Consider the following 288358-nt stretch of genomic DNA (forward strand, 5'->3'; position numbering starts at 1 on the left):
TTAAAAGCACACCCAGTAATGGATTTGTGCTGCAGTGAATAGAATTAGGTGGACTGCACATTTTGAATGCTGCCTGCTTTGTATCGCTTAAACCACAGGAAGTTTGGCATTCTTGCTCATCTCCACTGTGGAATAACAAATCCATTGGCAGGCCTGCGCTGCAAAGTTGACACAACATCTGTTGTCGGTGCTGTGCTTGTCTATAGAGCTAGTCAACCGTCGGTCCCTAGTGCCTTTGTGCATTTCTGTTCAACAAATTCAGCCTGACTCTCTTTCCAAAAAAGGAAAAAAAAAAGAACCCAACCAAACAAAAAGTAATGAACCACTTAGAAGCAGATTGCACCTGTGCCCAAGGCTGAACCAAACTTTCAGGAATTCCAGAGATGAGCTGAGTTCTCATCATTGGGGAAGAGGCCATAGTTCAGTGGCTGGGCACTTACTTTGCAAATGGAAGGTTTTTAAACCCTATCCAGATAGTGTTAGAAATAGTGGTGTCGCTAGGGTGCTGTGGGCCGCACCAGTTGACGCACCCCTGGGGGAGGGGGGGCGACACCACTACTGGCCAAAATTTTTTTAATTCTGGTATTTTTGAATAATACCATCATATTATATACCATTCGATCTGTAATTTCATGAAGAATGCAGTGAAACAAACCACACTGAAATATCTCTATTCTTTCAAAAGTGATAGCCAAAAATCCAAAGCAGGTGGGGCAATGGTGTATCATCATGCCCACTGCCCAGGAGGAGGAGGTTCATCATGGGGGTGCTGACCTCCTGTACTGGATGATGCAAACCCTAGTGATGTCACTGGTTAGAAACGCCGGAGAGCCGGCACAGACAGTACTGCTATGTGGACCAGTGGTTCAGCTCAGTACACTCTTCCCCTGTTATCTGCTGTACGGATTTTCACTTATGCAACTTATTTTCACTTATACATGTTTTTTCTCCATACTAAAATTTTCTGTTATGTGGTCCAGGAAGCGGCTTTGTGCAATGTGTTGCTTGGTGGGTAGTGCATCCCCCTGCTCATGTTTTGTACTGACTTACAAGGCACATGCATACACATTTCCATCTAGCTGTTTCTGTGCTGTATTTGTGCAATTTATTGTGAATATGGGTCCTAGAGAACAGAAGAAGATGAAAAATAATTCATAGGAAAAGTGGAAAAAACAGGTGAAACGTAAGAGAGTTGCTCAAAGTTTGGAACTAAAGCTTGAGATTCAAAAGCGCATTGAACATGCTGGAAGACGTATCACTTGCTTTAGTTCTGTCACTCTTCAGTGAATGTGATCTGTGCATCAAGAGAAGAAATTAAGGCAAGAGCTCAAAATGTGGTTGGTCATGATAAGCTGAAAAAAGTTATGCAGGGGAGACATTAAATTTATGAAAAGCTTCTTTCCAGCTAACACCATTGCTTTATTGATACAATTGTTGCTAATTGCTGTTAATTGTATTTCATCTTGCCACCTGACTTTTTCCTTAGGGTATTAGGCATCTGGGGTGATTTGGGGTTGAATGTGGGGTGACTTTGGAACAAGTTAGATCAGCGGTTCTCACACATTTAGCACCGGGACCCACTTTTTAGAATGAGAATCTGTCAGGACACACTGGAAGTGATGTCATGACCAGAAGTGAAATCATCAAGCAGGAACATTTTAACAATCCTAGGCTGCAATCCTGCCCACACTTACCAAGGAGTAAGTCCCATTTACTATCATTGTTAAAAGAATATACATAGTAGCTTTAAAAGTACAGGTCTGTAACATTTCCCCAAATGCAGCCACATACCATGGGAGCATCAAGTCTAATATATTAAAAATAAAATATTGAAATGAATGGGGACCCTCCTGAAATGGACTTGCGACCCTCCTATTGGGTCCTGACCCACAGTTTGAGAAACACTGAGTTAGATTGTTTCCATTTAAATGAATGTAATAATTGTACTCATCTGGATTTTCACTATATTTCAAATATATTATAAGGTATAGGGAAAAAAAAGTATAGATCAGCAATTTTCAACCTTTTTCATCTCATGGAACACTGACAAGGCACTGAAATTGTCAAGACGCACCATCAGTTTTTTGACAATTGACAAGACACACCACACAGACAGCAGGGGCTTGCATCTCCCAGTGGCCCTACTAACAAATGATCCTCCCCCAAAATCCCATGGTACACCTGCAGACCATCCATGGCACTCCAGTGTGCCATGGCACCATGGTTGAAAATGGCTGGTACAGATAATAAGGGAAGCATATAGAAGAGAACTTCATATGTTTGTTTTTAGCTGCCTAGTCAGGGAGATGGATCCTGCATTCAAGTCCAGCACACGCCTGTCTAGGAGCAGCATTTTTCAAACTGATAAAGGCTGCTTGCAGAGGGACCTCCCAGCAGCTTTTAGTGGTTGAACTTGTACAAGAACTCCAGGAGATTAGGAGTGTCCATAAATACAGAAAAATTGGCAAAAAAGAAAAGAAAAAGGAAGAACCAGGACATACATCATCATGTCCATATACACCCCCTACTTTGATTTTTTTGTTTCTACTGTAATGTTTTATATCTTGCCTTTGCATATCCTTCACGGTTAACGGTTAACCAAGATGGTTTCAGTGAGCAATAAATCAAATCAATTAAAAGGAAGAAAGGTAGCAGGTAAACTCTAGTGCAAATACCTAATAAACGTATATAACTTTGAGTTTGCAAAGTGCTTCACCTGAACTGTCTTGATGTTGTCTTTACAACAATAGCATGAGATAAGAACATAAGAACAGCCCCACTGGATCAGGCCATAGGCCCATCTAGTCCAGCTTCCTGTATCTCACAGCGGCCCACCAAATGCCCCAGGGAGCACACCAGATAACAAGAGACCTCATCCAGGTGCCCTCCCCTGCATCTGGCATTCTGACTTAACCCATTTCTAAAATCAGGAGGTTGCGCATACACATCATGGCTTGTACCCCATAATGGATTTTTCCTCCAGAAACTTGTCCAATCCCCTTTTAAAGGCGTCTAGGCTAGACGCCAGCACCACATCCTGTGGCAAGGAGTTCCACAGACCGACCACACGCTGAGTAAAGAAATATTTTCTTTTGTCTGTCCTAACCTGCCCAACACTCAATTTTAGTGGATGTCCCCTGGTTCTGGTATTATGTGAGAGTGTAAAGAGCATCTCCCTATCCACTCTGTCCATTCCCTGCATAATTTTGTATGTCTCAAATAAGAGATAAGCATGTGTGCCTATCCCCAGATTGCAGGTGCGGCTAAGAGGGAATGATTTGCCAATATTATATCTCAGCATGATTCAAGGTGTGGGTTATTACCTTTAAAAACTTTCCATGCAAGGATCGCAAGGACCACCTCCTCCTTTGTGGGTCTGCCCATTCTGTGGGGTCCTTCAGAGAGGCCCACTTGCAGGTACCTCATCCTCTTCCTGAGGTGCTGTGGAGGGCCTCCTTGCTGATTGCCCCATCCCGATTGCCCCAAACATAACTCCTTGCCCTGTGAGGTTTGGCAGTTTTCTTCACTGTCATGTTTTTGGTCGCAGGCTGAAGCCCTGCCTTTTTCAGCAGGTCTTTGTATCATATTATAATATTGGTTGGCTCTGGCTCTTTGCTCCTTCCGTTCTGATATCTGCTTTGATGTTGGTTTTACTGCTGGTATAATTTTTTATTTTTGTTTGAATTGAGAGTTGCCTTCAATCTGTGGAAAAGGTGTAGGATAATATTCTTTAAAAATAAACAAGGTTCCTCATGAGTTCATGGCATATGCCAGATTCAGATTAGAAAAGACTACCAGGTGTTGATGTCCTTCTGGAGTACTGGCCTCCAAAACGCAAGTGTGTTGTGTGTCTTCTTCCTGGGATTCTGTGTTCATTATACGCACCTCTGTTCCCACTGCCATTCTGTCACATAACTATACATCAGTGTCTTGTTTTTCTGCCTCAGTCATCTCTGGAAGGATTTTGAAAATATATGTCATGGAAATACATGAAAATACTGTTTTTTTGGATGTATTTATGGACAGACTCATTGATCCCAACTTTTTTTTTTTTGCTATGCTTTTCTTGCTGTTTTTTTTATCTCCAGCAACTCTTTTTTTGTCAAATAAGGGTGCGTTTTTAGTAAGCATACTTTTGTGCAAAAAGGTGTTCTAAGTTTTAACTTCCACTAGAGGGCAGGACAAGATACAAGAAAAAATAAAAGCCACAGGATGTTTTTTTATTATTGTATTTAATCGTGAGAGTTACTTATTAAGATTATTAGATTAGTGGGCTAAAATATGTAGGGTTATGATTTATGTACTTTTTAAAAAGGCATTGTAAAGAAATACACTTGCTGTGTTAGGGCAGATGCTTTGCATGAAACATAAGCTCTCCTCAAAGGTTATCTTGCAACTATTAGAAACGTAGCATAATTCCCAATTAATTAATTAAATTACCAAGAAAAAAAAAATCAACAGACTCTTTCCTAAAACGCAGGTCAGTTTACTAAAACTGTTAATGTGGTACAACATCATTAAACATACAAATATAAGGCTATAATAAAAGAATCATAGTGTTGGATGGGACCTACAAGGTCATCTAGTCCAACTGCCTGTCTGTGGCAGGAAATCCACTTGGAGCATCTCCAGTAGGTACCTAATTAGGGGAGAGAACCCTGACAACAGGGAAACCTCCTGAGTTCTCAAATATAAGTTTCATGTCTGTCTTAAAATAATAAAGAAGAATGTGTGTTTTTTAAGGGATAGTCAGTGCAGTTGGTCTTGTGTTCATTTCCCACTAGTCGTACATTGTTGGCTAGGGCAGTGGTACTCAAACTTTTCTGGCCAGTGGCTCCCTTGACCCCTGTGGCTGTTGGCCATGACTCCCCATCATGTTCCTGAGGGCTGGAAGTGACATCATTAAAAAGGAAGTGGCCAGAAATATTAACTATATTAAATATATTAAATATAATATTATATTTATTATAATATAATATTAAATATATATTAACTATACTAATATTAATTATATTAATCATATCATTAATTAAATGCAGATCTTAAAAATATATTATTAATACACAGCAATATACATGCTTTATAAATGATCAGCTGCTGATCACTGTTGGAGACAGGATGCTGGAGTAGGTAGATTTTGTCTGGTCCAGGAGGACTCATTTTTTAAAACTTTGTAAGCATACAATAGAATTATTTTATCAAATGAACTTTGTGAACCACCAGTCTGACCAACATTACACACACACACACTCCTGTGGACCCCAATCCAATTAGTCATTTCTCCCATTCTCCTTGGATAGGATTGAACCCTTCATTAATTTAATGAAATTAAATTTTTCCAGCAGTTGGTGGGGAAAACAAAAATAGACCATGAAAATAATATCAGTGCTGATAAGGGTTTGGTTAGGAAGCTGATTTGTCTCCTATACTAGGAGATGCAGAGCTCAAGCCTATGCATGTCTACTCAGAAGTAAGTCCCATTAGAGTCAATGGGGCTTACTCCCAGGAAAGTGTGGATAGGACTGGGCTGGCAATCACTTCATCAATGGCTGATAAGTATTCCCTTCAAATAGCAAGAGTCATCACTTTAAAAGTACAGTCTTTCCTCTTCAGTCCAACAACAAGATTAATAAATCACTTTAAAAACAGTACCCTTTTTCTGCTCCTGGCCAAGTAAAGTGTGTGCTTGTCTCTCCCCTCCCCCCTTGCCAACTGCATGGAAGCAACTTTAAGGGGAGAGGGAAGAAAGTGGGAAGGTTTGGAGATCGAAAGGGGGGAGCGGAAGAGGGAAGGGGTTGAAAAGAGAGATTTCACTTGGATGAGAAGCGATCCCAGGCTGGGAACTAGGAACCAACCAGACAAGGATCAGCAAGGGTTAAGGACTGCAAGCTGAGCATGGTCAGTACTTGCCAGATGGGGGTTGGAGTCGAAGAGCGAACACAGAAGGCGGCAGTGTAGGAGTGGAGGGAGAAGAGGGCGGGGTGGCAGCAGCCACTCTCCAGCTGAGCAACTCCTGTTTCTTCTGCTTTAAAAAAAGCGCAGACAACGGGCAGAAGACGGGCTCGTATTCTACCCAGGGGTGTGACTGTATCACTGCGAGAGGACATCCCACGCCACCCCTTTGAGTCCTGGTGCCCCCCTAAAGAGCCGCGCCTCACAGTTTGAATAACACTGGGCTGGGGCAATGCGCACCAGCTGAAAGCTCTGTGGCTCCCTTCCTTGCTGTTTGAATGGTGCAGTTGGCTATGAGCTGTGCCGTGTGTCTCCGCTCCCTGTATCAATTGCCTAAGTGGCTGCTACTATGGAACCAAAGAAGATGGAGGTGCTTTGGGATGAACTCACATGAAATGTGAGGGGGATGGATTGCTTGGATGTGTTGCAGCCTGGAGTCTGAGCAGGGTGAACTAGACTGCGGTGATGACTTCTGGGCATTTTGAAGGGCTGCCCTTGGTCTGTGTCTCACGGTCCTCCCGTGTTTGTTTTCTCAAGCTCAGGGTCCTGCCCCCCCACAGCAACCCACTCTCCCCCAATATAACTGGCAATGTCCTCAAGTCATGTCTTCAGTAAATGGGTAGAATAAAGCCCATTTATGCTCCAGTGTGGAATGAGAATGGAAGTAACAGAAGTGACGTGCAATGCTTTGTTCAGTCTTGCTAAAAAGAAGCTAGAGGGAAAATATGGTATTAGACAAAGTGTGTTGGTGCATTTTTTTTAAGTTCATATATTAGATCTCAGGCCCTGAATCCTTGACTCCCAGAGTTCATTAAACCTTGCCCTATAAACCTATGGCCCAATGTTGTCTCCGGCTCTTCTCGCTGCCAGGTTGTTGCTCTGTGATTCCCTTACCAAAGCAAGTTCTGGAAAGATTCTGTCAGCCGCTATCACAGAAGCAACAGCTGTGTCAAACCAGTCAGGACAGGTCTGTAGAAGGGAATGGCTGACATACACAAGCATAGGCCAGGTGAGGAGGGGGAATCTGGAACATGTGGGAGCCTTTGGGTCCCTCCAGGACCTAAGCACTGGTGTGCCCTCAGGTTCAGGGCTCTGCTGAGTGCAGTTCATCGGGGAAACCATGACCGTTCCCTTGAGTTTGTTGGAAGAAGGGTAGGGTAAAAATATAACAAAACAGAGAATGAAAGTGTGGCACAAACTGGTGATGTCATCAGCCCAATTGTGCTTAGATGACATGGATTAGGCCAGTGTTTCCCACTTGTGACACCCTTTGTGCTTGCTCAACCTGGCTCGTGACACCCTTTGTGCTGCTGACACAGAGCTCCGAACCCAAAAGTGAGTGGTGATGACACAAGACATGTCGTGCAATGACACTGCCACTCACTTCTGGGTTTGGTGACCAGAAGGGAGCCTGCAAACAGCAATACGAGGGTCGGGGCTGGAGGGAGAGCTTTTCCAAGTGTGCAAAAACCATGCGCAGCTGCTCTGCCCTTTGCGCTGAGCCTCCTACCCCTGTTTGCAGGCTTGCATCGTGGTCTTGCTGCCAAGCAGCAGGTGCTCTGTGACACCCCCATGAGTGCAACCCCAGGTCAATGTGATACACACTTTGGGAACCTCTGGATGAGACTCTTGCTATATTCTCAACCCCCCGGCCAAAGTTTCATAACTGATGTTCTCAGCGCTGAGCTGACCATTTGGGAAGGGATCAGGGAGCGAAGGAAATACACTTCCAGCTCCCAGGAATAAAGCACCATCTAAGAACACAGACACGACAAACAAATATTGGTATGTTTTGCCCCACTGGACACCAGTGGCCAACCCCTCCCAAGCAGTGTGTTCCATTCACTGGATCTGACGCTACCCATCTGTCCAGGAGTTTGGAGAGGGCTTTGTAGAAATTGGTTCCTGCCAGTGCGCAGTTCCATTCCCCTCCAGTGATGCTCTATAATGGGAAATTGTACCCAGTAACTGGCCCACAGATATCCCTTCTCAGGTTGTGACCACAGACACACACCCCTTCTCATTGTTTCTCTAGGGAATGAGTCAGGTACAGATAATTTCCCCCCAGTGTGCCATGACTTTGGTATCTGCCAGTTAAAGCCAATGATGTAGCAGCAGGAGGTCTAAAAAGAAACAATGCGTTAAATGTGTGTTTGATGTTCATAAAGGTACATAAAGGAGCCTGAGAGGGACATTGAGATTGAATTGCACCAAATTTTACAGGGGATGGCGAGAGCGGAGAGAAGGATGTTCTCTTCCCTTCATGAACACCAGAACCGGGGACATCCACGAAAATTGAGTGATGGGAGAGTTAGAACAGACAAAAGAAACTATCTCTTTACCCAGTGTGTAATTAGCCTGTGGAACTCCTTGCCACAGGATGTGGTGATGACTCAGTAGGCAGATACATGGGAGTTGCACCAGGATGCGGGTCTCTTGTTATCCTGTGTGCTCCCTGAGGCATCTGGTGGGTCACTGTGAGATACAGGAAACCAGACTAGATGGGCCTTTGGCCTGTTCCAGTAAGGCTCTTCTTATGTACTACTGCAAGTTCCCACTTGGCAAACAGCACATGTGTACTGCCTATGGCCTGATCCAGTGGGGCTGTTCTTATGTTCTTATGATTGGGATTGGAGCCATGGGGTGGTAGGGCTGTGGGGCTTCCTGATCCAGCTACTGGCACTCAGTCAGTGAAACACTTAATGCCATGTGTAGTTTGACCCAAAGTGTCCCTGCTTGACAGATGTGGCCCAGAGAACAAGTTAAAACTGCAAGGAGGTCATCGTTTTCTTTCAACCCCCCTATTTTATTGACAGTTTGGTTTTTGCAAATTGGGGTAATGACATCTCGACAAGCAGTTTGGACAAACGCAACCATGCAGGCCACAAAGGCAGCTTTAATATGGTTTATAATGGTTTATACGGGTGTTCTATCTATTTATTTTACCCTCGCACCCACCAATAAAGACACCAGATTGCAGCTATGGAGTTAGAGTAGGCCACTTTGTTCTTATGTTTAATAAAAATGAAGGCATTTCCAGGGAATACTTTTATCTTCCCTCCTCTGCCACTTCCAGTTTAATTCTTTCAGAGAATAATCAGACCATGACACAAGGCCAAGTCTCAGAACACCAGGCTCCAAGGAAGGGGGAAATGCATGGGAAAAACTGAGGAGCTGACCACAGTTTGTGGTTGCCATGCCTCTGGCACAGCGATGGTGCACCGCTTCAAATGTTTTCAAAGATTACACAAGCTAAAAAAGAAAAAGTCTTTTTGTTGTTGTTGTCAAGGATGTTTGAACAAACTTAGGATATTTTTGGGGTGCTTTATATGCTGAGAGGAAGAGGAAACAGGAGAGGAAACTGAACGCTTTCCACATGCGCTGCCTCCGACGCATTCTCGGCATCACCTGGCAGGACAAAGTTCCAGACAACACAGTCCTGGAACGTGCTGGAATCCCTAGCATGTATGCACTGCTGAAACAGAGACGCCTGCGTTGGCTCGGTCATGTCGTGAGAATGGATGATGGCCGGATCCCAAAGGATCTCCTCTATGGGGAACTTGTGCTAGGAAAGTGCCCTACAGGTAGACCACAGCTGCGATACAAGGACATCTGCAAGAGGGATCTGAAGGCCTTAGGAGTGGACTTCAACAAGTGGGAAACCCTGGCCTCTGAGCGGCCCGCTTGGAGGCAGGCTGTGCAGCATGGCCTTTCCCAGTTTGAAGAGACACTCTGCCAACAGTCTGAGGCAAAGAGGCAAAGAAGGAAGGCCCATAGCCAGGGAGACAGACCAGGGACAGACTGCACTTGCTCCCGGTGTGGAAGGGATTGTCACTCCCGAATTGGCCTTTTCAGTCACACTAGACGCTGTTCCAGAACCACCTTTCAGAGCGCGATACCATAGTCCTTCGAGACTGAAGGTTGCCAACAACAATTTATATGCTGATTCAAGTAGCTTCCTTGTGAGGAAGTTGACGCCATGGCTTCCTCATGAGGAAGCTGCTTGAACCAGCATATAAGGTGGCTAAGCCGTACCTCCCAAACTAGAACCAATTGGGCAAAACCAATGCCATTTTTGCTTTCAGCAACCCAAAAATAATGAAGAATAGGTCTAACTCTTAAGATAGCAGAACGCATGTAGGCCTGTGTTATATTTTTCATCTAGTAGTTTAATCTAGTTATATCAGATACAAAAAAACCCTTTTAAAATCAGCCTAAATCTATCATTTAGGTATATGTTTGAAATGTCTAGTCTTGAATTAAATGTTTGCTGGTTCCTAGGGGCAGTGTGGTTGCTAGGCAGGTGCGGACTATACCGGTGACACCTCCAAAGGGGGTGACATTGGAAGCACCAGGGAGGTGGCTGCCCCAGGGTCGCCATGTTGAGTGACTGATATGGAAAGCCAGCCCCTTTCTCACAAGAAGATGGGACTAGAGTGAGGCCAGAAGGGGCGGGGACATGGAGGGACACCATTGGCACACTGGGTGACACCAACCCAGTGACATCACTGACCAGGGTCCTCAAACCAGAAACTCAGCTGTTTTAATGAGGAGAGGAATGAAGACTCCTTAGTGGGGCAGCCCAACCATGAGGTCACCAGAAATGTTCACGTGAAGCAGCACCCTTAACGGGCCAGTGAATGGATGAGCCCTTAGCTCATCTGTCTGCTGCCCTCTCTGGCCCACCACTCCACCAGACACTCTGATCCTCTTCTGCTTTGCTGGGAGCAAGTTGGAAGAGGATCGCAGCAGTGGCAGCCTCCTTCTCCTTCCAGTGCTATAGAAGGAAGAAAAAAAAGTTGCTGCGGCTCCATATCATGGCTCCTGAGCTAGTTGGTGCTTATGAACCACCGAGTAGGCAGGGAAGGGTGATTTGGAGTCACTCACCCTTTCTTGGCATTTACGAAGATTGCTGCATGCAGCTTCCCTGCTACCCTGTCTTCTGTTAACAATGTTCACAAGCTGGGGATGCTGGGTTCCCATCATTCCCTGTGCCTGTTCATTTCAAACCGAAGAAGCATGTGCCAAGGAGGCTGTATGCAGCGATCCCCATAAGTAAAGACATGTGGGGTTAGAAGTACACCTACTCATTTGCAGATAGGAGGGGAGTGCACCTGCAGATTTGAGCAGAGATAGCAGTAGGTGGTAGATTCAGATGGTTCAGAGCCTTGCGCTGCCCCTACTTCTTAGCAAGGCCAGGAGAGTGGGGAACATTGGAGACAGAGTACATGGTTGGTTACAGATTCCATCCATGGAACTCTGGAGAACTCCTGCCAGTTGATGGATGCAATACAGGGCCAAGTGAACCAAGGCTTGAAGTCAGCAGAAAACAGTGAAAATTTCTGAGTATGCCTGAGAGATGCCAAATCTCTCCTTAGACTTTGTGTGCCAGGCCAGCCATACCCAAGCATGTGTGCTCCATAACTGTGAGCCCCCTGTAGAAGGCAGCTGTAGCAACAACCGTTTTATTGAGTGTGATCACTTGAGAAAGGGTCAGGTGGTGAGGCAAACTACATGCTTGCCGTCCAGCTCACTGTCCAGACTCAGAGCAGTAATTTTCAGTCGTTTTCTTCTCATGGCACACTGACCTGTATGGCCTGCTCTATGGTCTTCACCTCTTACGTTGTCACTTTCAGTCCTGGGAGACCCTTCCTGGCTCCTAGGGCAACTGTCTGTAGTAAGAAATTGTCTGTCCCTCTTCTTCTACCAGCTTTGCCGGCGGAGGAAGTGGGTCAGGCAATTGGTTACTACAGACAGTTGCCCTAGGAATAGAGCCACAGAACCCAGAAAAGTTTGTCAGTGAATTTCAGTACTGTGCTCCAAACCCCCACAGCACAGCTGCAGACCTTTTGCGGCACACCAGTGTGCCACATCACACCAGTTCAAAATTGCTGGTCTGGAGGGTCCCCATGAATCCATGTTGGCTAATGTTCATGTTGGCTAATGTTGGCTTATGTTCATTATGGGTTACAAGTCATGGTAGGTAAGTGCAAGCTCTTGGTTTTAGAGACAGGCTGCCTCTGATTGCCAGATGCAGGGGAGGCCACTGGGACACAGGTTGTGTCTGTTGTCTTGTGTGCTCCCTGGGCATTTGGTGGGCCACTGTGAGATACAGGAAGCAGGACTAGATGGGCCTTTGGCCTGATCCAGCAGGGCTCTTAGGTTCTTAATACCACATTAACTAAAAAGTGGCACTTGCTGGAAATATCTGATCCCTCACCATGGAAAAATCTGAATCAGGTGAAGACCTGACACTTTCTTGCTGTGCTGTAGAATAGCTGCTTGCTTAGAGGGCTGCTTGTCGATGAAGTCCAAGAAAATGTCTAGAGAGCGCAAAGAACAGCACTGGAGAAAATAGGAGGTGAGGACCGTGAAGGTGAAAGAGGTGAGGATGAGCTTCTAGCAACAGCTGGCAATTAATTTTCCCTATCAAGACTCTCACAATGTTGGCAGCTACACACAGCTCACTTCACCCTCAAAGTCTTGCTGTAGCACTCTATATTAACTCAACTTCTGTGTGAGATTCCCCTCCCCTCTAGCTCCAAGCAGTGTTTTTCCACATTCTGAAATAGATCAAAATAATTCATATTGTTCATATTGGTTCATATTTATTAACCTCCCCCCCCCCCCCAAAAAAAAAAAAAAAAAAGATAGGCTTTATGCTAAGATGTATGTGTATTGACTTCTTGGAAACAATTTGGATGTGACTCCCCATCTGGATGGACTGGGGGCTGTTCACACCCTCCGAAGAGTGTAGCTACTCACAACTGTTTCAGTTTCCTTCATGACAAGCCTTGATCTGCCCCATATGGAAGAGACCTGGGGCAGCAGTTCCAGGAGGGGTTGTGCACAGAGCTCCAGTAAGGAAGGGGAAGGGGTGGGGGCTTTTCTCCTCCTCCTCCATAGCCACAAGAATGAATGCTTGCCCAACTCAATGGTGTAGCTAGAGGGGGTGCAGAGCACTAGGGAGCCTCACCGTGGCATGCAAGTGGCCCCTCTTCTTCTGAGCCATTCCGGGCAAAACAGAGAGGTAATGCCTCCGAAAGGGGGGGACGGGGACTGGTTGCATACTGCAGTGAGGCTCCCTGCAAACCTAGTGCTTTGTACTCTCTGTAGCTTTGCCACTGACTCCCTTGATGCTTGGAAGTTCGTCCTCCCTTGATCCACACAAGCATAACCGATCAAAAAAATTTGAAAGCTAAAGAAGGCTGTGGTTTGACATTCATTCCTTTTAACCTTTCATCCATGTTGTGGCCCCCAACTGCATGGTGTTGTTGTGTTTTGGTATGTTGCTTTAACACTGACTCGCAGAGGCCCTTTAGGAAAACAGCGAGTTAAGTCCCATAACTAGCAATCTTGAGGAAGCTGGGCTCAGACTGAGCCTCATGTTATATCCAACATAGTGTGTTGGCAACCTTCAGTCTCGAAAGACTCTGGTATCGCGCTCTGAATGGTGGTTCTGGAACAGCGTCTAGTGTGGCTGAAAAGGCCGATTCGGGAGTGACAATCCCTTCCACACCGGGAGCAAGTGCAGTCTGTCCCTGGTCTGTCTCCCTGGCTATGGGCCTTCCTTCTTTGCCTCTTTGCCTCAGACTATTGGCCAAGTGTCTCTTCAAACTGGGAAAGGCCATGCTGCACAGCTTGTCTCCAAGCGGGCCGCTCAGAGGCCAGGGTTTCCCACCTGCTGAGGTCCACTCCTAAGGCCTTCAGATCCCTCTTGCAGATGTCCTTGTATCGCAGCTGTGGTCTACCTGTAGGGCGCTTTCCTAGCACGAGTTCTCCATAGAGGAGATCCTTTGGGATCCAGCCATCATCCATTCTCACAACATGACCGAGCCAACGCAGGCGTCTCTGTTTCAGCAGTGCATACATGCTAGGGATTCCAGCACGTTCCAGGACTGTGTTGTTTGGAACTTTGTTCTGCCAGGTGATGCCGAGGATGCATCGGAGGCAGCGCATGTGGAAAGCGTTCAGTTTCCTCTCCTGTTGTGAGCGAAGAGTCCATGACTCGCTGCAGTACAGAAGTGTACTCAGGACGCAAGCTCTGTAGACCTGGATCTTGGTATGTTCTGTCAGCTTCTTGTTGGACCAGACTCTCTAAAGTAGTTTAACATTCAGCTTGTCTCTGCTATTACAGGACTCATTTTTAAACTTAAAATTATTTAAAAGATATCTCAATGGTTGTATCATCTTAAAAGATTCAAGGCACCTTACAAACAGAATTTAAAACAACAGTATATGAACAACCTTAAAACATGGCTGGGGGGGTACCCTGCCAAGTGCTTTTGCTGCTGGTAGTCCCCACCAAAAACAGGCATGCCCTTCAGGGAGTGAGATGCTCCTTCTGTTCCTGAAGGAAGTTTCCATTCCTAGAAGGAGTTTAATTCCTGGAGGGAACTCTCAATGGCAGAAGCGCTAGTCGGAATGCTATCCATAATAGAAAATTCAAACCCATAAAACATCAAAAGAATGCATTAAACAATGATAAATGTAATAGTGGGCATTAATAGCCTGGGCTAATAAGAAGTTCCTGGCCTGGTGCTTAAAACCCATTAAATTATTAGATATAAAGAGTGTAGCCTTGATGGCAGCCCCTTCGAAAGCTGGAACACTAGCATCATGAAGGTTCTCCTCCTGATCACCTCTTTCTCCAGCTTGGATGGCAGAAAGCCTGGGGAAGGAACCCAGAAGACGATCTTAACAAACAAGCAGTTTCCCTTTGCAGCAGCCACCTGATCCTTTCAAGACCTGGCCCCTTAGCAGAGTTGGTTGTATGTTGCCGTCGCTACCCTGAATGACTCCGACAGTGAGTGCAAGGGACCACCTGCACTGCATGTTGCGGTGCCTGCTGTACTTATTGCACCCCCCTCTGGCTATGCTACTGCTGAGTGGAGATTTAAATCAGTAGCTGCCTGGACCCTGGCTCTGGTTCTTCACCATGGCGCTGCACGCCATGATCTGTGTGCTTTAGATCTGTGTGCTTTAAGGCAATGTTCCCGAAACTGTGGGTTGGGACCCACCAGTGGACAGCAAGCTTATTTTTGGTGGGTCATGCATAAAAAACTACACTTTGCAAGCACCCCTGCCCAGTTTGCAAAAGAAAATGGCAGTGGCGGGCAATCAGGGTGGAGAGACTGCTCTCATGGCTGGAATGCTAACCAGCATGAGGTTATGAGGTCATCTTTACACCCCCAAATTACAATATCACATTATCTGATTTTCTCTAGTAATTGGCAAGGTGCAGATCACATGTGAACCCCCTTTCAGCCTTTTGTCTGACCTGGAATTTCCTCACTGTGTATCTTGCTCTCCTGCCTTCTCGACACCCTGGAATAACTAAAGGTTTGCGGGAACAGTCCTTGAATGCCGTTTCTAGGAAGAGTCTAGAGAACATCTACACACATCTGCTATACGTACAGCCTCGGGGGCCAGAGAGCCCTGGTTATTATTAATTAATAATGCATTAATTATTATTAATAAATAAAATATTTCTTTGTAGATCTCTTTTTCTGTCTAGTGGGCTGCGATAGGTTGTTGTTTTTAAAAGTGGGCCCCAATGCTAATAAGTTGGGAAGCGCTGTGTGAAGGCATGGCTGAGTTAAGAAAGCTTGCAACTGTATTCTTGGATTTGAGTCTCCTCATCAGGGTTCATTTGAAGACTGCCTTCTGTCTCCTCGGTGCTGTCTCCTCCTAGCGCTGCCTGGATATGCTCCAAACTTGAAATTTTCTCTGGAGCGATGGCGTTCTTAATGGGTAAGTTACCTGTCAAAATGATGACTGTTCTCCAAAGCTAGTCATACATTTTCATATTCCAATGGCCACGGCTTCAAGCTTGGAACCTTATATCTTTATACAGCATTGGCAAAGGAATCACATGCCTTTGCTTCATTTCAGCCCGTTGAAACGAGCGACGGGAAGCCGGAATTCCTCTGGCTCCAGGGCCTTTCATTGCTCATGCTGCTGCAAGGTAAAATTCTGTTCAGGGCACAACATGCTGAGCTTGACAGCGTGGTCTCACTTCCTCCTGCAGGCACGAGGAGCCCAGCAAGCGTGTAAGAACACAGGAAAGCTGAGTTGGGAATCTGCCCTGAAGGGCGCTGAACAGCATTTTGCCCTGAAATACACAATTGCATCTGGACCCCAAACCATTCCCAGACCCTTTGAAGCTGCCACAACTCTGAAAGAAGCTGGACTGGAAAGCAATCTACAGTATTTATATTCTGTGCACTTGTGGTAAGTCTGACTTTCGGGCAGGTGAAGTGAGTATGTGTAATTATACCATATATACACTCTAAAATCTAAAAGGGTTGATTCACTATTGGGACCATTCTGGTGGCCTTGCATTCCCCCTCTCCTGGCCTTTGATAAGAACTGAGGCACATTCACCTACTCATGAGAAGCCCTAAAGGGGTGGCCTAAGGGGTGCCCAATTTATGAATGCCAAGGGGTAGCTATAATGATGATTGGGCAGCTGTGCTCCTCACCCTAAGTAGCAGCTTGTTTAACTCTTGATGCACATAACCTAATCTGGCCTGTGTGTTTCATGACCCACCAAAAATTGGACTGTGACCCGCTGGTGGGTTCTGGACTCGCAGTTTGCAAAACGCCGTAGTAGAGGCTTTGCTACAAATCAGGAGCTCTGATTTGAATCTCTCCTCTGCCCTGAACTTACCAGAAGGTTGTAGGCAAACCACTTCCTCTCAGTCACAGCACCCCAGTGTAATGTGTGTGTGTGTGTGGGGGGGGGGGTAATAATTTATCCTGCAGGGTTGTTGTAACGATAACATCCAGATGGTGCATGTGAAATGCTGTGCACATACAGAAGCATTATTTAATTCTAAGTGTTACTTAAAAGTTCTCCCATATAGAAAACAAACTATCAAGGAGAAGATTAGGATAGTAGCTACTAGCTTTCTCTCGACATATAGCTATTTGGAGGGATTTCCCCCCACAGAGGAGCATTCTATCATGTGCACTGCCACTTGGAGTCTCAAGTGGTACAGCCCAGACACAGGTTGACTACCTCAGTGAAGACTTGGCCCTAATTAGTTAACATAGTATGCCATAAGAACATAAGAAGAGCCCTGTTGGATCCGGCCAAAGACCCATCTAGTCCAGCTTCCTGTATCTCACAGTGGCCCACCAGGTGACTCAAGGGGCAGATAAGACAACAAGATTCCTGCATCCTGTTGCCACTCCCTTGCATCTGGCATTCAGAGGTAGCCTACTTTTAAAACCAGGAGGTTACACAAATCTATCATGGCTTGTAACCTGTGATGGAATTTTCTTCAAGAAATCCCTCCAATCTCTTTTAAAGGCATCTAGGCCAGGCGCAATCACCACATTCTGTGGCAAGGAGTTCCACAGACTAATGACACACTGGGTAAAGAAATGCCAGAAGTGTTCCCTCTGAAGTTAGAACACTTGTGTACGTTCCTTTGTGTTACAATCACTGTTGGGGTGGAGATGGCTTGCAGCAACTGATGCTAACCCAGCTACTGGAGGAAATCAGAGATGAGTGAAGAAAGGACATTCCAGACCTCAGCCTCTAAAAAGAAATTTTTGTTAATCAGGTATTTATGGAGACCTGCATATACTTTAAAACTTCTTGAAGTCTGTGGAGAATTTGGCAGGGTGCAGGGCAGAGGCCTATTCAAGAAAGCGTGTCACTTGTCCCAACTATCAGAAGGGAGTGGACAAGCTTGAAAAACTTTGAGGAGGAGCAAGACAGTCTGCTCTTTAGCTTCACACCACAACTGATTTCACCTAGGCTTCATTGACAGGCATTATTGACAGGCTCATCAATATTATATGATGGAAACTTCCTGTTCAACAGTTAGAATGTTGATAAGCATGCTGTGACATCACAGCAGCACAGCCAATGGCTAGGGAACAAGGGAGACTTGCAGACAGGCGAGTGCATGACGCTTGTATAAACTCAGCGTGTATGGATCTTATCAATCATCATTGCTTTTAACTATCTTTTTTGGAGGTTGCAGGCTGTTAACATTATTTGAGGTCTGAAAGTTTAGTGGTGCGATTGAAAGGCTGAATGTTTTCTCATATGGGAGAAACAAAATTTTAAATGGCCTAATGTAAGCAGCCAGGGCTGTGAAGAGAGTGGAGAAAATGAAACATACACTGCACCAATGAGAGATTTAATTACCTGGGAAGCTAGCATGAACAGAGTATTCATGCAGAACTATTTCAGCAAAGGGAAGTCAGCGATTATTAATCCTCATTCTCCAAGGCCACATTACTTATCTACCAGAACCACAGGCCGACAAGGAGTTTGCATGTTAGTTGATGCAAGCATTTACTGATGGCTTGTAAGGCCCTAGCAAATGCAGCAAAACTTTTCTTTATTTTTAAAGGAAAGGCTTGTTTCTGGTTTGAGAAATGCAGCCGCCAGGCTCTCTAGTGTTGGGGATGGGACCTTCCTCTGGTACTCAGATCAGATCCTAGTTCCCCTTCCAAGCAACCCAGCATTACACCAGGCTGCTCAGATCTGAGCCAGTGATTTTGCTGGTGCAGATCCAAGTAGCCCCACTGAAGTGGCTGCCATGTGACACAGGGCAAGGGGAACTAAATCCCCTTACTCCAAGTTGCATGGTATCTACCTCTTGCCTACCTCCTGGATACAGCACAGACCAGCCTGCCTGCCTGTTCCAGCGCAGGATAGGATTGGGCAGCCTGGGAGTTAGGACTTAGTTTTGAGTCGGTATAGGCACCTTACTCCTGTGGGGGCCTGGATGAAAGCCTCGGCCTAAGTCCACCCATTCTGCCCTGTTGCCACTTAAGAACATAAGAAGAGCTCTGCTGGATCAGGCCAAAGGCCCATCTAGTCCAGCTTCCTGTATCTCACAGTGGCCCACCAAATGCTTCAGGGAGTGCACACGACAACAGACACAGCCTGCATTGGGATTTGGGGTTTGTACTAAGCATTGGGGTTTCAGGTGTCAATCAAGTGTGTCCTCCAGTGATGGTTGATAATTGGTAGCTGAAGCCATTGTAGGTAAGGCAAAGAGGAAAAAGCCATCCAACTGTTTCTCCTTTGCCAAAGTAATCTTGCATTGCAGGCGCAGGCTACACCAAAGGAAAACTAAATGGCCAGTAGGGTTCATGTATGAGCCTTGCTCTTTGACTGTGAATAAACCTATGTTTGGGTTTATTGAAACTTTAGTGTGTGGAGATCTGAAATCTGGTTTCTTTATTGCCCTGGGAAATGTCACCCACTGGCATCCATGCCTGTGACTTCAAATGTCTTTTTTTCGAGATTTCTCTCAGCTCTTGAAAGTCAAGCCAAGCCAGTCCAAAGGAGTCAAAGCAGCCAAAAAAGTAGCTTTTCCTAATGACGCATCATTTTTTTCCAGTACAGAAGTGTCCATTAATCCTTCATTGCAGCAGAAAGGTTTATTTTTGCCCGAGAAACAGGCATACAGGGATGCCCTTTATAAAGTCAGTATTTATCACACCATATTTTAAGTTTCTCCCAACAGACTTGTTGGGCAGGGGGAGGACACAACAAAGCTGGAACATGAGTGGGTGCAAACCTGCGCAGTGATTTAAATACAGACCGGGTATGATCTTTCCAGGAAACGGGATTTTAAAATAGTCATCCATATGCTTCCCTGAAATGACTGCTCTGTATTTTGCTTTTAAGAAATCAGCTTGGATAGGAAATGGTAGCCGTCACTGTCACACAACCACTTTGGGGGAAAACAATATGGCTAAACTCGAAAACAAATAGAAGGCAACATCCTGATTAAGAATGCAGAAGGAATTACAGTCTAAAGCGACCGGTTTGGGTCTGCCTGTCTTCTGGACCCAGGCTTGCTCCTGGCTGGGGAGATAGCAGCTAGGAATCAGGAACATTTTCATACTACAGGTTGAGTCTTGTTATTTGTGAGGGTTCCGTTGCTAGAACTCAGAGGGATGGCAAAAATTGCATTAAAGCAAATCCATTTGAAAAACAATGTCCCTTTGCTAGGCGATTTAAAAACAGCTTGTCTTGAGATGTAAGACAGAGTCATTAGGCAGTCAATCCATTGATTGGTTTCTCTCCAGGCGCTTAGAAAGGCTTCACTCCAAGTCAGCGACCCTTCCCTTCACTCAGAGTGCAGAGCTGGGAAAGAATGCAAAGTGATTATCTTTCTTTCACGTGCTCAGGGGGAAAGGAGGGTTCGTTTGCCTTGGAGTGAACCTGTTCTAAGTGCCTGGAGAGAGAATGATTGATGGATTGTCAGCCAGCTGCCCTCTCTCACATTAATGAGGCTATTGTTAAACAACTTTTTTCCTTTTCCAATTATCTGTGGATAATTAGTTTATACCTGTATTTTAGTGGGTCTGCCAGTCATGCCCTCTTCTAGATATCACTGATTTGCCCACATTTATGCATGCTCTGGTTGCTTCATGGATAGATTGCGATTGTGGGTTTGCCTCTGAGAAAAGTTTGAAAACTTTAGCTAATGCAAGATGTTACAGACAGGGGAATACTTGGTCTGCAGTCTTCAGAGCATATAACTTCACTATTGTTCTCTTGGGAAACCACTATTGTTTCCTTGCTTGGGATAATTTAAAAAAGGGATTTGAGAATAAAACAGCCAATATTATAGCACGATTGTACAAATCAATGGTAAGGCTGCACCTGCAGTATTCTGTCCAATTCTGGTCACTACATCTCAAAAACACTATAGTGGAACTGGAGAAGATGCAGAAGAGAGCGACCAAAATGATTACTGGGCTAGGCACCTCCCTTATGAGGAAAGGCTACAGCATTTGGGGCTCTTCAGTCTAGAAAAAAGGCGCCTGAATGGGGGACATGATTGAGGCATACAAAATAATGCAGGGGATGGATAGAGTGGATAGAGGGATGCTCTTTTCCTTCTCACACAACACCAGAACCAGGGGACATCCACTAAAATTGAGTGTTGGGAGAGTTAGGACAAACAAAAGAAAATATTTCTTTACCCTGCATGTAATTAGTCTATGGAACTTCTTGCAACATGATGTGATCTAGCCTAGATTCCTTTAAAAGGGAATTGGAAAGATTTCTGGAAAAAAGTCCATCACAGGTTACAAACCATGATGGGTAAAGACTTTATCCTGGTTTTAGAAGTTTGCAATCTCTGACATGCCAGGTACAAGGGCGTTGCAAAAGGATGCAGGTTGCTTGTTGCCTTGTGAGCTCCCTGAGGCATTCTGGTGGGCCACTGTGAGATACAGGAAGCTGGACTAGATGGGCCTTTGACCTGATCCAGCAGGGCTCTTGTTACGTTCTTCTGCCCTGTCTTTCAGTTCATTTCTGGGCACAATTAAAAGCATTAGCAATTATGAAAGCCCCAAACTGTTTGGAGGTCTGCTTTCTCCTATATAAGCCTCCCCACCCACTGCATTAGTTACTGGTGACTTTGCTCTGTATAGCCCACTGATGGCAGAGATTTGTTTGCCAGGAATGCAGGACGGAGCCTTCTTGGACACATGCCCAGACAATGGAACTCCCTCTCTCATTAATGGCCCCCTCAGTCATAGTGGTTTGGTTTGTGATGAAACCATTTTTTGTTCTGCCGAGATTTTGATTGCTAGTATGATGTGTCTCAGTAGTTTGGGTTTCAATTCATGCCATCTCTTATTTTTGCTGTGCTTTTATGACACATTCTTAAATTTTGTTGTGAACTACCTTGTTGGCCTGTGGAAGCTGAGAGATGAAATGCAAATGTCTTTAATAAAAATAGCCTCTGGGAACTTCAGGAAACACTAAACTGACGGCATTAGCTCCACACTGGTTTCCAAGGAGCTGCGTATGAATGGTGTTTTTTACTATGATCTAAGGGCCTTAGGGATGGACCTTAGGGCCTTAGGGCCTTAGGGATGTTTTTTACTATGATCTATGGGCCTTAGGGATGGACCTCAACAAGTGGGAAACCCTGGCCTCTGAGCGGCCCGCTTGGAGGCAGGCTGTGCAGCATGGCCTTTCCCAGTTTGAAGAGACACTTTGCCAACAGTCTGAGGCTAAGAGGCAAAGAAGGAAGGCCCATAGCCAGGGAGACAGACCAGGGACAGACTGCACTTGCTCCCGGTGTGGAAGGGATTGTCACTCCCGGATTGGCCTTTTCAGCCACACTAGACGCTGTGCCAGAACCACTTTTCAGAGCGCGATACCATAGTCTTTCGAGACTGAAGGTTGCCAATACAAAAAAAATACTATGATCTGTAGTGTCTTCATTCGTGAGTGCCTCCTAAGTTGGATGCTAAGCTGGGATGCTATCTTGCATCCCAACCAGGGTATAAAGAATTCTGGATAAAATGGAGGATTCTGAGTTTGTTTGGACAATTTTGTCCATTGGTCCTGCCTTGCCTCATGCAACAAAGATCATAGAAATAAGAATACTATTTCTTATTTATATTTGGATATAAATAGTTTGGACACTTTGCTCCCTGTGTGATTATGGAGCAGTGGGATGGTGGTGTGCTAAAGAGATGGATGTACACACTTAAGCTCCTCATCACGTAATTTGAGGGCTCAGGCGGATGCCATTGTCTGAACTGACCTCTGCTTCAAATCAGACTGGTGAGGGCCAAACTTGAGCCTGTCAAGAAGTTTCAGAAGATGCAAATGGTCCCACAGACAGGCCCCATCCTTTGCAGTTGCTAAGCAACTTCAGATAAGGGTAATCAAACACTTGTGACTTATTGAGGGTAGTTTTGATGGACTGCGCTGCAGTTGCTTAGCAACCACAAAAGGGTTTCTTTCTCTACCAGCCAAGCAGCTGTTGGGGGCAAGAGGAGACCTATATTATGGGCACATGACTGGTCACAGTGGCCATTTTCTTCTTAAATTCTGACACAAGTGCAAATACGCAAGTTAGAATCTCAGCAGGCAGAGGGGCGGCTGAGGTGGGGTTTCCAGTGGTGAGGGAGCATGACTAGCTGATGCAAAATAAACAATGATACGCTAATTTGCTTAATTTTCAGACTCTATAGAGGATGCAGCGTTCAGCTTTTCTTGGCATAGCATTTAGATTACCATGGCGTAGAATTTCAGTTTTTAAGAAAATGCTATGCACATATCTGCACAACCAGAGATGGGGACTTGAGTCCGAGTTGCAAAGACACATGTTTTTTGCTGACACATGTACACTCGAGTCAGATGTGTCAATGACCCTGGCACTGACTCACGTCTGAGGCCACTGGCTCGGAAATGAGCCCCCACATGCGCAGATACAAGTGTGTCTGGGTGTGCTTGTGTACTTTTTCGCAGCATGAAAGACCTGCTGGGGCCATCATTCAGTCTGGGAGCAGCAGGGAGTGCTGGCTGGGAGGCAAAGAAGGGTTAATGTTTTGATTTTGCATTAAGCCAGAGGCAGTGGAGGAGGGAGGCGGGACCTTGACCATCTTTGAAGGAACCAATGATCATTGGATGAAGGCTTTTACCCTGGATAAGTGAAGGAATCCCCTGGGGGCTGGGGATAAGAATAGGCCCTCAGTTTGGCTGTACTTGTGGTAAGAGGCGACTAAACAGCCACCAGGTAGATGGGACTCATTAACCTGGGAAGGCAGCTCATCTGAGAGAAGGAAAACTCTGATCCCAAACCTCCACTGCCTTGTGACTACATCCAGTTATGGAAAAGGCTTCAGGAGTCAACCTCGAGGCAAAATCCGGAGCCGGAGTCCCTGAGGCGGTTCATGGCTGAACACAGTCACTTTCTGGCAACTCCTGCGACGCTGCTGGAACCAACCGTATTGGCCTCTGCCTTTCCATTGGACCATTTCAGCGACGTGGAGAGGGGGGATTTGCTGCCTGGGTAACAGCCTATCCTCCATACCTACTTTACCCAGGCTTCGCGCACTGGAGAGGACACTCTGTTCCAGAACCACCATTCAGAGCGCGACACCATAGTCTTCCGAGACTGAAGGGTGCCAACAAGAAAGTGAAGGAGAAGGCAAGAGGGGTGATGACTTCAGCAGGCTCATTGAATGACTGGCCTCAATGGGACTACTTCTGAGTAGAGCCGCAAAGGATTGGGTCATACTGGTACGCCTCCCAGCTGCTGCACGTGACCCTCCTCCCTCTTGCTGCTTCTGTCCCTGCTCTCACGCAGTCCGTCCCACTCCCTCCCGCCTTGTTTACCGATGGCATGGGAACATCAGGGGAGCGTTTAAAGAAAACTCCTACACACACACACCTGGCAGCAACTCTGTTTTTTACTGTGAAGCTGCAGCTGACTTTTTTACTGAGAAGACAAAGGACTCAAGTCTTTTAGAGTCCCCAAAATTCTCTGGGTGACTCGGAAAGTCCGCCCATTAGGACTCGTTTTCAAGTCAAGTTAAAGGGGGCAGAATCTCATGACTCAACTTGAGTCAAGCCGTGCTATATTTGCCCATCTCTGTGCACAACGTGTGTTTGTGTGTGTGGGCAAAAATTGCTATACTATATATACGTAACCCTGAAAATTGTTATTGGAATTAATTGGTTATCTCCATAGCAATTTTTTCTTCACATACTGTATAAGAGTAAGACAATGCAGGAAAGACGCAAGTACTGTGGGTTTCTCTGGTTGCCTTTTCTTCCTGGCTCACCAGGCAGATAGTGGGAGATCTCACATGATTGTGCCACTGCAACAGGGCACTGTGGACAAAAGGCACCATGACTTGGTGAGTTTGGGCTTTAGTGGTAGGACATCTGCTTTGCAGGCAGTAGCAGGTTTTATCTCTAGAGATCTACTCCCCATCAACAGACATCAGTGGGCAAGTTGGTGAAATATCTGTTTCTTTAAAAGGCAACACCAGAGGTTAATGGTATACCTTTTTCTCTCTTTATGCTCTACATTTCTCCATGGAAACCACAGAGCACTGTTGACTTTTAGACTTGACTCTTGGAGCCAGCAGGCCCTGAATTAGGATAGAGGCATCCCAGAAATGTGCGTCATGGAAGTTGTCACAACACAAGCATGACTTCCTCTCTTCTTTATTCAGAGAATGAGGGCATGAGGTTAGAAAATGGCTGCAAATGAGCACCTTTTGACATGTGAAAGGTGGTTAAGTGTGTGAATCAACCTGTGGCAAAATTCTTAAGGCTTCCTTTGCTGTTCGAAAGACTTTCCATATTACATCTGTAGCCACTTGCTCAGTGCACTTTTTAGACAGAAAAACATGTGCTCTGAATTTTGAAGGATTAAGAATCAGTTATCCCCTAGTGCCTCTTGTTCATTTTCAGCTACCATTGTGTGGAAGAGCAGCTCAGAAAAGTTTATCCTGCTATGCGGATGCCAGTTAAGAGGTAATAGCACATAGTGCCTGAAATCATAAATCAATAAATCTTTATGATTAAAAATAGACCAGTTTGCCAATTCCCAGTTTGGAGGAAAACAGAGAGATGACTGCCCTCTACTGGCCCCTTGGCAAGGATTGCCTTCATATGTTTGATTTCCACCTGCAGCAAACTTGTAGGAAACTCTCTTACAGGGAATGTTTTCATATAATCTTATTCTGCTTCTAGGTACCAGTCAAAGGTTATTTTAGAACAGTATGGAATAAATACACACAGAAAAACCACCATATATTTTTAGCTAAGGAAGAAATTCTACAAACTTCAGCTCTGATTAAAAAAAAAGTCAGATATGAACTGTAATAAACACTAGAATAGATTGTTACATCAGCATTTCTCAACCTTTGTCCCCTGCCGTACCATATCATGTGGTCCACCTGTTGGAAATAATAATAATAATAACAGGTATTTCTATACCGCCTTTCTTGGTCTTTATTCAAGACTTTATTCAAGGCGGTTTATATAGGTAGGCTTATTTAAATCCCTTATTAGATAGGGATTTTTACAATTGAAAGAAGGTTCTTTCTTTCAAGAACCACTACATTCAGGTGTTTCATTCTGATCTGGCTTCACATTCTGGCCTCCATCCTCCCACGCTCAGAGCAGATGGAATAGCTCGGCTTCAGCTTGTCAGCTGCTTCAAGGTCGCACGGTGCCAGTGGCCTCGAACTGGCGACCTTGTGGATGTTATCTTCAGGCAGACAGAGGCTCTACCCTCTAGACCAGACCTCCTGCCCGAGGAAGTACCACTGGAAGTAACTGGCAATGATATAAGCACCAGTTATTTCTGGATTGGGAGGCCAGACGCATTGCGACAAATACCAGTGAGAGGCTCAGGGAGGACAGGGGGGCTTTTCCGAGCACACAAAATGCACACACTGGAGCTCAACCTGCTGAGCGGAGTCACCTACTGCTGCTTGTCACGTTTCATTGCTGGTCTCACTACCAGGTAGCAGGAGTGTGGGGATTCTGTGCATCCTACCAGACACCTGCTTGAGTACCACTGGTTGAGAAATGCTGAATTACTTTTACAATTATGGAATTGGTTCTTAATCAAACTGAAATCAGAGGTGCCATCTAGGGTGGGCTGAAAGGAATGCACCCTACCATGTCTCCCATTACTGGTAATGTCTTATTCCAAAGGTACACCTATTGTTGGCCAATTCACTCATCCTACATAGTGACTGTTACACATAAGGAGAGGCTGAGACAAGGTACCCCCCCACATAAGTTGCTTGCTGCTTGCTGCTCTAGTTTAAACTCGACATAGGCACACTGCAAGTATAGTAAAATCTGCTGTGTTTGGGGCTTGGGTGAAGAAAACTCAGCAAGCAATAAAGAAGAACAATTTTTCTTGGCATTTTATTCACTTATAACAGAAACATTCACTTATCAGGTATCACTGAAGTGCAATTTACAGAACTTAGCAGCAAATTCACATCTGTAAATTCAGATTTATTTTTTGTTTGTACAAATCTTACAAATGTACATCCATTCGTACAGTATTGCCATTCACTCATGCTCGCTATGTACATTGTCTTCCCTTTAGAAATCCTGCTCAATTGGCCTCCCTTGCTTCAGGAAATGGTGCTGGGATTGGGTTCCATCACAAATGCGTCAAGGCATGACACAGATAAGTGGACCTGAACTTAACTCTGAAATAACAGAACAAAACTCCTCCAGGGCTTTCAATGAACTTATCAAATCCTGCTGATAAGCACATTCATAGAGTTTGGTATATTTGTCAAATCTCTTTTTCTTTGTTGATTTCTTGCTTAACAGTAAGAGGTGAATTGCATTGATTCGCTTTGTGGTCATTCATAAAATTAACCTGATCTCTACCAGATATCCACAACAGATAACCACAAGTTATCCAAGGAAAAAATGTGAATAATTTAACACAATTGCAGTAATTAAAAAAAAAAATGCCCCAAGTATCTTTCACATGTTAATATGTGACATTTTGAGTGACACAGATGGAAACCTTAAAGGGGTTTGTGCTCCAGCAATATAGAAGGCCGTTGGTCATTTTCGCGGAAGTGCATTAGAACCAGACACATTGGAAGGTGCCATTTTTCTTCAGGACTCCCATGATGCATTTTTGATTGTGTGTGCCAAAGATCTACTTTAAGGATGTTTAGAAGTGAGTGGGCAGCTATATTGTTGTAGATGGGGCTCAGAGTCAAACCAAACTCTTAAAAAGGAATGGGGGGGAAAAGGAGGGCCCAAATTTTGCATAGAATATTGATTGTGGGACTGGCATGTATGCACTGGGATATATACAGGGCTGTGGTTCAGAGCAACAGACTGCTCTTCCTTATATTTATGAAGAGGTGCCACGTAGGCTTAGAGTGTCTTTCAGTGATAATGGTAATGTTGGAAGAGTCACACTTTAAGGAAAAAGGCGATGACCAAGGCTTTCTTGTGGGTCACCCTGCAAACCAATTGCAAGGCTGGAGTTCAGGGAAAATTGTTATCATTGTAATGACATTCTAATTCTGCCCTTCTTCCAAGGAGTGCATACATGATCCCTCAACTGCATTATTTTGTCCTCACAACAACCCTGTGAGGTAGGTTAGGTGAGAAATAGGGACTGGCCCACGTTGTCCAGTGAGTGTCACCATAAAGCATATCTGCCCATTCCAAGCATGACACTCCATCTACCACAGCATACTGGATCCGTCAGAGCCAAAATCCAGGCCTAGAAATATAATGTGGTAGAACCTACTAGGACCATATTATTCAAATGAATATGAGAATGACTGAATAGTTCTCTACATAACCCTCCCTCTCTGCATGGGGAGAGCTGGTATGTCAGGAAGAAGGGATTGAGTCTAGCTTTCTCCTTGACGTATTAGTTCCTATGTGCAAAGATCTCTCTCTCTCTCTCTCTCTCTGAGTGTGTAGGCTGGCTCTTTCTTATGCGCCTGATCAATGGGATTTAAGTATATAAGCCAATGGTTAAGTCAATAGTTTTATTCCATTATCATCAAAGAGACTTTCATGTGCCTAACTTTCTCTGGACTGTGTCCCTAACTGTGCCTTTAAGAACATAAGAACAGCCCCACTGGATCAGGCCATAGGCCCATCTAGTCCAGCTTCCTGTATCTCACAGCGGCCCACCAAATGCCCCAGAGAGCACACCTGATAACAAGAGACCTGCATCCTGGTGCCCTCCCTTGCATCTGACATAGCCCATTTCTAAAAGCAGGAGGTTGCACATACACATCATGGCTTGTAACCCGTAATGGATTTTTCCTCCAGAAACCTGTCCAGTCCCAGGCCAGATGCCGTCACCACATCCTGTGGCAAGGGGTTCCACAGACCAACCACATGCTGAGTAAAGAAATATTTTCTTTTGTCTGTTCTAACCCTCCCAACACTCAATTTTAGTGGATGTCCCCTGGTTCTGGTGTTATGTGAGAGTGTAAAGAGTATCTCTCGATCCGCTTTATCCTTCCCATGCATAATTTTGTATGGCTCAATCATGTCCCCCCTCAGGCGTCTCTTTCCTAGGCTGAAGAGGCCCAAAAGCTGTAGCCTTTCCTCATAAGGAAGGTGCCGCAGCCCAGCAATAATCTTAGTTGCCCTCTTTTGCACCTTTTCCATTTCCACTATATCCTGTTTGAGATGTGGCGACCAGAACTGGACACAATACTCCAGGTGTGGCCTTACCATCGATTTGTACAACAGCATTATAATATTAGCCGTTTTGTTCTCAATACCTTTTCTAATGATCCCAAGCATAGAATTGGCCTTCTTCACTGCCGCCACACATTGGGTCGATACTTTCATCGACCTGTCCACCACCACCCCAAGATCTCTCTCCTGATCTGTCACAGACAGCTCAGAACCCATTAGCCTATATGTGAAGTTTTGATTTTTTGCCCCAATGTGCATGACTTTACACTTACTTACATTGAAACGCATCTGCCATCTGACTTTCACTTATGGCTGCATCAAACTCCTATACATCTGAGGTTAAGCAGGAAGAGTTTCTAGGGGCAAATGCCTGACTTTTTCAAAGTTTCAGGACTGCCAGCTCTCATTTTAGAAATTAAGCACTTGGTACCCTAACATATCTTTTCCCGTTCTTAACTTGTTGAAGAAATTCAGGTATTTTACTATTTCTACTCTAGGGTGCTTTTTTGGTAGTTAATATGGAATGTATTGTTTGTTGAAAACATTTCTGTAAGGGGAGAGTTCCTTTTTAAATCTAATTTAAAAATTCTAGTTTATCACAATAATTTCTTTTGTACAAGACACTATAGATACATCTTGTAATTTATAATCTAAAAAATAAAATTTCATCAAAATTCTGTAGCTATAATTGTGGGCATCAATAAACAAATGTATTTACTGAATATGGCTCTCCAAACCTTATATAAAGAGCATCTAGCTTTACTGGCAAAAAAAGAGAGGTTACTAGCATAAAGGAAATTGGGGAGGAACAGTGTGGAGGTGGGGGGGACGACAGGGAATGGACTATGTGCTTTATCTGAAAAGTAACTTCGGTGAACAGCTCTAAGGAGAAACACCAAGATAGATCACAGATCAGTAGCAGCATGTTAATATATACACATCTGATGAAAACCACAAGGATTAAAAGAAAACACTACTTATATACCCGCAAATCCTGTCATTTGAAAATTAAAAAAAAGAACAAAATACATTATAATTAAAGTTTCGACAGAGGTTAATTCTGAAATTGCTTAGATTTTCCATAACTTTTTTTTTCTCTCTTTGGGCGTTTTATCTAGTGACACTTCTCATGGATTATTAGATCACAGCTGCACCAGGTGGTTAGGTCTACTCTCACACACGATTAAAAAAACCTACAGGCAACATGCCCTGATGGATGAAAATTCCACACGGCTGCTTCTCATGTTTCAGAAGAGCACCATGTCGCACACCAAACTGCCCCAAGGCCAAAAGAACAGGTGACCCACTTTTTCACCGCTGTAGTCATGGGAATTGGGGAGCTATGAGTTTGGATGTATCCAGTATCGGGCTGCTGGGTGCCTGAAACAGATCCCTTACCTGGGCCCGCTCACTGGGTTCGCTGATGGTGTGCTGGGTACTACCACAGCTGCCAGTACTGAGACTTTAGCCTCATGTCTCTTTTGATCGGTTTTGGTTCATGGCCAGTACCCAACCTGGCTCACCCATGACACTACTCTTGGATGTACCCAGGGAGGACTTGGTCCATGAGATACAACAGTTCTAACTAGAAGTGAAAGATTTACCTTTTATTTTGGAGGGGGGGGAGTGGAACCTCATTGTGCTTCTGGAGTAGCTTAAGAGCTATGTAGTTCAGTGGGTTTCCTCTCCCGAATAACAGGAAATTCTGTCCTGTTTGATGCCTAATTTGGCAGGTATCAGCCACAAATTTCCAGGCCTATTCACAGCTTTAGGGACCCCAACACCCTTTGCTTAGAAGAAGAAGCAGATAATATAGGAATCTGAATTCTGTGCCTAAAAACAGGGATTCTCCAGCTCTCAGGTCCCATGGCAGTTGTCTAGAATTGGGGGTGAGGTTTCACAAATGTGGTTGCCAGATCCCCACTGGCTCTCTCCTTGGTAACTGCATTTGTGGACAAGCATGATGTGAATGACCCCTTTGCACCATCTCAGTTTTCTTCATGATACAGCAAACTGAGAAAGTTTTTTTCCACTTTGTACCAGGTAGAAGAGACAGCATGTACAAAGAACATGCGGCAGCAAGAATATGCAAAGGACTTGGAGGAGGGGAGAGGTCGGCAGCTCAGATTGTGCTGGGTCCTGAGACACTCAGGTACCAATGAGAAGCTCTTTTGTCTCTTCTGAATGTCGTCCCCCCCCCCCCAAAAGTGAGATAAGTGAGTGAACATGTCTCTCCCCTGATGTAACTTGGGTTCTGCCTCTGGAGACTGTAGGAGAACTTTTCTACAGAGACCAATGCATTGACTTCTGTTTAGTCTCCATGTTACTCTGTGCGTAATGGTGACCACTATCAATCAATAATGGCCCTACAAGTGGTATAATGGGCAGTTGTAACTTAGTGTCCTATGTGTATCATGGATTTTATGCCAGGGTGTAGATTTGTGGTATCACCTACCCCTGCAACGCACTCAGCTATTATCTTCAATAGCTCTGAATCTCCCAAGGGTTCAGCAGTTCCCTGCTTTTCAGAATCAAACAAGTAGACTTTCTGCTGGAGCTGTGAAGAAGTGAAGCCACCAGGTCCCTCCACGGACAGGTTACCTTATCATGAAATGGCCAGGTGCAGTGTAGGGTGGGCACTGCACATGTCCATGACACAGCTAGAGAGGACAGGTGGGCGCATCATGAACTGCACTTGTTTTGTTGCACAATAAAACCTTTATACATTTGCTGTGTTCAGTGATCCTCTATGCTTTTTATTTTGGTCCCATGTTGGTTGAGGATCACGGCTGAATGCCATTATTTCTCAAGGTTCAGATAACAGCAAATCTCTGATATCCGTCAGTGGCATAACCGTACTTCCCAAAGGGGAGGTATATCCAAAATTTTCTTTGCTGCAGTTTAAATACTCTGTGCCCAGCAATAAGTCACCCAGAAGCTCATGATGCATCCATCCATGTGGGCAACAACTTTTGGTCCCAAGTCCCTCATTGTGGGGCAAATGAACACATTTCTCACATTACTGTAGGTTTAGGGTACGCCCACACCCTTATGCAATTTTGGAGGTCAGATGCACTGTATCAGTGCCACTGAGCGCCACAGACCAGATGTACATGAATGTTTCCCCTTGCCCTGGTCCCCCTCTCTGCTCATTTGGCTTACAAGGGACAGATTGCACCCAGATGGACTGTATAGACTATGTTGCTTTGCAGACATCCATACGTAAGGGGAAAAGGAGTCTTGCACTCCTTGTGTAGTTGGAAATATAGCAACCTGCTGTCTTGGCATGTCTTTAATACCTCTCCTTCTTGCAGTTAACTAGACTGAGTTATACCCCCACCCTCCAAACACACACAATGCCTTCCTCTTGTGGTTTAGTGCAAACAGTGACCGTCTCTTGTCGCTGGTTCGGAAAATAGCTGCGTGTGTTTGCTCCCTAGGAAAAAATCTCTCCTTCTTCAATGATAATTATTGCACTAATGATGAAGGGAAACACGACATTATTATTATCATTTTTAGCCAAAAGCAGGACCTGCTGTTGCCTGAAATGCAGGTGCCACTTGGATAAGTACAGCGATCTATAATGTGCTACAAACAAGGAACAAACAGTGAAGGTCATTTTTGTAACCTGGGCTTGTACATCCTTGAGAAGGGGAAGGTATGTAAAAGCAGTTTCCTAAAGTCAAGTTCAGTGCATTAATTGGAATACATCTTATATGCCACGTATTTTCCAGTACAGGATTGCAAATTGAGATGCTTCTCCCGGAGGTAAGTCTCAGACTGCTTTTCGTCATACCCTCAGCTCCTGTGGAGCTCTGGTCCCTCTCTCCAGTCAGCTGGAATAGGATCACGTTGCAGAGGTGCTAAGTGGTTCACACAGTTAGTAGGAACTGATCTTGCTCAGGGGGCTTTTTCACCCAGGTGCCCAGGCCCGCTTTCTGAAACGCTTTATAGAGCTGCTGCTTGACGGACTGGTACGTGTGCGCCACCAGTTTGGCCTCGCTGTACACTGATGGTGCTTCTCCATGGCTTGGTATCCGTGTGCTCAGCTGTAAGGTAGAAGTGGGGGAAGGAAGGGAAAGAAAAACCAACAACCCCAAAGGCAATTAAATGGAGCAGAAATAGCAACAGGCTTTTTGGCAGCTGTAAATATAACCGTTGCATCTACATTTCATAAGCTACAAACAAACTGTCCATAAGCTTGATGTGTTTTCTTCTGGTTTATGGAAAAGAAGAGAAACTTGATAAGATATTGTTTCCATCATGCAGGCTTCATGCCATCCCAACAGAAGCACTGCCCTCACTTAGGCTTAGTGCCAACCCAAAAGAAGCACTGTTCTCACTTTAAGAGGAAATTTGGAAGGCAAAAATATACAGTATGCACCTGTTCAAGGGAAGTCAAGGGGCTGTGTCAATAAGTTATACAACCTATCTTGCTTTCCTCATTGGAGAGACTTTTCAGGAGCATACTAAAGCTAATGGTGGATTTTCTGAATGGTGGTCATTCTCCAGCCATTTGTGTTAGTACTGCCTAGAGCAGGAAGCAAACTGAAAATCTTGCAGATTTGGAATAAGTGGTATTGATTTTTCTCCCTGAAATATTTAGATATTGATTCTCAAAGGTGGATTCTCACAACAATTTACAAACATTTTCCCCATATTTGGGGGGAGGGCAAAGAGCACATAACAAATGTTTGACAAACCCCCAAATCATATTCCTGACTCACTGAAGTGAAAACTTCCACAATGTGAAATTTATTTTACTTATTAGTAGGATTTATACCCTGCCTTTCTACCCCACTAAGGACACTCAAGGCAGCTGATGAAATCTAGTGATGACCTATTTAAAAGCCAACAGTCTTTCCAAATAGAGGAACCTGACTTAGTTATAAATATGTGTAGCACTGAGCTGTCATATACTTCAGAGCCAATGGGGTGCAGTAGTGAGCATGTTGGACTTTGACTAGGAAACCTGTGTGCAAATGCCCCCCTAGTTATGAAACTCATTTGATGGCCATGAACCAGTTAGTTTCTTTCAGTTTAACCTAACTCACATAATTGCTTTGAGGATAAAAGGGGAGGAGGGGATCACAACCAGGTGTTGCCCTCAACCCCTTGGAGGAAGGATGGGATAAAAATGCAATTAGATAGTTTCTCCAAGGGAAACAGATTACCCCACCTCTGCAAACAGATGACCAAGGTGATTGCTAACAGTTTTACAGAATACAAAAAGTCTCCCTACTACTAGATAGGTTTTTTGAACAGATGGAACTGTTTGTGTGGTGTATGATTGCACCTGCGGTTCCTCGTTCAACATGCATTGAGGCAAACCTCGACTATGCACCCTTGCTGGGTCAGGCAGCAAGTCTATTAATACACTGGGTTCCTCCCCCCCGCCCCACTTGAAAGCAAAATGAAATCTTTGACTTCCGCATTTCTAGGTACGCCTCTTGAAAGTTGAGCTTCAAAACCCATATTCTAATCCTTTGTGCAAATAAAACTTAGAGATAAATGGAATGAGTTTATAACACCCTTACTGCTGACTGTGGAACTGGTTTGCTGTTATGCAGAATTTCAGCTACTTTGGTGCAGAATTTGGATTATGTTTGACCCAAATTATGTAGGTTCCTGACCATGTAAAGACATAACACTAGTTCTCTCTTATCTCATTTCTACTGCTGGGATTAGTGTTGCTAATAATGTGTTCTTTACTGGGTGTTTTTTAACATTTGGTATGCATTCATGATTTCATATTGCCTTTAATTTGTTTTGAAAATAACCTTGGAGATTTTTAAATTGAAAGGCAGGTTCTAAATATTTTAATAAGTAAATAAGTCTTCATGATAGTCATTAAATAAAATGGATATGCTAGGTTTTGGGAAATTGGATATGAGGAGTACAAGGTCCCATGATTTTTGGAGAGTCCTGGCAAACTGATGTTCAGAGAGAAGAAACCTCCTTCCCCTTAAATCAGTTACAATAAGAGATATTGTGAAGCAGACATGGTCTAGGCCAGTAACGGAACCTCCGGAATTAGCCCAGTACATACAGCTGAGAGGTTTTCTTGATGAGTGGGAGAATGGCAAGTGAATGCACTAAAACACGCCATTCTCCCAGAACTGCCTGCCAGAAGCTGTCTTAAGAGACAAAGACACATATCTGCAATCCAATAATCGCCCTGGGCACACGCATGCCTGGGAAGAAAGCATTTTTTGTCTTGCAGGAGAATTAAATAAATTACCTCCTTCCTGACCTGCCAAAGACTCAGTGCAACCCAGCCAAGAGTGAGTCTTTGACATTTTGGGAAGTAATCAAAAGTCTGGGGAATGCAGGAGCAGAGCAGTGAAAGCCTAGTCCAGTACTTGCAAGCGAGCAAACTGCCAGTCTCCCAGGGTTGCTTCTCACAATAATTTCTTGTACTGGAGAACATGTCTAGGTACAAAAGACATGCTGATTGTGTCAAACAGGAACGGCACGGGGGTTTATTCGCTTCCCTTCCTTTCTCTGATGCTGCTTGTGTGTGCTTGGGAGGAAAAGCTGCGATTAATACATATATGTGCCATACTTCTTTTGATGCAATCTGTGCGTTTTGTACCTCCGCATGTACATTGGAGTACAAAACGTATTATTATGAGCAATCAAATCTGTTTGCTCATTCAGGGTGGCGTGAAGAAGAACGCATTAGGTTCCTTTTCTCCACTGCAGGGGTCCTTACCTTTCCATAAAGCTTTGCCCATCGAGTGTAAAACATGTGCTTGCAGAGCCGCGAAGAGCTCCCACAGTTCCTCTTTCCTGTCGTTGCGTTAATCACCTCGAGGTCTGCAGTGCCCACTATCCAATTCACACTGAAACCAGGTGATTTTCCTGGCTGCCGCATCTCGGCGTTACTCACTCCTGTTGAGTGGGAAACAGACAGCACCAAACCATTAAGACCAATAGCCCCCACCTTGAGCTTGGCAAACAAAAAGTGGAGCTTGATATTGTTGGGAAGGGGACTCTATTGCCGCACATACATACATTCTTGGGTGAGGATCTGCTCTGGACTGCTGCATTTTTGGTATGGCCCACCTATTTTTGTCAATTCTGTTCGGTAGTGCCTGATCCTGAGATGAAGGGAACCATATTCCCTGGGGTACTCTTGCTGTCACCATTCCTCCATCGCATCCTTTTCTTCTTTAGCCCCAATTTAAGGCCCAAGTGCATGTGGTAGTGGCTGATTTGTGTTTGCCCTAGTCCTATGCAAAGTAGAAGATTGGTGTGTGTGATTTTAAGTAAAAAAAGGGAGTGTAGTGGAGGGTTCAGAACTCTTTCCTTATTTTGCTACTTCTTCCTTGCCCCATTGCAGACCATTTCTGATAGTGAAAGTGAGCCCATCTGGAAGAAGACCGAACAGCAGTGGATAAAGGTGGGAAGCATGTTTTGCGATCCTTGTCCTCCTTGTGGTTCAAAGCACACAATCAAGCCTTGGCTTGGAACATGATTAGGGCATGCCTGTATTTAGGGGCAAGAGTCCGCTGCCACCATGTGCTATTAAACCAGTTAACTTGTGTGTTTTAGACAGGATTTGAAGCCAGGCTTAAGAGGAAATCCACTGAGTGTTAATCATGGTCATCTCTGAGAGACCTGGGAATAAACAAGCATTATAATCTCTGTTCTATATGGAACTATAAGGAGTCAGGGATGTCTGATTTTAATTAATTGATTGAGGGTGCAATCCAAACTGTGAAAGTCCCTTGCGCCCGCCTCCAGGTGTTGCAAAAGTGCCGTAAGGCACTTTTGTGCCATTTCATGAGTTGAGAAGCCGAATCTGGACCTGCTGTACTGCTGGACAGGTGAGTTTTCACTAGTCGAATCACACCGGCACTGGGGTCTGGGGAGGATGCAATGGGGGTGTTCTGGGACAGAGGAGAGTGGGTGGTGGGTGGGTCTGTGGGCAGAGCGGGCCCAGGAGGGGGGTGGTGCCAGGATCCAGCACGTATCCTAACCCCCTCCTGGGTTGCCTGACCTTACATTGGGCTGCTCAGATCTGCACCACCTCTTTAGGTGGGTGAGATGCGAGTAGCCCCATTTGGATTGCTGCCACATTACCTGGAGTAAGGGGAATCAAATCCCCTTGCTGTGGGTTGCACCCCAACCCTGCATTGGATGGACCGCAGGCCTGCCTACCTGCCTGCTTGTTCCAATGCAGGTTAGGATTGGGCTGTGCTAATATTTAAACCACCCTTCAATAGCATTTCTGGAGGTGTTCCCATATCACAGACATGGAATGAAACATTTGCATAAATTTAAACAAAATAGTGCAATGCAGCAATGGAAACAAAACAAAACCCCAGCAGAGAACAGTTATAGAGCATTTAAAAGGCCTGGGAGAACATGCAGGTCTTCACCTAGTGCTGAAAAGTCAACGTTGTACACTCTGTGCCTAAGTACAGGTCAGGTTCCAGGGGTCTGTAAGTCGGAATGTACTTAAGCTGAAACATCCAGTTCTTGCCAGACTAAGGGCACAATCCTAACCAGGTCTACTCAGAAGTAAGACCTATTTTGTTCAATGGGGCTTACTCTCAGGAAAGTGTGGTTAGGATTGCAACCTGACATGATTGTGCCTGTGCAAAAGCACCACTGAAGGATGTATTGCACAGAAGTGCCAAGTCAACCATTGATAACTCTAATGTCTAATTCTGGGAGCCAGCGTATCTGATTAGAGCCATGTGGAAATGCTTCTGAAAAACACACTGATTACACAGGCCAACACACATTTTGCTTCCTTAAACGTTACACCAATTCCTGGGTATATTTGGGGTGCCGATTCCAAAAATGGCATCCATTTTGCCCTATCACATCTAGTTTTGGAGATACGGCATAGCCTCTTTAGTGAATGGTTCAAGCAGCTTCCTCACGAGGAAGCCTACACCATGGCTTCCTCACGAGGAAGCTAATCGAAGCGTTCACTAAAGAGGCTATACTATATCTCCAAAACTAGATGTGATAGGGCAAAATGGATACCATTTTTGGAATCGGCACCCCAAATTCATATCAAACCACCATAAAGTTTGGGAAAAACTTTTCTGACCCTCAGTTTTGTAGGCCTGTGTTATAGGAGGCTTGTTAAAGATACATGACATTTCTGAGCTTCCTGTCATAGGTAACATTTGACTGCCTGGCTAAGTGGTCCCATCTGAAACTACTGTATACAGATGACTTTGGGTGAAAATGTAATTGAGTTATCATCTCACAAGAGGTTTGTAATCGCATTTATGTCACGTTAGTAGCAGCGTCAATTCTTTCACCAAGATAACTGATGAGTTTGTAGCTTTAGAAAAAAACAATTCTGGAAATATAGAATGTGGTTGTCCCCTGCTGCACCAGTGGTGCTATTCAGCTGCTTCTGATCTGGCTGCAAGCAGATCTGAATGTGTGACTTGACACTAACGCGCCAGCCTCTGACAAGCTATCGCCCAAAAGCTTAGTGGAGTGAGTGCCAAAATATGTCAGCACATGCTCAGATAAGGCCTGCTTGGGATAAAGCCGCAGGTCACAGAACAAACACAGATGCAGCAAAGCTAATGACCAGAGGAAAGCGAAACGCTCAGTCAAATTAAGAGGGCTTTGCATACGTGCAGTGTCATTGAACCCTGAAGACAAAAGCAAATTGCAGGCTATCCCCGGACACTGACTACCAACAGACTACCATTGCTGAGGCAGAAGGAACAAAACCCATGGATAGAGGTTTCACAGGTGAAAATCCTGAAGAAACTATCATAATAAGAACAACCTCAGAACATTTTCACATCTTGACAGTAAAAATGGTTTTGAGCCTCTCTCTCATACTCCAGGTGCCAGGTACAACAGTGGTCATAAATGGAGGACCCATAGGTGAGTGGCACCTAAGTTGCATGTAGAAGATTCAGTTTCAATTCCCAGCACCTCCAGCATGAAGGGATCTCAGGTAGCAGGAATGGAAAAGTTTTCTGCCTGAGAGACTGGAGAGCTGTTGCCAAGTCAGAGTAGACCACACAGGGCTAGCTGGAGCAGTGGTCTGCCTGGACAGCTTCCTATATCAGTATAGGATAGAAAGTTGATTGGAAATTAAATGTACATACTTGCCAGTGTAGGTTCCATATGTGCATTACATACTTAAGGAAAGCAAAATTTGAGTTTTGTTCATCTGGGGCTGCGCTCTTCGCAGATCGTAAGAAGAAGAACCTGCTGGATCAGATCAGTTGGCCATGGTGGCCAACTGATGTCTCTAGGAAGCCCTCAAGCACTGTTGCTTCCCAACAGTCTTCTTGTTCGGTCCTCTGCCTTCTCCCTGTAATGTTTAGGCACACTAATCCATGATGCGATACCATGACAATGTACATCTGCCTGCCCCTGCTGATGGCAGCCAGTGATGTGGAGAGGAGGCAGAAAGACATGTAGACAATGATGTCATTGTTATGTCACAGCATGGATAAGTGTGCTTGGATGTTCCAAGAAGAAATGGGACCATTTTGCTTTGGGCCACAATTTTCAGTGTCAGCCCTGTTTGGTGCAGTGTGGAGTTCCACCCCAGGTCTCACAGGTGAAAAATCCTCTTATTGTGCAGACTGTTCCATTTGGAAGAGACATGATGATCGCTGACATCATCAGTTACTTGACACCCTCCCTCTCACTCAGCAGATTTTTGTGTCATTTAGTTTTGTTCTTCCCTGGTACTGATGTGCTTCAGCATATCACTGAACGGGGAATAGGTTTAAATCTGTTCTTAAGTAAATTTTATGATCCGAGGCTCTAGTCTGGTTTTAGCGCTTATAAAGTGCTTTAAGGTCCTTGAATGAGAGATAATATACATACACAAATGCCAAGTCTAATGCAAAGATTGTTATGTTGGATAATGATTGCTTCCAACTATACGGTCTTTCCGGTCAGCCAAAGGTATGTTTAATGGTGCTTAATGGTGCAAGCAGCTTTTAAAAGAGGAACTCCACTAGGCCTTTGTCATCAAATAAGCCAGCGCAATGGTCCAGTTCATATCCTCAGGAAGCTCCATATACGAAGGCAGCTCTCCCAAAACTGGGCAGTTTTAGCCTTGCCAACTCAGGGATTTTTCCACTCAAAGTTAAAATCAACTGAATCATATGGGGAGGCACAAGAATAACTTGCTATGTGATGCAACTGCCACAAGATTGAGTTTCAAGTGGTCACCTACCAGTTGGCTATGTGAACTGGGACACGTTATTTTTAGTGATATTTCTATCTCACCCTTCCTCAAAGAACATAAAGATAGCACAAAACAATCTTGTGAGGTGGACAAGCTGAGAGACAGTGTGGTCCAGGGTTACCAATGAGTCTCAGGACCATGTGAAAACATGAACAGAAGTCTCTCTGCTCCTCGCTGAATACTCTAACCATGACACTACTCTGGCTCTCAAGCCACTATATAGCAATGACCTTAACAGCCCAATCCTATCTTCTGCCATGCTATAGCATGTAGCCACACCAACAGAGTGTGCCCTACATGCTGTGGTGGTGGTGGGAGGATGATTGGAAGGCCAAACAAGTAAACTTTTTTACTTACCACTAGGTAGGGCTTCTGGCCACCTATGGGTCTCCTTGGACCCATGCCAGAAGGGGTGGGCTAGAAAATCAGGAATGAGATACAACGTGTATTTTTGCTGCCAAGATCTACCCTTCCAGCCCTCTTCCCGCCCCTCCCCTCCCCTTCCCTTCTCCAGAATGCCTCCTAGCATCTTGCTTCCTATCCCCACTGCCACTAACACCAGCACAGCCTCTGGGAACCATTGTTACATAAGAACAGCCCCACTGGATCAGGCCATAGGCCCATCTAGTCCAGCTTCCTGTATCTCACAGCGGCCCACCAAATGCCGCAGGGAGCACACCAGATAACAAGAGACCTGCATCCTGGTGCCCTCCCTTGCATCTGACATAGCCCATTTCTAAAATCAGGAGGTTGCACATACACATCATGGCTTGTAACCTGTAATGGATTTTTCCTCCAGAAACTTGTCCAATCCCCTTTTAAAGGCATCCAGGCAGGAAGTTCCACAGACTGATCACACGCGGAGTAAAGAAATGTGAGAGTGTAAAGAGCATCTCTCTATCCACTTTATCCTTCCCATGCATAATTTTGTATGTCTCAATCATGTTCCTCCTCAGGGGTCTCTTTTCTAGGCTGAAGAAGCCCAAATGCCGTAGCCTTTCTTCATAAGGAAGGTGCCCCAGCCCGGCAATCATCTTAGTCGCTCTCTTTTGCATCTTTTCCATTTCCACTATGCCCTTTTTGAGATGTGGCGACCAGAACTGGACACAATACTCCAGGTGTGGCCTTACCATCGATTTGTACAACAGCATTATAATATTAGCCGTTTTGTTCTCAATACCTTTTCTAATGATCCCAAGCATAGAATTGGCCTTCTTTACTGCCGCTGCACGTTGGGTCGATACTTTCATCGACCTGTTCACCACCAGCCCAAGATCTCTCTCCTGATCTGTCACAGACAGCTCAGAACCCATTAGCCTATATGTGAAGTTTTGATTTTTTTGCCCCAATGTGCATGACTTTACACTTACTTACATTGAAATGCATCTGCCATTTTGCTGGCCATTCTGCCAGTTTGGAGAGATCCTTCTGGAGCTCCTCACAGTCACGTCTGGTCTTCACCACTTGGAAAAGTTTGGTGTCATCTGCAAACTTTGCCACCTCACTGCTCACCCCAGTCTCCAGGTCATTTATGAAGAGGTTGAAAAGCACCGGTCCCAGGACAGATCCTTGGGGCACACCACTTTTCACCTCTCTCCATTGTGAACATTGCCCATTGACACCCACTCTCTGTTTCCTGGTCTTCAACCAGGTCTCAATCCAGGAGAGAACCTGCCCTCTAATTCCCTGACTGTGAAGTTTTTTCAGTAGCCTTTGGTGAGGGATGGTGTCGAACGCCTTCTGAAAGTCCAGCTATATAATGTCCATGGGTTCTCCCGCATCCACATGCCTGTTGACCTTGTCCAATTGTTGTGAGTGCCACATCTCTGGCCATTTAAACCAGCAGCCCAGAAGAATGCAATGGCATCCTGGCTTTTTATGGCAATGCAAAAGTCCTTGAGCTGTCAGAGAACGGGTTCTGGCCCAGTGCAAGGCCTAGGTAGGATTTAACCATAAGTTACATATGTTTAAAAACAAGGAGGTTTCAGCCATTTCAGGCAGTTAAGGTCTTCTGGAATCATGGACACCATTAGGTTATGTATGACAGCTGATAAATTTATGGAAGACCTCTCACAAGATGCCAAGTGTGGCAAAATCCTTTTTCATTTCAGTGGTCTACTGAAGGCAATGGTAAGAAGAGGCAACAATGAGGATGGATTTGGGCCAATGGTTTTCTGACCACTGAATTCCATCAGAAGGAATGATTGTTGGTGATATGTAGGTGCACTGGCTCAAGCCCGAAGCAATCCATTAAGGGACTAGAGCAGGGGTCGGCAACCTTAAACATTCAAAGAGCCATTTGGACCCGTTTTCCGGAGAAAAGAAAACCTCGGGAGCCGCAAAACCCTTTTGACATCTAAAATGAAGATAACACTGCATATATAGTTTTTTTTTTTACCTTTATGATCTGCTGCAAGCTCCCCTTCCTGTGCTAACCAGACAATATACTTATTGTCAAGATAGATATATCTTGACTGAGGGCCCAATCCTATCTAACTTTCCAGCACTGATGCAGCCCAGATGTAAGGAAACAAATGTTCCCATACCTTGAGGAGGCCTCTGTGACTGACTCCCCACTACAAGATGCAGTGCATGCCCCATTAGAATGGCTGCACCGACACTGGAAAACTGGATAGGATTGGGCCCTGAGATGGCACTCTGAGGCACACACAGGGTGACCAGATGTCATAACAATAAAAGAGTCACCCTAAAATGTAGGATATTGAAGAAAAATGTAGGACCACAAAATAAAAGCTTAAAACACTCATCTATATTGATTATATATTGATCAATATATAGATTATATATTTATTATATATTGTATTATTGATCTCATGTGCCTAATTTAAAACTGTATTACATATCATTTATTAATTACAAGAGGGGATGTGTTGCCTGCTCACAGAAAAAAGCAGGACATTTAAGTTCTTTTCCAGGACATGGGGCTAAAAAATAGGACATGTCCTGGAAAAAGAGGACCTCTGGTCACCCTGGGCACAAACTGGGACGGTGCATGCTAAGACAGCACCCTTGAATTTAGCACTCTTCATTTCCCCCAGGTCAACCCCCATCTTTCTTGCTCCTGAAAAAGCACCTCTTTCTAAGGCTCCCACAGCCCCATCTCTGCCCTCCTGCTCCCCATGGCACCCCAGAAAAGCAAGGTAAAGATGGAGTTACACAGGCAGCCCTTCCACAGCCTCCCTCTTCCCCTCCGACCCACCCTTGCAAAGTCAACACTCCCCCCCTCTCCCACTGCTCTGCCTCACCTATTGCCCTACAAGACAAAAGTGAGGTCATCCCCATTGCCTCACTGTGCCAAGCCCCACCCCATAGCTGTGTGCACAGGAGATGCCCACAAGGGGACTGCAGGTGCCTTCTGCCCTCTCCTGGGAGCTGCCCCTGCCTTCCTGCACCCAGGCAGCCCTGCCTGGGCTCACCATATACACGTCATATGAATGTATACACGTCCCCATGTATACATTTGAATGTATACACGTCCCCATGCCTGGCTGCTGTCAGCCACACTCACCATATACACGTCAGAGAGCGCACAGCGCATTACAGGAGCAGGCGAAGCCCCAGCACATCATCTTCCCAGGCAGGAGCAGCCAAGCCCCCCTTTCCCTCCCCTGCAGTACAAAACAATCTCCCGCTCCCCCCAAGGGGAAAGCAGCAGCAGCCCGTCCTGCACAAAACAATCTCCCCCTCCGCCCAAGGGGAAAGCAGCCACTGCCCATCCTGCCCCTTTAAATCCCAGCCTGCAGGAGCCAGAGCAGCAGCCGCCCATCCTGCCCCTTTAAATCCCAGCCTGCAGGAGCCAGAGCAGATGGGTGAAAGAGCCGCATGCGGCTCTAAAAACACAGGTTGCCGATCCCAGGACTAGAGCCTTTCTAGACTTGCGCATTAGTATTTTATTGGTGGATATTCTTGGGACCAGAATTCTTGCTGGGAAGGACATTTACCCCAATCAGGAATGGAGGCAGGGTTTGGCATTTCAGTTTTGTGTTACAGAAGACAGCAGCATCAGTAGTACCAAAGAAAAAGGGGCAGGAATCAAGTGCTATAAGCGGTGAGAGTCACTTCCTATGGTTTCTTGTAGAAGCCCAGCAGTGTGAGCAAGGGGAAAGGAGACCATTTCTGTTTCCAAGCAAGTGTGTGCTTACCACTGAGGAGCAGCTGATTCCGCCGGTATGAGGCTGGCAGTTGACCAACATCTTCTAATCTATGGCTCATTACCCGTGAAAGGTGACCAGTGTGTGAGAGGCTTCCCACAACAACACTATGCAAATACACAGGCTCAATGAAGTGGCTAAGGAGAGCCCCTTGCAACCCGAGGACATTCCATCTGGAAAAGAAAGTCATCAGTGAGAAGCCATTCAGCAAGGCAGGAAAAGGACAAAGAAGTAACTTTGGGAGGACAAAGCATGAGATGAAGCAATTTGGGGTTCTCCCCTCCCAATAATTTTTTAACTTCAGAAACAAATATTTGGAACCTTGAGCAAATGCCACGGAATCTTACACTATTTAAGGGAGAAGGATTCCTTTAGGGACAGCAAACACAGAGGGGTTTTCAAGCACCTGGCAGACCACAATATGCAGCTGACACTTAACACAGTTTGGTGGATCTCCAGCTGCACAGGTTTGGGACAGCTGCCCAGCTCTGACAGTAGCCTAGTGGCTAAGAAACTGAACTATGAGTCAGGAACACCCCAGTTAAAATTAAAGCTGAGGGGGAAAGCTTTGGGTGGGATGACCAATTCAAAATTTACAGGTTTAAACAATTTGGGTCCAGAGGAGCCTAAAGAATATAATTTTCTATATGTGCCTCCTTGTGTATTGACATTTTCAAGTGAGGTCCTGCTCCAGATGCCTTCCTTCTCTGAGATTTTTTTGTCAGAACCTTTTGTGTGATGGCACCCTGCTTGTGGAATTCGAATTTGATGGCACCCTGCTTTCCTCTTTGAAGCCCACAGGGCTAGCTCCCTACCGGTCTTGAGGAAGGAAGTTAAGACTTTCCTATTGCGTTAGGCTTTTGGGGAGTATGCATAAATGAAACAATATTTATTATTTCCCTTTCAAATAACTTAATATGTAATGCTTTATTTTATCCCATTTGTACACAGTAGTCCATACGAAGAACATTGTGTGGCATTTAGTGGTCCATAAAAGGCCAAATACTGATGACATTTTAGAGTTCTACAGAAAAAGGTTAGAGAGATTTTGCTATTTAAGGCAACATCCAGTGGTTGCCATGCTAAAAAAAATGCATTTAAAGTGAAAATCTGTACCAGCAGGAAGCATTATGTAGCTAATTTCTTACAACATTGTTCTTTTCATTAATTAACATTTCTCAACCGTTAGTGCAATAATTGCGGTGCCTCCATGCTGCATGTCTCTTTCCATGATTAATAAGGAGCCATTATACTTCCCTTTCCTGAAGCAGTCAATTAACACAAAATACTTTCCATTAATTACCGAATGTTTAAAACCAGCATGCCGTACCTGGAGAGCAATCTGCTCACGGAACCTGTGACAAAAATTGCTTTCAGAAGTTCTTTTTAAATTTTATTCCAAACAGAAAAAAAGCAAACCACAGGCAATTTAGTTGGCTATATTAATTTGCCTCCAAAGCAAGGTCTGCAAACGAGAAACATCTTTTAATCTCATGGAAGACAAGGCAGCCATCTGGCTGCGGAGGATTTCAGTGAGACCGTCCCTCTCTAAATGCAGATCATTAAAGTAATGTGTTCATCCTACATAAAACTCAAATGGAAGATAAAAGGTAATATTTATATACAAACAATTTAGTCCCACCGTTTAAACAGTTGTTGGTTTTATGAAATGTTTGCTTTAGCCTATCAGATTTGCATAACTTCATGAAGGAGGGGAACAGGGGTTCATGTGGTCACTTCTTCCAGAAATATGGATTGGCTTTATTCCCACATCTTATTATAATGGGGAAAAAATCCAAGAACAAAAGCACAGGAAACAGAGCAAAAATTCTGTGAATGTAAAGCAATCTGAGAATTATTTACCAACAGAGCAAAAGCGCTTGAACGCAATTGATGGTATATCCAAAAAAAGTGAATTCTGATCAGTAAGCACCATGGAGATCACTGAGTAGGTATTCACCACTTGCCTGTTTTAGTGATTTCAACAGAGCTTAGGCAGGTTTCATTTTCTTTGGATACAACTTCAATATTTTGTTTTGGGGTAGGGTAGGAATATGCACACAATATCTGTAGTATTTTGGGCACTGACCTGAAAAAAGTCGGGCACTGACTTGAAAATATCGGCCTTATTAAGTAACTTTAAAGGAAGAAGAAAAGCGACTGTACAGAAAAATGTTTATATGTCATTGGTATTCCATTAGTCTTAAGAAAAGCCCTCCTGGATAAGGCAAAAGAGCCATGTTGTCTGGCATCCTGATTTCGATGGTGGCCAGGGAACCCACAAGCAGGGCATGAAGATGGCAGAAACCCCCATCAGGGCATGAGGATGGCAGCCCTTCTCCCTTGCTAGAACCCAGAACCGGTTATTCAGAGCTCCCATGAAAGGATGGGGTCAGCGTTGGTGGGGACAGGTACTGCCTCTACCAGTGGAGACTCAGTTTCTTTACCATGTCCATTGCATAGCTGTTTTTAGCAGAACTGCTCTGAAGCTCATGTGGAGCACCACTGCTGGGAATAGCAGTAAATTATATATGACATTGGATTGAAATTCAGTATAGGTTTAAAACCCCAATTAATAAACAGGTAGTCAAATCCTATCCCCCCACCATGCCATAGTAAGCAGCTGCACCAATGGAGGCTGTGCTGTATAATCTGGAGGTGGGATGACAAGAAGGAAAAACAGTGGTAAGTAGGCCTTCTGGGTAGGCGTAGGCTTTCTGGCAGCCTTTGGGTCTTGGACCCACACCAGCTATGGATCTTGCATAAGTTCAAGGACAACCAGGGCATTCTGGGGTGGGGTTATGGAGAAAGGACCTGGCATGCATGCCTGCCACCAGATCTACCACATCCCTATCCTGACACACCCCTGGTTCCTCACTCAGAATGTCCTGCTCGTCCCCCTCCCTTCCCCGCCCACAGCCCACTCCTGCTGCCAACTTATTAACACCCACAGAGCATCCAGTCAGTTACGATGGTGTGTAGAGTCACCAGCTGTTTCTACCAATGGCTCTGTCGCGCACAACAGCATTTCTGCTATTGCTGGGTCTTTTGCATCAGCACTAATGAAGAAGGCCTATAGGACTGGGCTGTAAGACTAAGGGCAGAGTCCTAGCCAGGTCTACTCAGAAGTAAGTCCTATTTTGTTCAATAGGGCTTACTCTCAGGAAAGTGTGGTTAGGATTGCAGCCTAGGACGTTTTAATGTTTGAAATCTAGGGTTCCTGCAGACTGTGTATCTGCAGCATAGATTAGTTTGCTATAAATCCCATGGAAGCCAAGTGTTGGATCAGTTTCACCTGTGCCAGGGCAGCTGCCATTTGATCCATTTTATCCTGGAAGTAGGTTGCCTTTGCCCTCTGATAGTGCAGAGGTGCTCAAACTTTCAACTTTAGGGATGCTGGACCTTTAACAAGTGTATAGAAGAGAGAATTTCAGCAGGTGCAGCTTGTCATCTGTGGGATGACAAGTTGCACCTGCTGCAATTCTCTCTTCTATACACTTGTTAAAGGTCCAGCATCCCTAAAGTTGAAAGTTTGAGCACCCCTGTGATAGTGTATCCCGGGAGCCACTGGTCCTAAAGTTGAAGTGATAGTATTCGGTAGGTGAAGTGGAAGCCCTCCCTGACCTCCCCTTGGCTGATTTACTGTATTCATCTTGAGTGACTGGCCTGACAGGGCTGTGCCTCAACTTAGCACTCACCTACTTGACAGCTGCTGAGAATCAATGGGGCAGCTTCTTACGTTTCATGAGCTTTTTGGTGCCTCATACTTACCGTACAGTAGTATGTGTGGTATTTATCCTCCTCAGAAACAAAAATATCAATGGCGATCTTAATTTCGGAAGAGGGGGGTATGTCTGCCCAAGAACGCAGCTGTGATTCTACTGCTGTTTCCACAGGCAGCATTTCGAAATTAACTTTATTATGCAGAGTAAATGCACTGTTACTTTCCAAGCTCTCAATATATCAAAGTGACTTGTCTTGGTAAGAAGACATATGATGGATTGTTTTACGGGTTTTTTTTTTCCTAATTGCACACGGTTTTAAAAATGCCCCTTTCAAGGACATGTTCCCTTCTCAGATAACTTATCATTTTAAATAACTTTTGTCATAAAGGAAAAATGGACTTCTGTGCACACAGGTAACTGGACTCACAATCTAGTTTACCTGCACTTATTGGATTTAAGCCAATTTAGGGCCCAATCCTATCCAATTTCCCAGCGCCAGTGCAGCTGTGCTGAGGGGCATGCACTGTGTCCTTGGTAGGGAGGCTGTCACAGAGGACTCCTCAATGTATGGGAACATTTGTCCCCTTAACTTGGGGCTAAATCACGGCAGCTCCAGTGCTGGAAAGTTTGACAGGATTGGGCCCTCAGTCCCATTGCATTCAGTGGGCTGAACTGGTAAAAAAATTAAATTTCTTAGGTTTTAATTCAATCACATTGTTGACTGGGCTGCTATGCATGGATTTTGCTTTAGATTTTAAAAAACACATTCTCTTCCTCAGCAACAAAAACCGGCCATATTGCTGATTCTGAAGTGTCTCCATGTTTTTAACATGGGGAGGGAAAGAACAGGTGCTTAGGGCTTAAAAGAGAAAGGTCTCTCTCTTTGCTTACTGCTATTGCCTCAGGGATTCTTTTTTATTGCAGAAGATGGAAAATCCTTCCTTTGGTTTTCAGTTTAGATAATCCCTTTAGAAATATATGAGGTTCCCATCTGTCAATAACTGAAAGGCCAGAAACGAAACAGAAAAAATTTGGGAAGGGCAAGTCTTCTGTTCAGTAGGTGACACAAAACCATTCTCATGCATTTAGTGCTCACTCATGAATTTGCTACAGAATTGGCTCGGATACTGGAAAAACGGGGTGTTTGCTTCAGGAACAGGCCTAGGTGCTGAAAGGTTATCTTTTAAGTAAGTGGTTCCCAAAAGTAGAGTGGTCACTCACCCTTCTTTCATGGCAGCCTCTTCTTCCTGGTTCTCCCAGGACCTGCCATCATGGATTGCACAAGATTTTGCATTATCCAAGGTGGTAGTGCCCAGGAGAGCTGGGAAGAAGCCATCAGGAATGTCCCACAGCGCCCCTGTGAGTTCACTATAGCCCCTTCAGGTGGTTTGGGAACCACTGTTTTAAGTGGACCCTCCCTCATCATATGGCAGCCTTGAACAACAGAGGGGCTGCCGATGTAGTCACATCACTGGAGCAAGGGGGACAGTCCCAGAGATCTCCTCCAGGTAAGGGGACATTTGATCCCTTATCCAGGGGTAAGCCCTTGCTGCCATGTTGGGTTTACTTAGACCTGTGCCAGCAATTTAGCTGGCAGATATCTAAGTGGACTCTGGAAGACAGATCAAGGCTGGGAAGGGTGATAGAATACAGGCAGCACTACTACTACTACTATTACTACTTCTTTTTGGTAATCTTCAGCCTCTGTTTCCAGTAAGAAGTGGTCAATAAAACCCAAGATTTATCCTGAGCAACAATGAATCCAAGACATCCAAACTCCTGAGCATCCTGGACTACACAAAGCACAGAAATAAGCAAAGTCTGTATGGAAGCAGGGCCTGGGCAAGTCCAAGTGCATAGTCCATAAGCCTTCCCTGTTTACTGTGTTGGAAGATCATGCCGACGATGATTAAAGCTTTCTCCTACATTTTCACGCAATGGGGATTGTTATTCATGGTAGTCTCTATTCTTCAGGACACCTGCTGCTTTTCTAGTTATACGACAATTCAGCTATTATTGGTTTTGAAAGTGGAACTACTGCATTAAGTTTTGATCTGTATTTTAGCAGTAGGTGGTTCATCTTTTGATATCTTGTAGTGAAAGATGGAGGGCAAATTCTGATTGATGCAGAACGGGGTTAAGTGAGAGAGAGGAGATCACAAATTGACTTGGATCATGTACACAGCCTGCCTTTAGTTGGGGAGCTGGCTGAGTTAATTGATTTCCACTTCCATTAATATGAAATATGAAGTGGCTTCTTGTCTAAGTTGTTCCCTAGCCAACAGATGTGTTTGACACTTGAGCACTAAGGACCAAATTACGGCGTGTGTTAAGCTTGTTATTAAGAGAGACTTCTAGTTTTGAGGTTCTCTCTTTTTGTTCACAAAAAGTCACACTGGGACAACTGCTTATTGAATGTTAACACTTTCCCCCCGTATGGTTTTTCTATTGAAAATTACTCTCCCAAAAAAGATTATTTCCTGCAAATACCCATGGGGAAGGGAGAGAAGAATGATTTTCAGTGAGGAAATGGCACAGGCAGAAGTGTTAGGCCCCAACACAAGGCCTTGCACTGCTGGAACTACAGCACAAGGTCCTTTACAGCTGCTGCAAAAGGTGACATGCCCTTTTGCACAGCTGGGCCTCTTTTGCAAAGGGTGAGTGGCTATTGCTGTGCACCAGTGACCTCGCAATGATCCCTGATGCCAGTAAGTCAGTGCAGAGGGGGAAAGAAAGGCAGGTGTGCACAGAATGGGGCAGTGGAGGAATGGGGTAGAGACTGGGGCAGGGAGAAGGTCAATCAAGGCCAGGAAGCGGGCAGTATTTGTGGCAGCAGTGCTGCCTATATCCTACCACCCTTCCCAGCCTTGATCTATCTTCCTGTGTCCACTTGGACTTGTGCCAGCTAAATTACTGGCACAGGTCTAAGTAAACCCAGCATGGCAGCAAGGGTTTACCCCCAGGTAAGGGAACAAATGTTTCCTGAAGGAGCTCTGGTGGTGTGGCTGCATCGGCAGGGGGTGGATTTTGGTAGGATTGGGTTGTTGGTCATCTCTGCAATTACACTCTGCATTAGGGGCTGCCTAGATCTATTTTTTGCAGGGCGGAAAAGGACAGGTCTCATTTTAGGATAATGATCTTAATATAATGCACAGTATGGCTTTAAAAGAGTTGTAAACACAATAGTATTTTTTAGCTTTCTCTAGTGGCTTTTCTCTAACATGCAGCTCATTTCGGTTGTATTCTGTAAAGTGGCTCTGAAGTATTTTAATGCTTTTCAGGACTTTTAACAGCAAAAAGAATGGAGACTTGCAGTAAGTGAGTGTGGACAGTCTGAAACCCAGCGCTACACAAGTTTACTAATAGCTCAAGAGAACACCTCTCTGTATGAAAGGTGGTCCTGAATGCTAACAGAGAATTTACTTGTGATGAAATCTTCAGCACACTCCAAAACTGCTGAATGCTTCGAATGATAATCAAATGGAGGAAACGGCTTTTTTTCCTTACAAATACCTTGTGAGCAAGGAAATACGATAACAGCTGTTGGATAAATTATTAACTGTGCATTATTCTCTTGACTCCAGTAATTCTTTCCAGTATATCAGAAAACTGCTACTCTGGTTTTCTTTCCCTTTGAAAGGCATGCAAAATAGGTGGTTTTCAAGCGACGATGACCGGGGCTCTCAACATCAAATTTTTCCTCTAAATCGTTTAAAGCCCCTAAAGGGGAATTGACTCCAAGGAGAATTTTGTCAAAAAAATCTTACGAGTATTTGTGCAAACACAAGCTCATTTGAACATTAACTTCCAGTCAAAGCAAAGCTAGTCAATGCATGAATTTACAAAGGGTATCTTGGAAGGGAGCCATCTTTCCATTGGCATTTAAAAGATTTGCCTAAAATCTACCACTAAACATCTTGTAAGTGCTCATGATATTTGGGAGTTCCTATGGATCTGCAGGACTGGGTTGGTTTCATCTGGATACAGTAGTCTCCATTCAACTGTTTGCTAACTTTAGGATAGATATTCATTATTATGGAAGCATTTCTGTTATCCCATCCTTGTAGGATAAGCAGTGGTGGAACTAAGGGGTGGGGGTTAGAGGAGTACATTGCTCTGGGTACCATGTCTTGAGGGGGCCTCAAAGACACCCCTCATGATGTTAATGGGGGATATTAAACATTTGGGGGGTGTTAAAAATTTTTGTGCCCCTAGGTACCAGATACCTTAGCTAAACCACTGATGGTAAGAGCAGCATAACAATGGATGTCCTTCTTCTTGGCTATGAGGAATGAGGGGAAATGGATTTCTTTGGCATGGAGGACCATATGTCAGTCACAATGCTTCCAGCATTTGCATGAAGACCAATCGAAGTACAACAAAAGAGAGGAACAGGGAAAACACCTCACTCCGAAATCTAGAAGGGATAGCGGAAACATCCCTTTCCAAATGGACTGTGCCAATAGCCTTTGGTCCTTATTCTTATGCCTGTTCCTGACACCCAGTGCCACCTATCATTTAAACAATTTTAATCTAAAAGTCCTTCAAATCAGAGTGCGAAGAATTGTCACGGCACAGAGAAATTAAGCAATCAAGATATTAGGAAAGCATAAGCAAACTTCACTAGAGATCTTCTCTAGTTGTTGCTCATCTTTTTCTCTGAGTAGGAACAACAATAGCCCTTTCCTTCCTTTATGATGCAAGGGATACATTTCCCAGCTAACCTTAGTAGCAGGAGAACTTCGACCTCCCCAGATAATCCCAGCACATTTCTGGTGGATCCTTGAGCTAGTCTGGTCTCACGCTGTAGAGGGCTTGACAGGTTAAAACCAGCACTTTGAATTGCACGCAGAAAGGCACAGGAAGCCAGTGAAGCTTTCAAAAGTTGCAACAACTCTTTTAAGATGGGTCACACATTACACTTGCCACAGGGACATCCCAACAGTGAATTCTTGTTCTCCCTAAAATGTGTTGCAATACTCACCACGTAACACAGTATGTGCCTGTCGAGAGTTTGCTCACCCCCCCACTGAAAGCACCCAAAGACATGAAGTGGGAGCAAGTAATTTCACAAGATGAGTATGCTGTGTCTAGAGACAATACAGTAGGGTAGGAATGCTCACAGGGGCGCTTTTTTTGTTCCATTCCTCTAGCAGGTGTAAGGTGTAATCAGCGATTAGAATGTTTTGACTATCCAAACAGAGCTTTTGCTTTTGATCTGCTGGAAGCCTAGAACATGACAACACATTGCATTATTTTACCATTGTGGAGGTGTGTCAGGAATCTTGAAATATTCCAGAGTGATTAAGTGGTGGATAAAGGCAGATTTGTTTGGTGAAAAGCAGTCCTGGATACTCTATACTGCAATTGACTTTCCCATCAATATTAAATATTATCCTGGTTTCTGAGTTTATATTTAATTTACTCTCTATTGACATTCAGAAAACCACAGAGGCAGCAACATTTTGGCTTGGAAGCTCTAATTTGTTATTCTATTCGGTTTGAGATTTGATTTTGAAACCTTGCTCTTTACTATCACAGTGAAACTAGTGGTGGAGATATCTCCCTTATCTCTTTATGGCAATGTACGGCAACAGGAGAAGAGTGGGTGAATCCACATGAGTTTGAGACTATTTCATTGTCTATGTGCCAGTTTATTTCAATGCATTGCACTTTATTATTCCTATAACTGTTCAACCACAGAAAAACTCATCATGATTGAATAACACTATAGACTTCAAACAAGCCATCTAGGGAAAGGAAGAGCAAAAATAACATTGTTCTGCCGGAGACATCAAACCATCAGATTTTTTTTTTCTTCATAAAGTATTATGTTTCTCTTGAGGCTCTTATGTGCATGCATTACATTCTATCCTTTTTTGTGCAAGAATTATACACGTGAAAATATATATTGAGAACTATACACATACATAGTGTATAGTTTTGTGCAAGAACTATACACATGAGCATATATATTGGTCCATCCTGATCAGTAACATGTATATTGACTGGCAGAGGCTTTCCAGAGCTGCAGAGGGGAGTGTTTCCTCAGCTTAGCCCTACCTGCAGATTTTAAGAACTGAAGCTGGGATCTTTTGCATGCAAAGCACTGAGCGATGGTCCTTCTATATAAATGAGGTAACTCCCTTATCCTCTTATAAGGAGTGTCAAACCCTATCATTAAATATTAGCTGAGATTATTCAGTGGACATCCAAGAGAGCCTCCAGAATGATGGTTTTCAAACTCTGTACCAGGGAATGCTGAAATTTTTTAAGAAACTATGTTAATTAGAAGATCAGTGATGGTGGACAAGGCTTCCTGAGCAAAGTTTGGCCAATGACTGATCTCAGTGGCATAGCTAAGGGGGTGCAGGGGATGCAGGGGATCAGCTGCACCGGGCATCAAGCTTTAGGGGGGCAACAAGCTGAGCTTCACACTAGTGACCAAAATTGTGAAAATCTTGGTATGTATGAATAATACCATCATGTTATATATAATTGGAAAGATAATTTAATGCAGAGTGCAATGAAACAAACTGCACTAGAATATCAGTATTCTAACAAAAGTTATGACCAATTAACCAGAAAATGAAAACACAACTGTCTTGTGGAATAAAAAGTGGATTTGCTTCACTCCAAACCGACCTATGAGACTGATTGTTCTGAGTGCCAATAAGATGTTATTATGATACAGCATGGAACCAATAACTTTTTACTTATTTCCTTAATTAAATTTGATTTTAGCATGCATGAGGGGGGGCTACAAAATCTTCTTTGACCCCAGGTAGCAGATAGATGCCTTAGCTATGCCACTGGGAGAGGCAGCAGACCAAGTAGGTGATGAGCAACTGGGGGGAGGAGGTGGGTTCCTCCCAATTTTCACTTTTTAAAAAGCCCAAGTGTGACGTCACTTCCGGTTGTGACATCACTTCTGGGGCAACATTTTGAGCTTGGCACTGGGCTACACGATCATTCGCTGACTGATCTTCTTTTACAAGGCACAGCCACAGGGGGTGCTCTAGAGCAGTGTTTCTCAAACTGTGGGTTGGGACCCACTAGGTGGGTTGCGAGCCCATTTCAGGTGGGTCCCCATTCATTTCAATATTTTATTTTTAATATATTAGACTGCTATGTGACTGCATTTAGGGAAATGTGACACCTCTGTACTTTTAACAAGTTACTGTCTATATATTTTTAACAATGATAGTCACTGCAGGGTAAGTGTGTGTAGGATTCCAGCCTAGGGTTGTTAAAAATTTTCCTGCTTGATGATGTCACTTCTGGCCATGACATCACTTCCGGTGGGTCCTGACAGATTCTCATTCTAAAATGTGGGTCCCGACACTGAAAGCTTGAGAACCACTGCTCTAGAGCACTCTCAGTTTGTACAAGAATAATGTACAGAGGAATGTACCCAGTACTCTGAAGTGACTGCATCCTAAAACATTCGTTGTAATCCTATACATGTACAATCCTGTACAATCCTATACATCCTCTGTCATGTCGTGAGAATGGATGATGGCCGGATCCCAAAGGATCTCCTCTATGGAGAACTCGTGCAAGGAAAGCGCCCTGCAGGTAGACCACTGCTGCAATACAAGGACATCTGCAAGAGGGATCTGAAGGCCTTAGGGATGGACCTCAACAAGTGGGAAACCCTGGCCTCTGAGCGGTCCGCTTGGAGGCAGGCTGTGCAGCATGGCCTTTCCCAGTTTGAAGAGACACTTTGCCAGCAGTCTGAGGCAAAGAGGCAAAGAAGGAAGGCCCATAGCCAGGGAGACAGACCAGGGACAGACTGCACTTGCTCCCGGTGTGGAAGGGATTGTCACTCCCGGATTGGCCTTTTCAGCCGCACTAGACGCTGTGCCAGAACCACCTTTCAGAGCGCGATACCATAGTCTTTCGAGACTGAAGGTTGCCAATACAAATCCTATACAATTGTCCAGTGGTTCTGCAGCAGATACATACTGGTTCTTCAGCAGGTAAGTCATTGAGAAAGGCTTACAAGAAGGCAGGAAGTTTGAAAACCACCATTCTAGAATACTGAGGCAAAAGGCAGTTACCCAAGAACAAATCCAAGCTAGCAAATGCCTCAAAAGCATGATGGTTTCCGTCTGATGACTCAGTGCATATATGAGAACTCTGATGGGGATATGGGGTTTTCCACAAGCACCGTTTTTTGAAGCATCAGGGTTTGCTCTGTGGCCCAGAACACACAAAGTGTTTCCCAGCACTAAAGTCAGTGGTCACATCAATGCACATGCAAGTCTTTAATGGTGGAGATGGTACGGCAAGCTCTACAGTTTCTCAAAGAATCACATTCTTTTGCTACTCAGAAACATAGTCATTTGCGATATCAATGACATTTCCATGCTCATGGCTTCCTCTTTTACATTTTACATGTAATGTTACCTGGCAATTTTGTCTGTGCAAGACATTGTGACTAGCTGTTCCCCCAAAAGGATGCCATCCCACGTTTGGACCGCACTGTGACATCGGGCTGGGATGGTGCCTTCCCCAGATTCAATCTTCGTTCGAAGATGGCCCCGGTATTTTCTTACTATGTGCTTACTGCTGTTCACTGGGTTAAAAAAAGGAGAAGAAGAAGAATTGGCACTGAAGACAGCAAATAAATGTTTTAACACAGTGGTTCCCAAACTGTGGGTCAGGACCCACCAGTGGGTTGCGACCCAATTTTTGGTGGGTTGCAAAAAAGCTAATAATGTATCAGGCCCTATAGAAACCAAAACAGAGCAGCACATGCATGCTTACCCACAAATAGGTAATGTGTCTGATCCACTTTGAAGGACAGGTTGAGGGGAATACAATACCACCAGAATGGTCCTGATCCGATGAATACAGCTCCCCAAAACACTAGAGAAGGAAGTCCCCCCCTCTAAGCTGACAAGGAAAACTGTACTGAACTCTATGGAAAGGAAAACTGAACCACACATGTGTGTTTACTTGTGAGTAGGCAAATGTGCCTGGAAGGCACATTGAAGGCCAGGTGAAGGGGAACACAAGGCAACCTGAATCATCCTGATCTGATGCATGTGGAGCTCAACAAATGTTCTAAAAGCCCCAATAGTAAAAAGGATAAAAACAGAGGCTTGAGCAGCTGGTAAAGTGAAACTTTTTTTTAATCTCATAAAGCTAGGCGGTTCCCAAAAGAGTGCCATTTTTTAAAAGTAGGTCCCGGTGCTAAAAAGTTTGGGAATGCTTATTTTAACATTTATCTCCTAACAGTGACATACAAAACTAGCTGTGCAGGGCAGCTTGAACAATGTCTTCTTTCCTTCCTTTCCCCATATATTGTCTCAAATTAGGACAGTGGTTCCCAAACTTCTTAGCCCCAAGACCCATTTTTTAAAATGACACTCTATTGGGATCCACCTAACTTTAGGAGACTAAAAAAAAAAAAGTTTTGCCTTATCAGCCACTCAAGCCTCTATTTTTATCCTTTAACTATGGGAGGGCGGGTTAGGGTTAAAGGAACAGGTATTTTACTGTATCTGGTCACCCTAGTGGAAGCAACCTCTAGCTTGCAGCTTCAGTTGTTAACACGCAATCACAAGTTTGTTCACATTCTATAGATGGTCATCCTAGTCAGGTCTGGAAGACTGTTTTTGAAGAAGACATTTCCTATTTGGGCCTTGTTCGTACGGCAGAAATAAATGCCCAAAATATTGCAAGTCAGTGGGCTGCTTGTATGTTCCCCAGTCACAGTTGTGTGACCCACTTGACCTTTTTCAAACATGCAGGATACGCAATGGTGTATTCTAGGGCTGTTAGAGAGAACTGGAACAACTGACTATCTTCAGCTGTTGCCAATGTATTCCCAACAAAAGGAAAAAAAAATGGAAAAATAAATGACTTTAGAACCCTGAGATAACGAGCAAATATGTGCAGGACAGAAATGTTAGACTGGTCCTGCCTGCCAATCTGTCAGCTCCGGAGTGGTGGTCATCATCTCCTCTTGGGTTTTACGTCAAACAATTGTTATCTGTCATTTAATTATCATGCACAAAACACCTTTCTCATGCAGTGTGTCCAATCTTTACTGAATTGTAGGGTAGGGTAAAATCCCCCCATTTTACAGGTGGAGAACAGAGACTGAGATGTTTCGTGTCCAAAGAGTGGAAGCAGCAGGGGGAGGCTGTTTGGCATAAGCCCCACTGAATTGAAAAAAGAAAAAGGTAACAATCACTCAATACCCAGAAAGGCCTTCATAAAAATGCCTTCACCTTCTGGCAGATGCTATGGAAGTTGATGGCCACATGGGTCTCTGTGAACAGAACTATCATGGAGAAATTCCTACACAGTGATCAATTTGATTTCAATTTGATGGACTCTGTTTATTGCATGTCATCCTCTTCTTTTGGATGGTTAAGGCTCATCCAGACACTGACACCAGCTAGCTAAGGAGAGGCTGTCTTGGGGAGAACAAGGCACCTTTTGCCTGGGACATCCTTGCAATAACAACAGGATTTGTCAATGCTGACTGAACACAGCTTCTTCCATTGGCTTCATAATGCTGTGGGCTTGAGGGGCCAAGGTGTCCAGGGTCCCCAGGGCAACAGTGGCTGTAGTTTCCACTTTAAACACCCAAGCCCCACCTCCTTACAACAACATCATCACCACTTCCCTCCACCTTCTTCCTGCCTACACCTCTCCACCTCCAAGGCTCTGGCTGCACACACAAGGAGGGGAAATTAGAGGGTCCTCGGGTATTTTAACCCAGACCTTCCAAGATTCCATCAGCGTACCACAGTTCCCTCTAGTCAACCAATAAGCACACACTCCAGTAACTTGCTTAAAAAGTTCATTAACCCATTTCTGCCCAGCCCGCAGGTGTACACTTTTGATCCCCTGTTGCATATATACAACATTGGGCAGAAATGGCTTAAAGCTTTCCCATGTTAGTAAGTAAGGGGAAATCCCTCCCCCCCCCCACACAAACTGGGCCTCTAAAAGGAGGGTTCCAAAACAATGAATGAGATACATACTTTTTAAAGGCAGCAGAAAACAACATAACTAGTTACTAACTACAGTTACATTCTCAGAGTCCCAATGCACAGGGTTGGTGCTCAAACGGCCAGAGCATCCCATAAAACACACTTCTACAGTTACATCTTACAAAAGATGAGGTGTGTCTATAGCTTTAAATAGCTAAAGCCCTTGTTGGTGCGGTCCCATCAAATACTCTTAATTCTGCTGAGTCATGATCAGTCTATTCATTGCCTGGCCTAACTCCAAATTGACAGCACCCGGTCCCTGTCCTTGTAGCCCCTGAGCTCATCAGGTAACAGTCCACCTGAGGATTACTCTTTTTTAGTTCCCAGTAGTAACTTTCCCACTGTATCTACTTTGTCAGTTTTATTCTTCTGGCTGGACAGACCTCTGACTTCTCCATTTTACTTCAAACAATTCCACACTTCTCTTACAAGAAGGCTCTTAAAGGCTGGACTTCAAGAAGTACTTTTCCATTTCAAAGCACCCCGGATTTTACAGAAAAGGCATCCTGCTTCAAAGCATAGCATCCCCAGCATCCTTCTTCCCACATTCCCACTCACTCTTTGGAGAGGATGTAACACAGGGGTGCTCAAACTTTCAACTTTAGGGATGCTGGACCTTTAACAAGTTTATAGAAGAGAGAATTGCAGCAGGTGCAACTTGTCATCCCACAGATGACAAGCTACACCTGCTGAAATTCTCTCTTCTATACACTTGTTAAAGGTCCAGCATCCCTAAAGTTGAAAGTTTGAGCACCCCTGATGTAACAGGAGGAGGGGGGAGGCCCAACTCAGTTCCATGTTATCCACGACAGAAACATCTTGCATGCTGCTGGATGGTGAGTACTAGAAGTGCTGAACTAGTGCCCCTTATCTCAGGCAGAGGTGCCCTTTGGAACAACTTTCGGAGGTGCCATTATCTGGTCCAATTTTGTCCTTTTTTCATCCTTCCCAGCACAGACTTTTAAGCTATTCTTCTCCTCCTCCAACCCTGACTGGCCTACTCTTTGATTTTCAGATCTGAAGTCCACAAATTGCCAACCAAAGCTCTTCCTTTCAAGGCGTAAAAAAGGAGAAATGGAAGAAGGGAGAGAAAGAGAAAGAGAGAAGGCACTACCTGAAAATACCAGTAATTCCAGGACAGGGTGAATATGCTGTAATTTACATGACTTTGATTATACTAAGTAAATGTTAGCTGACAAGGATCAAAGACTGAGCAAGGTGCACTGACAGCTATAATTACCAAATGCAAACTGATTGAGACCCAAATAAGAGCCTGTGCTCTTTTCAGGCTTTCTGCAAACTTCACTCGTACTCTTGGCAGATTCAGGAATATCTGAGACAGACTTTTATAGTTCACATTCATTCACTCACATAAAAGATTATTTGGGCTAACAAGGATCAGAAGATCATCAAATACAACCTCCTGCTCTAAATTAAGGCTTTTCTCATTCCAGCTCCTATGAAGATAAACCCCGTATGAAGCAGACCACCACGTGTCACCCGTAAACGGACTGCAAGAGTGATTGCTGGGCATGACATTCAGGTGTGTGCAGAGCAAACAGGTCTGGGTAGCTCAAGAAAATCAGTCAGGCAGTATGTATAACAGATTCACATGTTACTTCCCATGAACATTGGTCACCTGCACAGGTATCCACACAGGCCTTCACGCAATTATGCAGAGGATTCACACTCTGGGCCATGAAGTTGGAGAGAATAAAGCCTGCAGAATAAAATCAAGGGTAGCCCAAGACTTCCTGAGATAGCATGTCAACTGCTGCCCCCGTTACCTGATGATATGCCAACCTTTGGTCCTCCCACTCCCCAATGTTATGGCTCAGCATTCTCCTTCCTTCCACATTTCCACTTCCTCTTTGTCCACCTCCTTTTCCAATCCAGGGAGTGGAAGGTGAAGAAGCAATGGAGGCAAATAGGAAGGCAGAGATGGGCATCATAAGAACATAAGAACAGCCCCACTGGATCAGGCTATAGACCCATCTAGTCCAACTTCCTGTATCTCACAGCGGCCCCAGGGAGCACACCAGATAACAAGAGACCTCGTCCTGGTGCCCTCCCTTGCATCTGGCATTCTGACATAGCCCATTTCTAAATCAGGAGGTTGCACATACACATCATGGCTTGTACCCCGTAATGGGTTTTTCCTCCAGAAACTTGTCCAATCCCCTTTTAAAGATGACAATCCCCTTTTAAAGATGACATCCCCCAACAACCTGCTACCTGAGGCAACATCTTCAGCTGGCCTCATGGATGGGCCCGCTCTGGAAGAAATATAACTGTTCACTCCTCAACCATACCCAGTGAGAAACCAGCATTGTGAACGTATAGCAATGAATGATCTGGTGCGAACATAAGATGTCTTAAGGCTTTTTGGGCATGGTCATCTCCCTATGCTATCCTTGGGGACATATGAATAGGAGATTTGCTATATGTTATCCTGCTTGAATTGAAGCCTGTCCGGTTTAATCTTTCTTGTTCTGAATGAACACGCACCACTCTGAAAACCACTGTAGGTTTCCAGTGTTGGAATTAAACCAGAGAAGCTGAATTAGACAGAAATCTCCACCCAACCACAAATTCCTTAGAAAGTCTTTGGCAAGTTATATGTTCTAAGTCTCAGAACCGTGATTGGATCCCCCAACATTTCATTTTGTGAAATACTGAACCCTAGATCCATATTTTTGCCCTGCAGGACAAAGGTGCATTTCACTCAGAAATAAGTTCCAACAAGTTGAGCTTACTCCCAGGGGAGTGTGTATAGCAGCCATTTTCAACCACTGTGCCGTGGCACACTGGTGTGCCGTGAATGGTTCCCAGGTGTGCCGTGGAAATTTGGGTGTGGGTCATTTATCAATAGGACCATTAGGGGATGTGAGCCCCCACTGACAGCACAGTGTGCCTTGTCAATTGTCAAAAAGCTGATGGTGTGCCTTGACCATTTTAGTGCCTTGCCAGTGTGCCGCAAGATGAAAAAGGTTGAAAATCCCTGGTGTATAGAATTACAGTCTAAAACTCTTTAGGCTGCTTGAAAGAAATTGGTAGCCCAAATCCAGTCGCACATTTAATTAAAAAAAAACAAAAAACATGGATCTTCCATATACAGGTCCACCCTGTTCTTCCATGGGTCTCTCCATGGATTCCAAACCCATAGTGGAGGGTCTCATGCATATGTGGCCTCTGCAGACCTCTGAAAGATCCCCAAGGTGTCAGAAAGGCATTTTGAGTTTTTGTAAAAATGTGAAATGCCTTTCTAACACCTCCCAGGGCATTTCTAAAGAACTCAGAGGCCATGTGTGGCCTCTCCAGGCCTCAGAACACCTCTGGATGTGACAGGAGAACACCCCCAGTTGCTTCCTGAAGTCCTTTTGGACCAACCCTTGGACTTGCTTATCCTGGGTTTCAGTATCCACCGGGGAATAGGAGAACAGATGCTCCATGGATACCAAAGTCCAACTGTAATGTGTTTGGTTGTCCGACAAATGCTTGATTAAAAGGGGGGCAGTCCTTATTGTGCCAGCTCAAAAATACTGTTCTTTTGGCCTGCTGCACAAGACGTGACTTCAAGTTCTATTTATGCAACCAGTAGTAAGCCACAAGCTCCAGCCTACTGCTGCTTTCCTCTTTGGTCTGATCCAAACTTCAGTGGCTGCTTCTGATTTTTGCATCACTTATTCTCCCCGTGATTATCTTCGCTAATTGCAGAGGGGAGGGAGAGGAAGCAAGGGATGGTAGAGAGAAGCCAGCCAGTGATGCTACTTCATCCGGAACAAGATGTCAACCCGACCCCGGCATTCAAGAGAGCCAATTTAAAAATCATTTGGAGTGGGTTTATGATGTGTGCCTGACTAGACATTAGATGTGTAAATCACTCCTCAGAGCATCAGAGAAAGAGAAGAAGGAAGGGTGGAATTATTAGGATCAATTTTCTATTTTGAATGTATAGCTGTAAGCCCCCCACCCTTTAAGAAAAAAATAACACCACAATGAAACATATGGCAAGGTCAATTATTCTTGCAGCCACTCCACCTTTTTGCAATGATAATAGATTTTTTTAAGAGTAAAAAACAAATTAAGAATTCTTTACTCCCCCGCCTTTTTTTTTTAAAAGCTAGAAATGAATGGTGATTAAATCATATGAGTAAAAACCTGTCTGAAATTCACATGTGGCTGCCTCTGAAGTTCATTTTCTATTTTTTTGCTTCACTGGATGTTACCTCTCCCCCTCCTTCCAGGGAGGGGTGAGGGTGGGAAGCTGTCTTGCCCCCCCCCTTTTATGCTGGCCTCTCAGTTCTTTGCTTTAGTTTACTGAGTGGTGTAAGAGGGCTTGGAAACAAAAGATTTTTAAAAAATGGCAATGAAACTCTGCAATCCTCCTGATGTCAAATGAATCTATAACTTGTAGGTAGATTTCAACAAAGCCTTTTGTTGATTAATTGGCAAAGGCAAATTTTAATGTGTAGGGTTTCAACTTAGGGGCACGCTTGTTTATTTGGGGAGGCTATTTTTAGGATTGCTGTTACTGCAGCAGGGAATAGGTTCCAGGAGATTGTAGCCTTGTTAGTTGACTGTAGCCAAACAACAACAGCTACAAAGAAACTTGTGATACCCTGAGAGATGAAGGGATATTATATTTGCACTAAAATGGCCATGCTCCTTTATAACTCAAAGAAGCTGTCGAAGTGGTGCGCAATCATGATTAGAAATCCAATAGAATAGGATAAAAACTGTACCAGTGTCTCTAGGTCACAGTGTGGGGATTTAGTTAGGATTCGGCTGCCCGATGGCACAAAAATCACACAAACATTGAAATGCGTGTGTGATTCCAAGTTTTGGCTTGGTCTTCAACTGATTTAAAAACTGGATTCCTGTGCACTCAAAAATGGCATTGTGTGTAGTCATGCAACAACAGATGTATAGGGAGATGCCTCTTGTAATTATAGCCCTATATGCCTGCACTAACCTTCGTTTCAGTCCAGCCCTATCCTTTCCTCCATCATAACATGCAGCTATGCTGAAATGGCTCACTCTGTATGCTATGGGGTGTGTGTGTTTGGGGGGGGGAATCGAGAGGCTTGGGAGGGGAAAAGGAAAATATTTTCCCTTACTATTCCGTAAACCTCCCAACTGCCAATAGGTCTCCTTGGACCCACATCAGCTCTTTCACTGGGGCAAGTCCAAGGAGGAAAAGATGGCATGCCAGCTGCAATTGGAGGGTCACCTATGCTGAGTGCCATCTCCTCCCGCCTCTGTCATGCCCCCAGCCCTTGCCCCATTCCACCCAACCCCTCTGAATTGGTGGGCCTTCCTCATGGCTCTGCTCCATCCACTCTGATGGTGGCCTGGAAGCGTGCAGCTCTGCGCACTAATGGAATGCATTTTACAACTCTGTAAAAATAAATTTTGTTCTGCTACCAGAACAGTGGTGGCCAATAGGTGGCCACAGTGGTGGCCAACAGGATTGGACTGTTAGAAACCTATCCGCATTTCCCAAGTAGTTTTACAAAAGCAAGTTAGGCAGGCTTTCAGTGTCCATGAATCTTGATTCCATTTGCTCCCCCCCCCCCCCCAGTGAAAAACAGAAAACAGTTGCCAATTTCCATCACAATCGCCCCTGAGGGCTGAAAGAATAAAAGCTGACATATTCAGAAGCAGAGTCCCCCCCCCCGCCCCAATTGGTTGAACTCTGTAGTGATAGAATTCAGATCCAAAAAAAGGATAGGATTTTATCAGAATGTCTGGAACAGAAATCACAAAAAATTAATCAGAGGAATTAAGATTCTGTACAGGTGGCTTGCCTGGAGATACCAATCAAAGGAAGTGCAGCTTGAAGGTTTCAAGAGTATTATTTTTAATTACTAATTGCGTCGCTCATCTAAAATTAGCACTTCAGTGCCACCATTTTGGAAGTGCTGCAGGCCCCATAGGGCTACCGGCACCTGACAGAAAAACAAGTGCTTAAGAGGTCTTGAAAGGATTACCTTCCATTTTGCATTTGCTCTTCAAGAGAACTTTGTGGAACACAAAGGTAGAACAGAATGCAACAATATTTTTATTCATGGTTGGCAACCTTCAGTCTCGAAAGACTATGGTATAAGCCTACAGCACCCGGTATTCCCAGGCGGTCTCCCATCCAAGTACTAACCAGGCCTGACCCTGCTTAGCTTCCAAGATCAGACAAGATCAGGAATGTGCAGGGTAACAGAACAATTATTTTCCTAGCATCCAGGCCGTCCTTAATGGCCATGATCCAGTAAGTGAAGCATTGGCTTTTCTGGTGTTAGCTATAAAATGTTTTGTTAGCTAATACACTTTTTGCTGCTCTTCAAAAAACAAGTCTTACTGAATAATTTCTAGAATCACGTCTAGGTCTCTGTGACTACAGTAGGCCCTCAGTATTCATGGCCTGAATGAATGAATGAATGAATGAATGAATCTGAAACCCACAGATTCCACTATGTGCAGATGCCAAGCCTGTATCTCAGAGCGCCTCCATTCCATACGTCTTCTCACACCTCAGAACACCTCCTGGATGTGATCAGAAGTTAAGGATGTAGACCAGAAGTGGCCTCCGAAGGGCCTAGTGTGGTCCTAATGTAATTGCAGTGCATTGTCCAGTGTGTTTGTCGGACTGCTGGCATGTGGAAAGATTGCATGTTTTCTACTATACAGTAAGAACTGCTACTGATTCTAATTCATTTGAGCGTATACCCCAATTCTCACACATTAGCACTGAAAACAATATTTGTGAACTGGCTCAGGGCCAAATCCTATCCAATTCTCCAGTACTGGTGCAGCTGTGGCAATGGGGTGTGCACTGCATCCTGTGGCATGGAGGCAATCACAGAGGCCTCCTCCAAGGTATGGGAACATTTGTCCCCTTACCTTGGGGCTGCATTGCGGCTGCACCAGTGCTGGAAAGTTGGAAAGGATTGGGCCCTCAGAGTCCTGGTTGGCAACCTTCAGTCTCGAAAGAGCCTACAGCACCCGGTATTCCCAAGTGGTCTCCCATCCAAGTACTAACCAGGCCTGACCTTGCTTAGCTTCCAAGATCAGGGATGTGCAGGGTAACAGTTGCTGCTACATAAAGGAAATTAGGACTCCTTTGTTCTCTTACTCCTGTGTCAGGAAATCACCACAGCGACCAAGCCAAAATTCAAGTTTAAAAACAATTCTGCACATTTTTTAGGGCATGGCACTATTTGTCTGGCAAATGTCGTTCTTACTGTGTCTTGGGAACTGCACAAAGCCAGCAATAGTTAGTTACCAAGCAGAATCAGTGAATCCAGTTTGGGTAACTCCAGTGTTTTGACACGTACAGTTACAGGCACCAGCTTAAATGAATCCACATAAATAAGCATCAACTATATTTTCAGCCTATGTTGAGGTTTTGGTGATATGCACATTTCTTTAAATAAAAACTGTTCCCTCTCCAATCAACCACATGTTTGTGGATAAGTCTGCAAATGAAAGCAATTAATGCTTGGAGCCCTGCTTTCTGTGCCACTGAGTCTACACCAGACATGACTCTATTTGCATGTTTCCCCTAAAGACAAATTTCTGTGTTCAGTGGTCTTTTCCTAGATTTCTGCGGAGAGGGAGGAGAGGACTCTGCCCCTCACCCCTCGATTACCTACCAACCCAATGACCCAGTTGTTGAGGTTGCATGTGGATCCTGTTGAGATGGAAGCACTACCGCGTATGCCTGCATCACAGCCCTGGCACAGTTGTAGGTTAATAGACAAGCAGGAGGAAGGCGGCGTGCGGAGAAGATGCAATGGTGCGTTGCAGACCTAACGGGACTGTGGGATGAATCAGGAGCTGGGCTATCAAGGAGTCAATGGCACAAGGCAATGCGACGAGTTAGCAAAAGATAGAAAAACAGCCCAAGGGGAAGAGAGGCGAGTCAGCCCCAGGGCAGACCAGACTTGCTTGCTTATTTGCCAATCTGTCTAGGGACAGCAGAGATGTCATCCAGGGAAGACAGATGCACTGACCGCAAAGAGAACGGCTCATGCCCCCTCGCCCCCAAAACTTGTGAGCAGGCTGAAGTTCAGATATTTAACTCACAGACTGGTTTATATTCCTATTCCACTTTTCAACCTGAGGGCCCAATCCTATTCAACTTTCCAGCACCGGTGCAGCTGCAATGCAGCCCTGAAGTAAGGGAACAAATGTCCCCATACCTTGAGGAGGCCTCTGTGACTTTCCCCCCCAGCTGCAAGATACAGTGCACACCCTATTGACACGGCTGCACCAGCCTTGGAAAATTGGATAGTATTGGGCCCAAAATTGGCTCCAAAGTGGCTTACAATTAAAATCTAAATAAAGGTACAGTACAATTAGGGAAATGTTGGTCTGTGGATGCGGGGAGTGGGGGTAGTTGCACCAGCCTTTTGGTAACTGATGGTATAGTCCATGTAAGAAAACACTGCAGTTTTCCTTAATGGGGTAAACAGGAGCTCTGAGAGCAAATTCAAGTTGGGAATAGGCATAGGGGCAAAGGGTTAACTTCCCAGATACCTCTGATCCCCGTGGCTCCATTTTGAGGAAAAGAAAGCGCATGACGTGTTTTGGCCCCAAATTCCAGGCTCCCCCCTCCCCCAGAAGAAAGGAAGCAGAAGCAGCTATAAGTAGACTCTGGGACTAGCTTATGGGCTGCTTGACAGCTCACAGAAGTAGTCCTTTGGCTAATCTGCAGTGTGCTCTCATTGCTAATATGGGTCTTCTGTATGTTTTTTTCCTTGGAAAAAGTCTTGCACAAAACTCTTGTCTTTTCAGGAATTTGAAAAGCCTCAAAAATACAATTAGAGCTGCCGCTGCTTCGTCTTCTTCTTCTTCAGAAGAATGAACCATCAATTCATTTAGTGCTTTACAGCAGAGTTCTTCAACTTTGGGGTTGGGACCCCAAGGGGGTCGTGAAGCCTGCCTCAGTTGAGGGGTCACAGCAACTTAGGGAAATGAAAAAGGCTGAAGATCGCTGGACTAGAGCACCACCAGGTAAAGGGGGAGGCATCTGATGTACCCCTTCAGGTATCAGGAAACTGTGTCCCAGTCATGCTCAGGTTTTTAGCAATTGTGCTAAAATGGCTTTCAGTGGTGCCAGCCTTCATGGTAACTTTTTCTGTTCTCTCTATCAAGAATACTGAACAGTGAACAGTGAGTTCTGGAAGGGTGTAAAGGGGGTGTGGGGTGAGTGATGACAGGTGGGGGTGGGCACATAGGGTCCTGGGGGGATCAACGGTGGGTCCCCAGTCTCATACTTACTTACTCACTTACTGCCCAGTCAGAAGCTGCCCGGTGCCCAGAGTAGCAGTGGCACCAAAATGGCTGCTGCTGCATCCTATGCATACCAGGCAGCCTCAAGAGTCTCCTCGGGAAGGGCCCAAGCCCTGCAATGGGACTACTCATGTCTGCGCTCGCTATTTTGCCAGTGCAGAGTTGAGAGGCCCTGTGTTGCGCCAGAAGGCCTCTGTGTGGCCTCCATGTTGCGCCACACATGGAGCCTGATGTTTCATTCTGGAACCAGTGGGGCAGAGCTCTGCTGGTCCTGCCCTCCTTCTGCCCCACTCCCCAGAACAATTGCTGCACCACCCCATGGAGCTATGCCTCACAGTCTGAGAACTGCTCCTATAAAACCATATACACCAGTGATTATCACCACAACTTGTGGCAACAAATCCTATATATTAATTACCTATTGCATGAAGCAGGACTTCCTTCTGAATATTCACATCCTTGCCCTAAAGACATATTTCTGTGCTCAGTGGTCTTTTCCTAGATTTCTGTGGAAGGAGAGGAGAGGACTGTGCCCCACAGAGAGAGAGAGAGAGAGAGAGAGAGAGAGAGAGAGAGAGAGAGAGAGAGAGAGAGAGCGCACAGGAGAGATGAACTGAATCTTTCTTCATTGGCCACAGCAGGAAGCCCCAAATTACAACCACCTAATGGCAGCCTTGGACACCACTCCTTAACTGTCACCAACTCTACCTGCTTTCAAGATAGCCATGTCAGAGTGCTGCAAACTCTACCATCTCTCTTACAGTAATGAAACATGGGGGAATGGGAGCAAGTTGTGTCCTCCCTGAGGGTATTTGCGGAGGATAACACTAGAAATGTCTGGAAGGAGATTTGAGGAACTGCTTCTCCTCTCTCCTCACTTGGAGAAAAGCTTATCGCAGTCGCCATGCGAAAGCAGAAGTTGCAAGACAAGATGCCGCCCGTTTAAAATGTTAATGCATCTTTAGAGGCTCATCATGAATGTTTGATGGTTTATGCTGGCTCTGGGATAGCTCCTTTGTTGCATGAGAATGGAAACAACATTCATCTTGGTTTTACAGTCATGAATGGGTAACGGGGGGGGGGGGAAGAGAACTATATAGCAAACCTAAATTTGCAGAAATTTTCCATCACAGTGAGAGCAGAAGGAAAATGTTTAGCTATTTTTAGGACAAATTTTAGGACAAATATAAAGAGAGGATGGCCTCTCTTTTATATAGCAAATTCCTTTAGTTCCCCTGGGTCACCCTTAACTCCAGATCTGAAACCTACTTCAGACTGTGGTTTCAAATCCTGATTAAACTTCAGTGTGTTGGAGTTGACCAGCAGCTTAACCATGGTTAGAGTGGCTAAGAAGGTTGTGTTATGAGGGAGCATATGTTCCCTGCAAAACCTCCTGGCAGGAGGTCTGGTCTAGAGGGAAGAGCCTCCGTTAGCCCGAAGATAACATCAAAAGGTCACCAGTTCGAGGACACTGGCAGCTCCCTGAACGGCTGAGAGTGGCGAGACCTTGAAGCAGCTGACAAGCCGAACTGAGTGATTCCACTTGCTCTTGGTGTGAGCAAGAAGCGTCTTGGCTGCCCTCCATGTGAGAGATGGAGCTGCTTGTCAGCCTGTGTGGGAGAACTGGAGGCCAGAAGTGAGACCAAACCAGGAAGATCCATTCAGACCCTCTATGATTGTAAAAATCCCCTTAAGGGATTTAGAAACGCCTGCCTATGTAAACCGCCTGGAATAAAGTCAGAGGAGTAATCCAATGACCAGAAAGGCAGTATATAAATACTAGTTATTATTATTATTATATGTTCCTGAGGCTGGTTCCCAAATTCCTTAACCCATTTTTGCCTGGCCCACAGGTGTGCACATTTGGTCCCTGTTGTGCATATGCAACGTTGGGTAGAAATGGCTTAACCACAGTGAAGACAGTGTTGTGTCTTCATACACAGAGGTACACACAGCAAGATTTCCATAGTGAGTTTATCTCCTGATGAAGAAACACAGAATTAAAACATGAATAGAGGCAAAATAAAATCAAACTAAGGAAGAACAGCTCTTACAGTCAGTTGTGATTTCATAGGGGGAGTTGAGGCGTGCATCTCCACAGGGCGAAGTGCTCACGTACAGATGGAACAGAATGTTCTCTTTTAGCCGGAAGCCTCCGTCTTTTAACCGCACGAAGATTGATCGCTCACCATCTTCTCGCCGCTTGCTAGGATCACAGAGAGAGGTTGCAGGTCATTTGTTACATTCCAAATCAGACCTCATTCTGTTCTCCCTATGGGGTGAGCTTGCAGTCTATGGCATTTTGTTATAGGTGATGTTTGTATAGTCACCACCATGTCACGATGAATGTTGGGTTCCAAGCCATCAAACAAAAGGAGGTTAGAATAAAAATATATTAGCAGAATAGAGTCATCATTGATTAACACACACAATAATAGCTTTTTAGGGTCTTGATTTTGGATTTCTAATTGATCAGTGTTTGCATTAGTGGCATAGTTAGAGGGGGTGCAAAGCACTAAGTTTTGCAGGGAGCCTCACCTTGGCGTGCAAGGGGCCCCTACCCTTTGAAGCCATTCCAGGCAGTGGGAGCAAAATGGAGGTGAATGCAGGGAGGTAAACACCTCTGTCTTGCTCCCCCTGCCTGGAATGGGTCCGAAGGGGAGGGAAAGGGGTCGCTTGCATGCAGCGGTGAGGCTCCATGCTAAACTTAGTGCTTTGCACCCCCTCTAGCTATGCCACTGGTTTGTTTTATAATTTTATGTCAGTTGCCAGTAGAAAAGTGGCACAAACATCTTTTACTAATCAGGAAATAACAATGCTGATATTTGCTGTTACTACAAATGGTCTTTAAGAGATGGAATAATGAGGAGTTAAAAATATAACCGGGATGAATTCTGACATGGTCTTTGGCAGCAGCTTTCAAAATTCAGCACATTTGGAGGTTCTTTGCCAGCCAATTCATCTTCAGCATTGAGTACAGAAGCCACATACAGACAGCATTCATTTTATGCATGGGAAGAAAAAGGGGACAAGGGGAGACAATCCTCTTACCTATCAGTAGGACAGAAAGGCGTCTTTTAAGCTACTGAGAGTAAGTGGTGGGCTGAGAATATAAGCTATAAATTCTACAGAGGTTGGCTTTCCCCTTTCATTTTCTTTGAAGAGGCATACGATCTACAAGAGACCCTATAATCAGTGGCATATCTAATGAATGTGTAGCCCGATGCAGAGCTCAAAATGATGCTCCGGAAGTGATGTCACAACTGGAAGTGACATCACACCCGCATTTTTTAAAAAAGTGAAAATTGGAAGGAAACTTGCTTCCTCCCCCAGCAGTTCACCACCCACTTTGATCTGCTACCTCCTCCCAGCCAGTGGAATAGTGAAGGCATCTATCTGCTACCTGGGCTCAAAGAAGATATTGTAGCCCCCCCACAACAAAATCAAATTTAATTAGGTAAATAAATAAAAAGTGTGCCCCTTATTGGTTAGAAACACTGTGCTAGGGTGAAGAGGGACGGTTATTCTCTCCCAGCAAATATAAGTGGAGCACCACTTAAAAAGTGCCTCTTTACCAGTTAGCAGGAATAGCTGCATTATGATACATGGAAATGAGAGCTGACTAATATGAACACCTTATTGGTTCCATGCTGTATCATAACCTCTCATTGGCTCTCAGAACAACAGGTCTAATAGGTCAGTTTTGAGTTATAGAAATCTACTTTTTGTTCCTTAAGGGCGTTGTGTTTTTGTTTTCTGGTTAATTGACCATAACTTTTGATAGACTGCAGATATCCCAATGGGGTTTGTTTCATTGTATTCTGCATTAAATTACCTTTCCAATGATATATAACAGGATGATATTATTTGTATATACCAAGATTTTCACAATTTTGACCACTAGTGTCAAGCTCAGTTTGTTGCCTCCCAAAAGCTTGTTGCCCAGTGCGACTGCTACCCCTGCACCCCCTTAGCTACGCCACTGCCTATAATCATGATTTTATGAATGAAACGTTAACGGCAAGCTTCCTTAAATTATGGGTGCAGACTTAAACTGGAGAAACAATATAAATCCTGCTCTGGATTGTTCAAGTTGCCGATGGAGTTAATAGGCCACTTTGCACGATCAACAAAGAACAAACTCTCCTTGGGCTGAATTGGGAACATGACACAGAGCCTGTCAAGATGATGGCATCTCCACCAAAGCATGGTTTGGCTTACCACTTAAGCAGAGATACAAGCTTCAATCATTAACTTCTGAACTACAACGGCAGGCTCAGAAGAACTATTTGAGAGGAAATGTTTTGAAGCTTGGGATTCGCCACCTTTTTTTTTTTTTTTTTGCTGTAAGAACCGTGGTGGAAACATATTGCAAGAGATCATGGTGAAATGCGATGCCTTATGTGTGCATCGGTGTGGAGTTGCACAGCCATAATTCCTGCACCCTGAACTAATTTTGCAGATCGTTCTGTTTTTGGCCTCTCAGCCAACTAATATTCAACCAGTCACAAGAGGAGGACATTGCGGTCTGGAAAGCAAAATACATATTGGACTCCCCACACATGTATTTATTTATTTATTTTATTTATTCACATTTTTATACCGCCCTTCCTCCAAAGAGCTCAGAGCGGTTTATACAGCTGCTCCTCCCCTCCTTCTTGTCCTCACAACAACCCTGTGAGGTAGGTGAGGCTGAGAGAAAGTGACTGGCCCAAGGCCACCCAGGAAGCTTTGTGGCTGAGGGGAGATTTGAACCTGGATCATCCAGGTCTAAGTCCACCTCCCAAACCACTACACCATTATTATTAACAGTATTTAACTGAGCTGGGATGAACTGGAAAAAACATATTGGTATGAATGACTGAACAGAGAAACGGGGTGCCCAATCCTAACCTATGCTAGCGCAGCAAAGCTTCACGGCTTGTACTGTTTCCAGTGCAGGCTAGGAGGCAGCTGGAGGTCTTCTTGGGGTAAGGGGATATTTTTCCCCTTATGCTGAGTAACACCCCAGCCTGCCCTACGGGCTACTTGGATCTCTGCCAGCCTTTTAACTGGTGGAAGTCTGAGCAGCCCAATGTTACACCACCAGGCTTGGGATGGGGGTTAGGAGATGGTGGAGGAGGCCTCTGCCATCCCTTCCAGGCCTGATCAGCTTCCTGTTCCAGCCTTTTCCCACCCCAGAATGTCCCCTCCCTGCCTCTGGAATGCCTTCCCACAAACCCCACTCAGCCCCTGCACCTCTCGGTGAAAAATTCACCTCCATTGGTGGCCTTGGGGATGAATGCAGTGCTGGTAGTCCAGCACAGGCTGTCCCATGGGCACTGCTTGCTCACAAGTTACCATCAAACACTTTATAGCACTTTTATGACGGCTCACGCTGGGGCCTCTCAATGCGGCCCTCAGGGAGCCCCCAGTCTCCAATGAGCCTCTGGCCCTCCAGAGATTTGTTGGAGCCCGCACTGGCCTGACACAACTGCTCTCAGCGTGAGGGCGACTGTTTGACCTCTTGCGTGAGCTGTGGGATGAGGGCTCCCTCCACTGCTTACTGTTTCACGTCTGTGATGCAGTAACAGCAGCAAAGGAAAGGTCAGCCTTGCTTTGTGCAAGGCCTTTTATAGGCCCTGAGCTATTGCAAGACCTTCATTCATTCATATAGGTTCTACCTCTAGCATATTAATTTACGTAAACTTATGCAAATTTATTCAAATTTTAAATGTAAATTAATTCTTTTTTCCACGGCCCCTGACACAGTGTCAGAGAGATGATGTGGCCCTCCTGCCAAAAACCTTGGACACCCCTGATTTAAACAAAAGTGGGAATTCTGTCCAGTTGTTGACATCCAGTCATGCTGAAGAGAACAGGGGAGGAATCCTCACGCTTGAAGCTTGCTCCTGAACGCACCTCAGCTATAATCTCAGGGCCCAAGTAAAAAGCCCTCAGTGATGTCTTTACTGTCTCAGTGTCTGCTCAGTTTCTTCATGCTCTTGCTAAGCTTGTTTATAGTCCAAAACTGCCTTGGGTCAGCTGTGCTGAAATCGACTTAGCCAGCAGCAGTCTTGTAGCATTCAAATTCAAAAGACGTGAAACACAGGTAGCGCTGCCCCCAGAACATCTTCGCTGCTCAAAAGTGTGAAACATCTGGGCATTGGGACTTCTGCCGTAAGGTGTTGTCTTTGTGTGATATAAAGCTGTAGGAATTTGCAAAACAGAACAGAAAATCATGTAGGGAGCCTTGGGTTTATCCTGGGCCATCATGTTTTCTGTAGCCCAACTGAATGCCTTACTTTATCTTTTTCTGGCTGCCTAACTCAACTGTTTATGCTGACAACAATCTATGCAAGGGACTTATCTTCAGTCATTAAATTAGGCATTCCTCCCTGAGAGCATGAGAATTCACTTGCTCAGCCTGGCCGATCCAGTATCCTCTGTCCAATATAGTTTTCTTAGTGAAGACTCTTTTCTATTGCCTAGATTAGAATATCTAAGCAAGGTTTTTTAAAAGGCACATCTCCCAATGCACTCCAGTGCTCCTGGGGCACCAGAAATCCTTCTGATTGAGAATGCTTTTGTTAGGTTAATAGTCCATAATGGTTGGTTGATGTTTCCAGGGATGGGAACTCAAGCCAGTTCACTTGAGTCAGAGTCACAAAAACACATGTTTTTTGCTGACTTGTGTATACTCAAGTCACCTATCACTAACTTGAGTCTGAGGCTACTGACTTGGCACTCAGTTCCCATGCATGCAAACTCAGGTCTGTCTGTGTCTGGGTGTACCAGCTTACTTTTTTCGCAGTGTGAAAGACCTCATGGGGCCATCATTCAGACTGGGTGAGCAGCAGGGAAGTTCCAGCCAGGAGGCAGGGAAGGGTTAATGTTTTAACCTTTTAACCACGAGTGGGGGTGGGCCATTTTCTTCTCTGGTCCTTCATGTCTATGAATGGGTTTCCTGAGTCATCATCACAGGAACCTCAAGGAAGCCTATTTGCAGACGGGGAGGGCAGGGGAAGCCAGCGATGGCATGAGTCAATTGGCTGAGTGCCTCACGACACAGCTGCTCCATATAAAGGGGAGTACAAAGGGCTTTGGATTCGGCCATGTGGGCTGTCAGAGGCTCAGAGGCCCTTAGTCAGTGCTTACACATATATAAGAAGATTACAAATATATGCGGTTGTTTCTTCCTCAGGAAATCCCTCGAAGTCACTTCCTACAGTCATCTGGGTTCTTCTTTTGGTCAAAGAATTAATACTCTTCTTGAGAACACTGTATAGACCACAAGGCAGGAATGGGAGGCAGTTCTCTTCCTTGGCACATCTGCTTGTCATTCATGAGTAGCACTGCCTTCCTCATGCATGTCTCCAAAGCAAAAGAGAGGCTCGGCCTACCTCTCACAAGTCAAATGCACATGCCGTTTCCTGGCTGTGCTCCCTGAGTATTGCTGGGCATGAGGATGCCCAGAATACTCAGGTCTGAGAAAGTAACATTTGAAGTAGGCTTCAGATTTCGTAGGCCTGATTCCTGGGAATTTTACTTATGGTTCTGGTGTATAGCTGGGTCAATGGTCTGACTCAGGGGAATGCAGCAACAGAATTAACATTATTTTTTCGGGGTGGTCACTATCCTGTTATTCCTCCAAGCTGCAGAGACGGCGAAACTATTTTTATTTCCCTTCTGCACACTCGACAGTCTTCAACAATTCCTTGGGCTTGCTTTCTACGAGCTTGTCATCTTGCCGGAGAACAATCCCCCTTCTCTAGCACAGACTGCATGCTGCTAAAACTCTTTGGCTGTCACTCTTCCACGGTTTGCTTGTTTTGTCGTTCTTTTTGATGCTGTGATGCATTTTCTGTCGAGTGAAATTTACAGGCACATTACCCTGCTTGACAGGAACACTGAGCCACCAGGATCCCCCGAGGAGAGGGCGGACTCCCGTGGCTCTCTTTTTTCTGTGCCACCTTCTGCAAAGCCTCCCGAGTTCTAACCGCCGTAATTGCATTATCACCCTGACACAAACCGCTAGAACAATGGAATATCTGGGAAAATCCAGCAGCTCGTAATCGCACCCATTTTGAAATAATTTCAAAGCACAGCCAGTTGGGAGACCACCCAAGCTGTACAGTGTTAATGCCTGCAATTATTATCATCAACAGGCTCTAGACAGCTGCTGGACTTGAGGGTAGTTGGGCGAAGAGGGAAGGGATGGCTTTAATTCTCCAGGCAGAACAGTCATTCACTAGCTCAGTGAAGTTGAGATGGCCCAACTTTCTTCTTGTAGTCTTGTTTTCCCCCTTAAAGCCTTTCTTCCCTAGAGCTGACCTCTGGGTCAAACCAACATTAGATGCAACCTGATGCTTAAAGCCTTAAGAAAGTTACTCCATACTCCTCTATGCATTGCCTCTTTTGTTTTGGCAGCCATTGCTGACCTGGTGCTCATGGTTTCACGCTGCCAAACTTTGCCTCCATCTGTCTCTCTTTTGCGAGAAGACAAGGTGAGGCAAAGACCTTACTGTGGAAGACCCAAATCTGGCAATGACCAGTCAGTCCGGATACGCTGGATTGGATGAGGATGCAGGAGTGAGTGGGAGCTAAAGGGGGGCTCTGTAGCTGCAGTCACAAATCTTTTTGCTGAGATCAGAACGAAATTTAATATGGCCATTATTAAAACATCCGCTCATATATAAAGACAAGTGGCTGAGGGTGTTTTACTTAACTGGAAAAGAAGCATACGGGGGAGGGGCTTTGAACCCTCCCCCTTTTCTTCCCTGCAATATGTTGTTTGAGGCACTTTTCTCCCTTCTTGGCTCTGATACCTGATGCCTGGGGCAATGGACAGAAGGGAGTCAAGGAACAGGCAGTGGAAAGGCACAGGGACCTTCTTCCCTGCACCTACATAAACTTAAACACTCCTGCCATTAAAAAAACAAAACACACTACTGTATTGTGAAACAAAATGGAAGCAAGCACTACAACAGCTGCATCTCTGTACTTTAGAGGGCTCTGGGAATAGACAGAGTGTGTGCGCTTGTGCGGGAGAAAAAGAGTTGAGCCGGCATCAGCTCCTGGCTAAATGGAGAGAATCATCTGTAGCAGTTGTTGTGAACTGAGTTTTGTGTTGCTCTGAGAATTCCCTTCACAAAAGAATGTAGCATTGATCCAAATAACATAATAACATAACTGAGTGTGCTATGAAGATGGATCAATAAAGAGCTTAAGATACAGTGATTGCACTTCTATCCCTAGAGACAAGGATGGCATTCTTAACACAAAGCCAGCACAGGGACTGCTAAGTGGAGAAAGCATCATAATTTAATGTAAGCCCCAAATGAAAGAAGCAGAGACTATAAGAGATAGAATATCAGTTATGGCTGATCCCTCGAGGGTCCTCATTTTCTTTGCTTTCCTTTAAAGTTAGGCCCATCTGCTCTATTACGGCCAGATCGAATTCGGTCAACGTCCTGGTGTGACAGGAGCGGACAAAAGGCTTAGAGCCCATTCCTGAATCACAGTTCCTTCTCTTTTCTTTTCAGATAATTCAGATAATCAACATGGATTCTGCCCTCTTTGCACAGCTGAGAAAGCCTTTCAAAAATGAAAGTGTGATGTTGGTCACTAGTTCAGGAACAAATGACCCATGTATGCTGCTGAAATATGTTTCCAGATAGAAGTGCCTCATTTTTTCTTAAAAACAGCTGCATGGGGATCTATGGGGGGGTGGCAGTAGGGTGCGCAAGGAGGGGAGGGTTCCCTCAGAAAATTGCTCCTGAAGCAAAATGGTCACTTCAGGGGCAAATCAATGCTTCAGCAGGCTGATTTTCAGGATAAAAAGAGTGTACAGGGAAAGAAGGAACTTCTCTGTTTATTTTGGTTCCAATCTGAATTGCCCTCCCATCCCACATGGACATTTTTTTTATGAAAAAGGAGGAGCTTCTAGGTGGAAGCATGTATTGGAAGCCCACGTTTCCATACTTGTGCAGTTTGGTTTTAAGATTGTATTAAAGGGGAATTAGACCAGCCCATGGAGGCGAAGCCTATCAGTGGCTATTGGCCCAATTGCTAAATTGAGCCTCCCTTATCAGAGACAGTCTATCACTGCATGCCAGCTCCTATGAAGCAAGAGCAGGGGGAGGATTCTTGCCTTCACTGGCAAGCAGCATCTGGTTGGCCATTATGGCAAGTGGGATGCTGGACTAGATGGATATTTGGCCCACTCCAGAAGGGCTCTTATATTCTTGCAGGGCTGAAACTTTGGCTTATCAGGATTTAGTCCTATCCCAGAACCTGTTTTCAGTGCCGGGGTATCGGCTTTTGAATTTGTGACGCAAGAGCACACCTGGAACGGGGGAAAGGGCATTTACGTGAGACTGTGGGCAACATAAAGCATGTGCATAACAGTCCTTGCAGCTCAAGGACCACAGAGTGTTTGCATTTCCATGCTGTATCTAAACCTGACATCTCTTTTTGAAGGAAGCAGTTTATATACTCTGCAATGATATGCTTCCGTGCTTGGGTGACTCAGGTCTTCCAAACAGACTTTGACTTCTGCCACCTCCCATTTTAATAATATTGCTCCAGACCAGCCTGTTCCGTGTTGTACTTGGAGCCAATTCACACATCCTTGTTGAAGATGAGAATATGCAACCCCCAGGTTTTAAAGGCAACCTCTCTAAATGCGGGATGCAATGGAGCAGCAACAAGATACAGGTATCATGTGCTCCCCGAGGCATCTGGTAGGCCACTGTGGGACACAGGACTAGATCAGGGATGCCCAAACCCCAGCCCTGGAGCCACTTGCGGCCCTTGAGGACTCCTAATCCGGACCTCAGGGAGCCCCCAGTCTTCAATGAATCTCTGGCCCTTCGGAGACTTGCTGGAGCCTTTGCTGGCCTGATGCAACTGCTTTCAGCGTGACAGCCAACTGTTTGACCTCTTGCGTGAGCTGTGGGACGAGGGCTCCCTCCACTTGCTGTTGCTTGCTGTTTTACATCTGTGATGTGTACAAGGTCTCAGTGTGGATGATGGGAAAATGACTTTGTAACCTTGCATGTTCTGACTTGTAATTTCCTTGTTAACCTGCTCATTTATTCGCTCATGCAGGAGCAGCTGTTAGCCAGTTCAGAACGTCTGAGGTCAAACATCTTTTTGAGGGAGGGTGTAGTGATCGGGAATGCTTAGCCAATTGCCTGGAATGGACAAAAGAGTGTTAACGAATATTAAGAATCCATAAAATATCTTGAACAGAAGCTTCCATCAGGATCCTCAAATACATCTACCTGATTGGAGAGGCTAAGCCTTAGGCAAGAGTGGTGAGAGCTGGAACACTGCCTGATGTTGTCTCAGATCTGCCACCTTGTGCTATAAAGAAAACCCTTAAACCAGCGGTTTTCATACTCTTGGGGAGAGTTTGAACCCCAGTAAGTCTTGGTGGCGGTGGGGGGAAGGCAGCGACTCTCTGAGTCAGTAAGACGAAGGGGCAACATGAGCTGGAGATTCTGGAAGATACAGAGAGTTAGGATTTGTTCTGACAGAATCTGTGATGGAAACCAGGAAGACAGAACCTGCTTAGATACGCAGACAGCTGATGTAGCTTGCAGGAGTGTGTTACCTACTCCATCCATTTGTAATTCAAGCAAATATTACAAAGGCTCCAGAAGCTTCCGGTGACCTCTCCTCTAAAGGAAGCGTGAACCGAGGTAACGCTGTGCTCTGAGGACTTCTGACTGGTCAGAAACCTGAGGCACGAGCACATCACTGTGTTGTGTTGATTTGTCAGGAAGAAGCATGATTGTAGACTGGTTGGATTCTAGAGCCTTGCGCTGCTTCACATGCCAATGGGCAAACACACATATTAATGACTAAGAGTTCGATTCTGAGCTTGCAAATATGCCGGCACCAGGCTACCAGCAGGTGAGAGCCCGTCACACGAACTTCAGAGCTGCAGCACAGCAAGTGGGGGTGGGGAGGGGGGTGGGGGGAGGCGTTCTGGGGAGGGGGGAGGCAGACGGAGGGTGGAGATAGGGTGGGGAGGAGGCGTGATAAATATTATGTCTATTTGGCTCTTAAATTGGGGTTCATGTCAAGTTAGTTCCCGAAGATGACCCTTAGACAGAGAGATATGCTGGCGAGTCAGACTACAGGGTCATCTAGTTTAAGATAGTCTGCTCTAGCTGGCAGTGGTTCTCCAAGGATTCAAACAAGGGTCTTTTTCTACTTGGATATCCCAGGAATTGAACTTGGGAACTTCTGTAGGCAAAACACTTACTCCATCACTGGTCTACGGTCCTTCTCTTGTATGAACATAAGAACATAAGAAGAGCCCCAGGACCAGGTCAAAGGCCCATCTAGACCAACTTCCTGGGTATCACAGTGCCTTATCAGATATCTCAGGGATCACACAAGACAACAAGATACCTGCATCCTGGCATTCTGAAGTAGACTACTTCTCATACCTTGTAACCTGTGATGGAGTTTTCCTCCATAAATCTCTCCAATCCCCTTTTAAAGGCATCAAGGCCAGGTGCAATCACCACACCCTGTGGCAAGGAGTTCCACAGATTAATCACACGCTAGGTAAAGAACCATTTCCTTTCCATTTCTGTTCTAACTCTTCCGCCACTCGGTTTTAGTGGATGTACCCTGGTTCTGGTGTTATGCAAGAGGCAAAAGGACACCCCTCGATCCACTCCATCCACCCCATGAATAATTTTGGATGTCTCAATCATACGTACATATACCTTTCTAGACCAGGGGTCTCCAAACTTTTTGACCAGAGGGTTGCATCAAATATCTGGCGTGGCGTGGAGGGCCGGAAAAAAAATTAAATATAAAATTTAAATAAATAAATTAGAGATGGAACTTAGATGAGTGAATAAATGAATGAATGGGCTCATTCATTCAACCTCTCTGGCCCTCAGAACATCTTCCAGACACAATCAGAGCACAGTTCTGGTCATGTTCAGTTGAGTGGGCCAGAGGCTTTCAGGGGACAAGAGGTTGGCCGCGGGCTGGAAAGAGGCTTGCTGCGAGCCTCATCTGGCACCCGGGCCGGGGTTTGGAGACCCCTGTTCTAGACTGAGTGAGATTTCGGTTTTTTGCCCCAATGTGCATTATTTTACAAAAGTTCTCTGAATTACTTTACCTCAAGTGTAGCTCCAGCTGTGAATAAAGGAAGTAAGTGAAGGCCCTCCTGGCCACAATTTCTGCATGACAATCATTGACCACCAGTCCTTGGTCGTTGATGTATTCTCCGTTTATGCATTTGGTGCCCGATGTCAGCACAATCACCTGAGCCTGCCGGGTGTCCAAACCTGTAGGAAGACAAAAGAACAAAAACCAAAGAACCCCACATACACACAAGGCGGTTTGAGAACTGCCTGGCAATGAGGCATAGTAATGGCTCGAGTCCTCCCAGATCACACTTTCATGCGGCAGGGGAAAAGAGAGCCCTAATAGGCTGATTGTACGGCTCCTGGAATATGCAGCCATCTCGCCTCTCTGTGCTACTGGAATAATGCAGCTTCCCTTTCAGCCTGGACCGCTAATTCCAGATAAAAGCCAGCCAGAAAGTTCACTTGTTAAATCAATAACAACATCACAAGAGAGGCACATCCTGTATGAAGGTAATCAAAGATTCTCCTGCAGGACTGAGAAATAGCACCCGAGTGGTGTTTGTTGTCATTGTTGCTCTCTTTTTGTGACAGAAACACACTCTTCCCTCTAATGTGAGCTTTCATTTTTGTGGCACAGGAAGTGCTAAATAATAAAAACAAGCACATCTTAGAGCTTCGCTTCTTCAAAGTCATAGAGACCTTCCTTTCAGCTCTCTTTTGTCTCCCATCAGCCTCTTACTCAATTACTTGTTCTGGTAGCTTAGAAGGACATATTTATATACATACTCTTAGGGACTGACCCCTCTGCAACTCCACTGTCCTCAACTCACCTGTCCAATCATTCACTACTCTTTCATAGACACTTTTGGTGATTTACCTACATATGGTCATTTAAGAGCCTGGATGGTGTATTGGTTTGGAAGTTCAACTTAGTCCTGGAAGAGCCAGGTTCAAATCCCTGCTCAGCCACGAAACTTCCTGGGTGACCCTGGGTCCGTCATTCTCTCTCAGCCTCACCTACCTCGCAAGGTTGTCGTGAGGATAAAAGGAAGGGAGGAACTATGTACACACCCTGAGCTCCTTGGGGCAAGGGCAGCATTAAAATGTGAAAAAATAAATAAATAAGATAAATAATGTAATAATAAGACTTGCATTTGCCCAGGAGTGTTGTTAGGAATAGGGATGCAATTTTGATTTGAAAACCTTATGCGCCAGTAAGATTTTCTGGTGGCAAAGCCTGCTTTTTTTTTTTACTCTTTCTGCATCCCAAATGCCAACTGCAAGGCCTGATTTTGTAGACACCAGTAGTTATTGGGCACCTGACTTTCTGCAAGACTGATCAAGAAAATGGTAGCTGAGGGTAAAAGAAAAACAAGAGGGAATCTGTAGCCAGTGGAACAGCATTTTAGGAGTCTGGAAGGATGGCATTGGCAGAGACTCGGTAGATCTGATTTTTGCTTCCCTTTATGCCTAGATCTGCTTCCCAAAAGAACTTTTGTTATATTTTCTCTCTTGCTACATTCGAATTTCTCAAAATCCACCTTATCTGTGAAGGCACAACCTCCAGCACTATTTGCTATTGTAATTAAGCCAAAGTATGTATAATGGGCAATGTAAATAATGTCATATTTTTTCCCTGTTTACCCCAGCAACCTTATCTTCCCCTTCCGCTGTCATCTTCCTTTTCTTGATTGCTTTTCTAGATTGCAAGCCTTTTCTAGACTGTAAGCCTTTCAGGGCAAAGACCTGTCCACTCATTCTTTCTAAAGTATCACATATATGGATAGTGCTCATGATAATAATAACCAACAACATTAAAGAGTGAATGAAATGAGTGAGCACACCTTTAAAAAAAAAGAAATGAGTGACTACACCTTATACCTATCGCTATACATTTGTGGGACTCACACATCCTGAGAATCACTTGTAGCTATATAAACTATCTGCAACTGTAGTTTGTCCCAACTGTCAGGCTCAAGTCAGAAGGCAGTCAGGGCCCTTAGGTATTTGCAACAGTCTTAAGAGAATGTGATCAAACTCCAGGGAGAAGGTACTCCCTTGTCCAAGGCAGACAAGGGTCCTAGGCATAAGGCTGTAGAGGTAAAAAAAAAAAAGCAGCACCTAGAACTGTGACTGGTTTGGGGGGAAATGGGGAAAACAGCGGGTGTGAATAAGGTCTATGTAGACATCTAGATCAGGGGTGCTCACACTTTTTTGGCTCGAGAGCTACTTTGAAACCCAGCAAGGCCCGGAGATCTACCAGAGTTTTTTTACAATGTTTGCGCCATCATAACATATAACATTTATGTGTACAATGTATGTTGGTGTACCTTGCATAACCGATTGAGCCAATATTGCACAACATAACATAATTAACTATAAACATTTTTTGTAATTACTTGAGATTACTTTGATGACTTGCACTGAAGTGAATCAGCCAAGGATGCATAGTCCGACAGTAGCTGCTGACAGCCAGCCTCAAGCACACTTCCAAATGTTCATCAGTCATGGTGGAACTTAATGATCTTCATGTAGGAAAAGGCTGACTCACATAAATAAGTGGAGCCCTTCCTGCCTCAGGTGCTCTTATATCACTGAGTGCCCTATTGCCTTCAAGTGGCTGCAGCTGTGCAGCACACTCTGCTGGATGCCCAGGCCTTAAAGGGGCCACTGCTGACACCACATCTACCTCCTCACCAGATCTTCCTCGATTCCAATACAAGTGGGGGGGGGGAACAGATCTCTATACAGACCAGTGCAAAAACAGGGGAAAGGTGTGGGGGAGGGAAGATCTCTGTATAGACATCACAGCAAGACCTGTGCAAAACCCCTTGCACACAGAACCAACAGATGGAAGTTGGGGGGGCAGATCTCCATACATGCCAGTGCAAAAACAGAGGAAAGGTAAGTCAGCCCCAGTAGAGTCAATGGGGCTCACTCCCAGGGATCCGTGGACGGGAAAGAAGCCTGCCAGCGGCTCCTCTCCCAGGGAGGAGCCTGCCAGGTGCTCACTCCCTGGGCTCCCTGGGCTCCCTCCCTAGGCTCACTCCCTGGGCTCACAAGCCTGCCAGGGGCTCACTCCTAGGGATGCGTGGACGGGAGAGAAGCCTGCGATCGACGCATTTTGCCTCGCGATCGACTGGTAGCTTGAGCACCTATTGAGCACCCCTGATCTAGATGGAGGTTAAGAGGTGGAACACTGTCTGTGGTACCAATCCCCCTCTACTCTGAATGTCTCCACAGAGCTAAGATGTTGCTTGCTAAAAAAGAGAACATATGAACTCAGCAGTGTAACTAGAGGGGAAGCACAACAGTATTGCATGACTCCCAGCATGCTGTGTAAGTGGTCCCTACCTGCTGGCAGAGCCATTCCAAGCAGCTGCATAGAATGGCTCTGATGATTAAGTGGGAGGGGCCACTTGCATGGCACTTAGGGGTACCTGCAATACTTACTGTTGTGCTACCCCTCTAGCTCAGCGATTTTCAACCTTTTTCGTCTTGTGGCACACTGACAAGGTCCTAAAATTGTCAAGGCACACCAACAATCTTTTGACAATTGACAAGGCACACCATGCTGTTGGTGGGGGCTCACATCCCCTAATGTCCCAACTAAGAAATGACCTTCTCCCAAACTCCTGTGGCACACCTGCAGACCATTTGTGGCACACCAGTGTGCCATTTCACAGTGGTTGAAAATGGCTGCTCTAGCTACATTACTGTATGGATCAAGGTCTTTCATGGACCATTCTGTGGGTGAAAATAAAAATGGGATAACTGCAATATTTGCAAAACAATATTTACTTATATTTCCCATGGTCATTAGCAAATATCTAAGAATTTCTCCTGCCTGAGAAAAACTTGGAGGGCAAGGATCAGAGCTTGCTGGGTCTTATATGTGAATTACAAGAATTTTTATCATCAAAATAAGAGTTGGCTGCATGAAATCGTTCCATATAATGTTATACTTTTCCAAAACCGAAAGGAGCAGAACCTGAATCTGCTTGTCTGCATACTCAGTGGCAATTTATTCACTAATTTTCATTTTTATCTGTAAGGATAATTAATGCACTCAGGAGATCCAAGCAAAACTGCAGCCCTGGAAATGATCAACAGTGGAGTCAGGAAAGACCTATGAAGTTCAGTGGCAACCACCAATGACCAATCAGAGCCTTACAAACAAACAAAGAAACAAATCAGGAAAAACCAATGTTCTTGAGAGCTAGAACTTAATGAACTGCACTGTGGCAAGATAATGTGTGATAATAATTGATCAGAACTCTTGTGGGTTAACCAGAACTCACACATATGCCACAGTCCACGTCCATACCTGATCAGGTTCCCTCACATGTGCTCTTTAAGCGAAGAGAGAAAAAAAATCACCGATCCAAAGAATGACTTCAGTACCATATCTGGTCTGATCCTTTGACATGCTTTTGGTGGGCAAAATGGATAACCCCAAATGGGTAGTGTGGTTCATCATGCAGGTCATCTAAGTTCTAGCTCTTGAGAACCTATTCCTCTTCTGAGTTTGACTGATTTGGAAAGCAATCCCAGACCTGCTGACATTTCAAGACTTGAGTTTATTTTTCGACAAAGCATTTTGTCATTCCAAATCTTGCTGTCTTTAATACCCCACTGGATATTTTTGCAAATTGCAAATGTTTTCAGTTTCTTGTAGCTCAGCTTTGCAAATAGACCTTTATCAGCAATGCAAATGTTTTCAGCCTTGTAAATAACCCATTATCAGCAATGCAAATGTTATCAGTAGGGGTAACCTAATTTGCTCTCTTGAAAGATGAAATTCTGCTACCTTTCCTTCTGCCAGTTAAAGTGATCTGTGAAACAAAGATGCTCAGACACTCCTACAGAAGTAAACCACAAGGGGGCCCCCATATCTGTGGATTCAGTTATCCACCGATTGGGTCTGTGGGGCTCCCTGCATACAGCCCCCCACGGCCTCTGCCAGGCTCAGACTGAGCTATAGAGCTCAAAACATGTGACTTTGGGTTTCACAGAGAAACCAGAAGTGACATTTAAAATTCCTTATAATGGCACTGGGAGGCCCAGGGGAGCCCCAGAGGGAACAGAACTCCCATGGATAAGGGGTCACGCCTGTAGTTTGCATCCCCATGCCTTACTAATACATTACACAAAGTATTTGTTAAGATGGGTAGCAGAACTCCTAATTTTCACCTTGGAAGAGACTTTGGGTACATAGGAGAATTACATAAACTATGTAAGATCCCAATGCTAGCATGTTTACTCAGAACTAAGTCCCAGTATGTTTGATGGAACTTAATCCCAAGGAAGTGTTCATAGAATTTCTAAGGGGGAAAGTATCAGCAAGAAATAACTAACAAGCTACAGATGTTGCTATCTAATTATAACATGTGAAGAGGCAGACCGTACAGGACAAGTGCAGAATTTCTTGTGAGGCAAAACATTTGGTACCCCAATAATCTCAGGGTTCATTTATTGAAAAAGCAAGTTTCTAGATCTCATGACTGTAGGAAAGCTTGGAAGAGTGCAGGTTATGGGTATAAAGCACCAAAAAGTTGTAGAATTTCAAATTCCTTGCACAAAATTTTGTGTGTGACGGATGCCATACAGTCCAAACTGTATATATTCCTTACACACACACACACACACACACACACACACACACACACACACACACAAATCTGATCAACTTCCAATGAAGCTTGCAAGTCCAAAGAAATTGTACAAATCAGGCTTGATTAATATATTTTTAAAAATCCCAACTCTTATTAGGTTGGTGATGACTGACATGAACCACTTGCTCACTACAGCAAAGATAGGAGAGCTAGAAAAATGATAGTTTAAAGTAATCTGTGTGAATTATTCATGGGATACAATTTCAAGTAATTTTCAGTGCTGGTTCATATCTAGCTGGTAAGCAATAATTTCATGTTCGTTCTTTGTTTTCCATTTAACAAATCAATCAACTGTATGTGTGTGTATCTGGATTCCTAGTTTAATAAACCTCCAGTCTCACCCTTGGTTATTGTATTCGTCCTATACCCAGTGGAACAGGCTTCGGTTTAGGGACCAAACTTCTTGCAAAGGCTAGACAGCCACCCTGGAGGACAATTTGAGCTACTCCTCTAGTGTGCTTTTCCATAGCAACCATACTGCATCAGTCAAAATATCTGCTGCTGAGCCTATCAAAACAAGAAAGGGATGCTATTTTGGGGGTATGCTGAGAAAGATTCCCAATCTTCAAGCCCCGTTTGTTCAGAAAGAGGACCCATTAATATTTCAGTTGAACATGTTTAGGATGGCAGCCTAAGCCCCATCCATCAAGCCATCACAGAACATTTCATTTCGACTTGATGATTGCTTTTTCCCTGTGGCACTTCCTCTGTGGGGAGCACCTTTCCATGAATGCGATCTCATGTTTCTGCCAGCATCTGTCTTTGCCACTGGCTAGCCTGCATGCAACCACAAGTGGCACTGTAAAGTGCAGAAGCTACACCTGAGTGCACTTAATTAACTGCCATATTAATACATTCTCTCTGCTGCACATTTGAGAGCCACAGAATGTAATCCAGGCTTTGTGTGCTCTCTGTTTTTCTGTGGTCACCATATATTGTCTGAAAACAAGAAAGGAGGACTATTTTAGAGCATCTCACTCTCTCTCTCTGTGTGTGTGTATGTGTGGTGGTGGTGGTGGTGCGATGCAGGTGCTCACATGCAGAGAAAACATGCACCTTATGAAGCCTTGAAAGGCCAACAGAGTCCCAGGATGCCTTAAGAATAACAAATACGCTAGTACTGGGGAAGTGCGTTGTCCAGTGCTGATGAGAAAGTGAACAGAAGAGGTTCTCAACCAAATGTACAATATCAGCCCCCATGATCTTCCTTGATGCCCTTTGCCCTAAGAGTTTATTTCTTTCCCCCAGAGTACCACAGAAAGAAGTCTATAACCGTGAAACTTTTGGCCCTGGGACTTTGGGTCCTGAAACCCAGCAATTGAAGGGAGGGGGACTGGGCTCACGCAAAAGACTCCTAGGGACTGAGGGGTTACCTCAGGTGAACTAGTTCTGGTCATATCACAGAGAGTTTAAAAAATCTGCACCCTACTTTCCCTCCATTTATGATGCCAGCCTGGTTGGCCAGTGTCATTCCTAATTAGGATTAGCTAGCTCAGGGTCACGGAACATCAGGGAGCCAGTGCTGATAGACTGGATGTACATCAGAGTGGCAACAGAACTGACTCAGCATTTTCAAGTGGAAAAACGACTCAAAAGGCGCAATTAAAACAATTAGATACGTATAGCGTTGCTAATTGACAAGGGAATAGGAAACGAGCCTATAAATATCAGAAAGGTATAGCCCCCAGAGGAGGGGAGGTATGGCCTTGGGTGGCACAGGGTGTTATGGCAAAATGTGTTTAAATAAAATTGAAGACAGGAAAATAGAGTTGAACAACAAGAGACAATTATTGCTAACAACAAAGACGATTTAGAATGGAAGAGTGTCCCAGAGGAAGCTTTGAAAGCCCCGTGGCTAACTGGTCCATTTAAATCTCGATTAGGAAAAGGAAGGCCCTCAAGAATGCACTATGGGGAGCAATCGAGCACTGGCAGAGGATAAGACATGATGACATCGCTGTCTTTTCCACTTCTAATTTCCATGGTCCATTTCATTTACTCCCCTCTGTGAACAGAAAAAAGAAGAAGCAACAGCCCTGGTGGAGAGTGCACTGACTTAGCAAAATCATTCACACTCTGCTATGCTTCCAAGGAGCTGCGTCTGTCCTGATCAGTGCACCTTCAGATCCCAGGAAAGCATAGGAGGCCAGTCTGTTTCTTCTGCTTTGCAGCTTGTGCTAGGACTGCTGGAGCCTAGCACATCCAGAGGCTACTTTGCACACTACAGATCTCCCCACACCTGGCAAATCAGCATGTCAGGAAGAAGATTCTGAGCTGTCTCTTGAACACAGTAACTTCCTACATACAAGTTCTCCACGTGTTTGCTATAAGAGGGACACAGGATGCATCTAGGAAGAATGCTACACACATGTGCTACCCCTAATTCCCAGCGGTGGGAACTCGAGTCTGGTGACTCGAGTCTGAGTTGCAAAAACACGTGTTTTTTGCTGACTCATGTACACTCAAGTCAGGCTTGTCACTGACTCAGGCACTAACTTGGGTTTGTGCCACTGACTTAGAAATGAGACCCCATGTGTGCAGACTCAAGACTGTCTGTGTCTGGCTGTGCTTGCTTACTTTTTTGGTGTGTGAAACACTTTGTGGGGCCATAATTCAGACCACTGAGCAGCAGCAGCAGAAAAGTTCCAGCTGGGGGCAAGGAGGGGTTAATGTTTTGCATTGAGCAGGAGGTGGGGAGAGGAAGGCAGGAATGGGCTCTCTTGTCCATCTCTGAAGGAACCAATGACAATTGGACAAAGGACTAATGGTGTTTCCCCCCCCCCCCGGACAAAGGAGGGCAGAAGGAGGAGCCCAAGGTGGTTCTTGCCTTAGGATTGGAAGGGGAAAAAGGAGACGGGGAAGCCAGGAAGCGGTTCCTCATGGCTCTGGCTGTTGTTACCTGGGAGAAAGAAGTTGCCTCATTGAATGAGAGGCTGTGGGACTACTTTTGAGTAGAGCTGCAAAGGATTGGGTCGTACTCTTAATATAAACCTCCCAGCTGCTGCTGCATGACCCTTTTCACACTTGCTGCTTTTATCCCTCCAGCTGCCCATCCCGCCCCCTCCCACCTCGCCGAGCTCAGACGCTTCCCAGTCCCTTTCAGTCCATGCCCTGGTGTGTGTGAGACATAAAAGACATAAATGACTAAGGAATTTTGGGGGGTGAGTCAGCAAAAGGCACTCATTAAGACTCAGGACTCGACTCAAGTCTAGCCATGGCATGAGGTTCTCATTCCTGCTAATCATCCAAATCAATGTTCAGTGGGATAAAGATTGCACGTTACTGGTATAGCATAGCACTGGATACACACACTCTATGCTCATGTTATGGGAAATCTATGCAAGCAGGAGGGAGGGGCAGATAGGTACGATCCCATTGAATTACCATACGTTTTGCTGCACGTACACATGTTTTGCTGCACGTGAGCTTGTGGCTGTAATGTAGACATGCAATGCAGGCAGGCAGGCAAACATGTGCAGTGTTATACAGTTACATGTGTCAGGGAGCCAGTATTGGCTGAAGCTCCCAGCTATACCTACTGGCAGTGGCAAACATATTTCCAGCTATAGAATATGTGAAGCACCCCACAGATCCTTGTCCATAGGAGAATTCTGAATAATAGGCATGCTTGACCTTGCTTTTCGATGACACCTAGGGTGGGTCCTTAGGGAGTCAGTCTATGGTATTTGTCGATAGCATTTTACCAGCTCCAAAACTCACAGTAAAGTTTGTGCTCAAAATCAATTGCCCATCATATCTTGATTACCCATCCCTGATAGGTGTCATGTGCTGGGGATCTTAAAATGACCAGCAAGATCCATGGAGACAGATTGCCAACTTTTACTTTTCTCCCGCTACCTCCCTTAGCAATTATTAAGATCCATTTTCCTAAGATATGGGTGATAATTTGCTATCTCTTATCACAGCATGAAATTGCTGTTCAGAGCCCCTCTCGTCCACTTCCACCTTTATTTCATATCAGATAACTGAAAAGGCCTCCCTGCTTGCTTTTAAGATCAAAGTGATTGTCAGCTTGATATAAAGAGAGAGAGAGAGAGAGAGAGAGAGAGAGAAGAGGAAAAAACTGAAGTCAGATGCCCAGAAAAGAAATCAATGTATATTCTGTGAGTTTCCTTCTCTCCTCCTCTGAAGAGCACCAAACTTCCTAGATTAGGTATTTTGAAGAGAAAAGAAGACCCAAATGTTTCTATCTCTATTTAAACTGTCAAGACTTACCAAGTTCAAACGAAAAAAATAGTGTTTAAATACCAGCCACCTCTAAGTATGAAGGACTTTTTTTTTCCCTTGCAAGAGGGACTTTGAAAATAACAGATTAGCCACAGACTGTATGACAAGGACTCTTTAAAATATTCAGTAATTGCCTATGGAAAGGAAATGCAGCATGACGAAATTCATAACATTAAAAAGTCACACATTAGATCTCCAATAAAAGGTAAAAAAAAAAAAATCAAATCTTGAAAACAAAAAACTTCCACAGAAAACTATTATATTTCTTTTTGTTAGGAACAGGATAACTTGTAGGGTTACGTCTAACTGTTAATACGATGTCTCTTACAAGTTTTGTATGAAATGTTATGGCCGTTATTAACTACATCTGCTAATGGCTTCCCAAATAGCCAGCTATCATCTGCAGTCACCACCACAGCCCCACCCCACCCCACGCACATCCTTGGGCATATGCAGAGAAGTCACTGCGCAGGAACCACAACATCCAAGGTTGAGGTGGAGGACCCAGGAAAGAAGACAGATCGGGGAGGATGATTTTTCCTTCCACTGTTTGCCGCTAGCTTTGAGAAATGGATTTTTCTGGCCAAACGAGTGGTCCTTAAGAGTAAAGATATTGGACACCTTTTCTCAAGAGGATCTACTGCTCAATTCTAATTCCTCACCCTTGGCGCTGATACACGTTGGTTGGACAGCCAACAGGAGGTAAGTAAAAAATATTTTTTACTTAACCCCTGGTAGGCTTCCCAGTCACCAACAGGTTTCCTCAGACCCAAGCCAGCTGGCATTTTACTGTCTTAAGTCGAAGGAGAGAAAAGGGGGCAGGGCGACTTGGAAAAGAGGGGGTAAGATCTGGCACATACCAGTGCTTCTGCAATCCTTCCCCCCGCCTTCCCTTCGCCTCAAATCTCGCCCACCCTCCTCGACCATGACAATCCACCACTGCCAACTTACCAGAGTTAACAGAGGCCCCTGGAAGCGCTGTTGCATGCCTCTCGCCAGTGCTTGTTTGTGACAGTGACCTGGAAGCACGCAATGGCACCCTGGCTTTCACGCCACTGTAAAGGACCTTGCACAGTCAGAACGCTAGTTCTGGTAGCACAAGTCTTCAATAGGATTGGGACCCACTGAGATCCTTTTAAACTCCCTTCTTATGTAATCTGCCATGAGCATTTAGAACAGGCAAAGATTACATTAGGAGTTGGACAGTGGCTGAAGGACCATGGTCCTCTGATAGCCCATGTGCCTGGGCTAACCCCTGAACCCTCAGCACTGGTGACAGTTGTTGCAACCAATGCAAAGTTGTTGCATCAGGGCAAAGTAAAGGGAGCCAGGAGGGGCTCAGTGCAGAACATTGCCATTGTAACCTTCTGCTAGCACCAGAAGCGGGTTTCTCTTAATACAGAGGGAAGACAGAGGGGAATTTGATGGCCTTAGTTCTCTTCTAGTCCTGAAGTGGCTCAGTGCTGTCTGCTGATCTAGTCTGAGCCCACTGCAGTTAACATATTGCACAGCCTGAGCCTACAGCTTAATGTCAGTTTGTTCCAGATAATTTAGCAAGCCCCCTCTGAATATGCATCGGATACCTCCTGCCTTCTCTGAAAAATTGACTGTCAAACTATAAACATATGTATATCCTGAGAAAAGAGTCTATGCGCAATACACAATTTGCTGCCTTTGTACTTTTTGGAGCTGAAGAAAAACGGTGTGTGTTGAAGACAATTCACCTGGGATTGGGTCCTACACTCAAAGTTCATCCATGTAGTTCTGGAATATTATGACATTGCTCTTAAGTCACTACAAACCAGCTCAGAATTGCTGAAACACTAAGGCTGCAATCCTATCCACACTTATCTGAGAATAAGCCCCATTGACTACAATGGAACTTACTTCTAAGTAGATATGCATAGGATTAGGCTCAAAGATTCACGATGTGGCACTGCTCTGCACCAAGAGCTCAACTTCAGATCCTCTCAGTTGTCTAGTTCACCAATCTATACACACACACAGTGGGGGGGGGGCAGAGTTAACACTCAGTGAAGTAGCAGGGAACCTTGGAGGGCTCCGGGGGGGGGGGGGGAACTGCTAAATAGTTCCAATGTGTTTTCCAAGGACCTCAACAATGAGGTACTCTTCGTTGCCAAGTAGAAGGAATGAAGACTGAGAACTTGAACGGGGCAGTTCCTTGAGACGGCGGTTTCAGAGATATTTTCCCCGATTGCTCTGTGCTGAATCGCATCATATCCCGGACGCCATCTTCGGAGACGATTCGGACAGCTGAGGACTCCCCCCCCCCACGGCCTAGATAAAAAGCGAACAAAGCCCCCCCCCCCCACGGCCATGAAAGCGAACAAAGCCTTTAACTCCAGCGTTATATCGGCTTGATTTGATACTGATAAGAATGACATCAAAAAATTTAAAGGAAGTTAGCAAAAGCCAGACCTCATTAATGGATGGATGTTGTGAGAATTCAGAAGTGAAATGAAGGAAGAGGTTGGAAAACTATCTGAACAAATGAGGCAAATAAATTCCTCCCTGACAAACAGACAAACAAAGAAAAGTATGGAGGGGATGGAAAAAAGAATGGCCCAAACGTCAGATGAAACTAAAGTATTGGAGATTTTTGTAATGAGACAGGAGATGGAAAAAGCAGCATTTGTTATTAGAATTTTCAGGAAGAAAAAAGAGGGAACTCTCAGAGAAAGCACGTCCTTTCAAGACGAATAATCTTTGGATTAAATTCAAAAAGAATAAAATGGAGAAAGAAGAAGAAAAGAGAGGGATCAAGAAATATAAGAGAATTAAGAGGAAGAAGAAGGAGTGGGAGGAGTAAGAAGGAAAATATCAACAAGACAGAGAACAAAGAAAATACTAAGACAGGAAGTGAAAATGGCTGAATAACAAGTGGAAATTTTTTTGTAGATATTAATGGATTGACTTCTCCTCAGAAGTGGGGAGTATTCCATTAATTATGTCAAATCAAAGCTGGTGTAAATGAAAACAAAGTTGGAACACATATATTAAGAGAATTAAAGTGGTAAGATAATTAAAGCAGTATCTTCTAAAGAGAATTTATATAAATTGTTTTATAGATGATATTTAATTCCAGAGGAAGTAGCAAAAATGTACCCTGGGTCATCAAATAACTGTTAGATATGCAAAGAGTTCGAGGGAATTCTTTATTATATGTGGTGGATATGTGGAAAGTAAAGAAATATTGGAAAATGATATATATTGTTACAAGAGAAATTGAATTGTGTAGTACCATTCAGATCCGGAAATATTCCTCTTAAATGTGATATCAGAAATTGAAGACCAATATAAGAAACATTTTATTGTACATATCAGTATAGCAGCAAGAATATTGTATGTGCAAAATTTGAAGCCTTTTTGTGACTGGATAAATAATTTTAGTTAAACAATATTGATGGTTTAGTTAAATCATTAATTAGTATAATGACGAATATGATAATTTTTGTATATAACTATTTTTCTTTTCAGTCGTTGTTGATTTCTTTCTTGGATTAAGAAATGTTGTAATCTATGGCCAATATCCTCATGTGTAACCTATGTAGTCCCAGCCCTAAGTTTAACCCATTTTCCTTACCTGTATCTGTAATAAATAAATAAAATTTGCGTGCGCGTGCGCGCGCGCGCACACACACACACACACACACACACACACACACAGAGTGGGACCCCAGGATCCGTGTGGGTTCAATTCCAGAACCCCCTGTGGATATGGAATCCGTGGATACTGGGGACCAATTTTCAATCCTTTTTAAACTCACAAAAAAGCACCAAAATTGGGTTACTCTTCACAGCCAAACTGCACCATTTCCAAGCTATTTTTAGCCCTGAAGCACCCACTTTGGAGTTGTGTGGAGGCATTGTGATGCATTCTGGGGTGAGACTGGGAGGAGAAAGGAACCTCTGTGTAATCCACCCTCTGTGTGGGTCTTTCGGGGTTAAAAATGGCTGTAGATGCTTGGAAATGGCATGGTGAGTCAAATCCGGGGATGCTGAAGTGGATACCACAGTCCCACTGTACTCCTTCCCTTTGGTAACCAGCATTCTTGCATCTTTGAAATTCTTATTAAGTTGATCTGCATGCAGGATACTGGACTTGATCACAGTGCCTGCCAGTGGCATATCTTGGATTTTAATTGCTGTGAACCACTTTGGAAGCAGCTGAACTTTTGTCAGAAAAGCAGGATAAACATAATCGTATATATAGTAATAGCAAAGGCAGATGATCATGTACAGTACGTGTCAGACTGGAAGCAAAATGAGGCCAGGTATATAAGGTATTAAAAAGGTACTGATCTCTATACACTTGAAATAAAGTACTGATTTCTATACACTTGGCAAACTTTCTAGGTGTACAGAAGTAAATATCCTTGAAAATTAAAAGTATGCAACCTCCCCCTGCCCCTGCGGGCAAGGACTGAGCATACCTAGTGACTCTCAAGGGTCATGAAATGTTGAAGGCATTGGTTGGGAAAAAAACAAGGCTAGAACATTGGGAAGGGAGCAGAGGAGAGAAAATTAGATTGCTTTCACTTTTAAAAGTGGAAATTTCCTGGATGTGGGCACTGGAGTTGGGGAGATGCAATATTTTATTTACAAGCTTAAACTTGTAATAAATGCAAATTTAATAAGAACATAAGAACACAAGAACAGCCCCACTGGATCAGGCCATAGGCCCATCTTGTCCAGCTTCCTGTATCTCACAGTGGCCCACCAAATGCCCCAGGGAGCACACCAGATAACAAGAGTCCTGCAGCCTGGTGCCCTCCCTTGCATCTGACATAGCCCATTTCTAAAATCAGGAGGTCGCACATACACATCATGGCTTGTAACCCGTAATGGATTTTTCCTCCAGAAACTTGTCCAATCTCCTTTTAAAGGTGTCCAGGCCAGATGCCATCACCATATCCTGTGGTCAGGAGTTCCACAGACCAACCACACGCTGAGTAAAGTAAATTTAACAGTAACAAGGGGGTTAACGGACTGTCTGACAAGAATTTGTTGACATATGATGGAATTATACTCTAGAAAGAAATAATTGTACCCATATATTCAGATCAACTGATGAGCCCCTATCTGAGTCTATGAATTGCTGAAGCTCAAGTGCCATCTATTGGGAGTGGAATCCTTTTTGTGATGGCCCCACATAGTGGAATGCCTCTTTCCCATAGGACTTTCCTGGGCATCTCTTTGATTTCTTAATAAACAAGCCAAAGCTCTTTCATTACAACAGGCTTTGGGGGATGAACGAGGGCAGAGGTGGCCTCCACAGTTTCTCTGATTGCCGTTTTCAGCATCTTGTGGGAATCTTGTAAAATCTGTTTTGTTGCTTTAATGCATTGTTCTTCTTAATTGATGTTACATTGTTAGCTGCCTTGAGGGTTCTTTGAGCCCAAAGCTGGGTTATAAATGCAGTTAATAATAATCCACGGCAGTAGATGCAATGGTAGCAATGAAGTCATGCTGTAGAGAATCTGGGACAGGAGAAGAATCCCTACACAAACTCAAGGCAGGGATTGTTTTGAGGGGGACAAAACAGGCTGAGGGTCTCTCCCAGCTAACTTCATTACTTGGCAGATTTCAGTGAAAGTCATCAAGTGCTGGAGACAGAAGAGCTGTCAACATGGCTCTGAATCAGTGGAAAAGCTAAGGAGGGAGGAGGGGGGTGCACTGCCCTGGGTACTACACCTAGATGAGGTATCTTAGGCGCCTAGAAAAAGCACTTCCAGTTTCCACCAAAACATCCAACAAGTGCCTTTTACCAAAAGAGTGCCTTCAAGGGGCCTCTAAGATGTTGTATGAGAAGTGTTAAAATTTAGGGGCATGTTATGGGAGGGTATGGGGTATGCAGGGTGGTAAACATTTTTGTGACCCCAGGTGCCAGACACTTTAGTGACACCACTGCTCTGAATGAGACTCAAAACAGTCCAAAAAAGAATGTCAAGTGTGAATCTCCCAAGTCAACTAATCTGAAGAAAGAGCTCTTTCCACGATCTTCATGTGTCCTTCGTAAAGAAAAAAAAAATTTCTTTACCCAGTGTGCAATTAGTCTGTGGAACCACTTGCCACAGTATGTAGTGATGGCATCTGGCCTTGATGCCTTTAAAAGGGAAGTCGACATATTTCTAGAAGAAAAGTCCATCACAGGTTACAAGCCATAAGTATACACAACCTCCTGGTTTTAGAAGTAGGCTACCTCAGAATGCCAGGTATAAGGGAGTGGCAACAGGATGCAGGTCTCTTGTTGTCTTATCTGCTCCCTGAGGCATCTGGTGGGCTGCTGTGAAATCCAGGAAGCTGGACTAGATGGGCCTTAGGACTGATCCAGCAAGGCTGTTCTTATGTCCTTCTGCCCAATGCAATGTCTGCAGCATCAATGCATCACATGTGCATGCATGTGTCAAAAGGCTTAAAGTGCACAGGCCAGGAGGGTGGACACTTCTGTGAATGCTTCCATGTTTGTCTACATAGAACAGCATAATCTCCAGAAGACATAGTTAAGTATTGTGACCAGCAGCAGTGCATAAGAGTCAGGACCCATGAGAGGTGGAGGTGCTGGGGGTACATTGTAATTGGGACTGGGATAGAACAAAGGGAGCCAAAGGAAGAGACTCAGAAATTTCCTGGGATCTTACATTTTCTGATCTTACCAGGACCCATGAAAGGGGAGTGCAGGGAGTACACTGTACCTGGGCAAGTGTCAAAAAAGGTGGCCTGAGAGCCAAAAAAGGGGAGCCAAAAATTTCCTAGGATCTCAGAAAATGTTTGCATAAACATTTGGGTAAAGACTAGCATTCACATTTGGTGTAAGCCTGCATGGTTTTATATACTGTAATTCATAGATTTTGCAGCAACTGTTACCTTGCACATGCCAGATCTTGTCTGATCTCGGAAGCTAAGCAGGGTCAGGCCTGGTTAGTACTTGGATGGGAGACCTCCTGGGAATACCAGGTGCTGTAGGCTTATACCATAGTCTTTCGAGACTGAAGGTTGCCAACCATAGACTTTATGATCCAGTGGAGAAGGGGCCCTAAAGAAGCTTTGTACCCTGATAAAATTCCTCTCAGAGGCCCTGATGAGAGTAGACTCTTATTGTTTATACTGTACTCATTTCTGGAAACTGATTTTTTCAAAGTAAGTTTGATTCCCATCCTCCCTGTAGAGTGGGGTTTTAGCTTCATGACAACCCTGTGAGGAAGGTTAGGCTGAGAGTGATTTTACTGACGCAGAAAGAGTCATAGCTTAACAGACATTCCCACGTTCAAGCCCAACATTCAAGCTACTGAATCATACTGGAATAACCACAAAAATAAAACAAAGGATATCTAAACACAAATCCAGTAATGACACCCATACAAATTAAAATACTGCCTCCTGTCCTAGTAGCCAGTGTAATAGACAATAGTTTACTTTCCATCAGAAAAAAAATAAATCTTAGACAAATTATAGGATAGCAAAAGAACTTGGAATGAAGTCACAGCTTACCTCTGGTCATTACAATTCCTGCAAGGGATTTGTGGCGTGCGTGGATGGAAGCATAATTGTCCGTCAACTCTTGAAATTTCTGTGCAACTATGTGATAAACGGAATCAGCAAATTCCTGAAAGACACAACCAGAAGCCAATCTTTCATTTGGTTGGATGGGAGCACCTGCCCATTTAATAACTAGTTTTCTACTTTTCTCCATTAGCTTGTGTCTTAGCAGACCACAAGCTGAACATAAGCAGGCAATGTAATGCAGCTGCAAAAGAGCCCAATGCAATGCTGGGATACATTAACAAAGGTATAGAGTCCAGATCACAAAAAGTTATAGTACCACCCTATTCTACACTGGCCTGACCTCACATGGAATACTGCATCAAATTCTGGGATGGGAGGTTCACTACTGGGGTCAGGATGCAGAGCAAAGTGCGCAGGGGATCGTTTGGGGCAGGAGGGGAGAAACTTGGTGGTGGCAGTGTACACCAAGATCCTAACTTCCTTTTCCTGGCCTGACATGCCCACTGAAGCTCCTCAAACCTATACCAGCTCAGAAACTTCTTCTGCTTTCCACTTAGTGCCTGCATGTTTGGTCTCTGTGTCGCACTGTGTAGCACCCACCAGCTATTGACCCTTTATAAGGCGGGCCTGTACTTGGGTCTGGGGGCAACACCAGAATTTTTCAGTACTGCCTGGGCTACAAGAGAGGTTGGGCAGCTGCTAAAACCTGGGCTGGAGCTGATCCTGATTCTAGTGCATGACAACGGCCACAAAACATGGAAGTGGGGCCCTTCAAGAAGACCCCGCCTGGAGGCACTGAGAGGCCTTCCACATATGTGAGCTACTGGAACTGAACACAGGCTAAGTAGACCATACTTCTGGATCTTTTTGGATTTTCTGGTGGTTCATCACCTTTTATGGCTGTGGTACCCCCCAAAGAGCATAAGACCTCGCCAGCCTGCCACCCCCATACCCAGTGTGCTTTCGTCTGAGATGCCACAAGCAGCTGAGATCTGGTGGTGCTTCTTGAAGCAGAAAACCGTCTCCACGAAAACCTGTAAGTAAACATGCCCTGCTGTGAACACACCTCTGCCTTCTGCTCCCGCAGAAAGGAGCACAATCCGAACAAGCTTCTATCCAAGAGCTTTATCTTGAAAGATCTGTTCACATTCCGTGCACCATATGGTTTTGGAGCTGTGATCATCATAAGTGCTCATTAATTATTAAGCTTTGCTGTAAATAAATACAGAAGAAAGCTGTCTCCTTAGAAGAGTACATGGATCAAGCTGTCCCCGCCACAGATGTAAGTCATACATGCTCTCTCTCCTTTCGATGCCTCTTCCTTCCCTCTCTGCTTCTCCCTTTTAAAGAGAATGTCATCATCAGATGTCTCTCAGCCACAAGATATGTTCTCTCTTCCAGCACATGCCCTGAGCCTCTAAACATGATGTAGCAAGGCAAACCCGAGCTGGTAACTGAGTGCACTGTTGACGGCAGCTGCAGCCAGAGATGACTTTATAAGGTGCCACACATTAAACTTTTCAGAAGTATACTTAAACAAACAGAACCTGACGTGTACACCTAAAACTACAATGTGTGAACCAGCCAACTATAGGAAGAAAGACATGTCCAGATGTGTTAGTCAACAGGGGAGCTAACAGCAAGTCATATTAATATGATGACTGAGAAGAAAAAAAAAATCATTATGCAAAGATATTTACCCTGCAGCTTATCACTTTTCTTTCATTTACTTGTCAGTATCTGTGTAAAAGAAAATATGGGTCTGTGAGTTGGGTCTATAGTATAATTCAGTGGTTCTCAAACTTTTTAGCACAGAGACCAGCTTTTTATAATGACAACCTGTCAGGACCCAACAGAAGTGATGTCATTAACATGGAAGTGATGTCATGGCCGGAAGTGACATCATCAAGTAGGAAACTCTTTAACGACCCCCATACGACAAAATCAAATTAAATTAATTAAGCAACTAAGGGCGCAATTCTGGGTGATGGGAGCAAAACAGAGGCATTTGCCTTCCTATCTCCCTGTGTTCGCCTCCATTTTGCTCCCACCACCTGGAATGGCTCTGAAGGGGAGGGGGAGGGTTTGCTTGCACAGTACATTCAGGTGCCTGAGAAACTTAGTGCTTTGCACCCCCTCTAGCTATGCCACTGGTTGCGCCCATCATGAAGTTTGTGCAAGATGACAGAGGTTCTTGTCTCTCACCTAGTTGTTCTCACTGTGTCACCTTCAGTGAAAGCCAAGCCAAAATCATGGTCTGCTATCATAATGCTTGCATTTATTCAGATCTTTGCTAGCTCCTAAATGGATTTGATAAACACATTTTATCTGAACAACGTGGAAGCTTCCATTATGCTAAGTTAAAACACAAATGTAAAGGTGCTTCAAATTGTTATGTTTTTACACTAAAGAATCATTGTTTTATCTTTGCAGGGTCTCTTTAGTGACGGCTGTCAGGCTGTGGAACTCCCTTGCCCAAGACACTTGGCTGACCTCCTTGCCTTCAGGAGAGAACAGGTGAAAGAGGCAACAAGTGAAAAAGAACTGTTTAGATCCAAGTTTGTTTGAGGCAGTAGTTGGAAGTTGTTGTATTTTCTCTCTCTATTTCCCTTTGCTGATTTAATATTGCTGATGTTTTTGATTTTTTCCCCATTGTTTGTTGTCCTGTTTTATTGGTCTTTATGTTGTTTATGACAGTTGTTAGCCACCTTGAGGGTCCTATTAGGTATGGAAAGTTGGATGTTTTTTATGTGTTAAAAATATTTTAATGAATCAATAAAACACGGTTTGACAAGGGACTTCCAGTTTATTCTGCCAAAAAGGGGTCAAGATGACAACCCATTGCCTAGGGCCCTAGTCAGACTCTCTCTGTACTCTTTTCATTTTTTAAAATGTTTTCATCATGTACAACATCACTGAATAACAACTGCTACTAGAAGCAACACTTTTTTTTAACAGCACATACATTATCTTGGTACTTATTTCTCACAATTATATCCCACCCGTCCTCCAAATAAGACCAGATCACGTACATTATTACCCAATTTTATCCTCACAACAACCTTGTGGGGTGGGCAAAGAAAAAAGGCAGGCCAGTGAGTTCCAAGGCCACACAGGGACTTGAACTCGCATCTCTCTGATCCAAGGCTAGCCCTATAACCACTATACCGCTATGGCTCCCAATAGCCCTTACAAAAGTAAATTGGTATTATGACTATGACTGGCAGCAGTGATCTGCAGAACAACAGAGCACTTGCTGCGCCAGTGCCCTGGCCCTTATGATGGCATATCGTGAGATCCTCCAGTGTAAGGCTCAGAGAGGATTGGGCCCCAACACTGGAACCATATACACACCTGGAAGCAAATCCCATTGAACTCAGTGCAGCTTCTATCTGTGTAGACATGCATAGGATGTCTGTGCATAGGGTACAGTGAGGTCAAGGTTTGAACCAGGGGCTTTGTGACTGATACTAGTAGGCACAATGAACAAGTTAAGGAGCATATATCAACCAGGTCGCATACAGATCAACATAGGCAATGCAATCCATCGAGAGCCATCGGGGCAAAAACCATCAGGGGCAGACAACTAGTGGGCCTGCAGACAACTCAAGCAAAGGATCTAAACTGCATGTTGCAATCAAAACAAGCCCCTGACTTAGGTAAAGTTCCTTCCTGACTCTGATATAGTGGTCAACCAGATCCTGCGAAAAACCCACCCACTGAATCTATGAAAGGGAAATTGGATTCACTGTTCCTAATGCACTAAAGCAGTGCTTCCCAAACCTTTTAGCACTGGGACCCACTTTTTAAAATGATAATCTATCGTGACCCACTAGACAAAAAAAAGACACCCAGAAAAAATATTTTCGTTTATTAATATTAATAAAATTATTAATTAATAATCAGGGTCCTGTGCGCCCGAGACCTTACATACAGCATGTGTACGTAGGCATTTGCTAGATTCCCCCCAGAAATGGAATTTGAAGACTGTTCCCCCAGACCTTTACAGTCACACCCAGAAGGCTGAACTGGAGAGCAGGATGCGCAGTGAGGGACTTCCAGGCCAGATGAAAGGCTGAAACTGGGTTCATAGGAGACCTACAGCACACCAATTACTAGAGAAAATGAGAAAATGTGACATTTTAATTTGGGGGTATGAAGATTACCTCACACCACTGGTTAGCATTCCAACCAACAATTTTCTTCTGTGTACTGGGCAAAACCCTGCAAAGTTTTTTTTACTGTTTCAAAAACTTTTTGCGACCCACCAAAAATCAGCTCCCAACCCACAGTTTGGGAAACATTGCCTTAGAGAGAAAGGGAGTGGTGGAAATTGACTGATTTCTCCAGAATTCAGTATGGACTGCTGATCAATTTCAGTAATGACACAGAATGTTCCAATAACATCTCAAGTTTTCTTTTGCTAAGGATCAAATCATAATTTTTAATTCTTTCAATCCTTCAGTCTGGTCTGTTTCTGCTGCGCCCTTCATGTAAACCAGGGCGTCTCACAATCATTAGGAGTTAATTAGCTCCAAGGCACATGCCGCTCCTTGAAGAATTGTTCTTAAAATGTTAAGTAGAACAAAGGACTTTTTAACACTGACTTTAGAAATCTCACCAGCCAGAGATTTCTTCAGTCCATTTGGCAGCAAATTCCAAAGCAAGCAAGCACAGAGACCAAATCAAGGCAAAATAACGACTTGGCTTGAGATAGAGCCGATAAGAGATTCAGCTTTTGCTGAACTCGGAAAAGCTGACCAGGGACTTTCAAGAACAGTAAATCCACTGCATGAGAAGTTAGCAAAAATAAATGGAGTCATTATTAAAGAGAAAATCCAAGCACAGTGTGAAAAAGAAAAGAAGCAGACTCGTTGAGAGAAATTGGTCTAACAACATAACCCAGGACAAAGGTCCTCTCGACTCCCTTATCTACCTGGCCCTCAACCATTCCATGCCTATTCATTTGCTCCATCTTGTGTCCTCCACTGAAATACCATTGTTGGAGGAAGGGTATGAAGCTAGGCAACACCCCATGGGCTGGGAGCAAGCTAGCTGCCCAGTATGCCAAATGACATCTAAAAGCCAGCAGGCCAAGGTCGAATAGCGCTTGGGGCTCCCTTGACTGAGGGAAGCAAGGAAGAAGAGCCCGGTGAAGTCAAAGCCCCTCTCCTCCAGAAATGAGCCCAGGGACAGAGGCAGGGAAATGAGAACCCCGTGGCTCCTCTTCAATCCACCAGAAGCCCCCCCCCCACCTTGTTACACACATGCATAACTTTTACTATTTGTGACCTTCAAAACAAATCTTAGCTCTTGGTAAATGCCTGTGTCTGGTCATCAAAGTGGACGGGCAGCCCAATCCTGTTGAAATCTCCCTGTGTCAATGCAGCAGGGCCAGCACAGCTTGCGCTGTATCCCGCAAGGGAATTTTGCAGTGCAGAGGGGCAATTTTGCATTCACCCCCTTGCTCCGGGGAAAGCTCCAGCTGCAGCAATGGGTCACTCAGACTTGCATCTGCTAAATTGCTGGTGCAAGTTCGAGTGGATCTGTGTCAGTGGATCTGGCCTGGGAAGGGATAGAATTTGGTGCGCACCAATCCCACCCCTCCGGAATTTGATGGACCCACCCCCTACCCCTCCCCGCCCTCTTCTGTTCTGTTACACCCTTCCCCCCCCCAACTTGGCATACAACTTGCCTCAGTGTTTCTCAAACTGTGGGTTGGGACCCACTAGGTGGGTCGCCTGCCAATTTCAGGTGGCTCTCCATTCATTTCAATATTTTTTTAAACATATTAGACTCGATGCTACCATGGTATGTGACTGCATATGGGGAAATGTTACAGACCTGTACTTTTAACAAGCTACTATGCATATTCTTTTAACAATGATAGTCAATGGGACTTACTCCTGGGTAAGTGTGGGTAGGATTCCAGCCTAGAATTATTAAAAATTTTCCTGCTTGATGATGTCACTTCCAGTCATGACATCACTTCTGGTGGGTCCTGACAGATTCTGACAGATAAAAAGTGGGTCCTGGTGCTAAATGCGTGAGAATCACTGACTTACCTGCTCCGGCGTGCATGGAAGCCTGCACTGGCACCAGAGGGGCAGCACAAGCCTACCCGCTGGTGTTGCAAATGCTACATTTGCAACAGTCTGCGTTGGTGGAGAGCTCGCTGTGCCCGTGAGCTGAGGCACAGGATTGTGCCATCAGAGTTGCCCCAGGCAGCCAGGTGAGTGCCTGTTTTCAAGGCAGCAGTATATAAAATATGGTAGAAAGGTATATTACCTTCCCTTTCGATCTGCTTTGTGTCACAACAAAAGTACGACTGTCCATGACTGGCATCTCAAATTAGTCCCAATTACTAATACAGGAAGTAAATGATCAACGTTTGGATTGCAATGCTAGCAAAAAAGAACTTTTATTCATTTTTCAGTGCTTTATTTCAAACGGTATAAATAATGAAATGTATTCAAATTTGCAGTGGCAGTCTTCAGGGGAAAATCGACATTCAACAGGAGCAGTAAGGATATTAAAATCAATAGATTATAAGGGAGAAAGTCTTTAGCAAACATTTTCTATTGAAATCCTGTCTTTGGGCTTATTGGGCTCAAATATGAGAAAGGTTAGATTTGCATATGGGTGGGATGAAATATTCTGCTCAACAAGCATCATCAACTGTGCGGTTGCCGTTTGCCACCCCCAGTACTTCATTTTGCAGTAAACTGTTGACATTTGAAGGCAAATGTTGAACATGGTGAATGGGAAATTAGATGAATCTCTTCCACAAGCAATAAGGGATTTACACCCACTTAAAGGCTTGCAAATAATGTACCCCACTTTACATAAAGTCTGAAATAAAAATATTGATTTCTCTTTCTGAGTCAGTATACACAGCCAGTTAATCATGCTTCAAGATGTCCCATGTTCTTAACCCTTTCAATGTAACTTTCACGGCTTTGTGCGATCCTCATACAAACCCTTGTCAATTTGAAAGGGCTCTTCAAAAACAGCAGCTTTGAGTCATATTCTCCCCCCCCCCTTAACATTTAGGCATGGTTAGTTGTTTTGTGAAGTCATCTAGGGTGCGTTTTCCTACCCTAATCATGAGAACATAAGAAGAGCTTTGCTTGATCAGGCCAAGGGCCCATCTAGACCAGTGTACAGTTCTGGACACCACATCTCAAAAAGGATATGGTAGAAATGGAAAAGGTGCAAAAGAGAGCGACCAAAATGATTACTGGGATGGCGCACCTCCCTTACGAGGAAAGGCGACAGTGTTTGGGGCTCTTTAGAACAGGGGTGGCCAGTCTTTCAACTTTAGGGCTCCTGGACCTTTCACAATTGTGAAGAGGCGGGAATTTCAGCAGGTGCAGCTTGTCATCTCATGGATGACAAGCTGAACCTGCTGAAATTATTGATATTGTTAAAGGTCCAGGAGCCCTAACTAAAATTGAAAGATTGGCTACTCCTTGTTTTAAAAAAAGGCACCTGGCAGGGGACATTATTGAGATATAAAATTATGCATGGTTTGAACGAGTTGATAGAGAAATTTTCTTTTCCCTCTCACACAACACCAGAACTAGGGGTCATCTAGTAAAATTGAGTGTTGGGGGAGAGTTAGAACAGACAAAATAAAATATTTCTTCATCCAGGGTGTAATTAATCTGTGGAACTTGTTATTAATCTGTGGAACTGTGGAATCGCATAGGATGCGGTGATGGCATCTAGCCTAGATGCCTTTAAAAGGGGATTAGATAGATTTATGGAAGAAAAGTCCATCAGAGGTTACAAGCCATGATGGGTATATGTAACCTCCTGATTTTAGAAGCAGGCTCTCTTTGACATGCCAAGTGTAAGGGAGTGGCAATAGGATGCATGTATCTTGTTGCCTTATGTGTCCCTGATCCACCTGGTGGGCCACTGTGTGATACAGGAAGCTGGACTAGATGGGCCTCTGGCTTGATCCAGCAGGGTTCTTCTTATGTTCCTGTACCTAACAGTGACCCACCTGTGAGATGATAATCCACATTTATTAAAATGTTATCACACCCATCCTCTAAGCTGCTCAGGGTACACATGGTGGGTTTCTTTTCCAGAATGATTCTGTCCCCACATTTTCCTCATATCAATGCCTGTGAGGTTAGTAAGATGGAGGTAAGTAAGGTGGAGAGATAGCAACTTGTCTCAGGAGAACTTCATGGCTGAGTGGGGCATTGAACCCGAGTTTCCCCCCCCCCCAGTCTAATCTTAAAGTCTAACAACTCTACATCACATGGTCTCATATTATCTGATCTTAGTAGGATGAAGAAATCCATGTGCCTGAATGTTACTGGGAAGAGAGCTGTACTTAGTGAAGGTTTGGGGTATGGCCACCCCAGTGCCAAGCATAGTACACAATTTTATCTAGGAACAGCATAGTCTTCCCCTTACAAGAGGCTGAAAAGGACAAATCCCACATTTTTTGACAGATGCTCAGATTGTATTGTGATGAAAGTCACGACTGTTGAGATTTGAGTATCGACCTGAGCTATTGAGGCTTACCCTTAACGTAATGAGGGTACATTACATTACCCTCATATACTTCCCCTTAATGTAATGAGGTGGGGGCCTTACCCTTATCCTTAATGTAATGAGGTGAAGCATTTATAGCCTTCCTCAAAGAGTATCATATTGCCAAATGATCTGTCAGGGCCTTTTACCATGAAGATACGTGATGATTATTTTCCCATGTTCATAACATCTACTGAACTGATCACAAGTGGCTGTAGTTTTAATCTTGAGAAGCAGGGAAGATGTTTGTTGCCTCTAAATTCATTTGCTGGGCTATACATTTCCTTTTAAGCTAACTACAGCTGTGAATGTGTTTTTATGGTGCATCTCAGTTCAGAGAATTCCCTTACGTGATAATTACAAAGGGAAAAGAGAAACTTTATAACTTGCAAATCATCCTGATCTGAGGTTCTTCTAACCCACCCTTTCATCAATAAAAGGCTTGTAGCAGTAGTTGCCCCTCTTGATACACTACTGCTTCCCACAAGGGAAATTCATGCCTTCCCTCTTCAGAACTTTATCCCAAAACAGTGGCGTAGCTAAGGGAGATGGAGCTACATTACTCTGGGTACCATGCTTTGGGGGGTGCCAATCTGAGGCATCCAGGAGGTGGTCTGAGACACAGGGAGGCTGTGCGCGGTCTTCCGGAGGCTCAAGAAGGTCTTCTGGAGGTTCAAGGAGGCTCTTCCGGCCTTCAGGAGGTCTTCCGGGGCTCAAGGAGGCCATGTGTGACCTCCTTGGGTCTCAGAAGCCCTCTCAGATGCCCCTGGGGGGTGTTCTGAGCATCTGGGCCCCAGGGGGTATTAACACCCTGGAGGAGTGTTAAAATTTTTTGTGCTCCTGGGTGCCAGATCCCGTAGCTACATCACTGTCCCCAAAAGATGGTGTGCACCTTATTCACACTTTGTCTTTTGACCCTTTAGGGCAGTGGCCATTAAGGTCTCTTTATCTGTCCTCCAAAACATATCTAATGGAATTTTGGGAAAGGAATGAAAATCTTTTTTACACTCCGCAGGTAGTCAGGTTACTTGCATGACCACAAACAGGACCAAAATGCATTAAGATGCAGTTTGCCTTATGTTTTCAAATGCCAGTGGGTGGTGCTAATGCTTCACTTGATTCCCCCCCCCCCCCAAAAAAAACCCAACCATTCAAACATGTGATTGTTTTTAAGCCTCCCTTTAAATGGAAAACATTACATGTTATCTCATCAGGACTCATAAAAATTAACCTTGAAGAAAACCTCATGAAGATGGTAAGGACTGGAAGCCAGGATGGAAAAGAAGCATCCATTCCTCTTCTTCCACTGAACAAAACCCCAATCATTTCTTAGAATGAAAGAAGCAAGGGGTGCACTTTTTCCAGGTGTTGGCTTCCCCTCTCCTCTGATTTCAGAATGCAGAACTGCATCCATTTAAAAGCACAGAAATCTACAGAGTGGCAAAACACTGGCTGGAAGTAATTGCCAGGGACAATGTAAGTGGACTGTTTAACAGCTAAAAACTACCCACTCTTCAGCCTTTTGCAGTCTAGAGGTTGTAAATATGAAAAATGGAGTAGTCCAGGGAACCCAAATATGTTGGCATCCTTCAGTCTCACAAGACTATGGTATTGCGCTCTGAATGGTGGTTCTGGAACAGAGTGTCCTCTCCAGTGCGCGAAGCCTGGGTAAAGTAGATATGGAGGATAGACTGTTTCCCATGCAGCAAATCCCCCCTCTCCACGTCGCTGAAATGGTCCAATGGAAAGGCAGAAGCCAATACGGTTGGTTCCAGCAGCATTGCAGGAGTTGCCAGAATATAACTGTGTTCAGCCATGAACTGCCTCAAGGACTCCGGCTCTGGATTTTGCCTCGAGGTTGACTCCTGAAGCCTTTTCCATAACTGGATGTAGCCACAAGGCAGTGGAGGTTTGGGATCAGAGTTTTCCCTCTCTCATATGAACTGCCTTCCCAGCAAATATGCTGGGAAGCATATTTGAACCCATATATGGTTGGTTGGCAACCTTCAGTCTCGAAAGACTATGGTATAAGCCTATATATATGCTGGGAAGCATATTTGAACCTAGCAAATATGAACCCAAATATGAATAATTGAAATTCAATATTCAATAATTGAAATTGAATAATTTCAAATGTGTCCATTTTAAGTCATGGGACAGCAGGGAACATTTGTTTATTGGTGTGATGAATCCCCTGTCCCCCATATATTTTTTTTTTTGCATATTTTTCTGCATTTTTGGACACTTTTAACTTCCTAGAAGTCTCTATGAAGTTGAGCAGCTAAAATCTGCTGAAGTCTCATCTTACCTTTGTTTATAACATGCCATTCTGAGAAACCCCTCTTCTGCCTGGTCTCTGTAGTCTGGGATGGTGGCAGCAGATACAGTCTACCTAGGTTGTTCTCTTTCAGCTGCTAGTCCAGTAAAGGGAAAGTGGGAAGCAGGAAGGGGTAGGTACATGCTTGCCATTAGATGCTATTCCTCTTGGTCAACCTTCCTTCTCTGGAAGTTCCATTCCCTGACAATTTATTTGTATTTTTATGTCATGCTTTCTGCAAGGTGCTGAGAATGGGGGACAAGGTTAAGATGATGACTGGCCCAAGCCCACCTCTAAGATACTGTAAACCATTAAAGGCTCAAGCAGATCAAGTACTTTTTCTTCCCCTCCAGTGCTGTGCTCTTGTTTTTCCCCATTGGAAAGTAATTCCCAGTGGTATTAATGAATGAGATATAAGGTGTTCTCACAAGAGTTGTTTAAAATTTCCAGCCTCGGGGAAACTATGACATTGTCTTGACTCATATTATGCATGATCAAACGGCTAATGTTTTTGCATGTTTTCAAAGGCTATATCCATCCTTTCTAGTGTGAGTGAAGCCAAAAAGACCTGCCTGAGATGAAAATGGCAGTGGTGACTGTTGCGATTTGTTCAGCTGCTTCACAGGTGCACATAACACTTGGTTTCTCGTTGGTTGATGACTCGCAGCTGAATATTTTCAGGCCACTGAAAGCACTACCTCTGAGACGATGGGAAAATTTTGAGTGAGAAAGCTGGCCGGTATTCACCATTGTCATATTTGAATGTTTTAATTAATTATTATTATTTACAAATCTCTTTGCAACAAATGGTGACAAAATGGTTTGTGCTGGAAAATAAAAGATGGATCATCACTGTGTTCATCTCTTGATGCTTGAAGCACCATCTATGGGCCAGCCCTTCCTTTGTACACCTTGTTCTGGAAATGTACACATATGATTGGAATTAAATTGCCATGTTTAAGAAACTGCTCTTAAAGTATGGAAAGATTAAGGCACACCATCCAGCAAATTTGCAGAAGCTATGTATTTATATCAGTGGCGTAGCTAGAGGGGTGCAAAGAGAGTTAGGACAGACAAAAGAAAATATTTCTTTACTCAGCCGGTGGTTGGTCTGTGGAACTCCTTGGACAAGATGTGGTGATGACATCTGGTCTGGACGCCTTTAAAAAGGGATTGGACAAGTTTCTGGAGGAAAAATCCATTACGGGTTACAAGACATGATGTGTATGTGCAACCTCCTGATTTTAGAAATGGGCTATGTCAGAATGCCAATGCAAGGGTGGGCACCAGGATGCAGGTCTCTTGTTATCTGGTGTGGTGTGCTCCCTGGGGCATTTGGTGGGCCGCTGTGAGATACAGGAAGCTGGACTAGATGGGCCTATGGCCTGATCCAGTGGGGCTGTTCTTATGTTCTTACTATGTTTTGCAGGTGCCTGAATGCCTCCCCTTCAGAGTCATTCTGTGCCATGGGAGAAAAGGAAGCGTTTCACCTCCATTTTGCTCCCACCATTTGGAATGGCTCCAAAGGGGAGGGGCTGCTTGCATGCCATGTTCAGGTCCCTGCAAAACTTAGTGCTTTGCATCCCCTCTAGCTATGCCATGGACATATATAATACAGAACCTGGTTAATGCCTGGGTGGTAACCTTACTTGGCAACCCTGGGTATACTACCTTGCTTTCTGTGCTAGTGAGACAAGGCCATGAAAGCCACTCATGCTAACAAACTAAAAGTTTACAAGCTTAATGAACCAAATGTTATGCTATGTTATGGGTGAATTAGTTTAAAACAAATTATTAGTTTATATGTTTAAGAAATAGGGAAAAACATTATGCTTATATGCTTAGCATGTTCACAAACACATTAGTTTAGCAGCTTAATGGGAAAATGATGCTTAAATCATATGAAATCCACTATGTTTGTCTGAAGAAGTCTGTCTGCAAATTGCAAGCTGGCTGTTAAATTAGCAAAAGAATGTCTCTTGGCAAACTGCCAAAACATCAGATAAGGTGAACGCTTCATGAAAAGGGAGTATGAGGCTGGAATTTCCATCTCAAGCTCAATTGCTAGTAAACAAAGTATCATGAAAACCATGGCAAGAAAAGGCTTTTTGGATTTTTAAACCTATTATTCTATTAGTTCCCCTTTAAACCAAAATACAGTCTTGAATAAAGACTGGGAAGAGTTATTTACACCAAAGCTTCATGTCAACAAGAGCTATTTAGAAAGTTTCAAGTCAAAAGATCACAAAGTATCATAGAAGTGCCAATGTTTGCATGCATTCTTCAATATTTTAATAGTTATTGCTTAAAAGTGTAAATTAATGTTAGTAGCAATATATGGTAGTTTAAAGTGAATTTTAGCTGTTAGAATAGTTTGATCAAAGCATAAAATACACAGAAAGGTGAAAAAGCTATTAAAAAAAGGCTTAAAGCCACAAGTCTGAAAATGTAACCGTGAGAGGCAGATGTCTGGCAAAAGTTAATTAAAAGAGTCTAACAAGGAGACTCTGGAATGTGGTATAATGTTACTCCTCACAGATAAAATTCTTATCTTGGGCAAAAGCATTCCTAACTCTGTATTTCCTCTGTAGACTCTAGGTCCTGCCTGATACTTTTAACTGGAACTAGGGAGTTACAACTCAAAGAGAGATTTAGATACAACATACGGAAGAACAAATAGGGAGTAGCCAGGAAGCAGAGTGCACCTGCAACAATTAATTGGGAAAAGTTATATCTCTTGGCACCAAGAAGCGAGAAAACTAAAGGTTATACACAGGTTAGAAACATTTTAATGAGGAAAACTAGCAACATTAGATAGAAAGGCCTTGGCAAGGACGGTTTATCTGTTGCTAATTAAAAATAGAGTTTTCTAAGATACAGACACCTGCAGAAACCAGCTAGACAGGAACAGATAAGCAGAAACATTCCTGAGAAAGTCCCCTGATCAGCAAAACATCATGAGAGCCTCTAAGCTGACAGAAGGAGCTGGATTTAGTTAAAATGAATGAGAAAGGTCTCTTAAAATCCTTTTTGCAATAAGAGGTTAGTTTGTCTTGTATTAAATATATGTTTATACCACTATACAACACAGTAACAAGTCACATATAGAGAATCACACATGAAATAGAGGAAAAACCAAAGGACTTAGTTTAAACAGAGGTTGGCAGAAAACCCACAGCATTTGATGAGACCAGACAGGAAGGAATTTAGAAGGATAACACTAGTAGCTCTGTCAAGTTCACAGATTAGCACAAGACATACCAAAAAATCCAGTTCTGTAATAAATGAGTAAACAGTGCCACCTAGTGGTTGTTGAAATCTTTAAATTCTATGTCTCAATGTATGTTTTTGCCTTTTTTGGAACTTGTAACTTGAAACCAACCGATCAAATGCTTGTAAAGATATCTCTAGCTAATCCTAAGAAAGCCCCCATCTCTTAATCCTTAATCCTAAGAAAGAAAGAAATCCCCATTTCTTAATCCTAAGAAAGCCCCCAAGTCACACACCAGCCAATGAGAAGTGTAAGACTCCTCAAACAAAGGAGCCAGAATCAAATATAAGTGAGAGGCTCACACTGGAAAATTGCGCTCTCTCTCTCTCTCTCTCTCTCTGAGGGCTCTGAGAGTTCTGACATGGCTCTCATTGCTCTGGACAGGAGTCCCCGAGAAGCCCGTTGCTGGCAACGAAATAAAGCTTGCAGACGATCACCACTCTTGCCTACTGAGTTTGCTTTTGGACTTTGCTTTTGACCTTGCAACACTAGAAGTAGGCAGGCTATAATTAAAGTTCTCAGACTTAGCATTAAACACAAAAACAGTTATTTCCCATGTAACCATTAACCATGTGACAAGTTTAAAAGCAAGGTGTTTGTGATGAAGTATTTTTAGCATTGCTTGGGCAAATGCCCTTCATCATCCCATTTTGTGTTTGCAGGAGTGCATTTCAGTAAAAGTTTCCTGGTGAAAAATGACTCAAACACACAAGTCAGACTTCATTAAATATCTTAAGCGCATTTGCAAAATGAGTGGGGTGTCTCACAGAACTGGATTTAGAGATTTCCATGACTGTTTTGGTATGGTTAAGGGCTGTGTATGGTGCTCCAGTAAGATTGCCATGCTTACTCTCTCTCTCTCTCTCCCCCCCCCATAGCTAGAAGGGTACAAAGTGCTAAGTTTTGCAGGGAGCCTTACTGCAAGCAGTGTGCAAGTAGTGCCTCCCTCTCCCATTCCAGGCAGTGGGGCATTCACCTGTGTTTTGCTCCCACAGCCTGGAATGGCTCTGAAGGGGAGGGGCCACTTGCATGCTGCAGTGAAGCTCCCTGTAAGATTTAGTGCTTTACACTCACTCTAGCTGTGTCACTGCTGTCCCCTTTACGGCTTCTGAAAAGTTGTTAGTCAAGGTTGGAGACCTGCCAGAACTGTGTTCTGTTGAAAATGCCAACCTATCTGTGCATCTGTTGGACCTATCTGGTCCAACAAGAAGCTGACGGAACATACCAAGATCTAGGTCTACAGAGCTTGCGTCCTGAGTACACTTCTGTACTGCAGCGAGTCATGAACTCTTTGCTCACAACAGGAGAGGAAACTGAACGCTTTCCACATGCGCTGCCTCCGACACATCCTCGGCATCACCTGGCAGGACAAAGTTCCAAACAACACAGTCCTGAAACGTGCTGAAATCCCTAGCATGTATGCACTGCTGAAACAGAGACGCCTGCGTTGGCTCGGTCATGTTGTGAGAATGGATGATGGCCGGATCCCAAAGGATCTCCTCTATGGAGAACTCGTGCAAGGAAAGCACCCTACAGGTAGACCACAGCTGTGATACAAGGACATCTGCAAGAGGGATCTGAAGGCCTTAGGAGTGGACCTCAACAAGTGGGAAACCTTGGCCTCTGAGCGGCCCGCTTGGAGGCAGGCTGTGCAGCATGGCCTCTCCCAGTTTGAAGAGACACTTGGCCAACAGACTGAGGCAAAGAGGCAAAGAAGGAAGGCCCATAGCCAGGAAGACAGACCAGGGACAGACTGCACTTGCTCCCGGTGTGGAAGGGATTGTCACTCCCAAATCGGCCTTTTCAGCCACACTAGACGCTGTGCCAGAACCACCTTTCAGAGCGCGATACCATAGTCTTTCGAGACTGAAGGTTGCCAACATGTATGTATCTGTGCATGTAGGGAAACAAGCCCTTGTGGCTCTTAGGATGCTAGCTATTAACTACAACTGAACCATCCAAGTTAAAAAAACAAAAAAAGAAATTGATTGATTGATTTTTCTTTATCAAAAGTATGACATATTCAAATAGGTGGTGCCAGTTTACCTTGTCCCTCCTTCCAGCCATGTCTCAGTCTCATATCCTGCTCCACCTGTCCTTCTTCTCTACCCCATTCCCAAATTTTGCTGCCCCAACCTCCCTCTCACATAGTGTTAGAGATAGGTTACCAGGGATCCTGGAGCAAAGCCCAGTGTGGAACTCCTAGAGCAGCCCCTGCCAACCCTGACAGTGTAGTGAGCACTGCCACCAGTCCTGAAGGTTCAGGGATCAACCAGGCCAGGTGGCCTGTCTGATGGACATGGGCCCTTGGCCAATTCCTGGCCCCATACCACCCTTGCTTCAGCCCAGAGTTCCCATCCAGCTCAGAAATTAAGGAAGAGAGAAAAGTAGGACTGACATGGTCAGCTGCCTGATTGTATGGTCCGTTTTAGGTGGGAATTGTACCAATCAGTTCCTGAATAAAACTAGAAACTTACTCCAGAGTCCTTGAAATTTTTCAGCATTCCCCATTGGTGGTAGTTCCTTTATTTCTTAACTGTTCACTATATGAAATCATTCAGCTGTTCTTCTATCTCTGAGGCTGCCTTTGATTTCCATTAGTGTAATAGGAGGTGTTTGCTACCAACCTATGAAGTTGCCTTGAATTGAATCCTGTCCAGTCACAACCTTACTAGGATGGTTGGAAAAGTCTCACCATGAGGTCAGCAGCTGGGAAGTTTGCAAGCCTGAAGGCAAGCTGAATAGGCACTGGTCCTGGTTTGTCTTAGCTGATGCAAACAAGCACTCAGGAGGAACACCTGGGATAGCAGGAAAGAAGCAGGAAGGGGAGGCAGAAAGCCAGCTATAAAAAAGTCAGCCTATGCGTGATGAGGAACCTGTGGGGGAAGGAGCTGAGGGAAGCAAGGAGGCCTGGCTTGCTGGGCTGTAGCCACAACCTGCCTGGGGGGCCTCTTGAATCCCCATGGTGCCTCAACCTCCTTCCCAGCCCAGCTATGAGGCAGCACTAAGGGTTCTGCCTGCTCTACACTGGATTACGAAGAGTGAAACTGAACAGGAGAGGAAACTGAACGCTTTCCACATGTGCTGCCTCCGACGCATTCTCAGCATCACCTGGCAGGACAAAGTTCCAAACAACACAGTCCTGGAACGTGCTGGAATCCCTAGCATGTATGCACTGCTGAAACAGAGATGCCTGTGTTGGCTCGATCATGTCGTGAGAATGGATGATGGCCGGATCCCAAAGGATCTCCTCTATGGAGAACTCGTGCAAGGAAAGCACCCTACAGGTAGACCACAGCTGCGCCACGAGGACATCTGCAAGAGGGATCTGAAGGCCTTAGGAGTGGACCTCAACAGGTGGGAAACCCTGGCCTCTGAGCGGCCCGCTTGGAGGCAGGCTGTGCAGCATGGCCTTTCCCAGTTTGAAGAGACACTTGGCCAACAGTCTGAGGCTAAGAGGCAAAGAAGGAAGGCCCATAGCCAGGGAGACAGGCCAGGGACAGACTGCACTTGCTCCCGTTATGGAAGGGATTGTCACTCCCGAATTGGCCTTTTCAGCCACACTAGACGCTGTTCCAGAACCACCTTTCAGAGCGCGATACCATAGTCTTTCGAGACTGAAGGTTGCCAACAACACTGGATTACTGCCCCCACAATGCTCAGTCTTGAAGGGGTGCACTCCCTTCAGCAGCATGGATCTCTTGCTGTGGTACCTCAGAGAGGTGATAATCCCTTCAAGTGGTGGGGTGGCAGCACTGTGCCCTTACAAATCCAATGTGGGTCCATCTACATCACGATTACCTAAGCTTAGTGGCAGTGGCTCAGCGGGGTTTCAGACCAGGGTTTCTCTGGAGATTCCAGAGGCTGACCCTGGGATATCTGGAACCAAAGCATATGCTCCACCGTTGAGCTACAGTGCTCTCCTGTTACAGTGCCCAGTGCCCTAAAAAATAACATTCGATGTCCAGATGCCATCCCCACATGACTGGGATGTGTCCTATTAACCCATGTCCAGAGTGCATACTGTGTAAAGTATTAAGAATCGGGTAGATCCTAGCACACTGTGATATGTATTTTTTGTTTCTAAGTTCTCTTTGACTAGCCCAGGGGTCTCCAAACGTTTTGGCCAGAGGACCGCATAAAATATCTGGCATGGTGTTGAGGGCTGGAAAAAAATTTAAATATAAAATTGATATAAATAAATTGGAGATGGAACTTAGATGAGTGAATAAATGAATGGGTTCATTCATTCATTCAACATCTCTGGCCCTTAGAATACCTTCCAGATGCAACCAGAGCACAGTTCCAGTCATGTTCGGCCAAGTGGGCCAGAAGTTTTCTGGGGACAAGAAGCTGGCTGCGGGCCAGATAGAGGCTTGCTATGGGCAGAATCTGGCCCCCGGGCCGGGGTTTGGAGACCCCTGGACTAGCCAATAAGAGAAAGAAAGGAACCGGGTCAATGGAAAGGAGAAAAGAAGTTCTACCCCAGATGCTTTTGCTTTTGTAAACATTGTAGTATCTTGTTTACTTGCAAGCCATTTTGTGTCTAGGTTTAATTAGAAACTTTAAATTCACATTAATGTGTTAATGTGAGGACGTTAACAGATGAGCCCTTCCATTTGAGGCTGATTCATTGCTCTTTGCATTTGTCTTGCTTTAAAAAGATGCAAACAAGAAGTCCCATTTCACTGCGCTGAGAGAAAACAAGCTTTTCCAAGTGAAATAGCAGGCGTTCCCTCAAGGAAGCCCCAGTTTTTTTTTTTTGGTTCTGCTGCCAACTCTCACTCATGTTTTGCATGTTATTGCTTAAGTAATGAAGAAAGTCCATCCCAGTTCCGCAGAGTTCACCTGCCAGCAAGTGCCCCCCTTCCTCCCTCCCCCCAAAACAAGAAGCCGGGATCCAGGTTCTCTGCTCCAACTTATTGATCCTGAACCAAAAAGCTTGTTCCTACAGGGACAAGTACAAGGTTGGCTGCAAGTGCTGAATAATTCAAAGCAAAACAATGGAGCATTTTTCAATTTGCGGCGTCGCGACTGCGTTAGGACAAGCCTCAGGTGCCAAGCTGTTGTACTACTACAGATATTAAATTAGCATGACTGGGTTTTCTTTAACTAGATAAAAGCTCTATAAAGCCACCGGCACTTGGGAATGGCTAACTCTTGGAAAAGCCTTTTATGCGCTATAAAAAATAAAATTAGATTTTCAATTCATATTACAAGTCCGATTGTGGTAATAAAAATCAATGCTTCATCTGGTCTGAGAAGCGTTTTGCGTTTGCTTCCCCTCCTCACCCCACGCATCCAAATGAACAGCCTCCTCAAAACCAAGAGCAGCGCAATGGCAGAAAAAGTCCAGAGTCTCAGATGGTTGCAATCTCTTGAGTCCTTTTCCAAAGTAAATCTGGGCAGAAGGTGTCCAACGTGGTATAGGGCACAATCCTAACCAGGTCTACTCAGAAGTAAGTCCTATTTTGTTCAATGGGGCTTGCTCTCAGGAAAATGTGGTTAGGATTGCAGCTTTAGAGATCTTATTCCTATCCTACAAGTGGGAGGATAGAGACCTCAAGAGTGTGACTTGCACTGGTCTACCAGTGCTTCAGTAACACAGCTGATTAGCATTTTTGAATTGACTCTTTAACACTCCTGCCTCTGGATAAATCTGACCACTATCAGGCTTATGCATAAAAAACATCCCGTTCTACGCCAAAGTAACCCGCTACCTGAAATGATTTATATAAGCTTAAAAAAATGTATACAGGTCCAACCTTGTTACACACGAATTTTTTATACATGGATTTGACTCAACACGAATGGCCACTGCAAATGAGAAGGAATGTGCTGATCCCTGGAGAAGGGGAAAAATGCACCCCTTTAAAATGCTTTTCTTACTGTTGTAGAGATTTTTATCTCAACAAGATGAGAAGGACCCTTTAAATTAAAGGAAAGCAGTCCTTTACAATAGTTAGAGAGAGGGCAGCCAGCTGACAATCCGACCCCCTCCTTTCCCCCTGCACACCTGAAAGAAAGATAAACCTTTCTAGGCTCCTGGAGAGAGACTGATTGTTGGATTGTAGTCTTAATGACTCTATCTTAACATCACAAAGGTCAGCAAGGCTGTTTTTAAATCACTTGAGCAAAGGGACTTTGTTTTTTAAATTGATTTGCTATAGTGCTATTTTTATCATCCACTTGAGTTCTGGAAACTCCATTCGAATAATGATATTCAACCTGTATATAAAACCTGTATATAAAAGCGCCCCCTATATCAGTTGGGATACCTTCCTGCTCCCCCCATACTAAAACCTCTGGTACTGAAACCATGTGATACTGAAAATACTCTACACTTGCTGTGGTGCTATTTGTTTTGCTTCCTTTGCAGTGCTCTTCTTTTGCAGCCCTTCCTGTTATAGAATGCTAAAGGAGAAACACGAAAAGATCAGGATGCTAGCAGAGAGAGACAGCAAGAATGCTAGGAAGTAGCGGACAGCTTCCTGCTAGCATTATGGCTGTCTTCCTCCTCTAGAGTTCTGGCTGCCTGCTTTTAGCATTCCTCCTCTAGTGTTCTGTAACAGAAAGGGCTGCAAACAAAGACCCTTGCAAAGGAAGACAGATAAGTAATGAGCAAGGGTGGATAAGTGAAATAGCAAATATGGGAACTGTGGATACAGGGGGGACACCTGTATTTGCATCATTCCACTAATTCATTGGGTTTCCACGAGTTATGAGAAGGCAAGAAGAGCAACTGCAGAATACTGACATGTGACTTTGGGATTACTGAGAGTTCTAAGCACTCCTCAGGCAGAAACGGGATATGCAGGGGGAACAGATGCATGCCAGCTCTCCATGACACTAGTACTGTATCCGTATCTACACCCTTTGCTAACCCTGGGGTCAGAGTTTACCTTCAGAGGCAAGAACAGAACTCAGGGAGAGTTTTTCCCTGTGAAAAGCATTGGCTACCCTTGGGGTATGGAGTATGCTGGTGCTAGGAGTGTGGCTAGCCAGCACACTCACATACATGGGTACAGTGTGCCTAGTTTTTAAATGCCAAAAGAGGACTCCAGTTAAAACAATATTCAATCTTATTTTCTCCACCGCAGTAACTCAACAATACCCTCAAACCGATCGGATGTGGCAAACCACTCTGTATGTTTCATGTTTCTGAACACAGCCCTGGCTATAACATACTGCTCAAGGTCTTTCAGTGAGGAGGATCTTAAATTGTTAAATGAAAATACTGCTGCGTGTCAATATACAGGGATGATCCAATACCACATTTTCTCGTTTCCTAAAATGATTTCAAAAACTCTCTTTGAACAGAAAAACCGAGCAGGGTTTTAACATTTGGCTTTTGGACTATATCACTTGGGTCATTGGAATGCGTTTTTAGAGGCAATTTCAAGACCGTAGCTCACTTGCCAATATGAACGTAACCCAAAGACCACTCCAATGAATCACATCCAGTGCTTTGGGCCAAAGAGTTCCTGGTAAGGGATTTCTTCTGACACACTGATTTGCTTTCCCCTCCCTTCGTACTACAAAACTAACTGCAAATGACGGTTGCTGTTTTGTTTTTAAAAAAGCAAAGACAAACCATACACAGCGTTCTTGGGCTCTGGAAATATTTTTCAGGAAGCAGACCAATGTTATAGAGACCTTCTGAAAACGGCAGAAAAATGTCTTAGTACATACTGTCTTATTTCATTAGTTGTATCTTTTCAAGGCATTGTTCTTTTCCATGTCTTCCTTTCTGTTAGAAAGTACCCCTGCTATCTAGACTTCTTGTTGGTGAAAATCTCTCATGTAGTGGTGTAATGGTGAAGTGGCTTAGGAGTTAGACCTGAAAGATCCAGGATTCAAATCCCTGCTCAGCCATGAAGCTTCCTGGGTGACCTTGAGCCAGTCACTCCCTCTCAGCTGCACCTACCTCACAGGGTGGTTGTGAGGACAAGAGGAGGGGAGGAAACTACATACCCCACTCTGAGCTCCCTGGAGAAAGGACTGGATGTGATGGAAGATCATCAGGTGGATGCTGTGGTGTTGACACAAATTCCATGTTTTGACAGCTGGCTGACAGCTCTGGGAAGGGAAGGGCTGGCTCCACAGCTGTAATCAATCAAGGCCAATGGAGACCTGGTTGGACACTTGAGCTTCATTTGACCTTGATGGGACTTTGGACGAGCTAAGGAGGTAGCTCACAGCTGAGCTGCATTTGCACTTAATGGGACACAAAGGATAAAAGGCAGCTTCAGAAGGACCAAAGGAGCCGGAAGCCAGATGCTGACCCAGAGGGCGCGCCGGAAGCAGGACCCTGACCCAGCCGGAAGCCGGACACTGACCCAGAGGGAAACCTGGACCCTGACCCAGAGGGAGATGCTACCTGACCTGGAGGGAACCAGACCCAGAGGGCTACCTGACCCAGACCTACAGGAGAAGGGGACTGCCAGGACTCTGCTGGAGGACACAGAAGACTGGGAAGACTGGACTGTGCTTTGGAGACTGGATTGGACTTGAATTGGAGGCTTCAGACCTTTACCCACTGAGTTAAGTGGAGTTTTGGGGAGGGAAAGCCTCTGGACAAGAGGACTTGCAGGGAGTGCCTGGGTTCATAGCAATAAATTTGGGTAGTTGCTATAGATAAGGAGTTCTGTGTTCATTCCTTTGCACACCACAGCAGTTGTTCTAGAGATAAAGAAGGTGTTAATTAGCCAAAAAGTGGGCATTAGAACGGAGTTGAGATATTTGGACGGGACAAATTGGCGTAGTCGGCAGGAGTCGAAAATTAGGACAGGACACTGGACAAAAAGTGTAAAAAATAAATACTAAATAAATTATAAATAAAATTTGGATTCTACTGTCCAAAGACAGCTATTACCCTCATGTACTTATCATTCTCAAGACTTATTTTTAAATGGCTTAGAGTATCCAAACAGGACTGGGTCAATCCAATTTCACGCCACTATCTACCCCAAGGAATGGCTACCATCCATCTCATCCAACTGGGCAGGAAATTTCAAACCTTAGAGGCCTGAAGAGACAAAACACTCCTCACTCTCCCAAAGAATTGTTGTGAGAGCTAGCAGCAAGTTGACTACTGGGCTGGAAACCAGTGTCCACGCTGAAGGAGCTGGTAAAAGGGAAGAATAAACACTTTTGTTTATTTATAACCTCCCCATGGTGGGATTTGAGGTAGTCACTTCACAGATGTCTGGACGTAGTTGACATTAGTTACTTTCATGCATCCTGACTTGGTCAGAATACTCTATGGGTTGTACAATTTTCTGTTTACTCAGATCTTCTGGAAAGCAAAGTTTCTCTTGGGAGTTAGCCCAAGTTTATCTTGCAAACATTGTCCTAGGAGGGTTCTGAAAATGGAAACAACCCCTCCACACAAATCGAAGGCTGACCAGCTTCTGGTAAAACCTGAACTCATTTATTTTTTGTTTATACTCCACTACCTTTGAAAAACAGTCCTCTCGAGATTTATATCTTCTTCCTTACTGCCTTTCAACTGTTTGTCATTTTTTCTTTCCTTTTTTTCCAGCTCTGTAACTGACAAAAAAAACCAAAACTGACATCAACCTTGGAAGATGTACTGTGTCGAGATTTCTTTTTCTCCCAACGTGATAAAATCTTGCCTAAAACCATGTCCAACCTTTTCAGTAGCAAAGTCCAGATGGCTTTGCAGCCTGTACAACAGACTTCTACTCGTTGATGCCTCTCTAAGTGTCAGCAGAGTCTTGTCTTCCAAGGCTACTAAATGCACAACATAAGGCAGCTTGGGGGGGGGGGGGGAGAGAAAGGGGAGAGAGAAGAGAGGGTGAGAGAAAACCCAAAGCAAACTTTGCTCTTTGCAGACAATCAACGGGAGGGTAGGACAGGCCACTGGTTTGACGGAGAGTGCAAAAAGTACTTTACTATGGAGGTGACAACAGGTGACAGCTCAATGTTGTTATCCAACAAACATCTCTTCTCAACAGTTTTTTAAAAAAATAGGCTGCAAGGAAAGTTATTGCACGTATGGGGTTCTCAAGGCAAGTTCACCATTTTTATTAATGTATTTAGCCCTATTTGAAGTGCCCCAGGTTATATGTACTCAGTGCTTAAAAAATAATGAAAATTCTATGCCAGGGTAACCCAAACGGAGGTATTGGCATTGACCTTTAAAGTTCTTCCTGGCCTGCATATCCTAATTTCTAATATCTAAGGGTCAAATCCTATACAATTTTCCAGCCCTGGTGTAGCCGTGCCAATGGGGTTTGCTCTGCATCCTGTTGTGGGAGGGTAATTGTGGAGACCTCCAAAAGGTAACAGCCCAATCCTGTGCATGTCTACTTAGAAGTAAGTCCCATTAGATTCAACGGGGCTTACTCCCAGGAAAGTGTGGATAGGATTGGGCTGCAAAGGAACATTTGTTCCCTTGCCTACAGGCTGCAATGCAGCTGCACCAGGGCTAGAAAGTTGGATAGGATTGTGCCCCAACTCCAGTCAGTGTTGCCTAATGATAACAGGAACATAAGAAGACCTCCAGGGTGGCAATCACAGGGAAAAGCTCTCTGTGTGTTTGCACTGGTTGCTGTGGACAACCACTGATCATGGGGAGGGCAGAGCTAATGCATGTGTCTCATCAGAGGAAGGGCAGGCTAAGCTGGGTGTGCACTGGAAAAGCTGTCACATGTTCACTGGAAACAGGCAGATGAATGCTGGTAAGGGCTACAAACGTCTGGATGAACTATGCATCAGCTCCACCAATTATTTCACCTTTGCAGGTGTTTACATCCCAGGCTTCCTGGGACTGTACTAACTCATCAGTAACAGGAACACTAATCCACAGAGCAGAAATGATGAGAACACTTCCTGTTTGGGAACAGTATTGACATTTCCAAAACCTTTGATAATTTTTGGAGAACCTCTCTTTGACTCATTAGTTAACCTGATTTGTTTGAGTTATTGGTCAGTTTGTCTGGTTTCAGATAGCAGTTTCCTCAGTGACAATATCTACCAATTATGATGTCTATGGTCACTTTATTTTTAAACAAAGCCTATAAGACCACAGCTCTTCACCATTCCAAAAGAAGAGGCATTTGGTATCTTGAGTTCAGCTGTGTAAAATCAGATTCATTTCATCAACCTTTTGACTTCCCACTCTCACAGCTCTTATTCCAAATTGGCAGTGACCACCTATAGCCTGACAGAAAATACCACAGCCCAGTTTTGTATTTGTCTATATTTTAGGGACCTCACATATTTCAGGTGACTCCATTAAGGGCAGGGTGACCAGATGCCACAACCACAAAAGAGGACAAGGCACCCTGAAACATAGGACACCCAATGAAATGTAGGACAAGAAAAAATAAAAGCTAAAAACACTCTTAAGTTGATTCCACGTAGTTAATTAAAACACTATATTACGGATGTTTCACTTTAAAACTATATTGCATACAATTTATTACATATACTTTATTAATTACAAGAAGGCTATGTGCTGCCTGCAGGGGCCTGCTCACAGGGAAAAGGAGGACATTTAAGTTCCTTCCCAGGACACAAAGCTTAAAAAGAGGACATGTCCTGGAAAAAGAGGACATAAGGTCACCCTGATTAAATGAATCTGCCCAATGGTTCTAGCCACTAGCGCCTAGACCAGCGGTTTTCAACTGTTTTGCCACGGCACACTGGTGTGCCATGAAGCTGCCTCAGGTGTGCCGCAGGGCCAAGGAGTCAGGTGGCGGTAGCAGCAGCGGCGGCAGCAGTGGTAGCTGCGTGTGCGGGAGAAGTGCCGCTTAGAGCCTCTCCTGGCGGCAGGAGAAAAAGGGGGTGGGAACGTGGAGGGAGTGAGGGCGAGCCAGAAGGTGGAAGTGGGTCCACAGCCAGAAGCAGCTGGCTGGAAAAGGATCTCAGAGAGGCCTTTTTCCTTGCCTGCAATGCCCCAAAGTGACCTGCCTGTGTTGCCTCCACTGGCAGGGCTTTGGCACACACTGACTATAATGGGGCTTACTTCCAAGTAGGCATACAAGGCTTGGTTGCACTCTTTCTCAAATACATGAGTAGGCAAGTGATGCTTTTCTCTTCCTCCACCCCACCTCCTCCCCCCTGCACACACATTGCCCCCTCATAACTGCAGTTAACCCCTCTCTTTCTGCCCTGCCCTCCCTCTTCCCCACCTTCCAAAGTCCAGAGTCAGTTGCCTCCCATTCTCTCTCTCTCCCCCCCCCCACCCCAGTGAATCCTGGTGTGGAATAACCACACTTTCCTGAGAGTAAGCCCCATTGAACAAAATGGAACTTACTTCTGAGTAGACCTGGTTAGGATTGTGTCCTTAGTTATATTAATTAAATCAATTGTAACAATAATGTAATTAAAAACTAGTAGTGTGCCTTGACAACTTTAGTGCCTTGTCAGTGTGCCTGATCTGAAAAAGGCTGAAAGGCTGGCCTAGACTTACCATAGTCTTGATAAACTTCTGTTTTTACTTCCTGCCCAGAACTATGTAAAGGGGGGGGGGAGGAAGGTCCCCCCAGGCTAGCAAACATGACTGGTGGGGCTACATTTGACTGGCTGGGTCACAACTTAGGCAGACGTCTGCTGCAATAATAATAGGGTACGTTATTCATTTTACATAATTAAGTGAATAAACAAAACACACTTTTAACAGTTTAACACTCTCACATAATGAAATGCATAGATAAAATGAGTATTAACAGTCTCACGCTCCTGACATTACCGCTAGACTGCGGTGTTGGCAGCAGCTCTGGAGAAATGTCTCAGGGAAGGAAAAAGGGGGGAAAAAAGAAAGAAACAACAAAAAGACAGACCACTGATGAAGCCCCAGGGCAAAGCCCTTTCTTGAACTCCTCATGTCTTGCTGCTGACCAGCTCCCCACTGTCTGGTGAGATTGTGACAGGCTGTGTTGAAGCTTTGTCAGGCAATTAATCAAAAGCCTACATTTTGCAGGTGAAGACCAGGCTGGATTCTTCCTCGGCAGGCAGTGGGCTGCTTTTAAAAGCAGGAGGCTGTGTGCATGTGTGCAGACCTACTTTGGTGTTAAGGTGCACAATCAAGATCAAGTCTGGAGTTAGGACGGGTCAACACAGCAGAATGAGGTGGGAGAGCAGACAGTGCCTCTTCAAGTGGGGAATGGCTTTTGGAATGCTTGCCTACACCAGCCGTCTTCAATGTTTTTCTTCTTATGGCACACTGACCTCTATGGTCTATTCTATGGTCTTTGCCACTCGTGATGTCACTTCCAGCTTTTGGGAGATTCTTCCAAGTTCTGCAGCTCTGTTTCTAGGATAACTGCCTGTAGTAATGAACGGTCTGCCCCCCTTCCTCCGCTGGCTCTGTCATAGGGACAAATCGTTACTACGGACAGTTGCCCTTGAAACAGAGCCTCAGAATCCGGAAAAGTTTTACAGCAGTTTTCAACTGCTATGCTGCAAACTCCTGTGGCACACCTCTGGACCTTTCACGGCACACCAGTGTGCCGCAGCACATGAGCTGAAAATCGCTGCATAGAGGAAGGCTGATATCTGTAGAATGAGGCACCTGCTCTACAGAAAAGGTGTTTTGCATTTATTGAATGGTGTCCCTTTTCATGGGCAGGAGGTCTGGTCTAGAGGGTAGCCTGAAGATAACATCAGAAGGTTGCCAGTTCGAGGACACCGGCAGCTCCCTGAATGGCTGAGAATGGCGAGACCTTGAAGCAGCTGACAAGCCCAGCTGAGTGATTCCACCTGCTCTTGGTGTGAGCAAGAAGTGTCTTGGCTGCCCTCCATGTGAGAGATGGAGCTGCTTGCCAGCCTGCATGGGAGAACTGGAGGCCAGAAGTGGGACCAAACCAGGAAGATCCATTCTGAAATGTTGTTGGTTCTTGAAAGAGAGAACCACTATGATTGTAAAAATCCCCTCGAGGGATTTAGAAATGCCTGCCTAGGTAAACCGCCTGGAACAAAGTCAGAGGAGTAATCTGATGACCAGAAACTCGGACCATAAATACCGAGTTATTATTATTATTATTCATCTCCATGACTTCTGAGTTATTGTCCTGAAGACCTAGTGTGCTGTGGTGAAAAGGTATTTCTCTCTCTGCCACCATTGCTCCTGCAGAATCTTATCCAGAAAGTTTTACTGCAGGGGCAAGAAAATCTCCTCAACATTCCCTGATCAGAGGTGATTGGGATTTAGAATGCTTCATAGAACACCTTGGCAGGTGAGCAGAGTACTTTGCCATTAAAATCTTAACAGCCTGCACCCAAAACCCCTCAGTAAGCACTATTGTCGCAGGTACCTTTAGGACCAAGGTTGCTGTCAACCAAGAACAGAGTGTGTTCAGCTGTGGCTTCAGTATTCTGGAACTCCCTCCCCAGGGAGATTCATCAGCTCCAATCTGTTGTTATTTTCTGTGATTAGTGAAAACTCATCTCTTCTGCCAAGGCTGTTATGACCCTTGGGCCTCTTACATGCCTTGAACGTCTTGTGTTTTATCAGCACTGCTGCTAGTTGGTTTTGATTGTGCAGTTTCTCATTGTGTTTGATGCTGTTATGATTGATTCATTGCATTATTGTTTTAGGATACTTTTTGTAGTTGCTGCTGTCATCAGCTGCCCTGAGGGCTGTTCCAGAGGGGAAAAGCAACATATGAAGTTAAATACAAACAAATATATTTGCCAAATTGTTGGCCCCCATATATGAACATGGCAAGCTGTTATTGTAAGAGCAAAGCAGGTCCAATCTGAGTCCTCTTTTTCTGCAACTGCAAGCTATCAGAATGCACTTCCCATGTGCCTCTGTGTTGACTAATTACCTTCTAATGGGCTTCTCAATTAGCCTCTTAGTGCCTTTTAGTGCTAATCAACAGCTTTAAATTTGCGTTGTGTTTCTGAGACTCAACTAGGGTCCACAGTGATCTTAATACAGTTTGGGTGGTTTTAATAAACTCAGTTGTGCTCTTTTATCTTGCTCGTTAATAAAACTGCATGTAAAGGAAACATGGTCTGGTGTTTCACTTTTGCTTTGTGGTTTTTGTTGGCATCCTGGGAACAGGATCTGTCAAAAATGCATTCTTTTAACGTGTGCCCTACAGATAATTTCTCCCCATTTCTTCTCTCCCAAAGTGTAGTGGCTTACATTTTGAACAGATGGGGCATTTTCCCTCCAGGTGCTGGCTCTGGAAGAGATGCCGAGTTTGCATCATCTGCAAAAGGCCTACATAACCTGTCACCCACCAACCCACCAAGCTGAACTGGTTAAGCACAGTTATCCACTTGGGGTTTGTTTTGCTGGCTGCCTGCCTGGGACTGCAAAAGCAGGATAGTGGTCAAGCCACTGGTGGGTTACATTTGTGTGGCCTCTCTTTGGCTTGGTGAGTTACTTGTTGGGCAGATCTGATCTTCGAAGCTGCCTTTTCCAGGGTCATCTCCCTTTCTGGCATCTTGCTTCCAACAACAGCATTTTAAATGCTGCTGTGTGCCTGGGAAGAGGCAGCAAGAAGGTAAGACAGAATGGATAAGGAGTGAAAGAGAAGGATTCAGTGCATGGGGAGAACTGAACCTCAGAGAGGGTCAAAGGTTGAGGGGTAAAATATTTTGGCTGACGACAGTGCCCCAAGCCCTCCTTTCCCTATGTTCCAACTTGTGTTCTCTCTTGCCTCTTATGATGGAACCATAAGACAGGGATGGACCTGAAGGTTGTCGTGCGAGCTACTATCATACAATAGTATTAAAAGAATGAGCACTAAGCAGGCAATTTGGTTCCTATTTCATCATAGCCATGAACTCACAGGGTGGCCTCAGAGAAACCATGGCCTCTCAATTCCTGTTCTCTAACATGGGTATTGAATGATCAGGTGATGTTTTCCTGATCACTTTATTGCCATAGTAGGAAAATCTTTGGCAGTTTAATTTTGGTACATCTGGTTGCTGCTAGAGAGGCAGAAGCAGGGGTAAATTTAAAGTTGGTAACCCTCCTACAGAGCTTAGATTTGGGCACTTTATTCCCTTTGGAGTGTGTGTGTGTGGGGGGAGTATCCCTCCAGCTGCCACTCCCAAGGGGGATTCAGTAGCAATTGTATTGCAGAGATATACAAGTGGCAGAGTTTGTTTTTAAAAAATATATGATTAATTTTGAAATAATGGAATGGTGAACAGATGACATCTTATTAATCAATAAGCCATATCGCATACTAAGCACAACTCATGGTCATTTTCCTCAACTGTTAAAACAAGTTCACAGTGTCACTCCTTTTTCACCCCCTTTCTCAAGTGTCCTGGAGCTTATGTTCCAGGTATCTCCCAGCTACATTTGGATCTTAACCTCTTTCTTGGAAGGCCAGTTCTTTCCAAGTCCAGTTCAAATCTATCTATTTTCTTAATTTTGCCTTTATTCCACCCTTCTGCCAAGGAGCTCAGGGTGGTGTACGTGGTTCCTTTGCTCCTTTTGTCCTCAGAACAACCCTGTGAGGTAGGTCAGGCTGAGGGACAGTGACTGGCCCAAGGTCATCTAGAAAGCTTCATAGCTGAGGCGTGATTTGAACCTGGATTTCCCGAGTCTTAACTCCCAAACCATAACACCATCCTGGCTCTCTAGACCAGCCATTTTCAACCTTTTTCAGCTCATGGCACACTGACAAGGCACTAAAATTGTCAAGGCACACTACCAGTTTTTTACTTACATTAAATTACTATGTTACAATTAATTTTTAATATAATTAATACATTTAATACAATTAAATCATTACATGACAAAGGGCACAATCCTAACCAGGTCCACTCAGAAGTGAGTCCTATTTTGTTTAATGGGGCTTACTCTCAGGAAAGTGTGGTTAGGATTGCAGCCAAAAACTCACAAGAAGTTTGGAGAGCATGAAGTTTGGAGTATATGTGATTCTGGAAAGGAGGAAAAATGCTGTTCTTAGTGTAATGACTCACAAAGAGAGAGACTCACAAAGAGAGTCTGGTCCAACAAGAAGCTGACGGAACATACCAAGATCCAGGTCTACAGAGCTTGCATTCTGAGTACACTTCTGTACTGCAGCGAGTCATGGACTCTTCGCTCACAACAGGAGAGGAAACTGAGCGCTTTCCACATGCGCTGCCTCCGACGCATCCTCGGCATCACCTGGCAGGACAAAGTTCCAAACAACACAGTCCTGGAACGTGCTGGAATCCCTAGCATGTATTCACTGCTGAAACAGAGACGCCTGCGTTGGCTCGGTCATGTTGTGAGAATGGATGATGGCCGGATCCCAAAGGATCTCCTCTATGGAGAACTTGTGCAAGGAAAGCGCCCTACAGGTAGACCACAGCTGCGATACAAGGACATCTGCAAGAGGGATCTGAAGGCCTTAGGGATGGACCTCAACAAGTGGGAAACCCTGGCCTCTGAGCGGCCCGCCAGGAGGAAGGCTGTGCAGCATGGCCTTTCCCAGTTTGAAGAGACACTTGGCCAACAGTCTGAGGCTAAGAGGCAAAGAAGGAAGGCTCATAGCCAGGGAGACAGACCAGGGACAGACTGCACTTGCTCCCAGTGTGGAAGGGATTGTCACTCCCAAATTGGCCTTTTCAGCCACACTAGACGCTGTGCCAGAACCACCTTTCAGAGCGCGATACCATAGTCTTTCGAGACTGAAGGTTGCCAATACAATACAAAAGTGTAATGCCAGAAAGTGCAGGCAAAGAGAGGCCAGGCTGAACACATAGTGGGGTGAGGGGCAAAGAAGACACATGATTGAAAGAAGTGCAGGATTCAGCTGGAGTGGGTGGGGGGGGGGGAGAATGGGAGGAAAGTGACTCTGGACCTTGGAAAGAGGTTCACTTCCAGAGGAGTGAAGGAGGGACAGTAAGAGAGGTGCTAACTGCAATTATGAGATGGGGGGGGATGTGCCTGTGGGAGGGAGTGGGGTGGGGAGAAGTGCCAATTGCCTGCTCCTGTATTTAGGAAAAGAGTGCGACCAAAAGCCTGATTCTAGGTGTGTCTACTCAGAAGTAAGCCCCACTGTAGTCAATGGGGCTTACTCCCAGGTAAGTGTGGAGAGGTTGTGGCCCTAAAAGGCAAAGGACAAGGCAGGGAGGGTCGCTTTGGGGAGCTTTCAGCCAGCCAGTTCTTGGGCTGGTGGCCTCAGCAGAGTTGCTTCCTACCTGCTTGCCTGCTCCTGCCTTCCTTGCTCTCACTCAGATCATCTCTGCCTGTACTTGATACCCAATCCTAGGTGTGTCTGCTCAGAAGTACGCTCCATAATAGTCAACGGGGCTTACTCCCAGGTAAACAAGGATCGGGTTGCAGCCTTCCTCTCGCTCAGCAGCAGGAGATGCAAAGCAGCCGTGGCTGCTCCTTTTTCCACTGGCTGCCTTGTGAGGGTCAAAGCAGCCGCTTCTTCCCCGCTGCCTGCCTCCTCTGGCCCCGAGGCACATCTGAGACAGGTCTGGGGCACACCAGTGTGCTGTGGCACAGCGGTTGAAAACTGCTGCTCTAGATTTGTTATTGGTTTACTGGAATGCTTAGCTTAATTCATAGAGAGCAGGCCTAAATGACTTTGCTTCACAAGGGTTAAGCGGACCCTTTGTGATCAGAGGCTGCATGTGTCACTGAATACTGGTTACTGGAGAGCAGCAGGTATTTGCTGAGAGAGTTATGCTTTTGTGCCTTGCTTGAGGACTTTCCAGAGGCGGATCTGATTGGCCAAAGGGAGGAACGAAATGCTGGGCCTGATGCGCTTTCAGTCTAATCCAGAACCCTACATATATTATATTTTAAAGTCACTTCACCCCCACTGAATTCCTCGTGAAATAAAAGATGAAGGAAGGATGAATGGTTTGTGAAATCTGCTCCTCTGTGACTTTGTAATCATATATCTGCACGTTCTACATCAAATCATATATGAATTCCTGATCCGTTAATAAAAAAGCCATATTAAATCAATAAGCCACAATTTAGGCTTTAGGCAGGTTTTTTAGAGTTCAGGGTTTGGGACTTTTGTATGCTGTTTTTAGTACGTTTTGTTTACATAGTAAAATACAAAATGTATTTTAATATGTTTTGTTCAGTATGTATGTTTCCCCTGAATCTACATATCCTTGCTTCAAGTATTTTGGGTCGTCTCTCCCCCCCCCCCCATGAGCAGATCAGATTAGGCCTCACCAGTCATTGCCACGAAGGCTCTGCAGCAAAGGTGTGGCTGGGGATCAGAAGTAATTAATGCCATTAATTAGTTATAAGATTAACTGAAATGAGTTGTAGTTTCTCCCTCAATCTTTGGAAGAGGTTGTAAGAGAGGCAAACAAGGGAGGGCACTCAAAAATGGAGTCTTATTTATTCTAACAACTTTTCCATTTTCTTTTGATGGCATCTTCTTCATCTATTGCATCAATTTTCAGTTTGGGGGAAAGTTATTTATTAGTAGGACTATTGGGGCTTGTGAGCCCCCCCCCCCCACTGGCAGTACAGTGTGCTTTGTCAATTGTCCAGAAACCGATGGTTTGCCTTGATAGTTTTAGTGCCTTGTCAATGTGCCTTGAGATGAAAAAGGTTGAAAATCACTGATCTATTGATTAAGGATTAGTACTACTACCTATTTACCTCAGGGTATTTACTACTACCCTGGTACCTCATTGCTTACACCAAAAAAAATGCACTTTACAGGAGAAGCCCTGTATCCGCAGATCCTGTATCCCCGGTTTCACTTAACCACAGAGGCGGGAGGGCACCCCACACTCTCCCACACCCCCCAGAGGTGAGGGGAGCTGTGCTTCCCTTGCCTCCAGAAGGTCTTCTGAGCCCCACAGATGCTTGCAGGCATCTTCCTTCTCAGTGTTCTGGAGCTCAGTGATGATGACATCATTGCTGAGTGCACCAAAGCCACCCCTGCATAGTCACTGTACATACTCTCCTCAAAAGTTAGAGGAAACATTGCCAAGGGTTTTTTTTTTTCCCGAAATGGAGGGGAGCATTAAACATGCTGATACAATCCATTCTACCACTTTTAAAAAGTGCTACTGTTCATTCTACCAGCTCACTTTGCTACATGGGACACAGTCCTGGGGGAAACGTAGTCCCATTCTGATGGATCTTTGAGGGTACCCCATTACATTCTTCAACATACCAGAGTAACTACCATATGAGGGGAAATGTTTTGTGGGGACAATGCTCCAGTGGAGATCAAATTAGTCCAACCTCTCCTGCCCTCCAGTAACTACCATATGGGGGAAAATGTTTTGAGGGGACAATGCTCCAGTGGAGATCAAATTAGTCCAACCTCTCCTGCCCTCCAGAAATTCCTCTGAAGGGAGGCAAGATGCATCTATCTGTAGATTTGCTTTCCAGAAGGATCTTCAATCAGGGTAATCAGATGCCCTCCTTTTCTAGGACATGTCCTCTTTTTTAGCCTGGTAAAGAACTTAAATGTCTTCCCTGTGGGTGGGCCTCTGCAGGCAGCGCATAGCCTTCTTGTAACGAATAAATAAATTATATGTTATAAATCATATGTAATATAGTTTTAAATGTAATAATAAGTAATATAGTATTTAAATGAACCACATGAAATCAATATACGAGTGTTTTTAGCTTTTATTTTGTCAAGTCCTACATTTTTCTTGGATGCCCTACATTTTGGGCAGAAGATCAGAAGATCATCAGGTGGATGATGTGGTGTTGACAGCGATTCCGTGTTTTGACAGCTGGTTGACAGCTCTGAGAAGGGCAGGGCTGGCTCCACAGCTGCAATCAATCAAGGCCAATGGAGATCTGGTTGGACACCTGAGCTTCATTTGACCTTGATGGGACTTTGAATGGACATGGACTGAAGAGATGGCTTACCTGAGCCTATTTTGGACTTAACAAGGTAGCTCACAGCTGAGCTGCATTTTGGATTATGAGACAGCCAAGGATAAAAGGCAGCTTCAGAAGGAGATAGAGCTACCCTGACACAGAGGAGACCTGACCTGACTTGACCGGAATTTGACCTTGGACTGTTACCCAGCATATTGACTTTGGACTGTGATTTGGCAATCTGCATTTACTGGACTGGGACCTGACTCTGACGTGTGCTTACAAAAGTGAATTAACTTTTGAATTAACAAAAGGGAAACTAACCAGCCTTAAGCAGGCCCGAGGCCCAGTGGGGAGGAGCTGTGGCAAAACAGTGCCTTGTCCTATTTTGAAGTTCTGATATCTGGTCAACCTGCCTTCAGTATACAGTCATTTGCATAAAGCCCACCTGTCATGCGGCTGGGCATTTTGTTAGCAATGAAATCTAGCAGCAGGAGCATATAGTATGTGCAAAGGGATACTATAGCTTGGAAAGGACTCTGTGCTACATATGCCTACCTTCCACTTTCCTGAAGCACAGCAAACTCAGTGCAAAACACATTGGCCTGGAAAATCAGTCTTTCAGTGGACCATTCTTATTTTCCATGCTAGTTTGCTAGGAACGAAGCCACACACACTTGTGTGATTTTGCTGCATCTATAATCGAGGTGCCTGCATTCATTTACTGGAGCTCTGGGCACATACCATGGCTGAGTGAGTGCAAAGCATAGCGGCTGTCATTTCTGGCATGGCCAATGTTTCAAAAGCCTTCCAGCAAGCCATATATCATGCTGTATTGATATGGTTTCACCAGGCTGCCACATCTGACATTTGATGTATGGCTTTAGGTGTTCTTTGTTTTTATTTTTTTTTCTAAGCCTCAGAGCAGTCAATGAGAAATCGGAGGCAACGCCACTTCTGACGCATGCAAGGCGGGTGCTTTCCAAGCGAACGAAGGTGGATCCGGAGCTCTTGTTGTTCCAAAATATCAGAATTGCAATCAGTGGCAGGAAACAGGCAATTTTTACCCCAAGTGTGTTGAAATGAATTATTTGAGTTTTTATCCCACCCAGCCCTCTGAGAAGTGGACATGGTTCTCCTCCTATTTTTCCCCCCAGATGGGATGGCAGCCCAGGCAGAAAAAGTAAGGAATGAGGTGAAGGCACCTTTCCTGCCCTGCGCCCCCGCCCCGTTCTTTCACTCTTAAGTGTTCCTTCCTCTCCTCTCTATTCCAATCAGGATGGCTATAATCAGCGAAACCAACCTATCATGATCATCCAGTGCATGCCTAAGAAGTGAGTCCCATTGTGTTCAATGGAGCTTACACTCAGGCAACTGTATATAGCTCTGATGCTCAAAGTTGTGGGTCGCGACTCACCATAGAACCTAAAAAAAGGCCATTTCCCCTTAAGGGGAGTGGCCCAGGAATCTGTACCCTAGTGGCACCGCAGCGATTGCAGAGCTGCAGGCACCCAGAGACTTCTCTCCCTACTGGGGGTGTGTGCGCAAGCCTCAGAGAGGGTTCAGGAGGCCCGCAGCCCCCTCTGTGGGTCTCCCCAAGCATCTTATTGCTCTGATCTGCAGGTTGGAGCTCACTTCTGGTTTACCCTCCCAGTCCCCACCCCCGCCAGCACTTACAAGCAATTCTTGGACTCCTGGTGTATAGGACTGCAGCCCAAGTCATGTTGGATGAAATTGAAATATAGGTTTTTCACCCCTCCGGGTCATTCTGAACCCCGCAGAGGCAGCAGGCGGATGCGCACTGCCTCTGTGGGCTTCAGAAAGCCCTCTGGAGCGGACTGCAGCGCAGCTCCGATCCCCTTTGGAGAGAGGAAGGGGCCAAAAACTGCAAATTTGATTATCTGTGATTTTTGGTATGAGCAAGAGGTCCGAGAATGGATCCACTGTGGATACTGAGGCCCCACCTGTATTTGATTTTGGAATAGGCTTGGGGCATGAGGCAATTAGTTATCTAGTATTTCCATCACCCATGTTTTCATTGGAGATTCTGCAGTGCGAGACCCACTAGAAATCAAGCCGGGTCCTGCCGAGTGGGTTCCAACCAACAGTTCGAGAAACACTGCACCAGCCCATCAATAATCATTTTATTTTGAAGTTATATCTGTAAGTCTCTTTAAGAAAGGGTGGGAGAGAAATCTCCTGGATAAGTAATTTGATATAGCAGTCCCCTGAACCTGCCCACTGTCTTCACAAACCCATTATTAGGACCATGCTTTCACCCAGGTATTATGTTGTTCCACCCAGATGTGACAGTCAAAAGAATGCAGCCTCTTGGCAAAGAAGCCGCTACATACCCTCTTTTAATTCTGAAATGATTGTTGTTGGTCTCTAGCCAGGAAATTGTAAAAAAAAAAAAAAAGAAATACCAGGTGTGCTACACAACAGGCGGAAAGGGGGGGGTAAACAGGTGGAGGAAGGGTGAGGAGTGGGCACGAGGAACAGACAAGTTATCTTTCTCCTGCTTTGCATCAAACAAAAAGATACAGAAGGCACACAGGTCAGATAATTTCCTGACATTCTAAACCAGAATGAAGCCACACTGTTTTCCATGGCACTCACACTCAGGAAAGCATGCAGAAGATGGTATTCCAACAGCACATCCTAGGCATGTCTACTCAGAAGTAAGTCATTTTACTGGTCAGTGGGACTTACACCCAGGTAAGTGTGTATAGGATAGCCACCCTTGCCTGCTAACTAATTGGGTTGCCAGCTTTTTCTAGCCCTGCTGCTGTGCCTTTCAAAGCAGCGTCACAAAACTTAAGCAGGTGAAACTTTTCCCATTGCTTATCTCTGCAGAGGGACAGGGACTGTTAAAAAAAAAAAAAGTTGGCAACCCTATTCATATCATCTTTGGAATACTACATTCATTGAAGGTTTTCTCACCTCAGCTTTTGAAAATTGATGCCATTGACAAAAATAAATGGAGAAATAATTTCAGATAACACAGGAAGCCATGCGAGAATCAATAACTGGATTTGGAAAGATTTAGACTGTCTCAAATACATCAGTTTTCAAACTTTCTTTCTTTTTTTTTTTTGCTCTGATCTTTAAATAGCTTTTCTCAGAGCATAACATTTTTTCCCCCCTGAAAAGTCAAATACGGAGCATTAAGGGTATAATTACCATTTTAATTATAACTCAATCATTCTATCTACTTTGCATAGAAATTAAAACTTTTATGTCAGGATTTTTGAGTACACAGAAATGTTCAGGAGCAATTAATGCCAAAGATTTTACTGTGTATATATGAACTTTACTTTAGAGCCTTTAATTTTCAGCTTCATTCAAAAGGCAAAAATATAATGATTTGCATTTTCTATCTCAAAAATGAAAATCCTCCACCATAAATATTTTTACAGCCAGGTGGTGCGGAGTGTTTCATGAAAGCACACATTCTTCATAATATATTGTCAATTTTGCTCCCTGTTGTGAAATTCTCTACAATAATATTCAGATGTCTATTTGCAACAAAAAGCCACTTTAGGGGCAAGCAGTAACTTTGCAGAGAGGTGGGAGTCAAATTTTCAGTGGGAAAACAGTGAGGAAACAATTAGCTCTTTAATCGATCAATCAAGTGCAGTGTTTCCCAAACTGTAGGTCAGGACCCACCAGTGGGTCACAAGTCAATTTTGGTGGGTTGCAAAAATTTTTTTGAAACATAAAAAAGAACTTTGCAAGCACCCTTGCCTGGTTTGCAGAAGAAAATGGTTAGCTGGAATGCTAACTTGTGGTATGAGATCATCTTCATGCCCCCGAATTAAAATGTAACATTTTCTGATTTTATCTAGTAATTGGCATGCAATCACATGTGATCCCAGTTTCAGCCTTTTTCTCTGGTCTGGAAGTCCCTAACTGTACATGCTCTCCAGTTCAACCTTCTGAGTAACTGGGCATGCCTGTATAGGTTTGGGAAAACAGTCCTTAGGGAGTTAGGACACCATTCCTAGGGAGAATCTTGCAAATGTCTTCACACACATAATACACATGAGGTCACTAGTAGCTTTGGGAGCACAGGACCCCTGTTATTATTAATTATTTATTATTATCAATTAATAAAAATATTTTTGTATCTTTTTTTTTGTCTAGTGGGTTGAGGATAGATTGCCATTTTAAAAAGTGGGTCCAGGTGTAAAAAAGTTTGGGAACCACTAGAGTCATTTCCTCTCCAAAGCTCTTCTTCAAAGCATTATAACTGGAATATTTATGCCTCCATCCCTGGTGTCGTCTTAAGTGCTGCAATGGAAGCATCACTAGGGCCAGATACTGAGGACATGTAAGACTTCTTGGTATGGATGTCATATGCACTGGAAAAAAACTGGGTCCCTAAGCTTCCTGTGCTTGGGAGGTGGCACACTGTGCCAGAGGGGTGGGTGGGTGGATGGCTGGGCTCACTGGGGACTGAGGCTGGGATTTGGATTTCAATGCATGTCTTATTGGGAATGTGGCGGCCCCTAGTTTTTGGAATTGGGTATGGAAAAAAATGAGCTACTTTCCAATTTGGGGGCGACTTAAGAAGGGGGGAATTGAGTTTGCAAAGGCTAATTCTGAATTCACTGGATGGCAATTTGTCTATTGCTACATAGGAATTTGTCTGTGTAAATTCCACAGCAGTTCCTGTTTGCTAAACATCCGACAGATCCCACACTACCTGGTTGGAGTGTGAGGTAATGTCAGAACAGTAGGGTTGGGTGAAGACTTGGACCTAGGGGAGGGAGTGGCATAGCTAAGGGGGTGCAGGGGGTAGCAGTTGCACAGGGCATCAAGCTTTAGGGGGGCAACAAGCAGAGCTTGACACTAGTGACCAAAATTGTGAAAATCTTTGTATGTATGAATAATACCACCGTGGTATATATCATTGGAAAGGTAATTTAATGCAGTATGCAATTCCATAATGCAGACTGCCTTATGGAACAAAAAGTGGATTTTCTTAACTCTCAACCGACCTATAAGATTGATTGTTCTGAGAGCCAATGACATGTCATTATGTTATTGACATGTATCAATGACATGTTATCATGATACAGCATGAAACCAACATGGTGTTAATATGAGTCAGCTCTCATTTCCATGTATCATAATATAGTTACCCCTGCTAACTGGGTAAAAAGGCACTAAAAAAGTTTAGCAGGGGGAGAATAACCATCCCTCTTCATCCCAGCACAGTGTCTCGAACCAATCAGGGGCACACTTTGTATTTATTTACTTAATTAAATTTGATTTTGTCTGAGGGAGGCTACAAATCTTTTTTGACCCCAGGTAGCAGATAGATGCCTTAGCTATGCCACTGACTGGGGAGAGGCAACGGAACAAGTGCGTGGTGAACTGTTGGGGGAAGGAGGTGCGTTCCTCCCAATTTTCACTTTTTAAAAAGCCCGGGCATGATGTCACTTCTGGTTGTGGGCAGCAACTGTTACCCTGCACATGCCTGATCTCGTCTGATCTTGGAAGCTAAGCAGGGTTGGGCCTGGTTAGTACTTGGATGGGAGACCACCTGGGAATACTGGGTGCTGTAGGCTTATACCATAGTCTTTCGAGACTGAAGGCTGCCAACCATCACTTCTGGGGCAACATTTTGAGCTTAGATTCGGGCTGCACGATCATTAGCTACGCCATTGATGGGGGGTCATTCAATTCCTTGACCTCTTGGTGTGGGTGCCGAGATTCTGCTAAGACGTATGAAGACTATTCTGAAAGCCAGTAGCTCCGAGGGACAGCCATGTCTGTTCCCTCTCATTGAGCCAATTTTCCCTTTATATGCTGGTATGACAAATGAAGGTGGAGAAGACCCAGTCGTTCTCACGCTCTCATCCAGGACTACTCCCAGTGGACCTGTCAGGGCCTGGCCTGCTTCCCACACTATTGATGCTCCTTATGTGAGCCAGAAGGAAGGCATACATCCATAGCCAAAGAAAAATGACCGCTGAGGCAAATATGAGCCTTGCATTCCCTCCCTGTAATGCTTCCAATTTAATAACTGTCTGCAGAAAAGAGAGTTTCTCACAATGAGTTATTTAGTCACTACTCCATCTAGGGTATCACTGACATCCTGAAGGGAGCATCTAAGCGATGATTTGCTGTCAGTCTCTTCTGGGCTTTAAGTCCATTCATTTTCTCCCTCTTACAGAGGAAGATAATGCCGCGATACAAAGTAAAAGACAGATGATAAAAACAATTCTTTAAAGGGGGAAAAGAATCAGACACAAGAGGGTTGGCTGGGAAATATGATAGAATGCTCCATTCTCCTGTTCAAAGTAGCACAATAAACCACAGCTGAAGTGAAATACAGTTCAGAGGAAGAGTATCAAAATGTGCGTTTTGGCGGTCCCAACATGGTACCGAGCGCATTGAGATCAGCGGTGGTTTGTGTCACAGTGTTCATATTTTCCTGTCAAGATTACAGTGCGATTTGGAACGGATATGAACATTAAAAGAAGTGGAAATTACAGGTGATTTGCGATTAGAACTTTCGTATTCCACCTCTGTCTCAAAAGAGTGTTTTTCCTCTCCTGTTTTTGTATTTACTTTTAATACATTCTTATTCAGGGGCCCCTGTATCAGTGGACTCCGTATCCACAGATCACTTCTCCGTGGATGCAGGGGTCCCCTTGCCCTTGCAGCCCTGCGCCCTTGCACCTTCTGCAGCTTCCCTGGCCCTTATAATGTCTTTTAAAGGCATAAAAAACATCACTTCTGGGTTTATGAAAAAGACCTAGGGTTTAGGGTTTTCGTCTATTCTGAGACCCATAGAGGACACAGGCGGATGTGCGTAGCCTCTGTGAGGCTCAGAAGACCCTCTGGAGGTGAGGGGAACTGAGCTATCCTTGCCTCTGGTGGGTGGGGGTCTCCCCGGTATTCATGGTTTCAGCTAATCATGGGGGAGTTGGGTTTCGGGACAGAACCCCCACGGATACTGGGGCACGCCTGTATTGCTGTTCCCAGGAGCTCATGTTGGACATCCCACATCTTCAAAACAGTTCTGTGGGAATTTTGGGCTATGTTAACTTGCTAAGGGCAATCCAGTGAGCTTCTATGACTGACTGGTCCAATGATATTCAAGGTTCTTCTTCTCAATTGAGCTCTATGGTCTTCACCTCTTGTGATGTCACTTCTGACTTCCAGGAGAGTCTTCTGGGTTCTGCAGCTCTGTTTCTAGGCCAATTGTCTGTAGTAACACATTGTCAGTCCTTTTTGCTTCTCCAGCGGAGCCCGCGGAAGAGTTTATCAGTGATTTTCAGCACTGTGCTCCAAACTCCCGCGGCACACCTGTGTCTCTTTCATGACACACTAATGTGCCATGACACACTGGTTGAAAATACTGGACTAGTAATTTGACCCCTTCACATCGCTCTTTGAAACCCACCTTTTCCCTGAAGCTTTCAGCCCCCACTGCAGCAAAACACGTGTATGAAGTGGCTTTTGCTCACTGTCTGGGACCCAGCCCAGAGTCACAGAGCCCACACCCACCCTCCTCCAGGAAATCCAACAGGGCAGCGTTGTCAAAATGCACCATATCTCTCAGCATGCCAACACTACCCTAACAAAGCCAGGCAGGGATTATAGCCACTAGACAGAGACACAGGAGAGGTGCAGCTTCATTGCCTAGGTGGGAAAAGGTGGAAAGGGCAGGGCTGCTGCCAAGCCTTCTGGCAAGCATTTAAAATTCAGCTGGGCTAAGAAGGAGGCTCATCTGTTTGCGCTCAGAGAGAAACAGGAGAGCTCAGGAGGAGGAGGAGCCCCCACCCGAAAAGGCCCAGATTATGGTCTGCTGTTTAACATTTGGCCTGCTCAAGTCAAATTAATCTCTTGTTACACTTGCAATTCCCTTCCCTGTCTTCCTGTTCTCTCCCCGTTCTTCAGTGTGATTATCTGGGGCATAACTTGATTAGGACGAGCCACAGCTCAGTGGCTGAGCAGATATTTGCACACAGAATGCCCCAGGTCAGAAGTTCTCAAACAAATTTTTGTTGTGTCATGGGGCCAGCGCTACCTGGAAGCTAGAAGGCATTGCAGGATACCTTGCAGCTGCCAGGTTGTCCTGGTGCATGACCCACTTTGTGGCCATGTTGCAACCCAGAATGCTTTGTGGCATTGCATGCTGGAGTGAGAACTGGAAGCTGCAAGAGATTCTGGAGTGTGATGCCACTGCCAAGGCCGATAAAGTGGACTACGGCAGTAAAACGTTTGAGAACCACTGCCCTAGGCTGAACCTCTGACAACTCCAGTGAGAAGAGTATATGAATCTCATGTGTTCTTGTGAAAATGAACGCAGTTACCCTCAAACATACAGTGTTAATGCTTACTCTAAACCAGGGGTGCCCAAACCCTGGCCCTGGGGCCACTTGCGGCCCTCGAGGCCTCTCAATGTGGCCCTCAGGGAGCCCCCAGTCTCCAATGAGCCTCTGGCCCTCCAGAGATTTGTTGGAGCCCACACTGGCCCGACACAACTGCTTTCAGCATGAGGGTGACTGTTTGACCTCTTGTGTGAGCTGTGGGATGAGGGCTCCCTCCATTGCTTCTTGTTTCACATCTGTGATGCAGTAGCGGCAGCAAAGGAAAGGCCAGCCTTGTTTTGTGCAAGGCCTTTTATAGGCCTTGAGCTATTGCAAGACATTCATTCATTCATATAAGTTAATCTTTAATATATTCATTTATGTAAACTTATGTAAATTTATTCAAATTTCTCCCCTGCCCCTGACACAGTGTCAGAGAGCTCATGCGGCCCTCCTGCCAAAAACTTTGGACACCCCTGCTCTAAGCAGTAGTTTTCAAACTTTTAGCACCAGGACCCACTTTTTAGAATGAGAATCTGTCAGCACCTACCCAAATTGATGCCATGGCCGGAAGTGACATCATCAAGCAGGAAAATTTTAACAATCCTAGGCTGCAATCTTACCCACACTTACGCAGGAGTAAGTCCCATTTACTATCATTGTTAAAAAGCAAATACATAGTACCTGTTAAAAGTACAAATCTGTAGCATTTCCCCAAATGCAGCACATACTATGGTAGCAACAAGTCTGATACATTAAAAAAAAATACTGAAATGAATGGGGACCCACTTGAAATTGGCTCATGACCCACCTAGTGGGTCCTAACCCACAGTTTGAGAAACAGTGATCTAAACATTTAACAGGCAGCAAATGAAAAGAAATAATTTTGATTTTTAAAACTGGCCGCATTTATTGCAAGACATTTTGGGCGTCTAACAAAATCTGCAAGCCTGGTCACTTGGAACTGAATTCTACTGAAATTCGAGGAAAGATGCTGAGGATCAAGTTATACCTATACAGATAAATGAGTAATATACTGTGGGGTGAGTATTTCTTCCTGTGATAGACTCAGAATGACCTTTGTGACTTCGTATAAGTTCCACCTCTGGTGAGTTATGAGCTATTTCTCAGCACAAAGATATTCCCCATATCTCACGCCAACTCTCCACAGACCACAAAACTCTCTTCCAGGAAAAAAAAAATTATACTTCCTTAGTCTACCGAGGATTACCCATGTCAGGTGAAGTTATATGACTGTCTTTAGTGCTGCTAGGAATTACTTTCAGGATGTTCCAGCTCATTACATCCAGCCTTCATCAGCTATTTTCCCACTGCAGTAACCTCTGTGATACAGGTGCTGTAGATCTCTATCCTATCGATTCCACTTTTGCAGCTACATACTGCTCATGTAAACATTTAAGTTCAGTGTAAAAGTTCAGTTTAAAAAACAGAATGGAGGTTCCAAAGAAAGAGATCACGGCTTATAAATCTACCAGGCTGCTGGTAGAGATCCCTGTTGGGGGTAAACCAGTATTGAGTGCCACTACTCTATTCCTATCCCTTCTTGGGTCTGCACCCATAGTCTGCTCTGCAAAAATCATCATTCCTAAATTCCATTAAATTAGCAGCAACCCTTCATTAAATGAACATCATTTTCCTTTAAACAAAGGCTCTCCTAATCACCACAAGAAAGAACTGGAGGGAGCTAGCTAGGGAAATGGAGGTAGTTTGGGATCAGGGTGACAGAGTGCCTATACCTTTAACCATTGTATAGAAGAGGGAATATTGGCAGGAGCAGCTTCTTAAACCCTTCCATGTTGAGCTGCACCTGCCAAAATTCCCTCTTCTATGCAATGGTTAAAGGTATAGGCACTCTGTCCTCCATTGTATCTGGTCACTCTGTTTGGGATGGTTCCAGCTCTCTGAGTACAAATTGGCCCCAGCAACTAAGCATCTTGGTAACAAAGCATCCAGGTAAGCAGGAAGCAAACAGGTGAGTAAAGTGTCAGTCCAATTCTGAGCAACTTTCCAGTGCTGATGCAGCCACAATGCAGCCTTGAGGTACAAACATTTTCTTACCTTGAGGTGACCTCCATGACTGCTCCCCCCCCCAACTGCAGGATTCAATGCACACACTGTTGACACAGCTGCATCGGCTTGAGAAAGTTAGTTAGGATTGGGCTGTGAATGATAGAATGATTGTGGGTATAAATATCAGGCCCCAATAACAATTTAATATTAGGGACGTGGTATCATCTTCTGGATCAAAATGATGAGGGTGATCTTGACTTGGAGAAATAAATCAGGGAGGCACCACAAGAGCTAGTGTTACTGACTTAGGGCCAAATCCTATCCAATTTTCCAGTGCCAGTGCAGCAGTGCCAATGGGGCGTGCGCTGCATCCTGTGGTGGGGAGGCAGACACAGATGCCTCCTCAAGGTACGGGAACATTTGTTTCCTTAGCTCGGGGCTGCATTACGGTTGCACCGGTGCTGGAAAGTTGGATAGGATTAGGCCCTTACACGGCCCCATGTAGACTAGATAAATTCATATTCAGAACATGGGAGAACGAAGATAATTTCTAGATATAGTAAATGACAGTACCCTGGAACAGTTGGTTTTAGAACCAATCAGAGGGGAGGCAATCCTGGACTTTATCCCCCCCCCCACTGGTATAGATATGCCAAAAAGTAGTATGCTGTAGCTGGAGGGGGGGATTGGGAGGCTTCATAGGGGAAAGGAGATTTAAATCCCTTTACCCCTCTGTAAGCCTTCCACTCCACAGTGGGTCTCCTCGGACCTGCTGGTGCAAGGCTATGAAGTGCTCCAGAAGGACTTTTCTCAACTGGATGAATGGGTAACCAAATGGCAAGTGTTGGGGTACCTATCCCCACACACCCCTCTTCCATACCAAAGATCACTGCCCAAATCCTTTGTTAACTACTGTTACAAATCTACTCCACCTGCTGTGTGTTTCATTCATTTACTCTGCGACAAGCAGTTCTCTAGGGATTTAACAGGCAAGAGGATGTGCGCCCATGGATTAAAGATGTACCAGGGAAGCACAATTCTTCTAGTGCATTATCAATAGTACAAAGTATACTTCAGAACCAGCCATGAGTAAAGGAGAATGCAAACTGCTTGGTGCCATTGTTTTCATGTGCACCCACTGATGTTGGAGAGGATGCATCTGCTGCCGACTAAGAGATTGTCAGTACAGTACATTTTAAACCCATGAAGCTCAAAGCAGCACAGAACTTTTTCTCCCCCACCCCTCCTTTTTATTCTCCAGGCATCCCTGGGAGGAGGCTTAGGTTGAGAGTGACTAGTCCAGGGTCATCCAGTGAGCTTCATGGGTTAGGGGGGATTTGAACTTACATTCCCAGTCTGATACTCTAGCCCAGGTGTTCCCAAAGTGTTCCGCAACACACACACGGGCACAGTGGAATGTCCCCAGTGGTCCTTCCTACCTGTTCTCCTGGTCGCCACTATCTTGGAACTTGCAATATCTCATGATATTTGGGTTCCACTCGCAAGATTTTGCGAGATCCCAAATAGTGGCACCTGGCTGAGCAGGGAAGAAGAGGCTGCGGGGGGGAGGGGCATCGTGACCCAGGTAAGTTTGGGAATAACTGCTTTAGCTACTATATCGCACTGGCTTTCCAACTGCTAGAGACTGGAGGGAGGCCTTGAGCTCTAAAGCGTGACAACTCTAGAGATTCACACCAACATCATTTGAATACGGCATCCCCAAGGCGTAAATAAAAGGGACCATCCTAGATCAAGTGGGTCAGCTGCATATGCTTGGTTGTCATTTTTGCCCCACTTCTATATATTCTGAAGAGGACTGTGTTCTGCATTCCAAGCTTTCTTCATGAACTATCAGCTCCGCAGCCTTCATCTCTACTGGTGAACTGTGGCCTCCTCTGAAACTGATAAAAACAGCTCCCGACATCGGTGACACATTATATCCCCCCCCCCATAACTCTAAGCACTGCAGAACAAGTGTTTAATTTACTCAGATCAATTTCTGTCAACGGCAGATGGGAAGCCTGTTTTTGGCTCGCCTTTGCAATGTTGTCTTTCTTCCCTGCTGATCAATCAGTTGCCATTGGTGTTTATCTTGGAAGCCCCTTGTTATTGCACGCTAACTTAATTGATCCCTTTTATTCACGCAGGCCACCCCTGATAGTGGAGCACAGGGTCTTTGTGCTGGGCTCTTACCCCTGCTAATTGGGTAAGAGGCACTTTTTCAAGTGGGTGCTCCTTTTTTTTAGCAGGGGGAGAGTAACTGGCCCACCTCACCCCTGCAGTGTCTGTTCTGGTGGCTGTCTGCTGGTATTCATTTGCATCTTTTTAGATTGTGAGCCCTTTTGGGACAGGGAGCCATTTAGTTATTTGATTTTAATCTGTAAACCGCTTTGTGAACTTTTAGTTGAAAAGCGGGATATAAATACTGTTGGTTGATTGATTGATTGATTGGGCTCCTGCTCCGTTCTGACTTATGTTAGCAACTGCATTCCCTTGTGCATCAGTTCAGTCTTTCCTGAGCTTGGCTTTAGACTTTGCCCTGTTTCCTGGCTTTCCTGAAATATCTAAGATATTGGCAAGACTTAGTATTGTGCTTTAGCCTATGTACATCTTTCAGCCACAAGTGCATCAAAGAACTCTCAGGGAAGTGCGTGTGGCTGTGTTTATGAATGTACATTATTTCGCAGCTCTTCCCTATCCACAAAAGAGAAGATTTCAAAATAGCAACATCAAAGACAAGCAAATTTGAAAGACATTTTCCTGAGCTTCTCTTTTTTCCCCTAAAAAAAAAATGAATGCCAAATTTATGCATTGGGGTCTGCCAGGGTTGTTTTGGAGGGGGCTGGAGGACTGCTATTCATTTATCACTTGTCAATGTCCCACAGCACACAATGACAGTGGTATCCACATCCTTCTATTTTAATTTGCCTCAAAGCACAGATATAGAAGTATGTTGCCGGAGGTCATATCCTGTAAACAGACACGGTGATCATTATTAGCATTAATGCACATGGTCCAAAAATCAGCTCATCTTCTTTTTCTGTTTGATGTTTCTATGACAACATGGCAGCCTAGCTATTTTGATTTATACAACTTCTATGCATTTACCGGGGGGGGGGGGGGGGGAGGATTATCTCTTCCTAGAGCACAAATTTCTACTCCTTTCAGTGAAAAAACTGGTGACTGTAGCTTACTGCCTCCATTTCCCCTTTTCTTTCTCTGTCACCTCTCTTGTGTCAGTATCTTGACTGTAAGCCCCTTGGGGCAGGGAATTGTCCTCCCATTCTTTGGAAACTGACATGCATATAAATAAATAGGAGGAAATGCAGGCAACAAGCAAGGGACCATGAGGTGTCCTGAGAAAGAAGTGAAGGCAGCTGGTTCTGGATTTGTTTCTAAAAGCAAAGAAAGAATGAGTCTCACCAACACCTGGGCATATGGTGTCCCATGTGTTGTGTTCTGTGCACCACATCATCACAGCAGGCTAAGGGGGAATTGAAGGCAACAGGTGACATGTAGATAAATCTATTAGCCACATGATTTCCATGTATTTGGCTGTGTTCTAAGCATGTTTTGCCTCCCCTGAAATCTTCAGAAGGGGCAGAGACCTTTTTAAAGAAACAAGCACAAAAGCACAAACAATTGAAGATTACATTGAGTCTGCCACTGGCATATGTTATTTGGGCCTGAGCCTGGACAATTGCCCTAATCCATTGAGGATGATCTGCTAAGAGATATGCTGTTGATCCCAGATACCTCCTCCAAGGAGCATTTAAAGTACAGGAGAGGGTGCATCATTGAACTGATGATCAGACTGAGCCCAGAATTGGCTGATAATGTGCTGGTAATAGATTCAGGGGAAGGGAACAACACCTGAAAGATACTGGAACATGGAATGGGGCCAATACAGGTACATTTAAGTACAGCAGCTCAAATATTAGTCTGTGGAACTCCTTGCCACAGGAAGTGGTAATGGCATCTTGCCTATATGCCTTTAAGAGGGGAACAACCACCCAGCATTTGCCTGGCTTGCCTCAAGTCCTGCTGCCTCGAGTCTGCTTGCCTGCCTGAGGTCCTGTCTCAATTTGGGTGACTTAAACAAGGCTCTTTATGACTTGGTTCAGGTTCCAATCCTGTGACTAAAGAGTTTTTAGCCTGAATTGGTGTCAGTGGTCTTTCTCCTGATCCCTGCATAACATTGCCTATATCCTTTAAGAGGGGATTGGACAAATGTCTGGAGAAAAAGTCCATCACGGGTTACAAGTCATGAAAGGTATGGGCAAGCTCCTGCTTTTAGAAGCAGACTACCTCGGAATGCCAGAAGCAGGGGAGGGCACCAGGATGCAGGTTGTGTCCTGCTGTCTTTTGTGCTCCCTGAAGCATTTGGTGGGCCATTGTGAGATACAGGAAGCTGGACTAGATGGACCTTTGGCCTGATCCAGCAGGGCTCTTATGTTCTTAAGTTTTCTATTTTGCCATTTCCGGCAATAGCCAGTTCTTAGCAGTTTAACCGAGGTGCTATTTTAAATGAACAAGTCTGTGAACAAGTGTGGCTTATTAGGCACTGAGAGAGAAAGGATGCTTTTTCTGTGGTTATAGTAGGGGTCTCAGGGAGAGAATGAAAGAGAGAGGTAAGGAGTCAGGCCTGCGAATGGAAAGGTCAACGTTTAATATACCAAGATCAGGCTTTACAATGTTAGTGCAAACCACTCTCTTACAGAAACCACTTTTTGAACATAAAATGAAATCATAATCAGGAGAAAACCTGGAAAAACGTATCTGACCTAGAAAGCAACAGCCAAGTAAGAAAAGGAGCTGATGATAAAAATTTGATAATATCTCTATACCTAAAAAGAAAGAAGCAAACAACTCTCTGAGGAAGACTTACGGGAAGAAAGGCATGAGGTATTGTAGATCACTTCAGTTTTATAATCTGAATCTTCTGTAAACAGTGAAAGTATCAAATATTTCTGAATTGCTGATTTTACTTTTTGGATGGGCTAAAAAAGCCATGATCAATGGAAAATCTCATAAATAAAAATTCTGTTTTGATGGACAACTGGTACTGCAGAGCAAGAAAAAGCTTCTGCTGGAACAGCGCAGACTGCTATTTCCTGTACCTCTGCCCTGTTGAAAAGCACACCCAGTTCCAAAAGCTATGCGGTATTGATCTTAACAATTGCCAAGGGACTGAAGCAATTTCCGCAGCCCTTAGGAGACAACTCTAGGGGTTCACAACTGAACCTGGTCTGATCCAGCAGAACAATTCTTATAGTCTTATTACACAAGACATACGGGGTAACATTCTCACACCTTGAGCGTGGTTTATAAAACGAATGTCTGAAGTTGACTTATCCTGAATCAGACCGCTGGTCCATCTAGCTTAATATTGTCTTCTCTGAAGTGCACTGGTTCTACAAATGTTAAAAAATGGAATGGTAACTGCATTTGAAAACTTTTAATGCAAACAATCAATCTTTTTTGGTCTGTAAGGCCACTCTGCTACATGAATACAATAAGAAATACGTGACCAGAGAGAAAAAGAAATATCAAATCCTTAGCTGTTTATTGTTGCAATGGTAAATATGTTTTTTGCAATCAAAATTACATAACAGGATAAAATACGTAAAAATAAAGGATTGATCAGAAAATTGAAAGCCGAGTGCCAATTATTTAGAACAGGTAACTACTTTTTTTCCATGTAGGAGTTCAAGGCAACTGAAAGATTTTGGGATTAAGTTCAGTTCTGTGTGATTATACGAATCCCTTGTAAAACCTCGTAAAACCCCTCGTAAAACCCCTCTCTGAACTTTGGGGAGTTTGATTCCACTCTCTGATTAAAGATTCCTTTACTAACCACTGAACATCACCAGAAAAAAGCCACTGCAAAAAATACTTGAATGTTTCCCCATCTTGATTGTCAGAACATTCCCAAGCGCTCTCTTGCTTTTGCTTATTTTTTTTTTTTTCATTCTCTCCCATGAAGCGAACATGCAACAATTGGGAAAAATTTGTCAGTAGCAACGCAAGAGGGAGTCAGAGCTCAGCAGTAGCCACAGTCAATATGCTACTCTGTATTCTGGAAATGAAAAGCTCGTCCAAATGAATGTACTGCTTTCTAGACATGCATGCTGGCCGTACGTAGGGAAAAAAAGGCAATTTTTGGAACAAATGCCAGCAACCCGGTTCTAACAGGAGGTTTGCATGGGCCAAGCTAGTGAGATGTTTACTCGTGTTTGCATTCAGCCCTTTTGGAGGAACACAAAGCTCTGACTGAAACGCATCCAAAATAAATAATAAGGAAGACTTAGACAAGAACAAGATGACAATGCACGTCCAAGAGGAAGTGGCAGCCTTAATGAGGACTTTCAGATTTTGGGATTTTTTTTTAAAGCATTCCTCTTGCCTTCTTGCAGAGTTGGCAAAAGCAACAGAGGAACCTCTGATGGTTCTAAGAGTGGCTGCTTCTAAGAGATCTTTATAAGACAATTACTACGGACTGAGGAGATTCATTCCTTTGCTTTTCAGATGTAATGTCCCTGGACAAGCCAGTGGCATAGCTAGAGGGGATGCAAAGCACTAAGTTTTGCAGGGAGCCACACCGTTGCGTACAAGTGGCCCCTCACCCTTTCGTTCAAAGCCAGGCAGCTTACCTACCCAGGGGTAAGCTTCCATTTACCCAATGGGTCACTTTGGATCTGCACCAACTACTTTGTTGGTGGAGGTCCAAGGTGATTAAGGAAGAAGGGCAGGTGGCATGGGCACATGTCGCTGCTGCCTATATCTGCCCCATTCTGCTCAACATTCCACCTCTTCCCCTCCCCAACACCACCTTTCCTCCCTCTTCCCACCCGGTTCTGTCCATGCTCTGCTCCCACGTCTGGCTCACTAGCTCCAGTGGTGAGACTGCAATGTTGCTGCCATCAAGAGCCCTTTCATAACTGTTCCGTGGTCATAAAATCCTCTGCATACCAGCCCAATCGTAGTTAGGATTGGGCTGTTAATCCATTAACGCCTTACAGTGCAATCCTAGAATGTTTACTGAGAACTAAGTCCTAATTGTTCAACAGGGCCAATGCCAGGAAAGTGTGCATAGGACTGCCGCTTAAACGTGTTAATCTGAAAGGGACAATTTTGACTGGCAAGAAAAAAATTTAATTAGATGTCTCTGAGTTATTGATATCTTTGAGACTGCTGAGGTTCCTTTAATGCTCTCACGGCCTCAGGTATCCAGCTTCGTACCCTGTGCTGCCAATCTTTCATCCCTATGAATCAGTGCTCGAGCAAGTATATTTGAGGATGATGCAGCTCTAATAGTGAGAATATATATCTGCTGCCCTTATCAAAATGAATGGGTCATGTCTTTAGATGGGGAGCTTCATGGGTGCACTGGAACTTCCTCATCCATGAGCAATTGCTGGGTCAGGGTGTAAAAGTTTATGTGCCTTTAAGAGCATCCACACTCATTTTACAGTATCAGCAGTTTTAGCCTTAGGAAATGGATAAGACTTAATTACCGATGATAGAAGCACATTTTAGAAACAGAGGAATAATTTTAGTACTTTTGTTTATAACCTCATAGATGGCTGCTTTTAAAAAAAAATAAAATCTGACAGTTTTACACCATGGGTAATGAAAACAATATTGTATATTTCTTTTAATTAAAAATGGCAAAAGGCTCATCTAGAACATATGACAATCCTATACAGAAGAAATGAAATGGGATTCCTTAAAAACCACTGGACCAAATAACACAATTGTTCTAGCACCGATTTGTGGGGATTTAAAGTTAGCATAGCCAAAACACAGGATAATGAGCTGCACAGGTAGATGAAGCTGCAGAAGAATGGAAAGATTTAATTCAAACCCATTGATTTTTATTGACATTTGTCTCTTTTACCTGAGAAGATGGGGCAGCAGGGCTTGACTTTAGCAATATCAATGGCTGGTTCTATACAAAGCTCACTGCCAGGCCCAGATTAACAGAGATAAGAGTTTTGTTTTTTTTAAATAAACTGGGGTGGAATGCAGTGTGGTCCTAGCTCTGTGGTAGAGCCCGTGTTACACGCAGAAGGTCAGTGATGGCAAACCTATGTCACATTTGTGACATTTGTGACGTTTGGGGTGACATGCTAGCTTTCATCAACATCCAAACAACATTTATTTCATTTTTGTAATTATATAATGGACTGTATTTTTTTTTAAATAAATGAACATGTAAAGAATTGTTTCTCTTTTGTTTGGGGTGTGTGTGCGTGTGTGCGTGTGACATGCCAGCAGAGTCAAGTTAGGTATTTTCTGAATTTTTGATACACAGAGCTCAAAAGGTTTGCCATCACTGACCTAGGTTCAATACCTGCAGTATCTCCAGGTAGGGCTGGCATAGACCTCTGTGGAGAGTACAGACACAATGAGCTTAGATGGACCAATAGCCTAATGCGGCAGAAGGCAGCTCTAAGCTCTTACACTGATCTATAACACATTCTAGGGTGATGGTTACATGTACAGGTAGGTGCACCCAAAGTATTGTCCTTATTTTCACACACCATCCTTCCCATCTCTTAAAATACACGGTGTTACATTCTAGAAATGCCTGAACTCTTCAGAAGCACTTCCACCTTGAATTCCATTTTCCAGACAAATGGACTTCCATAGGAAATCTATTAGTTTTTTAAATTTCAGCCCCCCCATTTGCTGTCTGACATTCAATATGAACAATTTCTTGCTTTCTTTATAAACCATGTGTATTTGCACCTTCTCTATGTGTATTTGGATCTCCTATATGGAGAACTCGTGCAAGGAAAGCACCCTACAGGTAGACCACAGCTGCGATACAAGGACATCTGCAAGAGGGATCTGAAGGCCTTAGGAATGGACCTCAACAGGTGGGAAACCCTGGCCTCGGAGCGGCCCGCTTGGAGGCAAGCTGTGCAGCATGGCCTTTCCCAGTTTGAAGAGACACTTGGCCAACAGTCTGAGGCAAAGAGGCAAAGAAGGAAGGCCCCTAGCCAGCGAGACAGACCAGGGACAGACTGCACTTGCTCCCAGTGTGGAAGGGATTGTCACTCCCGAATCGGCCTTTTCAGCCACACTAGACGCTGTTCCAGAACCACCATTCAGAGCGCGATACCATAGTCTTTCGAGACTGAAGGTTGCCAACAACAACAATGTATTTGCACCTAGGCATATTAAGCCTACAGTCACACTATATTGGTTCTATGACCTTGCACAAAGGTTCTAAAGTTCAACGACTTGCATTAAAAAGTTAACAACTCTTGCTCTTGCCCGTCTGCCTTTCTCTCACAGTTGCCCTGTGTCATGGGTTTTTACAGTGGATTGCAACCAAAGATTCCCTTCTGGAAGGGAACCTGTGGCTGAAATATAGCATGTGTAGGATGCATAAACAATAGCAGTAATTTCTGGCCATAATATCACAAGAATACTGAATGCACCATGGATGGACACACAGTGGTTCAAGTAAATGTGACTTTGATAATTGGACCTACAACTTTAGAACAGGGCACATTTCTTCACTCATTTAAACCTTGACATTCCCTTAAATTCTATGCAAGGAGGGATTTATCAGGAACCAGTGGCAGTCCTGGGGTGGGGGTGGGGTGGGCAAAAGCCCCAGCTACCCTGTGGGCCTTGTGAGGGTGGTGCCACCGTGCTGTCATGCTGCTGCCACCTGCACCTTCTCTGCCTGCCCCCAGGAGCCTTTCTATGGGCAGGCTAGGGTGTAGGGTGTTCCTAGCAGCACCAAAAGCCTTCTGAGTTTCTACTGGAAAACAGGAAGTACTGCTTAAGCACATGCCAGAACCCTCAGAAGCCTTTCAGTGCCACGAGGAACACTGTGCAAGGCTCCATGCAGCTAGGTAAGTATCCCGGAGGGGGCCCTCTGTTTTGCTTCCCCCGCTTGGAATAGCTCTGAAAGGGAGGGGGAGGGGCTGTTTGCACACTGCCGTGAGGCTCCCTGCAAAACTTAGTGCTTTGCTCCCCCTCTAGTTACACCATTGCAACCATCACTACTATGGGCCCAGTAAAGCTGCCTACATCCTTTCAACCAATAGTGGCTGATCTGTTTCTGAATTATGATTTGGAAAACACTCCTTGAAACCAGCAATGTTTTCTATGCATGAGAATGACGGGACCCACTTTGGCTAATTATTTGTAATTCAATGGCATATTTTGCTTTTGCATGTGTTTAGGTTAACATGCACCTAAAATTGGCACGGAATCATAGGAGTACTTTGCCTCCTATCTGTCAGATGTTTTGACAACCATACACAGAGATCTTTAACACTTGCCAGAGGCAGAACTGTCTGGGGATGGGATCTGTGAAAAAGACACGCACATTGTACCCAGAGTTATTTTAAAGTATGATCTACCCTTAACTACAGTAACAGTAACATGACAGAAAAGCAAAAAGGAAAGCCTATTGTAAGGATTTCTCCCTCAAGAGCAACCGCATCCTTATATTAAAAAAGGATAGCTCCCCTCATGACATGTGGTAGCGTTATAATCTGTGATTGAAATATTGACAGCCCTTCAAATCTCTCTACCCTCAGCTGCCTCTCCAGAAAAGAGTGCATAAAAAGCTCTTAATGATATGACAAGATACAGTAAAGAAAGAAAATATTATCAAAAGAAAATATTTCTTTACTCAGCGTGTGGTTGGTCTGTGGAACTCCATGCCGCAGGATGTGGTGACAGCATCTGGCCTGGAGGATGCTGGAGGAAAAAGTTCTGGAGGAAAAATCCATTATGGGTTACAAGCCATGATGTGTATGTGCAACCACCTGATTTTAGAAATGGGCTATGTCAGATGCAAGGGAGGGCACCAGGATGCAGGTCTCTTGTTATCAGGTGTGCTCCATGGGGCATTTGGTGGGCCGCTGTGAGATACAGGAAGCTGGACTAGATGGGCCTATGGCCTGATCCAGTGGGGCTGTTCTTATGTAGTGTAGCCGGATGGGTGCAGTAAGTACAGCAGGAGCCACAATGCGCTGAGCACCTGGCTCTTCCCACTCGCCATCAGAACCATTCAAGGTAGAGATGTCCCTGGCCCCACCAGCTCTGACAGTGGGTGGGACAAGCTGCTTACACAGTGTTGCAGCACCTGTTGTACTTACTACGCCACCTCCCCCCTTTGGCTACACGACTGACGAGATAAGTACAGGCAAACAATTTGTGTGAGGATCCTGTGAGGAAATAATTTCTGCTGCATTGTGGTATTTACTTCACTGTGAGAACGCTCTGATAAAGTCACAATTTACATCTAAGAATAACAACAAACCACATTCATCTTAATGACCTCCTCCGGGTGGGTGGTGGCTACCTTAGAGCTCTCACCTGTGGCAAATGATTACATTTGCTCCTGCTGGGAATGTGACTGGGCAGTCGAATGTTAAAGAGGGCCTGCAGTGCAGCCTGTGCTGCTTGACCTTTGGCCAGCTTCTTGCTACGTCCCGAGCCTTCAAAGGTTCTCCCATCCACTCTCACTGCCATCACAAAACTCTTGAGATGCTGCTTCTCCACAGTCTCCGAAAGGCAGACGTACCTCAGTCCTGACCGCAATTCATTGAGCAACACCACTGGGTTCTTTTTGCTCTCAGCAGCGGAAGCCATCTTGTGCTTGCTTTGCTTAGTGTGGCCCACTAAGTCCCATGCGTGGTAGAGGAACCTCCCGTGCCGGTAGGCTGTCGAGAGCAATTCGTTATTCACCGGGCTATACACCGAGAAGTCCTTGCTGTGCGTCGATGGTTCAAATTCCTTGAAAAGAGTGTCGGGAAAGTCTGCCTGGTCTGATGTAAAGTCCGTGGAAGGGTTGAAACAATTCCCCATGGCAAAATGGGCTTGGCACGCATTGGGAAACTGAACAAAAGACTTCAGGGCGAGTTCTGCAGCCCTCATTTTGGCTTTCTTTTTTGTAGGTCCAGTGCCTTCAAACGTAAGTCCATTTACTTCCACCGCAACTGCAAACACTGGAGCGTGGACGGGGCCTGTCTGAGAAACCATTTTGTATTGTAAACCTGGCTTGAGTTCATGTAGCTGAACCAGAGCATTCTTTGGCGTGACGGACCATGAGACTTTCTTCCAGATGAACTGAAGTTTGCAGAAATGTCCATTGTTGCCCTCTTCCAAGGGCCTTTTCCTTTTGATGCTGGAAACTCCCACTCTTGACCGTTCATTAGAGGGCATTGGATGATCTTCTAGGTTGCCAATATTGCGATTTTCTTTCACTTCTGTACTGCTCGTGCCTGTTGATAAAACAAACAAACAAATATAAACCCACCAACATTATTTGTGTCATTGTGAAATCCAAGATCCAGGAAGATGTAAAAGAGATCCCACCCATATTTTCATGCATCGACATGGCAGAACTTTATTTCAATGACTGATGACATTATAGTCTGCATCTGACAGCTATTTTAAATCACTCCACATGGTCACCCAGTGAGTTTCATTGTGAGTGTGAAACTGTGATCTGTGAGTGTGATTTGAACTCTGAGTTCCCCAGTCCAATGTTCTGTCCACTACATTATACTGATCATCTTGTATCACCTTGGAATCTTTGGACCTTTGGAACCAATACTGTAAAAACAGCCTCCTTTAAAACAAACCACAACCATCACATCATGAATGTGACTCATTCCTTTCTACAGTAACTTAAAAAAAATTGCAAACTGGCTTATTTAGTGCCCAGATATATTTCTCTATAGAAAAGTAGGCTAGGTTCTGAAATGCACACCTCTCCCCTCTCCTCATCTAATAGGTTTTTACAGACCCAATTATCGTACCTAATGATATTGAAGTCAGGAAGCATGGAGAGAAAGATAGCTCTTGTTTCACACTCTATTCAGGTTTGAAAAGAATTTGTATTGATTCTGCACCACTGAATAAGAAAACACAGGGGGTTATTTGTATTTATAATTCATATGGCCTTTTCCAATCTTGATTCTATCTCAATCCCCCCCCCCCCCAAATGTTGGTTGAATGGTTTTGTGAACATAGAAAATGTATCTTTAGGACTTCATGTTTATCTGTGAATACACAGGATAACCAGTTCTGCTCACATAAAGTAAATAATTCCCTTTGAGCTCTGAAAGTTTTTTCTCTGGCCTTTCCTTAAAGGAAAGAATAAAATACAGGCTGACATCCTAACACAGGAATTCCAATTATCCAATTATGAGAAGATTGCTTCACTCTTGATATTTACACATGACTGCTGGGGCCTGATCTGATGGGCCAACTCAAGCGTTGCCGGCAAGACAAAATAGCTGGTCTGTTGTCACACCATTCTGGTAATGCTGCAAGCAAGAACAATATGGCATGAGTGTGATGTGGGGACCGGGTAGATGGGACTCGATAGCCTGGGAAGGCAGCTCATCTGAGAGAAGGAAAACTCTGATCCCAAGCCTCCACTGCCAAGTGGATACATCCAGTTATGGAAAAGGCTTCAGGAGTCAACCTCGAGGCAAAATCCGGAGCCGGAGTCCCTGAGGCAGTTCATGGCTGAGCACAGTCACGTTCTGGCAACTCCTGGTCTCTGCCTTTCCATTGGACCATTTCAGCGACGTGGAGAGGGGGGATTTGCTGCATGGGAAACAGTCTATCCTCCATATCTACTTTACCCAGGCTTCGCGCACTGGAGAGGACATTCTGTTCCAGAACCACCATTCAGAGCGTGATACCATAGTCTTCCAAGACTGAAGGATGCCAACAGATGTGGGGAGTAAGCAAACCTTCCCCATCTAACTATGTAGCTCTTGTTTATGAGGGATACAATTCGATTAATTGATGCAAACCTTTTGATGGACTAAAAGGTGCCTGCCAGTTAATCAGGCAGAATTTTTTATACATCCAGTTTCATACAACTAATTTTTCATACAACTAGTATTAGTTGTTACAAAACCAATAAATGGCAAGCTGCGAGTGCTCTGGGGCTGTATGCCCTTCACTTGTGGGATCCCCCCCCCCCAAGAAAGAGCTCCTGGTTCATGCTTCAATCCTTCCTTCTGGTTCAAGAAGAACCTTCTTCCTGGTTCAAGCCTCAAACATAAGGGGAAGGTATTCATTAGCCATCCTCTTTGCTAGCTAATGCACTCTAGTCAGCACCGAACATGAGTTGCCCCATGGCCTTCTCCATCCAGCCTCTCAAATGTAGCACAAGACAGATAGCCAGGTTCCCCTGGAAGCGCAACCGTGTCTTTGTGTGAAATGTCTCCAGGCAGGGAGCATTTTTACACAGGGTGGCATTTTAATGTGGTACCCCCCCATCTACAAATGGGGGGGTACAGTTCAGTCTGCCACCTCTAGACGTTACCACCTCATCCTTCTTGTATGTGCAGATCAGGGCTAGGGATGCAATCATATACACACTTTCTAGGGATTAAATCCTCCTGAATTCAACAGGATTTACTTCTGAGTTGGCATGCCAGGACTGGGCGGTAACATTTTGTGTTGGACTGGAAAATTTGTCCCTTGATCTTGGTTTAATTTCATTTAACAAGGTAAGAATGAGCAGGCAGTGAAAAGTATTTGTCAATGAATTTGTGAACATTGTTTCCAGAGATCTCTATTTATTTCCCATCACTGTATTTCTCTCTCATTCATCTGTACACACTCTCCTTTCTGGTCATTATGCACAGAAGCGTTAACCTGGTGCTCTTGCATCAAGAGCTATTGAGAACTATAATGCATCAGTAATAATGGCACTGCCTTTGTCTCTGGGTCATAAGGGTTCAGAAGAACTAGCCATCCGATACTCCACGCTACATTTGAAGCAATAATATTGTTCCTGATGAAGGTTATTCTGCTGCCAGGCAGCTCAAGCTTTGGGAGAGGAAAATAAAAGAAAGGCCACCTCTTGATTATAAATATTGCCAAATGCTGTGATTCTAATGAATACAAGGAGGATGTCTATTGTATCCAACGTGACTAGGCAAGTAGGAAGACAGATGTGGGCACAGACTGCCAGTCTGCAGTCTTGAGGTGACTGTTTCAGTTGGCCTCATGGGCTGGGCTGGCCCTGCTGCCTAGCCAGTACTGTGGCGTTTAGAAGCAGGACTGATAGCAAGTGACCTCAGATTCCACAGCAGTGGTGTAGCAACACCCTTGGGAACTTGAGGTGGTGTCACCTGAGGAGAACCCCGAAGCAACAGCATGATGTCACACGCTAGTGTGATGGAATGACATAACTTCTGGTTCACCCTGGAAGACCTTGGTGGAGGAAAGGGGCAGTGGGCACATTGCAAGATGGAAGCATGCAATGGCTCTGAGGCTCCAAAGGAGGAGGAAGGGGGCTGTGAAGCCGCTGCCATGTTTCTTCCTGACCAGGAAGAAGCCATTTGGCCCAGTTCTGAGTGACTGCTTATTTGTGCACCCTCTTCAGCCTGTTCTAGCACCCCCCTGGCCAGAAGGTGGTGCACAGAAGCAGTCACTTGGAGCTGGGCTGTGTGGCTTCCTAAGAAAACAGAAAGAGGTGGCAACTGCCACCTTGGCCACACCACCTCAGACATCCCCCACATGACCGTCCGGTGTGAAGAATGACCAATCAAGGGCCATCAAGCTACAAATGAAGGTCCCTTGATGAGCTCACTTCAGAGAAGATCACACAGGATCCTACAGAAGAAAAATATATAAAAGACTGGGTAACCAGATCCTCACATCTTTTGTCCATTGCTCTCTGACTGCCTTGCTGCTGCTGTGTTCATTTGCTTGACCTGCTGGTGCTGTTAAGCCATGTCTATTCCAGCCACCCATAAACTAGAAAAGAAAATCACAATTGTCTTATGTAACAAAAAGTGGATTTCTTGAACTTAAAACTGACCAGTGAGACTGATTGTTCCGTGAGCCAATGAGGTGTTATTGGCTCCACACAGAAGAGCATAAGTAAGGTCGGCTCTCATTTCCATGTATCAGAGCTAATATTAGAACTCTTATTCAGCTGAGTGAGTGTCATCAAGTTGGTCACTGGCTTTTTGTTGTTTACTGATTTGTTGGGTGATCTGTACTGTGAAATATTAAAATAAAAAATAATTGAACGGGTCACACCACCCTAGTGATGCCAATGCATTTAGGCTGTGCTTATCATATTGCAATTTATTCTGTATAATAATAATAATAATAATAATAATAATAATAATAATAATAATAATAATAATAATAATAATAATAATAATAATAATACAGGTATTTATATACCGCCTTTCTTGGTCTTTATTCAAGACTTTATTCAAGGCGGTTTACATAGGCAGGCTAATTTAAATCCCCGGAGGGATTTTTACAATTGAAAGAAGGCTCTATCTTTCAAGAGCCACAACAAATCCAGATGTTTCGTTCTGATCTGGCCTCCACCCTGGCCTCCATCCTCCCACACTCAGAGCAGATGGAAATAGCTCGGCTCAGCTTGTCAGCTGCTTCAAGGTCGCACGGTGCCGGTGGCCTCGAACTGGCGACCTTGTGGATGTTATCTTCAGGCAAATGGAGGCTCTACCCTCTAGACCAGACCTCCTGCCCTGGGCAGGAGGTCTGTATAGTCTGGTACAGGAGGATGACTGTCATGGGGATGAAGCAAGTTGCACTGGGTGATGCAAACCCTAGTGATGCCTCTGCCCAGCTGCACTATTGCCGGAGCCTAATCATCCCCCTCATAGCTTTTAACTGAGATAAACACATGGAGAATTCCAATCGCAGAAGTTCCACTTCACATTTACTTTGGCCCTTAGATGGTTATCTAGCAGGCTTGTTTAGGGTTGTGACCTATCAAGATAAACACAACCCACCAGCCATGTGTTGCAAACTCTCCAGCATTCCCCAGACACTTTCATATTTCTAATACGCCTGTTCTTGCACCAAGTCTTCCTGCTGAGTCCCCAGCCTGTGCAATTATACATCGAGTCACCAGTTCAACATAGTATTCATTTAATCTGCAATAGCTTGTCCTTGTCTTGGCTTCTGCAGCAGGACGGTCTACCCTGCTTTTCAGGTGTCTGAGGTTAAAAGACTTTTAAAATGTAAGTTGGTTTAGGCTGCAATCCTAACCACACTTTCCTGAGAGAAAGCCCCATTGAACAAAATAGGCCTTATTTCTGAGTAAAACTGGTTAGGATTGTGCCCTTAATCTCACAGTGGATCTGGTTGTATTTATTTACTACCTGAATAGATAGTTATTGGGTTGGAGAGAAAAAGGAAGCTAGTGTAGGTGCATGCATAATATTTTTAAATATTAAAAAAGTCATTCCCAAGATTTCTTCAGTCGATAATACTGTCTGATATTCCAGTTTGTCAAGATTGCTTAAACCACAGTTTTCCAGTTTGGAGGTCATGGGAAACTATGGTTTAACGAATCAGAAAGCTTTCCATTTAGCCAGCTATAGGGAGAAAGATGGGCATACAAGGACAGGTCACTCCTTCCTGGTTCATTCATCATCCAACAAGTGTGGTTTGTTGCTTCATCTGAACTGGGCCACTTTGTAGTCCAGGGTGGTCTCACACACTCCCCATCAGTAAAATCAGAACAGCAGCAACTGACCTGTCATGATGAAATGGATCATTTAAAAAAAGACAAAAATTTAACTATCAATCAACAGGTGAATGGAGGTCATTGATATAGCTTCCTTGGAATCAATGAAGTTGGGTGACTGCTTTTCAGAGGTGAAAAAGCGATGTCTTTGGGAAATTGATAAAGTCTGAGCTTCAGCATTTTCTGAAAGCAATATAATGTTTAAAAATAAATATTGTTTGATCAGTTTTTTTGTGGCTGGAAAAATCGACAAGGATATTTTAGTTGCCTGTAGTTTTTCTCTGTATTTTAATGTGTTATGATAATCAAGATCATTGCTCACTCCATTGAAGTTCCATTGAATTCAGTTTAAAGCACAGAAACACTCAAAAGAACATCAAATCTGCAGCAAAGATATAGCCTCTATTTCATTAGAATTTCTAGAATGGGGAGGTCTTCCTAGCTCTTATAATACATTAGGGCAGTGTTTCTCAAACTAGGACCCACTAGGTGGGTCGTGAGTCAATTTCAGGTAGGTCCCCATTCATTTCAATATTTTATTTTTAATATATTAGAATTGATGCTATCATTGTATGTAACTGCATTTGGGGAAATGTTAGATCTGTACTTTTAACAGGCTACAATGTATATGCTTTTAACAATGATTACTTGTGAGTAAGTGTGGGCAGCCTAGGATTGTTAAATTTTCCTGCTTGATGATATCACTTCTGGTCATGACATCACTTCTGGTGGGTCCTAACAGAGTCTCATTCTAAAAAGTGGGTCCTGGTGCTAAAAGTTTGAGAACCACTGTGTTAGGGTTTCAGGCATAATTCTGAAAACACTGTTGGAAGGGAAAAGTGATGAAGCAAGAAAAGAAAAAGCACTCTCTGCCTGTCTTTTGCTGTTTGGTTACATGTCACAGCACCATGATATGCTCTGCAGATAGGAAATGGTGGCCCGAGAAAGTGCAATGACAGCCTTAGGCGCCCGGAGTCCCCAAATGACAACAGATTTATGTACATGTAACAATGTGTAGGTCTGTGGAATAGAAAAGTGGATGACGACCATCACAGAGAAAAAATCACTTTCTCCACCCATAATTTCTAAGAGAGCAAATCTTCATACCTTCCAGCTGGTACACGGAGCCATCTGGTAGCTGATGCTGAAATAAACAGAAGTGCGTTGTTTGGTTCAAGCACTTCCTCTTTTTCAAAATTCAGCAATGTGTTACAACAAGAAGGTAAGATGATGCTTAAAATTAATGTTTGAGTTGAGGAATATGATAATATGCCGCGTGCTCTCCACCCGGTGCTACTCTCTCTTCATTATTCTATTCTTCTTTCATCTTGTCTGACTGATGTTAGTCAAACTGGCAGAATGCATGATAAATTACCAGTGAAAATTGTTGGATACAGTGGCACACCTAAGGCAACTGGCACTCAGGGGGCCCAGGCAAGCCTCCTATACACCTTGCCCCCCATAATGCCCCCTCCTAATTTTTAACAACCCCATAAGACATCTTAGAGGCCTCTGAATGGCACTTCAGACTCTGGGTTCACCGGTTTTTGGTGAAAACTGGAAGTGCCTTTTGGAGGCCTCTAAGATACCCCCTCAAGGCATGGTATCTGGGGCAATGTCCCCCGTACCCCCTTCTCTATGACACTGGTTGCACTTTCAGCAAAATATTGGTGTTGAGGAATAGAATGTGTAACTAGCTTGCGCTTCCTCTTCTCCATGCTTCCGTGGCTAATTTGAAATCATTCTTGGGTATATTCCTTCCAGCAGAGATTGGCACAGGTGGTCCTTACAATGGAAGCTTGCACATCTCCTGCCCAAGAAGGATGCATAAGACAGACTGTGTAAGTGAATGAGGGCCCAATCCTATCCAACTTTCCAGCCCTGGTGTAGCCATGCCAATGGGGTTTGTGCTGTGTCCTGTGATGGGAGGGTAGTTATGGAGGCCTCCACAAGGTAAGGGAACATTTGTTCCCTCGCCTAGGGGCTGCATTGCATGCAGCTGCACTGGGGTTGGAAAGTTGGATAGGATTGGGTCCTAAGAGTGGTCCTGTTCACATATACCCATAATTGCATATGAGTCAGTTACCTGTGGTTTGATCCCTTGATGCCTGGAAATGAATGAATGAATGAAGCAAATCATATAGGCAGCAGGCCAACTGTGTGGGCCCTTCTCCAACTCAGTTGTTGCACTCCTCCCAGACAGGCAACCATCAGGTGGACAAAGCACACATGACTAGCTGTATCCATCTGTGGTAACTTCATTCACATACAGATTTCCAACCAGCATGGATTCATACTGAGCGCATCAGCACCCACACCACTGTCGGCACATGTGAATGCAGTCAGAGACATGCAGGAAACAGTGCATAATTCAACCATCATTTCTTTTTATCTAAAAAATGATCACATACAAAAGCATAAAGCTTTATGTGCATAAATATTACCTGATAAAAATCCAAAAGAAAACAGGCCAGCATACTATAGGTCAAAAATCTTTAGGGAAAGCAAATGAAGTACTATCATTAATTACTGGATGCTCTACCCAGCCCTGGCTCTGTTGAGAGCCACTTCGATAACTGGTTCACCCGGTGGCATAGCTAAGGAGTGCAGGGGGTAGCAACTGCACTCGGCAACAAGCTTTAGGGGGGCAACAACCTGAGCTTGACACTAGTGCCCAAACTGTGAAAACCTTGGTATTTTTGAATAATACCATCATGTTACATACCATTCAATGTGGAATTTAATGCAGAATGCAATGAAAAAGCGGTGTCAAAATATCTCTATTCTATCAAAAGTTATAGCCAGATAACCAGAAAATACAACTAAGGGCACAATTCTAAGCAGGTCAACTCAGAAGTAAGTTCTATTTTGTTCAATGGGACTTACTCCCAGGAAAGCGAGGATAGGATTCCAGCCTAAAACACACAACTGCATTATGTCACAAAAACTGGAGCTTCTTAACTCAAAACTAACGAGACTGATGGTTCTGAGAGCCAATTAGATGTTATAATAATACAGCAGTGAACCAATAAGGTGTTAATATAGGGGGAGCCTGGGGGGAGGTGGCAGATTTTCCCCCATTTTCACTTTTTTAAAAGTCCGGGCATGACTTCCGAGGCACCATTTTGAACTTGGCACTGGGCTACATGATCATTAGCTATGCCACTGGGTCCACCATCTGCCTAAAGGCAAGCTGATAGTTTACATTGGATTGCTACCAGGCCAGAATGGCAGGTTGAATGGGCTTTTCCATGCTGTATACAAATCAAAAGGCAGACACATATACATCTTACAACCCATCAGCCACATACACAGATTATACAATACATTCTATTGGCTCTACTATTCACCTCCATATGAAGAAGAGAAACTGCTTACTTAAATTGTCTTCATCTTCCATGCTGGCTGCACCAGGACTTAAATACTTGAAGGGTGCGATGAAAGTTGACAAAATGCTTACTTTTTCTGTAATGAAAAGAAAAAAAAGAACACATGTTTATGAAACCTGTGCCAGTAGACCCAACATGATGAGTTTTTTCAGATTGATTTTCTGGGCTAAGGCAGCTGGCATATCTCTTTGGCATCGACTTGTTCTAATTCTTACACTCATCTCCAAGTGTAACCAAACTTCAGTCACATTCATCCCTTGCTGCCCTGTAGTCTCTCCTCACTTCCTTCCCATTCCTCTTTCTCTGTTGTCCTCAATACAGTCACCATTTAGATTGTAGGCTCTTTGAAGCCAGGGGACAGTTTTTTCTGCTTATGTTACTACCATCAATGTAAGTGGATGCCAATAACCCCTTGACACAAGTTCCTGTCAAAGCATCTCCTGCTCACTAACATGACCCATATTCTGTTCATCAGCAAAAGCACTTCTTTGAGACCATAGGGCTCTTCATCCATATCCTCAACCAATGCAAAAATACGTTTACAAGGAGATAACAAAGCTCACAAGAAGTCTCCACAGCATTAGGTAAGTGCAACTGACATATCAATGGCTTGGTTCAGACGCAGTGCTGGACCACAGTCGGTGCTATGAGAACAAATTTGGAAGGAGCCCTTTCATTTACATGCCCCATCCTCCTCCCCTTGAAAGTTGAAATGGCCTCCTTTCCCTTTCTTGTTTATGGTAAACCATGACTTAGCACTACATCTGATCTAGCAAACCATGCCTTGCAACCCAGAATGGTAAACAGAGTTTTCTGGTTTTCAAGGCAACTGCAGTTCAAATGCAATAGTTAGCTAACTGTGGCTTGTCTCAAGCTAGTGGCATAGCAAGTGGGGGATAGGGGAGCAGTGATAGCGCATGCCAAATCCTGAACCCCTTCCCAGTCCAGATCTGCCTTCACAGAGTGATGCAAACTTGTGTCAGCAATGGAGTCATAGCAGGTGCTGGGGCTTACCCTGGTGAAAGAGGACAAATGTCCCCTTACCCAAAAACTTCTAGCAGTTGGGATCCAGTGGAAGCCACACCAGTGCTACTGCATTGCCACATGGAGATTTCAGTAGGACTGGGCTGTAAGTGAAACTAAGTCTTGAATACATGAACCTGAATCAGCTGTTTCATTTGGTCCATGCCTAGCTCAACATAGTCAGCGGGTCTCCAGGGTTTCTGACAGGGATCATTCCCAGCACTAACTGCGGGTGTCATGGATGTTGTTGACTTCTGTGCCTACGCAATCCTCTTGGGTCACCTTTGCCTAGGCATCAGGACCATCCCTAGATTCTCTCCTTCTGCAGTGCACAATACCTCCATTGTCACTTGTGAAACAGCCATGGAATGAAAAGATTAATTTTTGTCTCAAGTACAATTGTGGTTCCAATTTGTACAAGGCTGTGGCTCAGTTAATAAAAATGACAAAAGTGATTGTTTAGTATTTGAACCCACCAGCTGGCAAACAGAAGATTAACTGTGCATCTGGAAGAAGCAGGAGGTGAAAATATTTGCAAAAGAGGAGGGGGGATGTTTCTGAATGCGAGATCTAAGAAGAGAAGGATCACACTCTGTATTTTGTGCTGACAAATTATTGGCTTTGTGTAGAAAGAGAAGAAGATAGATAGGAGGGAAATTAAATGGAGGTGTCTGCAGGGCAACAGTCAGTTTGGATATATATCTAAAAGAATGATTATGTAGTTCTATCCTTTGCGTAGCTGTGCTCTCTTAGGGGGAAGACTGATGTAACATTTGTAGTGCAGTGGGGCTGGTATGGAAGTGCCCTCACTACATTCTGGACACTTTCCCTCTCCAAGATCAGTCTCCAGAGGAAAAAAGCCTTCTGCAATTTTGCAGCAGAAGTTGTGTACTGTGCCTACTGTACTGTATCGACAGTACTGACTGGCTAGTATCTGTCAAGTCATGAGAACACTTTTGCTTACTCCTTTTGCCTACACCTTGGACAGCTTTGTAACTGTTCAAAAATGTTTTCTTTTTTAAAAATAAGGTTAAAGGTGAAAGCATATGTCAGGTGAGTGGCCCACTGGAAACACTGGGCAAGGAAAAAGACTAATAGCTTGATTTGACTAATTCTGGAAGCACTGGGCAAGGAAAAAGACTAATAGCTTGATTGGATTAATTTTCTGTCGTGAAAATTATGAAGCCGGGAGATGGACCACAGTGAGGCTTTTCTTTAAACACTGTATCTGTCTTCACCCTTATAAGTATATAGGCCAATGTTTCTCAACCAGTAGTACTCATACCACTGGTAGTACTTGAGGTGGTGTCTGGTGGCACTTGCGGGACCCTCAGACCCCTGCCAGCGAGACCAGCTATGCAACGCAACAAGCAATGGTAGGAGGCTTGGCTGCAGAGCTCTAGCGTATGCTTTTTGCACGCTTGAGAAAGATGTCCCATCCGCCCTGAGACTCTTGCCAGTGTTTGTTGCTTTGCTCCCCATCTAGAAGTAACTGGTGATGACATCATCATCAGTTACTTCTGGTGGTACATACAATAGGTGGACCACACAAAGTGGACAAACATTAAGAAATATTGATATAGGACTTAGAAAATGAAGGGTGCAACTCTAAACACACAAACTGGAGAAGTGAATCCCAGTGAACTTGAAAGAACTTCCTTCTGCATAAATTCTGCATGAGACTGAATTGGAAAAGGAAGAATCAATCCTGGTTGGTGTCAGTGGCATCCCTAGGGTTTGTGTCACCCGGTGTGGGATGCCAGCACGTCACCCCCCATGCAGTGGGCGGGACAACACCCCAGGTGGTGGGCGTGGTGATGTACCATCACTCCACCCCACACTGGTTTTTGGGCTGTACCTTTTGATTGAACAAAGATAGAACACATTCTGCATGAAATTACACATTGATTGATATATAACATGATGGTATTATTCCTACAAACTGTGATTTTAGTGATTTTGGTCCCTAGTGATGTCACACACACACACACCAGGTGTCAACTTACTAACACCTTATTGCAGCAGTTCTCAAACTTTGAGCGCTGGGATCCACTTTTTAGAATGACAATCTGTCCAAGACCCACCAGAAGTGATGTCACAGTAGACATCTCTCTTTTCACCTGATTCTTGGTGACTCAGCATTTTACACAACTTAGGCCCTACCTTATCCAGGCCAAATTTCCCGGGTTGTTTTCTAACCCTGACAAGTGTCATCATCAGGCAAAATAAATAAGTATAAATAATAAAAGTAAAACAAATAATTAAACAAGCAGAAGCCAGCCCTGCTCCACCAAGTGAATTTCCTCTGTAGCCTGCCTGCAATAACACCCTCCCTCCAAAACCAGTGAGGTTTTCAGCCCTACCCAGTGCCCAGTTCAATTTAAGAGCTTCTGTTTAAACCAGATCACTGTCAGGCTTTGCAAGTCTCAAAAAGGTTCACCTTATCAGCTGAAGCCTGTTTTGATCCTTTTTAGTGGGTGGGTGGGGGGCTGCCTTCTGGAGCACTTGCTGAGCACCAGTTCCATCAGATCAGGACCATTCTGGTAGCCTTGCACTCTCCTTCACCTGATCTTTCACACCAGCCAAGGCACGTTTGCTTACTCAAGAGAAAATGCAACCGTGAGGCTTAGTTTCGCTTTCCATAGGGCTCAATACATTCATCTGCTTGGAGGCAGGGATTTCCTTCTCAGGTGTTTTTGGGGGCTGCATTCATTGGATCAGGGCCATTCTGGTGTCATTGGATTCCTCTCAGCCTGCCCTTTCCGATGGACTAAGGCAAGTTCACCTACTCATGAGTAAATGTGCAATACAGCTCACTTTCACTTTCCATAGGGATCCATGCATTTTTTGTTCTCCAGTTCTTTGGCCATAACTTTTGATAGAAAGGAGATATTTCACTCTGGTTTGTTGCATTGCAATCTGCTCGAAATTCCGCATCCAACGGTATATAATATGATGGGGTTACTCCTAACCACCCTGATTTTAGTGTGTCACCCCCAGTGTGCATCACCCCCGTGCGCATCACCTGGTGCGGCCCGCACCCCCCTAACGACGCCACTGGTTGGTGTCATTGCAACTAAAGCACAACCAAAAAGAATAGCAGGAGCAACTGCACCTATAGAAGTATTACAAAAAAGGAGTGCCAGTTTTGCAAAAAAGCCTTGTATAACTCTCCTTGCCCCTCCCATCCCTGGTACAATTGTTGATCATCTATTTGCAGTATTTGTGCTCCTTCTTGCTATGAGACTTGTGGCTAAAGCAGATTATTGTAATATGTATTTAGTTCTATTGCAAGTCACACTGTATCACAATGTTCCTTTTGTCCTCACAACAAACTTGTCAGGTAGGTTAGGCTGGGAGATGCTGACTGGCCCAAAGTCACCCAGGAAGCTTCAAGAATTTCCTTTGTTCCAGCCTGGCTCCTGCATTGCCTGCTTTCCCAATCTCCTGGGAAGGAGATCCTGGTTGATTTGACATCGTTCCTTACTAAGCATTTGGCGCTGATTCACACAGACACATACATCACTTGCAGTGCAAGCTTATATGCATGCCTGCTCAGAAGTTAGTTCCATTAAGATCAGTGGGACTTACTTCCAGGTAAGTGTGTATATGAGCCTTGCAACCTTGATCTCTTGACACAAGATGACTGAGCTTGATGACAGATGGATGTGTAAATTGGCTGCACTGAAAAGCACTGTGCTTGAGGTCACACATCATATCAGTCATATATTTTCTCCAGGCTGTGGTGGGAAGAGAGTTACTGCTATCACAGAGCAAGGAGATGTTTCCATACAGAGTTAGACTGGACAATCAACCTGCAGCGGGTACAACATTATAGTTAATTGAACCCTGATCTGAGAAAATATAGAAAGAATGGGAAATGCAGCCACTTCTAACCTCAATCTTCCTAAATATTTGGAAGCTTAATGAGTACTATTAATAATTGTGTTTTAAAATGTTCTCTGAATATGCAGCAAAGATTAGACAGATGGTCACCAGTAGTTTCCCACACCAGCATTAATGACATTTTACTGAATTACTCCCATTATTATCCTGTTCTAATTGAGTTCTCTAACCTACATTGTGTGTGGGAGATTTCTGAAATAGGATTGTTTTTCAAAAGAGAGGTTGGAATGGGGGAACACCCGTCATTCTCAAAGTCAGGAACAGTTTAGATTACTGAATAAATGCAGTTCTAGAAGGAGACATCAGTGAACATACACAGGCATATGAAACTGCCTTCTATGGAACCAGATCATTCGTCCCTCTAACTTAGGGCCCAATCCTATCCAAGTTTCCAGCACTGATGTAGCCATGCCAATAGGGTGTAAGCTGCATTCTGCAGTGAGGAGCAGTCACGGAGACCTCCTTAAGGTAAGGGAACATTTGTGCCATCCCAGATGCAAGGGATGGCACCAAGATGCAGGTCTCTTGTTGTCTTGTATGATCCTTGAAGCATCTGGTAGGCCACTGTGAGATAAAAGAAGCTGGACTAGACGGGCCTTTGGCCTGATCCAGCGGGGCTGTTCTTATGTTCTTACTCCAGGGCTGCATTGCAGCTGCATCAGTGCTGGAAAGTTGGATAGGATTGGGCCCTTAGTCTTTATGGTGGTCTTTATAGTTGCGCGAAAACAGTCCACAGTCATGCACTTCCGGGATGCTATTATAAATTAAAAACAACATTAGTAAATCAGACTTCAACCCTATGTATGTTTACACAGAAGTAAACCCTATTGTGGTCAGTGGATCTACTTCAAGGTAAGCATGTGTAGGATGACAGCTGTAAAGGTTCATATGCAGCAACGATCAAAAGCTTATGGAAAGGGTCTTAACAAAATTAGAGAAGGAGCCAGGCAGATCTGCACAGGGAAGATATTACACAATTTAGGTGCCACCTCAGAAAAGGCCCTGCTTCCTTCACCTCAAACGAGATGCAGAGTGGGGTTCTGAAGCAGTTCAGGTGGTGGGCTTTCCCTCCGCAATTCAGAAAGGCTCCCTTGTGCTGATTAACCCTGTTCTTGCAACACTGATCAAGTTTTGTCATTTGTCCTTTCTCATGGACACCGCTTCTCTCCTAATGAACCAACCCAACAACGGAAAATAATGTCTTGAGAGAAACCGTTGTATTTGTAGACTGCTAATACAAGTCGAGCCAACACTCGGTGAAATGTGTAATACTGAGTAATCCTCTCTCAGAGATGGAGGCGCCCATAAAGTGATAATAACTCAAGGTATTTTATCTCACTGTGTCTTCAGGCTAGGAAACAGAAGGGAAAAAAACACTCAGGAAACCAAATTAAATAGTTTGATCTAATATTAGTACCCTGAACCAGATTTCAGATTGATTTCTGTGGCATCTAATAGAGAGCAACACACACACACACACACACACACACACACACACACACAGCCCCTCTTATTGAAAATCCACCTCACGAACTGGGATTTATTAAAAAAAAAAACAACAAACCTTATTTTGTTTACTAGAAGTAATAAAAAACTAATATTTCACAATGCAGCATGTCCTGTTCTGTAAATTGTTGTATTTTTTTTAAGCTGGCTCGGAGTAGGCTGTTATGAAGTGCTGACGGATTGCTAGTGAGACCTGTCTAATTTGCATTCATTTGAGGAAATAGTTGATAAGGCACATTTTTGTCTTTTGGTAGGATGCTGAATGCTTCAGGACTGTGTGCGATATCAAGGCATTTATACTGGCTGTGCTTCATTGAAATTGTTAGGTGTAACTGATCAGACTAGCTAATTATCTAGAAAATGATCTGTTTTCAGCCTTCCAGAGGTTCTGTGAGGCCGTCGTAGGACTGAACTTGGCTGAAGCTACAGATGTTACTTTCATCCACTGATTTCTTAGTTTTTCCTCGTGAGAGCTTTTTTCCTCTCCAGAAATCTCTTTGCATGTAGAAAACTAGCAAGTCAGGGAGAAGGCAAGGCTAGAACCCTTTTCCCTGTCATGGAGCTTTCTCTGTGTGGGGAGTGGAAGCTCAGGCATTATGTGCACACCACAGGAACAGAACTGTACATATGTTTCAGGTTGGCTGACTAAGGGTGCAATCCTAACCCCTTATGTCAGTGCTGGAAAGTTTCCAGTGATTTCCAGTGCTTTCCAGCACTGACATAAAGGCAACACAGCTCTGAGATCAGGGAACAAACATTCCCTTACTTTGAGGAGGCCTCCTTGAGTGACACCCAACTGCAGGATGCAGCGCATGTCCCATTGGCACTGCTATGCCAGTGCTGGAAAGCAGTGAAATAAAGGGTTAGGATTGCGCCCTAAGGGCCCAATCCTATCCAACTTTCTAGCTCCAGTGTAGAAAGGACTGTATTAGGCATCCTTAAGCCTTACTACACATAATCCATAAATACGACACCATTTTAAAAGGACCTTTAGCATCCATGGATTTTGGTATCCGCGGAAAGTCCCAGAACTTATCCCCATGGGGAATATGGAGGGCCTACTGTACATGAAGGCCAGGGAAAGAGTCACAGCCACAATCCTGCTTCCCTCATGCATGTGTTCAATCTTGTACTGTAACTAGATAGAAGCCATCACTTGAGGTTCATTAGGAGCCACTGTTGTTCTTTGCAGATGTTTGAGCAAGTTCTTGTGGATGCACATACGAGGAGGGGTGGTGGCTGCAGACTCCTATCCCTGCTGTAGGCACACGATTGACATATCTGTAATGTGCCTCTGCGCGTATACAAAGACTGGGTTCCCAATTATACATAGGCACATTGCAGATGTGCCAACGAACATGTATACAGTGGGAGCAATTCTGCGATTCTGCCCCCTCCTTCTGCCCTATGTGTGTTCACTGATTGTGAATCTAGGGCCACCCGGATCTTCTGAAAAGAACCAGTATAGATCTAGGATTTGGAAGCAACGCAATCTCAGAACCTAGCAAACTGCGCTGCTCCCAGGTTAGCAATGTCATATTGATTTGGGGAGGTTGCGCTGCAATCAAAGTCTAACTGAGAAGCTGTTTGCTGTCATTTTAAACACCAGGTGGGGCAAATAAAAGTAGCTTTGCGCATGCTAGTCCGAAAGGTGCATGGACTTGGAGGAACATGTTGCATTTAGGGATATTGCAGAATCCTTGTGGTCTGCATTCCCATAAAGCCAAATCAGATGAAATGCATCAGTGTCTAGTTTGGGGTTTCCCCTAAAATGAAAAAGATAAGCTAAGCGGGAGCCCAGTCTGGATTGGGACCATAATGTGGGGGTAGGGTGTGGTTAATCCTTTACCTCCATGCAGTTTTTCCATTGAAAAATCTCCCTGAAACTGCTGCAGGCCCCCAAAAGTGCCATTTAGTTCAGCACCTTCAAGAATACCTCAGTTTATGGCCTGTCTCTTCCTCTGTGACATACAAAGATGTCTGTGTGGGAAGGCTGCTGTGGTCTAGATCCAATTCCCGCTGCTTTCATGATATTTTGGACCTTTGCACATTTTCTTTGTCGCCTCGTGTCTAAATATAGGGGCATTCTCTGAATGAGGATGTCGGCTTTGATCATTTTGGACTGGAAAGTGATATCCCCAGATATCAGCCTCTTGTGGCTGTTATTGAGCTTCCCACTGATCTGTAGGCTGTTCAGCAAGAGCTGACTCACTGCTATTTGTCTTTTATGTACTGCTTCTGAAAGGTACAGTAAGTGATTAGTGATTAAAGGCTCTCAGTTTAATCCTGTATCTACTACAGACTGGGGGAGGTATGACCTTCTTCTCTTGTACTTTTGCAATAATGCATATTTAACCCTAATCCTCTCCTGGCCTCTGCTTTGTTCCGTAAGTTGATCTTTTGCTGCTCGTTCCATTTCTGAGTTCTCTTAAAAAGGCAGAATGAATTCTATTTTTTTTTTAAATGGCTTCAATGGAGGATGGTTATAAGGGGGTGGGGGCATGCTGGTGTATTTTAGAGGTGATGGGAAGTGTACAAACAATGGCTTGGATTCAGCATATCATACCTGAAATGGGGGTGTGGGGAAATTGTCCATCTTGGAGCAGCAGCGATATGGGGCGAGAGGATCCTGCACTGTTCTCACTCTTGCCCGAGCATGAATTGTGCTCACAAGTTTCCCAAGGAAGCAAAACCAACTTGCAAATACTCAGGACCAGTTCATCTGACTCATGAGAACATAAGAAAAGCCCTGCTGAATCAAGGCAAAGGCCCATCCAGTCCAGCATCCCATTTCCCATAGTGGCCCACCAGTTGCCTCTCAGTAGCCCATAGCTAGGAGTTAAAGGCATACCACTCACCTGCTATTGCTTCCCTGCAACTGCTGCAGTAAACCGATGTGGAACCTTAAGGTCTCATACAGCCATCACGACTAGTAGCCAGACTTGACCTCCATCCTTATGTCTAGTCCCCAAGCCCACAGCCAGTCTTCAGGAGCACCACCACAAGCAAACACCACACCAATCAAGGAGCAGCCACACCAGTCAAGGAAGTCTTACATCCAATCAATCAACTCAAAGTCCAGTTGGTCAGAGTGGGTTCAATGATGGCCACTGATCTCTGTGAAAGGTTCCTGGTCAGTTAGCTAACTGGTTGAGCAATTAGGAGACTTAGGGCACAATCCCATGCATGTTTACTCAGAAATAAGTTCCATTGTGTTGAATGGGGCTTAGGAAAGGGTGGATAGAGCACAATCCTACTCAGTCTACTCAGAAATAAGTGTCACTGAGTTCAGTGGGGCTTACTCCCTGGTATGTGTGCATAGGATTGTTCTGCTAATCTCACTGATTACAGAGAGCTTTGCTGCTTCTCCTCTTCTGCTTCCAGCTTCACAGAGCCCATGTATGGCACATCCTCCATTCAGTCACGTACTAAAGTCAGGCACATTACACTGGAGCTGTTGCAGTCATTTCCATGAGGGCAGTAGCTCTCTTGCAGCAAAGACAGAAATGATCCCTGCTACCACTGACATTTCTCTGTGCAGTTGTGTAGCCACTATCTTTGTGTGGGTGCACTCCCACAGCAACCTGAATTGCCTACTTTGTGTAAAGAGCCCACATAGGGGATCTCCATGTTCCAATCCTTGGATCAATCTCACCTGACTCTCTTAGCTTCCTCCACAGAGCAAACTTGAAGCTAGCAGGAAGTGACATCACTAGCATGCCCCCTAGCCTGCTTCCAGCTCAATTCATGAACAAACGACAAATCATGGCGTTGAACTTACGTCAGGGTGCGACAAGCACAGAAAATGGCGTCAAGTGTACATGCATGGAGGCGCCATGTTTAATACCTTTCAGCTCGAAGGAGAAGTTGCAAGTGTGGCGAGCATGTTAGAAGTGAAAAAACATACATGACCATAGCATGCTGGGAGGAGATTTGCACATACCCCTCCAGTGCAACTAGTACTGTTAGGTGCAAAATATATGCAGCCGTGGAGTGTTCTGGGAGCAATCCCAGCAAGCTTCACATTTCCTGCTTTGATTCAAGAGTCCAAGTGAGAGTAGGAGCCAGATATGGGGCTGGGGGTCGAGCTGGCACAGGGGTGGCAGAGCTATGTGGTGCCTTAGGCAGCCCAATAGCTCTGAAGCTGAGACAATATTAGCTGAGTCCTCTTGCAGACACAATTGTTTCCTCAGCCCTTCAGATTGTTTGAAGATTTGTGATGCTCAGCAAACTCCGAAAAGAGGGTGCGTATTGGAGAGGGACGACTGCAACAACTGGCATGTGACTCCCATCAGCAATTACAAAGGGGGCTGAGCATCTTAGTCCTTTCCCATTCTGCTGCCAACACCCTCCTTGAATATTTAAGAGAGTCCAATAATTTCCTGGAGATGAGTTAGCTTCTGTTCTGCACTGCTGGCACTGCTTATGCTTGGGGGTTTGGTTTCTTTACGGCTCTTCTCCAAAATGCGGCCTGTCAGAATTAGCACTTCCGAGCTCATACTTCTTGGATGACTTGGGGTGGGTGTAAATAAAGGATGAGAACTGCATGGCTTGCTCTTGGGCAGTTTTATAAAGAACCTTCCATGGCATGGTGACAAATTCATGTTCTGAAAGATGGGAAAATGGGCCTAATATGATGCTGCTAGCCTAGAAGACAGCCTCTAGTGAAAGATCGAAATAGACTTATTAGGGACCTTGGGATTTTATTTCCTGGGTTGTAAAGGACACAAAAGATGCAAGAGGCAGACCTGGAGAAGGAAAAATGACACTGCTACTTAAAAGAAGTATTGTGTAGCTGAAATTTGAAGTGTCACAAGGCAGTGACATAGCTACCGGGGGGTGGCATGTTAAGTATTGTAGATGTCTGTGGCCACGGTGGTACTTGGTACAGGGTAGTACTTACTGTGCAGCCCTCCCATAGCTATGCCACTAGCCACAGGTAGGGCCATGAAGCCAACTGGTTATCTCAGGAAGTAGATTGGCAGGGGATGGCCATCTCTGCCATCCTACTAGCCTCCACTGTTGTTCCTCCTCCTTCCAAATCTTGAACTGGAAAAGGAAGGGGGGGGGGATGAACAAGAAATGTGGGGGGGAGGGGAGTGCTGAGCTAGAATATTGGAGAGTGGGAGGAACGGAGGCTGCCACATCATTAGAGAAGGGAAGACAGCATTTGGCACGGTGCCTCAGGTGTCAGGAGGTCTTTGGCCAGCAGGCATCTCTATGGTACAAAGGTCAGAGATTAAGAAACAATTAAGTTGTTTCTAGTACAAGTTAGCTATTCCATGGCTTCCTCAACTCATGAACTCCAAGCCCTGCCCACCTTTAACTCTTCAGATCTAGGAGAGATATGGGAGGTAGGAGAGTCTTGGAGAGGGAGAGGTCGGGCTTAGGACAGCAGGAGCTGGAGGAGGCTAAGAGAAGGGACCCAAGACATGAAGGCTAGGTCTTGAAGAAGGAAATGGGCCCACTCCACATGGGCAGCAGAAAGTGGTGGGAGTGTTCTCAGGGAGAAGAAAGGACAGTACCACTCGCGACTGCACATTTTTGAATACTTCCCTTCATTAGGAATTCCCTGCAAGTAAAAACTAAAGCAACAAGATGCAAGCTGGCACTCTGTTCTTTCGGCGGCACTCATTTTTAACTTGCATGGAATCTCTCACTGGAGAGGAGCATTAAAAATGGCAACCCGGTCTTAAGTGGTTGCTGCACTTTTGGACTAAATTTTGATCCAGAGGAGTGAGAGGAAGAGCTTTCCTTCTCAAAGCAGGACAGAATGGCCAGGCGGTGGACCTTCACCTGGACCGGGGCTGCAGAAAGCACCCAAAGCATCATCAGGAGATGGCAAAAGCTGTCAGAAAGTTGTGGTTGTCTGTTACAGGCACATGTTTCTCAGGGATGAACTATGATTCAGTCAGGATTAAATAGTCCTGTAGGCAGAGGGAGGAGGAGGAAACTTGTTCTTGGCTTCCCTGCTGAAATGCCTATAAAGCCCAATTAGGATTATAACTTTGCATTAAATTAAATATGTTATTTTGCACCAGCACTTACAAAAGACTCCTAAGTATCCAATAACCATTTCCTTTATTCCCTTGTTAGCAGCTGACACTTTGGCGGTGCTCAGGCGCACGCCAAGTTGATTTAGGGCATTGATTTTCAGCTGGCACACGTCCCTCCATCCTCAAACAGAACTGATTAGCTGAGGAGGAAAACAGCACTTACTTTGTATTGTCTTTCGGATTCTGCCCGCCTCCCTTTGGAGGATGTCTCTGACAGCAGCTGGCTAGGAAAGACCTCTCATTTTCTTCCTCACAGAGGAGGCATACAACCCAGAGAGCAGCCTTCAGCCAGGGAGCGATCCAACTGGGCTTAAAGCTGCTACATGGTGAAGCATTTGCTGGAGTGCGCTGGGGCAGTCCAGTTTGCCAAAGTGCTTGCCTCTTGTGTGCATCTAGAAAGACCCAGTGTCAATGCTGTCCACCACACAGTGGCTTAGACTGGATCTATTTGTGCATCAGAATGAAGTGGGAAAGAGATGATAAAATGCTGAGGTGACAAGATGACCTGGAGAAATCATTTGCTACTTGTGAATGCTCCTCAACATTAAGCCATTTCTGTTCAACATTGCATATGTGCATCAAATGTGTACCCCTGTGAGCTGGACAGAAATGGATTAAACAGACCACCTCTGAAAACAGAAAACAAGCACTTTAAAGACAAAGGTTTTTTTTTTTCTTCTTCTTCTTTCAGCAATTTGTTGCATTGATTTCTTATTTTCAATGAGTTTTTAATTTAGGAGAGCAATCCAAAATGGCACCTCTCACCTGCAGTCTGAAGTGGTACATCCCAGTCTGCCACCATAGTCTGGTGCACATGTAGACTAGGTTTTATTTGCTGTTCTCTGCACTTTTAGGTTTCTATTGCACAAAACACTTATTGGCAAATTCTAGGGGTTCATGTTCTCAACCTTAATCATTGGCTCAACCTCATATCCATAAGCACCTGGAAAGCCAAAGAGCTGTAATGCAAGTATTGTCTTGTCCATTTGGCCACTATCTTATCTATTTGTATTTATTGCTGCAGGCACTGAAATGCCTATTTCACTTCCTTACCCCTTAGGCAAGAGGCACAAGGCAAAAGATCTGGCATCATCAACCCTCCAAGTGCTTCCAATTGATGCTTTCAGTCTTCCGTGCTGCTACCAATAACAGGCTGTGGCTAATCCACTTAAAGCACTGATCATTATTGCAATTATACAGTTAGTGATCCTATTCACTAAGGCATGGCTAAGCTTTCCAAGTACATTGATTAAAATATGTGAGATTCTTATATGTGGCAAAGCGAGCTACGGAGTCAATGCCAACAAGCTCGTCTTCTGCCAAATCAAAGGGAAAGCAGGAGTTCCAGCCAAAGTCAGAAAACTACCTGTCCTCCTGACAAAAACATGCTTAGCTAATTTATTGGATTACGCCAATACACTAAGAACAGGTTGGTGCACAAGATAGAATGGGTCAAGAGAACTAGGCTAGAGTTGTGGGCTGCTGAACAATGTGTGAAGTGGGAGGTCCCCAAAGTCAACACCCTGAGCTGGAAATTGGAAGAAGCTGAAAATACTGGAGTCTACAGGACAGCAATATGCACTCCACTGTTGACCAGGCAAGTGCAGAAGATGAATATATTTGTATATTATATATTATATAGGCCTGAAAGACCAATGCAGTGGTTTCACAGTACCTACCAGTTACATTTTCAGCACATCAAGGAAGACTCTGAGGAAGGGGCACAAAAGCCCAGCATAATTCATTAGGTAAGGCTGTGGTTGCCCCTTGTGTTACAAGTGAATAGCGCTTATCAGGTACAATTGTGTCTCACTCTCTAAAAAAATCCATCTCCAAGTAGCAGCCTGAAGTGGTACAGTCCAGAATTCTATCATTTAGTTCTCTGCAACATGTAGGTCATTCTTAGATGTTGAAAGTAGAGTATCTGTGTAGCCCGCTCCCCCCATTCATTTCTGTGGGGCTTGCACAGTGATGTGTGTCACTTTGAAGAAAGTGCTCTACTTATCACGCCAAAATGGAGGGGAAAAATCACACATATTATAAAGATCGGTTTTCCACCCCTCTTTTTGAGTGGAGAGGAAGGTCATTTTGCAAACTCCCCTTTAGGGAACTCTGCTGACAGAGGTTTTCCTCCAACAATTTAATCTGAATGATACCATCTCTATAACCCTTTGTGCAGATTTGTCCTTCCAATGCATGCTATTGTCAGTTGTGAGATCCGGTAGGCTGGTTCCACTGATAAAAGTGGGACACAAGGGATGTCTGCTAAGTGAGTTTTGAAAGGACTGCTCTGCCTTGGTTATAATGATCGAACAAGGGTCAGAATTATTGAAGTTTGTGCCCCTGCTTAGTAGTGACTGAGTAGTTCCTTTGGGTCTGCATGCCTTTCTATTACAAGTGACATAAGGTGAAATTGGATATAGTGTGGATGATAACATGGGAATCCTTTTTATTTTGTTATGGGTACATGGAACTGGACTACCTTATGCCCTCCTTTTGGGCTTCCCAGATATCTTTATGGGAAATAGGATGCTGGACTAAATGGACCTCTGGTCTAAACTGGAGAGCTTTTCTTATGTTCTTAGGGGCTACAAGGGAGGCATGAAGCAATGGTTTCAGATAACTACAGTATTGTAGAAATGTGTGTCAGCCCAATCCTATCCACAGTTTCCTGGGAGTAAGTCCCATTCACTCTAATGGGGCTTACTTCTGAGTAGACATGCATAAGATTGGGCTGTAAGTCTATTTTCAAATATTTCATTTATTGATTAATCTATGTATTTATTTATCTAGTTTTAGAACCTACTTTATCCCAAAAATTCAGGGCTGGGAACAAAAGAAAAACACAGTAAAAATTTTCCTTTCCTCAAGCTAACAGGAAATGCTTCAGTAGTCTAACAGACTCAAAATTATATTGTTTTTAGCATGCAAGTAAACACACAATAAATATACTTTATGGTGACTCTGTGGAAAGCAGACAAGAGCTCCCAAACTCCATAAGAGATGGGCAAGCGTGGGGAAGCTTGAGATATTTCACAGGAAGCTAAATTTCTCCCCTTCTACATATTATCATGCAGACACATTTTCACGCATGGATTTCCAGCATGCTTCCAATAAATGTTATTTACTAGAGGGGTCCGTGAAGATTAATTTTCACAAATGTGGCAGCCATTCACGGTAATTTTTTCTCCACGCAAGCCATTACTTACACTTTAATTAATAATTTTAAGTCTGCAGTTTGCAGTTCTCTACTTAGTACACTGTAAACAAGGCAATGCTTGCAAGTGAAGTGCCCTCCCAAAACTTTCCCAAATAAAGATCTTTCTCAGCAGTACTTTCACACTGGGTGAAGGGCAGGTTGAATGGGCCACAGCTGCTATATCTGTTTTTCTGTCTGCTTGACTCATTTACCGAAGTATTTGTTCTTCCCAATACTACTGAAGTATTGTTCTTGGGCTTGCTCAGAGGCCATCTATAAGCCCCTTCAACCAATGAGAGGAGGAGTGGGTGGGAGAAGCAACCTGAAAGTACAGCTCCAACCACTGTATCTGCAGGGGATCCATTCCCAGACCCTCTTTAGATACCAAAAACTGAGGATAATGAAATCTGCAGGTTGCAGATTAACAGGGCATCCAAATATGACCGGAGACACCAAACACAACCATAGAGGCCTTGAGTGACCTGTACGGGTCTCAGAAAGCCTTGCGGACATGACTGGAATGAGGTTCAAGTCATGTCTGGGAGGTTTTCAGTAGGTCCTCAGCTGCAGGTTTGGAACCTGCAGAGGGTTAAATCCATGGATACAGACTCTGCAGATAAAGAGGACCCACCATACTCTGGAAATGGACTGAAGGCTCACCCAAGCAGGTCAAGTCCCATGTGCAATTCTGCACTGTTCTGATACACAAAACTGGCATAAGTTTCTTTCTAGGAAAGGAATTAATAAGTCTAGTTAATGAGATGGTGAAGACAGGCACTCCAAGCATCCCTATTAACCAAGGACAATATTTTTGGATATTGACCTATTTTTGGATACCTTCCCCTATTAAATCTCCTTATTTTGTCCCTGTGTTTTTTTTGGATTTTTTTTTTGGGTCTCTTTGTGAATGTTTTGATCATGTGAGGCATGAGACTTGTCCTTCTTCAGGTTTTAGTTCCCTTGGTAGTTTCTCTAGAAGTAACGGTTCTGAGTGTGTGGCGTGCATGTGTGTACACATCTCATCTCTGGTGCACATGCTGGCAAACGCATGTGCATTAAGCCTAAGACACCCTGTAATGTACAGCCTGCCATTTCCACACTGCTGCTGCTATGGTTCAGTTTTGAATTGTTAACAATCTCTGTCCTGATTGTCACCTGTGAACTGTTGATATCAGTCCCTGGCATCTCCAGGTTGGGCTAAAAAACACCCATCTGCAACTCTGGAGATCAATGCCAGCCAATGAAGGAAACAATGATCTAGCTCAGGAGTCGGCGGTCTTTTTCTTTGAAGAGAGCAATGAATGACGGAGCTGCTTGTTTGGGCTCATAGAGTCCTGGACTTCTGCTGGTGGGCCAGATGTGGCCCATGGGTTGCCAACCTCTGATCTAGATAAGGGTCTGGCTTAATATAAGGCAGATATCAATGCTTTCTATGTAACTATGGGTCTGAAGACCTTCTGAGTGACCCTACTGTTATCCTCAGCTCTCAGGCTGCAATCTCCTCCTTGCTGGCCGTTGGAACCTGCCATGTAACCAGTGCATAGGTGATGTTTCTATTCACACAACTGCATTTTTAAGTGTCTGGAAGCCTAGGTGATTTCAATTAAAGCCCTATTAAAGATGCCAGGGGGCTTATTCATGTGGGTGTCAATGGGTTTGCACAAGGCACACTGACCTTTTTTTTTTACCATTTCATTACATTCCCAAATAGTCCTTGTTCTCTGACAAAAATGAATTATTTTGTCCAGCATCACTGCTTGGGGAACTCAGTGAAAGTCATATTGTTCCCTGCTCTTTTCATCGTATGCTTCTAAATGTTAACACTAACAAGCAGTTAGTTAAGCATTACACTGGAGATTGTGATTATGTCTTACATCTCCAAACACACTCACACTTTAAAAAAATCTCTTAGATTAAAGATGAATCAAAGCATTTCTTTTCCAACTTTAGGACTGGAGGTGCTTGTCCCTACAGACGGAGAGAAAGGCAGAGTGTAAAATCCAACACAAATGGCTTTTATAATTCACCAAATCTATGAGTTCAGCACAGCCTGGCTGGGGTAGATAAGTAAAATAAATACTGTAAAGTCAATTTTTAATAATCTCCTGCATGAAATTTAAGCACTAGAGAAAACATTTAACAATCAAGTTGGAGGCTTTTTGTAAATGATCAAATGAGAATTTAAAAGCCCCTTACCTACCGCTGGAAAAAGCTTCCATTTATCCCTTAGCACACATTGCATCTTTTCCCTGTGTTTTCTTTGCCAAAGTGGTTTTTAACTCCTATGGTTTCTCCCATCAATAATACGTCCCATCGATAGTGATGCTAAACAGTGACAAAGATATTCGTCACGAGGAAGGAGCTATTTGGGCCCCTGAAGTCATTAATTAGTTCCTGGGTTATGTTGGTAACAAGTGGTCTGGCGTATTTATCTAATTATTGAGAGAGTGCAATTACCACAGAGGGTATTTTGATATAAGAGGTTTATAAAACTCAGATTTAGGTTGATCTCTTCTCTCGGAATGCCAGACAGAAACTGGCCCGCAAGCAAGATTTTTACATCCTGAAGAATAAAATCTGCAATGATTTGTGACAAGTCCCTGTCCCCCCTATGAAATGAAGAATAAAAATGAAAAGCAGAAAAAATTAAATGGCAGAGTGAGACACACACACAGACAGATCCTTACATATTTTATGCATTGGAAATGTGAAATTGGTATATGAACAGCCTGGCTGTATTCATACCATCTGTATGAAATAAAATAAATAAGAGTGCTTATGTCCTTTTATAGGAAGAATAATTGCTGATTATATTCTGACTTTATTAGGATTATATCATCCGGAAATAGACTTCCAGTTACTAGATCCCAGGAGTAGGCAATGTCTATCTCCATTGTGCTCTGCCTGTGAACTTCCCAAGAGCATACCAACCCTGCTGGATAGAGCACAAGACTAGATGGAGCTCCTATCTGAACCATAATTTATAAACTTGCCCCATTCTGCTGAGATGGAGGTGCAACATGTCCTAGCAGTGGTGTAACTAGGGGGTGTGGGGAGGGGTGAGGACCACAGTGGGTGACACCCTCAAGGGAGGTAAGACCACTACTGGTTAAAATTGTGAAATCTTGGTATTTTCAAATAATACCATCATGTGGTGTGAAATTTAATGCAGAATGCAATGAAATGTACTGCACTGAAATATCTGTATTCTAGCAAACATCATGGCCAAATAATCAGAAAAGGAAAACACAACTATCTTATGTATCAAAAAGTGGATTTACTGAGAGTGGAAATGAGACTGATTGTTCAGAGAGCCAATGATGTATTATTATTATTACACAGCAGGGAACCAATAAAAGTGACAGTATTGGCCACTAGTTTTTTGTTAGTGATTTGTTGGGTGATCTGTACTGTTATATATTAAAATAAGTAAAGTTAATGGGGTTACACCAACCCTAGCGATGCCATTGCATGGAGGCTGTGCATATGATATTGTAATTTATTCTGTATGGCTTGGTACAGGGGGAGGTCCATCATGGGGGTGATGCAGTGAGCTTTTGTTACAGGTGACGCAAACCTTGCATGGCCAAGTAATGTTGGCCTAAGCTGCCATGACCGGTTGAAGGAATGGTCATATCCTCTCCCAGCCTGGAATTAGATTACAGGTATAAGAGCCTTTTCTGCTTTGGGATCCATTTGGGTAGCACTTCCTTCTAGTGATTCATCAGGCTACAGGAGCTCCTTTTTAGAAATAAGGAACTTTGTATTCACAGGGCACTTTACGTGAATAAACTGTATCAGTGGGGTTTTACTGGACCGCTTGAAAAGGTGTTATTTGGACCTTTGATGCTTTTTAGGTTAGCGTGATTACAGAAATTGGTTTTAAGGTTTTTCTTTCATTTATACTTGCATTATGAACAGCTAATTGGGAGCTCTGAGAGGATAGAAAGGTAGGAACCCTTCCTTCCAAATGGCCCTTTCTCTTAGGAACAGCACCAAGAAATTGCACCGTTTTCCCTGCTTGAGCGGAACATTCATGGCTGTGTGACATCAACAGTCACTGAGCCAATCATCACTGTCATCTCAAACCTGTTTTCATGCCTAGCAACCAATACACCTCCTATATTATTTATTTATTTAACATTGTGTACCATCCTTCCTCCAGGGAGCTCAGGGTGGTGTATATAAGTTCCTTCCCACCTTCTGTCCTCAGAACAACCTTGTGAGGTAGGTTAGGTTGGAAGATAGTGACTGGCCCAAGATCATCCAGGAAGCTTCATGGCTGAGCAGTGATTTGAACTGCATTACAGCATCCTGGAGGAATACTGAGAAAATGGGCAAAGACATGGAATCAGGAGAGAAAAGCATGGAATACAGCCATGATTTGTAAAGCTGTATTCAGGATTGGCATCATTTTAAACTCTCCACCATCTCCATATAACTCTTTAGCAGTTGGCACTGGATCTTACAGACCTAGCCTTTATTTAAAAAAAAAGAAAAAAGAATTTTCTAATAGAAAAGGCTTCAGCGCATGATAAGGCCAGGACCCAGGACTGTTTTAAAAACACAGACCAAATGTTTACAGTGTCTTCTGCTCCACAAACAGCGATCGCTTAGGAAGCGCAGATGGGACACAGACAGCTTTTCATGGCTTGCTCCATATGATCGAACCTAGCACATCTGGTCTGCTCTGCAAAGCATCTTGGCACTAATTTGTTTGTCAGTATCCATCGAGAGGGCTATCTGTCATCCTGTCGTATTTCGGTTGCCCTGAGATGTTGGAAGATGAGGCTAGTCGCAAATGAAGGCTGCTGGCCATGTGGGAGTTAACTGGTGGAAATCACCAGCTGTTCCAAATGCCATCAAACGGGGTAGGCGAGGTGTGTGTATACAAGGCTGGAATTTCAGCAGAATTTCACTCTCTAGACCTTAGCTGGCAGAAAGAAAATCACATGAAGAGGAGAGTCTGTTTATCCTCTTTTCTTTACCCATGTGCATTCCTGTCTACCACTGTCATTTATAGTCAGGTGAGTATTCTTTGAGCCGTAGATTTAGAAATCAAAGGGCAAAGGAAAGCATTTGCATCTTAAAAAAAAACAAAAGAAGACAAAAACCCCCAACGCATCAAGTGCATTTGATCGCGGATGGTGCAAACGGTAACACTACAAGGTGAGCTTGTCAGGGAGAAATAATGAGTCCAAAGGCAGGCAAATCTTTATGGATGTAAGATCAATTCATTTTAAATGTCAGGCGCCTCTCTTTTAACTCCTGCAAGCTTTGTATTTGAAAGAGAGGTTTGCGACTTAGACTTTGCTGGGATCATGCGTTCCTAATCAAAGGGTGTGTCTACACTACAGACTTACAGCCCAATCTTATCCAATGCCGATCCAGTGAGGCCAGCATGGCTGCATTGCATCCTATGCTGAAATTGAGCAGGCTGGAAGTCTCTTTTAGGCAAGAAAACATTTGTCCCCTTGCCCTGGGGAGAGCTCCAGCTTGCGCAATGAGTTTACTCAGAACTGTGCCTGCTAATTCCCCTTCAAGTGGTAAGAGGATCAAAGCGCTCTGTTGAAATGAAAGGTGTGCAACTGGCTGTTCCAAAGGGGGGATTCCCACTCCCTCTTCTCTCTCCCCAAGAACCTAACCAGATTCACCGGGCAAAAGATCAAGCAAAAGCCACTTTCTCTGCTGCTTCTCCACAAGCAAAAAGGGTGAAGGTGGCTGCCTTTTAGAGCCAAAAACAAGGGAAGGGCAGCACTCTGCCAGGAACCAGTCTAGGGCAACACCTCACCTCACCTCCTCCTCCAAGGACCCAAAACTCACAGATGGAGAATGCCAGACATGCTTTCCTAGCATATGTTCAAAACCCATGTGCGAGGATTTGGAACTCACAGAATAAAAACTGAAAATGGTACTTGGATATTCCATGGCAAAAAAATCTTATGGATGACTATCAGATAAGGAAAAGCCTTGGTTTTCCTTCCACACATGCAGTTATTCCATGGGACATGCCCATTTCTGTGGGTTTTTGCATGTTTGGTCTGGGCCTTAAAAAGTGGCTTCGTATGGGGGAACTATGGGCTGTAATTCTGGAGAGAGATGTGAAGTATTGCTGACTGACTTCTCACTTATTCCCAAGACCCTAATTCCCAGTGAAAACTATCTCGATTTTTGCTATTATAGCCAGATAGAAGAAAAAAAAAAAAGACAGAAACAGAATTTCATTTGCTAGGTTAAATTTTGGACTTGCAAGCTGGTGTAGTGAAGGAACTACAGCTGCAATCCTAAACACTAGGTCCAATCCTAATCTCCTCAGCACCAGCTCTGGGTGTTGCAAATGTGCCATAAAACACACTTTCCTCCTCAGATTTCATGATTTTAAAAAAAAGAAAAAGGCAGAAAGTGTTGTTGTTTCCCCCCCCCTAAATTCTCATTCCAAGTGCTCGTTTTTATTAAAAAGCGCCGCTGAGCACTAGCATTAGGCCTAGGGCCAGATGGCTGATTGCCCCCTCCTTCCCCAAGCACACTTATTTCCCCTCCCTTCCCAAGCACACTTATTTGCACCACCCTCTGACATTTTTACTTTGAGTAGTGCTACTGCATTCCTTTTCTACCTCAACAAAGTCCTCCTCATTTGCTTTATCTTCGAATAATAATGCACAGGCATCTTTCACTATTTCCCTCATTACTATGTGATGATTTTGAAACCAAGCCCATGTGAAATAAACTTGCCTGGCCTTTTCTTTTTCTTTTCTTTTTTGCTTTTTTCTTTTCTGTTCTCCAAACTTCTATTTGTACTCCATACTGTTAATTTCACTTTCAAACAATGCCAAGACACATGTAGACTTGATCCAATGCCATGTGTTGTAATGCCATGTGTTGTATAGTTTGTTTTGCCATGGCCCAGGCCCCCTGCAAGCCTCGGCCCTGGGGATTTTGTCCCCCACACCCCTCTCCTCAGGCCTGTACAGCAGTGCTTCTCACACTGGGACCCACTTTTTTGAATGGGAATCTATCAGGGCCCACCAGAAGTGATGTCATGACCAGAAGTGACATCATAAAGCAGGCACATTTTTAACAATCCTAGGCTGCAATCCTACCCACACTTACCCAGGAGTAAGTCCCATTGACTAAGATTGTCAAAAGAATATACATAGTAGCTTGTTCAAAGTACAGATCTGTAATATTTCCCCAAATGCAGTCACATACCATGGTAGCATCATGTCTAATGTATTAGAAATTAAATATTGAAATGAATTGGGACGCACCTGAAATTTGCTCACGACCCACAGTTTGAGAAACACTGTTGTACAGCATAAGCATATCCTCTGAGTTAAACAGAAAACTCTGTCAGGCTCAATCAAATAAAACCTAATTTGGAGAAGCTTTGCTTTGTCTACCACATTTTCCCTCAGTTCAAATTAAATGTGACAAAATTTTGCAAGTCCTTTCTTCCTCTAGGGACTTATTTCTGGTGGGATGCAAGGTGTTAACATTATTTTTGTGTGTGAATATAATCTCTGCTTGCTTGCAAAAATAGGATCCTGGCCTCTATGGAAATGAGTATCAAGTTTACTTCTGGATCTGTTTTTACAGATAAAAGTATCTATTGGCTTGCCATAAACTGAAGGCAACACAGCCAAGAGGAGACACATACCCAAACTTTCCAGAGGCTCCTTCTCCTCTGCCATCTTAATTCATCACAGCTGACGGATAGATGGAAGGCAAACAAGGAGCTGAATCGATTGGTGACTTTACAGTCTGACCTATGGGAGGATTAGACCCAGAATGTCATTCTAGAGTGAAGGCTGAAGCAAAATTTGAAAATGTTGTTCTAAGTCACAAAGGAGGATGCAAGGGTCACACTCTTGCAGACTGAACAAATAACTTTAATAGAGAATGCAGAAAAGTTCTGAAGGAAGCCAGAATAAACACAGCCTAGTTCCATCCCATTTTGTCTCCCTGCCCTACCAAAGCTGGAGAAATCTGCACCCCTCTGGGTTCAACAGCATTAAACATGTATAAAAAAATCAGAAGCATTTGTACAAACATTCTTTAAGACAGGAGGAACAAGACGCCAACACAAGTCTGAGCCACTTTTCAGAAGCCACTTTCATTTCTGAACCACACACGCGTTTACTGAAAGTTTGCAACCCCAGGGAGCAAGACTAACCAAGACTTACACCACTTTTGTAGCGGGTTAACCTAAGGCTGTGGTTTCCAACATTCTTCCTTCAGGGAATTTCTTTCTGCATCACTTTGTTTGCAGAGTGTTCTTTCTCTGTCATATTCCAGGGAGCACAATCAGCTAACTTGCAATGTTGGCTACAGACCTCTTGGTCTTCACCACATGCAAACTGGGCACATCCTAGAACACACCCAAATCCAGTGGCATCACTAGGTTGTGGATCATACTAGGTGACACCATTAGGGAATGTGACATCAAAATGACTTTGTTGTGGCATTGGCACCAGCTGAGATATTGCAAGATCTCCCCAACAAAGAACTTGGGCAATTTCATGAGATCTTAGCCTCATGGCACCTGGGGGAATCTGGACATGGAGGCTGCACTGCATTGAGTGACACCAACCCTAGCGACGGCACTGCTCAATCCTTCCCTCTGGCTTCATAGTTGCAGGAGAAGATCAATAATGGGAGGCAAATTCCCCATCAGGGACACCTGTCTTTCATTACGGATCTTCTAATAAAGGAGCCATGGGCTATCTTGGAACATGGTCTGAAAAGCCACTGGCTTAAGGGCAAGCCAGTGGAAAAAACCACCACCACCACCACCACCACCAAAATAATTAGCATCTTCTATCTTAAGATAATAACCTGTGCTAATATTCATTGGAAGCTGAACAAACCTCATGAAACGAAATGTGACTTCTGTTAATTTTGGTGGAGCTTCTAGCTTCTCTGTAAGTTGTGCCTGTGAACATCAAATGTACACAGACTTGGCATGATAAGATGCTTGTCAAGGATGCCTATAAGCTACTATCTAAAATGCATTCTGGTTGGAGTAAGAAGTATTCAAGTACCTAGAAATGACACTTTTATTATTCATCATTTCTATAGTACTTGGAAGACTGTGCAGAAAGGCCTCCACTATTTTTGCAGCCCTATTTTTGGAAGGATTGTGGACATTTTGGGAGGTAGGGCATCCATCAAGCTTGCTAACTGGGCAAAGAGGCACCTTTCAAACATGTATATACAAGCATATATACAAGCGTATATACTGCATGTATATAAATATGCTTAATAATAATAAGAAAAAAATGAGGTTTTTTGTTTTTAATTTTTGCAAACTTCATGAGCTCCAGTGGCATGCCTCCTAGCAAACACCAGCTAGCAACTGCTATTTCTGCTCCATAATGCTTCTTGAGGAAGGAATCATCACGTAGCATCTCTGCAAGTGTGGGACTTGAAAATGGAAGACCCCGTTCAGCAGCCAACATTTATTCCCAGAAACCCCCCTTGAGAACAATGCTACCACTACTTAGAGGTGGCATTGTGGGGTTCAAATGATAAGTGCCTCCATTTCTGTAGATTACAAAGTTCCAAACAACACAGTCCTGGAACGTGCTGGAATCCCTAGCATGTATGCACTGCTGAAACAGAGATGCCTACGTTGGCTCGGTCATGTCGTGAGAATGGATGATGGCCTGATCCCAAAGGATCTCCTCTATGGAGAACTTGTGCAAGGAAAGCGCCCTACAGGTAGACCACAGCTGCGATACAAGGACATCTGCAAGAGGGATCTGAAGGCCTTAGGAGTGGATCTCAACAGGTGGGAAACCCTGGCCTCTGAGCGGCCCGCTTGGAGGCAGGCTGTGCAGCATGGCCTTTCCCAGTTTGAAGAGACACTTGGCCAACAGTCTGAGGCAAAGAGGCAAAGAAGGAAGGCCCATAGCCAGGGAGACAGACCAGGGACAGACTGCACTTGCTCCCAGTGTGGAAGGGATTGTCACTCCCGAATTGGCCTTTTCGGCCACACTAGACGCTGTTCCAGAACCACCATTCAGAGCGCGATACCATAGTCTTTCAAGACTGAAGGTTGCCAACAAAATCAGTGAGTTGGTTTGCCATGAATCAGGAAGATCTGCCTCTTCTCTCTCCTGAATGGTTTGACTTTAAATAAACCAGCATCCTTGTATAACATGGAAAGTGAGTGTAAGACTTAATTCTGGCCTTCAAAGAATGCTTAAATTGGAACAGCTTTAAGTGAAAAAAAAATCAGTATTAAAACTGATAATGTAGCTCATTGCATCTAAATTTCCCCAGAGGTCAGGATGCCTTAACTGTCATTTAAGGTTTCACATTCTGCTGTTAAATCAGCTATTCCATTTAAATAAAGGGCTCTGATTTCCCTCAGATGAAACTGCAGCTGCTTCATGTATCCCCTCAGCATTTTGATTTATTACTGACTAGATACTCCTTCAAGGAGATGATTCTCTTAAAAGATGTTCCTTGTCTTCCACAGCCCAATCCTATGCATGTCTACTCTGAAATAAGTCCCATTACAGTCAATGGGACTTACTCCCAGACAGGTGTGACTAGGGTTGCAGCCTTATTCTGTGACACTTTATATTCTCTCTATATTCCTAGAACTTGGCAGAGGGGGTAAAAAACTGGAAAATGTGTTAATTACTTATATGGAAAACTAGATTTTCAAGACTTTCTTTGACTTTGAGGGGACTCCACTAAGAGGTGCGTCCCAATCATCTTCCCCGCCACCCCAAACTCCAAGTCTTACAGGTGCAGTTAACATAAAAGGGCTCCAAGCACTAAACATAACTGGCTTCTTGAAATGGGCACCTTGGACTCCATATTCTCTAGGGAGGAAGGAGAACTCTTGGGGGAGGAAGCTGCTGTTATGTGCAGAACTTGGGCTCAATCTGAGTTTGTCTGAGGAGGACCAGAGGGAAAACTGCTGCAGGAGAGGAGGCTGCAGTACCAGTAGAGGGAAGGTAGAGGCTGCTGTGTGCAGAGGCCTCTAAAAGGGGCTGCGCAAGCATAGAGCGGACGGACCACCAGGGAAGCTTGGGAGAGAAGGAGCTGCAAGGAGCAAACTGGGAGAGACCAAGCTACAGGATGGAACTGAGGATAGAGCTGCAGGAAGGAGCCCCTGGGAGAGCCTCTGATAACCAGGGAACAACCATCCAGCCTTTTGCCTCAAGTCCTGCTGCCTCCTGCCTGCATAGTGCCTGCCTGCCTCAGGTCCTCTCATTCGGAGAAATTTGAAACAAGGTTGTTTGTATTTGTTTCAGGTTCCATTCCCCATAATAAAAGCCTTAAACTCAGTTGGGGTCAGTGGTTTCTTTTGATCCTGCATAACAATTTTGGCGACCCAGATGGGACTTCCAGAGTGGGCGTAGCCTGGCTTGGCCCCCAGTGAAGTCCCGAACCCAGGGCAGGATCAGAGAGTCACTACCCAACTTGGGTGATTGGTTTTAGGCTAAGAAAGTGGGAAGGTGTCCTATGGTTCTTGGTATACTGGATTGCTTTTTTTGAACTGCTAAAGTTATATGCTAATGTCTTATGCCTATGCTTATGCCAATGTCTAAATGCTTAGCTAGAGATGCATGCTAGTGTTGTGAGAATGCTGTATGCCTCACGAAGAGCTGATCACTCACCAAGAAGGGCAAGCAGAAGCTAAAGCGAAAGATTAAAAGCTGAGTGAATGGAGGCATATTAGGCCATTGTGTCCAGTGTCAATCCTTGTGTGGTCAGGCTGTACCTATTGCATTGCTCTGTGGGCGGAGGTCACGATAGCCAGGGAGGGCTGGGAAGTTGTGGACCTGGGAGCCAGGAACAGAGTGTTGGTTTAACGACTGGGAAGTGGTTGGTTGTTGGGGTGGAAGCCGGGAACGATTGCTGAAGAGCGGGTATCGTTGGCTTACCCACAGCCGGGAAGGCCATAGTCGTTGGTCTTAGCGAGCTCTGAAAAGGGCGGATGTAGGAAGACCTTGGTCTGCTAGGCATGCTCTGGGATAAGAGTGGGTGCTGGGGAAGGGTGGAGTTTTAAAAGGTACAAGGTTAAAGCCTGAAAATTTAAACATGGGTGGAGGATTCTCCCGCAAACAAATTTCCTCAGAGACACCTGTGGGGAAAATGTTTGAGAGGTGAGGAATGCTTACCAGCTATTCTAAGGATGTAAAAATGGTGAAGTTATGTGTGGAAGTGTGGCCTAAACTTGATATTGGGTGGACAAGGAATGGAACCTTTGACCTGAACCAAATGGCTAAATTAAAAGCAAAATTAAGGGAAAAAAACAAATGGGGACAGCACCGTTATGCTGACTATTGGGAGCAGGCAGGAAAAGAAGAATCAGAGCAGGCAGAAAAACAGATGCTGTGCCGGGTCAAGAACCGCAGAACAGCTGAATGGGACCCCATAGACGAGGCTCTATTCAGTTCTTCACATACTGTGACATCTTCGGCCCAGAGGAAAAGACAAGCTCCAGAGGACAAGAGAACCACAGCTCCTGGACAAGGCATCAAAAGAAGAGGAGCCCTGGAGAAAGCAAACAGGGCGATTTTGAGTTTGGGAAATGGCTCACCTGAACAGACACTAACAGTTGAAAAGGCTGGAGAACATCGTAGCAGAGGCAATAGCCAGAACACCTGCCAGCCCATGCCAGCCTCAGAGAAGGGTAACTAGGAGCACAGTATTGCAGGCTCCAATGAGGACTGTACCTATTGCTGTTGAAGGAGAGATACAAACCAAGATGGTTTATGTGCCCTTTTCCACCACAGACATCTTCAACTGGCAGGAGACAACACCATGGTTAAGGGATGATCCTGAAAGGGTCTTCAAACGTTTTCAGAACATTTTCAGCATGTATGACCCAACGTGGAGTGACTGCCAGACTCTGCTTGAGAACCTGTTAGCACCTGACGAGAGAAGATTGGTCATGGATGCTGCATGGAAATACGTGGAAGAACGGAGATGGAACTTGGCTGAGGCCCTGCCTGAAAGGGAACCTCACTGGGACTGTGAGACTTCTTCAGGAAGGGAAGCCCTGAACAACATGAGAGAGGCCATCCTCAATGGACTAAAGAATGCTGTGGGCAAGACCTTAAATTGGGATAAGGTCCATGGTTGTCTGCAGGAACCATACGAACCCTCTGACTTTTTATCCAGGCTGCTTACATCATTTGAGAGACACACAAGTATTGATCCTCACTTGGCAGAGAACCACAAGCTTGTTAGCCAAGTCAATGCATCCCAGTCAGCACCAGATATAGACGAGGATACAAAACATAGAGGGCTTTGAAAGCAAGAGCTTAAGTGAACTGTTGACAATTGCCACCCATGTCTTTGTTAATAGGCAATCTCAAGAACTGCCACCCAGAGATAAGAGAACCAACTGGCGAGGCAGAGACAGACCTTGGAATATGGCTTACAAGGGCAGGGAAGTTCAGACTCCCTGGAGGAGGGTCGAGACTCCTTTCCAGGAACCCGAAGAAGACTGGACCATGATAAGTGTTCCCTGTGTCATCAAAAAGGACATTGGAAGCGAGAATGCCCTGAGAGACAGCGGCTGGAATGCATCCGATAGGCAGAAGGTGAATGACAGTGCCGAAGGGGGTCTACACCAGCTGTTCCTCATTGTTCCTCATCAGACCCCCAGGAGAAGGTAAAAGGAACACATTTTGAGACAATTTTAACCTTAATAGACTGCCTTCCTTCAGAACACAAGGGTGAAGACATGCATTGTCTGTCAGAGGCTACACCTTCAACTCCAAAAGATCAACCACTGGAAGTTACCTTACCTGAGCCAGTCAGCAGTCAGCCTGAAAAGCTCCAGGAAAATGAGCCCACTCTTGACAACCTCACAGAACCAAAGTTGATTTTGCAGGAGCAAGTGAATGTACTACAGAAGGAACGAGAAGAACTTTGCCAAGAGCAGCAAAAGCAGCTACTGATGCAGGAAAGGATTATACAGTGCCACACCAGAGAGGCTGTGGATATGCAGCAAACCCTGAAAAAGGACATTCAGGATAATAAGGCAACCATTACTCAAGTTCTAATACAAAATAGAGAGCTTATGGAACAACTAACTCAAATGCAAAATGAGCTTGTCAAACTAAAAGGAACATGGAGATAGTAAGTGCCTTGCAGAGTGAAAAGCAGGAGAAAAGCACTTGGTTTGAACAAGTTGCACAGTTACAAGAGAACCTGTCTGAACTTAGGCAAAGAGAGTATAGCCACCTTAAGTACACTCAAGCAGGCCAGCAGCTGACCTACAAGGAAAAAGAACTGAGTGAACTGGAACAGCTCATGGGCTACTTACATACAAGTTGGCAACCGTCAGTCTCGAAAGACTATGGTATCGCGCTCTGAAAGGTGGTTCTGGAACAGCGTCTAGTGTGGCTGAAAAGGCCGATTCGGGAGTGACTAAGGAGAATAATGCATTGCTCTGTTTTTTGGTTTATGTTTATGCTAGTTACCATTGATGGTTACAGTTTGAATTGTTTTAAAAAGAAAAGATAATGGGGAAGGAATCTTCCTTGTGTTGGGTCTGCAATCAGTTTGAAGTTGAACACAATTCTTCTAGGTGAAGAATGATGTTCAAGAGGAGGGAACCCCAATTGAGAAGCAGAAAAGGAAGCAAAAGGATTGGAACAGGATAATGTGATAGCTGAATTACAGAAAAGAATAGATTCTTGCAAGAATGAAACACTCCGTCGAATAGCAGAAGTTAAGACTGCATGGGAAAAGTGTGAAAATATGGGAAACTGTTTGAAGAAATCTGTTCAAAAAATAAGAGCAGAGAACAGCCTCCTTCGTGAAAGTAAAAAAGAGAAAGAGGCTGAAGATCAGCTATGCACTTGAGAATAAAATAGACTATTTAGTAAAAAAATTGGAAGCCAAACCTTGTTATGTGCAGAACTTGGGCTCAATCTGAGTTTGTCTGAGGAGGACCAGAGGGAAAACTGCTGCAGGAGAGGAGGCTGCAGTACCAGTAGAGGGAAGGTAGAGGCTGCTGTGTGCAGAGGCCTCTAAAAGGGGCTGCGCAAGCATAGAGCAGACGGACCACCAGGGAAGCTTGGGAGAGAAGGAGCTGCAAGGAGTGAGCTAGAAGAGACCAAGCTACAGGACGGAACTGAGGAGAGAGCTGCAGGAAGGAGCCCCTGGGAGAGCCTCTGAGAACCAGGGAGCAACCATCTAGCCTTTTGCCTCAAGTCCTGCTGCCTCCTGCCTGCATAGTGCCTGCCTGAGGTCCTCTCAATTGGGGAAATTTGGAACAAGGTTGTTTGTATTTGTTTCAGGTTCCACTCCTCATAATAAAAGCCTTAAACTCAGTTGGGGTCAGTGGTTTCTTTTGATCCTGCATAACAGTCTTGAAAGAAAGTGGAACAGTGAAGATGGGGGGAAGGTGAATGCTGGTGCTTGGTCCTGTGGGACTTACAAGTCCTGTCTTCTCAACCTCTGCTGAGTCCCCATGAACTGCCCCAATTTGTCAGCCACCATCTGGTCCACAAGCTCTTAAACTAAGCCTTGCACTAAACTTTGTGCTTCCTGGGACACTGGTAAGGCATCCTGTGCCTGGGGAATTTTGTCCTGGGGAAGAAATAGCTGCCCCAGGCGTGCCCCAAAATCCCCCTCAGGCCAAAATCCAGCCGAACCAGCACTATCCCCCAGCGCCCTGGAGAAAGGGAACTTGTCCCTGTGTACCGGAAAGCAGACACTTCAAGGCTCCTGGAAGCCTTGAGGGAACCATGACACAAAATGGAATCCTGAAAGGCACTCCTCAGCAAATGCTGTACAGCAGTGTTCCTCAAACTGTGGGTGGGGACCCACTAGGTGGGTCCCCGTTCATTTCAATATTTTATTTTTAAAATGTTGGACTTGATGCTAACATGGTATGTGACTGCATTTGGGGAAATGCTACAATCTGCTCTTTTAACAGACTATTGTGTATATGATAGTCAATGGGACTTTACTCCTGGGTAAACAAGGGTAGGATTGCAGCCTAGGATTAAAATTTTTCCTGCTTGATGATGTGACTTCTGATCATGACATCACTTCTGGTGTGTCCTGACAGATTCTCATTCTAAAAAGTGGGTCCTGGTACGAAAAGTGTGAGAACCACTGCTATGGAGAAAAGGTGCAGTTTGGGAACGTGGGCACAAGATTTTTTTTAAGTCTGCCTGGCCCTCAGCGTGCCAAAGCAGAGCATGGGTTGATAGGAGGCCTGCAAGCTCCTGCACCCTCTTGTCACCTGCTTACCTGTCTTGGCCCCCTTCTTTCCTCCCAAGTAACCTGTAACAACCATCAATACAGGACAGAGGGGGGGGGAGCAGAACAAAGACAGGCAAAGCATGAACTTAGGGAAGCTCCAGACTAATTGCCTTGCTAAAATTTTGCCCGACTTACTGCTTGCTAAATTTTTAATTAACAGATCTCTTTTGCTGACAAACAAAAGTGCTTAATGTCACTAAAGACCCTCTTGCTGACAAGCTAACAAAACCGCAGACATATGCATCATAGCTGGAAATAGAAATAACTTGTTCGAACAGGCAAGCCAAAACCAGACTACTTCCCTTTAAGGTGGGAGCAAGTGCATGAGGGCAATGGAGAGGGGTGGGAGGCAAGTGCATGAGGTCAACCCCTGCTAACTGGTTAAGAGGCACTTTTTCAAGTGGGTGCTCCTCTTTTATTTAGCAGGGGGAGAGCAACTGGCCCACCTCACCCCAGCAGTGTCTTTTCTAGTGGCCGTCTGCTGGTGTTGCATCTTTTTAGATTGTGAGCCCTTTTGGGACAGGGAGCCATTAGATATTTGATTTTCTCTGTAAACCGCTTTGTGAACTTTTTGTTGAAAAGCGGTATATAAATACTGTTGTTGTTAGCAGAAAGTTACCAGGGAAGGTTAAAGGGGAACTTCCCCTTTTGAAAGTCTATGTTCTGAATTACAACACTGAAATGTATAAAAGTGTCTTAAAAGCCCAAGGTGGGGCCTTTTTCTGGATTTGAGATTGTGTCTCCCAGCGGCCATGGACATGTCCTGTTGAACAATAAAATGTCTTCATAGCCTTCCACCTTCCACTGTCTTGCTCATTCGGTCTCAGTGGCACTGGACAGAACCTACGCCTGTTTACTGTTATGCAGGATTGACAGAGACCACTGAAACCAATGTAGGTTCAAGGCTTTTATTGTGAGGAATGGACCTGAACCAAAATGACAACAACCTTGTTCCAAATTCCCTGATTGAGTGAGAACCTGAGGCAGGCACCAGGCAGGCAGGAGGCAGCAGGACTTGAGGCAAAGGCTAGTTGGTTGTTCCCTGGCTCTCAGGGGCTCTCCCAGGGGCTCCTTGCTGCAGCTCTTTCTCCTCTCACATTTCAGCTCCGCTCTGCAGCGCCTTCTCTCCCAGCTCGCCTGGTGATCTTTCTTCCTCTGCAGAACTTGCTCCCCAAGGCTCCTCACAGCAGCTCTTCTCTGGTGGTCTATCAGCTCTCTGCTTGGGCAGCCCCTTTTATAGCCTCTGCACACAGCAGCCTCTACCTCCCTCCACTAGTACTGCAGCCTCCTTTCCTGCAGCAGTTTTCCCTCAGGTCCTCCTCAGACTGAGCCCAAGTTTTACACATAACACTACCAACTGGCTCTGCCCTTCGGGGCAGGGGTACGACGCTCTGCCTTGCTGCATTGAGACATGAAGGGATAACACAGCCCCAGCAGGATTTGGTGCATCAGATTGGCAGCCCAATCTAATGCATGTCTATTCAGAAGTAAGTTCCATTAGTCAGTGGGGCTCCCAGGAAAGTGTGGATAGGATTGGGCTGTGTGTTGGCACACTGAGGTGGAAAAGGAGGTAAGACATCACTACAGGGCAACCTTCCATGGAATCTTATGCTGTGATACATTCAGAGCTAGGCTCAGTCAGTCTGGGCTGGTTTGAGCTGGTTTGGGCTGCTTCCGCAGGAGTGACAGTTTACCTCAGCCTCAACTGAGGAGATATGTGGAGGGTGCTGATTGGTTGATTGGATTTTGCATGCATGTGACTGGCCTGTTTGAGCTGGTCTGAGCTGGTTTGGGCTGTTTCCTCAGGAGAGACAGTTCACCTCAGCCTCACTGAGGGGATGTGGTGGAAGGATTTGATTGGTTGATTGGATTTTATGTGCATGTGATTGGCTGGTTTGGGCTGGTTCCTCAGAGACAGTTTACCTCAGCTTCACTGAGGAGATGTGGTGGAAGGTTTTGCCTGCATGTGATTGGCCGGTTTAGGCTGGTTTGAGCTGGTTCCTCAGAGAGACAGTTAACCTCAGCCTCACTGAGGAGATGTGTTGGAGGGTGCTGATTGGTTGATTGCATTTTTGCCTGCATGTGATTGGATAGCTGTTCCTTGTTGGGTGTATATAATGAGTTGACAGTCATGGCTGGGAGTCACTTGTCTCTTGCAGAAGCTCTGCTTTGGGGTAGCTTTACAATTGGTCTCTAGTGACTATTCCAGACTTCAAACTAAGGGGTGGGGGTGGTGGAGGAGGAGGAGGAGAAGAAGAAAGTAGGGGTTTCTCTGATGAAACCCACAAGCTCTACTCCTAAACTTTGCCAAACTGGCCAAGTGTTAGCCAAATTTTAGCCTCTGTTAGCTTCTAAGTAGCAGAGCTTAAGGGGAGCATTGACAAAAGGAGGTCTCTGTCCCCTTGAAAACTGAACACTAAACTATCTTACCTATCCTAAAGGTTGTGTATGAGCCTTCACTCTATGAAACCACAAAACACACACACACACACACACACACAATATGCAGTATTGGGTTCAGAATTCAACTTTTCCTTTCCTATTCTAAAAAATTTTTTTTGCATGCATGTGATTGCATAGCAGTTCTCTGTTGGGTGTATCTAAAGATTTGATTGTTGCTGGCTAGGTGTCACTTGTGTCTTAAAGAAGCTCTGGTTGGAGCAACTTTACATTTGTACTCTGGTGGCTATTCCAGAGCTCAAACTAGGGGGGAGAAAGTAGGGGCTCCTTTGATGAAGCCCACAAGCTCCACTCCTTAAGTTAATCAAATTTTAGCCAAGTTGAGTGCCTCTGATAGCTTCTAAGTAGCAGAGCTTAAGGGGGCGTGTTGACAAAAGATGGGGTGGGTCTCTGTGCCCCCTTGAAAACTGAACACTAGCCTATCTTATCCTAAAGATTGTGTGTAGGCCTTCACTCCATGAAACTGCAGGAAAAAAGAATGCAGTATTGGGTACAGAATTCAGCTTCCCCTTTTTTCCATTTAATAAAAAGTTTCTAGTCCACATGGTTGCAGTTATATGTGGATAAATGCCTGCTGACAGCTGAGAAGCCAGGAGGGCTTCAAAAATCAACAGAGCAACTGGTACACACACACAACCCCCCCCCCCATCTAGCGAAACCATAGAATAAAATACACAAAATGAGAACTGCAGCATAAATTTTGCAAGACAGGTGCCGCTTTGCAAAACTACTCAGATATAAGGCAGTTGCCCGAATGCCTGGAACTGCTTTTATGGCTCCTTATTCCTAGCTACTAGCCTACTCCTGTATTATCTCACAAGTTTTTAAATATCTGCAGATGTGTTAGGTGAAAATCCCGTTTCCTTTTATGAACTAAAATATCATGCAGGCAAAACCTAAACACATTTAAACTTCTCACAATCAGGTCAAGTCACGATCATGGCTGCACAACCTCCACTTCTCTGTGATTATACATTAACAACACTGGAAGAGTAAATCCGTTGTTTAAATGTCTTCTATTGTTGTATTGTTTAACTAAATCACTGCTTATTGTGTAAGTTCCCTGGCCATGAAACCAGTCATTAGCTGATAATCCTTTCATATGGGGACCCCAAACACCCTGGTGGATGGCTGTTTTCCTCAGCTCAACCCCAAACACCCTAGTGGATGGCAGTTTTTCCCACCAGCTCAGCGCCCAGCCCATCTTTTGCCGTCACAGCAAAAACCCTTTTAAGAGAAGGCTGCCATGTGCTAGCTCTCTCTCTGGCTGCCCTTCCAAGGCAGAGGTCCTCCATAGGATTCTCCACCCCCCATCCAACTGCTTCTCCGGACAGGTAACTATATGTGTCTGGAATTCCTTCCTTTCTCTCCCCCCCTCCTTTTCTCCCCTTCTCTCCCCAGCTTTAGTCAGCAACTGGGTTGGCAGATCAGGGACCCTTAAAATCCTTCCCTACAATCTATCCTTTTCTGATTTCCTCGGATGCACCAAATACTTTCCACATGCAACCACCATAAAGCTAGGCACACTTTTCAAGTACTAGAACCAAGAAATGTACATTATGTTTACCTGTGTGTTTTTGTAATAAAAATATAATATTTGATTGAAAGTTATCTTTCTCCCAGTCTCTTTAAGCTAAAAAAGGAATTTTCTCTGCATTACGCCATCTTGTAATCTAGCCTGCGATCCTGAAGTTTCCAAAAAAGGTTGTGTACTAATTCCCCTAAACAAAACAGCCCTTCTGGTAACAGATGTTACCTGGATTCATTTTAAGATTATCCTAGGCACTGGACGTTGAGTTTAATGTTGACAGCGCCAGAATGGCATAGTGGTTTCACAGTTAGACCTGCAAGATTCAGTTTCAAATCTCCACTAAGCCATGAAGCTTCCTGGGTGACCTTGGGCCAGGCACTCTCAGCCTCACCTACATCACAGAAGGAGGGAACCTTGGAGAAAGGGTGGTATAAAAATGTGAAAAATAAATAAAATAAAACTCTGGCTGAAGCAGAGAAAGGATAGCTGTGATTCCATCCACCTATCATAAGAAGGAAGAGCCCTACTAGATCAAGCCAATGGCCCATCTAGTCCAGCTTCCTGTATCATGGTGGCCCATTGGATGCCTCAAGGAGTGCAAAATACAAAGTTACCTGAATGCTTGCACCTGGCATTCTGAGGTAGCTTCTTTCTAAAACCAGGAGGTTACACATGTCCATCACAGCTTGTATCCTGCGGTGAACTCTTCTTCCAGAAATCTGTGCGATCCCCTTTTAAAGGCACGTATGCCAGACACTACCACCACACCCTGTGGCAAAGAGTTCCACAGATTAATTACCCGTTGGGTAAAGCAGTATTTTTTTTATCTGCTGTAACTGTCCTGACATTCAATTTTAATAGCTGTCTCGTGGTTCTGGTGCTACAACCATTCACACATTGGTACTTCACACCACCATTCCCTTTCACTCCCTGTGGTAAGCAGGGCTCCCAGGGTGTTGCAATGCATAGAGGGTGAGGAAGAGGAGTTGACAACAGCACTGTGGGGTTGGGGTGATTGGGTAGAAGGACTTTTACTCCAGCTTCAACTGGAGATTGAAGGGTCACATCTGAGGTCAAAGCTGATAAGTGTGTAGTTTATTCACAGACTAATTTAAACTTTACTCCACCATCGCTGTTTCCCTTGACTAGTTGGAGAAGGGAATTCCATGCTATGTTGAAATCAACAGCTTGTTTTATTCGCTCTGCCCACAATTACCGTATTTGCCAGTGTATAAGACGACTGGGCGTATAAGACGACCCCCCAACATTTCCACTCAAAATATAGAGTTTGTTATATACTCGCCGCATAAGACTACCCCCTCTTCCGCACACCTTCCACACACCAAATAAAAGGTAAAAGAACATCAGATTTGATTTCAACATGTTAATTTATATTCAAATGCTTATGACATGCAGGAAAACTGTCACAAGGCTGTATGTTATCAAACATGTACAGTAAACATAAAACAGTGCAAGTTTATTAAACGTAATTCACTAAAGACAACACACTCCTCTCCTCCTCAGCGCAAGCAACACTCCAAGTGGACCCTATGGACGGGTAGTTGCTTCTCAGGAACACAGGCAGGCAGCCCACAACCCAGAGGGACTCTGGCAACACACTGTAGAAGACAAGAAGAAAAACAGCGGGCACCACTTCCTCGTGTAAAACCTTTTTAATAGTTCCGTAAATCAGAGATAAAATGATACCCACAAACATAGGAGTATGACAGGCACATCAAGAGTATAAACACTGGATCAGCAAAACCACGGGATAGGTAACATGTTTCTGGGGACGCCCCCTTCGTCAGTCCTTGCTGAGCTCCCAAAGGAATGTTCATAAATAGTGTGAGGGTGGCTAAGACCCCTCCCCATCCTGTATTATACCAGCCAATAGTAAATGCCAGAGGCTAATTCACTAAAGCTGAATGGAACAATAAACCTATGGGAGCTGCCATGCTGTTTGTTTTCTAAGCTGTTAACCAAACTGGAACTGTCAATGATAGAAGGAAGATAACAAATAGAGGGAGAGAGCAAGTGCCGGGCAAGTCCCTAGCAAGTTTGCTGGCATGACAGTTTCCCTTTAAAAGCCTTCAAACTCCTTTTCTTCATCTGCTATTAAAAGTTCATCAATGACGTCTTGGGATACAGTCGCAAGGCAGTCATCGTATGGATCTAATTCCGTGTCAGATGATGTGGCCTCAGCTTCAGCTTCCTCTTGCCACAAGTACTCGTCCTCCATACCATCTAATGAATTTGATATGCCACACTTCTTGAAAGACTTGATTACTGTTTGTGCATCAATATCATTCCAGGCTTTTATGACAAATTGGCACAAAACATCCAACTGTGGAGCACGCATGTTTCCTCCTTTTGTGTACGACTTTTTGCCGCTAACCATCCATTCATTCCACTGTTCTTGAATGCGATCTTTAAACGGCTTGTTTAGGCACACATCCAGGGGCTGTACCAAAGATGTCAATCCTGCAGGAATAACTGCTGCATCTGTTTTTATTCTCGCAAGCCTTTCCTTGGTGGTGGGAGTTGAATGGGCCCTGAACATATCCCACACAAGTAGACTACGTTTTTGAAGTAGACCACCTGGTCGTCTGCTCCATACATTATCCAGCCATAGTTTCACACCCTCCTCATCCATCCAGCCTTTTTCATGCACGTGCACAAAACAACCAGCAGGGAACTTGAGTTTTGGCATTGTTTTCCTTTTAAAAATAATCATAGGTTTCAGTTTGTTGCCATCAGCTGTGCCTGCTAGTACCACTGTAAAACTTGACTTCTCATGTCCTATTGTTTTTATCAAAATAGTTTTTTCACCTTTTTGATGGACAGTTTTATTTCCAATCATATCAAAATTCATTGGAGTTTTATCCATATTTCCAATATTATTTAACACATAGCCATGTTTAGTGCGCTGTTGTATTACATATCGATGGAAACTATCCACTTTGTTATCCAGATCTGCAGGTAATTTTTGGGCAATTTTTGTCTTTTGCCTTAGTACCAGATCATGCCTTGCCATGAATCTACTACACCAGGATATAGTGGCCTTAAAATTGTTGCTGTAATCTGAGTTAGATTTGGCCCACTGAAGTGCAAACAAGTGTATTGTATTTCGTGTCACCACATAACCGTTTTGGCGATGCTGAGCCACCATGTCTGCTACATGTTTTTCGAGTTCTGGCCAGTGTGGGGTGCCTCTTCTTAATGCACACTTACCCCTTGGCATACTCTTTAATGCTTTTTCATTTGATTTCCAGTCCCGAACCATTTTTTCTGTTACTCCATATTGTCTTGCAGCAGCACAATTATTATGTTCCATGGCAAAGTTTACAACTTTAAGTTTAAAACTTGCATCATATTTCTTTCTTTTTGCTGGTGCCATGATAGGGTTGATAGGGGTTTGACTGCTGGACATTTTCTATGCTGTACTGTACTGTACAATGGTGCAGTACTGTGGTTGGCTGTTGGCTGTATACAAAGCCTGATTGGATTGGTCCCTGCTCCCTGTCTGCCCTCCCTGTCTCCATGTCACTAGCAGCAGTCTGGTCCGCCCTTGAATCCATATTATGGATAGTACCAGTATTATAGTACCGTACCATATATTAATACCAAGTGACATACTGTATATTATAACCTGAATATACAATATAAGAATATAAGAGATTTGGATAGGGAGTATTTATCAAGGTATGCATAAGAAGGGGGGAGGGGGCGAGGAGAGAGTTGCAAAATGTATAAAAGTGTACCCCTGTGTGCTATTCATTGTCACCATTGTACGGCTGCAGCGCGACCGCAGCGCCTCCGGCCCTCCCCTGCATCTCCCTGAGACCGGCACTAGTGCGCAAGTGCGCATGTGTGAGCTCTGCGGAGACAAGGGGCGGGCCGGAGCGCTGCTGCTTCCCGCCGAGCAGAACTGGGTCACGCCGAAAAGGCTGGCACCCCTGTCTCACTGCTGATGCTCGCCGCGGCCGCGCTGGATACCGCGCGATACTGGACGGTATGTAGAATGAGGTGGGCGAGCATCGGAAGGCCACTATGGGCAGCTATGTCTATCCCAACTGAAGTGCACCCGGCGTATAAGACGACCCCCCCACTTGGAGGCATGTTTTTCAGGGCAAAAAAGTCATCTTATACGCCGGCAAATACGGTAATTCTTTTGTGGCTTTCAGACTGCAATGATTTAAATGCATTATTTTTCTCATGCCTTGAAAAAGGGTGCCCCCGAACCGAGTGAGAGCTTTTGTGTGCGGAAGATGTAGTAATTTTAGTGGGCGAGGCTGTTGCCTGTAATTCATTGTTATTACACAAATTCTTATTTCGAGAAAATGTGCCAACGATAATAAATCTCCTTACAAATTCATGCCTGATGTCTCTAGATTTCTAGAAGCCTCTTCATCTCCACAGTAGTTTAGCTAATGATTTCTCACATCCGACTCATCTCCTCAAGACCTGGTGACTGCAAATCCTTGGGGGGGTGGGGTGGGGTGGGGGTGGAGAAAAGGTTTAACATCGTTCACACGGTCAGCACAAAAAGACCCCAGAGATCAGTACTGCCCACCAGCTGCACTGCTGATTCTCAAACTGGATAACCACAGAACGCTTACTGCTGGTTTCAGAATGGAGGTATACCTAATCATGGAAAATGTGTGCCAAAATTAAGAATGATTGATTTAATTTTTCTTAAATATTTCACTTATTCCACTTTGACTTTCAACACTGGGAAACAATATATGATAAGGCAGTTCAAACGCAAAAACAGAAAAACCAGTTTTTGGTGATAATGAGGCCATTGAATTGAGGGGTGCTGTCTCATTCCCAAAGAAAGGGTTTCTTTTAGATATCTGGGTGTGAAAAGGCAGACACAAACACCCTGCATGTAGCATGCCCCTAATTCCTCTGCATCATGACTAGTTTCCTCTGCAGTGGTCAAAGGTGGGACAGTGGACTGGCTGAAACATCTCTCCAGCTGTTCTCATCACATTCTTGCACACAATATCTTGTGGCTTCATATTTCTAAGTCATACCTTTGGGGGAAGAGATTAGGCTTAATATATTGGCCCCATCTCCTTGCCTGGGATTATCTGTTTCAGGGCATGCTGCTTTCAGGCTTGCTTGCTTATTTTTGTATAATACATTTATCCTTTTAACCAGATGTAAGTAGTATTCAATCATTTGAAGCAGCATTATCAGGTTTGGATATCTTGGTTTGCTTTATAATGGCAAGCTCATTATACCACCTTAAGTTCAACCTCTTGATTTCTCTGCACCAACAGCTTACTCAAGGTGCATTGCCAAGGAATTGGTAGGACAAGCTATCTCACATGTCCAAGCTCTTTCCAAGCTCCGGACTCCAGAGGATGCAAAACCGTGCCCTATAAAAGTGAGAAAGGGGTGGCTTGGTCTGGCACTCCACAGCGATCCCCTCCCCCTCCCTTCCCCCTCCCAGTACTCAAGTTGGTGCGAGGGACAGGAACAGACTCCGCCTTATCTGTTGACACTTTCATAGAATAAATTGCCATATTGCTCCAGCTAGGAATCCCGCTTCAAAAACACAATGGTTCCCAGTTGATGCAAGCCATCTCATGCTGCGATGGTTGCTGGGAAAGTCACTCTACTCCTCTGGCAGCCCCTCCTCTCTGGCAGGAGTGACATCACAATCCAGATTATGCATTGATATCTGCAAAGATTCTACTTCGCTTGTTTTAAAAAGGCATTTACTCTTATCAGTGAGATTTTCAGCCCTTCCCAGTGCAAATTTTTAGTTCAAGCACATAGCTATCGGTGCCCACCTAGCTTTGCATATCTAAAAACAAAGATTGACCTTACCAGCTGAAGCCTGTTTTATTCCTTGGGGGGGGGGGGGGAGAAGCAGGCATCTAGGAGCTGACCGGGGAGACAGCGCCAAGTGGGGGCCTCCCCGCTTCGGATGTTCCCCGCACCAGGGCTCCCTGCAGTACTGTACTTGATCTATAGGAGCAGAACGGTAAGCTTCTCCTTCACAGTTGGAACATAGACGGCTGACTCTATCCCCTCCTGGTCCCACTCCTCTGCAAACACTGGTACTTCCTCTCTATAATCCACAAAGGACCCTCTTACATACCACACGTGGGCATGCACCCCAGCAGCCTCACGCTTTGATCTCCATTTAAGACAACCTTTTTCATCGGTCCAAGCTCTTTACAATGGAAACATGCACCACAGGGCATTGGTTCTACAGCAGACAATGCCCCATGCTACTGTATAGTTGCTGTACCCTTACCAGGACTTCTACCTGATTCCCTGGGGGATAACCAAGGCTTCTTCTCCATAGTATCCCCCCAGGTATTGGTTGTGCCAATAGTCCACAGAATTGTTTGTTCACTGATGGTTTGCAAAGCTCTGAGGTCTTCTAGAGGGCAACTCATCCCCAAACACTGGTGCCTACACTGCCAATGTAGGGTCAGCCAATTAGGGTAAATGTAGGGTAAGTCTGGATTTCACATAGAATATCTTGGTCTGGTGGCAGTGAACAAGATCTACCAGATTGATCAATACTGGGAACCAGGTGATAACCTGCTCTCTTTTAATTAGCTTGCAGCCATTCTCTCCATCCTCTCATGAGTGTCACTAACACATGAACTGTCACCATCCTCGATTCCTTTCCCTCTTCTCTTTCCTGACATGGTGGCAGAAGTGGGATAGTGATTTTTACTTTACCAATACAAGATTGTTTTGCACTTTCGTCTGGTATGGCAAACTGATGCGTAACGGGCTGTGACAGAGAAATAATTGCCATGGCCTATCACTCTGCTAAAAATTGCTCCAAAATTTGGAATCAAAGCCATTTAAATTGATTGATTTTATTGAAATTTTTTGTTTAACGAAATAATTATTTCTCATTTATTTTGTTTTTGTTACATAATTTTATTTTTTAAAACACCAAAAATTAACAAGTACAAAGTCAAAAAGTTAGCGATAGAAATTAAAATAAAAATGGAAATAAAAACTGTTATTGAAAGTTGTGTGGCAAGTGTGGAGTTCTGAATCAACATTTCTTTGTTCTTCTACAAAATCATAACATATTGGGTATCATATCTTAAACGATACATTTTCAACCACAGGGAAAAAAGTTGTCACATACTGTCGTATAGTGGTTTGCATTTTCTGCTTGGGACTTTTTAATTGGTACTATTACCATATTTGCTCATCCTGGGTGAATTCCCAAAGTACTTTACAGAGGAAAACATGTTGAAAGCCTCTAATATGAAACTGAGTAGAGACCATTGCAGCCTACTTTGCAGAGCTTGAAAAGTTGGTGCCCTTACTATTGTGTAAGAAAAGCAGAAATATTATAAAAAATTACTTTTTTAATAGGATTTTACAGCTAGGATTTTACTCAAGGCACAACAGTAATTAGATCAGGATTATTTTATTAAAACTGCTGTTTTTACTTACGTTTTTATGATATATATTCATTTTATTTGAGAAATTTATACCCCACCTTTTAAAAGCCCAAGATGGCTTAGCAAGCACCATAGTAGAGAACAAATGAGTTTTTACAATGATTGTTCTACGGGGAGCTTGTAGAACCCTTCTCTTTCAGCTGGAATCCTTCATGGCGTGGTCATCACATCTTGCATCTGGGTATGCCTTCTGAGCTTCCATTATTCACATGGCTCTGCCAATGCCTTGAACATTCCATGATATGCCAATAAAACTTAATGAATTTAATTTTTTTTTGACTGCTTTCTGTTTTTTATAATTTTGTTTCATTTTTGGCCATATGTATATATTTTTAATAGTATTAAAAACAAAAACAAAAGATGCATAAAATACATAAAAAAGAGGGAAAAAAACTACATAGAGTATCTCTAAGTATAGCAACAGCGAAGCCAAAAATTCTAATTACTTATTACCTTTATGTTAATAATCTAAAATTCCATCCTTACAAAAGCTATATCTCCAATAGTCCCTTTTACAACTAATATTCAAATTCAAAACTCATTAAATCATTGCTCTTTCTCTCTTACAAAAAGTCAGTGATTAGTTTCCAGTTGTTCATAAAGGTTTTGGATGAATTCTCTTTTAAGTAAAATTGTAAGTTTATTCCATTTCTGCAAAGTCCATAACCTTCTAAGCCCCAAAGCCTAAATTGAGGGCCTCTTCATCAGCCTGCTTCACTCAGGCACTAATTCCACAAAATAAAACGTCTATAATAGCCTAGGAACCTAAGAAAGGACATAACTTTTTTTTTTTTGTATGTGGCATTGGCCAATTTGGAATGCTGAATTGCAGTTGGGTCATGAGTTGATTTTCAGGGGGTCATGGAGACTTTGGCGCTGACATCTTGGAAGCTTCTTTTGAACAACCATCTGCCACCATCTTGAAAGGCAGAGCTTAAGAATGTGGTTACTTAGAACATGAGGTGGGAGAGAGAGAACATAGTGAGAGCTTGAGCATAAGTGGTTATTGGAGAGATAGTTTGTGATTGTTTGGTTTGGTTAACTTTTGGTGGTGCTGATACTAGAGAAAGTATGCTTTCAGATATCATCCTCTCTGTTCCTACTGGGGCCCCTTTGCAAACTAGTGTTGTAAAATTAAATGGTTGGGAACAGTGGGAATTTCTGGCTAGGGAAGATGCCTCCGTAGCCAAATTTCCACTTCCTCAGTGCTTCTGGCTGTGGGGGAAACCAGCTGTGTCTTGGGGTGCTGGTGTTGCATCTTTTTAGATTGTGAGCCCTTTTGGGACAGGAAGCCATTAGATATTTGATTTTCTCTGTAAACCACTTTGTGAACTTTTTGTTGAAAAGCGGTATATAAATACTGTTGTTGTTGTTGTTGTATGTACATGTGGTGAAGTCTCTTCTTGGTCTCTCCAAGTGGGCATGTCATGTCTTCCCTGTGCATGCCTAGGTGAGTCTCAGTGTGCAGGGAAGAGATACATAAATAATCTGAAGACCATCTAAAAATTGGCTTTGCCACCTTGATCAGCAATGATATAGAGAAGCCACAATGCATTCTGTGTGAACTTCTCAGTCCTGAATCCTCTTTCCTCCACGTAAAACTTCTTTGGTTTTGGTGTGAGAAGTGTGATTTTCAGGATGAGCAGTGCAGTCCCTATCCCTAGGTAGTTTCTTTTGATTGTGTCTTGGCTTAGGATGCCATTGAAGATCATAAGAAGGGTGTCTTTGGGCTCAGATGGCCGCAGATAAAGTTACCAGTTCCTGTAGGAGACGATAGCTCACACTGTTGCATCCATGGATTAAAACTGCTGAAAAGGGGCCAGAGAGGTGTCCAACCATGAGGTGGCCTCCAACACTTTGATGGTGGAAAATAGGCATGCTGGTTTTACATGAAGTGGGCAAGGGGTTCGTACTATGGCAGTGAGCAAGCCAAATTAGCCAGCTGTTTCCATGCGGTCCGGTGAGTCACTTTGCCAACCACATTTTGGAAACAGTCTCATCAAGATACGCATTTCCCCAAAACCCAGAAAGCAACTTTTTGTACATTTGTCATCAATTGGTGCATCTTTTTGTTGTTGTTGTTGCTCCTGCTGTTCCAACAGTGAAATATGCAGCATTTCCAAATTCAGTACATATTGGCAAAGGTGCGAGAGCCAGTTTCCAAGAATGACAGATTGTATTTCTGCCTGCCAAATGGGTACAATTACCATGTAAGATCCAGTATTTGGACACAAATTCAGTATACTGATAATTTGCACACACGGCACAATCCAACAGGGGTGTGCTCTTGAGCAAATCCCATTCATTTCAAGAGGGCTTATTCAGGGGAGTGCCCTGGGAGAACTGGTCCCTTGGGAGAAAACAGGCACTGTATAAGAGGCAAATTTTGTAGTCTCTGCCATCTCAGTATGGTCTTCCTTGACTATTGAGGGCATACTCATACATTGGGGAGAGGAGGCCCCTTCCAGTTGGAAACCTCTTTCCATATTCCCCCAAACTACTTTTTCCAAATCTTGGGATCAAAGGGGAGGAGATTTACCTTCACTCACACCTTCCTGTTTCATAGTCACCTTGATTCAAAAGGAGGGCTACAGACTGCTCCTTCGTGGCTCTCTCCTGTCCTATAGCAAATATAAATGTGGCAAGTTGCAGACCCTTGTAAAAGGCTTTCAGCTTCTCATGAGTTCCTTTGAGAAGAGCCATGAAATGTCACCTGGGCAATGTGGACACGGCTCCTCCCTTTTAAGTGCTTCTTATTGGGCCACCTGGCAGCTTGAGCTAGCACTTGTGTGGGACTCTCCCTCTTCTCCTTTTGCTACATGGGTATAGTGACATTTGGCATCAGTGAGTCCTCTAGGTGATCTCTGAGTTGACCTGGGTGATCTTGGTTCAGAGCATGGAGGTGAAATTTGGCTAGATTTGGTCAGGTCTGAACAGGTTGCAGCCTGCCATGTAAAACTATCTGGATTCTTTTCAATCTGGTTTTAGGCTGAGGTTTGGGATGGAAACTGCCTTGGTGGATGACCTACACCGGGGACTGGACAGGGGGAGTGTGTCCCTGTTGGTCCTGCTGGATCTCTCAGTGGCTTTCGATACCATCGACCATGGTATCCTTCCGGGCTGATTGGCCGAGTTGGGAGTTGGGCGCACTGTTTTGCGGTGGTTCCGTTCCTACTTGGAGGATCGGTCCCAGATGGTGGTACTTGGGGATGCCTGTATGACACCCTGGCCCTTGAGGTGTGGGGTGCCACAGTGTTCAATTCTGTCCGCCATGCTATTTAACATCTACATGAAACCACTGAGAGATGTAATCTGGGGATTTGGAGTGGGGTGCCATCAATACGCTGATAACACCCAGCTCTATCTCTCCTTCCAGATTCCAGTGTGGCGGTTGGGGTCCCAGAGCGCTGTCTGGAAGCGGTGGGGGTCTGGATGAGGGCTAACAAGCTGAAATTAAATCCGGATAAGACAGGTTCTCCTGGTTCAGAAATCCTCGATGCAGGTGCCTATGTAGTTACTGGAGGTAGGCAGTTTGACTCTGTCAGTCCGCTTCTCCAGCGGCTGCACTGGCTGCCCATTAAATAATAATAGTAAATAAATAAATAAATAATATGCAGGCCAGTCACAAGTCTGAGTCTAATAAGCTTCCTAGGTTCGACATTTGCCTGGGCATACAGAAAACCAGGGGCTTGTCAACTGTCTGGGCAGGACACACAACATGGCTGGTGTGCATACATGGGGAAACAAATCCATAGATTCATAGATGAATCCATATCCAAATCCATAGATGAATTGCTCCATAGATTCTTCTGAAGGCAGAGAAATTACATGCAATGATATCCTCATTATCTGCCTGAATACAGGAAGCATAAAAAGGAGACTTCGTGGACTATAAATCATAAATAGGACAGTCCTGCTTAAGGGAAATTCCCTTGAGGTAAACTGCTGCTGAACATAAGGAGGAGAGAGACATTCTCTTATTCAGTTCCCCTTGCATGCCACAGCTTTCTAGGCAGAGAATCTTCTGGACCAAAATAAATCATGTTAACCCACTTTTGCCTGGCCCACAGGTGTACACATTTGGTCCCTGTTGCATATATGCAACGTTGGGCAGAAATGACTTCTTCAAAGAACAGAGTGGTTTTCTATTATAACTTCATAAATAATAATAAATCATTTTGGAAAGTGATTTATTTGGAAATAAATATTTCCAAATTTGGAAAATTTAAGCCCACAGTTTAATGGCCCAATTCTAACCTCTCCCCTCATAGTGTAATTAGTGTTGCACTGGCAGAGGCTGCTTTATGGCAGTCACAAAACAGCCTCAGCTGGTGCGCACTGCAGACCTATTGGAACAGCACCCTCTTGCATGCTGGTGGATACCTGCTGGAGCAGGTAAACGCTTGCAGGAGGGAGACAGAAAAGGTTGAATGGGGTAAGGGAGGGCGGAAAAGGGGAGGGGGTAGGCAGAATGCGCCAGTGTTGGGCAGCAGGGAGGAGAGGATCAGCCTGGTGATGGGGTGGAATCAGAGGTTGTGGTGCACGTTGAATCCCAAGCCTGTTCCCAGGTCTGATCCAGGTTCACAGAGCAAAGCGAACTTGAACCAGCAATCGATCTGGTGCAGGTCTAAGTTGCCCCATAGTGGCTGCTGGGGCTTACTCTTGGACAATGTCACCTTACTACAAAGAGACTTCCAGCAGCTGAAAACCCTTTGCAGGACACAGCGGAAGCCATGTTCATTCTGCTGCATTGCCACAGGGTGATTTAGGTAGGATGGGGTTGTGTCGCAGGAAAAACGAAATTTGAAAAGTGTGTGATCCAAAGCACATTTCTCCAGAAACAATGGAATTTGCTTCTAGGTAAATTTGGGTAAGTTAACCTGTGGGAACCTGTTTTACCTTGCTATCAAATATAGGACGTTTCTACAGATATTGACATCTTTGAGGGTTAAATTACCAATGAACAAGTGAGTTGTAAGCAAAATCTATGATGAAAGGCAAGACCCCCTTGGCTATGGCACTCTCAACGTGGAACTCTTTGCCTTGAGAGGTCTGTCAAGCTACCTTCCTTTGTTGTTTTCAGAAGAGTGTTAAACACTTTTTGTTGTTCTGGAAAGCTTCTGAGGGGACCACTGACTGCTGACTTATAATTATGTCAAAGGAAAAGGGAGCAACTGTGATCAAAGCAATATCTGAAGTGAACTAAGGACCAACAGAAAAGACATACCCACATATAAGAACATAAGAAGAGCCTCCAGTTTTGCTAATGTAATATAGATGATCCCTGTTGGATCAGACCAGAGGTCACCTAGCAGGCATCTTGCTTCCCCCAGTGGTCCGTAAGATCCCTCTCTGATGGTCACAAGCAGGGCATGAAAGCATTAATCCTCTTTTGCTGTTATCCTCAACAATTGGCATTCAGAGGCACAGTGCTTCTGAACATGGAGGTTCAATAAGCCATCATGCCTAATAGCCTTTGTAAGACCTCTATTAATTTGTTCATCCCCCTTTTGCAATCATAAGCTAAGGGTTAGCGCTATCTCCTGTGGCAGAAAATTCTACAAATGAATTATGCACAGTGTGAATAAGTATTTTCTGTGAAGTATTTATGACATACCATCACACAAGTACTTTACACTATGAAGTACTGCAGTGTAGATGACACAAACAGCCCAACTCTATGCTCTTCATTACGAGTGAGACAGCATCCTGATGTTGTAAAAGACCCAGCAATGGTGCATGGAGCATGGCACCACTGTGTTAGTTTGAGTCACCTCAGCAAAGCGGTGGCAGCATCACAACTGCACTATTGCAGCTGCCAGATTGGGCTAGGGCTGATAAGTTGGTGTGGGCGGACATTTTGTGGGGCGAGGGGGGAGGGCAAGGGGTTTCTGGGTGGATCAGGGGAGAGCATGATGTGGGGAGTGGGCTAGAGGGAGTGGCTCTTGGTGGCAAACATGCATGCCAGATCCGATCCCACTAGTTTCAGCTCATGCTGCCTCCTTATTCTCCTTGGATTTACACAAGCTATAGAGTTGGCATAGGTCTGAGGAGACCCATGAATCATCAAGGGGCCTACTTGGAGGTAAGGGAACAAATGTTCCCTTGAAAAGGCCTCCTGATGCCCACCTCCCCCACCACTGGATGCAGTGTGTGCCTCCATGGCATGACTGCATCAGCACCAATGGCGGGAGATAGTATTGAGGCAACAGCCAATGAAATGGTCTAACATGCACAGCCTGGATTATGGCTATATGTGACTTAATTCTATTGAAAATCAAAAGGATTCTGACACATGGAAAAGATGATAAAATCCTATTACACAACTAATGGAATACAGGTATACATTACAGTTCTGTAACAAGACGGGGCTACAATTAACCCACGTAGAATGCCATGGCATATATGTACTCCCACTCGTACTGCCAAATATAATCCATCATCAACTCACTGTTGTCATTGCTGACAGTATCAACACATACGTAGATAAACTTTGAATCCTTCTGCTTTTCTTAGGATGTTTGGCTCTTTATATAGCAGCTCACCAGGGCCTTGAGAGACCTTCCTGGAACTACAGAAATGGGAAGTCCCTGGTGGAATGTGTTCAGCTTGAAGAGTCAGAGGTAGTAGAAGCCTACCATCATCTCTGAGTGCAAGGAATGGTCAACACTGATAAGCTCTTACTCCATCACAGGAATTGTGAAACATGAGTTTGTACCATCATTTATGATCAGAAAACATAATTTCTTGCCTGTTTGTCATTTTTTTTTTTTAAATCCTTACTCCATCAGATTTTTTTTGGTTTGTGTCTTGCATATTATTTGCAGCTATAAGGGAGGGGATATGGTAAACATTGTCAGAAATACCAGTCGTCATTGCAGAGTTCCCAGCAATCTTTCTTTATAGAGGTAGGATATTTCAGACTATTTCAAGTTCATGTCCTTTCTCATTGGTGCTACAGCCTCTGAGCATATGGTAGGGGGTGGCCTGTTCTGTCCCACTGTCTGCGCATATAGACACATGGTTGCAGCATACTTACGCATTTATAAACATATGTGCATTGGTAGCAGTCCAAAAATCATATAGGGTCAGAAAAAACAACTTTACTCCTGAAGTCAATAGCTTGAAAAAATAGGTTTTGTGGTGGAAAACAGTGTGCTGGGGTGGGGGATTTAAAACAGATCTCCAATGATCCCAAGCTGGATTGGGGCCTCCATAGCTGAGATGTTTTAAAACCAGCTTAATTAGTTGGAAATGCAAGGAAGTATTTCACATCTCATCTCATTTTTCCTTATACATAATCACTGATATGCAAAACTTAATTGGTTTTTATGGAACTCACCAGTTCCGGCTCACAGCCAGTGGTATAAGTCAGATTTACAGTGGAAAATAAAACTCAAAATGTGGTTGCATCTTGGCATGATGTTCTTCAACTGAAAAAAAGGTCATAAGATCAACCTGTCTTGGAGATCACACAGTAACAAGAGAAAGCAACCAAAACAAAAGAAAAAAAGAATGACTGCTGCATTTAAATAACCTATTTAGTTAAACTAACCTTGAAGGGGTAGTGTGTGCTCCTTTCTCCACTGGCATCTCATTTATCTTGAAGAAGAAACTTAGGTGGATAATGAGGAGTCAGAATTTCTGATCTGGAGTGGGTCGTCCCCGCCCCCCCCCCCCGTTAAGTGTAAAGGCATTTATTCTGAACTTTGTTGGCTCGCAGTCATGCACAATGGACCCTCTATTATGTAATGGAAGAAAAGCACATGCCAGGCTTTTGACCTCTCCAGCTATCCTTTGTCAATATTGTTAGCAGAATTTGTCTGGATGGAGTTTCACTGACACTGTGATGGAGTTTCAAAGAGCCAGGATGGTGTAGCACAGTAGTCTCCAAACCTTGGCCTGCAAACCTTGGCCTCCAAACCTTTACAAGATTACCTATCTGGGTGTGGCACCGCGGGGGTAAAAGCTTTCTGGTCCATGTTGCAGCTTTTCCTTTTTGCATCCAATCTTTGCAGCAACTCATGCTGGGTAGTTTTGCTGCCCATTGCCCCAAAAGCCTCTGCGCCCCAACTTCCTGAGAAAGCCATTTCCACTACAAGGAGTCAGGGTCAATCACAGATGAAGTCTCCTCCTCCAGGGAAGTCTTCTCAATTCTGTGAGATGACAATCTGCACCTGCTAAAATTCCCTCTTCTACACAATTATTAAAGATTTAGGAGCCCTAAAGTTGATAGGTTGGCCACCCCTGTTATAGTGTTTCAGTTCACTTAAATTCTGCTAGGAAATCTTGATGGGAGCAGACAACCTCAAATTTCATTCCCTTGAGGGTTAGGACTTTTATACCTTTCAAAACTTCCAGTTCCAAGCTACACATTACAATAGGATAGGGTGTCAAACATAAAGCCTGTAGGCTGGATGCAGCCTCCGGAAGCTCTTTAGCTGGCTCTCGGGCTCTCCCAACACCACCACCAGCTGCTCTTGTGCTGAAGTGTCACTGCTGAAAAGGGCTGCCTGCATGATAATTTGGCTCTCCCATACATTGAAAATATACAAATACTGTTAATAATGATAATTAATAATGATCAAGATTTGGTATTTTCTCTTCTATCATTTGCTATTGACAGACCTATGGAACTAATGAGTTCCTAAGTGAGGAAAAAGTGCTTATGTCTGGTCACGAACTGCTTATGACATCACTTTCAGTTTTATGACATCACTTCTGATGTGCAGCAGGCATCATGAATGCTATTCATTCTGCTGTATGAAATGAGTTTGACAACCCTGCATTAGGGCATCCGTGATTGATATCCCAAACTTAAAAACAAACAAACTAAATGCACTCTGTGTGTGGGTGTGTCTGTGTGTGCTGTTTCCTCAATCAAAATGGCCCATCTCACAATGTTGAGTACAAATGTATGACATGTGAAATATGAAATAAAGTGTGTCCATTTGCTCTTCTTGATCCTTCTGGTTTCTGGCCCTGGCTCCCAGGTTCAACTGTATTGCAATGTATACAGTATGCCATACAGGGTAAAGATTCTGATAGTTTTGCTGTTTTTTTTTCCTTTTTCCTGAAAACTAGTTGTGCTTGCTGTAACTGCCTTCTCTGAGAAAGTGGAACTAATTACCCAACATAAATTACAATCATAGGACCTTGAATAGTCGCAGTCATCTGACACTCCTTGCCCCTCACTGATCCCATTCTGTTCACTGTCAAAAATGTGTTGACAGTGTCATTCGAGGCAGATTCTTTGAGAAGCAAAGCTGAATCCCTGTTGACACGAGGCAAGCAAGTGTTGCCCTTTCTCAGAAAATGGTCTGTTCTCATTTGGCAGGAACAGATGCACTCTAATCAACAACTTAAGACTTATAAAGGGTCTTCAGAGACTAAATATCTGTCATCCCAGCAACAGATGAGCATGATGTGATATTTGGCTGCAGAATATGTGGATTTGCATCTCTGGTCACTCATGGTGACAAGTGAGATTCAGTGGAAATATGTGAAAAGTAATGCAGACTGGGGCAAAAATAAATATTACCAGAAATATATACCGCTAGAATCTGAATTGGGGGTAGCTACCAGGAAAAGGATATTGGAGCCACAGTTCACAGATCAATGAGAATGTCAACTCACTGTGCAGTGACTGAGCCAAAATGGTCTCCTGACTTTCATCACCCCATCTGCAAGTAGCAAAAATGGGAGGGCATTTCATTGATTTTAGAGGGGCCTGACAAAATGTTGTTGAAAGGTGGGAACTTATTGGTGGCTGGGGATGTATAGAGTCATTCACAAGGGCATCCATGGGAATAAAAATGGTGGCTGTCAGTCAGAGCTCACCAACTGAACCACTTCTGTCACCATGAAACTGGCAGAGTAGTAAAAAGTAAACTAGTTTGGTCATCCCGACCCTCTCAGATAAAATCAGAACAGTTTTCTGTTGAGAACCTTTGGCTCGGCTCTTGCAGTGGCAATGAAAATAGCAAACAGGCTTTTTAAGGTCATATGCAAAGATGCTTAGGTGTTCCCCCAGAACATCATTGAAAGCAGCTGCTTTGTGAAAGGTGTGCCCCCTCACAGGGTGAGTGTAGGGACCACGTGAATAACTCAAGGAAGTACTCAGTTAGTTGCACTTTGTATTTGTTGGATTTCAACTTGTTCTTTAATCTCCATGCCAACTCTTGCTACCACCCCCCTGTTTCTTGTCTGCCAGCCAATCAATCAATCAATCAATCAATCAATCAATCAATCAATCAATCAATCAATCAATCAATCAGAACTTTTACTGGCATAATACGTACATACACAAACTGATAGTTCATGAACTTGAAGAGTGGTAATAATTCCCTGAATATTAGGTGGTACAACCCATGTTTTTAAAATAAACCCCCATAGGCTCAATTGTAGTCGGATCCTCAGAAGACAACAGATACTTCAGTTGAGTATTGTCCGAACAATCTTCCCACTTGTTCAAGTAGGGGGCAAAATATTTCTTGCAAGCCATTAGATGGAGCTTGCAGTGTAAGATCATATGAGAGAGAAATTCTATCATACCCAGCTCAATCTACAGGATCTTTCATTATATGGGGTCTTGTTAAATGTTCCATACAGCACAGCTGATACAAGGACATCTGCAAGAGGGATCTGAAGGCCTTAGGGATGGACCTCAACAAGTGGGAAACCCTGGCCTCTGAGCGGCCCGCTTGGAGGCAGGCTGTGCAGCATGGCCTTTCCCAGTTTGAAGAGACACTTTGCCAACAGTCTGAGGCTAAGAGGCAAAGAAGGAAGGCCCATAGCCAGGGAGACAGACCAGGGACAGACTGCACTTGCTCCCGGTGTGGAAGGGATTGTCACTCCCGGATTGGCCTTTTCAGCCACACTAGACGCTGTGCCAGAACCACCTTTCAGAGCGCGATACCATAGTCTTTCGAGACTGAAGGTTGCCAATACAAATACAGCACAGCTGAGGGAAATGCATTACACCTGGCCAAGGTGAAGGTCCTGCATTTATAAGGGCACTTTAGCAGAGTGAGGTACCATGGCAAGTGACCAGGTCTGCTAGGGATCTGAAGGTTCAATGGGGAGCAAAATTTACTCACAGTACTATGAAAATTCTGTACTTGAATATGAGTCTACAAGAGAGCAGTAGGATTACAGCCGGGGAGGGGGGAGAGCCAATAGGCTACTCACTGTCATTGTTCAAAACCATCTTCAACACCTTCAACTTATAATCATCATCATCTATAACTTATCCAGGTTCTTAGAACTGCAAGTAATAATGTTTAACCTTGCATGATTTCTGAACACATTGAATCTCTATAAGCAGAGAAACTGATTTTTGCCACTGAAGGACCTTTCTGTTGAAACATGTATATGCTTGAGTTATGTCTGTCAGACTAAGCGAAATTGGAGGTTTAAATATGGATTTTGCTCATCTGAGCCATTTGGGATGGGTTTCAACCTCATGCATGGAACCATCATGAAGCCACAGCAGCCAATGAAATGACACACATTGTCAACCTGCTGTTGGCTGGTTCACACATGCAAGTACATAACCTGATCTTTCACTACTCGATTATGCAACGCTTGATGATTCCCAGCTAAAGTGTGAACTGTCTCCATTGAAAAGTATTGTTTGACTGGACATGGAAATATAACGTTCTGTTTGTGACCTGTAAGGCCTCATTCACACATACAAGCCACTGCTTGATGATACAGTCACCAAGTAAAGAACATGCATTAATGAAAGGTGACTGCCATGCAGTGGGCAATCCAACAGCAGCCCAATGTGTGCTTGGATGAAATACATGTTGCTCAGACTGAGGGCCCAGCTCAGAGTCAGCATGTTTAGAGAAGCAGACAGAAAGCTACTGTGGGGTTCTTCACCTCATTGTTCCAGAGAGACGATTTCAATTTTTTGAGTACTTGGCTTGTAGATGAATGACACAAGCTTGCAGTCTTGATTTTATGTACTGATTTTAAAAATATATAGGCTACTTTTCCAAATGTGCAGTGTGGCTGAACATCAAAAGAATCTAATTTAAAAACGCAAAAAAAGCTCTGCTTGAACAGAAATTTAAAATTACTGTTTGAAAAAAAAATCCAGAATTAAAATGTAAACTTTAAAACCATAATATTAAGGACAAGAATCAGCTCATCTGCCTAGCTTGACAAAGTCAGTCTGAATAAATGTAATGGTTAGAACTGAGCCCAGAGCAGATGCTGAACTGATAAGCTCAAGGACCTCAGACTCAGCATGGCTGCTGGTGATGCTGCCATCACCCAGTGGAGACCCTCCAACGAAACCTCCTTTAGCCTCCTTTAGACTGGAGTGGATCAACTTCTTAGTCTGAGCAATGAGGGGTCCTGCTCTTGACAGCTACGGAGTGCTCTTACATTACCCCATTGTTGGCTGGATCTAAGAATTTCTGTGTCCTCTTGAAGACCAGGACAGAGAAATACAGTCAACCCTCCTTTCATCGGTCATTCCACCATCTTGGGCAGCCACAGCAAAGGCCCTGCTTTTTCTTAATATCAGGTTATTTCCTTAACTTTGCTCCCCCCTCTCTGCGACAAGATCACTGCAAATGGTGCCTTGCAATGTGACTTTCACAGGTACAATTTATTTGCCAGCACAGTCCAAGTCCTGTTTACGCACAGTCAGCCAACAGATGCTTGTTAGTGGGATGTCCAAGGGAAAAGAAGTCTACTTGTTAGGGACCAGATGCTTCCCAGTTCTTTTCGCCAGATGCATATCAAGCAGCACCTGGAAAGAATTTAATCATTGGGTGTCACTTGAAAAGAGAGCAGGGCCGAATGCTTTCTGAATCTGAAATTTTAATTTATCAGGGTTATGCATGGTAATTGCTCAGGAAATATCAGCAATAATTTACTTCGAGAGGCGGTGCTGAGATTTGTCTCATTTTATATCCTTGCAAATTCGATGGCTAATGATAACAATGTAGACAGCTTTTCTTTATTGGTAACAAAGAATGAAGAATTAAAAGGAACAAACGGAGACCTGCATCAGTCTGCATATGTGTGTTTTGTTCCTTCATCATTCTTATGCACTTCTCACATATACATCTTTGTATATTTGTGCAGACACATACACTCACCACACTCAAGCACAAACTACACTTGACATTACTTGGTCTGTTGGACAAAATGGTGAAAATCTTGGTATTTTTGAATAACATCATGTTATATTCAGTGTGTGATGTAGAATGCAATAAAACTGTGTTGAAGTATCTGAATTCTATCAAAAGTTATAGCTGAATAATCACAAAATGAAAACACAACTGCCTTATGTAACAAAAAGTAGAATTCCTAAACTCAAAACAATCAATAAGACTGATTGTTCTGAGAGCCAAAAAGGGGTTATGACACAGCAGAGAATCAATAAGATGTTGGTATGAGTCACTCTAATTTACATGTATCAGAGCTAATACTAGAACTCTTACTCAATTGTGTGTCACCAAGTTGGCACTGGTTTTTTGTTGGCTACTGACTGGTTGGGTGACCTATACTGTAAATAAATAAATAAATAAAGTTAATGGGGGTTAGACCAACCCTAAGTGATGCCACTGCATTTCGGCTGTGCATACAATTTTGTAATTTATTCTGTACGGTCTGCTACAAGAGGAGGTCCATCATTGGGGTAACGCAGTGAGCTCTTGCATTGAGCCCATCATTGGGGTAATGCATTGCATCACAAACCCTAGTGACGCCTCTGCATATCTTATGAACTCTGGTGGACCATAAGAAGATCTGGTGGTCTTTCACGGGATTCTCTGGAATTGAAGGGGGTGAGTGTTTCCCAGTCAACTGTGTCCCATCATGATGGAAACAGCCCTTTTGTGAGTGGAAGAGTTTTTCCATTCATGGTGGCAAAACACTGTCTCTTTCTCTTTCTCTCTCTCTGGGGGGAAGAGGAACATGGATATTATTGACTCCTGGCAATTGACACTAGATTAATTATTGGCGCTCAAGGTCAAGCAAACATCACATTTCACTGAAGAGACACTTGTCCTTTGAAATTACACCCTATTGTACAAGGCAAATCAAGTACGTTTGTGTTTTTTAGGGATGAAGTTCATTTAGAAGACCTGAGTTCCTGGAGAGCAGAAATTCAGTACAGAATTATTGCGTTAATATGCTCTTCTTGGATAATTAATTGAATGGGATATCCTCAGATATATAATTACAAAGAGACCAAAGAGTTTCAATCTAATTTATTGGTTTGGCACTTTATGAGCTGAAAGATCAGCCCCGTAATAACCAGGGAGCATTTTTGGGCTGTTTCGTGACCTACTCCCTCATTAACTAAAATTGACACTCTATACACATTTTTTTTGCCTGTTCATTCTCTTACTATGTCATGTATGCCCTGTGGAGGGACTTAAGTATCAGGCTTTTCTCAGGGAGGGTTCCCTTCCCCTGTCTGGGCATGGAGATCCCCATGCTCTTAAGTCACAACAGGTTAAAATGACTCTTTTCTTCTCTGGCTCAGTCTTCTCAGTTGGCAGCTACTTCAGAGGCAACACCTTCTGGTTATCATTGTGGAAATACAGTTTTTGGAATTGTCCCTAAGATTTGCTACTAAGAGGAATTGTTAGGAATTGTCCCTAAGATTCCTCATGTGTGGTACAGGGAGAAAATTCTTTTTGACAGTTTGTATGGTGAAAGAGGCTATATGCAGCAGTCTGCATGAAACAGAATCCCAAGACTGAAAGCAGTACACCAGCCATGGCTTACCAGGGGCTTGATAAACACCTTGACTTGCTTATCAAACATCTGGCAATTGGATGCAAACATTTGTTGTTCAAAAATTCTGGCACCACAGGCTGTGTATATGCAGTGTATGTCTCTGAGTATATGCAGAGTGTTTTTTTTTCTCATAAAGAAAGACTTTTATGTTTTTTAAAAACGAATTAAAAACAGGGTGATTCTGAGAATTTACAAAGTTTTTTTCTCTTCGAAGAAGAAACTATATTGGGCAACAACCATGGAGAGTTCTGCTCAAATGTAAATGCGTCATCTTTCCTTTTTCCCATTCATGACAATTACAAGCCCTAGTTAAAATCTCAGAGGAAGCATAGACCATTCCCAGATTTAAAAATATGAATGTGGGAGAAATTAGTGGTTTTCACCCGTTTCCATATACTCTTACATTCATGATCTCATATTCATTTAATGGAAGTGAGTTAGGCCAAAAAAAGGTTTTAGAGTTTTAGAGAAGGCCTGGTATTATGGCGTCAGCCAGAGCTCAGCTTTATTTATTTTATTTATACAGGTATTTATATACCGCCTTTCTTTGGTCATCAGATTTCTCCTCAGACTTTAATCCAAGGCGGTTTACATAGGCAGGCTGTTCTAAACCCCCGTAGGGATTTTTACAATTGAATAGTTCTAGTCTTTCATAGAACTCCTCGTTCCAGCTGGATATCCGTAGTGAATGGCAAAAAAGCAGTGTGCCATCAGTGATTTGGGTGACTGTTGGGGAAGTGATGGTAGGGCATCTGTTTGCTGCCCCTTTTGCTTCAGCACCAACCTGCCACCACATGTGAATTGGATCATTCGCAACATGGATGGCCCAGCTCTCGTCTTGTACATGAGGGGAGTGAATTTACAAAGCTGGGGGGGTGACCCTCTGACAAAAACAGATCTTGTAAACATAAAACTCTTTTCCCCCCATGCTTCTCTGGGGGCTGCAAGGAGATTTTATTTCAGGTCTTTAAAGGAACAACATTGGCCTTAATTAAGTAATCCATTTCATTTTTATTCTGCCTGTCCTTCACCTCGTCGCATGGTCTCTCCATCTTTATTTTGGATTGGACTGAAGGAAAATGATCTAAGATCACTCAGTAAGCTCCAAGACAGGGTAGGAATTTGAATCCTCCTTCATCCTAACCACTACACAACACTGACACTTCACTATAACAGAGACAGGCTTCTTTGAATCCAAGAAAGATGTGGTAGGGTTTGTTTTTTGGGGGAGGGGGTTTGAAAAATGGTGCAAGAACAATTGTCAGAACTCAAGTAAGGACCTTCGAGAAGAAACTTATACAATTTGATTTTGAAATAAAAAATAATAGGTATTTGATGCTGGTGAAGTGTTTAAAAAAACCCTTCCTTTACATCATCTAGTACTTTTAAATAGAACACATTAAGCTCACCAGGGGAATCCAGTTCTGACACGGCTCTGTGTTTCTCTTCATGAACTGAAAGCAATCTGTCCAATGAGGACATTTCAGGACCAGTAATTTACTACTTCAGCTGTAATTTTAAATGCTCACCCACTGCAGGGATTGCAGCTTTCATTCCATAATTATGGAGGAATCATAAGTCTAGCACGCTAATGTATTGAGCTACGAGCCTGGCTATTTATAACCGTCACTTCTCGAGCAATGTGTTTTTAATACCTTGGCATGGTGTGGCTGTTGGGAATAATCCTATTTACATAGTTGCTGCTCATAGCAAGGGCTGTAACTCCCCCCTGCCTTTAAACATGTTTATTGTATTGTTGCAAAATAAAATTCTGTAGGACAATAGGTTGCTCCTCAAGGGTGCAGGTCTGCAGTTAGGCTCCTTAAATTCAACTGATGATGATGGAACTGAAATGGCCTAATTGTGTTCAGGATTGCTGACCAAACCAAAAGTTTAGGTTCCTTCTTTAGCATACAGATTGCTATCAAAACTACTATAATTTTCTAAAAAGATAGTGCCATTTGAGAGCAAATTATTTAGGAATACCATGCATAGTAAGGTACCATCTTGAAAATGGTTCCTTATCCCTCCACTGGAGGAGAGGCAGAGCATGTTGGAAATGGACTGCAATGCAAAAGAAATGAACTAGGGTGAGAAGTAGAATGACAGCTTAGGGCCAGTTCACATGTACTAGCAGTACCATGGGAGTCAACTCTATAATTTCGTCCCCTCTTGCTCTGGTAAAGTGTGTATGAGGGAACTGGGGGCTGGTGAAGGGCTGTGGTCTCTGTGTGGGGCCATCTGTGTGATGCCGGTGAAGGGCTTCTGCACTGGGCCAGTGAAGGACGTGGGTCCTTCCCACATGAACGCAATTTGTCCATGAAGGAGTGCAACATTTAAGTGAGAAAGACCTACATAATTGACTCTCATTTTGTACTGAACTCTTTTCCCAAGCAGTTTTTGAAAACTGGGAAGCACTTGAATTGGCTTTCTATACTGGCAGGCATCCTAGAACAATAATATAGTGACAAGGATATTCAAGGCGATTTTGAAAAACTGGAATGGGAGAGGTGGACTCATACGGCCATTCAAGCCTGATCAGAGCATAAGCCCTACAGGTAATTGTCAGCTAGCTGGGTTAAATGTCCTTTTTTGGTATTATTTTTTCACATTTTTTTACTGCTCTTCCTCCAAGGAACTCAGCATGGGGTACAAGGTTCCTTCCACCCTTTTGTCCTCAGAACAACCCTGTGAGGTAGGTTAGGCTGGAAGATAGTGACTGGCCCAAGGTCACCCAGGAAGCTTCATGGCTGAGTAGAAGTCCAACACCATCCTGGCATTGCATATGAACTCAGTCTGTCCTCCAAAGAGCTCCGAGTGGTGTGCACGGATTATCCCCATGTTATTCCTCACCACAAAGATATAAGGTATACCTGACCAAGAGAGTTTGTCAGGCTCAAAGTGAGTTCCATGGCTGAGAAAGGATTTTAACTGGGGACTTCTTCCCCTGTTCAAGCGCATTATTTAATTCACAATGGCACACTGGCACTCTCTATGCACTCATACTGTCTCCAGCTCAGTTAAGTCTCATGCTCCTGCTGCAATATAAATGGTAACAATTACCAGCAACAGGACACGGCTTAATTTGATGCGGAATTGACCATCATGCACTGCGCTAGACCTGCTTGGCTTTGAGTGGGCCTCATTGCCAAGCAATTAGCATACTGGATCAACACAATTTCATTGGAGACAGTTTTTAGCAGAGATTCTCCGTCATTCTTCCCCCAGCCTGGCTCTCGCTGATTCCAGCTCTCATTCCAGAGATGAAGCTTGACTCTTGTTCTGCTCCCCTGCCCTCGCTGCAACCCATTTTGCCAAGCTGCCTTGTTTTGAAAATTGACTCCACTACAGAGCAGTTACCGAAAGAAGACTTGACACGTGGAGAAGGCTCTCTAGGGCAGCCTGACAACACAACACAGCCATGCAGTCCAACATTTTTAAAGAGAGAACATGCGCGGTCTACTATTGCCCACAGTCAGCCGGTAGACATTTAGGGGCTCAAGGGTGCAATTGTTGTCTGCAGCTCTTTCAATTAAATTCTACCTTTTGTAATGCACTGAACCTGGATAGGATGCAGGGGTATTTCCTTTGTGCTCACAAAACAGAGCAATTGAAAGTATATCTTTGGTGGAAGGTACATCTGAACTGAAAGAGGTAACCTTTCCCCTTTCTCTGAAATGATAAAACTATTCTTTCTCGAGAACTAACTAACCAAGGCTAAGGTTTTCAGACAATGTCAGCAAAACTGAAGGAATCTGAGCGCATAAAATTGCTTTACACTCAGTCCAACCAGTGGTCCACGGAGCCCTGTACTGTTTACTCTGACTGAAGGCAGTTGTGTAGGTCCCCAGGCCACAACCCTTTTCCAGATCTCCTGCCTGAGATTGTTTCAAGTGGAGAAGTCAGGAATTGAACCTTGGACTTTCTGCATGCAAAGAATGTGTTCCACCACTGAGCTATGCGCCTTCTCCAATTTTAAAGCTTAAAGAAGTGAGGACAGTTAATTTCTAGTTAACAGGCTATATGCTACTCTCTGAGCTATTCTGAATTCTAGCCCAATACCCTTAACTTTCACTGTGGCTGGGGAGTGGGGGTGGGGGAGGGGTGGCAGAATTGCTGAAGCAGGATTTACTGCAGGATTTATTTCATACTTGTGTATGAAGCCACAAACAGGGATGCTTGTTTGAACTGATGGTGGAATCAGTTGCACCTTATCATCCAGCCCAGAGAGACTGGACAATAAGAACACAATGCTCAGAGGAAATAGTCTAGCCCAGGAGTGTCACATTTGTTTCATACAGGAGGCCAGATACAGCATGGCACCTACTTAGGGCTGGAAATGACATTGTTAAGCAGGAAGTGACATCATTAAGCAGATGATGGCCAGAAATAAGCACTTTATTCTCACCTAGGAACTCATTACCTGCAAATGACAGAAGAGAAAATGTGCAAATCTTGAACATATTTTCAAGATACGGGAGAATGGGAGAGCTCAGTCATCACCTGGGCTGCCCTTTCAGCAGTGCTGCTTATGTTGAGGTGTCACTTTGCAAATTAGCAGCTGAGAGGTGGTCTGCAAAGTGACCCTCGTGGTCCCCCCCCGCAGTGTTTCTTGCCTTCTGAAGTCTCCTTTCTTTTCCTTCCCAAACCTTGGCAGAAGCAGTGCTGCTGAACGATCAGTGCTGAGAGAATCCAGTTCTCATGTTGGTCAGATAAAGCACTTTCATAAGACTGTATTCTGCTCACTGGCCTTATGTTTAACACCCCTGGTCTAGCCCATCTATACCCATACTTGTTTTCTTTCAGCATAATTCTCAGAATCAACGAGAAGAGTCCAAAGAGATCACAAAGGAGCATGAGCTGAGGTCTGGAAATTGAGCAGCTTACACTCGTCCAAAAAGGCTCCAATGGAAAGAGCTTACAAGAGTTAATGCAGTACAGCAGCCAAGTGACTGAGCTGTCAGCCAACTTTGGCTCTGATATTGCCTCTTCCATAATCATAAAAGGTGGCGGCCTTAGACAAGCCCCGCACCACAGCTACTATGGAGTATGCCGTAATACTAACCTATTTTACCAGGTAGTTGTCAAGCTGTGGGCCCCTTAAAATGAAATCTTTGAAAACACCCCCCAAATATTCTGTCTGAGGCAAGAGTTTAAGAAACAGGTGGGCAGGTGAGCCTAATCTATTGTGTCAGTTATGAAGGCATTTCATGCCCTCCTCACAGCACACCCCGCATCTAGTGTGCAAATGCTAACGCAACACCATCAAAACTGACAAATGACCCCATTTCCCCCATCAAAACCCAAGCCGCAGCCATACAAATGGCATATGCAGCCGGCTGACTCCGGATGCATCATATATTTTCACTCATTATTGATGAACATTCATAGCTCCGTCTTGGCTGTGCTTTGCTGTGGTCATCCATTCAGTGTGCTGTGATATCCTACTGCCTGGCTTTTCTACAGCCTCTCTGTTCACTCTGGCTTTGCATTTTTAAAGCAATTTTTAAATTTCTCTCTCTCACACACGCACACACACTCCTATTGGATCATTATGGGGGAAATTGCTCTCTCTCTCTCTCTCTCTCTCTCTCTCTCTCTCACACACACACACACACACACACATATCCCTATTGGGTTAGATCACTTTGTACTACCTACAATTAAGCCATCAGAGGACAGTTTGCAAAAAAACAACAACACTGGAGTAATTAACACAGACATTATTTTGCAGCAGAGACAACACATTTTTCCTCATTAAGAAATGGAGAATTCAATATAATCCTGATGAAGGGACATGATCAGCATCGAATGCTTTCCAGAAGTGGGCCCATTTTTGCCTTCCCACATAAAATGTACAGTTTTACACCCGTACGGATCGCATTTAACACATTGTTCCTTAGGTGACGTATTTACGAGACGCAGAACCTGAAGTGTAATTTCCAGCTAGTTTCAGTCAAAATACATTAATCCCCCCGGATATTTCCCAGGACAATATTATCTCTCACATGCAGGCTATATTTCTCACGTTCAGCTGCTGGGTGGGGGCAGCGGGGGGGGGGAGGGGAGAAGGAGGCGAGGAATCCTTGAAGATGTGTTTGAAAAGTGACATCCAAGAAAGTCATAGGTAAGCCAGCTGCTGTTTATGTGATGACTTTCTTTTCTTGAGGTGTCCACTGCTGTCGTAGCAAATTGTGCTACGACAGCAATGCAATTTGCAGCAGAGGAGGCAGGGGGAAGGATAAAACCAGGAATCTTTTTTTAAGAAAAGGCAGTTATCTTATTGCGTGGACTCCTTGTTGCTTGGAAATATCACTGTTGCCTTTCGCCATGCGCCTCGTATCAACAGAGCACCTCCCCAATGGGAAAACTGGAAAAAGAAGGCCCCTCCTCCTGGGCTTGGAGGCGCACAGTGTATTAAACGCCTGCCACTGTTTTTCTTCACACGGACTTTCAAGGCTGTATCTGCTGCCATCCTGTACAAAAGGGCCATATTAAATGCTGCAGAGGCTCTTGCTAGCTGCCATTGATAACTGGCTGCCTCTGACCCACAAGGTTAAAACTCTTAACTGGTTCTTTCCTGCACTGTCAAGCTTGGGGTGATAAATGCTTCAGACTAAAAATAATAAAAAAAAAACTTTTACAATCACGTTCTCGATTTGAAAAGGACTAGTTAATGTTATAAAAATGAGGCAGGGTTTGAGCTTTTTCTCTTTTTTTTAGTCAAACAGCAGACAGTGTAAAGGAGTACGTCTCTAAGATTTATAGTGAAGGCAACTGGTCCTTATTTCTGGCACTTCCCCCTAGCAAATGGCTGCCTGCCTTTGGCTCTGGGGAGGTTTTCAGCCTGTCAGCCATCAGGCCTGCGCTGTACCCAGCACAAGTTTCGGGCTGACTGCAGGCCATCCTGGGGCAAGGGGAAATGTTTCCCCTACCATGTGTCACACTGTAGCAGCCCCAATGGGTATACTTGGATATGCACCACCTGATGAGGTGGCGCAAATCCAAGCAGCCCAGGACTGTCTTGGGCCAGCTGAGAACGTGGTCAGGATCCGGCATAACCGCCAGGTTCTGGCCCCACCTCCTGCTCCCTGCCTGCCTGTCCACAGTCCCTCCCTCCACCTGCCCTCCCCCACCCTGAAACGCCTCCCTCCCGCCTCCTCCCCACCCTCCACACATCCCCTCCAGACCCCTGCATTGGCTGAGCTTGGCTGATGCAACTCACCCTCTCCCTGGGGCCTGCGGTGGCAAGGAGAGACCAGCACACATCAGTGTGCTGACCTATCTCCACAACAAGTGCAAAAGTGCTTTTTGCGACACTCCCAGGTTAGTGCAAGTGCCAGGTAGGATTGCGCCCTGAGTTGCTTGAGTTATCATTCTTTTGGGTTCATCCTCCCCCCTGTTTCACTCAGAGTCTGGGTCGAAACAGGTCCATGTTGCCTTTCTACCACCATCGATCCGAGACGCTTTGATGTTAGAGAGTGGTTCCAGATCTGAAAGTCTCTCTTTGCATTAGGTTCTTCCTGCCCCAGACTGGGAACTGAGAAGAACCAGAACTCTCTGATCATTCAAGAGTACTTCCTGGCATGCCCCTCCCCTTTCCCAAACTTACCTTGTTAAGGGACCCTGTCAACAACCTCAGGTTTCAGTCTTAAAACCTGGACATCTGTGCATGAGCAGGTATGTCCACTGTTGCAGGGAAGTATGGGAGATGCAATTCCACTTATTCCCAACATCCTTCTGAGCAATGACATGGAGCATAGGGAATGCATGGCAAAGTCTAGGGTCTAAGGAAGACTCTAGGTCTATGGGCTTGCCACTACTTGTAGATTAATTTGTATTAAGGAAAAGAAAGGGCAGAGGTGGTGAGGACTTATTTCTCATTGCCCACTGGAGAAAAGTAAATGGACCTGTGTCAAGCCAAATCTGAATTTCAGAGAGTGCTGAAGGCCACCCACAGTGAAATCTGCAGGAGGGGCTGCCCCAGCAAACCGGAAGTGGCTTTTAGTTATGACAGGGAGGCCTTCTGAGATGTACAACATCCCCATGCCTAAGATGGCCTCCCAGATGTGACTAGCATTCCAGCCATGTCCAGGAGGTCTCTGAGGCCCTCCAGCTGTGAGCTTGGCGCCCACGTATATTCAAAAATGCCAATGCCGAGTCCACAAATAAAAATGACCTGCTGTATGTCACTTAATTTATCTGTATTTGGTCACTGTACAATTGAAGACTGGCAGCTAAATATGTGAACTAGCTTCATTCAAAAGTATGTCATCTGAAGGGAATGCATGGCCCATTCACATGTGAAAGTCATTGCTGGGTGTTTTATAGTCACAAGCGAAGTGCCTGCATATGCAAACCAGCCTTCGACAGCAGGTCTAGCTGTTGCAAAGCAGCATCTGCATGCATGGATCAGAAAGACCCATGCTGGTACAAATACTGTCATCCAGTCTCAGTCAGTGAAAAAGTGTTTCCTCTGTGATTGTCCTTCACTCTATAATTTAAACAATTCTGTTTGGCTGGCAAGGATACACTTTTTTTTTTAGTGACATTGTACAAGAAAACCCAAAGTGCTGCATTTTTAATCACATTGTCAGATGATGCTCGGCCTGACGAGAACCAGATTACCTGCTCCTACCTCTGGAGTGGATCAGGACAGCCAATGATCTGTGGCTGGGTTGCTCCACTGTGATGTATTATGGTTCCTACAATTTGCTGCAGGCAGAAATCTTAATTAGGGCCTTTCCTGAAGAGTGACCTTCAGCAACAGCACCACTGAACTGGTGTAAAAATAGACAAAAGGCATAATGCTATTCACGGAGCTCTGTTAAATGTGATACGCTTATTGTTTTTTCCATCATTAAATGAGTTGGCCAACTTTTGAATGCATTTGCATCTTATTTCCATAGGCCACAGAGCACCCATGTGTAATCAGAGCTTGTCTGCCCATAAAGCAACTGTGAAATCACATCAATGGTGCTGGAAATGGGGGCATGAGTCACAGACAATCCTCACTTCTTGTTTCCCTTACTGCTCAAAACCGCCCATTGAACCAGCTATTTCCCCCCCCCCCCAGCCCATGCATTGGGGACCGTTCCATGTTCGATTGATTCCATGTTTAACATATTGTCATCTTGACCCATAACATTGATTGGCAGTCAATTCCGAATAGGAAAAAATACCCCAAATTGCATAATGCACAATTTGACTGCTAGCTTTGACGGCTGTATAAAGATCAGCCAAATTCTATCCAGAGCTATTAGACATGAAAGTATACAGAGGTGCAACTAGAGTGGAGCTTGAGGGGCACCTGCCGCAGGCACTACACCAAGTGGGGCTCAAAGCCCCCAGCGCCTCTTCCTCTAGGGACAACCTGGAAGTGACCGTCTTGAGCTGGTTACAGTTGTTCCTGAGGAGGGGGTGCGCACTGCGGCAGCTTCACGCCCCAGTTCTTTCTGCGGAGGCTCCCCCTTGGAGGGTACCCTTTCAAAGTAGAGCCTTCATGGGGAAAGAATGGGGTGCAAAGTCACCAGTGCCACCTCCTCCTGGGAGAACCTGAAAGTGACATCATGATGTCATGTGATATTGTGACACACTGCCCCAGGTGCCGGGGCTACTAGTTACATCTCTCACTGTACAGAACCTCCGTATTCTTCATAGTTCTGAGTACCAGAAAATGACGAGCAAGGAGCAGAAAGGAGGACTTTCTACTTGTGAACTTCCAGTGGCATTCTGCTCCTGCAATAAAGAGAGCTCTGCAGTTGGTGAATTTTTGCCTGATACGGCAAGCCAGCTGGTTCCTGTTGTAGGGAGATTAACTGTAGTGAGGGGAAAACACTCTATACTAATGCTCATTCACATGTTCCGGGGCTGTGAGCTTGGCCAATGAAACCGGTTCCCTGGTTAAGCCATGGGGAACTGTGGCTGAAATAAAACCTTGAGGCTTAACATTCTTTAGTGACAGAGCGGGCAAAGAGGCTGGCAGACTCAGCCAATGGAGACAGGCTGCCTTGAAAAGGAGCTTGTTGTAGGGCACAAACTGTGGTAGGCCTCCATCTAAAAAAATGGTGTCTGTGTTGCCATCTGGCCCTTTGGAGGCTTTTGAACAGCGGCTCATCGCAAGGCACTTGAGAACCCTTGGATGTGTGGCATTTCCACTGCCTAAATCAGCATTGCAAATCAACAGTGTGGCCTGCTCATCGCAAAAATGCCTGTCACCTTTAAACACACACACACACACACACACACACACACACAACTCTTCCTATCTCATTCTTTTCAGCTGAGCGCTCTCTGGTGACGAGCCAAGGGGTGACATGCACTCCAGGATAAGGAAATCCGATTTCAGACACCACTGAGTTTGATAAGCCACTTCAATTTTGAAGATGAAAAGTACTTTGAAATAACTTTGCAGATGCTTCCAACAGGCTTTCTGGCGATGGCTCTTCCCACCCCCTCTCCATAAGCTCCCCAGTCTGTAACATTTCCTGTTTCATAGAAGTTAAGAGACTCAAATACACCACAGCCTAGAGCAGGGGTCGGCAACCTTAAGCATTCAAAGAGCCATTTGGACCCGTTTTCTGGAGAAAAGAAAACCTTGGGAGCCACAAAACCCTTATGTCATCTAAAATGAAGATAACACTGCATATATAGTTTTTTTTTACCTTTATGCTGTGTATAAAAAAACTATAGTGTGTTGCATTTTTGAAATGAATGAACTGCTACAGAGAAAACAATATGTAACATATTTTAATGTTACAAGATCACCATAATCTTAAATTTAGAATTACATATAAAAAACGAAAGAGCTAAAATAAAATACATTTAAATTAAATACTAATTTATTTTCCCAGGGCCTGCCCTAGCCAATTTGGTGCTATAGGCAAGACTTGGGCTGGTGCCCTCCCTAGCAGAAAATCCTGACCAACAGTAAATAGTCATCTTTGTGTCTTTTCCACAGTAATGTAAAAGACGTACAATGAAATACAAAATCTAATGACTAGTATTTTTCAATACAATAAAGAGATTTATAGTTATTACTCCCCCTTGTATGTCCCAATTTATAATGCACTCCCCTCTTGTATATGCAACTTTTATAATGCGGTCCTCTCTTACAGGTCCCATTTTTGTAATGTAGCCCCTTCTTGTAGCTCCCTTGTACAAGGGACCTTCCTTATGGGGCACCTTCCTTATGAGGAAAGGCTACGGCGTTTGGGCCTCTTCAGCCTAGAAAAGAGACGCTTGAGGGGGGACATGATTGAGACATACAAAATTATGCAGGGGATGGACAGAGTGGATAGGGAGATGCTCTTTACACTCTCCCATAACACCAGAACCAGGGGACATCCTCTGCCTGTCTCCTCAGAAGTCAGTCCCAGTAGAGTGAACGGGGCTTCCTCCCAGCGAAGTGCGGACAGGCTCCTCTGCCTGCCTCCTCAGAAGTCAGCCCCAGTAGAGTGAACGGGGCTTCCTCCCAGGGAAGTGTTGACAGGAATGCAGCTCACCTCACTCCTTCCTGCCCATTGCCTCAGCAGCGCTGCGTCTCCCGAGCTTCTCCGACCAGCCTTGCCTCTTCTGTTCAGCCCGCTGCGCGCTGCAGGGCGAAGGAAGGAAGAGCGCAGGGAAGAGGTACCCGGCTGCCCCCCGCACCTGCTTGCAGTGCGGCGCCTGCGGGCGCCTGTTCGCAGTGGGGCGCGGAGAGCAGGTCCAGGAGAGCGCCACTGCACCTCCCTGCCTGCCGAGGAAGGAGCTGCTGTGCGCGTGGGGGGGGGGGCGCTTTGCAGGGAAGGAGCTGCAGCTTTGCAGGGAGGAGCGGCGCCCCGCACTCACCAGCAGCCAGCGCCCGCAGCACATGAGGCGCCCTCGGGGCTGGGCTGGCTGGGCGGAGGCCAAGGGGAAGGTGCCCCGCTTCCAGCCCCCACTGGGGAGCCGCATCAGAGGACTGAAAGAGCCGCATGCGGCTCTGAAAACACAGGTTGCTGACCCCAGGCCTAGAGAGACCTACTTTTGCTGGAATTGCTTCATCTGCCTCTGTACAGGGGACAAAAAACAGCTTTAGATTTTCATGTCCAACATCCCTAGCATAAAATATGAAAAATCTCTCAATGTAAACTAGTCTCATGCGTCGGAAGGCAATGAAACACTGCGGACAAGCTGGTACCAGGATCTACCAGGCCTTGGGGCAAATGCAAGGCTGGGGAATCTGCATGCACACCCTTTGGACCTCTCCCCAGGCCAATAGGAAATATCCCTATTCTGTCAAACGTTATAGCCAGACACCCAGTGGGGACAAGGCCATGATTCATCACCATGCCACTGCTTGAGGTGTTGCCCTGCCCATTGCATGGAAGCGTCCATCATAGGGATGACATGCTGGCCTCCTGCACCAGGCGACAAAAACCCTAGTGACTGTAGGTGCAGAGGTTGTTAATGTCCAGGCCCTGAAAAGTGGAAGGCTTAAATGTGGGGAAATGTTTAATTGGAGACTTATGACGGGGGCCCTTCTACACAATTTCAGAGACAAGTTCAGGCAAAGATTACACTCATCTGGTGAGTCCCAAAATGATTATCTCTGGGCTGAATCATTTGCCATGCCGGCTTCAACGCTGCGTAGCTCCACTTAGGAATTCTCTTCCCCAAACCTCTCTTGAAATTGCACTGTTCATACCGCACTGTCCACATGGCCTCCTTGCTTTCACTGTTCTGCTGGCAGATCTGTGGACTTCATCACATTTGCAGGTGTGGGTCCAGGGGCTATTTTAACAATAGACGTTGGGGCTGAGTTTCGTAGTGAGGATCTCAGCTTAGCTGGAAGTTATGTAGTTATGAGGAAACAGAGATGCAGCAAGACAGCTTGCTCAGAGCAGATGTAAAATGTACCAATACCAGAAACTATTATTAGAAGCTAGTGGGGGAAAAAAAAGAAAACTCATTTTAGAGGGGAAAAAAAGAGAAAGATTCTGTCGTGTTCAGAAAAGGAAGCTAAGAGTTCAAATATTAACCTGGAGAAGAAGGGTAGCTGTGGAACAATTCTCAGAAGAGAAAATCAAATCAGATTTTACATCCTTTGAATCTGGCCATCTTTTTGCATGTTAACATCTTTGTACTTGCAGAAAATGTTCACCGTCTTCTAGTCTGAAGCAGACTGAAGGGCAGTAGGTGCTATATTCTCTTTGGCAAAAACAGCAGTCTGTGGCCGGTGATGAGTAGTTTTAGCACATCTGTAGAGTCCTTGACTACAAAACATTCACATCTTCCAAATCCTAAGAAATGTGACCATTTAACACCAGCAACTATCATTTGAAATGAAAATGTGCTATTCCCACGTCACACACAGGCATTGCACAATGCCCTCCACCCTTCCTATCCCAGTGTCTACAGGCAAACCATAACCTATAACATCATTTGGGAAAGTGACTTTTTAGATTTCTGATCCTTGTCACCTTGCTTTTAAATTTTTCTGCGGGCTTAATTTATTTTTTTTTAAAGCAAAAAACTTATGATTCTTTTGTCTCCGCAAAATAAAGCTGCCTACAATTAAAAAGAAATAAAAGCACATGTATTTAAAACAAAAGCAGAATAGCAACAATAAAATAACACCAACAAAGTTTTCACGGAAGAGCGAAGTCCTAGCATGGCATCAGAAAGAAAGTGGGAACCAGGCAGACCTTCACAGAAAGAGAGTGCTATAAAGCTGCCCAATCTCATCTGATCTTGGAAGCTAAGCAGGGTCAGGCCTGGTTAGTACTTGGATGGGAGCCCGCCTGGGAATACTGGGTGCTGTAGGCTTATACCATAGTCTTTCGAGACTGAAGGTTGCCAATCATCAATCAAAGCTGGGGCCATCACTGAGAAGGCCTTGGTTCTGGTGGCTGCTTGCCTCACCTCAGAGAGCAAATGTACCCAGAGCAGGTGTAGAACTCAATAGAAGGGAAGGGACAAATGGCAAAGGGAGTACTTCCTAGTACCCATCATCTTCACACAGTACACCCATGCTACCAGTCATAGTTGTGCTGGTGCGAGAGATTCAGAGGTAGGGCTGGCTAATGCAGAATTTCCTCCCCTGGGGTCCCAAGTTCAGTACTGGGATGCTGCAAAGACTGTAACACCACCACCACACCTTGACTCAACCCACTTATTAAATGTGTTCCAGAATGTGGTGTGTTGTCATGATCACAGCACAGTTCAGAGCTTTCACAAATCTGGGTACTGTTGACATCCCTCCCACCTGTAGCAGCTTTATCATGGAATATGGCCTTGCAAACAACTAAAGGTTCAATGCTATCCAACTTTCCAGCTCTGGTGCAACCACAATGCAGCCCCGAGGTAAGGGAACAAGTGTTCCCATGCCTTGAAGAGTCCTCTGTGTTTGCCTCTCCACCACAATATGTAGTGCATGCCCCACAAGCATGGCTGCACTGGCACTGGAAAATTGGATAGGGTTGGGCCCTTAATCTCATCTCCCTTATACATGATGCCTATTTCCATGAACATCAACACAGTGACTTCTCAAGAATACAGAGGCTCTGATACATCATGCACCAAGGTCTGTTGTTTGCAAAGGATCCCTCATATACATCAGTGGAGAGAGGAACCTCCATATGTCTGAAGGGATAAACACAGGGAGTTGCCTTCACTGAAGTGAAGGATGAAGCTCATTCAAGCAGGAGTACATGGGGCTCTGACCTGAGATGATACTCTGGTTGGTTTTTTTCTTTAAAAGCTGATGAAGATGGCTGATGAAGATGTATGTGTGTTACATTTTGGAACGCTCCTCTGCATAAACATCTCCTGAACTGCTGAAAGCTAGCACAGTGGCAGGAAGCCTTAAGCATAACTATCTCCCTGCCATGTTAGTTTTCTGCATGCAGGGAGTTTTATTATGTGGGGGAATGTAACATTACATAATCCTTTCATCTCATTCTGTTCAACAATGTCTAAGATTGAAAAGAATAGAATACACTGGCTACTTTCTGGTCCTTCAAATACAACCCAGTCTATATTACTTGTCATGTACCCATTTAGATTTGAAAGGTGAAAGAGAGCAGGCTGTTGACTGGATTTTTAATATATCTTAAAACTCAAAATGCCCTTTCTAACATTTTTCAACACGAAGAGCAATCAAACACATCCAGACAAAGATGATATTTCTCCAGCTGACAGCCTGACTCTGCTGGCATCTCCACCCTATGCCAACCTATAATGGGACCATTTCCACATTTCTAAAAGCCTGTTTGGCTTTAAAACAACAATTGTCGTGGCGGGGTGGAGGATTTTTTTGCATGTTTAAAGGGTACTGCGATTAGCACACCTTCATTTGATTACCAGTGACACAGTAATAATACCAGCAGCGTCAGCGACTGAATTGTAAGTGAAAATAACCCTTTGTTCTCATTTTTCTTGTCTGCAGACTCGTAACAGCACTCTTGGGGACAATAACCTATGAAATAGATTAAAAGCCTGTTAAATGTTGTTTCCAGCTTGGCAGATCACCAAACTCGGACGGATGTAGCCTTAAGCTCCGCTTCCTTGTAAATACGGCGAGTTTACTACGGGCAGGTGACAACAATAAAGTGCTATGCTGAGGACGACTAAGGAACATACCAACAAAACGCTTTCAGGTCAGTAAAGTAAATGGCACGCCTTTTGAAGGTGAATGGTATGATGGAACGCTAAGCAGCCCCAGAGACTTCTGGTCCAGATGAGCCTGGCTTGTGCATGGTCTAGCTGCACAGTCTTTAAATGAGGCACTATCAGTGCCATTGGTTTTCAGTGCCATTCATCCTTTTAACAGGCCTGGATTTCAGGTTAGCTGGAAACAATCGCTTTTGTTGTTGGAATTTACAATTTGCAGCTGCTTTGGCAAGTGATCATTATGGGGACTGACTGACCACAGTGAATTTCACTTGCAGGAATTCTCTGCCAAAATCAAAACCAAGACTTAGATTACTGATCTGCTCATTTCGTGTCTGCAAAGTTAAGATGATGATTGAATACTGAGTTGCAGTTTTAAGTGGCTAAAGGCTGTGAAAATTGGGCCCTCGTGGGTCCAGGCATGGAGTGCTTTAGAGGAGGGGAGGGAACACAAGGTGTCCATTTCACCACACAAATGGATTATCACCAAGGTAGGCTTCTGACTAGGCCAGTACTTGCCAACCTACACAACCATTTGCAAGTCTCACACCCTTTTGAACGACTTGTCTTGGAGTCTAGAAGCCTTCTCCTCTTTCAGTCTAACCAACCTCACAGGTTTGTTATACATGCTTCTCATGCCTTTGAACATTTTGGAGAAACATGGCAAGAGGGCTTATCTGGAGTACTTTTTCAGAGTTTGCTTCCCTTCATTGTGTATTGAGATTGGTCTCAACAGAGCAGGTCTTTCTTTCTTTCTTTCTTTCTTTCTTTCTTTCTTTCTTTCTTTCTTTCTTTCTTTCTTTCTTTCTTTCTTTCTAAAAAACTCAATTCTCAAAATGAAGCAGCCCTAATGAACTTTAATGAATGCTATCCTTCTCCCACATTTCTCCCCAGAAAATTTTTTAAAAAACCATAAAATTTCTGATTTCTTTGGAATTCTTTATCATCATATTTATCTCCCTGTATTTACACATGCTTGCAAACCCCAGGAGCCGAGCTGTTTGCAGGGTAATTAGCAGCTATCTGATTTTTGAATAGCCTCAGGGCTTGAGGCAAATAGTTATCTGATCTTGTCATTACCTGTGTTTACATTGGAGGCTCTGCCTAGCCCTTCATGACCCACCAAAAATTAGGTCGCGACCTGCCAGTGGGTCCCGACCCGCTGTTTGGGAATAACTGGCATAGGCCATACAGCTTAGGATTGGACTCTTCAATGGTACAGAGCACTCATGGTCTGAATGGATGCTTTGTGTTAGAGCTGGGAGTTTTTATGGTTTCAGCAGATTGAATTCCCGTATATCTTTCGGATTTGCTGAGATGTTTTTATCGTCTTTAAATAGAGTGTTTTTGGATATGCTTTGTTTTACTATGTGTTAGCTGCTGCTGGTTTACAGAGAAGGCAGGATATAAATCTTTTAACACAAATAAATGCACAGAAATAACCAAAGTCTGCAAGGAAAAAAAAGGAAGCGCCACTATGCTGAAGCCCCTTAGCCCATCTGATTTTTTTTTCAAAAATTGATTAATATTTAAAGCTGCGATGAGCTTTAAGATCAGCATTAACATCCACTACACCTTAACGATTTGATGTGACCCAATCCCAAGGGCCATTTAATGGCAATGATCTGAACTAAAAACATCTGCCCAGAATCCACTGGATGTGGAAACCAAGGGGGAGCTCCCCTTTGAGGACAGGAAAGACACAGAGTCACCAGGAACTAGCAGCTAAAATGAGGAGGAGGATGGGCAATCCAGACATGCCATGGAAGACCCACAAACAGAATTTCCAAAATTCTGTTTTTAAATTCCAAAATTCATTGTTTTTTAAAAAATGATAAGAGCAGTCATGTGGACCAACAATGGAAGGAGGGGAACCCTTCCCCCCAGACCATTTTCCAGATCCTCAAGCCTCACAGTGCCAAACTCAAATAATCCTGTATCACTTGCCGTATTGGGCCAAAAAGCAGCTTTGATGGATTATTTTAATCAGGAGAGAAAGTGCAGGGGAAATGGTTAGACATTTTTCACGGCTGGTCCTCATCCAAATTGGATCTCTCACAGCTTCTATTAACATGAACAGAACAAAACATTGGGGGGGGGGGCTATTCACAGGTCTCCAGTCATGCCATTTGGTCTTGAGTTGGTCCATCTACCACTTAAGCCTCATGGATTCCCAGTGAAGAAGGCAAAGGGTATCCAATAGTGCCACAATGTGTAGTTCAAACTCAGAGTGTTACCCCTTTAAATTCAGCTTTGCTGAAGTAGTGAAGCTTTGTCAAACACCCACTACTGAATAACTCTGCTGAAGGTCATGTTCTTCCAGGCTTTGCTTAGCATTCCTCTGGGTTGCAGCCTGGTCAAAACACATCAATGTTTTCTTGGTTATAGCTACAAAAAGTCACTTTGGGGGCAGGAAAATGGCATGAATGGAAAGGGAGTGGTCCTGATCTAAATGGAGCCCCCCTCATGGCTGTGTTTGTATGTGTCTAAAAGGTTTCTGGATCAACATACACCTCCTAGAGCACAATACAAAGGATGCACTTGGCTGGGGCAAGTGCCTTGTGCTAACTTAGGAGGGTTGTAAACGTGCTGTAAAGTCCCTTGTGCTGGCCTGCAGAGGCCAGAATCAGCCTCTGCGCCGACCAAGCCCAGTAAGTTTGCACTTGCTGAGCTTGGCTAGCGCAGGGGTCTGGGGGGGCATGGGGAGGGTGGAGAGAAGGCTTTTCAGGGTGGGAGGTGGGTGGGCCCATGGGCGAGTGGGGAGCGTGAGGTGGGGCCAAGAGCCAGCTCCAGGCTGCTCCATTCTGTTCAGATCTACTCCACCTCTTCAGGTGATGCAGATTCAAGAAGACCCATTGGGGCCACTGCAGCTCTCCTTGGGGCAAGATGAATTTTTTCCCCTTGACTCAGCCAGCTCGAAACTTGTGGTGGATATAGCGCAGACCAGCCAGCCTGCCTGTTCCAGCACAAGTTAGGATTGTGCTGCCCGGAGCACATTTCCGGAAACAGTTAGTTTGATCCTTAGGCTGCATTCCTAAACACATATACTTGATAGCAAGTTCCACTGAACAAAATGGGACTTAATCCTGAGTAAACATATAAAGCAGTGGTTCCCAAACCCTTTTAGCACCGGGACCCACTTTTTTACTCTGTTGGCACCCACCTAGGTTTATCAGACTTTCAATAAAGGAGATATGGAAAGAAGTATTCTATTTATTTATTTTTATTTATAATAATAATAATAATAATAATAATAATAATAATAATAATAATAATAATAATAATAATAATAACCAGAAAAGACCCTCTAATAAATAAAGATCTTTCTAATAAATAAAGATCTCCCTATATTTACGCATGCTTGCAAACTGCAGGAGCTGAGCTCTTTGCAAGGTAATTAGCAGCTGCAGTATCTGATTTTTTGAATAGCCTCAGGGCTTGAGGCAATTAGTTATCTGATCTTTCCATCACCCTTTGGCAACCCACCAAAAATCAGGTCACAACCTACCAGTGTGTCCCAATCCACAGTTTGGGAACCACTGATTTATAGGATTGTGCTGTGAGTTTAACTATTTTTCAAAAGCAGAGATACAAATTTTGACTTGACTGATTGCTTGGGTAAAACGGGTGCATTGTGCGTGTGTGGCATTATTTTAGCACTTGTTATGCTTAATAATCCAATGAAGATTAAAAATACATGGGACATATTAACTTGAGTACCCCTTCTTGTAACACATATTAAAATGATTGTGCACGATAGCGGATTACTGCCTCTGCTCTCAGTCTAACAAATGTCATTCCAATTCCTCTTGGTTTTACAAGCAACATTACCTAATAAAAGATCTTGGGGGGAAAAAAAACCAATGTTTAAGCATTCCACAAAAGTGCTGCAGGGGTGCTTCCTGGTCTACCATATGGTATGTCAATGCCTGCTCTGAAATGTAGCATTTTGAAAATGCTTCTCAAGAAGTTTGCAAGAGTTTGCAATCACTACCTCTTCATTAAGCAGTATTGCTGACTCCTAACTTTTAGAAGACAACAATTCCCTCTCTTCTCATTCAGTGAATGCACGAGAGGGAATTGGCACTGCATGCTAGCCATACCCCCTGATACGCTTGCAGGCCATGTCACCCAGCATCACAGATCTGGCATTATTGGGAAAGGAGTCCTAGGTACGTTTAACTGTAGGGCTCCTCCCTGCAACCTGGAGCAATGACAGATCTGAGCTATGGGCCTTGTTCATCAAAGAGAGACTATTTTTCTAATTTAAACCTAACTCCATCCATTATGCAATGCTCAAAGATAATTTTGACATGAATGAGTAAAAACAATCTTCTCTGCTGCAATACCCCTTTGTCAAGAGCTTAGGAAGCTGCTGAGTCAACTTATTGGTCCATCTAGTGTAGCGTGGGCATCAGTCGTTCGGGTTTCAAAGAGGCATCTTTGCCCATGTAGTGGTGCCAGGGATTGAACCTGGGACTGTCTGCATGGAAATTGTGTGCTTGGCCAATGAGCCATAGATCTTCCTGACAGGCCCACTGTCATCATCTCCCATCCGGTTCTACGCTAAGCTATTCACTGTCTGGTATTGTGGCGAGTACTGGGCCAATTCAATTGCTGCCTTGCTTTTTTGGCAAACCAGAAGCTCCACAACCCATCCAGGAGGTTAGCTCAGTTGCATAGCTTAGTTAGGAGCCAGCACGATCTCACCTCTCCAGCAAAACACAGCCAGAGTATCTTCCTTTACAGGCATCTTAGCGTCACAGGCTGCTCAGAACTCTTTTCAGCTTGGCAGCACCAGCCAGATTGCCTGAATCTAACGCATTAACAGCTTTAGGGTTTTGGATCCAAGCTCATAACACAAGTGCTTTCCAAATCTGCACAGTGGCCGTGCACAGAAAAGTGCAGAATGTAGCATCTAACAGAATCTGGCAGGTCCACTGACATCTCGGGAAAAAACAGCCCTGATCTTTCACTGCATATCCAAGGAGATTTCTAGGCTTCCGTTCTATGAAGAAGAAAACAAAAATCTTCCATGTATGTGGGTAGTGTTTACTGATCCACACAAATCTTGGCAGCTTCAGTAAGCCTTGGAGAGGAACTGTGGCACAACTCATGCTTGCGTATACCAGTTTCCATCTCTGGGACCTTCAATTACAGGATGACCAGTTACAGTGGAGGACAGAGTGCCCGTACCTTTACCCATGGTTTAGAAGAGGGAATGTCAGCAGGTGCAGCTCAACATGGAAGGGTTTAAAAAGCTGCACCTGCCCAAATTCCCTCTTCTATGCAATGATTAAAGGTATAGGCGTTCTGTCCTCCATCGCAACTGGTCACCTTTTCCAAGTAGGGCTGGGAAACAGCCCTGCCTAAACCCCAGTGAGCAGCTGGCAATTCATGTAGAGCAGGGGTGTCAAAATAAGGCTCTTGGTATGGATACACCCACCCAAGCTCTTGATCTGTGCTGCATCTTAGTTTGGGAGTGGCAGGTGCGGAGGTCTTCCCAGGGTAAAGGAACTTTTGTTCTCTTTGCCTGGGGAAAGACTCTGCTTTCCCTATAGTTCTGAGCCATCTATTTTGCTGGTGCAGAATTAAGGAGTGTAATGGTGGCGGAAAGGAAGAGGGATACAATTTGGCAACATGTGAGTGCGACCGATCCTACCCCCTGCCTCTCCCATTCCCTTCCTGCCCAGAAACTCCCCTGTTCCTCCCACCTGCCCACCTCCACTGCCACTCACCTTGCACCTGTGAGTTCTATTCATTTGGCTTTGGACTATTATTTTGTATAGACTATCTGAAACTCAAAAAAATTAGGTTGTAGTCCTGTAGCACTAATCCAAGATTAACGACACAATCCTATACAGGTTTCTTACATAGAAGCAATTTCCATTTTATTCAATGGAGCTTACTCCCAGGTAAATGTGCTTAAGATTGCAGCCCAAGTTCCATTAAATTCAATAGGGCTTACTTGTATTACATTACACTATAGTTTTCCAAAGTTACGTCAGATACACACTCATTTAGACTTGGGATTCTGCTCGAATTGCAGCCTTCTTTTCCCGCATTCCACCTTGTACTCAATAACCAGCATCTCTGAGACTGTCTTTGAACTGAAAGGTGAAGGATGCTGCATTACTGATATCTCTCATTTTCTGGTCACTTTCTCCTGAGGTTAGGGGAAGGATTTTATGCTTGATTTGTTGACTTGGGCTCTTAAACAAAGCTCCTGATTTCTCCTTATCTGTCCCATTGCTCCTCTCTTTTTTTTCTCCCTGATTGAACAAGTTCCACCTAAATGATTCATTTACTATCTGGTTCCAGTAACTGCCTTTTCCCTCCTGTTTAAACTGAAAGGGGGGGGGGAGGAGAAGATGTGTGTTATGTTAGTCCTTCTGCCCATTTGGTGTTTTCAAATAAATGAAAAAGAGCAGGTGGCATTTGTTGGAAACACTGAGCCCTTCACTGAAGCACTAGGCAGACACTGATCAGGGGTATCCTTTTAAAGATGCATCACATTCATTGGGTGTCTCTCTAGCAAGAGTAGAAAAGGTTCACCTGTTTAATTTCTGTCTGCGTGCATCGTTCCCTGTCCAATGTCCAGATGAATAAGTCAGGCAAAGTAGGTCCATGGAGCCTAACTTGTGAAGCCAATATGATATATAAGATTGCGAAAAGTTTTTACCATTTATGTGGTGCATAAATTAACTCATTTCTGCCCAACGTTGCATATACAGAACAGGGATCAAATGTGTACACCTGTGCACTTCCTACTGCTCATGCTTTTCGGAGCACCAAGAAACTGGCAAGCACCATCATCCTGATCTTAAAGCTAAGTTGTTTTGTTTTTGGTATTTTATATTCTAACTCACATTGACCCTGCTCTGCAATGCAGGCAACGAGATGAACATAAATGGGGAGGAAGGTATCAGAAAGATGCTGCATGAAAAGCGGAGAATGAGACTCAGGTAAGAACTTTCATTCCAGCAACTGATTAAAATACAACCAATCATTGCCTCTTAATGAAGCCTTGGATTGGCCTTGCAGATTGTCTTTGCTGAGCCCCACTGCCTCATCACTTGCCACGGGGGGAAAAATGCTCCTCACCATTTAATAAATGTGTGCCATGCAGGGTTGGCAATATCACATTCACTAAACCCTATTTACAGGTCCCTGTTACTCTTTCATGTCCTCTCATTTGTATTGCAGTAGATATATTGAACTTATGTGATGGCCAGTGGCTAGAGCAGCAATTTTCAACATTTTTCTTCTCATGGCTTACTGACCTCTATGGCCTTCTCTGGTTTCTGCCTCTTGAGATGTTAGTTCTGGTCTCTGGGAGACTCTTCTGGGTTCTGCAGCTCTGACTGTGTTCTTGTTTTAAACTAGAAAAAATGAGGAAGTGATGTTTCCAGCATGCTGCTAGAATGCTTCTAGAGCGGTTATTTTAAAAACAGTAAAATGGCATACCCTCATTGAAATCTATTGCATGGAGGTCGGCACATTGTAACCATACACTGCATATACTATGGATGCTGCCTTGTTCCCTATAGGTTCCTCCATTTGTTTTGCTAGAAAATAGGCGGAAGTGACATAAGCACGGTGGTGGCCACCTTTCCTAGCTCTGAGCTTGATAGGAAAAATTCTAGCATTGCTAGCATGCCAGAACCTAAAAAAAGAACATGACCAGAACATGTTGGAAAAAGGTCTCTAGTTCTTCAAGCGCTAGAAGCTAGAAAAAAGAACATGGCCTCTGTTTTTAGGCTAACTGTCTGTATTCATGAATTGTCTGTTCCTCTTCCTCTGCCAGGTTTTCAACCACTGCGCTCCAAACTCGCGTGGTACACTTGTGGACCTCTCATGCCACACCAATGAGCAATGGCACACTGGTTGAAAATTGCTGGGCTAGTGTTTCAGTTGAGAAATAGGTTGGTGGTTTTTCCCTATTTGCCCACATTCCCACCTACCATCTGCTCTTGATAGGAGATTGAAAGGGATGACCATTCTTGCTGCCCTCTAGCAGTGCACCATTCTGAATTTAATGCACACCACGGAGGTGGGCTTTTTCTGGAGTGGCGGCACCTGATTACAAGACCAGACACTTCCCTCTCCATGCACATTACATAGACCATATTCTTCCATGATTCACAGCAACCGGTTGGGAGGCCGGGAATGCCATTTTGCAGATAGAATGATCCATCTCTTTGGCTTTGCTTGTAAACATGTTGCGTCAGGGGGGTCACTAATATGCTTTTATTGCTTCACTGTCAGAGATGATACCATTAAGGAGCATGATAAAGTATTCTGCGGAGGGTTCCTTTTCATTCCCCTCCCCCCCTTATGCAATCATGAGAGACTACAACCAATAAATTTAGCTCAGTGCTATCTCACTGTTAACTAATTCTGAATAAATCCACTGGGGCAGTCTGGGTACAAACACTTCAAAGATTTTTTTTTTCTTCCACGGGATATTGAAAATGATATTCACTGTGGGACGAAGGTTTAAGTACTGAGCTGCTTCTGTTTTCTTTACCAGTAGAGCTATGTAGCCACTAAATGTCATTTACTTAAAACACTGTATTCCGAAGGATTTGTAGCATGAGATGACTATTTACCTTTAATAAATCTATCGCGTCACAAAGGCGATCTTATATTACGTGCCTGGCAGCTGGGAGGGGAAGGGTGGAAGATGGAAGGTGGAAAATCAAGCTTTTACCAGTAGGGTTATCTGATATAAAATTCAAGAGTGGGCATATTCTGAGGGCGGAACTAGTCAGGACACTACCCAGGACTTACCCAGGCATCTCTTCTGCATTGCTCTTGCCACTGGGGATGGCTCCGATAGTTAGGGGTAAGGGCAGCTTACATGGTGCGTTGAGCTGCCCTGCAAAAGTCAGTGCTGTGACCCCTGTAGTGACGCTACTGAAACTTCACAGTCTGCTGCTGATGCAACCCACATTAGTTGGCCTCATGGATGGGCCAACCCTGAGGGGCAAAAAAAAAAAATCTACAACTTTAAAACTACGAATTACCAGTCAGTCATCTTAACTTTTGACAAAACAAGTTAATAAGCAAGGTGGTACCAAGTCCTATAATTTCGTAACACATTTTTAAAGAGTATTTGAAAGGCTATGAAAGATTCCCTAAGGGCAAAAAAACTTCACTAAAAAGCTTTTGTAGTATTTCTTGAGTTCATCCATAGACATGACTGTGGTTGTCCTTGCACTAGTCACATTGCATTGGGATTGTTTTAACAGGCTGTCTGTTGGGCTGCCCTTGAAGACCATTTGCAAACCAGCAAGTGCAGCATTCCGCTGCCCAACGGCTGGCCAGCCGGAGGTGTGGTCATCACATCACAGTCCTGCTTTAAGACCTATGTTAGTCCTTGCTCTGCTTCTGGGTACAGTTCAAGTGTCTGGGTTGTTTTTTTAACCCTTTAAAGCCCTAAATGAAATGGAATCAAAAGTACTTGAAGGATGGCCTCCTCTCTGTATGAGACTGCCTGCTCCCTAAGATCAACTGAGAGGGCTTTCTTATGTGCCCAAACATTGGTCAAGGTGTGTTTGGTGGTGACAAGTAAGAGGGCCTTCTCTGTAGACACACCCAGGTTATGGAACTTCTTGCCCTTTGATCGCAGGTTGTCTCCATCACTTCTGATGGCAACGGAAAACATTTTCTTCCATTTAGCTTTTGGGCCTGTACTAGCAGATTGTGGAAGAACTGTGTATGCCGGGCAATTAGTGTTCTGCACAGTTTCTCCCTGATGGTCTGTTCCTTCACTATTGGGCTAATCTTTGGTCAAAAGTGCTGTGTCACACTTCACTAATTTGGACCTAATAGCAAGGATGCCTCCCTTATCTCATAATGTCAGGAGATGTTCTGGACACTGAGCCAAGGTCATGGACCTGAAAGAGGCAAATTTTCAGGGGATGGCATCAACTACCTTTTCCTCATGGAAATGTATAAAAGGCCGCTCAAGATGCCATTTATGGCACGTAGTCAGCTGCAGATGGGTCACATGTAGAGCCAGGCCACTACTGTCCTTAATAACTAGCAACTTTTACATGCTACCTGCTACCTGATCATTTTAATTGGAGATACTGGGAATTAACCCTAGGACCTATTGCACTTGTAGTCCCTTCTTGAGAAGTTTCCTTGGATGTCAACTGTATAGAAATCAATGAGACTGAAGTGGATCTGTGTATTTTTGGAACAAATGGAACTGGATATGAATGGGCTCCATTTTTAACATTTGTACCACAGGTGGGAGATCTTTTTCAGAACCCCCATTTGTTGCTATTTAAGTTTTAATTACAAAAATAATATCCTTTTTTTTTTTTTTAACTTTTCATAGTAATTCTAGCAGGAGCTCCACCGTGCAGTTACTTCTTGCTATGGTCATTTGGATTATTATTATGCCCTGGGATGCGGGGTGGGGGGGTGGGGAGCCACACGCCCTTCAATTCAAGTCAGCCAGAAGCAATGTTTCCTCTTGGTTTCAATAGGACATTGATATGACTTTCCTGTCATTGCTCCTTATTACTTCCCTTTGGGCGTGCAGTTCACAATTCCACTAGATCCCTTCCAACCCATTGCTGAAACCAATGAGCTTCCAGTTGCACTAATAGATCATTATCTGGAAAAGAAAAATGGATGTTTGATAATTTTCTCACTGAGGCATAAATCACCTGTAAGGCTCTCACACAACCAATTTGTACGAACAATTAATGTTCCTTAATCTGAAAGTGACCGTGGAAGGAGGCATTTGTAATAAAAATGACCATTCCGGTCAATGTGGGCTTAGAATTTGCATTATAAACAGAAGGAAGCCATCGGTGTAAGGACAGAACTAGGTGTCATGGTCAACCTGGGACTGCCACCAAAAATGACCACCCAACATCACATTCTCCCCCTCTCTGTGAAAGGTATAGGGAGACTTGTGCCATTTCCCTGCATTTTTTAAGCCTCCCCAGTAACCACTTATGACCAGGCCAGCCCCAGGAGGGACAGGGCCCAATGCAGAGCATTTGAGCGATAGAGGTGGCTTTGGCAAGTTGTGAATGATAATGATTGCATCTTCAGGGCAGGAGTGCCAATTAGCCTCTCTCCTCCTTTCATAATAGTGATTCCCCTGCATGTTAACCACAGCTATGTCTCTGCAACTTGGTTGGTATCTCCTTTCCATTTCTCCAGATCATGGCTGCAAACCAAAGCTTCCTTAAGGATCCCTGAACCCCCATTCCTCATGACTTTAACATAGTGCCTTCTTGACAGTCTCACTTTTACACATAGTACTGTTTTCTCCCCCTTCCACTGAACTGCCTCTCCTCTTGAAGGTCACAAAAGGGACATCTTGTCACTTTTGCGCACACTCTTCTCCTTTCTCTCTCTAGACATAGAGCATTTCTGTTCAATTGCAATACAGAGCATGTTTTATCCCCTCCACTTGATCAATTGCAAAACATGACAATTTCTATTTCCTCTGCTTGATTCCATTGCTTTTCCTGCTCCCCAATATTGTAAATAATCCTTCAGTAAACCAACATTGATTGGTTTCAGTTACTCTTGACTGAAATCTGTCTTTTTGGTTAACTAATCAAGTGCCACGATCTCTTCATGGGAGTCAGAGTCCCACACACATATGTCACACACATGTCTCTGGAGATCAAGTTCTTCTTATTGATGGAGCAGGCTCAACACAAAAATCATGTATGTTGTTCTTGGGAGAGAAATGTACAGATGTTATCATCATCATGGACTGGTTTGGGAAAAATCTCAGGATTTTCATGCCTCCAAATGCAATGCAATACGAAGGGCTGAAATTTACTGGGGCAAGTAAGCTTCAGGCAGGTGAAACCTCACTGGATATTCTGCAGGAATTTGGCTTGGCCTGGATTGATTTCCATCCTGTTTTATCAGCATATGCAGAATACAGAGTTCCCTCCATTAAGCTCATGAAATTCATGGCTAAGGAAGACTAACCTGTGTGGACTGGAGATTCAACAAACTGGAAGCACTGGGGTGGGAGGGTATAGACATTAATGGCTTTGGGCCCTATCAAGTGACAGCATCAGAAACATCTGGCATGCATAAATCAGAAGTCTTGCTTCCGTAGACTTTGTTCTGTTTTTCCATTGGTGATGCAAGAAATATAGACTTTACTGTGGGAATTTTAATAAAGCACATGACAGGGGGCTTATATTAAATCCACATGCGTTTATATTAAAATTCCATTACAGGGAACCTAAATGTCGTGTCGGAGAGTGCCTCCAGAAGACATTTGTTCAGCCTTGGAGTTTGCACTGGCGGAGTATTTGGACAGTCAGTTTTAATTTGAAATGGCGAGCCACCTCATCTCTTCAAACCCATGGGCCCACGTCCCCCCAGCCCCGCTGAGCTTTTCATCTCACTGCCCAGCCTGCTCTGAGCAAGCGAGTAGGCAGGAGCCCAGTGAGTCAAGCCGCCACTTCTCCATATCGCTTGAGAAAGATCTCTATCTGCAGTTTTAAATTCAAAGTTTTGAGTCCTCGGCTCCGAGTGCTTGAGGGACCCTGTCACTCACAGCTGGAGCCTGAAAGTAAGGGAGATAAGGGGCAAGAGAGGCGGAGAGAGAAAGAGAGAAACTCTGCAAATGGGAAGCATAAGAATCACCCGGAAAATGAAATGATCTCATGTAAGAAGAATGCAAACAACAATGTGGCATTTTAGCCCTCTTCACTGAGTCACAAGGAAATCATAAGAGAACACAAAATGGTTATAGAGATTGGCCTTCATGATCCTAACCAAGACAAGAGAAGGGGAGGGTTCAATAGACAATACGGTTTTTGCAGAGGAATCTTTATCTCCCCTATCTCCACAGTGTGTAGGTGATAGCTATTTGCTATTTGATTTTTCCCTTCAGCACATCTGTTTTTTGCTGGGTGGATACTCAAGGCTGCTTTGTAGAAGTTGGCTGGTGGGTTGATGGCCTTGCCATGAACAAGATGACCAGTGAGTGTGGATGTCTTTCCATATTATGGATGGATCACAGCCAAGCTCTATAGATCTGCCAGTAGCAGACCGAAATTCCACACCATGGCTTTAAGGCAGACTTGTGTGGGCATCTCTTACCAACAGAAAACTCCTTGCTTTTGTCTCTCTGCACACTGCGGAAGGTCCATAGCTCAGTGGTAGGGGACATGCTCTGCAGGCAGGAGGCCCAGGATTCATCTCTGACCTCCCAAAGTGAAATATTTTCATGTAGCAGGACATCTGCCTCATACTTTGGAAGACTTGATGCCAGTCAGAGCAGACCATATAGGATTAAATGGAACAATGATATGACTTAGTGTAAGGCAGCTTGATATGTTTACATAAATTCATATGTTCGCTCTCCAACCAATTTCTCACCAGCTGTGTGCATGAAATGATCCATCCTCTCTCTCTCTAAAAACCTTGAAAACATCTGAACAGAGCTGTTGAAGGACTGCTTCATTCACTGTAATTTTCCTAGTGATAAAATAATATTAGATTTCTGCCACTATAGTGAATTGCACATATATAAGAATTGTGAGCTGGTCATCCCCTGATTACTGTGATGTTACAGAATACTCATAAACATTATAGCTACCTAGGGGGAAATTGTAGCTAATACAAGTGTTTGCAAGGGACAGGAAAGTCAGTTTGGCAGTATGAAACTTCATATGGGTTCCAAGACTAGAAGGTGTGCTCCATGATCAGGAAGGGACACTGGATTTGGGAAGCTGAGTGGAAAAGTTCCCAGGGAAATGGAAGGTCAAGTACCCAGACAGGTTTTTTAAGAAAAGGGTGAGGGTGTAGGCAGTGAACTGAGAGTCAAGCTACATTTTGATGCCAATAACAGTTTTCCTCCTAAGGCAGTGCTATTCAAACTGGGGCATCACGACGCCCCAGCCTGAGGGCTCTGGTCTCTGCCCCCTTAAGGGGCAGGGGCAGCCTAGAGGCAGGGGGAAGGCAGCGGCGTGATCCCCAGGATTGTGCTGCTCAGGGGCCTGCAGGGGTTTGGGTGCACTTACCCAAGCCTCCTGCAGCCTCCCTGGGGTGCGGGGAGCCCGGCGCGACTTCTGGCAGGGCTCCCTGCAGCAGGGAGAGTGGATGCGGAAAGATCGCGCTCCACTTCCGCTTCAGCGGGGGCAGAGTGCGATCGCTCAGAGAGTTTGAGAACCACTGTCCTAAGGGAAAGCAACTACAGAGAGGATTGGGACCATAACAGGGATTGGGTCCCTTCAGGAAGAAAGGCGGGGTATAAATGTAGTAAATAAAAAACAAAACAGAAAGAGTTAAAACCTCCTTCCTTGCAGCATTCTGCCCAATCATTCCTCTGTAGCTGCTACTTAAAGAATAAAAACAAGGTATGCCAGTGTTAAGCATTTGCTGAAGGTAATGCCACCTTGAACCCTGAGGAACAGAGACCTAAGGGACGTATAGATGGAGGAGGAAAGCGAAAGGAGGAGGCATGGAGAAAACTTAGGCAGAGGAGGAGGAGGAGGAGGAAGTCCTTTGAGTTGATGGTAAGAAGGAAGTTAATGGGCAAAGGAGCTTTGGAGGCTGACTAGGGGCCAAGAGCCAAAGAACCTCAGAGAGAATGGTGAAGGAGGCTCAAGTTCTCCTCTTGACTTTACCTAAGTGGCATTTTGGTTGCAAAGGGAGAAGTCTCTTTCAATGGCCAAATTTCCAAAGCTAACTCTAACAGCTCTTTCTCCAGAAAAGGGCTAATTCCTGTCTCTTTTATTATGCGTCCTATTTTTTTTCTAAATCCCTTTTATGGATTTCACAAAGCTGTTCATTTTAAACCAGGCACGTACCATCAGCTCTGTTAAGTAATTTCATATGGCTTCCTCTGATACCAAAACACCACTTTTCCAAATGGAGTGTTTCTATTGCTATTTTCTTGTTTTTAAATATTTTTTTTAGTTTGATGTATGAATTCTATACATACAAATTTATCCTGTTTCCAGCTTGCCACTCACCGCTTGCTTGTGAGGCTGCAATATGCTCTTCCCCTGCCCAAGTTAAGCCCAGCCCCCTCTCTGACTTACAGCCCAATCCTATCCACACTTTCCTGAGAGTAAGCCCCATTGACTCTAATGGGACTTACTTCTGAGTAGGCATACATAGGATTGGACTGTTGTTCATTTGTTGGTCAAGGCCAACTCAGAACAGGATAATACTCCCTTGTCAGTTCAATCTGGATTAATTTCAGATGTACAAATTAAAATGTAGTCTATATTTTTGATAGGGTCCAGTTTGCTCCTAGATCTGGGTGTCTGGAGTACTTTAGGGGCCTTTTCTTGTCCCCTTCATTTTTCTTACCGGAAATGGTGGGGGCAGTAGGACTCCATTCACAACCTGAAGCTGTGACAGGGTTGGCTTGGCACCAAAATGTCAAAAAAGTGGAGTTTGAAGTCAATTTCAGAGTTCCTTCAAGGAGAAATGTCGGAGAATTTTCCAAGGAAGCCAAATGAGTTTCTATGACAAGTGAAATTTCTCAGGGGGGTTTCTGCACATAATAAGTCATTGAACAAAGTGATGAACCACGGATGTCTGAGTATGCACTTAGACTCTTCTGTCTAACACTTTGGATGCTGGTGGTTTTCTGTCTTTTTCTTTCTGTTTACTGATTTTTTCTCCCCTGATCCTGTCTTATTTGATTAGCACAACAGATCCGGTGGGGCCACTGATAATGCACTCCACTGTCATATTCTCTGTGTGCAATGGACAAAGATTTTTTCATTTCATACATCATTTACAACTCGCTCTAGTGATTCCTCAAAGCCAGTGTATATACACTTAGCACACTGGGGCGAGCAGGGAGGAGGCGATATACTTTCTCTTATTCTGGTCTTTGACAATCTCCTCTACCTTTTGCCTTCAGACAGGTGGGATACCAAGGATCCAATCCATCAAGCACTGCTGCCAAGTAAACATTAATCTCCATAGGGATAGCGCAGGTTCCTTTGAAAGCCCTTGCCCAAGAAAACGAATGGAGGTTTTGCAACAGTAGCATTTGATGGATGGCTTCCCAACAGTAACTCTATAGGCATATTTTGTGAACTTCAGGGCAAGAACACACATGAGTGTTCATTACTTGAGGACTGCATGCGTGAATGAGTCATCACAGATCTAGCCTTGCAGACTGAATTTTCGTATCACTGAATTTTCAGTTGAGTCAATTTATAGCAGTGATTTTCAACCTTTTTTGTCTCATGGCACACTGACAAGGTACTAAAATTGTCAAGGTACACATCAGTTTTTGGACAATTGGCAAGGCACACCATGCTGTTAGTGGGGGGCTCATATCCCCCAATGGACCTATTTAATGAACCTCCACCAAACTCTCGCGGCATACCTGGGGACCATTTGCGGCACACCAGTGTGCCATGGCACAGTGGTTAAAAATTGCTGATGAGTTTGGACTATGAGTCATCAAGAGTAATAAAGAGATTTCCCACTGACATTCACTCTGTTGGTTTTGTCCTGCTGGTGGTTCCATTGCCATGTTATCTACCATGCACTTGATCCAGCTCTAGTTGCACGTAATTACATGTGACTAGCTGTAACAGAGTAAGGGTGAGGTTGTGCTTTTGGATGTGTATCTGAGTGTGCAACCTAACTCAGCTTGGGCAATGCAAGGCAAGCCACAGTAAGACCCCAATTATAACAATACAGTCAAAAAATTATATGCAACAATACAAACCAGGATGTAGGTCTCTTGTTATCTGGTGTGCTCCCTGGGACATTTGGTGGGCCACTGTGAGATACCGGAAGCTGGACTAGATGGGCCTATGGCCTGATCCAGTGGGGCTGTTCTTATGTTCTTAAAACAGCAGGATCAAACAGAAACAGCCAAAAGACAACAAATGCAGAAATCCAACAAGCCAAAAATCAAAGCCAAACAGAGCTAGCTAGATCGAGCAACTGCCATCAGCTGAACCACCCTACAATAAAAATAACAGCCACAGCACAAACAAAAAGCCCAGTTTTAACCTCGTCCCAAACACAGTCAAGTATGTGGGGTACAACCCTTATGTTGGAAGGACATTTCTTAAAGTTGGAGCATCCTCAAAAAAGGTTCTGCTCCACCATGCATCTGCCCCAGATGAGAGCCTCTGGTGGTGATCAGACCACACAGGAAGGCACACAGAGGTGAAATTGTTCAAAAAAAAAAAAAAAAGGTTGAAATGGATCCCAAAAGCAAACAATGGCACTTGTGAAGGACTTTTTCAAGACAGCTGGGAACCCTAAAAAGCAAGGTTCTTCCAACTGCACAAAGAGAGCTGCATACTCTCTATCCTGATCTTCAGTTGAATGCATGTAGGAAAAGGGAGTGGGGACAGTGTGGACAGAACTGTTCCTTCTCCCTCCCCCCCCCATATTACCCAAATATATGAAGAGACTATTGTTGGGGTGGAGGCTAAATCTGCCCTGACCACTCTTTGGACGCAAAGTTCCAACGACAGTATCCTGGGGGTTCAGTGTATCTCAGCGCAAAGAGATGTTTTATCCTTCCTAACATTGAAGAGTACTGCCTGATTTATACTGAATTATGGAACTCATTTCTGTCCTAAGGGCTGAAAAAAGACAAGATACATGCCAGTCTTTTAAGAGTCAAGCACTGTACAGAGGCTCGATCGATACATAATGCAGAACAAGAGAGTAGCATCACTTCAGTCTGCAGGTGGGGAGAAACCATCATTTAATGATGCCTTGCATAAAACAAATGCCCATCAAGTATAAAATTTACACATAGGGGAAAAAATGCTAGTCTGGTTCACTCCCTGCTGTGGTCATTTCCTACTTGCAGATTTTTATTTTTCATGTAAGGTAAGGAATCAAAAATTTAATTCCCCACCTTTTGGTTCAAAATTATATAGCCTGTCCTACCACCCTAGTGCGCTGCAACTCCATTCTTCGGCATGTGTAGACGAGGCTTGACCTCTTCAAGTCTCTTCCTAGGTCGGTACATTACACAAATGCTCTGGTGTGAGAGAGATGTTCTTGAGCACCGCAAACATTCACCCATCCGAGAATCTAGGAAAACCACCTGCATTGAGATGGTTAGCTTGAAGCACCACTAGAGCAGGGGTGCTCAAACTTTCAACTTGAGGGATGCTGGACCTTTAACAAGTGTATAGAAGAGGGAATTGCAGCAGGTGCAACGTGTCATCCCACAGATGACAAGCTGCACCTGCTGAAATTCTCTCTTCTATACACTTGTTAAAGGTCCAGCATCCCTCAAGTTGAAAGTTTGAGCACCCCTGCACTAGAGCATGCCAGCAAAGCACTTAAGTCGCTAGTGGGGCTTCAGTATCGCCTTTGAATGCAGAGGAGAATCAATATTTAATAACAAATGAAAGCCAGTTTTCCCCTAAATGCCTTTATAGATACCAAAAAATGAGAAAGCGTTAGTTACATTTTCAGAGTATTAAAAAAGACAGATTGTATAATTAGCAAGATCAGAATGACATATTCTTGAAAGAGATGAGCAATCAGCAATAACATCGTCTGTCGCACATTACACAGATATCTTGCTGTAAAAGAAACTTTTAAAAACGTCTTAAACTGAATCCTAAGTGCTGCAAAGGAACAGCTGTCAAAGAACTTAGCAATTCTGGCATAAAGCGTTACTGGTGAGATGTGACACAAGACTTGCGCTCTTTGGGAGAAAAGGCTGCATACTGGAGCCTGGTGAGGAATGGATGCTGAATGACTGCAAGGAGGCACTGGGGGGGTGGGGTACTAGGCAGGCTTGTTAACTCTCAGCGACTGGATTTGCACTGCATCTACCACACTGGGAGAACATGTGTCTGAGGCCCACCCTCGGTATGCAGTTGTTCCTTGCCAAAATGCACCCATGAGACACATCCATGAGTGTCAACACATGTGAGATTTGCAATCACATGTTCACCCCAATTTGGGGGTTTCTTTGAGGCAAATGTAACTGGTCCCCTCTCTGATAGCATAAACCAACCATCTGTGTGTGCGCATACCCCAGCAGCACTTGCCCACCAAAAGGGGCAGGATTTTTTTTTCCCTGGAGGCCTGCCCTTCTGAGGGCAGAAAACTTCCTGCTTATCACAGGCTTATCATGTGATTTGTCACTGCAACTTTCACAGGGAATTTTTTCCCCTTGTTGTTCATTCTTGTTTTTTTCTTTAATCAAGAAAACAGGGATGTGCTGAAGACATTGAGCCCGAGTCGGGAGTCGAGTTGCAAGTCTGTGAGCCCATGACTTGGATTCGACAGTCCTAGCGTGCAGCCATCACGACCTGATTTGAGAAAACTTTTGAGTCCTTTGAATCTCAAGTCAGAGTCATTTAGAGAAATGAGTTGAGTCACCACCTACCCTCCCACCATCACCTATCCTCCCACCATATCTGCTGCTGCCATTCTTCTGAACGCCGGCTTCCAGATCACCTACGAGGTCTTCTGGCACAACATGGAAGCAGCAAAGAAAAAAAAAAGCAAGCAAGAACACACACACACTATAGGGAGTTATAGTTATAGGGAATATATGAGTCCAGGCTGTTTTTTGGAGTCGCAAATCAAGTCAGAGTCAATAATGTCACATAACACCAGAACCAGGGGGACATCCGCTAAAATTGAGTGTTGGGAGAGTTAGAACAGACAAAAGAAAATATTTCTTTACTCAGCGTGTGGTTCGTCTGTGGAACTCCTTGCCAAAGGATGTGGTGATGGCGTCTGGCCTGGACGCCTTTAAAAGGGGATTGGACAAGTTTCTGGAGAAAAAATCCATTACGGGTTACAAGCTATGATGTGCATGTACAACCTCCTGATTTTAGATATGGGCTATGTCAGAATGCCAGATGCAAGGGAGGGCACCAGAATGAGGTCTCTTGTTATCTGGTGTGCTCCCTGGGGCATTTGGTGGGCCGCTGTGAGATACAGGAAGCTGGACTAGATGGGCCTATGGCCTGATCCAGTGGGGCTGTTCTTATGTTCTTAATGTCCATGACTCAAGTCATCAAAAACAACTGTTTAGCATGACTGAAGTTGTCAACTGCCCATCCCTGCAAGAAAGCATGTTTTTAGTGTATGAAATACAGCCTGTATGGTTAATTTACACCTATTTCTTCACCTTCTTTATGTGTTGAGGTCACCAAATAATTATTCTGCAACTTTCGTTAATGTTCAGGATAAGACAATGGTATGAGACAGCCCAACGTTTTTAAATAACAGTGTTCCATGCTAAGGAGTTCCAGCCATTCTGAAAATATTCAATACTTGGCATGAACCTAACTTTACAGTGTCTGCACATTTTACAGTTCTTTCCATCTGAATGCAATATATATACATTTTTTTTTTTGGTCAGTAGGACCTTGGACATTTCGAATAAAATATATTGACAGATGTTCATACCACCTGTCTTGTTGTGACAATTCCTTGATTTTCTGTTCATTCTACAGTCCTTGAAAAACCCATCTGAAGCTTCTGCTAATTCATTCTGCTGTCCTTTCACCATTAAACAAAACTTTTTGATTAAACACGTTTTGAGCCTTGTCAGGTTTGCCTGGCACAACTGGATGAAGTACTGATTGGCGATGTTCAAACAGACGTAATGATCCTGATTGAATGAAGCATGGCTTGTTGGGCTGGGAAAGAGCTGTGTACCTGCATGGTCCTGTTCTATCTCCCATTGCAGGCCCAGCTGAATAAAAAGTTTCTCAGAGTGCAATCCTAAGTGCTCTTTGAACCGGCACAAGTCTCTTGCGCTGGCCCGGGAGTGTTGCAAATGTGCCTATGAGTTGGGGAGGCTGGCGCCAGAGTAAGCCCTGAGCCCAGTGAGTTTGTGCTGGCCGACTCAGGCCAGTGCTGGTATGGGGAGGGCAGGGGAGGGTGGAACTGGGGCATTCGGGGGCAGGAGGGGTGGTGGGAAGGCCCATGGGCAGGCCAGGCCCAGAAGGGGATGGGGCCAGGCTCTGGCACTTCGGCCGGATCCCAACCCCACTCCGGGGTGACCCGGTGCAGCACGGGGCTGCTTGGATCTGTGCCCATCTGAGTAACCCCATTGGGGCTGTTGTGTTAACCCAGGGTAAGGAGAATCAATTCCCCTTACAGCCAGCCCCAACCCCATGCTGGATATGGGGCAGGCCAGCTGTCCTGCCTGTTCCAATGTGGGGTAGGATTGGGCTGCCTGTTTGTTAAACCACAGTTTCCTCTGATGTCTACTCTTGGGAACTGTGGTTTAAGCTATCCCAGCAATCAGGATATCAAATCACAGTTTGATCTGTTGATATTCTGGTTTGAGAGAGGACTGCCTTTTTTGATGATATTTTTATGGTCACCTGCTTTGTCTTTAGTCCCTACAGATCTTTTCATACACCCCTCTCCACTCCTATACTAAATGAGTAGAGGGGAATGCTGACTCCATCTCTAGCACTCACAGGCCTCCTGGCCCCCCCTCAAATCTGTGTGCTCAGCAGAACTTTAGATAGGAGGGCGTGTGGGTGCACAGTTGTGTCTGTGTTGGCCCTCCACAAGTGAACTCTTCACGACTGTGCACTCAGTTGCATGAAAACTTTATATGCATATACTGTAGAGCCCTATACAGTTTGGCCCATCTATGAACTGAACAATGCGGCACATGTCAGTGGCAGACGGAGCAGCAGATTTAGGATTATCCTGGCCTCCCTCCAGCCCACTGCAGATGAAGCTGCATTGATCTGCTTCCTGTTTGCTAGAAGTGATCAGGAAGTGGAATATTTGTTTCTCTACCCGTTCACCTCAGTCCTTCCTACACAGTTCCTTTATGTTCAAAAGGGACTGCATGAAGAAGGAGTGAGTGAGAGGTTAGGGAACTGGTATCATTGCTTGCATGGTACATATGCATTAAATCCACATGAGGCATACGCAGTTTCTGACCGCACCGGGAGCCTCAAAAGGTTTCCCTTGTGGTCCTAGAGACACACGAGGCTCTGCGCCTGGGGCATTTGCCCCATTCCATCAATGGGAGGTCCACTACTACCACAGCATCATTCCAACAGGTCTGTATGGCTTGACAGGTTTCTTCAAGGGAGATGCAGAACATTCAGATGTGTCTTCTTGACTGCATCAATCCAAGATATGTTTCCCCAGATAAGGCAATGCATTGCAAAGCATATGACATTGTTTAGCTGTCAGCAAAAAGCTCCTGACGGTCTCCAGAACGTTGTACCTCTCATAGGCCATAGCATAAGGCAGATCTGGTGTTTATATTATGGCAGCTGTGACGGTGCTGAGAGGAAGGGGAAAGGAGGCCGCTTGATACATATCACCTTTTGTGATAGACCCATGATGTTATTTGTACTCATGTTCAATCTGCTCCCGCCACCACCACTTAAAATTAATGAAATGACATTTTGGAGGCCTAGAGGTATAATTGCAAAATTATAGCTGCCATTTCTATAAGATATAGATAAAGGCATCTCATTTGCCTACTAATTAGTATTGCTCAGCTGTCACGACCACCCCAAGGTAAGTTTTGGAGTCTTCCACAGTTAGCATTTCAGGAGAATTTTTAAGACATAAAGGATCAGGTTAACTCTTCCTTATTTTTTTTTAAAGATACAGTACCACAACATTAGAAGGTATTCCAAAGGCCAAATTGAAACACTATATAAATGGGTAGTAGAGGCTTCTATCTTCACAGTTGCTTTAAAGTTACCAATAACCTGAAGCAGTGGTTTTCTCTACACTTAGTTTTATACAGTCTTATGTTAGGCAGTTTTAATCCTTCATGGCTCGTTGTGATTATTTATCCAACTTCATTATTCCCTTGTGAAAACATGACTCTAGTGTTACTCATGTAAGGTACATATATATATTAAATCCATATAAGGCATATGCAAAGGCATACGCATACCAGCTGCTCCAAACAGGCCAATATAAAAACCTTCCTGAACAACCAGGGCAACAAAAGAAGGAAAAAGCAATGTTGATTACAGCCAACAGCATTTCTAGGGTTATAAGGCTTTTTGGCTTTTTTAGTGCAGGTTTTTTTTCTGAAAGCATTATGGAACTCATCAATGGCCAACTGCAGGCAGTGGTGTCAGTAGGGTTGGCATCACCCAGTGCAGTAAATTAAGCTGTCACCCCCATGAACCCTGTCCCATACCAGATGCAGCTGGAAAAGAGGTTAGGTCTACATGGCTTTTTGAAGCAGAGGCCAGGTCTACTCACCTGGCAGACCTGGTGTCTTTGAGAATGAAAGTCGGAGACTTGGTCAGCTAGGAGGCCAGGTCTACTGGGTGGGTAGACCTGGACTTGCGAAGGAAAAGCCTGACAGGGTGGCCAGGTCTATTGGGAAAGCAGACCTGGCCTCTTGAGCTTTTGATGTCACCCTCCCTGATGGTGTCACCTGGTGCGGTCCACCTCCCACATACACCTACTGACACCACTGCAGGTGTAGTGGAACCCTTCGGCCAGTTCTGCTCCACAGACACAACTGAAATGAGATGGAGCTTTGCACAAGACTTTGCTCCCCTTTCTATGGAACTTCTGAAGATGATTTTTTTTTTACGATTATGCCCCCAAAAGGCCTGTGAAAGGAAACAGTGACAAAAATTGCAATAATGGAAGGCTAGCCTAGCCTTGAAGAGGCATGCTAATTCACCAGTGGGGTATTTATTAGCTTACTAATCCATGTTACCTCCTCGTTATATGGAGAGAGGCATGTGCTCCAGCTGCTCACAGAGTAACTGCTCAGTCAAAAGAGGATTTTCCTTTCAGCCTGATCAAGACCATTCCATTCACTCTCTTCTTTTTTCAAACCCGGACTGTAGATTACTCCTTTTTTCCCCATAGGCGTACCTCACAACTACATGCCATCTTTATTTATAACAAAGCTCTCCTTCTAGTTTTGATGTACACCTCTGCCTCACCTCACAAATACATCAACTCCCAATCTTTATCACCCATGTTATATATCAATGCCTTTACAGCATTCACTTCTCAAGGATAGTACTATACTGAGTATAATGTGAATTCTTCCCCCTCCCAACACCTGCCGCCCTTTCTCACACATTATGTTTCTAAAGCGTTATAATGCAAACAACTCTGGTGCAATTGAGATTTCCTGTTTAAAGACACATTCAGTGTTTGAGTAAGGAATAAGGGAATTATTTTCAGACTGAAAATCAACTTGTTACCAAGCCAAGGGGTCCGGGCACACACAGTGAACATAAAGAAGTAATGATCCATGATAAAGTGCGTTGAATCTCATGAGCATCAGCTAATGGGGCAATCTGCTGGAAGGTGGAGTGATCTCCCAAGGGAAATAGCCGAAGTGCTTCCTGGTGGGATATCTAAGACTACAAAGTGGAAGAGAGCGAGATTCCACCAGTGTACAGCATGTTCCACCATGATTCCACCATGTTACACCATGGGTTAAATGGCAGATACTTTCTTGTTATTTTATTTATTTGACAATTTTATACCCCAATGATAGATTTTCATTTAGTAGTGGCTGAATGAAAAAAAATTAGTGGCTGTTAAAATGGTTAAAAGCAATGTTAAAAAGATAAACAATAGAAACCATTAAAATGACTCCAAGCTTTGCCTGGAGACAATCCCAGGTTCCATCCCAGGCATTTGCAGGTATGGCTAGCGAAGACACCTGCTTGAGAATCACTGCCCAACACTGTAGAGCACTGGTTCACAACCTGTGGTCCTGTGGACCACAGGTGCTCCGTAAAACCCTGAGAAGTGGTCTGCGAGGACTTAGGGGAAAAAAAGATAGCCTTCCAGTGTCTTATTGAGCAAGCACTTCCCCATGGACCACCAGAGAGGGCAGAGAATGGACCAGCCACAGCTGGCACTGTGGTCTGCCGCATGAGGTCCACTTTTTGCCTCAGTGGTCTGCGGGCTCCTAAAGATTAGGAACCACTGGTGTAGTTGGTACAGAGCACGATGGAGCGATGATCTGATTCAAGATAAGACTCCTTTTCCTAAATGCAAACACTGTCTGAATAATAAGATGGGTCAGGCTGTTCTGTAAGCAGAGGATTTCTTTTTTTAATTAAAATGGTGATAAACACCCCACCCAATGTAGGTCTAGCAGCAGCACTGGTGCAAACTGGAATGCCATCCAATGCTGCCTTGGGCTCACTGCCTCTGTATAATTACATAAAAGTGACCACTTTCTGCTCGCTTTTAGTGGGCAGATAGCAGATTGGTGCATCCACAGCAGGCTGGAGTGGGTGAACGGTACGACTTGGGGTGAAAGGTATCCTGAATCCACCATCACCTCACACATGCACCCAGAATCTGTAGTGGATGCAACCCACATCACTTTGTCTAACAGATGGGCCACCCCTAAGATCTAGTATAGGAGTGTCAAACTCCCTAGGTCAAAAGTTAGCATTCATGGTGCCTGCGGATGGCTGGAAGTGACATCATTAAGCAGATGAGGCCAGAAATAAGCAGAAATAAGAAATATGTGTGACTATAAAAACTCATTAGCTGCAAATGACAGAAGAGAAAATGAGCCCCCTTTGTTTATATTTTCAAGATATGAGAGAGACTTATTATCACGCTGGGAGATTCCAATTATAACAAGGGCTGGATAAATTGCTTCCGGGGCTACATTCAGCCTGCGGACCTTAAGTTTGACATCCTTGTCTAGTAAGATTGTGAATATTTGAAGCATACACTCCAATTGCACTACAAACCTAGCATTGGTTTATTAGCTACCTTCTCCCCAGGGAACCCTGGGAAATGCGGTTCACTAAAAAGCAACACTCATTAATCTAAAAGAGAATTCTTGGTACCTTCAGATTCTCAGGATTCTTTGGAACACGCCATGGTAGCTAAATGGACATAAAATATACATTATACTGTATTATAGTTATATACTTTTGCAGCGAACGTGCTTCTTTTTGCGGTTCCCAAATGGTGCAGGTTGCGGAATGAACCTCATGACGTCTCTCCCATTTCTGCAGTCGCAAAGACCTGCTTTGTTTTCACAACCCATGCACCCCACTAGCCCAGACCCACTCCTATTTTACACCGCCTTTATGTACAGAATATTAGAAAGGTTGTCAAAATGTAACATAACAAAGAGAGACCCGTGGATGTGAACAGATGGTGAGGATTTCAAATCCCAAGAGTGGGTATTGGGCAGCTCAAATAATTTATCAGCAAGCACACTGAGCCAGGGCTTTTCTTCCTGGTTTCTTTTCCCACATGCCTGATCTCGTCTGATCTCGGAAGCTAAGCAGGGTCAGGCCTGGTTAGTACTTGGATGGGAGACCGCCTGGGAATACTGGGTGCTGTAGGTTTATACCATAGTCTTTCGAGACTGAAGGTTGCCAACCATTTTTTTCTTTTCCCACCTTTCAAATAAACATCAACACACCTGCCCCCAACAAAACAGATTTCTCATTCCGATTGACTCAAAAAAGCTTGCAGCCTTTCCTGTACTTTTTGCAGTTTCCTCTCCCAACGCGCTCTCTCTCCTTCGTGTTGACATTGCCCCCAAACCATTTCCACAGTGGGAGAAGCTTTGTACTGTTTAGTAACAGCTTGCAAAAGGTGACAGCAGAAGAAGTGCTCTTTCTCTCTCTCTTTCCCACACTAGATGCTGGTGGTAGTTTTAAAAAAACAAACATTGAAGCTCTCTTCCAAAATGAAAACACTGAACTAAAGGTTGTTTGTGTCCTGAGGGGTAGAGAGGTGGAAATGGCGGTGTTAATAGGTGGCACAGTGGGAGCCTGGTCAGCTGACACTGAGAGTCACATTTTGTGTCAGAAAAAGCCACCGATGTCCTCAATGCCATCCATTAAGAGCTGTGCCTCACTTCAGGGAGGCCCCAGCCTAGTGATTACCACTCCCACCCACGGTGTCGAAAAATGGCCCTCCAAATTCTTGACTGCCCTTCCTGAGGAAAAGGTGTGTCAAAGCAAGAGGGGATAAAAGTCAGCCAGGGAAGACAAGGGATCAACACTGAGAGAGAAGAGCAAATAAAAGTTAGGGCTTAGGAAAGGTTAGGAAAGAAGACAAAGGACATCCAAGGGGGTGCATCTGCATGTACTTTTTTGTTCTGAAGCTGTATGACCAAGTCAAAACATTTTCTCCTCAACAGCTATTAACTTTGCCAGGCAGTTCATATTTAATACAGGCATACTTTCCTTAAATGTTTTAGATCAGGGTTTCTTAAACTTCTTAATCAAGTTGGGACCCACTTGATGGGCTGTAACCCAATGTCAGGTGGGTCCAGGGTTGGGCTCTTCCACCGGCCCTTGCATCTGGTTGACTCCAGATGAAGACTTCTGGATGCAATTCGAGGCTGCGATGGGTCTCCAAAGGCTTCAGCAGAAGCATCTTTACCTTTATTGGCATCAAAATAAGCAATTTCATACAAAGTCATAGCACAGAGAGAAGAATGCAGCCCCTTAAGAGGAGCTCTAACAGGCCACATCAGCTAACCTTTACCTTTACTATGTTACACAATAGACTAGTCTGCATATTGCAAAATTATCCTCTGGGCTCCAGCAGAAGCAACTGGAAAGTCATTTCCAGTTTACTTCCAGGTTTGTGACGGTTGCTTCCAGAGGACTGAGGATGCCTGGCGCCAGAGAAGGAGGTGGGTTGCTGTGCCCTCCGCCACAGAACAGGCAGGTTGCGGCAGGAGACTTTGAGAACCCCTATTTTAGATGTTTCAATGCTTTGAGGTTAACCGCATTCAGATGATAGATGGATGCAGCTTCGGAAATAAGTATTTCAAAGAGTTCTAAATATAAATTGGTCTACAGTGGAGGTCAAACAATAACCATAAGAGATCTGTTGGGACCACAGGAAAAGGTGCTTGGAGACGACTGAGGGTCCAGCATAGCGAACCTGCTTTTAGAACGCTGGTAAAACAACTGAAGACAGAATAGTCTTATTTGTTTGTCGCGTGCATGGATTGCAAACACGGAAGCCATGATTTCGGCCTGAATCCTTAGGCATTCTTGCAACATCATCAACATTAAGCTTGTGATGCTCTCCCCGTGCATCTAAGGAGACTAACTGGTGCCTTGAGACTCTTTTCTCTCAGAGTTAGTCTAGAAATACTTCCAGACTGCTGGACTGCCTTGAAGCCTTTGATTAGCTGTAAATATGAACTAGAGAGAATAAGCACAGCTTTCCCTTGGCCACCTGAGTTGAGAGAGTGCAACAGAAAACAGATTCAGGAAGAGGTCAATGAGCTGCAAAGGCATGTAAACTATTTTTGTTCATGCTTCTACCTTCCGATGATTGCAGGCACCTTTCCAGAAACAGGTGTCTAAAAACAGATTTTGAGACATTATGAAATGTTTTATAATTCACCTATCTGCCAACAAATGAATACTCTTGACATTAAAGAATATGGTACAAACTAGGGGTGTTTTGTGCATGTGTGCAGGAGTGTTGATCAGAACAATGTGTGTGATTAGCCTCTTTCTCATAGGCTGGGTGTATGGAGGGGTGTGTGTGTATGCATAGAAACCTCCTGAGAAATATACCTGTCTAATAGAAGCTTGTTTCATATCCTTGAACATTCTCAGATGTTTCACCTTGGGAAGACCTTTGAAATTAATGTCACCTATCACTTTTTTTGAAACTTCAGCGCTAGCCCTAATTGTGATTGGAGAAATGAAGAAAGGATAAACAGCACTCTGCAGCTGTATTTCATTTCTAACAATTTGGAGAGACAGCTCACGCATCCGGGAACCCAAGCATGGTGGGGAGGGACCTGGATGCTTGACTGGTGTCCTGAGATCCAGAGAGGCCCAGCCCAGGCCCTTCTCTAGAACAGAGTGTTAAACATCCATACAGTTGGGTCTTTTTATCTGCAGGAGATCTGTTCCAGGACCTCCCCCGCCATATATATATATATATAGGAATCCACGGATACCCAAATCCCAGCCACTTCTGATTTGAAAAGCAAACTTATACCTATACCTTTATCTTTCACCATCACTTCAAAAATGGACACATGTTAGAAGCAGTTGCAAAACCGCTCCAGAAATTGTGTCAGCATGGGCAATAGCCTGTCAAAGCTTCTGGCTTGCGCTGCAAACTTGCAGAGTCATTTTTTGTTTTTGCACTGGAGAGAGAACGGTGCATTTGTACAGAATGAAGCACAAAATCATAGAATGTCAGAATAGCAAGGGATCTTGAAGGTCACCTAGTTCAACCGCCTCGCACAGGGTAGGCAACAGCTACAGCATCCCTGACAGGCAGCTTGTTCAGCCTTTGCTAGAAAACCTCCAATGAAAAAGAGCCCACTATGAATGAAGCAAACTGTACCAATGCCAGGAAGCTCTTCGTGTTAGAGGGAATGCTCCAAAAATGCTTTCCTGGCCCAAATTGCTCTACAAATATTGTCTGTCTTCACCCTTCATCCCTAAGCCCTGACACTCCATTTGGAGTCCCACTGGGGATGTGCAGTGGGTGGGGAGGCAGGGGAGGCAAAGTCTCCCCTCCGGAGTCCTTCAAAAAGCGTCAGCACCATGGGTTGAGAGTGCTTGAGCACCTCCCATGGCGGAGGCACTTTTCGAAGGACTCCAGTGGGGAGGTTCTGCCTCCCCTGCCTCCTTGCCTACCGCACGTCACTTGAGTTCCATTAACTGCCCCCAAAACGCCCTCTGACTGCTTGTGAGCTACTTTGGGAGTGAGGCTTGTTAGGAGTCTCTGTATCCATGTATCTTGATAGAACATACATCCGTCATGCAAGTTGCGAAGCTGAGAGACAGCAGATCTCACCCTGGAGTGAAGACCCCACTGTGGCTTCTTATTTATCTTCACCCCAAGCCCACTTCACATCAGGTGAGTGAGCTGGCAGGAGGTTTCCATTCTGGAGTTGGACGAGGGTGACAGGCACAACGCGAGCCTTACAGTCACAAGTGAGGCCTACGGTATATTTACTTAAAATGACTAAGCACAAAACCCTTTCTTCGGCTTTGAAAAGAGTTCCCTGTCATGAGACTTGGCAAGAAGGAGGTAAAGGGAGGTTTTCTTGTTTTTTTAAAAAGACAATTGTGGAGTTAACTGCTGCCAGCTGCCTTGACACCAATGTTACGCTATGTGAATCGCAACTTTCTAAAGAATGAGACCAGGTGCCCCCTACAGAGACGAGGATGGAGAGCAGAGGAAACACCTGCCCTCCTCTTGCTGGCATCTGTTAAAGGTACTGTTGCACCACCAGATTTGAAATACCTCCCGGTTTCCTCCCAAGCAGTAGAATAAACATATCAGGAACTCCAGCTAAGAGACTAGGAGGCTGCTCCATCCCATCTGTCTGATTTTTGCATGTGGTGGGATTTGCGGAATGTAACGCTGCATCACGGGGGTTTGATTTATCCTCCACAGCAGGACACATTTCATGTCTGTCTTGATAAAACGAAAAAATAATTCTTCAGGACCCACCAAAGACAGAGACGAAAGCAACGACAATTTAGAAAAGCGGAGACTTGGAGACGAGATTGCCATTGGTGCCAAATCAGACTTCAATCCATGCCTGCTTCTCCTTTTGTAACTTAGAAAAGAGCCCCTAGATAATGAGGGGTTCTTGGCTGACCTGAGCTTCATCTTGAGAATGAGGGCAGCAATCCTATAACTGTTCTGGGAGTAAGCCCCATTGAACATAACTGGACTTCTGAGTAGATACACCTATGACTGCACTGCAAGTGCCTGAAATCGTGGTGGTCCCCCCTTGTATGTAAGAGCATAAGAAGAGCCCTGCTGGATCAGGTCCAGGGCCCATCTAGTCCAGCTTCCTGTATCTCACAGCGGCCCACCAGATGCCTCAGGGAGCACACACAAGACCATAAAATATTTGCATCTTGCTGCCACCTCCCTGCACCTGGCATTCTGCACCTGACACCAGATTGCAATTGAGTTGAACCTGTGTTACCTTATTAACTCTACTCTGTGTAGAACAGGGATTGTCACTCCCGAATCGGCCTTTTCAGCCACAATAGACACTGTTCCAGAACCACCATTCAGAGCGCGATACCATAGTCTTTCGAGACTGAAGGTTGCCAACACACGATGTAGAACATAGCAAGACCTCCTTCCCAGCCCTGCCAAGCCTCCCTGAGTCAATCTTATAACAAAACGTGCCCGTGAAGCTCCATTCCCAGATACGACTCCATCATTTCCAATCCCTGTTTCCTGAGCTCCTGTACTTGGAGGGAGCAAGAATGCAGTCCTGGAGGGCTGGCAATGCTACTGCCCCCTGTGCCCCCCTGCCCACTCTCTGATGGCTCACTGAACACTGCTACCAGTACTGAGGGTTCAGGGGTCACAGCCTGGACAAGTGGGTCTTCTGATGGGTGCAGGTCCTTGGCCAGTGCCCCACTTGGCCAGCCTTTGGCACCACCCCTGACCTGTACCTATGATGAATTGGCAAATCTTCCATTTTTACTGCCTGCCCAAGACTGCAAGCTCTGGGTGAGGGTTGTTGTCATGTACATTCACAGTAATTCATGGCTGGTGGGCTGAATTGGGACTGGTGCGTCATCAGCTGTGTACTACAATAAAGCAATGCAATTCTTCAAAAATTAGCAAATTTTGAGTTTTTCTCATCTACATACCATGGCCAGGACCTATAATTTTGTAATTCAAACTGTTTTAAGCTCTACTAGTTATTTTTGCAATGTATTTGAAGGGGGAAAAAATCACTCGAAGGCAAATAATTTTGATCATTTTTTATTACAATTCTCAATTATGTTGTTGGGAGTCCTTTTGAGCACAGAAATTCAGGAAAAAAATGCTTAAACAAGTGCTCTTTTGTTAGAGAACATGTAGCTACCTACTCTGCCCCACTCCATCCTCTGAAATACATCTGAAGGGAACTGAAATATATTTCTTTTATCAAAATTCTCTGACCTCCTCTGTTGGAGACATCATCAATGTATGAGTCTTCATTTGTCTCTCCTTCCAAATGGGGCAGCTGTAAGAATCCTCTAGAACAGGGGTCAGCAACCTTTAATTTTGCATAGGGATTATGACAGCAACTGTTACCCTGCACATGCCTGATCTTGTCTGATCTCAGAAACTAAGCAGGGTCAGGTCTGGTTAGTACTTGGATGGGAGACCGCCTGGGAATACCGGGTGCTGCAGGCTTACACCATAGTCTTTCGAGACTGAAAGCTGCCAACCAACCAATGTAGTTGCGCATGAGGGGGAGGGGGAGGGAGAGTGAGGCAGGCCTGATGGCACTAGACCGTCATCCAAGAAGTGGCTAGGGACTTGCAATAAATGTGTGAGATCCCCACACACTCCTTGGTAGTCTTGGCCATCCGACAGCCATTTTACTACCTTTCCAAGCAGCACATGCCACAAGGATCTGTTGGTATTTCGCCCACTCCCTTCCCCTCTACCACAGGACCATTCCTACCATGCACTTCCTAGTAGTAAGAGGCACAGACAAAGGATGGTGGTTGACACCGCCCTCCCCATGTGTACTATCATGACATTCTCCTTCTGCACCTCAGACTTAATAGTTCTCCATATGCACATGCACCACAGGATTTACTCTTCAAACTGTGCCCAGAAAAGTGCCCAATGTGTGCTCAGCCAATGTCACCCAGCAGTATAGAGCAACTTACTCCCCTTAATCCAGAGGTTCCCAAACCGGGGCATCATTATGCCCCACCAAAGGAAGCCCTGTTGCTGCCCCTTTAAGGGGTGGGGCAACAGGACCTCCATGATTGTGATCATGATAGTTTTTGGATGAAAACCAGAAGTGGGTTGCGATCTGCCTCAGTTCTGAAGTGTGGGGAAGTCTACAGCAGGGGCCGCGAGCTCCCTGCACCCTCTGGGGAGGCAGAGTGACCCCTAGTAAGTTTTTTAAAAGACGTTTTTTGCCTGGCAGTGGTGCAATCATGGAGGTTCCATTGCCGCTGTCACTCTGCCCTCGCAAGGACTTATAGATAAAGGTAACGTTCTGCTGGCATTAAGCCTAGTCGTTTCTGACTCAAGGGGCAGTGCTCATCTCCATTTCTAAGCCGAAGAGAGAGCGTTGTTCATACACAGTTTCCATGGTCATGTGGCTGGCATGACTGGTTCTCCATATGCAGTTATGGAGTTCCATATGCACGGAATGCCGTTACCTTCCCACCAAGGTGGTACCTATTTATCTACTTGCATTTTTACATTTTTTCAAACTGCTAGCTTGACAGCAGCTGGGACAAGCAACAGGAGCTCAACCTGCCACGCGGATTCGAACTGCCAACCTTGTGGTCAACAGGCTCATCAACTCAGCGGTTTAACCCACGGAGCCACCGCATCCCACTTATGGGGACTTACAGAGACCCAAATTCTCCCTGAGAGTTTGGGAACTTTTGCCTTAATCCATGAGCTCAGTCATCTTCCTCAGGCTGCGTGAAGGCATTTGAGATTAGAGACTGTCTCTGTTCCGTTCAACATGGCTTGAGCAAGAAGTAATCCCCATGGAATTTAGATTTTGTCCTCTGCCTGCCCCCCCAACATCCGACTATGGGCTGGATGAGCTGGTGCGCAGGCCATAGGTTGCTGCCCCCTTCTCTAGAAGCTGCTATAACACTTTGTATAAAAAGAGACTTGACTGGAAAGAATGCTACAGAAGAAGCGGCTGGTAATAACATGACATCAGTACAGCTAAGTTCTTTGTAAACACAAGATAGCGAGGGGATATTGTGCTCTGTTTCCTCAGATTAAATATATCTCATCCTTAGATTTATACTGGCACTTTATGGCTCCTGCAAATGACTGTCTCAGCATCGCAAAGTAATTCCACCCTGTCATATTTGTCTTTGGAAATTGTAACAAATTATGGTGATTTATAACATCAAACCCAAGTCTCCTTCTCCCCCCCCCCCCAATGGGAATGTCACTGATGGAAAGATTCTAGGCCATTCATTTATTCTGTGTGGAGGGTGACAGTGAAACATGTTTCATCTCTCCTGCGTGACACACTCCTTTCCTTTGAGGGGAACCTGTCAACATAACTCAAGCTGTCAGGGCACCTTTTGCAAAGGGGCCGGAAACAAATCTAAAGTCTCCCCTACCTGCATGCTTACTAATGAGGTGTGACTGCCTTCTCTTGGATGGCTGGACTTGCCGAATCTCCTTGCCTCTGACCCTGGTGGTCTCTTCGCAGTCAATAGAAGTCAAGGCATCGTTTGTCATCCTACTAAGGGCAGGTGATGATCAGAGTGCAGAGAATTTGTGGGCAGAATTCACCAGGCAAATACTTTCCTCTGACGGTTCACTTCAACTGTTTTACTTATTCATCCATTTACTCACTTTGTACACCACTTCTTGACCGACCGTTCCCTCAAAGCAGCTAACAATATGCAATACAATTCAACACAACATTAAATAGCAACAGAATATTTGCCTCTATTTTTTTGGTATGTCACTTAGCAGTTTTAGATGCTTTATAAACCAACAAAGCAATCCATTTAAGAAGATGAAGTAGGATTAATCCTTTATCTAGTTACTTGCAGTCCAAAGGTCTCATGAAGGGAGAGTTCTCATTGTCCTCATGAAAAGGCCAGTGGCACAAATCTGGTGGGTCTGCTTTAGGTGGGAATTTTACAATTTGGAGCCCTCACTAAGCCACCACAATCTGGAGTACTGCGGTTTGTAGGGATCAATGTTTTTCCTGGTGGAGATGGCACCTGACCTAGAAGGTTCTTTTCAAGCATTCAAAGGAGTGACTTAGGTCCCAGTCCTATCCAACTTTCCAGCCCCAGTGCAGCCACAATGCAGCCCTGAGGTAAGGGAACAAATGTCCCCACACATTGAGGAGGCATCTGTGACTGTCTCCACACCACAGGATGCAGCGCATGCCTCATTGGCATACTTGCACAGGCACTGGAAAATTGGGTAGGATTAGGCCCTTAAACTCAAAAGGGTTTGGCACTGGCCCCCACTGCTAGCAAAAAAACACCTCCTTGCTTTTGTGAAAGGGACAGAAGATACCAAGTGGGAGGGAGAGTTCATAGACGAGTGACTGTCAGAAGCCTCATAGACAGGCACCTATTTGACTTAAGCAGAAAATGATAATTTTGAGGTCATTTCCTTCTGGGGTTTGTAGTTTTCACTGTGTGGAAAAGTACAAACCCCATGACCCTGGCAGGAAATGAGATGCCCCTAATCAGGATGCAATATCCGCTTAAAGTAAGATACCTGCAATTAGCCCTTCCCTCTTTACAAAGTAAAGATTTTTTTGCTAGACAAAAAGTGAAAGGTTAAAAATGGCTGGGACAAGTTCATTCTGAGTTAGCCCCGGACTCAAAGGTGTCTGGGGTTGACTGAACATGGGATGCATCTTCTTTTTAAGTCTGGTCCCTGCTTGGAATTCCTCAGCACTGACATTGGTATATTAACAGCTCATTATATTAACAGCTCCTATCCCCCCTGCCCATCAGAGGAATGGATGTTCTGCAGGTGGAAGTGACATTCCATCAGCGAGTGCAACGGCTGGTGGCCATGCATGCAGGCTGGCAGAGAAACCACTGTCCGCTGGCACCTGTGAATTGAGAGTAGGGTCGGGGTTGAGGGTGTTTCTGGGCATGGAAGGAGGTGGAACCAGGGACCAAGGAAGAGGTGGGAAGGGGCAGATCTGGTGGCAATGGTGCGTGGCGGATCTTATCCCCTCTTTTGTGAACCTCCCCACCCCTTTCCTCTCCTCAGGACATACACCACCAAAATAGGTGGCATATGTCTGAGGAGACCCATAGGCAGCCTCAATGCAGCCTTACCTGGAGGTAAAATGTTTTTTTATTTACCTCCAGTTTGCCTTCAGGTTGCCTCCCCACCACAAGCCTTTTTGGCTGCATTGATGTTGGCAGAAGTTAGGATTGGGCAGAAGTTAGTATTTTTGTGACTTCCCTTTCATGGAAAGCAGCCTTCTCATCTTGATGTGCATGTTCCCCCCCCCCAGTTCACTTTTGCCCTATTCCTCTTTCTTCTTTTCTTCTCAAATCTGAGAAGATCAGAGAAAGAACATTAGGCTTTAATTAGGGTACAAAAATTCCTTTCACCAATCCTCCCTGATCAAATGCAGCCGACAAATGATCGGCACTTGTCAAAAATCCATGTACAGTAGTCGTTAGGTGAGGGTCATACATACCAACAGGCCAAGGAAGGATGGCTTACTGCCTATAATGTTGCAAGGGGAAAAGGGTGAGGGATTTTAACAGCTATCAAAGGAAATCTCTCTCCTGTGCTCTCCCTGGCATCTCGGGTTTCATTAAAAGAGAAAGCAAAGGAACTGTAGCCTCAAACCCCAAGCAACTGGAGTTGATGTAACTGTGTCAAGTATTAAATGTAACCCTGCATTTTAGTCCAGGAAAGAGACAGCCTCAGTCATTCTGCTATATGGCAGAATGCTATATGCTATGACGACACCTGCAGTGGCATTCAAGAGTTCCAGCCCTGATGCCTGATGGCAGCAGGTTATTTATTATATCAGCATCATAGACACATAAAAGGGGGAAAGGGAGTGAGAATGAAAGCTACCAAATGCTTCCTCGGAGACTCAAGAGTTCCTCTGAAGGAAATCTTCGGTGGCATCAACACGTGTGGATTTAGCCCAACGATGACCAAGCTCTGCAGACCAAGGGGCAGTTGTGTGTCCCGAGACGGGCTGAAGTGTACCTTCAAAAAGTTAGGGGAGAAGAGGGAAGACCCCAAGGTGGAAACCATTCCTGAGATAACCTCTCAGGTGCACGTGAGGTGTTATTTGTGATGCAGAGACATGCAGATCTCCTCCTGAAAAAATTTCCTTTCTTACCAAATACTATTTGGCTTCCTCTGAATGTTCTTGGATGTTTAACTCTGGAAAGAATCTCAACGTTTGCTTTGAATGACTCTTTTAAAATCATTCAGTTCCAACCTTATTTTTAGGTCAACAGGTTTTAAGAGATGACTTTCCCTTTGTCTGTTCCCGAAGGGATTCCCTTCCCAATTGCTCAAAGTGAGCAGGAAGATGATCCGGGCAGTGGAAGCCTCCAACTTCATTCTATCGCAGCCACTTCCACTCTGCCTCTTTGGTTCCTTGCCCATAGGCTGCTTGAGGAAGCAGCCAAGTAGGCCAGGAGATGGAGGGGTGGAACTTCCTAACCTTTCTCCTACATGCTACTGTTCCATGTCATTTCAAACAGGACCCAGGTAAAGGGAGGAGGCCGTGCCCAGGGCAGCCAAAGGTGGAAGTATGGCAAAGGGGCAGGAGGCTCTGTGGCTTGGCTCAGCTCCCTCCCAGTCAACCAGAGGAGGGAGCAGGTAGGAACTTGCTAATGGGATGGGTATAAAGGCAGCATTTTGTGACCAGCTTGGGCAGTGTGGGCCTGTTCAACAGTGGCTTTACAATCTAAGTCTCCTCTTGACATAAACTGGACCACCATCACCTCATTTAATATAGCCTGCCTCTGACTTCTGCTTCGTCCTGTCCTAGATTGAGCATAAAAGCTAGAACGCTGGGGGCACTGCATCCCATTTGCCAGTCTCTAAAATGATTCATTTCCCCCATTGCCATCACTTCTGAAAGACTAAGGAACAAGGCAGGGGAGGTCAAGTTTTAAGCAATCCAATTATTTTTTCTTGAAATAAAATTAGAGGCAAGCCAGAGTTTCAGTGGAGCTCCATACTAGTACCCAATGCATAAATCATGATTAATGGCACTGTAATGAGCACAAAATGAATTAATGATGACCGGCCACTTATTTTAAAATTATTCACCTTTTTTGATGTTTCATCTTATCCAGTTGACAGCCTTTAGGCATTGGCTATATACGTGTAACAGGGGGAAAAGAAAAGGGTAAATTCAACTTTTTAACAGCCACTGTAGTTAGATTTTTAGAGGTGGTCATTATCCAAAAGCAATGCTTTTTAAAGTTTCTGCCCTTTGGGAATCCTTTCCACAATAGCTTGACATCTGATATATGAAACCCCCATATTTTCTGTCCTTATTTGTGTGTGCACATGCTCTTTTTTTGGGTCACTCCCGGGCCTCACTCTTGCCCTAGATCAGCCATTTTCAATGTCTTTCCCTGACTGCACACTGACCTCTATGGTCTTTTCTACAGTCTTTGCCTCATGGGATGCCACTTCTGGCTTCTGGGAGACTCAGGTTCTGCGGCAACTGTCTGTAGGTTTTAGGGCAACTGTCTGTAGTAACAAATTGTCCCTCTTCCTCTGCCAGCAGAATGATTTTCAACTGCTATGCTCCAAACTGTCCCACTTCTCATACCAATGGATATCCATGCTTAGGTATAATGCTGAAATGGGGGCATGTGCATATCCCCAGACTGCAAGGTCAATAGCCCAATTAAAATTTGGGATTTACTCTGCAATCTGTGGTATCCCCAGGGGTGTGCAGGGGGTCAGACTGCACCAGGTGACACCACCAGGAGGGACACCAAAATGACTTGCACCTGGGCAGCTGGCCCAGGAGTGCTGCAGCAAGTGGGTGGTTCATGTTTAGCCGACCAGTCTGGAGGTGCTGTGGTGGCTGGCCTGGGAATACTGTGGTAAGCGGCTGGTCTGCAAAGCTGATCCCGTTCTCGCAAGAGGCTAGGCTGGAGTGAGATTGGAAGGGGCAGGGCCATGTGGTTACACCATTGACACACTGGATGACAGCAGCCCTAGTGACACCACTGCACACAATCTGTGCCTATGTGTACAGTCGTGTGCTGCATAACGACAGGGATCGGGACCGCAATCCTTGTTGTCAAGTGGAGCTTGATGCAACCCAGACCCTCCGCAGGAAAGGGGATATGCCGCTTCCCTCTCCTCTAGAGGGTCATCAGAGCTTCCCAGAGTTCTGCCTCTGCGGAGCTCAGACTTTGGGAAATTGCATCTCTTGCATGACTTCTGGTTTCATGGAGGAAACTGGAAATTGTACGAGAGCAAATTGTTCGATTTCCCTCAGTCTGAATCTTGCAGAGGCAGTGCGTGGACATGCACTGTCTCTGGAAGGCTCAGACAACCCTCCAGAGGGGAGGGGAGTGGCGCTTCCCTTGTTTTCAGAGGGTTGGGGTGTGCGCCCCTGACGTGACCACATGAGGTCGTTGGTTATGCCATCCTAGCGTAAGCCAGAAGGTCGTAAAGCAGTGCACACCTGTATTTGCTTTATTTTAATATTTATTTATATTTTGTTATAGTATTTATATACCACCTTTTTCATAGGCTGAATAGAACACCCACGTGGATGTCAGCTGATAGACCGGAGGACTTGCCGGGTAGACAGGGAGGGAAGACATGCTCTTACTCCCTCATCATGCTCAGGGGAACAATTGGCCAAGAGCATTGTCTAGTCTGGTCTGATCTGCCAATCCAGCTCAGTGTTATTCTGGTGTTGTTCAGGTAACAAAGTAGGAATTGGACGACCAGCCTTCTAAACCCTGCTTAGACCACAGACCCACTGGGTGCCCTTAGGCAACTCTCCTTCTTGCTCAGCCCTCCATCTGCAATAACACTGAGCCACACTGCCAGTAGCAGAGCCAGGGGGTTGGAGCTGTAAGTGCCACACGGCTCAATATAAGCTACCCCTCCTCCTGCTCTCAGGGCCATTATGAAGAACGAAAGCAGTGAAGACATTTTGTCCATGTTGCTTTTGCCCCCGGACAGGCTCTGAGAGCGGGGGGGGGGGAGCTTACACTGTGAGTTTCAGAGCCACGCGGCACTCTGCCCCCCCGGCTCCGCTACCGCATACTGCACAGTTGCTGTGAGGACAAACAAGGTCAGGATTGTACAACACATTGAAAATAATCAAACTGCTGCCTTAGATTTGAGCAGACTTGCTTTTTGTGTCCAGGGCATGTTTTCAAACCTGTAAGTGATAGGCGCCTTATTAGCACCAGAAAGAAAGCAAAGCTCCTTTTGGGGACGGCAGTGCTGTAAAATACCTAATAAAGTTGCGCTGGCATTCCATTTGTATCCATTTTGTTGCCAGGGAATGGGAGCAAAAGCTTAGCAACATCCCGCCTGCAGTCACAACCTCCGTAAAATCCTTTTCTTGCAAAGTTCTTTGGGGTCGGCGGCGGGGGGGGGGGAGAAATCCATAACATGGAATCCATTACAGACTAAGTAAAAGGGATCCATAAATGTATTATGTATGTAATTTTGCTCCCTGCAAGGATCTGAGTGTAGCCGTCACTTTTAGAAAACCATAGCCTTCGGGCTGCAGAAATGAGAGCCACAAATCACTCGGCGAAGCAGTAAAAAAAGATTAATATATTCTCGTACACCGGTGGGCAGATGAGGCTCGGATGCTGGTCGTCTTTTAAATGGACCCAGCAGGCCCCCAGAAGACAACTAAGGTCCCGCGTGTTTGAGGTGACAAAATGATAGCCATTTGTAGCAAAGTTCCCGCCATCGTTGAATGCCAACTGTTAGTGCCGCTTTCTTAGGTAATGATACTCATTGCTGACGGAGTCCACAGAAAGCAAAAAGGTTCCTCGCCAGCCTTAATTTGCTCCATCAGCCTTCCAGATTGCAGAGACAAAAGCACTCGTGCTGTGAAAATGTGCCAGAGTTCAACGTCTCCCAGTGCAAGGGGGTTGAGTTAAGTACGGAAAGCAGCGCTTCTGTGCCCTGAATTTCTCTGCTTGGGGCTGACTGCCTCAACCACCGTGCTGCAATGAGTTAATACATGTCACCAACTGCCGTGGGGCTTACTAATGTTTCACTGGAGGCAAGGCTGCAATCACAAAGTGTGTCTAAGGGCACTGTTGCCAGTAGTCATTTACTGTAGGGCAGTGCAATGTTTGGAAGCATCTGTCGTGTGCCAAACCTTTTCACTTATTAACACTTTGGTATATGGTGTTCTTCCAGCAATCAACATGGTAGCAGCTGAAATTGAAATTGCATTCTGAACAACGAGTTGTAATATTGCCCCATAGTTGCATCACTAGGGGTTGCAGGGAGTGCAGGTCACACCACGTGACACACACAAGGGGACAACACTACTACTGACCAGAATGTTTAAAATCTTGGTATTTTCAAATAATGCCATCACGTTATATACCATTCAATATGTAATCTCATGCAGGATGCAAGAAAACAAACCGTGTTGAAATATCTCTATTCTATCAAAAGTTATAGCAAAAAATATCCAGTGGGGGTAGAGCGATGGTGCATCACCGCACCTGGTGTGGTGCAGTTTGTAGCACCGCATGGACTTCGCTTGCCAACGGAACGGGTCCAAAGGGCAGGCGGAGGCAGTGTGGAAGGCATGGTGCCTGGGGCTTTTGCCCCCCTGCTCCCCCAGGACCGCCACTCAGTACAACAGTCCTTACAGAGTCATCCAGGGAAGCTTAGTCATTCACCTGTCTCACAGCTCACAAGGGAAAAATGCTGGGCAATAGCGATTTTAGCTAGACTAGTACCCTTAGCAAGGACCACTTGTTCACGTGCTGCCTGAACTAGTAAATCTACTCCTTGATGATGTTTTATTCTCTCAATGATCCCCGAATAGTAGGAAGTTCCAAAAGTCCCTATCACAAGTTCAGCTTCCTTGTGAGGCTTGTGGCATTAGTTTGTTGAGATATGTACAGAGGGAGCATGGTGGAATAGACAACTTCCACACATACAACATTAACCTTCAAAGCAACGTCAGTACCCAAATGGTGTACTCTTCCTCCAAAGAGCTCAGGATTGTGTACACAGTTGCTGCTCTCCTTTTGACCTCACAACAACCCTGTGAGGTAGGTGAGGCTGAGAGAAAGTGATTGGCCCAAGGTCCCCCAGGAAGCTTCATGGCTGAGAGGGGATTCGAACCTGGCATCTGGTTGTTTTTTTATTTGTGTGTCCTACTATAGCTGGGCAACAAACCCATGTTATATATGCTAAACCATCCCAGACCTAACCCTAATCCTACCTTTGGGTTTAAAAATTAAAAAGTACATCTATTCTCTCTCTCTCACTCTGTGTCTGGGACAGACACACGCACGCACGCACACAAACGGCACAAATGTTAGCGGGACACACATTTGGCAAGGACACAGTTGTCCAGAATGCAGTGGTGCTGTCACCCTTCTAGAAGTGCTTGACTTCTCTTGATCTTTTTTCCTTGGGAGGAACCCTGAAATTCACTACAAATTTCCCTTTTTGGAGATGTTGCAGGTAGCTCTACCAAATGGTAGGACTGGCCCTGCATTTCACATGCTGAAAGGTACGCACATTACTGTCCCAGGTTTTCTAGGGATAGTTCCTGGCAATGAAAACAGATCCTGGGGCTAAGCCCTGGTGAGTGTGGCCCCATATAAAATCCTGGTGATTATTATTGACAACCATCTAATTAAATTCAGTGAGCTTCATGCCCAGTGTTCCGAAGCCTGAGTTTCCATATCATAATTACTAATAAAAAGAAATACAAGACGGAGCACAGGGCAGTCCTAATAGACCTGCCAATCACATGCCTGTACTCCAGGTCTGAACATTTATTCCGTGTTGCTCAGAAACACCCCAAGCAGAGCAGCTAATGTTTACCTTCATACCAATTATTCCCAGGAGAAACACAAGGACATTTCTACCTGCAGGCACCATAATTTTTTTTTTTTTTTTTTTGGGGGGGGGGAGGAAAGACAGCTCTGTCAGGTAAGAAACAGGAAAAAAGTTAACTGAAAATCTTAATTACAAGCCCTTGTGATGGAGAAATGTACTGCTTTGTCCTCCTCCAGAACCTGATGCCATGATTACTGCACATGCTAAGTAGGAACTTTTAAAGTGACTTAGAAGACAAAATAATTAATGAATGCCAGTTTATTTGAGACAGCGCTTTGGATCAGAGTGGGCAGCTGAAAGTCACACCATTTTTAGCTATAGCATAGCAACTGTTACTCTGCAGATGCCTGATCTTGTCTGATCTTGGGAGCTAAGCAGGGTCAGTACTTGGATGGGAGACCGCCTGGGAATACCGGGTGCTGTAGGCTTCTACCATAGTCTTTTGAGTCTGAAAATTGCCAACCATTTTTACCTACAGCTAATTTTCCTGTTCAAATATGGGAGTGACATTACCAGTGTGTTCCTCCTACAGCATTTGTTGAACAACATATTCTGATGAGCAGGTTTTGGTAAACTTGAGGTTAAAAATATTGTTTATGTCGCACATTTTATCAACAATATTAATTTTGCATTTTTAAAAATTATGCACCCTATGGAGACTAGGGATGGTGGGAGTCAAGATTTCTCTGACCAGTTCAGCATGCTTGACCCATAAACGTCAGTTGTTATGTTCAGAGCTGGCCCTCCAATGAACCCTGATGGGTTTGGTCTCTGGTGAAACCATGGGTCTTTGATGGGATGGGGAGCACATTGGTGAAACAGCAGGCTTGCCATGGGTAAAACAGTGGGGAACTAGGGAGGAATGGGATTGGTAGAATTACTGCAAAGTCACCAGAAAGAGTCAATCCACAGATGAGGCATATGCAAACATTCTAAGTGTCCACTGGATCTTTCAAGATCAAGGTCAGTTTTTATGGGAGGTAAGACTGTCCATTAAATGACAGAAGATATTCCACCTTTGTCAGGAACTAGAAACAATTTTGTCAGGCACCATAGACTCACTTCTGGGAAAGAGGCTGGCATCTATCTCAATGCTGTTTATTACTCAGCAGCAGGTAGCTGGACAGCCTGAAAGACTAGCTATGCTGATCATTAATTAAAAAAATAAATGTCAGCTAGCACAGCGATTTACTGTAATGAACTGACTAAAATGTTTGCATGCATTTAAACCAGGGGTCTCCAAACTTTTTGGCCAGAGGGCCGCATCATATATCTGGCATGGTGTAGAGGGTCAGAAAAAAAATTTAAATATAAAATTTATATAAATAAATTAGAGATGGAACTTCGATGAGTGAATAAATGAATGAATGGGCTAATTCATTCAACCTCTCTGGCCCTTAGAACACCCTCCAGACACAGCCAGAGCACAACGCCAATCATGTTCGGCCAAGTGGGCCAGAGGCTTTCAGGGGACAAGAGGCTGGCCACGGGCCGGATAGAGGCTTGCCACGGGCCGCATGTGACCCCCGGGCCTGGGTTTGGAGACCCCTGATTTAAATCAAAGAGTCTCTCTCTCTCTCTCTCTGTACATACTTTGTACACACTCACATTCACCCCCCCCCCCACGCACAGAGAGAATCCTTTTTTGATATGTGATGCATGACATAAAGAACAGGATGCCATTTGCATGCCTTAGTCAGTCACCAAATAGGTACAAAGTCAGTGTGGGCGTATTCTACACAAGGGATTTGGATATGATTCAGGTAGTAGGAACAGAATGAAGCCATTGCATCTTAATATGCGGTGGCCATGAAGAGAGTTAAATGCTGGGAAAGTGGGTGCTGGCTCCATCTCCTGGCCCATAAATTTTATTTTATTAATTAAAATCTTCATACTGCACCTTTGTATGGCAAAACTCCCAATGCGGCTGATTTTTAAAACCCAGTGTTAAACCAACTCCAAAATACAAGAAAAGAACAGAATGGGTCCTTTTTATGGGTGGATTCGGAACTCATGAATTTGACCCCTTGCGGGTTCAGAACCTACTTTTGGAGGACCCGTTGAAGAGCTCCCGGATGTGACCGGAAGTCTCTTCCGGTCATATCCAGGAGGCTTTCTGAAGCCCAGGGAGGCCACATGTGGATACCACATGGATACTGAGGTCCAACCTGTTAATAAAAGACAAAAGCGACAACAACACTGACAAGTTAGTAATAACAGTAACAAATGATATCTAATATCAGATGTTATGTTAAGCAAGCCCAAATGCTTTTATAAAAAGCTGAGTATTGATGGAAAGGTGGAAAGCCATCAGCAAGGTGGACGTGCGATCCTCAGTGCAAAAGACACTGAAGATCCTTCAGCACTGCACTCAGGAAGGGACTGCCTCTCATCCTCACCTACGGCCTGCCTAGTTGAGTGGGATACCCAGGCATATCAATACGGTAAATGATGATCATGAAGTCATCCATAAAGGGCCTTAAAGGTGAACACCAGTACTTTGACTGGGCTTAGAAGTATGACCAGAATGCCTCATGTCAGATAATAATCTGGCTGCTGTATTTTGAACCAGCTGAAGCTCCTTAACACATCTAAAGGCAGGCTGCATTGCAATAAATTAATCTATATGTAACTAGGACATGAATGAGCATGGCCATTTATAGTACCATTTAACATTAAACTAGAACTTCTTCTTGAAGTCCAAGCGCCTTGAGCAAAGAGAGATCCCGTAAGCGTTGAAGGTATCTGGACACATTCAATATTTGAATTAGTAGTTGTTTAGCATCTTAGAACTTTTATGCAGCAATGGAGCCAGAAATGGGATGTCCTCACTATCGCTACCTCTAACATCCCCAGTGGTCATTCTAGTCAGCTGATAGCCATACGTTGCATGAGCCTGGCTTATAAATTGCCAATCCACCACATGGATTGGAAATGGAATGCGCGCAATGGCTGCTGCCAACATGTAGTGTGGACTGTGGTGTGATGTAGCATATCAGGTAGAAACACAGAAACCGGCAGTGGTGACTGCCAGGTGGAATGAATTAAAGTGGCACCTACACAGCAACCATGGAAGCCCAACATGGTACATTTCAGAAAGGTAAACGCAGGTGAGGCTGTTCTATATACAAACGCAAGAAGTTGCCTAATGCATCTAGACCACTGGTTTGTCTTGCCTAGTACTTTCTCCTATGATTGGTGCAGGGGTCTTTCCCACTCTAGTAACATCTCCTTTTTAAAGTCTGGTAAATCTAGGTGGGTCCCGATACAGTGTCATTTTAAAAAGTGGGTTCCGATGCTAAGAAGTTTGGGAACTTCTGCTATAGAGAATTATCCACTACACTGAAAATTCTTTGGGGAAAACCACAACAGTCTAACTAGTACAGAATGGGTATAAACCTGTAGTGGTGACCTACCCGCAAACACAGGCAATGAATCTATAAACAAGTATAATGAGATGCTTTGGAATAAATATACTTTTCCCAAGTTAGAATACAACTATAAATTACTACCCTATCTATTGTTTCCCCTGAATATTATTTGAGACAAGATTTGGATCACAAGGGACAGCCCTGTAGTGAGTAACACTGCTTGTTTCCCCTTCCATTCATTTAAGATTTACCAGCCCGTTTCGTGGATCAATTGAACTGGTCTAATTCCCATATAGAATTTGCTGGTAAAGGGGACTCTGTCACAAATCAGTAATAGTGGTGTTCATTCAATTCCAAGAGGAAAGGAAACATGAAAAGCTTGGCTGGCAGATTTATTGATTACATTTCACCACTGACCAGTAAGAGGCAAGCACTCTGAAAAATCCCCAAAGGTGATCATTAGCACTGAGTAACTGTCACTAAACATTAGCACCAACAGCAGGCTGGAGCAAAGGAAAAAAGCTCAATACTCTCAAGGCGAGACTCTGGTGGCATGGCGGACAGCGCAACAAGAAAGGGAGAGGGAGAGAAAATCCACCTCAGTTGATGCTGCTGTTTGAGACCATTGAAACACATAATGACACATGTGCAAGAGAGCTTGTGCCACAGCCTCCACCTGGCATTGTTATTATATAGATAAGACCTGCGCAACTTCTGATCACCACGTCCAAGGCAGGACAAGAATCCTGTCCTGCCCACCGGCCACTCAATAAATGCAGGATTATGTCACAATGCTACGCCATGATGATGTAACTAGCTTGTATTCAAAGAAAGGGAAAAGTGAATTCTGACTAAATACCCTTGAAAAGCAATGGAGACTATTGTGACCATTATAGTGGGTCCTCCTTATCCACTGCAGTTCCATTCTGCATATGGTCAAGTCCTAGTAAGAAAATGATGTTAATATAAGGAAATTGCATAAGTTTGCAGAAATGGTGTCAATTTTCACAGATTGCATACATTGCCTATCATTGCGTACACTGACATACAGAAATGAACTAAGGTAGCGGTTCTCAAATTTTTTAGCACCAGGACCCACTTTTTAAACAGCAGTCTTTCGGTTCTCACCAGAAGTGATATCATCAACCTGGAAGTGATGTCATAGCTGGAAGTGACATAATCAATTTTGGCTTCAAATCTAATCTGTAATTAGCCAAACATCCCTTTACATAGTGCACCTGTGCTGTTATTTTGAATAGCTCAGAGTTCAAACATTCCAGTTTGGAAGTCAAAGCAGAATTCAGACTTGAATCCTTCTTCAACCACAGAGCCCTCCCCCCTTTCCAGTGTCCCATCTTTCCACGTACTCAGGGCGAAGCACCATGCGGCAGCCCTGCCTGCCCAGCAGTCAATGGCAGCTTAGCTAGGTGCTGTTTGACCCACCTGAAATTGACTCACGACTCACTAGTGGGTCCTGATCCACAGTTTGAAAAACACTGGCTTAAGACATGGAAATTACTTAAACTTGCATTAATGACATTGAGAGATGGGTGTGAGGTGAACAAGGCAACCAAGTGCTCTGCAATGAGCAGGGTATGCAAATTTTTAAATATAATTTTTAAATCCATGGTTGGTTAAATCCACAGATGCCAAGTTCATGGGTAAGCAATTGCCACTGTATTTTCAGTGGAACTGGGATAGGCTTCATGTTTTTGGATACAGCCCACTGTAGTCAAATGAGGGAAAATTGAATTAATGAGACTGTTTTTGCCATGGGGTACTGAAATGGTCACCACCAGTTCACAGGCGCTAAATATATTTATAGAAAACCCCAAAGAAAAGTCAGTTTGGGTTTGCTCCTTTCTGGTTTGTGGAATACATTGAAGAACCTGAATTAATTAAACATAACATTGTTTTCTTGGCTTTATTTATATTATGGGACAAATGTTGAGAACACAGGCTAAGAACTTGGGAGGTCAAATGGAGAGAAGACCATATTTTTATCATTTGGATTTTCAAAAGTTGATCGCTCTGCTAATATTCAGCATCACCACTTCCAAATGACCCTGGAGATGCCACTGATAATTCTGCCATTTATTAAAATGAAGCAGAAGAAATTTGCCACTTTACTTTTGCAAATCTGCAGTCAGTGCTCCTCACAGAAGCACATGAATTTCCTCATTCCTCCTTTTGCTGCAGCAGCAGAAACAGGCCCAGCGCACGCAGGAAGCGAGTCCCAAAGCTAATTTTCTAGCTGTCCCTCCTCTCGACATAAAAGTAGAGCTGCCTTTGGTGCACATGGGCCATTGCTCCAGGCAGAAAAATTAAGAGATTTTAATTTCCCCTTCACCCTCAGTAGACGTTGCTCAGTTTGCTGCATGAAACAGCTCTGTAGGAAGGCCACTTTGCTCGACATGCTTGGAGAGCTCTGGTGCAACAGCAGGTGAGCCGGACTTCAGCGTTGAAAGGTGAGTGTGAGGGCTTGTAGTTACGGACGTGGCACGGGGGTGGTATTCCTCTTGACCCTGGACTAAACAGTGAAGCTATCAAATTGTGCTACAGTAAGAAATCACCATCCAGGTGACAAGTGAGTCCGTGAATGACAAGAAACCCAAAGGAGAAGTGCAACCAAAAGATGCCACATGGCTCAGATGTCGTCATTTGCTACTGCAACAGACAACATCGCCTGTGATTATGGAACTGAGTTGAAATGTGCAGAATCCACATTCAGATCTCTGCTCAACTAGAGCTCTATTCATTCGTTCTTTCGTTTGTTTGTTCATTCATTCTCCTGCACATATGCCATCACCCTGCCTGATCTCTGCCAATACATATGCTACCTTTCCCCCCAGCCCCCATACAGCATTTGCCTGCCATGAGAGTGTCATCTCATGACTGTGCAGTCCTGTGTAGAAAGTCCTATGTAGACATTTCTTCGTATGGTGGGCAGCCCCAGCTCCACCATTGCCAATGATGCAACAGTCAGGCCTCCTCTCCTCGCATTGGCCTGCAGGGCAAACACTGAATGAGAGGAGAATCTTCCTGTGACCAGAACCCTGGAATATCCCAGGATTTCAATCATAGTGAGAAACCGACCTCATGGTCAGCATTTGCCTCATTAGATAGATGCTGAATGAGGGGAGAATGGGGAAGGGGGCAGCCAGAGGGGAGCATCACATGTTCTTTCTACACAGTAAAGAAGCATCTCCCTGAGTTCAACGTTTGTTTCTGCAGATGAATGCTGCATGGGCAGAGGGCAGGGCCTGTTAGCGGAGGGATAGGGCTGGCTTGCACAGTCAGGAGAAACCCCTCATGAATTTAACAGTCTGTGGGCGAAGGAATACCTGAGTAGAGCTGATGAAAATCACTGAATGGAGAGAGCAGAAATATATGCAAAACATGGGACTACTAAAGAAAACAACTGGTGTAGACTTGAGAGACCCCATGCTGGGCTTTTCAGTCCAACATAGAGGCTAGGATTTGGCAGAGCAGGGCTCCACCAGTTCCAACCCCTCCTGCCCTGGTTCCTCCTCCCACCCAGCCCTGTTCCACCCACTCCCCAAACCCCAAAACTACTTACTGACAGCATAGACTGCTGGAGGGCCAGCTTGCTCTCCACGCAGCGCTGACTGGCGCTGGCCCAGGGCCAGCAGTACCTTCTCTCTGGGT

General features: G+C 44.5%; 1 protein-coding gene and 4 pseudogenes across 2 annotated transcripts; 3 read left to right on the forward strand and 2 right to left on the reverse strand.

Moving 5' to 3' along the window:
- Positions 1-32793: 32793 nt before the first annotated feature.
- ADARB2 (adenosine deaminase RNA specific B2 (inactive)) lies at positions 32794-165064 on the reverse strand. Of its 2 annotated transcripts, none has more exons than XM_066628650.1 (9): positions 165043-165064; positions 155490-156397; positions 98863-98977; positions 81457-81625; positions 70379-70530; positions 56431-56599; positions 44285-44466; positions 35637-35815; positions 32794-32970 (listed from the first exon to the last, which is right to left on the reverse strand). In XM_066628650.1, exons 1-9 carry the CDS (start codon positions 165062-165064, stop codon positions 32794-32796), a joined length of 2073 nt encoding a protein of 690 aa, XP_066484747.1. The 2 variants fall into 2 exon arrangements, with proteins under 2 accessions (XP_066484747.1, XP_066484746.1); XM_066628649.1 differs by having other exon boundaries at positions 35622-35815.
- Positions 65142-65260, reverse strand: LOC136654634 (5S ribosomal RNA; annotated as a pseudogene).
- Positions 98221-98340, forward strand: LOC136654941 (5S ribosomal RNA; annotated as a pseudogene).
- Positions 139236-139352, forward strand: LOC136655185 (5S ribosomal RNA; annotated as a pseudogene).
- Positions 165065-270830: 105766 nt separating the features above from the next.
- LOC136654805 (5S ribosomal RNA) lies at positions 270831-270947 on the forward strand (annotated as a pseudogene).
- The last annotated feature ends 17411 nt before the right edge of the window (positions 270948-288358 follow it).

This window comes from Tiliqua scincoides, chromosome 5 (assembly GCF_035046505.1).
Source record: "Tiliqua scincoides isolate rTilSci1 chromosome 5, rTilSci1.hap2, whole genome shotgun sequence".
NCBI lineage: Eukaryota > Metazoa > Chordata > Lepidosauria > Squamata > Scincidae > Tiliqua > Tiliqua scincoides.

Coding starts and splice junctions, on each gene's coding strand:
- ADARB2 (XM_066628649.1), bottom strand. CDS start 165,064: ATGGAAGATGAAGACAATTTAA. Junction 70,531..81,456: donor CAGCTGGAGCTACACTTGAG/GTAAAGTAATTC, acceptor CTGTGATCCTAG/CAAGCGGCGAGAAGATGGTG. Junction 56,600..70,378: donor CTATGAAATCACAACTGACT/GTAAGAGCTGTT, acceptor TTTTTAACCCAG/TGAACAGCAGTAAGCACATA.